At 38.4% G+C, this 288,358-nt stretch overlaps 6 protein-coding genes across 7 annotated transcripts in view; 3 read left to right on the forward strand and 3 right to left on the reverse strand.

Moving 5' to 3' along the window:
* The window catches only part of LOC134750083 (uncharacterized), a 4,513-nt gene extending 3,221 nt beyond the window's left edge, over positions 1-1,292 (forward strand). The window contains exons 4-5 of the mRNA XM_063685175.1: positions 867-1,000; positions 1,181-1,292. Coding sequence (XP_063541245.1) covers positions 867-948 — 82 coding nt within the window. The 3' untranslated portion in view covers positions 949-1,000; positions 1,181-1,292. The remainder of the gene's footprint in view (positions 1-866; positions 1,001-1,180) is intronic.
* A 12,143-nt stretch (positions 1,293-13,435) lies between these two features.
* LOC134749978 (uncharacterized) lies at positions 13,436-29,432 on the reverse strand. The gene is made up of 6 exons (XM_063685013.1): positions 29,090-29,432; positions 28,516-28,632; positions 27,787-27,891; positions 17,527-19,841; positions 15,412-15,657; positions 13,436-13,822 (listed from the first exon to the last, which is right to left on the reverse strand). The coding sequence occupies exons 1-6, from the start codon at positions 29,208-29,210 to the stop codon at positions 13,790-13,792; spliced, it is 2,937 nt and encodes a 978-aa protein (XP_063541083.1). The 5' UTR covers positions 29,211-29,432; the 3' UTR covers positions 13,436-13,789.
* Positions 29,433-29,763: 331 nt separating this feature from the next.
* On the forward strand, positions 29,764-44,471 carry LOC134750054 (phosphoglycerate mutase 2-like). Its single transcript, XM_063685142.1, has 5 exons — positions 29,764-29,928; positions 29,997-30,229; positions 31,274-31,465; positions 31,973-32,045; positions 43,701-44,471. The coding sequence occupies exons 1-5, from the start codon at positions 29,826-29,828 to the stop codon at positions 43,865-43,867; spliced, it is 768 nt and encodes a 255-aa protein (XP_063541212.1). The 5' UTR covers positions 29,764-29,825; the 3' UTR covers positions 43,868-44,471.
* On the reverse strand, positions 44,460-49,871 carry LOC134750056 (protein lethal(2)k10201). Its single transcript, XM_063685145.1, has 4 exons — positions 49,825-49,871; positions 47,551-47,708; positions 45,828-46,026; positions 44,460-44,817 (listed from the first exon to the last, which is right to left on the reverse strand). Exons 2-4 carry the CDS (start codon positions 47,691-47,693, stop codon positions 44,482-44,484), a joined length of 678 nt encoding a protein of 225 aa, XP_063541215.1. The 5' UTR covers positions 47,694-47,708; positions 49,825-49,871; the 3' UTR covers positions 44,460-44,481.
* Positions 49,872-50,073: 202 nt separating this feature from the next.
* Positions 50,074-77,978, forward strand: LOC134750068 (nucleoside diphosphate phosphatase ENTPD5). The gene is made up of 12 exons (XM_063685156.1): positions 50,074-50,251; positions 50,795-50,921; positions 56,095-56,238; positions 60,173-60,261; positions 60,789-60,905; positions 61,491-61,537; positions 62,708-62,796; positions 63,898-64,054; positions 64,170-64,316; positions 66,606-66,778; positions 67,857-68,020; positions 77,516-77,978. Exons 1-12 carry the CDS (start codon positions 50,219-50,221, stop codon positions 77,606-77,608), a joined length of 1,380 nt encoding a protein of 459 aa, XP_063541226.1. The 5' UTR covers positions 50,074-50,218; the 3' UTR covers positions 77,609-77,978.
* Positions 77,979-91,142: 13,164 nt separating this feature from the next.
* On the reverse strand, positions 91,143-231,002 carry LOC134750035 (uncharacterized protein CG3556). Of its 2 annotated transcripts, none has more exons than XM_063685117.1 (11): positions 230,881-231,002; positions 171,551-171,584; positions 99,046-99,109; positions 97,325-97,521; positions 96,366-96,463; positions 95,288-95,535; positions 93,507-93,670; positions 93,016-93,232; positions 92,714-92,861; positions 91,918-92,129; positions 91,143-91,287 (listed from the first exon to the last, which is right to left on the reverse strand). In XM_063685117.1, the coding sequence occupies exons 3-11, from the start codon at positions 99,098-99,100 to the stop codon at positions 91,226-91,228; spliced, it is 1,401 nt and encodes a 466-aa protein (XP_063541187.1). In that variant the 5' UTR covers positions 99,101-99,109; positions 171,551-171,584; positions 230,881-231,002; the 3' UTR covers positions 91,143-91,225. The 2 variants fall into 2 exon arrangements, with proteins under 2 accessions (XP_063541187.1, XP_063541186.1); XM_063685116.1 differs by having other exon boundaries at positions 99,037-99,109; positions 230,881-231,001.
* Positions 231,003-288,358: the final 57,356 nt, after the last annotated feature.

Genomic DNA, 288,358 nt, shown 5'->3' on the forward strand with positions numbered 1-288,358 from the left:
TTGCCGCTATAGCAACAAATACTAAAAACAGAATAATATAAATATTTAAATGGGGCTCCCATACAACAAACGTGATTTTTTGCTGTTTTTTTCCGTGATGGTACGTCCGACTCGCACTTGGCCGGTTTTTTTAGCATTAGAAAAAAGGTAATCAATCTTGACGTGTCTTTTTATTGAAAAATATTGTAAAACGCTCTATGAAAACGGATTATATGGCGTATATTGAATTTATAATACATCCCGATGTTTCGAACCCTTCCCCAAACGAAACGAAACGTCGAAACGGAACGGAGGGTTCGAAACGTCGGGATGTACATATTATAAATTATACTTACGCGATATAATCCGTTTTCATAGTTTTATTTCATGAGTAACTGTCGCTTTAAAAAAATTAGTTTATATTACTTATGAAAGCTAAATAATGGAAAAGATCGTATTATATGATTTATAATTGTAACATATTGTGCTGTGACTTATTTTTCAAAAGCGATTTTGAATAAAAAGTCACGTCAAGATCGCTTATCTTCTTTCTAATGCTAAAAAAACCGGCTAAGTGCGAGTCGGACTCGCGCACGAAGGGTTCCGTACCATTACGGAAAAAACAGCAAAAAAATCACGTTTGTTGTATGGGAGCCCCATTTGAATATTTATATTATTCTGTTTTTAGTATTTGTCGTGGTCTGGTAAGATGATTGTAGCGGAGTCTTAGTAATAGGGTCCCGTTTTTACCCTTTGGGTACGGAACCCTAAAAAACGATCTATAGCATCTAGGCCGTAACATTCTAAAAAAAAACAAGTATTCGAAAATATTCGTAAAACCTACACACACATACACACTAAACATCATAATTTCTCTCATTTTCCAGGTTATCACCAAAACGACGCAAAGGCGTTACTCATCCGTGGCACGTCCTCGCCAAGAAGAGACCGCGAGCGCTCTTCCACTGATGCCTTTCTATACCCTCAATATATCCCACCGCTTGTATGTAAGATTATGATGGTATAATAATATACTCCGCCTGGTACTCTCTTCCGAGACTCGCGAACCACGTGACTGGCACAAGCCTACGTCATCATGCACCTGTGAACAGCATGATGACGTAGGCATGTGTCAGTCACGTGGTTCGCGAGTCTCGGAAGAGAGTACCTTGATATTATTATACCACGTAAGATTATATAGCTTTGTATTCCATATTATGCAATTGGTGCTATATTTAGGCAGATTTTTATTATGTTGTCGTTTGTTTCGTCAAATTTCGATAATATTTGGTGAATAGATCCCTGTTCTGTCAGGCAAGGCTCACTCCGCGATTTCGTCGCGTCGCTACAAGTACATGCGGCCCACACCAATTTTGGTGTCTTGCCATAGTGGTTGCCGCGCACCGCTACGGAACGGACGCGCTCGCGCTTGCGCCACCTAGCGGTCATATCATGTGATATACTGGATATAAATTATAAGTACCATCAACCGGGTTGAATAAGGATGACTGGGGTGAATAGGGACAAAACTTAAAATGTGATTTACCTGACAATTTCTTAAAAAAATACTGACACAAATTGTAACATTCGATTGAAAATAATAGTCTTAATTGGATGATACAATTTGTGTGGGTAGTTATTAAGAAATAGTCGGGTAAATCACATTTTAAGTTTTGTCCCTATTTACCCCAGCCATCCCTATTCACCCCGGTTGACGGTACCACAATTTTCATATTATCGTTCCTGTGTAGTAATTGTAAAAAGTAATGTATAATTACGAAAAATATGTTATTTTGGGAACTAACATCAAAGCTGGTAGTCAAGGAAAGAATGTAGCATTATAATGCATGTTATAACGCTCATATTGCCAGCCGTTCAAGTATTATAAATGTATATTGCACCTGAAAATCAAAATTTACAGTATTTTAAACACATAAGTACTTATTGACCATGATACAGAGCTCAGAGCTGTGACTGAAAAATATCAGATAGTCTTAATTTGACTGTCAATTTATAATACTCTGTGCTTCATACCACACAGAGCGAGCATATACGCGCGAGGCAATTTCCTCGCGCACAAAACGGCCAGTTTAGACGGATTATTCCCACTAGAGTGGTAAATACTGGGATTTTTTTCCCACCTTTTACCAGTGATAAGTACTGAAAAAAAAATGCCAGTAGTTATTATTATAATTATTTTTAATGCAGGCAGGCAGTTAAACTGATAATGCCTGTATCCAGTTACCACCAACTCGGTTTGGTTCACCAATTTTTTTTGCCCGAAAATTTTGTTACCGCTAAGTTCCCAGTAGTTACCACTGGTAAGAATTTGGTGGTAACTCGTGGGAACAACCCGTGTAGTCGTTCCTCGCGCGCACTGCTTCGGCCGAGGCACGTCTACACTGGCCGTTTTGTGCGCGAGCAAATTGCCTCGTGTGTATGCTCGCTCTGTGTGGATCCGGCTATTGAGGCGTATTCTTAGTCGAACCAAGCTAACTCTGCGCAGCCTTGCAGTAACAGTGTAGTGTCACAATAAACGTGAAATTCTTATGAAACAAAACTTGCATCGACAAGTCTAGAGACCTCCTGCCTCGCGCAGCTGAACTGTGAAATAAATTGTCGCCCGCGGCATTTCCGTTCCTATATGACTTGAAACCTTCAAGAAAAGAGCGTAGTCCCATCTTAAAGGACGCAAAGAGCGTAGTCCCATCTTAAAGGACGCAAAGAGCGTAGTCCCATTTCAAAGGACGCACTTCCGCCGCCGCCTTGGCCGCTCTGGTGTTGTAACGAACCACTGATATTGCAGAGTTAGCTTACGCAGCGTACTACGTAGGCGAACAACACGCGAACGCGGAGCGAAGCGATGCGGCGCTGGGTGAATCAATCCTTTGATACCTATAGAAGTGTTCTACGTGGGCGGTCTCGTTGCGAACGCGAACGCCGTGGGCCCGCCGCGCCGCTTAGCGTTCGCGAGGTGTTCGCTTACGTAAGACGCTGCATTAGACAAACTAAATATGTTAGATCTGAAATTGAGATCACTGTCATCAAGCTCGGTTCTCCATACAAACGTAGTTATAGTTACGCTCTCATTTCGAAACGACTAGCTAGATTGCTTTGAAACTTTGTACTTACAATAGGATAAGGTACCTATATCTAGTCATGTAATTAATAGTTTATGTAGCTTCGGATACCATAGTTAAAAAAATACAGCAAATTTTTTTTATATACAAACTTGTTTTAGCTCTATACCGTGTGTTTTATAAACTGGAGCTATATAAACTAATTACAGGACTAGATATACCTCATGTCATTGTATGTGCGAAGTTTCATTACAATCCAACACGTAGTTTTAAAATGACAACGAAACTCCGTTTGTATATGATGGTGAAATTCGGCCGAGCTTGCTGGTGGCTCTTATGACATAATCCAGTATTAGATACGCCAAATTTACGCCTAAATGCTATATAATAAGTTTTTATACATAATGTACGAGCTACGCTTCGCTATGACAATATTATAGGCAGCTATATTTAATATTTAGGTATTTACCTTGGCTGAAATCTCGAGTGTACCTTATTGGTAGCTCTTCAGTACCGTCAACCGTGTGAATAGGGACAAAACTTAATATGTTATTTACCTGATAATTTCTTAAAAAAATACTGACACAAATTGTATCATTCAATTGAAAAGAATAGTCGATTTTGGATGATACAATTTGTGTGGGTAGTTATTAAGAAATAGTCTGGTATATCACATATTAAGTTTTGTCCCTATTCACCCCAGCCATCCCTATTCACCCCGGTTGATGGTATTTATTTAGTAATTATTTGTAACATAAGGCAATAAACATCTTTGTTGGTTGTCAGAATGTTGATTTCTGATTGTAATGTTCGACTTATTCACCTATGACAATGTTAAATTTCTGGACAGTTTGCCGTTCAGGGATCTGAAGCAGCCTGGGCGTTTCTTTTTTTTTTGTTGCCATATTTTTTTATGTGACCTTTTTTGCCACTTTTGTGTTATTTCTAGTCAGGATCACGAGCCCTTTTCAACTTTATAGGAGAAAAAAAGTGTCCCAAAATTTCCATACATTATTCAAACTTTCCTTTTTGTTACTATTGAAAATTGGAAAGAGGCAGAGCGCGGCGGAGTGGTTGATTGAGAGAAAGACAGATGAGACAGACATGGAGCACACATTTTTATTATATTATAATTAAGCTACATACACGTGTTAACCGGTGGACGGCAAGAGACGGAGGAGCAAGTCAAAAAAGAACGGCATAGTTTGACAGTGACAGATAATGTATCATCGAGTTCATAGATTAACAGACTAAACAACTGTATTTTTGAAAAAGGGTGTACATACATTCCAACAGTTACCGCCATAAATGGTAACATAGAAGGAAAAAACCCATGGGACATTTTGTTATCCCATTAGGATCGAAAGAGCTCGTGATCCTGACTTGAAATAACACAAAAGTGGCAAAAAAGGTCACATAAAAAAATGCCAATAAAAAAATAGAAACGCTCACCTTAACGGCTTTGGCTTTCATATTGATTGTCAGATTGTCACTGACAAGGAATGAAGTCAAATTCCTTCACTGTACAAGTCACGTCTAAAAATATCGATACGGACAAACTGCCAAAAATATATATACACAACCTTATTGCCCATATATTAAGGTAGTGTATTGTATTACATATTTTTGGCACTTTCATCGTATATTTTCGACCGTGACTACATCACAATGCCTCTTCTAGAGGATAGGGGCATAGCACGAACTTCGAAGATTCTATATCTCCGTCTCTATCACTCTTGCACTATTGGTCTGAAAGAAATTGAGACATAGAAACTTCGAATTTTAAATTTTTTTGCAATAATATTGTTCATTGATGTAACGCATATATAAGGACGCTTTGTTGCATCGATGTTTTGAGATGTATTGGCAAAAAACTAAAGAAGTGCTCTTCGTCTATGTAGTTGTGTACAGAACTATAGTTTGTCAAAGGACTGCCTCATTTCAAACATAGACAGAGAGAATCAAACTATCTTTGTCTTACACTAGTACTAGCACCCAAAAGAAAAGGATGAGTATAGTTTTTTTTGTTCTTATTTACTGACAATTAGGTTTGACCAACTATAATATACTTGGAAAATTCGTCAAAATCCGAGTAAATATCGTTTACTCGGATACACTACGTATACGAGGGGCACTTGTTAAGGTACCGTAGGTTCAGAGAGCGGAGTTTTTGAAAACAACAACAAATTAACATTCAAAAACATGATATGAATGAGCACGCACATCCGTCACGCTTACGCTCAGTAAGAGAAGAATACGAACCTACGGGGCCTTAAGGGTCCCCGGCAAGCTCGGTTCTCCATACAAACATAGTTCCGCTCTCATATTAAAACGACTAGCTAGATTGCTCTGAAACTTTGTAATTACAATAGGATAAGGTATATCTATGTCTGTAATTAGTTTATGTAGCTTAAATAATTCGCTGCATTTTTTAACTATGGTATCTGTACCATAGTAAAAAAATGCAGCGAATTATTTTTTTCATTCAAAACTTGTTTTTGCGGTATTCGTTTCTTTTATAAACTGGAGCTATATAAACTAATTTCAGACCTAGATATACCTCATGTCAGTCTTGTCATTGTATGTGCAAAGTTTCATTACAATCCAACACGTAGTTTTAAAATGAGAGCGGAACTACTGTTGTATGGGAAGGTGCAATTCGGCCGAGCTTGGACTCTTAATGAGTTATACGGCATTCGCCAAGTATGGCCTAACTAAAAATTAGTTAGACATTTTAGTACTCACATAACAAGAATGAAGAAGATTTTTATTTATGATTCATAAATATTTTGTATCCCTTTTGATTTTCTACATTAATTCAAACAAAATAGGGTCGATATTGACATACACGACGCTGCTCAATTTTATGCTTGTAATCGATATTACACTTTACGATTATCACAACAAGGTAGAAAATAAAATGTTCAAAATTCATCTGCCAAGTAAATGCATTGTAAGAAACTAAAATGCAACCTACTAGAGGCTATCATACACTTTACCTATGTAATTACCTACTATACCTAATGCGTTTTATTTTATATACCTACATATACTGAATATACGACTTTTTTATATATATTTACTGGTTTTACTTAACCTAAGAATGCCTAAGCAGAATTTTGCAAACCCGCATATGAAGCCATATTTATGGCGGATATGATATTCAACTCTATTGACAGCTATTAAAGTTCAGATTTCAACATATATTTTTAGGCGAAAATTTTAGTTTACCAACTTGTTTTTATTTCTCAAATACTAAAATGTCACTTAGATTGCCCCAATTTCTCGGACCGATCTGAAATTTTAGTACAAAATCAGCAAGTCGGATTTTCTTAATTTTAGTATATAGCTTGGATATAAAAACAAATTAGCAGATGACTGCCGAGTATAAAATCAAGTTATTTAGCCCTTCAAAAAGAAATTAAACAACAGGTTATAATTATAATTCGTTTTTATTAAAAAAATATGACTTCACATTTGTTTGCCTACCTATCATCTATTCTACTTATATATCAAAACGAGCTAACTACATTCCTTGCCAATCATTCTTACTACTTATAGTAGTAATTTTCTAGATATTTCGATATCTGTCTCTGTTGCTCAAATATGGAATAGCGAAGTATAATACTTATACCGAAATTTGGATTTTTGATGGTCGCGGTAGACCCTCAGGCATAAACATGGGATCGCATTGACGAACTCCAGAATGGAATTAAAAACTGCCTAAGAGAATAATCATTAGCAAAAATCATCTAGCGTTATTACTTATTATATTCATTAATGGAATGGCGCCCTCATTAGTGGAATTGTGTTTTCTAATAAACCAATCCATCTCTGTACAATCCTGTTAAGTCCTACTGATTCCCCAAGTTTTGGTCACATGGTTTTATTTTGCTTATTTTTTGCTTCATCAACTAAACGGCAAATGGTGGCCACTTTTCTTCCGGTGATTATGTCAAAAGTAAATAATATAAAACTATCTCACATATATCAAAAATTGTGGAATAAGTAGGACAACAACATTAATATACTGGATTATATAGAAATGGATTGGTTTATTAGAAAACACAATTCCACTAATGAGGACGCCACAGGACGGACGATGCAGTTTTAATGAATGCCCTGTATTAAGATGCAGTGGTTGAAAACAACGTATTTTTATCATAATTACGGTTGGCAAAAAATATGAACAGCAATATTAAAGTCTTTCTGTAGTAACCTAATAAGGAATATTAAGCAAAACTGCCTTTATTTGTAGCAAACAATCTGTGAAAACTTGTTAAAATACGTTACGGCATAGTACAAACTGTAAACTATAAAGTAACTTATATATAATATTTGTCTGTGCTAGTTCTGCACTCTAGCGGCAGAACATTGCAGTAATACTCCCTGTTAGATATAGTTGGAATCTTCTCAAATGATTTTTACGCCAAAGACACAAATCTGTTAAACATAAGCCATTGTTTCTTTTATGCGAGCGCGTGGCCATTGTGCATGAGCGCGTGCCACGCGCTGAGACACAATGGCCACGTGCCCACATAAAAGAAACAATGGCTTTTGTTTAACATGATTAGGGTCTGGAGTAAAAATCACTTGAGAAGATTCAAACTATAACTCACGAACTCATATAAATCACGAACGTACTCTTCTAAAACACACTTTTAAAAATGTGTAACTGTTTTTGCACAAAAGCTATTAACTGTAGCATTTTTTAACGATAAAACCTTCGATCAAAAAAGGAATGTAGTACACTCAATTGCCATTGCAACAACAATCCCAGTGAATTTACCTGCTAAATACAATTATGCACATTTGAAAATCATTTAATTAATGTTTTTCTTATAAAACCTACTAAAAGTAAAAAGTATCACAGCATCAACCGATCGATCGTCGATCCTTATGCGATCGATGATGAAGCAATATATAAATAGATGAATTACCGATCAGTCGAAGTGGTATACCCTAAGGGACTATCAAAATGCAGCGAGGTAAGATCAACTGACAGCATTTGGCAGGGTAAAGTCTATCTGGGATTTGTAGTAGAAAAACTGTAGGGTAAGCCACCTATTACTGCCCGCCTATTTTACTTTAGTATTTTGGATAATGGTTCTTTAACAATTAAGTATCTAAAAAGGCCTTACTCATAGAATCCCTTTTTGTGCTTATCTTTATAAAATGGAGACGGCTAGCAATAGGCATTTCAACCTACTAACTTAACAAAAACTTGGTATCTCTAAGACTAGAGCTATTATATATACAATTCTTTAGATCTAGACATTTATCACTGTTCAAATAACGAGTGTCGATGCACATAAACAACCGACAAGTAACTGTTAGATATGTAAGTGCAACTTTATCATAATCTATAAAATTAGATTATGCAGTCTTTCTCAAGGTGTCAGAAGTAAAATAATAGACTCCAATATATTTACTAAAGATAAAAGCAAACGGTTACCACTTTTTAACTGTCAGAAAAATGAAATTTATTCGATCGATGTACCGAAGCTGATGTAAAGCCCCATTTAGACAGTTCAAGAACTTGCATGCAATATTTGTCGGGCGCATGATGTCCATATCTTGGACTCGGAGAGTTATAGTAAGAATTTTTTCAAATGATTTTTACGCCTAAGACCCTATACCGTTAAACAAAACTAATAAAAGCCGTTGTTTCTTTTGAGCTCGCAGTGGCACGCGCTCAGATACAATGGCACACAATGGCCGACTGCTCACAGAAAAGATACAATGGCTTTTGTTTAACAGATTAGGGTCTTAGACGTAAAAATCATTTGAGAAGATTCATACTATACCAACGAGGTGGTTCTTCGGCGAGCATACCAGAAACGCAAGCTTTTGCAGACGATCAAACAACGCAAAGTTGCTTATCTAGGGCATGTTATAAGACATGACTGATATAAACTTGCAGTTGATCATGATGGGAAAGGTCGCTGGAAAAGGGGAAGATGGCGGTCGAAGGAAATCGTGGTTTGACGGGAATGGAACGGGATTAAAAGTGTGGCCGAACTCTTTCGCCTCGCCAAGGACAAACAAAAATAGGCGAAGCTGACTGCTAACCTTCACTAGTTGGAGAGGCACCTGAAGAAGATGAATGCAATATTTGGTACATTGCTAACTACAGTCCAATGAATTCAGTTGATCGTCCAAATACCTCTAATTAAGCTTAAATTATGAACTAGATGTATCATGTCTTATCGATCTGTAAATACGCATAAACATTTAAAATGATTTATAGCTACACCCATATTTACTTTCTATCGTTTTTTCAATCAGTTAACGGCAGCTTTGGTAAATCGACCGATAACTATTATATTTGTCATATTTATTACGTACCCTGTCATGTTTTTAACGTACCAAATAACGATCACAATGTTTTTTTCTCGTGGACGATTAATCCAAGAATAACTAATGATATTTTACGCATTATAATAGACTAAAACGTCTATAACCTAACCGCTAAAGAAAGTCTTATCATTAATATATAAAAAACAATGAACATAACTTTAACTCGTTCTTAGACATATTTTTACAAATACATATAAATCTTAAACAGAAATAACTCTCCACTTAAAGTAAATTTGATATTACACTATATAATTATGGCATCAAGAAATATCAGATCCGATCTACGGCAAATGCCTGCATCAAAATAGCATAGCAAAAAAAAGTATTTTACGTAAATAATCTGTATACAATTTCCTACAAAATAGATATAGAATAGAATAGAATAGAATAGAATACTTTATTCGTAAACACACACACAGACAATAGACATACATTAAAAGAACATGAAAATAAAGTGTCACGAAATGGCCCCATCTCAGCATGCTGCTGGCGACTTCCAGCGCTGATCTTCCGATGAGACCATCAGGTGAGAATCACGGAAGGTAACAGACAAAAAGAAAGCAACATAAAAGAAAGAGACATAAAATATGGCGAAAAATAAAATTACACATCGTTTACACAAACTAATACAAAAAGAGATACAATATGACGACATAAGAACATAACATAAGTACATAACATTAAGTTACAAGCTGTCCCAAAAACACCACGGCAAACTGACACTGAAGGTAGGACACCCTAAGAGGATCTGGCACCGTCAGTGATAAAAAACCGGCCAAGTGCGAGTCGGACTCGCGCACGAAGGGTTCCGTACCATTACGCAAAAAAACTGCAAAAAATCACGTTTGTTATATGGGAGCCCCACTTAAATATTTATTTTATTCTGTTTTTAGTATTTGTTGTTATAGAACATAAATACATTATCTGTGAAAATTTCAACTGTCTAGCTATCACGGTTCAAGAGATACAGCCTGGTGACCACATATTTAATATTAAATATACCATAGAAGACGCAAATGCATCTACTTCGCGTGTCCGAATATTAATTATTTATTTCTGTGCCGGTGACCGACGGACAGACAGACAGACAGCGGAGTCTTAATAATAGGGTCCCGTTATTACCCTTTGGGTATGGAACCATAAAAAGAGCAATATTGATAAAAACCTAAATCGGTTATAAATTTGAAACGTTATAATAACTCGAAAACCGTCCTCTTAGAATGTCCTAGCTCCAGTGTCAGTTTGACGTGGTATTTTTGGGACAACCTGTATTTTGTAGGAAATTTTATACAGATTATTTACGTAAATGACTATTTCGTGCTATGGGCTAACGTTTGCAAGTTATTTACGAAAAACTATAAATAACGATCTTAGGATTAATTATAAGTAACTTTCCCGCTATAAAATCTTTTTAAATATGGGTACTGGCAGAAAGTGTACATAATCTTTTTTGTAGACAATTTTATGTATTTAAAATAACATTTTTTGCTACAGGCCACCGTTTCCGAGTTATTTACGAAAAACTATAAAAAGGGAACCTTAAACCGATTCACTAGTGACTAGTACCCAACTTAGCAGGCATGTTTATATATTATGTCCTAGGCGAAGAGACACCCATTCTGATATAATTCTATAATTGTGACGTTTTCAACCAAAAGGTACCACATTGTCGCTAGTCGATAAGGTTGATTTCAAATTGAAGCTTTATGGAAATAGCGCCTTATTGACAACCGACTATAAGTACCCTTTTGGTTGAGAATGGCGCAATTGATAAAAGTTATTTGTTTTACAAGGGGGTAAATATTGATACACGAGTTAGGGAGACATCAAAATTGAACCACGAGCGTAGCGAGTGGTTCGAAAAATTGAATCTTGACCGTTGCGAGGATTTCAAGGGACAAATTTTGCCACTGAGTGAAACATAACATTTTTCACCACACCATTACAAGGAAAATACTAACTGTAAAATATCAAACAAAATCAAAGCAAATCGATTTAAAATGAATGTCATTAAATATTTATCGTTCAAAATCATCATTTAAAAGTCAATCTTCTTTTCGTGTCGAGGTTCCTTTTCATATGATGGATGCCCAGTAGGCAGCGGTGTTGACAGCCCTGGCTGTCGCGTCCCTCAGATCCAGCTCCGAGCAGTGATGTGGGCATGCGGGGCACACCAGTAGATGTGCCATTGTTTGCGTTGCTGTGCCGCAGGTACATTGAGTTGAGAGGCTACGGAGCAGTCCCCATCTGGCCATGTTTTGCTTACATCTACCAACTTGGGACCTGAGCCTATTTAAGGACTTCCAAATTGGCCAAGGCTCTTTATAGCCAGGCGGCAGCTGCTCTAAAGCCTGCACGTACCCGTCCGGTGGGGGGCACCGGGTCTGCCACAGCAAGCGGCGCACATCGGGCGGCTCACCCTGCAGGGGGCTGGTGCTCCGCATGAAACTCCTGCGACTTTTGAGACGAGCAGGTGGCGGGATGTGTCCATGCAAGGGGTGCCGCTGGTCGTTCTCCTGTTTGTGCTTTTCGATAGCGCAGGCTACCTCCCGGCGGATATCAGGGGGGGGCCACACCAACTAATGGGTATAGCTTGTTGAGCGGGGTCGGCTTAAAGCAGCCTGAGATTATACCAGCCAATTATACCAGCAAACATAATATAACAACTCAAAACTTGCATTTGATTACTTTGCCTCACATGTGAATAAAATGCAACTTTCTTATCAGTTTTAGAACAATAAAGAGGGCCTTTACCAGGCTGGTGTGGTGAAAAACCTATTCTGCATCCTTGCTTTGCTCGGGCCTCAAACTATCTTCATAGGTACCAAATTTAATCTAAATCGACTCGGTTCAGCGGTGTACGCGTGAAGAGGTACCTAACAGACAGACAGACAAACAAATAGACAGTTACTTTCGCATTTATAATATTAGCAGGGATGTATATTAAAACTCATCCTATCTTGCTATGATATAATTTTATGGTAAACAGATTCCAAGCTCGATTTTTTGTGACTTTTTTTTGTATAATTTGTTCCGTAAGTACCTACTCTACAATGTATATTGTACTGTTCTTTCAATTTTAAATCAATTACCTCTTTTTTAGGGTTCCGTACCCAAAGGGTAATCGGGACCCTATTACTAAGACTCCGCTGTCCGTCTGTCTGTCTGTCACCGGGCTGCATCTCGTGATCTGATAGCTAGACAGCTGAAATTTTCACAGGTGATGTATTTCGCGGTTGCCGCTATAACAACAAATACTAAAAACAGAATAAAATTGAGATTTAAGTGATTTTTGACCGAAGTTATATAAGCAACGTCGGGCGGGGTCAGTACTTGGATGGGTGACCGTTTTTATAGTTAATGGTACGGAACCCTTCGTGTGTGAGTCCGACTCGCACTTGGCCGGTTTTTTAATCATGTATGAAAGGCAAGAAATCTAACTAGGAACCTAGGACGGAAAACTATACGTATCCAACTTATCCAAGTTGTTAATTAAAATACTATGCGAATCGCATTATATGGCAGTCTCCTATTAGTTATAGCTGTTCTACCAACTAGGGAAGAAATCAAATTATTTTGATTTGTGTTTTTTAAGTAGTCACACTACTATATATAAATTATAAACTGAAGCTGAAGGCGCCTAGCCTTTCAAAGATAGTATACACTAGAGAATTTGGGACGGGTACCGCCGTAGCCGGGTGGTCTAGTGGTCAGGACGTTGGCCGCGTAAGCTGAAGACGCGGGTTCGATTCCCGCCTCGGCCACTGGTGGACTTGGTCACTTTTTCTTTAGTGTATGATATCAATTTCAGTTTATATATGTTATAGTTTTAGAACAATATTTGATTTAACTTTATTACAATACTTTAACGGAAGTCACTTTTATAAGGCTAATTATACATAAGGAGTAGGGAATGCAAACCGGTTTTTAAATGTATGGGAAAACCGGTTAATATCCGATTATTAACCGGAATTTCATACAAATAAAAACCGGTTTACATTCCCTAATAAGGAGGTAAGTTTTTGTCAGCACATCAAGTTTTAAATATATCCATTTATCCAATGTCAATAGTAGGGGTAATATTAATTTTATAGTATCCTTAAGAACGAGTCCACGAGTCTTACTCGCACTCATACATTAAAACATTTTATACAACAAGTGAACTAATCAAATAGGCTTTAACCGTCCAACAATTAAAAAAACTACTATTTAGAAAAAATATTGTCTTCGGTTACCGCGATAGTTACTCATAAACATACGCGATATAATCCGTTTTCATTTTACTACTTACACAACTTAAATTTTATAATAAAGTAACGATTTAAACTTACTGACCTTAGAAAATTTACCTCTTAGTCTATTATTTAAATTTAATATTCCGGCCCATATCTTCGTTGGAATTTCTGTAACAAAAAATATGATTAACATAGCTGCAATCAATTATTTCTCATTTATTACAAAATTTTGAAAACACATCCTAATACGAAATGCCGAATTTGATGCACTTTTGTGAGTTAACAGGTATTTAAAGCTTATCGTTGAAATTAAGTTTCAAATAATCTCTTTTAAGGTAGCTTAAAATAATTATTGGACATATAAATCAACTCAATGCCGACCAATCGATAAATGGCGTTGTATTGAGGAATGAATCAACCGTAGAAATAAAGCAACAGTTAAGGAACGCTACGCACATGTCCCAGACATGCAGCAACGCACCGATGGCCCATTAAAGATTATCTTACCGATAGAAGGAATGCAGACGCACACGTAATGGGACAAACAACGAAGATGCGCTCCCAATTAATACAAGTACAGGCGCATGTAATGCACTAATATTTTATGGCGGTAGCTAATGGAGTTCCCACAAACCCCGGAGCCACTCTTCGTTATCTTAATAGCAGCGGCTGCACAGACAAACCAGAAACCTATTGTGGCGTCGTGGCCTACGTGACTCCAGACCACGCACCCCCACGCGTCCCCACGCTCTCGGGATGAATATAAGAAGCAACCCCGACCGACGGAGGGCAGTTCTCATCCAGCAACGATTCAGTGACACGGTCACACGTGAGCTCTAAATCGCTCGGTGTACCGGTACACCTTCGCGCTTCTACACTTTATTAAATTAATCTTGTAATTGTAAAATCAAACAAATACCTCCTCATCGGTGTTTTATAAGAAGATATCCGATCCCTCAAGATACTTAACTCAACGTTAAATCGATGGGTGTGACAACATTGTTACATACTAGTCAATCGATCGCGCAGAATGTTTCGTCGATCGATTCGTAATATATTGGCTTTTAAATAGATGATTATCTAATATTGTCTTCGGTTACCGCGATAGTTACTCATGAAGTAAAACTATGAAAACAGATTATATCGCGTATATTCAATTAATAAATTTTATAATACATCCCGACGTTTCGAACCCTTTACAGCGTTCGAGGTCAACGGGTGACTGAGAAAAACTACACAGTGCAAAAATACCCACATACAAAAAATAATGAACCATAAATTTTAAGGCTGGTTGTACATGCAAAATCCGTTCATAAGGCTAGTTATACAATACTACTAACCTTAACCTTGTATAACTAGCCTTATGAACCGATTTTGCATATACAACCAGCCTTAAAGTTTATAGTTTATGAGTTATTTCATGAGTAACTATCGCGGGAACCGAAGACAATATTTTATAGTTTATGGTTCATAATTTTTAGTAAATGGGGATTTTTGCACTTTGTAGTTTTTCTAAAGCCACCCGTTAACCACGAACGCTGTAAAGGGTTCGAAACGTCGGGATGTATTGTAAATTCAATATACGCGATATAATCTGTTTTCATAGTTTCATAGTTTTATTTCATTAGATGATTATCTATTGAAAATACACGAACTGATAGATCAGTCCGTGTATTTATTAATACTCTTTCTTTTTTAAATCCTTACTGCCGCTGAAAATCTTCCACAACGTATAATCAAAAACAAAGTCAACATACAGGCGGCGGCCGTTCTGGTCGGATCAGAGGCCGCTTCATAGGCCTCGGCAGCCTCATGTAAGGCATCCTCGGAACCTGCGACAAGATGCTCCTCTCGGTCCATGTGCGGTACGCGTAACTCGGAGCCCGCGGGCGCGGCGGCGGCGGCCGCGGCCGCGGTCTCGGCATGCACATGCCCATGTTCGGAGGCCTTCTATCCAGGTGATTAAAAGTCCGTATTATAGTTGGCTCCGTGACGAGTTTGTTCTGAAATTTTTTAAAGAACAGGTTTTCTGAAATGACATTTTGCACCTCACCTATTCGAAAAAGGGTTTTTTCTTCCCCGCTAGGAGGGATCAAAGTGGCACTTTTCTGTTCTAGGACATGTTTTTTATTTCTTTTTGCATACAATTTTTTTAGGTCAAATAATATTACACTTAAATATTATAACACTTAAATACCTCACTACGCTTAGGATTCTATTTTAGAATCCCTCGCTACGCTCAGGATTCAATTATAGAATCCTTGGCTTCATTCAGGATTCAATTATAGAATCCTTCGCTTCATTCAGGATTCAATGTACGCCCTCGCCGTAAATATATCATTTTGCTCCCTTGTGACACAATCTACTAATTTCTATGGGGAAAAATATACTAAGAAAGAGCGATAAGTGTGGGTTACTTGTATGTTGTGCAGTTTTACATTGTAAGCTTAACCTTTTCGACTTGTGTCAAACACAAAAGCAGTCATTCGGACGCCACGTCACCGAGTGTCAAAACTGAAATTGAACTTTATGCATATGCATGTATAGGTAGGTCTATGTTGTCCTGTGGTCTATGACCGATTAATCGGTCTTTGGCGTTGAACCTACGGTGCGTGTATGTCGGTCATTGGCGTCCAAAAGGTTAAATAAATTGGAAATATAAGGACAAATTAACATATAACAAATGGTCATGGGCCCTGTTCCTGCTCTTCCCACATAGGGATGTTACAAGTGTTGCAACATAATATATTTAATTTTATATTTTTTAAGAGTTTTAGAGCAAATCTATCATAAATCATAACGTAGTGGAAGAACATATAATATAATAATATATTCTATAAATTTCATAAAACATCCCCCGACGAGTCTGTCTGTTTGTATGTATGTTCGCGATAAACTCAAAAACTACTGAACGGATTTTCATGCGGTTTTCACCTATCAATAGAGTGATTCTTGAGGAAGGTTTAGGTGTATAATTTGTTAAGGTTTACCAGCAAAGCCGGGGCGGGTCGCTAGTTATTATTAAAATGATAAATAATATAACTAGCCACCGCCTATTGTCTGCCACTATCTTTATTGAATTGTTTTCCTAAAGTATTCAAGTAAGTTTGTGACGTATTCAAGCAAAAGCAAAAGGTACCACATTGTCGCTTACCATAAGGACGAAAATTGCTTGTATCTTCATAAGAAAAACCTGTCAGAGCGTCCTTATGGCTAGCAACGACTGTGGTACCTTTTGCTTAAAAAAGGACACATATTATGTACTGAACCGTGTAATAAAGAGTAAGTATATAGGTATAGGTATGTATCGATATAGGTACTCAAAGTATCAAAATTGTATGTTTTTTTATCATAAAATTAAAAATACCATTTTTCCATACATATTTGCACGATAAATAAATTGCATAACTATACATAATAACTGTATGTACTTCAAACGCAAGTAATTCACGAAAGAATTATAATATACAATTATAATAATTATAGTATCTGACGTCAGAGTGCGGCCAATTAGTATGCCTGAGGTGTTTTAAGTGCCGTTTAGTTTAATATTTATAGAACATTTATACGTTGACAAAAAAAATTGAAGAATATTTTAGTTACTTAAACATCTTCTCTAAATTATTATTAAAAATTAAATCTAAAATCAATTGACGTATTATCTTCAAAATATTTTCTTTTAACTTTAATAAACATTAACGCAAATGTTTGTAAAATTATCAACAATATTGCTGCAGTAAAAATCTTTGTAAACGTATTTTTTGGCTACCCTGTATTGGAGTAAGGCCTCCGCAAATCTCTGGAGGTTTACACGTAAGTATTTGCAGGGGCCCTTAGTGAGTATATAGGCAAAACAAGTTTAAGTAACTCACCACATTATCCACATTCGTAGTGTCCGGAGAGGTGTATCTCTGCTCAAAGTCCTGTGAGCTATTCGGGTTGAAAATCAGCGGTTCCAGCTCCCGACTGGCACATGGGGATGGCAAAGAGGGCGGCAATGACGTACCAGGCCCACCGGCTGGCTTCAACTCCACACTTGGTACACCCTCTATCTTGATTGACAAATACCTCTTATATAACTCCTTGTTACTAGTCTCCAACGACAGTTCAAACTTGTTCATCATACTGTTCATGAAGATCTCCCTATCAGTATTTCCTAAAATCGATATCAGACTCATTGCCAATGGGTTTTCAAAGGGCAGAATGGTCACTCTCTCTAGAATTCGACATGCAACACCAAATTCAAACGTCCGATTCGCGCGAACCATGAAATGTGTCAGATTTACAAACACCTTCTTGAACCGTGAAAAATTTTGTGAATTTGCTATTATTTTTATAAACATATCACACAGGACTTCATCTCCCATATTATATTCGAGCAACTGTTCACAAACTGTTAAGTTCCAACTGTTGAGGTGTACCAAAGCGTGTTCAATTACTTGAACTCTGAGATCTTCATAATCTCCTGTTGTATTTGGGGTTCTGAAAAGAAAATCTATAACTATTTCGACTAGGATTTTAGGCAACTCTCGTCTCTGGCATTCGTCGATGAAGCATTTGACGTATTTCTTTCTCAATCTTGTCCACCTCGCAATATTATTATACTCTTGGATGAACTGTATTTCGCTAATTTGGGAAATTCGCATCCTAAACACGTTTTCTTCAATGAGACAGTGAGGGAAATGCGTTAGGTGAAACATATCTTGTTTGTTACACTTTAAGGCCAAATTAAAGAAGCAGACGTCACCCAGCGCTGCGCTTCTAGAGCGATAAGGGAACGGGTAATATGAGATAGTCAGCGGTGGTCTCTCATTTTCTGCCGTCGACATATTTGTGGATTTCTGAACCAGGCCAGTTGCATTTATTGTCGCAGGCGTTTCATTCGAAGCATTATGTAGTTCTGGTTCCTTGTGTATGGAAGTAGAATCAGCGTTTTGTTTCTCGCATACAGGTTTTTTCGCACTTGCGGTTTCTAGCTCGTCTATCTTTGAAGGTTGGTAGCTCACGGCGGTGAGGGGCCTCTGGATAAGGGGTCGGGGCACGTACTCCTCCAAGATAGAAGCCGCGCTACCCATTCTGCTAGAATCAAGGTCATCGGTGGCGTAAAGCTGCAGCACATCATCGTCAGAAAAGTCAGAATCGTGAGTGTCCCGTCGCCGCGTAATATTGCTTGGTGTATCGTTAAAATTACCACAAGCACTTTTATCGGAGACCGTAGTATGGTTAGACATAACCAAGTCTCGTTCTTCGCCATTTTTCTGTTCGATTACGGCAGCAGTAGTATTTGGCAGACAACTGTCCGATAAAATTGGGGTTAGAAATCCACAATCGAATATAGTATTGTACTCCTCCTTTAGATACTTAGCAAGCTTCTCCTTAAAGCAACTCATGGCGCAATCCTCGTCCTCATTCGCCATATCAGGAAATTCCTTCTTCAGGAGTTTCAATTTGGGTGCAATAATTTCTAGTATTGAACTAACTTCGTCCTGCTTAGTTTTATCGAAGCTAGGATTGCGCGGTGTATAAGTCGGGCTGTAAGGAGGAGCAGTAATTGAAGATGTGCTTAAGTTTAAGCCGTTTTCCATCGCAGTTTTATCGCTTTGGGAGGAACTAGAAGACGAACTAGAAGAGCTGCTGCTGCTGCTGCTGCTGCTGTCTTCTGAAAGGGAATGCTCTAGTTCTATCTTCTTGGTGAGGGGTTCTTCTAAAAGACAGCTGACGATGCTGTACTTTGAAAGGGAACGCTCCTGTTCCTTCTGGGTGATGGCTTCTTCTGACAAATTATTGACTATTTGGCTTTTCTTTAGCTTAGTTAATTTTAGTTCGGGCAGTTTTCCGTCTATACGCACAAAGTCATTGGAGGTGACGGTGATGCAAGTTGTGGTACTGGATCCGGATATATCTTTGGTCCAAGACAATTCTGACGCTTGAGCACTTGTAATAGATGTTCTTCTGGAATGGTTATTGATATTTGTGGTGTTAAGGAGTACAGGGGATTTAGCGACCGTTTTCTGTGTGTCCTTGATAGGTGTTTTGATTTCTGGTTGACTGTAGCTCAGAATAGAAGAGGAGGTTATGGTGGAGTTGTTCTCCGCAGGCTTACCTCGCTTCAGCTGCCTGCGTTTTTGTCTTTTTAGAGGCGGACTTATGATTGGTTGAATTTTTTTGGAAGCCTTTCGCTTTGGAGCTGCAACAGAAAAATGTTTCTACATAATTATACGGGTACACTACATAATTCCGAAAAACGTTATGCCGAATTTCAAAAATGCCGAATTTTATTATTCCGATTTTTAAATGCTCGACCTATCAAAATTTCGACTGTAATTACGAATGATGAAAATCACGAAGATTTATATTTCCGAAAAGCCGAATTTTGTAAATTCCGAACCACATAATTCCGATTATAACAATTCCGATGATGACACACACCGAATTTGACAATTACGATTTTTGAAATCACGAATTCCGAATTGCCATTATTCCGAAATTTTAAATTCCGAACCACATAATTTTAAATTCCGACAGTGAAAAACGCCGAATTTTACATTTACGATTTTTGAAATCACGATTTCCGAATTGCCATTTTTCCGAATTTTATAATTCCGAATTGACGTTATTCCTATTTTAAATATCCCAATTTTTAAATTTCCGAATAACGATATTCCGAATATATTGTTTTCTTGAGGGTCGCAGTTCTAATCTAACCTAATCCACTTTTCTGGCAACAGATCGTTTTCTTGGGGGTCGCAGTTTTAACCTAACCTAACCCACTTCTGACAACAGTTCGTTATCTTGGAGGTCGCAGTTCAAACCTAACGTAACCCACTTCTGGCAACAGTTCGTTTACTTAGGGGTCACAGTTCCAACCTAACCTAACCCACTTCTGGCAAGAGTTCGTTTATTTCGGGGTCGCAGTTATAACCTTACCTAATCCACTTATCTGGCAACAGTTCGTTTTCTTGGAGGTCGAATCTCCGAAACCGAATTTATTTATGCCGAATTTTTATGCCAAAAATATTTTATGCCGAATTTAAGAATGCCGAATTTAACGTGATGCGGCACGACAGGCACCCGTAATAATTACTAAAACGTGAGTCTTTATTTGAATATCACGAATTTCATTTTTCCGACCTTACAAAAGACCGAAATTCTAAATACCGAATTACTCAAACGAAACGTGTCTTCATTTGAATATCACGAATTTCATATTTCCGACCTTACAAAAGACCGAATTTCTGAATTCCGAATTATCTTATTTCCGATCGGACAATGGTTTTTCGGAATTTAAGAATTCGGAAAAACATTTTTTCGGAAAAGTGTTAATTCGGTAAAATGACAATCGGATTTTAAATTTTCGTAAATAGCACATTCGTGATTTTCTTCCATCGTGTTTTTAAAAATCGTAATTTTGATATTTCGGACTTAAAAAATCGGGATTATGTAAATCGTGCTTATGAAATTCGGAAAAACATATTTCGGAATTATTGGGTGTTCCCTAATTATACTTATTGACAATGGTTTCTACTAGTTGAATATAGTGCTAGTTCGTTAAAAAGATTCTATCATAGATAGAACGCATCTCGTTTGTGTGTCTCCAACGCCGAAATTGTGGCCATAATCTTATTTATCGTTATAACCGAAAAGGATATAATAAGATAGAGTGGTACTGTCATAGTAAATTTTGTAACCACTGTAAATTCACTGCCATCTATCGACATACTTTAAAACTAAAAATGAAGATTTATAAAAATACGTTAAAATGTATTTAAATATGGATAAATGATTTTTTTATTTGCATTAATTATTTTTATATGATTTTGACCCATGTTCTTTCACTGTTATGCGTTAAAATTATAAATAACAAACGAAACCGTCAACGCCCTCTATACGAGAGTAGGCCAAAACTAGTGGCGCCATCTGATCGAGAATCAAATTTTCGTGATTTTCGAGGCACGTTTTTTCCTTAGACTGTATCCATCTATTACGGAGTTATATCTATCTTTGTTATAAGTTAATTCAGGGTTGAAACGCTTCTATCATTTATACGTTTGTATCGTTATTATCAATAAATAAATAAATAAAAAATCATGACATTCGTGAAATTTAAATGCAGAGCGTATTTTGTTTTTGCGAATAGATAAGGTCATTACACAGAAAAAATAATTAATTTCGACTGGCTACCAAAATTACTATTAGTGTAATACCTAGTTATTTTATATGAGAGAAAAATAAACAAATAAATTATTATAATTTCAAAATCGTCCGTAATACTTCTGCCCGATATAACACCCGGGCCCAGAACGAACTAACACCTTTTAAACCCAAATAAATAACCCAATATATACAGGGTACTTTTAAGATTTTTTGGGGACTTTTCGCAACTTATATTACCGTATGGCTAACTGCTCAACCGTGAAAAGAACCCTGTTTATAACAAAACATAACTCACTAAAATCCAAAATATTTCCATAACATGCATAAAATAGTAGATAGAATCAAGAATCAAATGTTTAAGATAGATAGAAATACCATACCAAAAGTAGGTAACAACCAAGTAAGAAGAAGAAAAAGGAGAAGAAGAATAGAAAGATAAAAAATTGCAGGAATAGTTTTCAATTAAAGCCTGACCAGGAAATAGGAATATATGATCACGCGCCATGTTGCGGAATTTCACTGGAACTAATAATTTCATACTATACTGAACTGTCACCCTATACATAAAAATAACAGCGCCCTCTTGACAAATTTGATCATATATTCCTGGTCAGGCTAAATATATATTGTTTGCAATAGGAGAAGAATTTATGCCATAGATGACCATCACTACTTTTACACTACTTTTTTTACTACTTCAGCCTTTTTGGTCTAAACTAAAAGCAAAAAATACTAAAAGCACATTTAGTTTTCTCAAAGCACTGCAACACCATCTACTTTCACACTATTTTTTACTTGTCTTGTATTTTTGTGCCTAATACCAAAAACTACGGGCAAGTTATACATACGAGCACAGAAATAAATATACCATAGAAGACGCGAATGCATCTACTTCGCGTGTCCGAACCCCGACCAAGCGTCGAGGTTGACCGTCGCTCTTTACTTTAAAAAATGCTTCGTTGCATGATAATTAACTGCAACAGCCCAAAAATTGCGAGCACCCAAAGGGAAGAACATATTTCCTATCACAGATAAGTTATTTTAAAATTATATTATGCATAAATTTTGTATGAAATAGTCGGCACGCTTGGTTTCAATACAAATCATGGTCAAAGTCAAATCCATATTAAATCACATTTAGAAACGGGTCTATCGCGAATTTATTTTGTTACCTTTATTTACCGACGTTTCGACACAGGTTCCACTGGTCGTGGTCGCGGCTAACTGACGTCCCAGCAAAATGTCAAAACAGAGATTTGTGTGACTACCCCACGAAAAGTGCATTTCAAAGTCAAATCATTTATTTGCCATACGTACACAAGTATACATGCAAATATAGAATAAATAGTCCTAGTTACATTTACATTATAATAATATGGTATTTGCGTCATCTAGCGTATATATTAAATCTGTGCATACGAGTATGTTTCTCACTACTGCAGGTTGGCGTACCTTTTGGCGTCTTTGTTTTTGCTACCTTCTTGGTCGTTTTTTTAGGTGGAACTTTTTTAGCCTTTGCGGGCAACTTCGGCTTTTTCTTAGGAACGACCACATCCGTTTCTATAAAGCATATTATTATATTAAACACTATTAATTGTGACGTTTTCAACCAAAAGGTTGCCACATTGTCGCTTGTCGATAAGGTTGGTTTCTAATTGAAGCTATATGGAAATAGGGCTTTACTGACAAGCGACAATAAGTACCCTTTTGGTTGAAAATGGCACAATTATAAAAAATCTAATTTTACTACACCAATCAATAAATTGTCGGCCGCATCGATGGATGGACCAATAAACTGTTCGATCGACGGACGATCGATCGATTGATGGCTACTCGACCAACACCACGTACATACCTAAAACTTTTAAACAGATTTACCCATATTATTATTGTTTCTCTATTCTAATCGGTCGACATCGATCAATGTGCGATCGACGATCGACGATCTATTATTTAATGGAGTTGCTAACACTATAACCTGGTTCACCGTAAATTGTACCCATATACAATATAATAGCAGTGTATTTATACTGGAGAAACTTGAGTAAATAATTTCTAAAAATAAGTTACCTATAGATAATCATGGTTTGTCGTGGGCATTGTTTGTTTGCATAATTGAGGCTCTGTCGTTCGTAGTTGGTCAAAAATCCACAACAAAGGGCTTGTGCACAAATCACTCAAGGTTTTTTAGGCTACTTTTTGACCCCCAACACCCTTGGTAATTTTTAATACTAGCTTTTGCCCGCGACCTAGTCTGCGTGGAGTTAGCAATTTGGGTAGCTTATTTTTATCCAATCTGCTTTTTATCGATTCCCCATACAAACTTCCCCCCCCCCCTCTGTTCACCCCCTTAAAGAAGTCTTCTGGGATAAAAACTACCATATATCCTTCCCCAGGACTCAATCTCTATACCAAATTTGAACTAAATCGGTTTAGCGGTTTAAGCGTGAAGAGGTAACAGACAGACAGACACAATTCAATTCAATTCAAATGGGCTTTCCAGTTTTATAAGAAATTCTGTAGAAGTAAATTAAAAAGTTAAACCAGATTTTACATGATAATTTATTTTAAGCTAATAATAAGCTAATTTTGCGGTTTCACTCACGTCCGTACGTGACGTCGTACGTGACGTGGTACGTGACTTACGTGAGTGAAACCGCAAAATTAGCTTAAAGTTTGTATGTCTCACGACAGTTTAAATTCGATTTTTTTTTCCAATATTATTTAAGTAAAGTTTACAGTTACTTTTGAATTAATGTTAAGAAATGCAGAATAATAATAAATCTATATATATATATAAACGTAAAAGTCCTGACTGACTGACTCACTTAAATCAACGCCCAGCCCAAACCGCGAGACCTAGAGAGCTGAATTTTTCACAATAGGTAGCTTGATGACGTCAGTATCCACTAAGAAGGGGTTTTTCAAAATTCATCCCCTAAGGTGGTGAAAAATGGGTTGAAAGTTTGTATGGAGATCATACATTTTTTTGAGTGCGGGACTTGAAACTTCGTATAAAGGCATATTATTAAAATACAAGAAAACTAATTTCAGAGTTTTTGAAAATTCATCCCCCAAGGTGGTGAAAAGGGGGTTGAAAGTTTGTATGGAGATCAAACATTTTATTGAGTGCGGGACTGGAATCTTTGTATAAAGGTATATTATTAGCATAGAAGAAAAGTAAATTTAGCGATTTTAAAAATTCACCCCTTAAAGGGGTTGAAAAGGGTTTGAAAGTTTGTATAGGGTTCAAATTTTATTTTAAGCTAGGAATTAGAAACTTCGTAAAAAGGTATATCATTAAAAGAGTAGAAAACTGATTTTAGCGTTTTTGAAAATTCATCCCCCAAGGTGATAAAAAAGGGGGCTGAAAGTTTGTATGGAGATCATACATTTCTCTGAGTGCGGCACTTGAATCTTTGTATAAAGGCATATTATTAGAATACAAGAAAAGTATTACAGCGTTTTTAAAATAAATTAGTAGAAAATTTGTAGGGGGTCCTAATTTTATTTAAAGCTAGGTACTTGAAACTTCGTAGAAAGGTATTTAATTAGAAGGCAAGAAAACTTATTTAAGCATTTTTGAAAATTCATCCCCAAGGTGGTAAAAATGAGGTTTAAGGTTTGTATGGAGATCAAACCTCTTTTTGAGTACAGGACTAAACAGGTCAGGACAGGTCTTTGTATAAAGGCATATTATTAGAATACAAGAAAAGTAATTTAAGCGTTTTTAAATATTCATCCCCTAAAAGGGTTAAAAAGGGGTTGAAAATTTGAATCCATTACAAATGCCTATTGAAACTTCTTTTACAAAAAAAGTAATTTCAACGTTCTTAATAATTCTACCCCTAAGGGTGTTAAAAAGGGGATGTAGGTTTATATGTAGTACAAGTTTTCGTTTTAGCTAGGAACATGAAACTTGGTAAAAGGGCATTACTTATATTTATTAACAAATGATTAACTGTCCCTACTGATATCTTTTGCTGCATAATTTTCTATGCTCATGTAAAATATATAACCACCAACATACAAATCCACGCGTACGAAGTCGCGGGCAACAGCTAGTATCAGTATAATTTATCTAAAGTGACGGTTTTCCGATAATTTTTAGGGTTCCGTACCCAAAGGGTAAAAACGGGACCCTATTACTTAGACTCCGCTGTCCGTCTGTCTGTCACCAGGCTGTATCTCCATGGACCGTGATAGCTAGACAGTTGAAATTTTCACAGATGATGTATTTCTGTTGCCGCTAGAACAACAAATACTTACTAAAAACAGAATAAAATAAATATTTAAGTGGGGCTCCCATACAACAAACGTGATTTTTTGCCGTTTTTTACGTAATTCTACGGAACCCTTCGTGCGCGAGTCCGACTCGCAATTGGCCGGTTTTTTTATTTTCTCATTGACTGCTATTATATTATAAGCCCCAATTTTGTCTCATCTCATTCTCATAATTTTTATTTTAAATTCGCGTATTAGCAGACTAAAAGTCAAAGTCAGGATCAAAGTACCATATGAAACAATGTACCAAAAGAATCTACCGCCCAGAAATACTTCTCCAAATAGAGATACATCTCTACAGTTTGCCTGTTACAATCTATTTGTTTTATATGTCATCATCATCAATAATAGCCTCCTAAGGGTCAAGGTAGTAAGTACCTCTTCAGTTCGATGAAATTTAAACCCTATTCAATTGGAACAGAGTCGCTTTTGCTTTGTTTCGTTCAATTTTCGAACAACGCAAAATCATAGTCTATTTCCTACACTATAGGTTCAACTTTCAGTGGCAAATTTTGGATATATCATTTGTATGGCTAGGCCTCTGTCGTTGCAGCACTTTCCATTCCAGCCTGTTCTATACAGGCCACAGGGTGGCTAAATAATAAGTGCATTCCCGCTGTCGGGGAGGTTTTGGGACTATACTGAGCAACTTTTAGTATGGGACCAACCACGAAATCGCGAAAAAAAAATTTACCCTCCCATAGAAAATAGACCAGCCAAAATGTATGAAACGGCCAAATTTTTGTTTGTTGGTCCCATCCCATACTAAAAGTTGCTCAGTATCCCAAAACCTCCCTGGCAACGTGAATGCAGTTATTTTTTAGCCATTCTGTATAGAGAAATATTTCTTTTTGTTAAGCTATTGGACTACTTTACGTACTCTGATGTCTCTGATACGCTACTTTCGTTGCTGACTGTAGATACAATTCAATTCAATTTTCTTTATTATTCAATTTAGGCATTAACATAATACACCTATGAATGTCAAAAAAGTACAGTTGTATTAAAATTAAACATTCCAAATAATCACAACATACATTAAATACATAGACATTAAAAAAACATAACGTAATTGGTATAATCCGGAATAGGAACCGGTTTTTTTGCAAAAACTTCGAAATAACCATATATTTCGAATTATTTTCTACTCGAAATGTCTCCGTTGACTCAGTTGTGTTTTTAGGTAACTACGTCGCATTATTAGATTGCCCAGTTAGAAATGAAATAATTAGCCAAGGTCGGAAAAACACCGTTTTCGTTCCCATACAAAAAATACCGGTATCCGATCTCTGGTATACATTATAAGTACCTACTTAGAAAATAAAGAATTATTAGTAAAATAAATTTCAATTACCTATTTAACAAATTAAACATTTCAATTAATCACAAACATACATTAAATACATAGCCATTAAAAACATATACATGTGTCATATGTGACGTTTTCAATCAAAAGGTACCACATTGTCGCTTACTATAAGGACGAAAATCTTGTATCTTTATACGAAAAACCTGTCAGAGCATCCTTATGGCAAGCAACAATGTGGTACCTTTTGCTTGAAAACAACACGCAAGGCAAGAATTGGAAATTAACTGATGTATAGATGATTAAAAATTTCTTAGTTTGTGGAAAATGCGCCCCAACTACTAACATTTGGTGTAAATCAGGAACATAACATAATTAAATAACTTACCTGGTTCCGGTATCTTCTTTTTCCTGCCTCTTTTCTTAGCCACAGGGGCTGGGGCACTCTCAGTGACTGCCACAGGGCAATCTTTAACTAATTGTGCTAGAGCCACTGAAAAATAAACACCATCAACTAAGTACCTTATAATAAAGAACTAATTTAGACAAGCAATTATAATTTTGGTTCCATTTGGCATAAAGAGTCTTTATTTATTTGTGTCCGCAAAGACTTAAGGCTTCAGTACTGTCACGATAAAACATTCTTACAGTACATGTGAAGGTGTGTAAACAAAAAGGAAAGGGGTTCTGTTAGGTTTCAGAAGCTCAGTTGGGAAACACTCGCTATGGCAATTAGTTAACTTCGCAAATAAGCATACTTGCATCTGGCTGAATGAAGTATGCTGGGGAAAAGTATATTGGATAAAATAAGAATAGAATCCATAAAGAAGCTCACCAAAACAAAAGATGTCACAAAAACAATAAAAAAGTTAAAATAGAAATGGTCAGGACATACAATAAGAGGCAAAGAAAAATGGTCAAAATCAATAATGAACTGGTTCACAGGCCATAAGAAAAGAAAAAGAGGTAGACCGTTTAGAAGATGGGTGGACGACATCAAAGCCATAGCAGGAAGCACATGGACAAGAGTTGCCAAGGATAGAGAGGAATGGAGAAGGTTGCATTTCTGTTAGGTAGTTTTATTTTATCTATGTAATATCATAATATTTGTAGTAACCTTCATTCATTCTGTCTATCTTCACATCATTCTGTGTCAGCATCTTCATCATTTCAACTTCTGCAGGACTTTTTTGTTTCAAGGTCTTCTTCTTCTCACCAATGACATTATTAAGAACTAAACAGATACAACACACATTATCATACCAGATAAAAAGTAAATATATATAAGTAATGCTAGGCAGTCCGAAGTTAGTCCAGCTTGTATTTAGGTGGCAGTGGGATCATACCAAACAATGTCATGGAAAAGAAAATGCAATGGCACTGGTTGTTTAATTTTTAACTGAACTACCAGCCTGTGATGTTTTTAAAGTATGACAGTATGCTTGTAAATAACAATCACCAAATGTTAAAAGGTAATAAAATGAAGAGCTACTAGTACTAGTCAAGTATATCAATAATGAAATGTTTTAACATAGATGTCCTAAAATCCATTCTGTATTATTGTCCTTAAAACCTAACATAATATGTCGATTCATGTATCCAATTCCAACCTGTTAAACACTCGACCACGACGAGTGGACCAGGAAATTTGCAGAATTGTAAAAAATATTATAACGAATTAAAATACTTACTTTTAACTGGAATTTTTACTTTCAGAACGTTCTTTGGTTTGGATATTTTAGCTTTCGTTATTTTTTCTTTTGGTATTTTCAGTAATAAAGATGAACTTTCAGTTTTCTTTTTCGGTGCCATTCTTGGTCAAGTTCACAGGTTTCTATTTTAGTGTTTTTAATCAGGAATATCGTATATTATTTTACTCGCACTAACAACAATATTCTTTTTGTTTAGGTTTGCTTTCATATCGTACTATCTTAGTGATAATGAGCAAATAAGATATTTTCACATTTACAATACAATGGCAAATGCAACCGAGGCAAATGGAAAGAAAAGGAATCATCCAATTCCAAAATATTTTGCATCAAAATATTAAGCCGATTATACATCTGATTACACCATGTGAGATGTGAGGAAACTTTTTTTTTTTTTTTTAACATTTATGGCAGGAAACTTTTTAATCAAGAGGCGTATTTAAGTAATGCATAACTAAATACATAGACCTAGCATTTGTTCTGCTGCATCGTGTAGAATCTTTGTAATACAATCTTTGTCTATGGTTTTTAAAATTAAAAATATTATAATATTGTACTTTATTACATACTAATAAGGTTTACTTTGCTATAATACTTGCGTCCACGTAAAACGTCATTGATGAAACAGCGAAGGAAGGTCAAAGAGAGGTTATTGGTGTCAGACTGATTATTAGATTGAGGGTTTGATCACTGACCGGTCACGAAATTTTCGAAAACTATGCCTGGAAAATACAAAATTGTTATGGTTCGCCATGGCGAAAGTGAGTGGAATCAGAAGAATTTGTTTTGCGGATGGTTCGACGCCGATTTGAGTGATGAGGGTAAGTATGAAGACTTTTAAAGTATGCTCATTTTGTCTTGATGTTGTCTGATTAGATAATTGCCGCAGGTCGCGAGGAGGCCGTTTCCGCCGGCAAGGCGTTGAAAGCCGAAGGCTACACGTTCGACATCGCCCACACGTCGGTGTTGAAGCGAGCCCAGAACACGCTGAACTTGATGCTGAAGGAGATTAACCAGGCTGACCTGCCAGTTAGCAAGACTTGGAGACTTAACGAGAGGCACTACGGTGGACTCACCGGCCTTAACAAGGCCGAGACCGCCGCCAAATATGGAGAAGCTCAGGTAATTGTATTGTGCTTGTCTGTGTGTGGGTTGGGTTGGGGATTGATACTGACTGGCAGTGGCGTAACTAAGGGGGGGGGGGCAAGTTCCCCGTGCGCCATCCAAGGGGGGGCGCAAGAATGGCCAAAAGGCAGCAGCAGGGAAACTTTTGTCAGTCGTCGGGGGGTGCAAATTTGGTGACTGCCCCGGGCGCCATATCCTCTAGCTACGCCCCTGCTGACTGGAACATAACTAGTGAGATTCAGATTTTAATAGTTACTCCTGTCCGGTTTAAAAGTAAAATTTCGAATGAATATGTCTGATTATTCATCCCACTTTGTGCAATACAAAATACAAATAATTCCTTCAATTGTGCAGGCTGGTTGGTCGGTCATTCAACCATAATCATACATATTTTGTTTACTACTACTGTACTGTGTGTGTGTGTACTATTTTTTCGGATCCAACATGTTCTGTTTCAATAGGTTAATTATAGTTGGTCAAGCAACTTGTCAGTAGAAAAAGGTGCAAAATTCAAATTTTCTATGGGACGATATCCCTTTGCGCCTACATTTTTTTAAATTTGCCGCCTATTTCTACTGACAAGATTTGCTTGATCAACTATAATTTAATTTTATATTAATCCAATTACTTATATTTCTCTGCTTTGAAAATAACAGGAAGTTATCATAAGTCTGTAATCAACTAATCATTTACTAAATCGTTACTGCTCTAAGGATAACTACTTAGTAAAATCTTTTTCTTGTGCAATATTGTCTACCGCTATTATTATTGGCAATTGCAAAAAGTAACCCTTTCTTTATTAATCAGGTACATTAACCCTTAAATGCATAATGATGTATATATGCATCGTATATTTGATGGTCCGTGGCTCAATATGCAGCTATCCAAAATATTATTCCCTCAATCTATACAACATGACACATCTATTTCAATTTATTAAAAAGTTATACAAAAAATCATGCATTTAAGGGTTAATAACATAATAGGTTTTAGTAGTTTTAAGTTATTGTTTAAAGTCAACCTTATCTTTTAATAATCCAGGTCCAAATCTGGAGACGCAGCTTCGACGTGCCCCCTCCCCCCATGGAGAAGGACCACCCCTACTATGACACCATCGTGAATGACCCCCGCTACGCTGGTGACCCAAAACCTAACGAGTTCCCGATGTTCGAGAGCCTCAAACTCACTATTGAGCGCACACTGCCATACTGGAATGATGTTATCGTGCCACAGGTATTTAAAATTGCTTATTAATAGATATTAATCATAATTAATTCTGCTTTTTCTTGAGGCATGTCTAAAAGTACTTGGTTTAGTCATGATGAACACGTGCAGTGAGGCCTCTCCAAACATGCGATATACCGGCCCAAAAGAGTGAGATGGAGCGATAGAATGTTGAAAGCGTTGTTCTTGAGCAAACATAACCGAAAAATAAACAATTATTTGTATATGCAAATTAAAGGGATTATTTTAGTTTTTTTTAACCTTTTAACCGCCGTAGACTATATAAGACATACAAAATCGGGCTCATATCGCCACGGTCTGATAAATAAGACAAAACTTCGTGTAAACCGGTTGCAAACATTTTGAAACGAAAACGCTCAACATGCGTGCGTTCCACAAACGGGTGCGCTCGCCAGATCAGCCAGATGTGGATATTGTGGACACACCTAACACGCACTTTGCAACCGCGGCGGCGAATATTTAATTTACCTATTTGGATGAATATTTTTTTTCCAGATCAAAGAAGGCAAGAAGATTATAATCGCTGCTCACGGAAACAGCCTTCGAGGCATTGTAAAGCATTTAGATGGTGAGTTTAAAAATAAACCTTTATTTATTTTAGAATTTGACAGTAACTAATTACTTAGTTCTTGTCAAATTCTAAAATAAATTTGATTTATTAAAATCTCTGCAGACTTTTCTTGGTCTAACTCAGAGTACTTCTTACTAGGGATATACCGACTAGTCGGGAAAGCCGGCTATCCGGCCTCATTTGTAGACGGTTATTAGTCGGCGAAAATGGCATATGGTATCAGGTGGCAGTGTTGGCCGTAATTGTTAATTTTAATTAACCATTGATCAATTTTATTAACCATTAGTTCCGCCATTAACCAATTGCATTAAAGTTAATTCGGATTAAAGTTAATTCGGATTAAATTTTTGAGACGTTAATGGCCATTGAAGTTAATTCGGATTAACTTTAATTCGGATTAACTTCAATGGGCATGAAAGTCAAATAATTAATCCGAATTACTCTCAATTTGGATTAACGTCTAATAAAATTACATTCGTGATATTTTAAAATGAGAGAGCAAAATGACCCTGACTGAACCCTGGCAGTAGTAGCAGTACCTACCTACTACCTAGTAGAATTCTGGTTTGGTGCAACACAGACATACGCGGTTTTGGTCATTTAAATCGTCTTGATGAGCACTTCGGAGAGCCGTACCCATGATAGAGCTGATGCTGAACCCTGGCAGTACCTAATGGATCTAAGGTTTGGTGCAACATAGGCACAGGCTGTTTTAGTCATCCGACTCGTCTTGATGAGCACTTCGGAGAGCCGTACCCATGATAGAGCTGATGCTGAACCCTGGCAGTACCTAATGGATCTAAGGTTTGGTGCAACATAGGCACAGGCTGTTTTAGTCATCCGACTCGTCTTGATGAGCACTTCGGAGAGCCATACCAATGATAGAGCTGATGCTGAACCCTGGCAGTACCTAATGGATCTAAGGTTTGGTGCAACATAGGCACACGCTGTTTTAGTCATCCGACTCGTCTTGATGAGCACTTATGAGAGCAGTACCCATAATGGAGCTGATGCTGAACCCTGGCAGTACCTAGCGGAACTAAGGTTTGGTGCAACGTAGGCACACGCTGTTTTAGTCATCCGACTCGTCTTGATGAGCACTTAGGAGAGCAGTACCCATGATAGAGCTGATGCTGAACCCTGGCAGTACCTAGTGGATCTAAGGTTTGGTGCATCATAGGGACACGCTGTTTTAGTCACCCGACTCGTCTTGATAAGCACTTAGGAGAGCGGTACCCATGATAGAGCTGATGCTGAACCCTGGCAGTACCTAGTGGATCTAAGGTTTGGTGCAATATAGGCACACGCTGTTTTAGTCACCCGACTCGTCTTGATGAGCACTTAGGAGAGCGGTACCCATGATAGAGCTGATGCTGAACCCTGGCAGTACCTAGTGGATCTAAGGTTTGGTGCAACATAGGCACACGCTGTTTTAGTCACCCGACTCGTCTTGATGAGCACTTAGGAGAGCAGTACCCATGATAGAGCTGATGCTGAACCCTGGCAGTACCTAGTGGATCTAAGGTTTGGTGCAACATAGGCACACGCTGTTTTAGTCACCCGACTCGTCTTGATGAGCACTTAGGAGAGCAGTACCCATGATAGAGCTGATGCTGAACCCTGGCAGTACCTAGTGGATCTAAGGTTTGGTGCAACATAGGCACACGCTGTTTTAGTCACCCGACTCGTCTTGATGAGCACTTAGGAGAGCAGTACCCATAATGGAGCTGATGCTGAACCCTGGCAGTACCTCGCGGAACTAAGGTTTGGTGCAACATAGGCACACGCTGTTTTAGTCATCCGATTCGTCTTGATGAGCACTTAGGAGAGCAGTACCCATGATAGAGCTGATGCTGAACCCTGGAACTACCTAGTGGATCTAAGGTTTGGTGCAACATAGGCACACGCTGTTTTAGTCACCTGACTCGTCTTGATGAGCACTTAGGAGAGCAGTACCCATAATGGAGCTGATGCTGAACCCTGGCAGTACCTAGCGGAACTAAGGTTTGGTGCAACATAGGCACACGCTGTTTTAGTCATCCGACTCGTCTTGATGAGCACTTATGAGAGCAGTACCCATAATGGAGCTGATGCTGAACCCTGGCAGTACCTAGCGGAACTAAAGTTTGGTGCAACATAGGCACACGCTGTTTTAGTCACCCGACTCGTCTTGATGAGCACTTAGGAGAGCAGTACCCATAATGGAGCTGATGCTGAACCCTGGCAGTACCTCGCGGAACTAAGGTTTGGTGCAATATAGGCACACGCTGTTTTAGTCATCCGACTCGTCTTGATGAGCACTTATGAGAGCAGTACCCATAATGGAGCTGATGCTGAACCCTGGCAGTACCTAGCGGAACTAAGGTTTGGTGCAACGTAGGCACACGCTGTTTTAGTCATCCGACTCGTCTTGATGAGCACTTAGGAGAGCAGTACCCATGATAGAGCTGATGCTGAACCCTGGCAGTACCTAGTGGATCTAAGGTTTGGTGCAATATAGGCACACGCTGTTTTAGTCACCCGACTCGTCTTGATGAGCACTTAGGAGAGCAGTACTCATAATGTAGCTGATGCTGAACCCTGGCAGTACCTAGCGGAACTAAGGTTTGGTGCAACATAGGCACACGCTGTTTTAGTCATCCGACTCGTCTTGATGAGCACTTGGAAGAGCAGTACCCAAGATAGAGCTGATGCTGGACCCTGGCAGTACCTAATGGATCTAAGGTTTGGTGCAACATAGGCACAGGCTGTTTTAGTCATCCGACTCGTCTTGATGAGCACTTCGGAGAGCCATACCCATGATAGAGCTGATGCTGAACCCTGGCAGTACCTAATGGATCTAAGGTTTGGTGCAACATAGGCACAGGCTGTTTTAGTCATCCGACTCGTCTTGATGAGCACTTCGGAGAGCCATACCAATGATAGAGCTGATGCTGAACCCTGGCAGTACCTAATGGATCTAAGGTTTGGTGCAACATAGGCACAGGCTGTTTTAGTCATCCGACTCGTCTTGATGAGCACTTCGGAGAGCCATACCCATGATAGAGCTGATGCTGAACCCTGGCAGTACCTAATGGATCTAAGGTTTGGTGCAACATAGGCACACGCTGTTTTAGTCATCCGACTCGTCTTGATGAGCACTTATGAGAGCAGTACCCATAATGGAGCTGATGCTGAACCCTGGCAGTACCTAGCGGAACTAAGGTTTGGTGCAACGTAGGCACACGCTGTTTTAGTCATCCGACTCGTCTTGATGAGCACTTAGGAGAGCAGTACCCATGATAGAGCTGATGCTGAACCCTGGCAGTACCTAGTGGATCTAAGGTTTGGTGCATCATAGGGACACGCTGTTTTAGTCACCCGACTCGTCATGATAAGCACTTAGGAGAGCGGTACCCATGATAGAGCTGATGCTGAACCCTGGCAGTACCTAGTGGATCTAAGGTTTGGTGCAATATAGGCACACGCTGTTTTAGTCACCCGACTCGTCTTGATGAGCACTTAGGAGAGCGGTACCCATGATAGAGCTGATGCTGAACCCTGGCAGTACCTAGTGGATCTAAGGTTTGGTGCAACATAGGCACACGCTGTTTTAGTCACCCGACTCGTCTTGATGAGCACTTAGGAGAGCAGTACCCATGATAGAGCTGATGCTGAACCCTGGCAGTACCTAGTGGATCTAAGGTTTGGTGCAACATAGGCACACGCTGTTTTAGTCACCCGACTCGTCTTGATGAGCACTTAGGAGAGCAGTACCCATAATGGAGCTGATGCTGAACCCTGGCAGTACCTCGCGGAACTAAGGTTTGGTGCAACATAGGCACACGCTGTTTTAGTCATCCGATTCGTCTTGATGAGCACTTAGGAGAGCAGTACCCATGATAGAGCTGATGCTGAACCCTGGAACTACCTAGTGGATCTAAGGTTTGGTGCAACATAGGCACACGCTGTTTTAGTCACCTGACTCGTCTTGATGAGCACTTAGGAGAGCAGTACCCATAATGGAGCTGATGCTGAACCCTGGCAGTACCTAGCGGAACTAAGGTTTGGTGCAACATAGGCACACGCTGTTTTAGTCATCCGACTCGTCTTGATGAGCACTTAGGAGTGCAGTACCCATGATAGAGCTGATGCTGAACCCTGGCAGTACCTAATGGATCTAAGGTTTGGTGCAACATAGGCACACGCTGTTTTAGTCATCCGACTCGTCTTGATGAGCACTTAGGAGAGCAGTACCCATGATAGAGCTGATGCTGAACCCTGGCAGTACCTAATGGATCTAAGGTTTGGTGCAACATAGGCACACGCTGTTTTAGTCATCCGACTCGTCTTGATGAGCACTTATGAGAGCAGTACCCATAATGGAGCTGATGCTGAACCCTGGCAGTACCTAGCGGAACTAAGGTTTGGTGCAACGTAGGCACACGCTGTTTTAGTCATCCGACTCGTCTTGATGAGCACTTAGGAGAGCAGTACCCATGATAGAGCTGATGCTGAACCCTGGCAGTACCTAGTGGATCTAAGGTTTGGTGCAATATAGGCACACGCTGTTTAGTCACCCGACTCGTCTTGATGAGCACTTAGGAGAGCAGTACTCATAATGTAGCTGATGCTGAACCCTGGCAGTACCTAGCGGAACTAAGGTTTGGTGCAACATAGGCACACGCTGTTTTAGTCATCCGACTCGTCTTGATGAGCACTTGGAAGAGCAGTACCCAAGATAGAGCTGATGCTGGACCCTGGCAGTACCTAATGGATCTAAGGTTTGGTGCAACATAGGCACACGCTGTTTTAGTCATCCGACTCGTCTTGATGAGCACTTAGGAGAGCAGTACCCATGATAGAGCTGATGCTGAACCCTGGCAGTACCTAATGGATCTAAGGTTTGGTGCAACATAGGCACACGCTGTTTTAGTCATCCGACTCGTCTTGATGAGCACTTAGGAGAGCAGTACCCATGATAGAGCTGATGCTGAACCCTGGCAGTACCTAATGGATCTAAGGTTTGGTGCGACATAGGCACACGCTGTTTTAGTCATCCGACTCGTCTTGATGAGCACTTATGAGAGCAGTACCCATAATGGAGCTGATGCTGAACCCTGGCAGTACCTAGCGGAACTAAGGTTTGGTGCAACGTAGGCACACGCTGTTTTAGTCATCCGACTCGTCTTGATGAGCACTTAGGAGAGCAGTACCCATGATAGAGCTGATGCTGAACCCTGGCAGTACCTAGTGGATCTAGGGTTTGGTGCAACATAGGCACACGCTGTTTTAGTCATCCGACTCGTCTTGATGAGCACTTAGGAGAGCAGTACCCATGATAGAGCTGATGCTGAACCCTGGCAGTACCTAGTGGATCTAAGGTTTGGTGCATCATAGGCACGCGCTGTTTTGGTCATCCGACTCGTCTTGATGAGCACTTAGGAGAGCAGTACCCATGATAGAGCTGATGCTGAACCCTGGCAATACCTAGTGGATCTAAGGTAGGTGGTAAGGCTCTATCATGGGTACCGCTCTCCTAAGTGCTCATCAAGACGAGTCGGGTGACTAAAACAGCGTGTGCCTATGTTGCACCAAACCTTAGATCCACTAGGTACTGCCAGGGTTCAGCATCAGCTCTATCATGGGTACTGCTCTTCTAAGTGCTCATCAAGACGAGTCGGATGACCTAAACAGCGCGTGCCTATGTTGCACCAAACCTTAGATCCACTATGTACTGCCAGGGTTCAGCATCAGCTCCATTATGGGTACTGCTCTCCGAAGTGCTCATCAAGACGAGTCGGATGACTAAAACAGCCTGTGCCTATGTTGCACCAAACCTTAGATCCATTAGGTACTGCCAGGGTTCAGCATCAGCTCTATCATGGGTATGGCTCTCCGAAGTGCTCATCAAGACGAGTCGGATGACTAAAACAGCGTGTGCCTATGTTGCACCAAACCTTAGATCCACTAGGTAGTGCCAGGGTTCAGCATCAGCTCTATCATGGGTACTGCTCTCCTAAGTGCTCATCAAGACGAGTCGGATGACTAAAACAGCGTGTGTCTATGTTGCACCAAACCTTAGTTCCGCTAGGTACTGCCAGGGTTCAGCATCAGCTCCATTATGGGTACTGCTCTCCTAAGTGCTCATCAAGACGAGTCGGGTGACTAAAACAGCGTGTGCCTATGTTGTACCAAACCTTAGATCCACTAGGTACTGCCAGGGTTCAGCATCAGCTCTATCATGGGTACTGCTCTCCTAAGTGCTCATCAAGACGAGTCGGATGACTAAAACAGCGTGTGCCTATGTTGCACCAAACCCTGGATCCACTAGGTACTGCCAGGGTTCAGCATCAGCTCTATCATGGGTACTGCACTCCTAAGTGCTCATCAAGACGAGTCGGATGACTAAAACAGCGTGTGCCTATGTTGCACCAAACCCTAGATCCACTAGGTACTGCCAGGGTTCAGCATCAGCTCTATCATGGGTACTGCTCTACTAAGTGCTCATCAAGACGAGTCGGGTGACTAAAACAGCGTGTGCCTATGTTGCACCAAACCTTAGATCCACTAGGTAGTGCCAGGGTTCAGCATCAGCTCTATCATGGGTACTGCTCTCCTAAGTGCTCATCAAGACGAGTCGGATGACTAAAACAGCGTGTGCCTATGTTGCACCAAACCTTAGTTCCACTAGGTACTGCCAGGGTTCAGCATCAGCTCCATTATGGGTACTGCTCTCCTAAGTGCTCATCAAGACGAGTCGGGTGACTAAAACAGCGTGTGCCTATGTTGTACCAAACCTTAGATCCACTAGGTACTGCCAGGGTTCAGCATCAGCTCTATCATGGGTACTGCTCTCCTAAGTGCTCATCAAGACGAGTCGGATGACTAAAACAGCGTGTGCCTATGTTGCACCAAACCCTGGATCCACTAGGTACTGCCAGGGTTCAGCATCAGCTCTATCATGGGTACTGCACTCCTAAGTGCTCATCAAGACGAGTCGGATGACTAAAACAGCGTGTGCCTATGTTGCACCAAATCCTAGATCCACTAGGTACTGCCAGGGTTCAGCATCAGCTCTATCATGGTTACTGCTCTTCTAAGTGCTCCTCAAGACGAGTCGGATGACCAAAACAGCGCGTGCCTATGTTGCACCAAACCTTACTTCCACTATGTACTGCCAGGGTTCAGCATCAGCTCTATCATGGGTACCGCTCTACTAAGTGCTCATCAAGACGAGTCAGATGACCAAAACAGCGCGTGCCTATGTTGCACCAAACCTTAGATCCACTAGGTACTGCCAGGGTGCAGCATCACTCCTGTGGAACATCGGGTACGACTGGGCGCTGAGGGGGGCCAACTTGCCGGGGGTGAGCGTGACCTGTTACGCCGACGATACCCTGGTAACGGCTCGAGGCATCAGCTTCAGGGAGGCGTCACTTCTGGCCACAGCGGGAGTAGCGTCGGTCGTGGCTCGGATTAGGAGGCTGGGGCTGGAAGTTGCTCTAAATAAATCAGAGGCCTTGTGTTTTCATGGGCCTCGGAAAGCCCCTCCGGCGGGTTCCAGCTTAATGGTGGGGGGAACGTCCATTGGTGTTAAGTCGACAATGCGGTACCTAGGCATAGTCCTTGACAGCCGTTGGACGTTCAAGAAACACTTTGAGGGACTTGCTCCCAAACTAATTGGAGCGGCGTCGGCACTTAGCCGGCTTCTACCGAACGTCGGTGGGCCGAATGTGGGCTGCAGGAAACTGTACGCGGGTGTAGTGCGGTCCATGGCCCTATATGGGGCGCCCATTTGGGCCTTCTCCCTGACCGCCGAAAATCAGGCCCAATTGCGAAGGCCACAGCGTGTCATGGCGGTCAGGATGGTGAGGGCATACCGCTCCGTCTCCTACGAGGCAGCGTGCGTGTTGGCGGGGACTCCGCCTTGGGACCTCGACGCAGCAGTGCTCGCTGATGTTTATTGGCGTGTCACTGAGGCGCGGGCTGAGGGGATCCAACCACCTCTGGAGGAGGTCAGACGGTGGAGACTTGACTCCCGTCGAGTGCTCCTCCACAAGTGGAATGAAAGGTTGGAGGCGCCAAGTGCCGGCCACTGGACTGTCGAAGCCATCCGACCCGTTCTGGAGCGATGGGTCAAAAGAAAGGGGGGGTTCCTCTCCTTCCACCTTACCCAGGTCCTCTCGGGACACGGTTGTTTCGGGAGATACCTGTGTAGGAGGGCGGGACGGGAACCAACGACGCAGTGCCACCACTGCGGCGACGCTGAAGACACAGCGCTACACACGCTGGCTGGATGCCCAGCGTGGGCGGAGCAGCGGGCCGCACTCGTGGCCGCAGTGGGAAGAGACCTCTCCTTGCCAGCGGTGGTGAAAGCCATGCTTGGTGGGGAGAGTCTATGGAAGGCGGTGGCCTCTTTCTGTGAGGACGTGATGGTGCAGAAGGAGGCAGCGGAACGCGGCAGGGAGGAAGATCCGACCTCTCAGCCAATGCGCCGCAAGCGCGTGGGGCGGCGGCGGTTGGCATACGACCGCCGGTTACCCCCATAAGGGTCCCTGTGGGCGGCAGGCTCGGGGACGTCTGTCGCCTACACAAAGGTCCCTGCGTGGGCGGGCGCAAACAAGGCGCCCATTGAGGTGAAGGCACAAGAGCCGGGTCCGAGTCCGGACGGCCGCTGGCGAGGTTGCGGAAGAGTACTTCGGCGTTCCTGGGACCTCGCCGTATAGCAGTGAGGCGGCAACAGAGGGGGTTTAGTGGGTAAACCATGGGTCCCATTAGCCTGTATGGGAGTCCCACATAACCATCCCAGGCCCGTCCCTGCGCCTGGGTGGTATGCGTAACGCATTCCCCCTCTATAAAAAAAAAAAATAAAAAAAAAAAAATAAAAAAAAAAAAAAAAAAAAAAAAAGGGTGCAGCATCAGCTCTATCATGGGTACTGCTATCCTAAGTGCTCATCAAGACGAGTCGGACGACCTAAACAGCGCGTGCCTATGTTGCACCAAACCTTAGATCCACTAGGTACTGCCAGGGTTCAGCATCAGCTCTATCATGGGTACCGCTCTACTAAGTGCTCATCAAGACGAGTCGGGTGACTAAAACAGCGTGTGCCTATGTTGCACCAAACCTTAGATCCACTAGGTACTGCCAGGGTTCAGCATCAGCTCTATCATGGGTACTGCTCTCCTAAGTGCTCATCAAGACGAGTCGGATGACTAAAACAGCGTGTGCCTATGTTGCACCAAACCTTAGACCCACTAGGTACTGCCAGGGTTCAGCATCAGCTCTATCATGGGTACTGCTCTTCTAAGTGCTCATCAAGACGAGTCGGATGACCTAAACAGCGCGTGCCTATGTTGCACCAAACCTTAGATCCACTAGGTACTGCCAGGGTGCAGCATCAGCTCTATCATGGGTACCGCTCTCCTAAGTGCTCATCAAGACGAGTCAGATGACCGAAACAGCGCGTGCCTATGTTGCACCAAACCTTAGATCCACTAGGTACTGCCAGGGTTCAGCATCAGCTCTATCATGGGTACCGCTCTCCTAAGTGCTCATCAAGACGAGTCGGGTGACTAAAATAGCGTGTGCCTATGTTGCACCAAACCTTAGACCCACTAGGTACTGCCAGGGTTCAGCATCAGCTCTATCATGGGTACTGCTCTTCTAAGTGCTCATCAAGACGAGTCGGATGACCTAAACAGCGCGTGCCTATGTTGCACCAAACCTTAGATCCACTAGGTACTGCCAGGGTGCAGCATCAGCTCTATCATGGGTACCGCTCTCCTAAGTGCTCATCAAGACGAGTCAGATGACCGAAACAGCGCGTGCCTATGTTGCACCAAACCTTAGATCCACTAGGTACTGCCAGGGTTCAGCATCAGCTCTATCATGGGTACCGCTCTCCTAAGTGCTCATCAAGACGAGTCGGGTGACTAAAATAGCGTGTGCCTATGTTGCACCAAACCTTAGATCCACTAGGTACTGCCAGGGTTCAGCATCAGCTCTATCATGGGTACTGCTCTCCTAAGTGCTCATCAAGACGAGTCGGATGACTAAAACAGCGTGTGCCTATGTTGCACCAAACCTTAGATCCACTAGGTAGTGCCAGGGTTCAGCATCAGCTCTATCATGGGTACTGCTCTCCTAAGTGCTCATCAAGACGAGTCGGGTGACTAAAACAGCGTGTGCCTATGTTGCACCAAACCTTAGATCCACTAGGTACTGCCAGGGTTCAGCATCAGCTCTATCATGGGTACCGCTCTCCTAAGTGCTCATCAAGACGAGTCGGGTGACTAAAACAGCGTGTGCCTATGTTGCACCAAACCTTAGATCCACTAGGTACTGCCAGGGTTCAGCATCAGCTCTATCATGGGTACTGCTCTCCTAAGTGCTCATCAAGACGAGTCGGGTGACTAAAACAGCGTGTGCCTTTGTTGCACCAAACCTTAGATCCACTAGGTACTGCCAGGGTTCAGCATCAGCTCCATTATGGGTACTGCTCTCCTAAGTGCTCATCAAGACGAGTCGGGTGACTAAAACAGCGTGTGCCTATGTTGCACCAAACCTTAGATCCACTAGGTACTGCTAGGGTTCAGCATCAGCTCTATCATGGGTACCGCTCTCCTAAGTGCTCATCAAGACGAGTCGGGTGACTAAAACAGCGTGTGCCTATGTTGCACCAAACCTTAGATCCACTAGGTAGTGCCAGGGTTCAGCATCAGCTCTATCATGGGTACTGCTCTCCTAAGTGCTCATCAAGACGAGTCGGATGACTAAAACAGCGTGTGCCTATGTTGCACCAAACCTTAGTTCCGCTAGGTACTGCCAGGGTTCAGCATCACCTCCATTATGGGTACTGCTCTCCTAAGTGCTCATCAAGACGAGTCGGGTGACTAAAACAGCGTGTGCCTATGTTGCACCAAACCTTAGATCCATTAGGTACTGCCAGGGTTCAGCATCAGCTCTATCATGGGTATGGCTCTCCGAAGTGCTCATTAAGACGAGTCGGATGACTAAAACAGCGTGTGCCTATGTTGCACCAAACCTTAGATCCATTAGGTACTGCCAGGGTTCAGCATCAGCTCTATCGTGGGTACGGCTCTCCGAAGTGCTCATCAAGACGATTTAAATGACCAAAACCGCGTATGTCTGTGTTGCACCAAACCAGAATTCTACTAGGTAGTAGGTAGGTACTGCTACTACTGCCAGGGTTCAGTCAGGGTCATTTTGCTGTCTCATTTTAAAATATCACGAATGTAATTTTATTAGACGTTGATGCAATTGAGAGTAATTCTAATAAATTTTTAGAAACTTTAATGGCCATTGAAGTTAATCCGAATTAAAGTTAATCCGAATTAACTTCAATGGCCATTAACGTCTCAAAAATTTAATCCGAATTAACTTTAATCCGAATTAACTTTAATCCGAATTAAATGGCTAATGGTTAATGGCCATTAACCTTTTTAATTGTTAATTTTTAATGGTTAATGGCATTAGCGTTCGGCCAACACTGTCAGGTGGGAATAATTTTCTCATCTGTTAGGAACCATTGGGAAGAGAATTAATTTACTTTGGTGATAACCACTGATTTTTATTATCCCTTTTACGAACCTGATAGCCAGAATTTTAACATCAATCAATTTTTTTTTTAATTCGACTGTTGTAAAAAGGTCTCAGCGACGCCGCCATCATGGAACTCAACCTGCCCACGGGCATCCCGTTCGTGTACGAGTTGGACGAGGATATGAAGCCGACGGACTCCATGCAGTTCCTCGGTGACGAGGAGACGGTCAAGAAGGCCATGGCCGCCGTCGCCGCTCAGGGCAAGGCTAAGTAGAGATTGGAACTTATTCTTTTTGTGTAAGGTGTATTGAGTTATACCCGTGATTTTATTTATTGAATGTGATGTGATTTCATTCGAAGTTTAAACGAGTGCATCAACATGTTGGTTTGATATTTTCGTGCCAGCAAATTGACAAATAAGTTAACTCATTTGCGCTTTCTTCTACTCTTAAGGATTTGTAAAGTTGATGCACTTTTTTATAAGCAGTCAAAAATGACGTAGGACTAAAAGATATTCGTAATCAGTGTAAGGCAATATTCGACAGAATTCAGGCAAAGGAGTAAATAAGCATGAACTTTTATCAGCCTGTCATAGATATTTAGATGTTTTTATTCTATAAGACAGGAAATAGACAATACAGACATCTTTTTATAATACGTTTTGATGTTGTTCTATGTATAAATAAGTAACAATCTCGAATAGTTTGCCATTGCACTGTCAAAATATTCTAATATATGCTCTGAGGATAATAAATTAATCATATATCACTGAATATGTATATGCAAGTCATATAACAAGTTGAAATGTAGTAATAAGAGTACTTTTATTTATTTAATAGTAATGATTGTGAGAGTAAAATAAACTGTTATGATGTAAAGTTTGTTTTATTAGGTTGGTAAACTATCTTTTAAGCCCTTTACAACTTCATCCATGTTTACATCTGCGGTAGTATTTTCTTTTTCTGTAGTAAACTTTTTTCCTGTATATTTAGGAAAAGCTTTCTGTTTTCTATTTGTAAACATGAATTGTTTTTGTTCAGTGACTTTATCAACATCCATAGAGCTATCTTCATTCGGCTTTTTATTTTTTGGTTTACTCTTTTTGTTTTTAGGCTTTTGGTCGAATCGGAAATCTTTGGGCATTTTGTGAACATTAACACAGTGTTGTAGACGTTCTTCTGCATTCATGAATTTTTCTTTGCATTCTTCTATATAACAGCAATACTGAAATGGAAGGTTTAATTTAATGTAACTGCACAAATTAAATGATGAAATACATAGTAGCCAGTAGGTAAATTTACAGCCGCTGGCAGAAATATATCAATATACACTTCTATAAATAGAGTTGTTTTTACTTAGATAATTATTACTTATTTGTACTGATATATTAGGTGTCACATTACCTACTCTTAGAATTACTCCAAGATGTTTTTAGAACCGAAAACGGCGATTAACTCTAAATAATACTCGAATGAGGGTCATTTTATTTATTAAAGTTACTACTTTTTTTATTTGGAAAAATGTATTTTATTTCTACTCAGAATCACGAGCTGCTTCAATTCTAATAGAAGAAAAAAGTGTCCTAGGATTTTATTTAGTTACTATTTCTCATAGACTGTAGCGGTAATAGAATTTTGGCCTTTTGGGACACTGTTTGAAGTGAAAACTTCTTTAGCGGCGCTGTGCACTTGTTGTGATGGGGAAAAAATATAGAAAAAATGTTAAACTCGCGACAGATTTCGCGACAGGTCACGTGACCGACAGATCGAAAATTGGTAAGACGGACACGTGACCTGATCGAAATTATGGATGGAAGTTGATTTTTCTGAGATTTTTTATTTAATTGTAATAATTTTTTATAATATTGTAATATTTTTTTAAATAATTGTAATAGTTTTGAAGTGTAATTTTTTTTATGTAATATAAATTGTTATGTTTGTGTATGATAGCGCAATAAATTAATATTGTTGAAGTGATTGATATTTTGGAATGGTTAGGAAATAATTTTGCACGAATAGCTTTAATTACTTATCAGAATAAAAGTACTATGTGGTAAGATACGATATTCAAGTTTTCACTTCTGCCGGCACTCCCGGAGTACAACCCGTTGTTTTTTTCTTCTTCTTGAGCTCGTAATTGAGTAGAAATAACATAAAATTCCTTAAATTTGAGATATAAGTGTAGTGTACAACTTTAAATAACGTCACATTACACTATGATTCCACATAGCTTACCGAAGGTTTCTTAGTAGCCAGCACAGCGAAGAACGAGTCATGCTGTTCCTGTATATGCAAGTCTAACAGATGCGGCGATGGGAGGACTTTTTTGCATTGACTGCACGAGTATCTATGTGAGGCGTTGTAATGGTTCTCGAATTCTAATAGACATTCTGTTGAGAACTGGCATCCGGGAATGCTGCATGTGGATTTTATCCTGAAAAGATGTAAAAAATGAGGGCTACCGTTTTTGTGCTTACCAGTTGGTGCCACTGTAGATGTAGGTCCAGAAAAACAGATCTGAAAATTCTTCTATGCTTATTTTTATAAAATCAATACGTTCTAATATACACAAAGGTATTTTTCCCTCACTAGCTCGGAAAGCCGTCTTTTATCCTTTAAAACAAGCGGGGAAAAACGCATTTTATCCACTAGTGGGGAAAGTAATTTGACCTTGGATGGAGCGTGTTTAAATAGCTTTTGACAGATAACAAAACGTAAAACGCTCATAATAATGGTTCTTTCCATATTAATTATCATTAAATAAATGGTTTCAGAATTTAATAAAGAAATACCAAATTTAGCTTTATTTATTATGACTTAATGATTTTAAATCATAAACCTTAAATTCCATAAGAAACATTTGTTTTTTTAAATGATGTTGAATGTAATTCTGAACTGAACGCACAAGTTGAGTCGATGCAATTTAAAAACGCATCATCAGAAATGTCAACATTGTCAACAAAAAATTTCTCACAGACTCCGACACGACAACTTCCAGAGTTTTCTGTTATAATATCGTATTATTGTAAAAAAATTAGTGATTCCAGTGATGAAGATGATCTAACGCCTGTGGATGTTGCACTTTCCTCGCTATTGTCAGGGAAAAAGTTTTGTGTTACACACGGGTGCAAATGTATTTTACTTCTCGTGTGTTTAAACACTCGCTACGCTCAGGATTCTATTTTAGAACCACGCTTCGCTCGTGGTTCAACTATAAAATCCTTTCGCTTGCTCGTGTTTCAATTCCACACTCGCGGGTAAAATACAACTTTGCACCCTTGTATAACAAATAACTATTTAACGTCCAAATGTGCCATTTTTTCAAACTGTTTAATTTTGCAAATTTTTTAGTTGGCACTTTTTTTTAAACCACTAACATTTATTGAGCTATATCTATTGTTTACCATGATTAATTTCTCAACGATGGACAAAGATTTACCACAATTATGAAAAAGGAATGAAAATTCCCGATAAAAAAGCTTGAAACCCCCAAAACTTCTATGCATTTGACATTTTTAAAGACCTCCATCTACACTAGTACCCCTAGCGGTGAAATTAAACGCGGTAGCCCTCATTGTAAGGCTGTAAGCTATGATTTTATAACTCAGATAAGTACTAAAAATACATTATCAGCCTATTACCAGCCTTCCAGTTAAAGCCCAAACTTAAATTGTATTTTGAACTTCACCAAATATAGCAATATCCTCGTCCTGCCCAATGTGATTTATAAAGGACATATTCAATTTTTAGCAAGATGAATGAAAAGCCTGGATAGGTTGAGTTTACACTGAAACTTCTTGGTTTTTAGGTATTCCAAACGTGAAATAAAGGAATATGGACTCTATTTTCCAAAAAAATGGTTTAAATGGCTTAAACTGAGTATGGTGGGCAGAACTAGGGTAGTTATAGTCTATACTTAAATTCACACATATCCTCTTTGTTCACACGTAAGACTTACATTTCATGACACAGTTCCTCTTCATCCTCATCTCGTACTCCGAGCCGCGGCAGTGGCAGGTCGTCTTTAAACAAGTCGTCGGTGAGCTTCCGTCGACCCACGCCATATTCTTTCAACTTCTCTATTAGGACCAGTCTGTCCATTGCGATCGGTCACGACTGTCGATATAAGTAAACATTATAAACAATGTTAAAGCACATGAAAGATATATAGGAGTACGGTTGAAAAAACCCGGAAAAATTCCCGTCTTTTTCTAAAAGCCATATTTTTTAGTTTTATTCGGAAAAAAACAATGTCACAGTGTCATATTTTTCCGATAAAAACTGAAAAATACGGAAAAAACGAAAATTTCAAAACGTCCTGAAAACAAAAAAAGATTTGATTTTTTCGAACAGGTACGGGAAGAATTCCCGTTTTTTTTGTAAAACCCATGTTTTTCAGTTTTATTCGGAAAAAAACAATATCACAGTGTCTATATTTTTCCGATAAAAACTCAAAAATACGGATAAAAACGAAAATTTCAAAACGTCCTGAAAAAAAAAAACGATTTGATGTTTTTCGACAATTTTCAACCCTATATGGGACAAGGGAGTAACGAACTAACGACGGGGATTCTTCATAATTACAAAATAAAATTTTTGCTCGATACAATATGAAACCGAAAAAAACACAAACCATCCTGGGCATATCCCTCAGGCATGTCCCGCCCCTACTATAGCAGTTTAGTTAACAGTTTCTAGGAAATCCTCTTTGAGATATTTCATACAAAATTCTCGCTGACATGGATACATTTTATTATTAGATTAATTTAGTAACTGAGGTATAATTGATACTTCAGAATCTTCAGATGTATAGGTAGGTATTGGAAATGATTAGATTGATAATGCAAACAACCTTTGTTTACAGTAGATAAAGGTGCATCGCCATATGTACCGCAAACTTTTGTGAAGCAGCACGGTAAGTAGGTAACTTACCAATTAAGTTACTTAATGTTGCACAAGTTGTTCGACATTTGCTCCACAAAACTGCGGTGTGGAGTTGATATGGATTCACCTTAAGGCTTAAACCAATGACGTAAAATTAAAGTGAATGAGATTATCAGTCTACTCTACAGTAAGTAGGTACAAACAAACCGAGCTCTCCTACTTTGTACCAAGGCCATTGTTGTTTTGATTGAATGGTTTTAAACAGATATGTGCCTATAGGTAGGACTGGTAGGAGGGGCAGATACTACTTTAATCTTGGAGCTTAAGACCATTATACATTGACCTTCAATGTATGCTTGTTATAAAATCATTATATTTTTTTTAAACTTATTACCTACCTTATAGGATAGTTAAATATATGTTTTTGAAATTATGCAGGCTGTTTATTTTTGTCACCTGTAATAATTTATTGCGCCATCATACTGAGTAACTTTTACTATGGGAAAAAAATTGGCTGTTTCGTTTTGGCTGGTATGATGTTGATATTTTGTATGGGAGTCAATATTTTTTTCGCAATTTCGGGGTTGGTTCCATAGTTAATTCAGCAAAACAACCTGTACCTACATATAATTCTACTCTACTACATTTTTTTAAACCTATCTATAATTGTATTATATGGCGTAACGGCGTAACTATCTACTGGCATTGCATTAGGCACTATCTTTGTAGGTAGGTATTTATATTAATTAGCTGTCAGCTTGGCTGGCCCATTATGACATATTTATAAATAATACATAACACAAGATAACGTATCGTCAACGTTACTTCCTCAATTTACATTGGCGATTGTATCCCGCTAGTTCTCCCATCAATGATTAAAAAATACCGCGAGTCATCGTGACTCTACGATAACCCCAGCGAGACTAGCTAGACGTTAATATTACGATTTTCCTTGACAAATAAATTAGTGATCTAGTAGTCGCTGCGGCAACCGGTGTTAGTGGAATTGTATAATAATAGATCTTTAGTTATTAACAAACTTTATTGCAATGGCTGATTTACGCAGACGAAAGGTAAGATAAATTAAAATTATTAGTGTCATTATAAACAAATCTTTAATTAGAGGCTTTTGTGATGTGTGTATAAAATAAACTTAGTTTGGTTAGTTTTTATTTCAATTCTCTCAAAGGGGGCTAGCAAAAGCTTATCATGTGTGTAACCTAAACTTTTCTTGAATTGGTAATTAAATTAACTAGTACTATGTAACATAATAATTAACCTTAACCTTCAATTACTTAAAATTTCTAATTAAGACAATTAAGTATCATTTACAAAATAAAATACATACACGCGTCAAGCTGTATTCACACGCTGCAGCACAAGCACATCCTTTTCATAAACAAAGTAGAATAATTGGAGAATTACACTTTTTTTTTAAAACGCCTTAATTTTTCGGTCCAAGCTATTTAAGGTAGTCTTTACATCGATTAAAGCTTTTGCCAGCAGCATACCACCATTAATAAACGCGCTTAAACAGCTTCACTGACATATATATTTTTGACAGTTGTATTGTATTTTTGCCTTCCAAATTTTGTCAGCGACGTCGATTTCACTTCAGCTAATTATGGAAGGCTTTAGTCACTGAAATCATGTTACAAAAAGTTGACGTATTTTTAGCATTTCAATGTACAGTATTTATTATTTAACGTAGTGTCTGGTTGTGATGTTTATGTCAGCCCGATATGGGAAAATTCAGTACTTACCGGTACTTAGAGGTAAGGGTGTTGGTTGATACTTTACGAACGCAAATTGTAAATATTGAATGAATTTTGCACTTTAGTCGGAATATTTAATGCGTGTCTTCACAACTGGGCAGCGTAAAAAGTTTCTAATTAATTTCTTGTAATGAAATGTCCCATACCGTAACTCATGAGTGTTTTAAATTTGTCAAAGTCGTTACTATTGATTTAACAAAACAAAATATTTTCGAAGTAAAGTTTCTGCCGCTTCAAACAGAAATGCTTTATATTGTAGATTGTTTTGCAATTTTTGTTTCGTCTGATACGATTCCCCTATCATTGTCAATTATAATAAAAAAATCCTTCAAAAATTGCTTCTAAACCATCTACCATCTAATGATAACTGTCAATGATAACTGGATACAGGCTATATCAGTTGTCACAACTGCCTGCCTGCTTGCTGAATAATAATAAACTTATATACAATTTTAACGTGAATACTTAAAAAACGGCCCCCTATACTTCCTAAATGTAAAACACTAGGGTGTCGAACCAAAATGTCTTATTATTATTTTCCAGTTAAAAGATGATAGCTCGGCACCAAACATCAACATACGAAGTAACAGAGTGCTGAAGCCTCCGCGGCGGCTCAAGAAGACATTCATTCTACTCATTGTAGCTGCACTATGCATGACATATTTTATGGGTGAGTGTTTAATAAAGACAATCAGACATCAACAGAAGGATAAATAGAGAGTACTGAAGCCAAGATGGTACTCAAATGGACATTCATGCATGTTCCTTTTAAATAAGCTTTAAGCTGCTTAGGGGTAAGATATATAATGTGGATATATTGGGGTTGGTGGGTATTTGTGTTCCGCGCACTTGCGTGGTGCGCCGTGAGCCCGATCTGCTGGCCGTGCCGCGCGGGCACACCAAGCTGCTGCGCGAGGCGCCGATGACGCGCGCCATGCGTACCCTGAACCTCATAGCCACGGATATAGACCTATTCTCATGTATGATGAGTGAATTCACAAAAGTAACATTATTAACTCTTTCTTATATTGAATAGGTAGTTATGTAGGAAAAAAAATGATTTGTTAGATATAGGTACTTGTATTTTGTATGTTTATATATTTAATTTTTTGCTAAGTTATCGCATTGGGTTAATTATGATAATTGTACGTGTGGAAATAAAATAAAAATAAAACTGGGGCATACCACAAGCTTAGAGTTGCTTATGAAATGGACTTGTATGGCATCAACCTCAATCTAATGCATAAAGCTTGAGAATATACAGCCAATTTTTTAGCTAAGTCATGAAGTATTATCCGACCGAATATTGCTTTATCAGCATTTTTAGTAGCATCAGCAGAATGGCTTTTCATAAACAACTTATCTGCAGAATGCCCGAATTATACCAGGCATGGCATTTGATGAATGAGTTGTTTTTAGAATAGAATAGAAATAATTTATTTGTGAGCCCTAACAAAAAAAAATTTGTAAATTATACAAAACAGAGAAGCATAAAAAGGAGAAAGTGCCACAAAATGGTCTCACCTCAGCATGCTGCTGGCGACTTCCAGCACAGATCTCCGGTGAGACCATCCGGTGAAACAATCACGACAGGTAACACAACAAAATTAATATATATAACATACAAAAGACAAAGATAGATAGACTTTTAAGAGTAATGAGACATCACCATAGCAACTAACCCTTATAAGAGTTTATTGATTCATCTTTTCATCATTATTTACGTTAATTGACCATTATACCAGATAGCGAAATATCGGATTCGAGTTTCCCGGTAGGTCCTCTCTCCTCTGTAAACAAACTTGATGCATCAATGTCATATTTTACTATCTCTGAAAACTTGTCAAAAATCTGTTATAGGCACAGTATGCATAAGTTACTCTATGGTTTTTACTAAAGGGGCTAGTGCTACACTCTGGTGGCAGAACATTGCAGTAATACCAGGCCTATGGAACTCTCCTCGCGAGCTCGGATTTATACCTACGACTCGCCTCCCGCCGGCGGGACTCAAGCTAGCCAGTTGGTTGCCACACGCGCTCACGCACGCACGTCACCGCGCGCTATGCCAAAGAAATGTCTTCGTCACGAACAAATAACACAGCTTGTAGTGTGGTTCGCAGATACAACAAAAGAAATAAAAAATATAGTTTTTTCCTCTTTCGACGGATGAGGAAAAGTAAGTAGACATTCTCAATATAGGTACTTCCACCTACTGTTATAATTTTTACGATAGTTACAAGCTATGTAGGTACTATTAAATAAATTGTTTTAAAGATGTAGGTAATGTTTTTACGACACATTTGTAGCTAGATATCTACCTAAGACACCTAAGTATTTGAAAGAAGCGTCGGCAACCCTAGCGTTGAGCCGGTGCGCGCGGTGCGGGGAGCGGCGCGTTGAAGGTCACTCCATTGTATTTTTGTGTAGGTATCAAAACGGTAGGTATTTGCGTTTTCTTTGAGAGATAAGTATCTGTTCGTAAGAACTATTACATATTATCTGTGGTAATACCTCCTAACCCTATTCAAGAAATATGTTATTTCCGTATTTTTATTACATTTCTAAATTTATTTGTGTGTTAAATTTCCGAATAATGTCTAATAAACCTTTTACGTGACAGCCTACTAGGTCTGCCAAGGGTCAATTACGTATATTTATGGATTGTAGAATGTAATTTTGAGATTATGCTTGGAAATCAATTGCAGAGCAATGCCTGTAGAAACAATTTTTAATGTCTCGTATGTTATGGTACATTATGTTTTGGTTATTCGCTATATTCGCATTACTCAACATCAGCAGCCTTATCAACTGCAATATAATTACCTTAGCAGTAATTTTGCAATAACGGCCATCAAAATTAATTTCAAAGCTAAGTTTCTACCATGGCTATTTCGGCAAAAAACTGGTCATATTATAAAATTATTTGCAAAGTTGTTAATAATACTACTTAAAATAATAGTATTTAGTTAGTTAGTTTGCTAGGCATTTTCCGCAAATCGACATCCAATGTGCCTATTTTGCGTGAAACGAGGTAGCGCTACTCTAACCACCCCAGCTCCTCCACGAAGCCTAGCAGTCTTCAGGTTGCTAGTTGCCTCCTTTAGTGTGAATGGATTCCCTAGGTATTTGCTCCTATATACTTCTACCTGTTTACAGTCTAGGAGAATATGTTTTGTTGTTTCTTTTTCTTCCATGCACGCTCTGCACATGGGGCTGTCAGTTTTACCCATATTATGTAGGTGTTTGTTTAGTGTGTTATGTCCTGTTATTAATCCTACTATTTTACGTAGTTGGCTTCTTGGTGTTTTCAGTAATATTTTGGTAAGCTTGTGGTTCAGTTCCGGTAGAATTACACATATACAATACTATTACAATAATAGTATTACACATTTTTTTGTTAATTTCTGACAAATTGATGAATAAACAAACATACAGTGTGTATAGTCTCCTTTTGTTCCCTTCTTCCGGTCTTTACTCCTTCTTCTTCTTTTGCAGGCCTTATCCCATTTTTATTTGGGGTCGGCTCTCCTTATCAATTTTCTCCAGTTGTATCTGTTCCGGGTCCTCGTTGGGTCTATATTCTTATTCTCTAGGTCTTTCTTAACTACGGACATCCATGTAAGTCGGGGTCGTCCGCTCTTTTTCGGCTTTTCCACACACTAGCACCTTCCTAGTCATGTGGTCCTCCGGCGTTCTCATGACATGACCATACCATCGGAGTCGTGTTTCCGTTAGCTTGTCGTGTATGGGTCTTATTTTGAACGAGCCTCTGATGTAACGGTTTGGCACTTTGTCCATGAGTGTCACTCCAGCAGACCACCTTAGCATTCGCATTTCAGCGACATGAAGTTGGTCGGATTGTTGCTTCTTGAGAGGCCAACATTCTGCACCATATAACATTGCTGGTCTTACAGCGGTTTTGTACACTTTGCCCTTCACGCGGATGGGCATCCTCGGGTCACAGACTACTCCTGTAAGCTCCCTCCACTTTTGCCAGCCCGTACTTTTACGATGCGCTACGTCGCTGTCAATGTAGCCGTCATTGGTTATTACGCTGCCTAGATACTTATACCCCTCTTAACAAACTGACAGTCTGTTTTTTTCGTATATAAGTATGCTGTCACTTTAGTACCTATTTCGCCATAAACGCGCGTAACTGCATTATACCTATAGTAGTCTCAGAATATTTTTTGCATTTTTGAATTTGAAGTTTCAGTGCCTTTTTTCATAAGATTTCAAAAGACGATCTTAAGATCACGTACTCGTCCATACAAAAAGAGAAAATGTCTTTCCACTTCTAAATATTTTCCATCCTCCATGATTTTGACTATAGGTATATTATTGACACAATGTAAAACTAGGTTTATAAGTTTGCCTTTTTTCAAAATTTTCAATACAAAGAAAAAAATCCTATAAACCTAGAGTATATTATGCTGAAGCGATCGACATCAAAATCAAAGTGATTTGTTAAGATTTAGTTAGTGGAAACCGTTTTCTCGCGAAATGGAAATTTCATAGAAAAAATACCGTTATTTCGTTAGGATCGCAAAGCTGTTCTTCCCCCTTAATCTGTCCTTGTATAAGTCCGTGAAAACTTACGAGGGCATTTGGTTATTTAGAGTCCAATATGTCCAATGTTACAGCAACAAGTCTACTGCAATTGCCTATATTAATTTCAGGTTGGTAATAAATAATAATGATAATTTATTTATTCATAAATGTTTGAACTTTTTATTAAGCGCTGGTGGCTTAGCGGTAAGAGCGTCCGACTTTCAATCCGGAGGTCGCGGGTTTAAACCCCGGCTCGTACGTTTTCGGTAAACGAAAACATCGTGAGGAAACCGGACTAATCCCAATAAGGCCTAGTTTTACCCTCTGGGTTGGAAGGTCAGATGGCAGTCGCTTTTGTAAAAGCTAGTGCCTACGTCAATTCTTGGGATATTGCCGGGATAACGCTAGGAAGAAGAAGTTTGAACTTTTTATTATTTAGATGAAAAATTGTTTACTGGACTGCATGCTGCGGCCCTGAACCGCTGTCAAACTGGTTTTGTAGGAGGTTTCCTGTCTGTACGGACCTACGGACTGTACGGTATAGTACTATTATTTATTCTGTGACATCAGTTTGTTGTTTGGCAGATGAAAAGTATGAAATTCACAAGTCGAGTGCAATCATCGCATAAAGGCCCCCTACACAATTTGCATACAAATTGAAAATAGGAAAGGTTTTGAGAAAGTAGCTGTCCGAATATTTTTTTCTCAACTAACGTACAAGAAAGCATGTCTGTTTTCATTGTCTACATATGTCATGTTTCAAGCTTTGTGCAATAATATACCATCTAAATTGAGGTATTCACGGTTGTCATGTTAGCATAGACTTGGCCTAGATTTTTAACGACTACAATGACTTTACTAGTCTAAGGGTCGGTTGCACCAAACTGTTTGTCATCGTTAAGGAGTTCGCTAAATTGTATTGTATGGAAAGTTTCATAGTGAACCGCCGCGGCGCGCCGTTTGACGTTGATCAGTCTGTCAAGTACGGATGGTGCAACTGGCACTTAAGTGAGTTTCCATACCAGGGTGCTTAGAATAATAAAATCTTAGAAATATTATAAAGATAAGGATAGTTTATTATTCAAGTAGGCATATTTAACCGATCTGTATGAAACTATATTTGTTGCCGATCCCATATTGTGAGACCCTCCTACAATTGAGGGGGATTTAAATCTTCTCGAGTCAGTGGTGTAGGGTTAGAGCCGGCGTACCTTTATTTGACGTTCATAAGCGCATTGTAATATGCGGCATAATGTTAATATGTTATTTATTATGTATGTTTTTGTCTGCAGGTCTGTTCGCGGGCCAGACACAGTGGTTCGATGGTCTGGCCAAGAGCCTCGGATACGAGAGCGAGCGCCACCACGCGGTCATCATAGATGCCGGCTCTTCGGGCTCCAGAGTACTAGCGTACAAGTTCCGGGTGCCTTTCACATGTGAGTCATGTTCAGTCAGGCACAGTGCGATGGTCTGGTCAAGAGCCTGGAGTACGAGAGCACCACGCGGTTATCATAGACGGCTATTCGGGTTCCAACATGCTGGCGTACAAGTTCCGGGTGCCTTTCACATGTAACGCAGCGTACTACGTAGGCGAACAACACGCGAACGCGGCGCGGAGCGGGGTGAATCAATCCTTTGATACCTATAGAAGTGTCCTACGTGGGCGATCTCGTTGCGAACGCGAACGCATTGGGCCCGCCGCGCCGCTTCGCGTTCGCCGACGTAAGACGCAGCGTAAGTCGTTTTTGTTCTCCCGTAATATTTTTTTTTTAATTAGCCTGTTAGTGTGTCCCACTGCTGGGCAAAAGCCTCCCCTCTTTCCCGCCACTTGGCTCTGTCCAAAGCACATTCCCGCCACACATTCCGTAAAATACGGGTAGAATATTTCGCGTGCGAGATACTGTCGCGGCGCTCTCGTGCTAAGATTACAAAGTTGGTTTGAGCTCGAGTCTTAAATGTCTAAAGTTGATAACCACGTCTACGAACTTAGTTTACGAGATTGCGTTCAAAGACTTCAAAAGTTTTGAAGCGTGTCCCAAGAGGACTCATTAATTTTAGGGCTTCTACCTACATGTCCTATCGTCGAAGATAAAGGTAACTAAATACTGGCTTATGTTTGCAAAAAGATTATCGTGGAGACCATCAAAGATGGTCAGATGACAAACGACAGATGACGAAAAGTATGGACACTGGTTGAAATTAGACCTAGACTAGAGTTGCGTAATAAAGAAGACACATACATATGCAATTATACATACTCGTATGCATCAGTGGGTTGATAGACTGAATAGATACATATCAGATAAGACTTAGATTAGCGCGATAATACTGCGCGATTGGCAAAAACTGGGTATCCTAATAGAACGCGAACACGCGATCATCGCGCTGCTGGTGCTCACCCCCCGCTCCCCGACGGCGCGACGCGATTAAGATAAGATAAGATAGATTATCGCGTAAATGTCAATTAGGACACCTATTCGACATTTAATATGCTTGATCGCGCGTTCGTGCGAACTAAGCGCGAACAGATTTTTAAACATTTAAGTCGCGCGATTGACAATTAGGACACCTATTCGAGTTCAATATGTTTAATAGATAAAACTATTTACATACAAGATATATACAGTGGTACTACGTAAACGACATTAATAACTAGCTTAAATCTAAAATAGCCTCTTGAGGCATTGTACCAAGGATGCTGGCGGCATTTCCTCGCTATATCGCAATGCTGATACGTTGTGCGCGGAAGCAGCCAGCTCTTCGGTCACCAGTTACGTCAACCAGACGCTTCGCGATTTCTGCAAACAACTTGTGCGCGCTGGGACCCCATGGACCTAGAGTTTCAACTCCAAATGGAACGAAAATGTTTAATTGCGCGTTGTAACTTGCGATAATCGCGTAGTCGCGTTGTATTGGGACGACGCCTAAGATTACAAATATGTCGCGCCATGAAAACTTATAGTAAAATATAAAAATGTATTTTTTTGCAAAATATAGTGTCGGCGTGTTGATAAATTGATAACCTGATAGTTTAGTTTAGTTTATTTATTTCGCAATACAATGTTCGTTACAATTAAGCAATTACTTGTCCTATAGCGATCGTCGGATAACAACACATAATCGTAATTAACTGTACTCAAGGAGAAATGAATGAAACAAAACGAATTATTGCCTATTTTTTATTACCTAGGCTAATACTATTATGTGCTAACATGGTGTTCCGGTGGTCCATTTTCGAGAAATATAGTAGCTGCTCGGTAATACACCTGACATGTTCGCCCTATTATTAGATCTGCCGGATTATTGGAAAATAAAAGCTTTATAAGCACGGTGGCTAAAAAATAAGTGCATTCCCGTTGCTAAGGAGGTTTTGGGATTATCATCATCATCATCATCATCATGTCAGCCGATAGACGTCCACTGCTGGACATAGGCCTCCCCCAAGGCTCGCCACTCCGACCGATCATGTGCCGCTCGCATCCACCGAATCCACCGAATTGGGATTATACTGAGCAACTTTCACTATGGGACCAACCCGGAAATCGCAAAACAAATTGGCTGTTTCATACGTTTTGGCTGCTCCATTTTCTATAGGAGGGTAATTTTTTTTCCGCGATTTCGTGGTTGATCCCTTAGTTAAAGTTGCTCAGTATAATCCCAAAATCTCCGTGGAAACGGGAATGCACTTATTTTTTAGCCACCCTGTATAAAAAAAATCGACATCAAATGCAATAGCTCTGTAATCCGGAGTTTGGCCGTCTCAACTACCGGATTATAGATAGATAGATAGATAAAAAAACTTTATAGGTGGCTTTCCATCACAATTTCTGTTGAAATTTAAGTTGGAAAGAACCTTATTGCACTTTAACCATAAGGACCCTTCTGTGTTGGAAAGCCACATAGAGCGCGTCACCAAACAAAGCTATTACTTTTCTACTGGTTGTTTTCTCTAAATATTTTTCGAATTAGATATATTTAAAAATATGAAGTATGCTGAGGATTAATATGACTTTAATTGTAACGTTAATATCGACTCCATAGCAGGGGTGCGAATCTCCTCGTTTCGGGCAAACTCTGCTCCATTCGGCTCAGCATTGTTCCGAGCAATTATTAGGATTGGCACAACTTGACGTCCCTTTGCGTGCACGACCACAGATAAGATAATGACTTGAATTTTGACAACCCTAAATAGCCGTAAGGGTTAGTGCCAAATATTAGAAAGGGACAGCATGATTCGTCCCTGAACCGCTGTCAAACTTCGGTTTTGTAGGAAGTTTCCTTTCTGTACGGTAGTACTATTATTTATTCTGTGATATCGACTCCATAGCTCACTATAATTTTACCGTGCGATGAAAACTCCGATGCCTACAAATATGTCATATGTTGCGTCATATGACTTTGATATAAATTCTTTGGCATTTGACGTCCTGTATAAGCAAGAATACCGCGCAAGTCACTTGTCTAATTGTCATTTTTGGAATAAATTCAGTAGATATATGGCTTTTCATCAGAGGAGGGTCCTTATGCCACATATCCACATTCATTATTCTTTAATGTATAATTTATGGAGTGGGCCGTATGATCGTGTAATATGTGGCCCATTTAGATCGGTCAGTATGGGAAAGTCTGAAACTATAAGATATACGAAGATCTGCTCTTAGGAACCATGTCATCGATTTTAATAACAAGAAAAACTGCATTCATACATTTATAAAAAAACCTGTACTCACTTGTGAAAAATAAAACTAAAACTGTCTTCGGTTACCGCGATAGTTACTCATGAAATAAAACTATTTAGATTTAGGCTACGCACCGTCCAGCCCTGATTCGAATTACCTCGCCCCGCGACAGCAGATTGACGAGCTTTTGCCGAACGCTCAGTTCGGTTTTTTAGCAACTTACTCGCACAATGACGCATGACGCGTGTACAGACGTGCCGTGCACACATAGAAACGCAAATGATTTTTAGGGTTCCGTACCCAAAGGGTAATAACGGGACCCTATTACTAAGACTCCGCTGTCCGTCTGACCGTCTGTCCGTCTGTCCATCTGTCCGTCCGTCTGTCACCAGGCTGTATCTCACGAAGCGTGATAGCTAGACAGTTGAAATTTTCACAGATGATGTATTTCTGTTGCCGCTATAACAACAAATACTAAAAAGTACGGAACCCTAGGTGCGCGAGTCCGACTCGCACTTGGCCGGTTTTTTTAGTGTATGTCGTGTCCGCCCTGTGCTTTCGAGTAAGGTTTACATTAGCTCCCTTGCGCCCGGGACTTTGGCGTTTTAGTGATGTTTGTGTTTATGGCATAAAGCGTTCAAAGGGTTAAACAGCTCTTTGAGTGAGACCAATTTTGTATGTTTGTTCGCAGTATTCGGACAGCCTAATTTAGATTTAGAAGAGGAGTACTTCGAGCAGTCAAAACCGGGACTGTCTTCCTTCGCTGACGACCCGGCTAAGGTATTACCCACATAATATTATATAAGTACATGAATTTTGATATTAAAGGAAACATTGAAAAAATTCACCGCTTCCGGCAAGAGTCGAACTTGTTACCTTTCGGAACACCACTCTGATCACTACTACCAACTAAGCTACGGAAGCTTACATGAAGCGAGCGAATCTTTCCATTTCTTCCTTAGTTTTCTTCTATTTTTCCCTAATATAAAAATGTCTAGCATCGCTCGCACACTTTTCTGCTTGACAAACGGAACTCTATTATGATAGAATTACGAGTGATTTTCAGAATAAAGTAAAATCTTATATACTCGGAATTACCCGAATATGACAATGACCCACTCAGCCATACACAATATAATAATACCTCTCAAATCCAAGGGTTTTTGACGTCTCATACATTTTGTATGAAATCGCGTGTGCCATATCGCGTCCGTGGGACTTCAGGTTCAGGGCTTTAGGGGGTGGGAGTCACGATAATTTTTTTTATACTTTGTTTAATTGTTTAACCGAAAGTTGACATATTTTAGGGCGCGGATACAATAGTGCAGCTAATCAAGAAGGCGGAGTTTCTAACGCCAGTGGAGAAGAGACGCAACACGCCACTTATAATTCGGGCTACAGCGGGCCTGCGACTACTGCCACAGGTATTATTAATGAACAACCATTATGTATTGATATAGAAATTTATTTATCAAGTAGGCATATTTCAATGCTCTTGTGAACGTGAAATAAAGCTACACCGGCTCAAACCCTACACCTGACCCGAGCAGATTTAACTCCCGCGTAAATTGTAGGGACATCAATTGGGTTGGGTATTCCAATATGGTACCGGCAACAAACTCGGCTAGCTGATAGATGATAGTCGTAGAGTAAAACTCGGCGGCTAGATGATACAGATGTAGTAATGGGCATATTTTGTGTGCGGGCTTATTTTTAACCCCCGGAGCAGAAAGAGGGATGTTATATGTTTGACGCCAATGTCTGTCTGTCTGTCTATGGCATCGTGGCTCTTAAACGGATGGACCGAATTTGATGCGGTTTTTACGTAAAAGCGAGTTTCTTAGGTACGTTTGATAAAAATAAATCCAGCAGTTTGAAGAGTATCAGCTGTTTTCCGAAATGATGTAAGTCATTTTTGGCATAAAATGGATTTTATGGCATAATGCGTAGGGTTTTTATTTAATTTTTAATTTTTTAGTTATTGACAGGATCCATTTGTATTTATACAGGAAAAGGCGCGCAAGTTGCTAGCGGCCGTTTCAGATGCAGTCGGCAAGTGAGTATAAAATTAAATTAAATTAAATTGTCATTTATTTCAGGCCTAATACACCCATATGTGTTAGTAACTTACATAGCTAATAAAAATAATGTTAGTGCAATTACAAAACAAATTAACATGCAAATTAACTAATGACTAGGAGCTAACTTAGGGCTAGGACACACCGGATGAGCCTTATAAATCTAACATATCACCACAAATTATCATCATTTTTGACTAGATAATGCAACAAATAATTAAAACTCAACACAATACAATTCAAACTAAATAATTAAATTAAAAATTCAATAATAATTAAAATTACAAGTATTCACATTTGTCAAATTTTATAAATTAAATTAAAGTATAAGTACACTTATCTTATTATAAACGTTTGAGAAATCCATAGTAGCAAAATCGTTTTGACAGTTCGAAAAAAGAAACCGATTTGACGAGTAAGCAAATATAGTTATTTGTTATACAAGGGTGCAAAGTTGTATTTTACCTGCGAGTGTGGAATTGAAACACGAGAAGTAAAATACACTTGCACCCGTGTGTAACACAAAACTTTTCCCCTCACTATAGCGAGGAAAGTGCAACATCCACAGGCGTTAGATCATCTTCATCACTGGAATCACTTATTTTTTTACGATAATACGATATTATAACAGAAAACTCTGGAAGTTGTGTATTTTTACGTGTCGGAGTCGGTGAGAAAATTTTTCAAACATCAACATCAAACATCAAACATTTATTCAGCAAATAGGCCACAGGGGCACTTTTACATGTCAATTTATACAAAAAATAAATGTTGACATTTCTGACGATGCGTTTTGAAATTGCATCGACTCAACTTGTGCGTTCAGAATTACATTCAACATTATATAAAAAAAACAAATGTTTCTTATGGAATTTAAGGTTTATGACTTAAAATCATTAAATAAAGCTAAATTTCGTATTTTTTATTAAATGCTCAAACCATTTATTTAATGATAATTAATATCGAGCGAACCATTATTATGAGTGTTTTACTTTTTATCTGTCAAAAGCTACTTAAACACGCTCCATCCAAGGTCAAATTACTTTCCCCACTAGTGGATAAAATGCGTTTTTCCCCGCTTGTTTTAAAGGATAAAAGACAACTTTCCGAGCTAGTGAGGGGAAAACCTATTGATATCATTGTTGCAGGCTGGGGTATGACACTCGCGCTGGTATAGAGATTATGGATCCCGCGGATGAAGGCATCTTCATCTGGTACACCATCAACCTGCTCCACAGTAAGTAACATATTTTTTTCATTTAACACATTTTTTGTATGTGTGTATAATATTTATAATGTGTATGTATGTTTGTATTTATGTAATATATGTAGTTTTTAAGTATATTAGTTTGCTTTTCTTTTTAATTCATTGATTTCTTTTTCTCTCTGCACCAATTGTAAGCGTCTCTGTTTGGCCCTAAGGTTGACTGGTAGAGAATGCCATTTGGCATTAAGTCCGCCATTTGTACATTGTTGTATATGAAATAAAACTATGAAAACGGATTATATCGCGTATATTGAATTTAAAACACATCCCGACGTGTCGAACCCTTTACAGCGTTCAGCGTTATGAGTATCTATCGCGGTAACCGAGGACAATATTATTGTTGTATATATTTTGTACAATAAAGTTAAAATAGATGAATAAATGATGATGATGATGATGTATTCCTGTTATCCCTCATTAGGGACATAGGGCTCGCAGAAGAATCCTCCATTTGTCACGATCTTGCGCGGCTACTTCCAGCTCTTTCCAGTTGAGTCCAGTTGAGCCAGCCTCTTTCTCAACTGATCGCCTCCATGTAGTACACGGCCTCCCTGACCGTCTACTGCCAGCCGAATTCCAGCGGAGACCCTGCTTGGCCAGATGGCTGTCCAGATGAATAAATAAATATTTTTAAAATAACAAAACGAAGAGACAAACAGTTTATCTCGTTTCCCTTTAAACTTGATGAATTTAGTATATATTGAATGCAGGTTCATTCAATCTTGTGCCTGGACCATTTCATTGTAAATTGAACCTATAAAAATCCTAGCAACGTAAAGTCAATCAAGCTCAAATTTCCAGAAATATAATGTATGAAAACTGTCCATCGCATTTAACTACTGTTCCTTCATAAGTTAGACATTATAGATAAATCACAGAATTCTTTCTAACACCTGGAAATAATGGCCATAGGTAATTGCCTCTAGATAATGTATGGTTCTACGCAGAGCGAATCATACTATCTTTTTCGTATGCAAGTATTTAAACTCTAAATAAAGGATTGAGTGTAGGATTTTTTTTAAACTTCTGCTACTCACAAAAGTGGTTTCTCACATTATGACTTTTTTTCAGATATAATGGAGGATGAAACTATGGCAGCCTTAGACTTGGGCGGGGGCTCCACACAGATCACATATCAGCTGTCCCCACACGACACTCCGAAGTTCCCAGCTAAGGATCTACACCTCGTGCCCACCAGCTCTGCCAACCTTACCGTATACACGCACAGGTACATTTAACTTCTATGAAATGAGATGTTTAAATAACCCTTGCGCATTTTTTGCTATCAAAATCGCTGCCAACTTATTTGGTCTAACTCTAGTAAATTTTTTATATATTTCCAGCTACCTGGGCCTAGGCATGTACGCGGCGCGTCACGGCATCTTTAAATCGGAATCCGGCAACGACTCTTTAGACATCACGTCGGTGTGTGTCGAGCCTATCGTGTCGGGAGAGAAGTGGACGTATGCTAATGTGGAATACACTGTCAGGTATGTTATATCTTCAAAATGGAGGCAACGACTCTCTGGACATCACGTCGGTGTGTGTCGAGCCTATCGTGTCGGAAGAGAAGTGGACGTATGCTAATGTGGAATACACTATCAGGTATGGTATATCTTCAAAACGGAGGCAACGACTCTCTGGACATCACGTCGGTGTGTGTCGAGCCCATCGTGTCGGGAGAGAAGTGGACGTATGCTAATGTGGAATACACTGTCAGGTATGTTATATCTTAAAAACGGAGGCAACGACTCTCTGGACATCACGTCGGTGTGTGTCGAGCCTATCGTGTCGGAAGAGAAGTGGACGTATGCTAATGTGGAATACACTATCAGGTATGGTATATCTTCAAAACGGAGGCAACGACTCTCTGGACATCACGTCGGTGTGTGTCGAGCCCATCGTGTCGGGAGAGAAGTGGACGTATGCTAATGTGGAATACACTGTCAGGTATGTTATATCTTAAAAACGGAGGCAACGACTCTCTGGACATCACGTCGGTGTGTGTCGAGCCTATCGTGTCGGAAGAGAAGTGGACGTATGCTAATGTGGAATACACTGTCAGGTATGTTATATCTTCAAAACGGAGACGACTCTCTGGACATCACGTCGGTGTGTGTCGAGCCCATCGTGTCGGGAGAGAAGTGGACGTATGCTAATGTGGAATACACTGTCAGGTATGTTATATCTTCAAAACGGAGACGACTCTCTGGACATCACGTCGGTGTGTGTCGAGCCCATCGTGTCGGGAGAGAAGTGGACGTATGCTAATGTGGAATACACTGTCAGGTATGTTATATCTTCAAAACGGAGACGACTCTCTGGACATCACGTCGGTGTGTGTCGAGCCCATCGTGTCGGGAGAGAAGTGGACGTATGCTAATGTGGAATACACTGTCAGGTATGTTATATCTTCAAAACGGAGACGACTCTCTGGACATCACGTCGGTGTGTGTCGAGCCCATCGTGTCGGGAGGGAAGTGGACGTATGCTAATGTGGAATACACTGTCAGGTATGTTATATCTTCAAAACGGAGACGACTCTCTGGACATCACGTCGGTGTGTGTCGAGCCCATCGTGTCGGGAGAGAAGTGGACGTATGCTAATGTGGAATACACTGTCAGGTATGTTATATCTTCAAAACGGAGACGACTCTCTGGACATCACGTCGGTGTGTGTCGAGCCCATCGTGTCGGGAGAGAAGTGGACGTATGCTAATGTGGAATACACTGTCAAGTATATTATATCTTCAAAACGGAGGCAATGACTCTCTGGACTTCACGTCGGTGTGTGTCGAGCCTATCGTGTCGGGAGAGAAGTGGACGTATGCTAATGTGGAATACACTGTCAGGTATGTTATATCTTCAAAACGGAGGCAATGACTCTCTGGACTTCACGTCGGTGTGTGTCGAGCCTATCGTGTCGGGAGAGAAGTGGACGTATGCTAATGTGGAATACACTGTCAGGTATGGTATATCTTCAAAACGGAGGCAACGACTCTCTGGACATCACGTCGGTGTGTGTCGAGCCCATCGTGTCGGGAGAGAAGTGGACGTATGCTAATGTGGAATACACTATAAGGTATGTTACATGTATGCATATGGGTAGAATAATTATTTCTTGTTGGTCCCGTCAGCCAGGCGACATTATTAGCACAGTTTGTTAGAAGAACTGTTGTACCATGAAACCAGGGTTTTTAAAGTGACCCAAGAGACCGTAATAATGACAACGAATGACAAGAAGAAGTTGATTAACCCATATTATACCTCTAACGGTTGTATTATATCTTTGAAATTCATTTAGGAGCAATGAAAAAAATATGTGCAGGGAATTCTGTCTAAGATAAAGTACCTAAATTCGAGAGTAACGAGGTCAGGGTACCAGAAAGCCTCAAATAAAGTGTAAAACATATAAACAATCACTATTCAAAAGTAATTCTCCTTAGTTTATCGATTATTTTTTATCTTTGAGCAAAATGATGAAATATTACTGTAAATAACTACAAATTTAATGTTACTTCTAAACTAAACGATAAAGCACATGTCATAATCAATACATAAAAACAACTTAAAATTACCATTATTAACAAACAGAAATACAATTTTGAAAACCTCAATATCTACTTTCAAACATTACAAAAATCTTAACCTAAACTAAAAACTAACAAACACAATAACTATTCACAAAATTAACTTAAATCTGATCACTAATTAACTGAAAATAAATTATTCTATCTTGTCCATATGTGGTGACATGAAAATTTCGTTTTTATTTTCAGCGGCGCCTCCCGTCCAGCGAACATGAAACGCGAAGCGGCTTTCGAGCGCTGCTACAAAATAGTCAGCTCGTACGTGAAGGCCACGCTGGACTGGGAGCCGCAGAGCCCGCCCCGAGGCAAGGTGGCCGCCATGAGCTTCTTCTACGAGGTAGCTGCCGATGCCGGCCTCATCGGTGAGTACATATATCCAACCCACTCTGACCTCATTGGTGAGTACATATATCTAACCCACTCTGACCTCATCGGTGGGTACATATATCTACCTCACTCTGACCTCATCGGTGAGTACATATATCTAACCCACTCTGACCTCATCGGTGAGTACATATATCTAACCCACTCTGACCTCATTGGTGAGAACATATATCTAACCCACTCTGACCTCATCGATGTGTACATATATCTAACCCACTCTGACCTCATCGGTGAGTACATATATCTAACCCATTCTGACCTCATCGGTGAGTACATATATCTAACCCACTCCTACCTCATCGGTGAGTACATATATCTAAACCACTCTGATCTCATCGGTGAGTACATATATCTAATCCGCTCTTACCTCATCGGTGAGTACATATATCTAACCCACTCTGACCTCATCGGTGAGTACATATATCTAACCCACTCTGACCTCATCGGTGAGTACATATATCTAACCCACTCTGACCTGATCGGTGAGTATATCTTCCCACTCTAACTATGTGCTGCTACAAAAAAGTTCATATGTCAAGGCCACACTGGATTAGGAGCCGCAGAGGCTCAAAGACAAAGTAGCCGCCATGAGCTTCTTTTATGAGGTCGCCGCTGACGCAGACTTATCGGTAAGCCTACTAGAGTTAGACCAAGAAAAGTCTGCAGCGATTTTTAATAGCACACGCAGTGCAGGTGTTATTTATACGTCATAATTTCATAGAAGTTTGACGTTTAGAATAACGCACTGCGTATGCTATTAAAATCGCTGCAGACTTTTCTTGGTCTAACTCTAACTAGTGACTTTGTAAGCTATAAACCCACATACCATCTCAATTTCTAGACGTATAAGACAGTCTAGCTCACCACACATAAGCGCTCCCGTACAAATTTTGTGTGGAAGTTATTCCCTTTACTTCCTTAACTTCCAGCCTCTCCAGATCGATCTTCGTCATGTTTCCTAAATCCTCCTTCCGAATATGCTAAATTTCATGAAACAAAAAATTGGAACAAAACATGTAACTGCACCCTTACTGAAACTTTACATTTCGTTCGTAGACGTAATGAAAGGCGGTACCATATCCGTGTCCGCGTACCGGCAGGGGGCGCTGCGCGCGTGCGGCGCCAGCAACGTGGAGCAACCCTTCGCCTGCATCGACCTCAGCTTCTGTCTGGCGCTTTTACAGCAAGGATATAAAATACCAGACCACTCGCCTGTGTCGGTGAGTACACACAGCAGATTTCTTTCTATATTATACTTTCTAGATTATCAGCCTCGTGTCCCTGTACGACCTCGCAACGCTCGGCCGTCTATATCTGCTCCGCCAGCAATCCCTCGATCGAATCGATTTCAGCTACTGTCTGGCGCTCTTACAACAAGGGTATAAAATCCCTGACCACTCGCCTGACGTGAGTACTCTATTTGACAGATTTAGTTCTTCTTTCTTCTTTTCTTCTAGTCATACTTGTTATGAACAAAATGCTGCACTTCATGATAAAAGCAAGCCGCTTTGCAGAGTGATAGTAGGGACCAAACTGAGCGATTTGACCCGCAGCAGCGGCAGTTTCACCCCTTAGGAACAGAGATGGCGCCACTTCTTTAAAAAATATTTCAAAAAATTCTACAAGCTAAACCAATGAACCGATTTAAATGTTTAATATCTCAAATGAAAGCGCATTATATACATTACTTTGAAAAAAATACTCAAAAAATATATACTCAATACTTTTGATAAAAACGGGAATTTGAAGTTTGTTTTTTTACTCGATTGATAGTTTTTACTTGATTTCTCAAAAAAATTGTATGGAATATGAATAGTTTAATGCATGTATATATTACTGAATAAATAACAAGTATTATAAAAAAAACCCGACACCGATATCTCTCATACTTCTCGAAATATGAAAGTTTGAATGTGAGTGTAAATTTCTTCAAGATATATTCCAAATTATTCTACAAGCTAAACTATTCGACCGATTTTAATGTTTTATATCTCAAATAAAAGCTCATTATATATACTACTTATAAAAAAATATTCAAAAAACATATACTGAATACTTTTGGCAAAAAACGGCATCTTAAGTTTTTTTTCTTACTCGATTGATAGTTTTTACTAGATTTCATAAAAAAAATTATGGAACATGGATAGTTTAATAAATATATATATAGTACTGAATATATAAAAGTATTACAAAAAAACCCGACACCGATACCTTTCAATCTTCACGAAATATTTAAGTTCAATTATGCACGTTCTTACAAATAAATTCTTTAAAAGAAATCTTCAACCGCAGTAAGTGCACTGATTTTAATATGAAATGTGTCATATGAAAAGAAATCACCCAATTTATTTTAATAAATAAAATAATAATAAATAAAAACTGAATAAAGTTTCTTCCTGGTGCTGAATTACAAAAAAATATAACAAACCTAAAATTAGGAATTATTTTTATTTAAAGTGACTACATTTGTAAACAAAAAACTTAAATGTCCTCTTCGGGTTCACCGGTAGATGTAGAACTGAAAAAAAAATCGTTTTGAGAAGTACTCGTACCATTTCAATACTACAAAATCACCGATCATACATGAACTGGTTGCTGTAGATTACTGTTGGAAAATTTTTGTGCCTGTAGATTTACTGTTGAATTATTTTTGTGCCTAGTTGATTACCATTCAACCTATAATTTTGTGCCAGACCTATAATCAGTGGTCAGCATGCAAAATAACTGGATTGAAAATTACATTAACTTACTTTTGATTTGTACAGCCACCTTTGCATGATTTACACTGGGCTGTGCATGGTAAGCTGACGCGACGACACTCACAACGCATAGTTTCGCAGCCAGATTTGCAGCCACAATGGTCCAAGAGGCTTAATTGCGACCAAATCGCTGTAACTGCCGACCATTCCGGAGTCCAACTCTCTTTTTCCTCAGTCCATCCCCAAGAAGATGGACATGCTATGGAAACTTCTGGTTTCATAGCGTTTTCCCACATATGGCCCGCTTGGTAAGCGGCTCGAAGTGCATGTTTATAGAGAGCAGCTGATGTAGGTGGCAGGCTTGACACAAGCTTGTTTTTTGAAGCAAACAAATATTTGTGAACTTCATTTACGTTTATGTGTTCCGTTTGGCCAAACAATAACACAAATCTAGGGTTACTTTATACTAAAATTAAAATATGTAGTTACACACCTGACAACTGACAAAATCAAAAACTTAAAAGTTGACATACTCCTATTTTCCCGTCTTTTTATAGTGGCCAGAGAAAGGCAGCTTGATCTGAACGAATTCTTCCAGTACGAAAACCAAATTTGTCCACCTTCGTTGTCAGTCAATGGAGGGCGTCGTTCAAGGAACAAATCTGATTTGGCCGAGAAATTAGAACCTGCCAACCCTGCCACCTACATCAAAACAACAAACAAACATAACATGTTCTATAAACATGCACTTCGAGCAGCTTACCAAGAGGGCCATATATGGGGAAACGCTCTGAAACCAGAAGTTTCCATACCATGTACATCTTTTTGAGGATGGACTGAGGAAAAAGAGAGTTGGACTCCGGAATGGTCGGCATTTACAGCGATTTGGTCTCAATTAAGCCTCTTGGACCATTGTGGCTGCAAATCTGGCTGCGAAACTATGCATTGTGGGTGTCGTCGCGTTAGCTGGCCATGCACAGCCCAGTGTAAATCATGCAAATGTGGCTGTACAAATCAAAAGTAAGTTAATGTAATTTTCAATCCAGGGTTATTTTGCATGCTGACCACTAATTATAGGTCTGGCACAAAATTATAGGTTTAATGGTTATCAACTAGGCACAAAAATAATTCAACAGTAATCTACAGCAACCAGTTCATGTATGATCAGTGATTTTGTAGTATTAGAATGGTACGAGTACTTAACAAAACGACTTTTCTTTTTCAGTTTTACATCTACCGGTGAACCATATAATTTGACATCACCCAATAATAATTAGTTGCCCGTTTATTTTTGTATTTAATACACTGACAATTATCTGATTCAATTCGGCTTATATGTATATGGTTGGAGAGCCGGCAGTAAAGTTTCGAACCAACGTGATACCGCGATGAGATGCACAATGGTTTCCCATAAAACTGATGCTAAGTCCGAATTTGATAGTCTGCCACGGCGGAACTAGCCGAAAGTACAAAAAAAATAGCCACTTCCGGTGCGAAAAAGGGGGGGTCATTTAACCCATCTGATACTGCAATAAAAGCTATGGCATCAGTTAGAAATTTACTGGTAGATACAGAAAAGCGAAATCTGCCAGTATGATTCCTGCCGGAAGTGCTTGGCATACGCTCTCAAAGGTGACCATCAGGACCCCTAAATTAACCCATCTGATACCAGCATGAAACCAATTCCAGTCGGTAGATATGAACCTTCTCTTCAGGAATATATAAGTCTGCCAGGGCGCTTTCAGCCGAAACACCTTGACATACGAGATTATGTGGCGCAACATCCGCGGTACCCGTATAACCCGTATTTTGGAATTGTACATATTACGGACGTTTCAAATACTGCAGGCTTATTAATTTATTACTCTATGCTTATATTTGTATATTATTACGTTATTAATAACACATATTTATAATAAATTAAGTTAAAATAAATTAAATAATGTGATTAATATGATTAATAGTCATTGAATTAGCTATACGAATCGTTTGTCTTTGTCTGTCATTTTGACTTATGTATTTGTAAGAAAAGGATAAAACATAATTTAACTAATTCAGGCTCGTAAAGTTTTACGAATAAGGGGGTATTAGTATTCATAGCTAAATCAGGCTTGTAATGCGACATAAAATGATTTTTGGTGGTTTCTTTTACGCTTGAGGCGTTTTTTCACCTATTTGGTGTATCTAATCACTATCTTATGTAGGGGAGAGAGGGGCAAGACGAGACGGGGTAGCGGCTTTATATGGCGACACGACTGACCAACCATCAGAATCCCGTTAACGCATGACGATGCGTCGCCATCATAGCAATCAGTTCGCACAGTGACCGGCTAGACAAATGGTGTCGTTAATTATTTATTTGCAAAAAAACTGTTTTTGCCATATTCCTTGTTATTTCTAGGGTTCCGTACCCAAAGGGTAAAAACGGGACCCTATAACTAAGACTCCGCTTTCTGTCTGTCTGTCTGTCCGTCTGTCACCAGGCTGTATCTCATCAACCGTGATAGCTAGACAGATGAAATTTTCACAGATGATGTATTTCTGTTGCCGTTATAACAAACTATAACTAACTGTATTCATTACCTGTAATGCACAATTGATGAATAAATGATTCTAAATAATTCTAAAAACATAATAAAATAAATATTTAAGTGGGGTTCCCATACAACAAACGTGACTTTTTTGCCGTTTTTTGCGTAATGGTATTATGGTACGTGCGCGAGTCCGACTGGCACTTGGCCGGTTTTTGTGTTTATTTGGTTTGCGTTTGTTTCCTTATTATCACCAGCACATATATACTATTAATTTATTCCTGTGGCCCAGCAATTACGCCAACAGCTAAGGACTTGTTTGGTTTCAAGTACGGTTTTTTTTAACAAAAAACTTTCGCATTTCATTAGGCACATGGGGCAAGATGGGGTACATCTTGACGGTCGTAGTTTTAAAGTGATAAACTGATGAAGAATTGCGGATTTGAATTTATTTATTCTTCTCTTGTAGAACGGTGAAAAAGTATAAAAGAAAGTCAAATAGAGGAGAGTGGTTAGAGGCCAAGAAAAAAGCGGTGGATGCTGTTATAAAGGGAAGATGGGGTACATGTTAGCTGTAAACACATTTTCTGTCCCTCAGACGACTTAAGAAATAAAAGTAAAACAGTTCGTGAGAAGTTATCAGTCCATCGGGACCCAATAGCCAAAAATTGAAGTTTTGTTTAGGCCCTAAATATAATATTTCTATGAATCATTCTTATCTTGTCCCGTAGGGGTTCCCCATCTTACCATACCTAGGGGCAAGATGGTGAGAAGGCACTTTCGGCCATTTTAATTTATTTTTAATTTAATTATCTAACAAGAGAGTTCCTAGTAAGTGTTGATTATGAAAGACTGATTACCAAAGATAAAATTAAAAATAACATAAAAAGAATAGCATTTTCAGTTTTATTGGACTTGAAACATTAAGTATCCCGTCATGCCCACCTCTCCCGTACATTTCTTGACGTTGACGCAAAAATGACGTAGTTTAACATTCAGGGTGTTGTTTTATAATACTACAAATTGAGATAACTAATTTATTGACGACCGGTCTGGCCTACTTACTGCCTGCAAAGTCGACTGTCTTGGGTTCGAATTCCGATAAGGGCATATATTTGTGTGATGAACTTTTCACTTCCATAAAGGGCTATACTCCAGATGTACACCTTAATCAGTAGCTTCTTGCTTTTACATGATAAACGGGATTTCAATAATTGTTTCTTGTGGTTGAAAGCTTTTTTGCCATATATCAATCCTTGCAACGATGTCTGGTGTGCACCTGGAGTCCCTGGTAATTAAGCTACCTAAATATTTAAAACTTTCAACCTGCTGAATTGGGATGTTGTTGAGAACTATTGGAGGATGATTAGTTTTGCATTTTGAAGTTGTAAGGGTCTTAGTTTTCTTTATGTTTATCTTTAAGCCTAATTAGTTAAATACTGTGTCCATTGTTAACATTAGTAGTAGTAGTAGTAGTAAAACTCTTTATTGTACAAAAACAAACATATAAAACAAGAGAAAAACGCATCATTTGTACAAAGGCGAACTTATCCCTTTCAGGGATCTCTTCCAGTTAACCTATGAGCAATTGAGGGAGAATTGGAGAACGGTAGACATCAAAGCTGTACTAAACGGCATAAAAGAAAATATTTAGTTTCCTGAAAGACAGGTAAACCTATAACCTACAGTAGACATTAGATGTTCTAGTTGAGCTGAAGTTTCTGCAAACGCCGCGATGTCGTCTGCAAATCGTATAAAATGTATTTTCTCCCCATTTAATTTTACCCCTCCCTTGTCTATTTCAAATGTAAATTGGAAACGGGACTTAATCGCGTATTTAAGTTTTAAGATTTACCTCCGACGTATCGAGTACGGCGTTGTCCCCGTAGTCTCGAAGAATAATGTGTAAAAATCGTGAAAGTGAGATATATACATATATGTATATGTTTTCTTCAATTAGGCTTAACTAGTTAATAAATTCGATGTCTATGACAACTAAAACTAAATAATTCTATTCACCCCTTTCTTTCTTTTCTTATGTATATCGATCGACCCCGTTTTAAGGATGGTTATCGAGAAAATTGCTGGTTTTCTTTGATTTTCTCTGAATTAGGCGAGTAAAAATTGATTTCACAAGTGCACAATTGAAAAACTAACAAGGGACTCAAATAAAAAACCGGCCAAGTGCGAGTCGGACTCGCGCACGAAGGGTTCCGTACCATTACGGAAAAAAACAGTAAAAAAATCACTTTTGTTGTATGGGAGCCCCATTTAAATATTTATATTATTCTGTTTTTAATATACAACAGGCAACAGAAATACATCATCTGTGAAAATTTCAACTGTCTAGCTATCACGGTTCATGAGAGATACAGCATGGTGACCGACGGACAAACGGACAGACGGACGGACAGACGGAAAAACGGACAGACGGACAGCGGAGTCTTAGTAATAGGGTCCCGTTTTTACCCTTTGGGTACGGAACCCTAAAAATGATGTAAAATGTTCATATTTGGATTATTGGTAAAAAACGTCCTTGACGTTGAAAATCCTGTCTTTTCACACCCGTTTACAATAAGTATGTAATAATAATAATTTTGTAAATAAAGAATGTTGTAATTTGAAATTATTTTATTATTTATATATAAGGTGCTAACAAATTAGCTACAGAAATTTTACGAGATGGTACTTTACACTAGAACAATTAACTTTTAATAGAAATTAAGAAAATTTCATATAATTTTTATTTTATTTACCGAACAAAATAAATATACTATAATTCTATCTAAAAAAGAATCATCATGTATTTAACTGCTTGTGTGTCTTAAATGTCATTGTCAACGTGTCATTTGATTTATCAACGTGAAGTGGCCAGTTAAGTTTTATATTTAAAAGAGGTTTTAGAATCTGTTCAATGAGGTATCATTTAATTATCTCATTAACAGAGTTTTTTTACAAAGCAAATTTGTTTTCCAATTTTCTCAAAATAACATCATAAAACCTATAATGTTTCTTACTTACATATACTTCAGGAGCCGAGTACTATCAACTGTAAAGATATCGGTAGCTAATTTGTTAGCACCTTTATAAGGCAAACAAAGAAGTACAAAGCCGTAAGCAGGTATTAAATTAATGCCCAAATTATATTGTGTATATTAATAAATTTGAAATATATGTTATTAATGGCATAAAAATATACAAATATAAGCATTAGGTAATAAATCATAAGCCTGCAATAATTAAAATGTCTGTAATCTGTACAATTCCAAAATACGGGTACCACGGATGTTGCTCACATAATCTCGTATGTCAAGGTGTTTCGGCTGAAAGCGCCCTGGCAGACTTATATATTCCTGAAGAGAAGGTTCATATCTACCGACTGGAATTGGTTTCATGCTGGTATCAGATGGGTTAATTTAGGGGTCCCGATGGTCACCTTTGAGAGCGTATGCCAAGCACTTCCGGCAGGAATCATACTGACAGATTTCGCTTTTCTGTATCTACCAGTAAATTTCTAACTGATGCCATAGCTTTTATTGCAGTATCAGATGGGTTAAATGACCCCCCCTTTTTCGCACCGGAAGTGGCTATTTTTTTTGTACTTTCGGCTAGTTCCGCCGTGGCAGACTATCAAATTCGGACTTAGCATCAGTTTTATGGGAAACCATTGTGCATCTCATCGCGGTATCACGTTGGTTCGAAACTTTACTGCCGGCTCTTCTACCAATAGAAACTATTAAATTGACCTACTTTTATATTATACACATAGATTTAAGATTAGATCCTAAGTATGCATGTAATATTGCTATGCCCCCACGGGTCCATGTGGAACTACCGAGAATTTGTAATACCTATAAAACCATGGTTGCAATAAATAAATATGAAATATGAACCCAAAGAGGACATTTAAGTTTTTTGTTTACAAATGTAGTCACTTTAAATAAAAATAATTCCTAATTTTAGATTTGTTATATTTTTTGTAATTCACCACCAGGAAAAAACTTTATTCAGTTTTTATTTATAATTTTTTTATTTATTAAAATAAATTGGGTGATTTCTTTTCATATGACACATTTCATATTAAAATCAGTGCACTTACTGCGGTTGAAGATTTCTTTTAAAGAATTTATTTGTAAGAACGTGCATAATTGAACTTAAATATTTCGTGAAGAATGAAAGGTATCGGTGTCGGGTTTTTTTGTAATACTTTTATATATTCAGTACTATATATATATTTATTAAACTATCCATGTTCCATAATTTTTTTTAATGAAATCAAGTAAAAACTATCAATCGAGTAAGAAAAAAAACTTAAGATGCCGTTTTTTGCCAAAAGGGTTCAGTATATGTTTTATGAGTATTTTTTTATAAGTAATGTATATAATGAGCTTTTATTTGAGATATTAAACATTGAAATCGGTCAAATAGTTAAGCTTGTAGAATTTTTTGAAATATATTTTGAAGAAATTTACACTCACATTCAAACTTTTATATTTCGTGAAGTATGAGAGGTATCGGTGTCGGATTTTTTTTTATAATACTTGTTAATTATTCAGTAATATATACATGCATTAAGCTATTCATGTTCCATACATTTTTTTTGAGAAACCAAGTAAAAACTATCAATCGAGTAAAAAAAAAACTTAAGATGCCGTTTTTTGTCGAAAGTAATCAGTATATATTTTTTGAGTATTTTTTTCAAAGTAATGTATATAATGAGCTTTCATTTGAGATATTAAACATTTAAATCGGTTCATTGGTTTAGCTTGTAGAATTTTTTGAAATATTTTTTAAAGAAGTGGCGCCATCTCTGTTTCTAAGGGGTGAAACTTGCGCTGCTGCGGGTCAAATCACTCAGTTTGGTCCCTACTAGCACTGTGCAAAGCGGCTTGCTTTTATCATGAAGTGCAGCATCCGGGCAAAAAATGGCCATAACAAGTATGACTATTCTAAAAGTTCTTTTTTCTTTAAAAATGATCGTCAGCCTCGTGTCCCTATCCGCACTCCGCCGGTAATCTCTCGATCGAATCGATCTCAGCTTCTGTCTGGCGCTTTTACAATAAAAGTATAAAATACCAGACCACTCGCCTGTGTCAGTAAGTAATATATTTGACAGATTTAGTTCGTTCTTTAAATCGGTTTGAAAAAAGACTGTCAGCCTCGTAACTTTATACGACCTCGTTACGCTCGGCCGTCTATATGTACTCCGTCGGTAATCTCTAATTTAGTCCACTATTCACCTGCATCGATTTATGCTTCTGTCTCTTGCTGTTACAACAAGGACACAGCGATATAGATATACATAGTAAAGGGGAACACTGACTATCAGTCCGCCGGACGATATCGGCCTGTCAGTTAGAACAAAAATTTGACAGTTCCGAATAACTGACAGGCCGATGTCGTCCGGCGGACTGATTTGTCGCTCGACAGATGCATATAATATTTTTAAAACATTTTGATAAATGTATTATTTTTTGTTTAACAGTTGTTCAAGAAAGTGAACGGGCACGAAGTGTCCTGGGCGTTAGGGCTCGCCTACACTTCCATTGTGAATCGCCTCGCTGAGATCAAAGTGTAAACACGCCCTAAGTATTCAACCTAGCTTATTAGCTATGAGAAGCGTGGTAAGGGAACTAAAAGCACAGACTTTTGTGGTCTTAAATATTTGACATATGTCATCAGTCACATAACTAAATCAGCTGCCTGATGGGCGCCACTGTCGTGCACGTAGCCTTTATAGTAGCGGGTGAAAAGGAAGTTCCTTCTAAAGACATCAGTATCAATGAAATAATACAAGCCAGGGAGTTTTTAGGCAAAACATTTGACGTACTAAGTAATATTTTTTTAAATTTCATAGTTTAGTCATACAAAATATGTTGTATTATTTTTATTTAAACAGCGTAGCGTATCGGTATAGTCTGCATCTTCTCAAATTATTTTTACGCCTAAGACGGTAATCTGTTAAACAAAAGCCATTGTTCCTTTTATGCGAGCGGTCGGCCATTATGTGCTATTAACTCTGAGCGCGTGCTACGGCGCGTGCCATTGTCAGACACAATGGCTCATCGCTCTCATAAAAGGAACAATGTCTTTTGATTAACAGTTACCGTCTTAGGCGTAAAAATCATTTAAGAAAATGCAGACTATAGCTACACAAAGACTAATCGTTAAAACAGTATTGAATGAATGAGTGAATATGACTTAAAGCGCACGATATTAAGCTAAACAAATGTGACGTTTTCAAGCAAAAGGTACCACATTGTCGCCTACTGTAAGGAAGAAATTTGCTTGTATCCTTATAAGAAGAACCTGTCACAGCGTCCTTATAGCAAACGACAATGTGATACCTTTTACTTGAAAACGACACAAAAAACCTTGAAGACTTTTTGGTCCATCTTGCAGTTAGCGGCAAACCTGTTAATTTATTTCGATTAATGGTCTTGTTTATTTATTTGATAAGTGAAATGTTTTAGCTAGCTTTAGCTATTCTTCGCATTTCATGTTCTGTAATAGGGAATATTACGCAAAACTGGGTAGGGGGCGCCAGTAGAACAAACTGTAAACAAACCGCCTTGATACGTCAATGTCATATTTCTTCTTCTTCTTTTAAAATTATGGCTTCAGCCCAGTGGGACTATTTCGCCAGTATCAAGGTATTAAGAGGTTTAAAAACGACAAAAATTGTACGGTTGTACAAGACGACAGTGTACGGTGATTTGTTAGCTCTTGTAAATCGATAGCTAGACTTTACAAGAAGCACGTGGACTACCGGCCGTTGACTCCAAGATGGTGGTTAAACGCGCTTCAAAATTAATTCTCCATTTACTGCACACTACCACATTAGTTTAATGTATAATAAGCTATCGATATTACACTTTAAACAATATTAATGAGCAAAAAACAAAGTAATTAATCACGATGCTAACTATCAAGATGGCGCTCGAACCGGAAGTCCAATGTCATATTTGTTCCTAACAAATAATTTGTGAAAACTTGTCAAAAAAACTGTTTAAGGCATATATATAAGTCACTGTTTGTGCTAGTGCTGCGTCTGGTGGCAGGACATTGCAGTATTACTCCCTATTGCGAAAATAGTATTCGAATGTTTTGCCTAAAACTATTTGGGAGTAGAAAAAATTATACTTAAGGCACATTTTAACGACAAATTTTAAAACTAATCGGACTTAAATGTGCTCTAATATTGGTTGTTTAATTGTCTTCGTTTAGTGATTTATTCTTGTTTCATATTTTTATGAAAACTTTTAAAACGGTGGTTTTTAACTGTGTGTATTAAGAACGTTGTGAAAATGGGGTTTTCGAATGTTATTGATTTATTATTTTGTTATTTATTAGATCCAATTTCTTCCTAATTACTGTTTTGTTGTGTTTTTCTTTCACTATTTTGTAAGATACTTATGTTATGATAATTTTTAAATAAATAGTTCAATTTTTTTTCTATGACACGATTTTTATTTAAAACATTATTGGATACACTGATATAAGAAAAATGGCAGTGAATTTTCCATATTTCTTATCTTTTATTTTGATATCTTTTATTGACATTTTAAATTGATGATTTGTCTTGTTTCATCAGACCTGCTTCGATTTGAACATAACAACTTGATCTTGCTATTGGTCTCATTTTCATATCAGTCACCCATCTCTCGCACATATAAGTATGAGCAAAATTCACTAAGAGTGATATTAAAATCTGATCAAATGAGAGATCAACTTGTTAAGTTCGAATGGGGATTTTGTATTTTAGGCAAATGGTTGCCTTTAAAAATTATACAGATAGATAGATTCAGTAGGTACGTACTGTGTTGTGTCTAATATAATTTATAATATTTTGGTATACAACTATATACTAAACTGCAACTTGAATATTTATAAATATACCTTCAGTTAAAGAATTTAATTTCCGTCCCATTTGGTTTCTTGTCACAGTGACCATCAATATGAAAGTCGCTAGGGACCTCATCAAGGGCCTGACACTCTGATAGAGAAATATAGTCTTATTGCGATTCCTATAAGAGGAAAGAGAAAATAGTGCCATGCTTTGTCCTTATCAACGACCGGGTTTTTTTCATGGTCGGGTTATGGCAGCATAGGTAGGAGGCGATGGCGAAATACCGAAATTTATAAGAGTGAAAGAGAAAAAGGATTATGCTGCCATACATTAACCTGTCAATACATGAATATGTCTTTCTCTTACCCCTGGTCGCTCGGTTTCATGTCTATAACTACTATACTATGTCTATGGACCTCATACTTTTGTCACTGTGACAATGTACCAAATGGTACCTACTGAAATTAAATTATTTGACCGTACAAATTTACACATACATTTGAACCCAGTCAAAGCGGTATAACAATATATCCGTAATCTATAGAATTTTGCGTCGTCACAAAGCAGTACCAGATTTTATTTAGTAGCAGTATTTTTTCTTATAAAATGAAATACATCTTTGACTGCAATACAGGTTTCGTATATAATATTTTTGGGCACTGTATTCACCTGTCTAGCCTAATGTTTTGTACCCCCTTTACATGTACCTAATACCTATAAATAAAGTTATTAATCTGTGGTTAGGGGTCTTTAAGTCTGTATTTTTAGGAATTTTGAAGAAATTTAAAACAATTTGGCTAAGCAGATAATACCATAGCATAGATACAAAATTATTTCTTCTTTTCAGTTTATTTTAAGGCCCCGTAGGTTACTCTCACTGAGCGTCAGCGTGAGCGAGATAGATTTGCGCGGATATCATGTTTTTTTAATTTTAATTACTTGTAAGTTTTACAAAAATAAAGTAATCAATGAGATCCCTCAAAAATAAAATAAAGCATTTTTTGAAGCAATTTCTATATTTTTACCTTACCTTTTGTCTATAAATCTATACCAATTTTTAGAGCGTTCGTGATTTTTTTCTATAAAGCGGAAGACAAAGTCGAGGATTCCAATCGATGAAGTCACCAGAAAAAGTCCTTAAGATTGCTAATTAAATTTCTGGCAACCGTATTATGATCTAGAAAAGCGGTACGATTTTTCAAAAACTCCGCTCTCTGAACCTACGGCACCTTATAATTTTTGATAGCTGGTAAAAAAAAAACCGGCCAAGTGCGAGTCGGACTCGCGCACGATGGGTTCCGTACCATTACATACATAGTTACGACAGATTGTGCCTTTGTTCGTAAGCTCAAAATGTATTGTACTAACATGGCCTACTACTCGGTAAATGAGTTCCTGGAGAATTCATGTGACATGTGACCAAGTACATTGATTAGAATAAATAAATTGTGTAATTTTATATTGTAATTAGTTCTATCTTATTATGTAACTGACAGTGTATGATTAATACCAATAAAATTCTATTCTATTCTATTCTATTACGCAAAAAAAAACGGCAAAAGAATCACGTTTGTTGTATGGGAGCCCCACTTAAATATTTATTTTATTCTGTTTTTAGTATTTGTTGCTATAACAACGGTTCATGAGATACAGCCTAGTGACAGACGGACAGATAGACAGACATACAGACAGACAGCGGAGTCTTAGTAATAGGGTCCCGTTTTTACCCTTTGGGTACGGAACCCTAAAAAGGATACCCGTCAACATCGAAACCAAAAAATATTGACGGTGTAATATTGACCATTATTTTTCCCACGTACTTTTTTTTTAATATGGTAGACAAAAATGGGAGACGAGATTAAAATTGTTATTTCACGACTGAAATCGTAGTTGATAAATGATAATGTCCGAATACCTAAAAGTACAGACTATAAATATAATATTTTTATCTATGTGGGTAGTATTAGCTAGGCTGTGAACATGATGGTTTAGGTACAGTTGTTCTCAAATATATGCGTCCTCAAATAACTTAATATTTTAATGTATGTATTGTTTAAATGTATCGAATTACCTACTTATTTTATATTTAAGTCTTCTCTTTCTTCTTCTTTATGTATGTAAGTACCTAAGTATATTAAAAGTTTATATATCTGAGCAATTTTTTTTTGCTTTGACGGTACAGTCGCCATCAGATATATCTGAGCGGTCAAGGGGCTCACAAATATCTGAACACGCCTCTATTGTCAAGGCGTTAGAGCGCGTGTTCAGATATTGTGAACACCTTGGCCGCGCCGATATATCTGATGGCGACTGTACTAGACGGTAAATATGAATATGTGTACTGTATTTTTAACTCTTTTTTTATACTTCAAGGTAGTATTTAAGACTAACTACAATATATTTTATTTAAAATCCTGACTAAAGCCCGGTTCACATTTGTCTGTGGCTGTCGTGTCGTGTTGTGTTGTGTTGTCGCATATCGGTTTCATACATTTAATATGGTTGCGTTCACATTTGTCTGACGCACGCTGCGTCAGACAAATGTGAACCGGGCTACTCCTCTAGGAGTTATTATGTAAAAACACACGTAACAATTTTTGAAGCACTATAATATTTTTAAATTTGGTAGCACCCATTTACAAACCTTAGAGTAATTGTAGACGAAAACAAATTTTAACTTTCTTCACGAATTTTAACTTTTTTTTTCTTTTTTTGAAGATTAGAGCTGAAAATTATGTTCCAATGTACTGCCTCGAACTCAATGAGGGCTATCGTTTTTTTGCTCACCAGTTGGCGCCTCTGTTGATGGTGGTCCAAAAGACTAAACAGAACAGCTGTCAGTCATTGAAGTGACAAGTGACATTTGACATTTCGAACTATGAAAAAGACCACCATCTACACTAGCGCCCCTAGCGGCGAATTCATACGCGTTAGCCCTCCCTCATTCATGCACCGTTATTGATACAAATGAAATGTAGTATTGTTGAGTTATTCATAAACGCATTACAAGCCTGAATTAGCTATGAATCGTTTGTCGTTATCTGTCATTTTGACTTGTTTATTTGTAAGAAAGGGATAAAACCTAATTTAACTAATTCAGGCCCGTAAAGTTTTTTTAATCACGGAGTTAGACTATAATGTTTTATCTAGTGGCCAGTTTTTCAACCGCACCCTGAATCGGTTATCTTCATGTAACCTGTACCTGTAGGTAGTAAAATGAAGTATACTCGTAACTCATTTGTTTGATCTTGGAACTCTACCTAGGAAAAAACTTCGACTGCTAATAGGGAATATTACGTAAAACTCTGCGTAGGGGGCGCCAGGGCGCCACTACTACAATCTGAGGGTCTATCGTGAATCAAGAAAATTTATTTATCTAACATCTCTGTCACTCTTGCATATTCGAGCGATAAAGAGGCAGATAGCGAAATTTCGGATTCGCGTTTCCCGGTAGGTCCTCTGTAAGCAAACAGTCTTAATGCATCAGTCATATTTTGTTATCTCTAAAAACTTGTCAATGTATAAGTTTAGGTATAAGTTACTCTATGGTTTACTAAAAAGGCTAGTCCTGCACTCTGGTGGCAGAACATTGCAGTAATATCCCCTATTACTACAGGTACTCAAAAAAAATAGGCTGGATATAAAGGTTAAAATACAATAAATACACCATATTAAGGAAAGGGTACACCGATGTGTGTGTCGGCTTGCACGTGCGCTAAATTATTGGAACCGTGCATGCACACGTCACGCAAGCGGTATGCCATGTCTCATAAAGATCTGTATATTACAACGCGCACGTGCGTTTCCGCACACGCATTCGGTGTGCACAGGCCTTTACCTATTCTTCCGTACTGCTTAAGCCCCCTCCATACTAACGTTCGCGGCTTCGCGCCGCGATTCGCGCACAAGTGTGGAGGGCGCTTTATGTTTAGGACGGCTGGCCATTTTTATGAGAACATTTTCATAATGTATTGAAATAAGATTAACGAGTTTTGTCTTTAATGTAGTGTAAATGTTAGACTCCATGTGTAATCCGGTTATGTTGGATTCTTGGGTTTACATTTTTTATTTTTAATGTACAGTCAGTAACAAAAGTGCTCGGATTGCTCAAATTAATACAGGAGATTGCTCAAATTGATACAGGGGCAATCGTGGCGTAGCTACTTATGTCTCTGAGTGTACCTATATTTACTTTTATATACCACGTACAGTCTGGCAAAGGCGTAGTGTCGTCCCTTTCAAATCAATCTAAGAAAAATACATCATCTGTGAAAATTTCGACTGTCTAGCTATCACGGTTCATGAGATACAGCCTGGTGACAGACAGACAGACGGACAGCGGAGTCTTAGTAATAGGGTCCCGTTTTTACCCTTTGGGTACGGAACCCTAAAAATGGGACGTCACTACAGTATTGCCACTTTTTAATTTCTACTCTCAACTGTCATTTATAGTTGGTCAAGCAAATCTTGACAGTAGAAAAAGGCGCGAAATTAAAATTTTCTATGGCATGATTTTTTTTTATACCACGACGGTGGCAAAAAAGCATACCCGTCTGCAGGCAGCAGGCCCGTCTGATGGTAAGCAGTCACCGTAGCCTATGGACGCCTGCAACACCAGAGATATTACATGCGCGTTGCCGACCCTTTAAAAACCTGTAAGTACACTCCTTTTTTGAAGCACCCCATACTGTAGCCCCTCGGGAAACCTCGGCAGGGAGCTCATTCCACAGCCGAAGCGTCCGCGGGAGGAAATTCCTCTTAAACCGCACAGATGATATCTCTTCGCGCGTGTATTTAAAAAATTTGCCCCCTTTTTCTACTGACAAGATTTGCTTGACCAACTATAACTCATTTATTGACGATTATCAATTTGATTTCAGGATGTTGTATTAGTATTTTTCCATAGAACATAAATTCTTTTTTTCCAATCATGATACGATAACTATGCTAAATATAATTATTATTTCACGAAATATCAGCTACCCGTCATTTTTGTATCTTAAAGAATAGTAAGATGGGCAGATGATATTCTGTATTACCGTGAGCCGTGGCAAAGTGCCGGGATAACGCGTGAAAGAAGATGATATTCTGTATTACCTATTAAAATTGTCTTTTGAAATCGGTAAAGAGATATGGCAGCAAATGTAGGTATTATTCGTTATACTATGTTACTTACAGAGTGAGAATTATTTTTAAGCAGCTTTAAACCCTTTGAACGCCATAAGCGACAGTGTGGAAGCGGTAATAAAGGTCATATTCCTATAAAAATGTGCCATGTAGTGACGCTGTCACTATATAATAATGTTCATTCCGTAAGTCTATGTAATTAGTTTTCCACTCATCTACTAGAAGGTTAGCTGGAAGAGATCCCTTATAGGCATTAGGATACGCCTCAATGTGAAGCATTTTATGTGATGCTGTTTTTATACTACTACTTTGTCGCTGCTATGTGGGTGTAATTACTATAAAATCAAGAAAAGAGCGTACTCCCATCTTAAAGGCCGGCAACGCACTTACAACCCCTCTGGTGTTGTGGGTGTCCATGGGTGGCAGTAATCGTTTACCATCAGGTGATCCGTCTGCTCGTTTGCCTCCTATTTCATAAAAAAAAAGGATCGCTCATACGCCAACATTATGGGTGTAAACGAGGTAATGTAAACCTTATATTTGAAAGCTTAAAGGTTACATTGACATTGACAGCGTATGCCATGACATTTATAATCGTTCTTGGCGCTGTGGTCGACTTTAGGCGTTATTGGCGTCCAAAGGGTTTATTATCTAACATACGTATGATTTACGGAAACATTTTATGTAAGCACAAAACTATGTTATTTTTGATATCATTCAAAAAGGTTGTGTGCCTAAATTAAACACTGAAGATGTTTTTAAAAAACATTTTACTAAATTTCTTATGAACCTAAGCACTTATCTAACTATATTATATAAATTAAATGTATGATAAATATATGCTACCCAATATTTTTATGAGAATGAGATTTTTCCATTTTTGAGGCATTGTATAAGATGTTTTGTATTAGCTTCCTGCACTTAGGTATTGAATGTACAGTCAGCGTCAAATATATAGGGACGGCGAAAGTGGCCAAATATATCGTAACACACCTTCGTTGCCATAGAAATAAGAGTGTGTTCCGATATATTTGGCGACTTTGGCCGTCGCTATATATTTGTAGCTGACTGTACATACCGTGGCAACTTGGTGTTTACTGTAAACTGTACAAATTTAATAAACGTTGGATCTTAAAACTTGTTTACTTACAATATCAAAATGTGCTATAAACACACACACACAATCACTCAAACAAAACACACACACACACACACGTTATGCAAGCCATATCTACTTTGTATAAAATGCTTTTTTACTCCCTTCTTTTTTGTATTCTCTTGTTTCCACTTAGTTATTGCAAAGAGGATATAATAAAATAGAGCGAGTAAATTTTGTAACCACTGTAAATTCACTGCCATCTATCGACATACTTTAAAACTAAAAATGAAGATTTATAAAAATACGTTAAAATGTATTTAAATGATTTTGACCCATGTTATTCTTTAACGGATATGCGATAAAATTATAAATAACAAACGAAACCGTCAACGCCCTCTATACGAGAGTAGGCCAAAACTAGTGGCGCCATCTGATCGAGAATCAAATTTTCGTGATTTTCGAGGCACGTTTTTTCCTTAGACTGTATCCATTTATTACGGAGTTATATCTATCTTTGGTTATTGCATGTTAATTGTACTTTTGTGGACATCTGTTCTTGGCTATGTTTTCTGTTCACTATGCTTTGTATTACTTTTTGTATTGCTGTTGATGCCCCAAATAAATAAAATTAAAATTAAATTAAATACTTAGAAAAAGTACTAAAAGGCATGTCATTACAAGACAATCTTAATGACTGGGTGTAAACTTTTCTCCACCATTGACTTGATATAAAGTATGTACATTTCGTGCCCCACACGCCAGGACTTGATTTATCATACGGGTTTATGGATGGTATAGAAAGGATGCCAATCTCTTATGGCAGAATTGTTGCAAAAGTGACCGCTTTCAGCTTTAAATAATAGTTCATAATCTCTCCGGTGGCGCTAGTTGGGCTCTGGCCATATAAGGCAACAAATAACCCGACCAAATTACGTAGGTTGTTTTTGGTAGTATTTCGGTGTATGCTGGTGGCGCCGCCTAATTACTGTTTTTTGATGGACACTTTTCGTACATAGAAATTGGGCTCCTTTATACAGTCTCCATGATACGGGTTGTTTACGTGCAATTTGTGGCTTGGCGATAATGACACTTTATTGAGCTTTATTACTATGGATGGTATAGAAAGGATGCCAATCTCTTATGGCAGAATTGTTGCAATAGTGACCGCTTTTAGCTTTAAATAATAGTTCCTAATCTCTCCGGTGGCGCTAGTTAGGCTCTGGACATGAGTATAACATGAACCATTTAAGGAAACAAATAACCCGACCAAATTACGTAGTTTGTTTTTGGTAGTATTTCGGTGTATGGTGGCGCCGCCTAATTACTGTTTTTTATGGACACTTTTCATACATAGAGATTTAGCTCCTTTATACAGTCTCCATTTTTATTACTTCATTGACGTGGCAGCGAAAAGGTTAAGGTTTAAATTCAGAAGTTTCAAATTCAGTAGTTTCTTTTTGTTAAGGTTCCTCCAGACTATGTACGTGAATCGCGGTGCGATTTCGCGGACAGAACATATCGCGACGTTGTGGAGTCACAGTGTGGAGTCCACACTATAGTTTGGTTCGCGCCAAGCTGGCGGAAAAGCATCAGCTGATCGAGTTTAACTGTTATTTATATAATTCTACGGCATCATACGTGCGTTGTTGTGTTTGTTTTGTTGTAAAACCGTAAAATATAGCCGCTTATAATATATAGTTTGTCAAAGGACTGTCTTATTTCAAACATAGACAGAGATAATCATACTATCTTTATCTTACACTAGTACTAGCAGCCGAAAGAAAAGGATGAGTATAGTTTTTTTTTGTTCTTATTTACTGCCAATTTGGTTTGACCAACTATAGTTAATATTTACCTTACCATATCAGAAATCAGAAACATTTATTGTTCAAACTGTGTAGGTACAAGAAGTATAGCTAGGTACATTTCTCCAAAAAAAAGCCAAAACGACGACGACGACGATAGACGAGCCAAGTGTGTAATGTGGAGCATGTGAAGTCTTGCCAGTTCGCGCTTCGCGCCTCCTTTGACGTGGGCCGATAAACCGACAAAAAACGGGGAACTACGCGCGAAGGCGTGAACAATCTTCGAAATCAACGTTCGCGGCTTCACTTCACGTCGTGATTCGCGTATGAGTGTGGAGTTGGTGTGGAGTTTAGAAGTTTCCTCTTTTAATTTTCGTTTGGGTTTGTGAGTTTGCCGGACGGTGTTTATAAGGATAAATAAATAACAACAGTAGTTTTATAATAAGTAGTTTATTATTAAGAACCATTCAGTAGGTACAATAAAAATGTCATACTAATGCACTTAATATTTGAGTCATTTCAGTCTCGTCTAAAATGATTACCTATTAATTTCTATTACTATTGAAGATTACACGTAGAAATGTCCACTAACCGAAATAATTGATTACTGCCATACAATTTTGTATTTAGATTTTTTTTTTCAAATAAATCACTCGAAAGAAACGTGAGTGAACGTGATATTTCACTATATTGAGAAGTCAATCTCAACTGCACTTCGTCCGACTCGGCAACCTAATCCAAAGAATTAGCGTAGCAGTTCTTTTTACGCTGCGCTGCTTGTACGTTTCTTCACGATGTTTTGAATTATATACCGAAAAGCGATAGAAAATAACGAACGGTATTTTTTAGTCGCTTCCACAGCTTACAGCTTTTTAAGCCATATAAAGAGCAATGGCCAAATGGGGACTGCTGCCCCTCGACTCAATGTACCTGCGACACAGGAATGCAAAACATGGCACATTTACTGGCGTGCTCCGCCTGCCCGCATCACTTCTCGGAGCTGGATCTGAAGCCCGCTCCAGAGTCCAGACTACGCGGCGCGAAGCCGCGAACGCGAGTGGAGAGTCGATTTCGCTGATTACGTGATTAGCGAACTACTCCACTTCGCGCCGCTATTCGCGCACGAGTGTGGAGGGGGCTTGAGGGACGCGACAGCCAGAGCCAGGGCTGTCAACACCGCTGCCTACTGGGCATCCATCGCATATATAAGAAACCTCGACGCAAAAAAAGAATTGCTTGGCAGCAATATATTATTTCCATAGTCACAATATAAGGAAGGATCACTGTAAAGGTTTCTATAGAGCTAAATGTACATGCAGCCCAACTAACTCAATTTCTATCAGAATGACAATTTTAACAGTAACATCAATATTTTGAAGTATAAAAATGATGATATCAGAATTATGTAACATTTTCTAATAATAGTAATTTTAATAATTTTAATTCCTAAACAGTGTTCGCTATGTTTACCTACTTATTGGTTATGATATAACAATTAAAAAACCATTGTAAAATATAGATTTTCGTAAATAAATACGTCACTGTAAATTTTACAAAATGTATTTAAATAAGTCATACCTAAGTATTGCACTATTTAAGTAAAGAAACTAATAATTGTATTAAAAACAAATTCCTCAACGAAGCAAGAATAAATGATTTAAATTTAGTTTTGTCTGTTTTTTACCACATAAACGCATGTCTATAAAACAAAATTTATTCGAAATTATACTTAAATCCATGCGGTACTTAAAAAGTATTTTTAGAAAGTCGAATTTGTCCAACCGATGTGTAATTTTTTTAGTATCTACAACAAATTCGCCAACACCTTTTTCCTGGATTTATAGTATAAAACCAGGCTTGTATTAGGTCTCAAGGTTAGAAAAAAGTACTGCTAGTTACAATCAAATAGGTACCAACATTGACACAATTATTTACAATAAAAGTAGGTATTGTTCTTATCCAAAATCTTGTAAAACCATATTATTTAACAAGTTTGGGAACAAATCAAATTATTTTATTAAATATTTTGATTTGTTTTTTTTTTAATAGTCACACTACTATATATAAATTAAAAACTGTAATAGATGTCATATATTAAAGAAAAAGTGACGAAGCCCTCCAGTGGTGAAGGCCGGATTCGAACCGGCGTCTTTAGCTATCGCGGCTAACGCCATGAACCCCTAGGCCACCCCGCCACGGCGGTACCCGTCCGAATTTCTCGACTATATGCCATCTTAGTAAGACTAGGCGTCTTTGACCAGCTCTAAGGGCAAGCAGTGCGCGCTTGCACCTCCTAAACGAACTCCTTACGGATTTACGTTGTAGCGAGAGAGACTGGTGCTTGGGTTTTTTCTTTAATATATGACATCTATTACAGTTTTTAATCCATATTATTTAAGTTAAAATCTGTTGCCATTATTTCTTAGGCGATTCTCACACTAATACCACAATCTGCCAGCGGAATGACATACCTATACCTAGGCGGTTTTTATTTCTAATTTAGTCACTCCGCTCTCTCTGTGACATATTGCGGTGTCAGTATGTGAATCGCCTTAGCGACATTTTAACATTATTTACTAAAATGGTTTTAACAGCTGGATCAATAAGTTTTTAAGTCTTTTGATTAATGAACTACACTAAAGATTTGGTATGCGTCACAACTTGTCAATATCCTATCAAGCAAGGAAATAAATAGTTTAAATACTAATGAGCCGGTATAATGAAGAAAATACTAGATCTTAATTTGATACTATTACTTATTATAAGAACAGCAGATATTAAACATTTCGTTCGCAAGTTAGATGTCAAGATGTGTCTATAGTTTGGGGGATACAGGGATTTCAGGATTTGCCCTTTTCCACTTGCTTTTTTGGTTCCCACTTACCCACAATATACAATCTCGCAATGTATGATCCGGCGTACTTACACAAAGATCCTAAGCGCACGGACGCAAACTAGAGATACTCAGTATCTGATATTTGCAAATTTATTTAGGTATCTTAGCGCTTCCTAATCCTAAGTGAGTCCGGGCCTTGTCTACTCAATTGCAAGCATTGGCACATGCTTTATTCACTCAAAGGGATATCTAGGCCATATTGAAATTAGCCTGGATTCCTCTAAAACACAATGTTTTACTTTTTAGTAAAACTACTTTGAAATTCTGCGCATAAGTTCCGAAAAATTGATAATTGCGAACGAATTATTTTCTCTGCTTTATTTGTGCCTCAGTTAAAATACTATTAAGTTTCTAGCAAAGTCCTTCAAGATACCTATGATTTAAGAGCCGCTGGTAGCGCGGCAAAGGAAAATACAGATTTACAGCTTCTTGTACCAGAAGAGATAATGCTCCCCGTCCTCTACCAACAGATCGTCCACACCTGAAATAGGGAAAAGAATAACCATTTAGATATGACAGTGACAGAACAGACAAGGAGCTTACAACATAAATGTTCAAGAAGTAAGAATATGAAGGAACAAGTGGCTTAATTGTGCGTCACCTTGCAAAAAGAGGTGAAGTTTGGCTTCTAAAATGAAGGATAACGAATGGTGACGTAAGCTAAAAAGAAAAATTCTGAAGCAATTCCTCTTCATAGTGAAATCTTCTGCCAGATTGCGTTCCATCATTTATGTGCGGTCTTTGGCATCATGAAATGCGCTGTCAAACTTGGAGTTCATGGCTGTGCAGATTTGGTCGATCTTGTTTTATTACGACAAGTTCGTTTGCAATCTGCTTTGCCAACCAGGCAGCAACCAGTTCGAAACAAGACGGCTGGCTGAGCCGGATCTTGGTAAAATGATACAGTAGCCAATACAAACTTGGTTAATAGTAGACGAATAACACTGTGCAACGGGAGCCACAAGCAGGTTGCCAGGCGACCTGGCTGGTCCATAATTTCAGGAAGGCGGTACAGCAACCAGTAATGGTAACCCATGGGTTCCTCCTTATGTCCTCCCATGCCTCAGCCTACCAAGGGCTCAGGACTTTCGGGAGTTTGTAGGATACTCACCTACTGGAGCCACAAGCTGGTTGCCAGGCGGGCTGGCTGGGTCTGGGATCTCAGTCAGACGGTACAGCAACCAATAATGATAGCCCATCGGTTCTTCCTTATGTCCGGCAAGCGTGTGGACGTAATGCCCGTTCGGCCACTCACTGGCTTCGAACTTGAACTTCGGGTCTTGCTCGGCTGCCATTTGCATTACGTGGTAGAAGGAGATGTTTCTGAAATTAGAAAAAAAATATGTTTTTTTTTTGCGCCAGTCGTGTGGTGCTTTGCTTTGCAGGAAGACTAGGAAGAGAAACAACCACAATGTTATAAATTAAAAGACCGCCAAGCGCATGGCGGATAAATAAAATTATTGTTAACAATCAGAATCTGTTTCCTTTTGTATTTATATCGATCAGAAATAGCGCGTGGTAGGTGTGATGTCCGAATAATAAATGGGGAGATGCGCTAGCAACACTGTTCAGCTGTCATGGCGCTGGGATCTCCATCCCTGCACTGTGTCTGCGATAATAATTTGTTTTATTTGATTGATATCCTAAGAGTTCATAGACTGATAAATCAAAAATGTGAACACCACAATGGACACAGCTTTTTCATTTGTCCATCATCAGCTTGCTCAAAAAAGGTCACGGTACCAATATACATATTGGTTTTACCATGTAGCTACTCGTATCATGTACAGATATTTATAGCTCTCGGAGACGTCGGTTCCAAGCCATAGAGTGGTAGGCGATGGATACGTTGCGCGCGTCTGACTCCTTGCTTGGTAACTGGGTCATATGAGACAGATTGTAGGTACCTTGGAGCCATCATGTAGAGCGTGTAGTTTTCAGTGACGTTGGTGCCGAGCCACAGCGTGTAGGTGAAGGATACGTTGCGCGCATCCGACTCGTTGCTCGTGTGCGATAGGTATGACATCTTCAGGCTGCCATCGCCGTTGTTGTTATCTGATAAAATAACGCGATTAAGTTTTTAATTATCAGGATAATGAGAAAATTCTGAAATAATTTTCAAGATCTCTAGTGGTTTAATGAAATGTTTTTGTGAAGAGATTATCATCTAGCTAGCACATGAAGAGACGCGCGGCTATTAACAACTTACCTAGCGATTCATTCCGGTTATCCTGCAGCTTGTTCCTGCAATGCGGTGGCCTGACTGCTGCCAGGGAAGCAGGAGTGAGGGCAGCAACAGCTGCAGCAGTATCACGAACGTCTCCCCAACCTCCGTCGGCTTGTTGCCGTTCCAGCAGCCATTTGCGAGCCGAAGGAAGGCTCCAATGCTGATGCGCGCCTGGACCGCTGTCGGAGTCCTCTAGAGCCTGAAGAGAGAGTACTTTGGTTTGTCGGCAAATAATTGCATATTGATTGCCTATCTTTACAAAAAAATATCTAATCTTTATCGCCGCTAAATCAAATCACTACCAAAATAAATTTGCGTATCCGAACTACGGCCTTGAGCCCATATGATATGGCATAAAAAGAAGCGGGAGAGTCAGACACCTGGGTAGTAAAGATTGGAGGCGAGGCCTTGAGAACCATGTTATTTTTGCGATTCAGTGTCCAGATTGACAACAATAAAAACATTTGACATACCTGTATAGCCAGAGCAGTGGTCGTCAGCTGCGTCCCGAACCCACCGTCAGGGTGTTGCTGGCGCGCCAGGCCGGCCATGGGGCGCCGCACAAAATGGAGCAGGCTGCGGTGGCGGTGGTCTTGCACTACGCACCGCAACGCCAGGATCACCATCGAGATCGTATCTGTAATGCAGATGGAATGTAATGTAGTCTGAAAATTTAAAAAAAAATAGTTTCCGAAATTTTAAACTGTTTTTGGTTGATACATCCGCATGTCCAGATCCTGATATATTTTCTTAGTAAAGTAATGTACCTGATTAGATTGAATGCCCCCAATTCATCTATTTAGCGCCAATGTCATTATCAATATATTACATACATTGTCGTTACGCCTCTATGAAGTATTTTCGACACATATCGAGATAACTTTGCTAATACAGACTACGACGTAATAAAGGTGAGTGATGATGAGATGATCTGGTGAACAGGAAATGCAAACCTGAATCAAAATCTGATTGAAACGTGAGGAACTTCAATAAAAGTATCCAACAATACATTTAAAATTTCAATTCTTTGGACAACCAAAGCCGACAAGCAGCACCAACTGATATAATATTTTAAAACATCGTTTTAAATTCTATCAAATATATTTTGTCTCTTAGCTATAACGGTTGCATAAGGAATGTCAGTGACCGTGACATCAATCAAAATCAAAATCGAATTAGATCGGGACGGATTTCACCAATTTATTTATTTGCACCACTTTTCCTTGTTGTTTGTCCCCTTATCCAATCAAGACATTCCAGGGAATGATTAGATTATTTCCTTATTTGAGGCGTCTACCCGGAAATTAAGGGGACGATTATTCGTAGTGTTTGTAAGACAAAACCAGACTTTGCCGAAGGGGCTATTCTTTTTGTTTTCTACCAAGTCAAGTATGAAACGCCAATGCTTTTGATCTAACGAACACAGAGCGTTTCTGTGATATTTTCCAGAGGCGTTTGATGTAGCATTTATTCTTCTTCTTCTTCTTTCTCTTTGCCCTATTCCCATTATTTGGGGTCGGCTCTCCTCGTTCTCATACGCCATGTGCCATGTAGCATTTATTAATATTATTTAACGATTAAGTAAGCTAGGTATATGCTGACAAACCTTCACTATAAATTATAGGACGCAATTTATCGGGAATGTAATTACCTACATCATATTGTTTAACTAAGAGTAGGTACGGTCAGCTGCAGATAAAGGGTGCCACGCTGCATACAAAGTTCTATGCAGGGGTAGCACCTTTTCTCTGCAGCTGACCGTATCTAACATGTTTACCCTGGTAGTTTTTGATGCAGGTTTTGTGATGGTCATGGTTCTATTCATGGTTCGTTAATAATCTGAACAAGACTATGATTAGCAGCAGCGTAGCTGCATAGCTGCTAGATCGGATATCGGATTTCAGTTCCTGATATGACGACGCCTGACATGGGCGGCAGCTAAAGTCGCGTATGCGAAGTCGAAATCGTCCGTGGAATGTCCTTGCAGAGTGCCTGTGGCGAGGCTGTTATATAGTAACAAAAGTGTTAACAATCTTACCAAGGCTATATGATCAGTGGCAGCATTAGCGATATCCAGCAGCCGACATGGGCTGTAGATGAACACGCAGCCCGAATAGCATATATGCAAAGTCGAAGTCATGCGGCAGCTCGTGGTGGATAAGGGCTGCTACTAGATCACGTCCGTGGAAGGCGTAGGTCTTTGTAGAGAGTACTGAGTGAAGGCTATCAGTTACAAAAGTGCTAACACTCTTACCAAGGCTATGATCAGCGGCAGCATTAGCGATATCCAGCAGCCGCCTGATATGGCGACGTCTGACATGGGCGGCAGATGAACAGGCAGCCAGGGTAGCATATGCAAAGTCGAAGTCATGCGGCGGCTCCCGATGGAGAAGGGCTGCTACCAGGTCACGCCCGTGGAAGGAACGAGGGTCCTTGCAGAGAGCGCCGAGGGCGAGGGTGTAGGCGGCAAGACGCGCCAGCGGCGGTGGAGACTCGTGGTGCCTGTTGACAACATACGTTCTTCTATTATACAACATAAAGTGAACGTCATGTCGTATCAGACTATCAAGGAAAAGTCCAAGGATAGAAATATGGAGATTGCTTCACCAACAAGAGCGCAGCTCTTAAATTTCTGATGATGGTGATTATACTACATATACAGTTAGAGCATGAGCTTTGTGCATTTTGTGAGAAATTAGGAAGCGAGATGCAGGGGAAGGGGAAAGAGGCGGGGCCTTCAACCGGTGCTAGTGTTCAAGATGTACATAGAGATATGTTTTAACCACAACCCGAAGGATATATTAAAAATTCATGAAACGTATAAAGGTTAAGTTATTGCAATAAAAGTAGGCGATTAAGTGAAATTTGACACACAATCTGTATAAAATTAATAGTGTTAAAATTCGAAATATGGCTAGTTTGCGCTATAAGCTGTAAGCAAAATAAGCACTTAAATAACTACACATTACACTATAAATACATATATATTTTACGTACTTAAGTGCTTTGAATGAAATATGTAATTCATTATATTAACGAACATATGTACATATACTTTTTTATAAATGTAAAATGTGACCTGTAAAATTTGCTTTTACCAATAAAGTTCTGTATTCTGTATTCTGTATTCTGTTTGGTCTAGTACTGTAAACTTGCATATTTTAAATATTCAATAAATAAATAAAGCTTTGCGTTCAATACTGATTCTCAATTTAATATAATTATGTCGCAAAATTTTCAATATTTCTCACATTTATCTCTATCTTAGGAAAATGATTTTTTTTACAATTATTATGATAAACTGTACGTCCTTAAATTATAAAACGTCTTACTTTGACATCATGAGTAGAATCTCGATCTCCATTTGTTTGGCAGAGAGCTGCATTTCCAATCCCTGTTGTTCTATCTCCTTTCCAGTGTTGTTTGCAAGCTGGAACAAAAATACAGAATACTGTTAGTGATTTAATTGCATTTACTTTATAATTAAAAATAAATGCCCCTGGCGTATCTCTCGCGTGAAAGGTAGACAATCCTCATTCTTATAATTAGTGTACACAAGAGAGTAAGTATTATTTATTCAAGCCGCGCAGTTGGGTACAGACTAGACGCACTGGCGAAAACTTTGATACCATGAGAACGGTGAAATGATGGAAAATGGATGACCTGATTCTCGTTCAAGGTCTATCTACTAGGAGTATTAGATATACGAGTATGACAGTTGTAGTACTTATCCTAGTTGGTGTTTATGACTTTTTTCGGAAATCCACCCGTCGTGGCACATGTAAGTAGTTGCTATAGTTTGAATTATCTCAGATGATTTTTTCGGGCTCGGGGCCCTCATCTGTTAAACAAAAGGTATTGTTTCCTTTATGCAGTGGTTACCCTGCTTACTGCTAATAGCCCCGACATAAGTAACAGGAACAAGCCCGTTTAAAAAGCAAATTTACCATTCTATTTATATGGTTCAAATCCATGAAACAGCCCATTCGGAGATAACACGTTTTGTTGTCTCTAAACAAAATACCCTGATTGTTCTGAATGAGCTGTCACATAAATTTTAACCTTAATACTATCACGATAGTTGCTTTTTAAACGCCATGGTTGCTTGGCACGTGCTGTAGACCGCTCTTAAAAGAAAAAAAGGCTTTTGTTTAACGGATTAGGGCCCGCAAAAATCATCTGAGATAATTCATACTATAATAAAGGTTTTAAAAACACACCACACAGACGCTGAGAAAATCCATGGGTACCAGGCTAGCAGTACTTTGTAAGAGATCCTCGCAACACGCACCTGAAGAGTGAGCATGACATCATGCGTATCATTTCCCCAGCCCCAATCTGGCTGCCGATGCTGCAGTAGATACTGCAAAGCCTTCTGAATGGCCTGACCCTCGTTCAGGGTCTTGGTCTCCCAGGCGACGGTGGTAGTCGCCGCTGTGGTGGTGGTGGGTGGCGGTTTGGTGGTGATAGTGGTAGGTGGTTCGGTTTCTAAAAAATAAGGGTTTTTTTTAGTAGACTTACACATGCCTAATGTCGTCGCTAAGAGCTTTTTCACGTTGTCCGGTCCGATTTCGTATGTCGGATTATCCTTCGAGAAAAGCAGTTGTAAGAGAATGCCCTATGACATCCTTTCTTGGTTCAAGGTTTTTTTGAACATTAAACATTTCATCAATGAGTGAATAAACCAATATAAAAACGCACTTTTTTGAATTTTCTTCTTTGTGGCAGTATCTGACATCCGATATCGGATCGGACAATGTAAAAACGCCCTAAGCCTAATAATAAAGGAGGTACATCTTCAATACGCATGAAAAATCAATTAGAGCCAATTTACTCTTGACGGTTCCAGCGTCAGTCCCTAAGGTTATTTGACGAATTCATTTTTTTTTTTTATTGATAATGGGAAACAAACAGCGAAAAATGACACATATAGATAATTACACTTAAATACATACATAAGCCAAAACAGTTTCCACATATTGGTGTAAACAGGTGATTATCTCCTTACCATAAGAAATTCGTTATATATGTCGAGAGGGTTTCGTTTTTATGTGAATTAGCTCTAGATCTAATCCACATTTTTTATATCTGCATCATATTATTTATTAAAACATTCACTGTTACATTAAATTAGGTAGGTACATTAAAGTCAAATAAAATAATAGAGATCCGTAAATGAATGTACGAACAAGTACGAGCGAAATGCACGCGCGAATGATAACAAAATGACATCAGTTTGATATCAAAACGCTGTCATGTCATGTTGGCCTCATAGTCTTATGGAGCCCCTGGAAACTTTCCAGTGGAAAGTGACAGTTTAATGCCGGGTGCACACACTCGTCAAGAGCCTCTCGCCGATAGTCGTGGTAAAAAACCCGACCCAATCGGAGAAGGGCGAGACGAGAAGGGAGCAGTATGTACACATGTACACACTCGTCCTCGGCCTGGCTCTCGACGAGTGCGTACTGTCGGCGGGCTACCCGAGGTTTTCATCGATTTTTGACAAGTTTTGAATCGTATCTCCTACTTTTGCACTACAGATATAATTATAAGAAAAACGGCTATCGGTTCTTCAATCTTTTATATACATTTTTGTCTACCGGATTTTTAAAGAAATGAATACTTATTTATTTATGATTTTTTTAAACATTGTCTAAAAAACACTTTTTTCGTATCTCGATTGCTGTGAAAGATCTTACATATACGAAATCTACATATTTGGGTTCGTCTTTGACGCCTCCAAACATTTGTCTAAGGTTTTAATTTTAAACTAATTAACACAAAAGTTATGGCAAGAAAACCAGTTTTTTGGCCTAAATTTGTTCAACTTCGATGCCAAATATCTCGAAAACTTTGAAGTAAATATGGGATTACTATATTGCTTAAAGCCATTGCTGTTAAAATGATAAGCTACAAAAGACATTAGAAAACTAAGGGATTCAGATCTAAGGGCATTGGGGCATGGGATCTCCTTAAGTTTGGCGCATGCGATGCGCGACTCACCAGTCTGACCTCGGGCGGCCGACAGCGCAAGCAGTGCGCACAGGCTGAACAGGTGACGGGCCATGCTGGTTATCTGTAACAATATAAATACAAATAAGTATTTAAACAAACTATATAAGTCTAACTAGATTAAAATGAACCCCACGGGAATTGTGTCGTGAGCGATACAACTGTATCAACTGCGCGCGACATGTAAGTGCTGAGGCTGGCGATGTATGAGTCAATTTCCTTCATAAAATGAGTAACGCATAGACATATATAGTACTTCGTAAAGACCGGCCTTACGAGCACTACGAATGGGGCCGATACATCGGAGTCAAAATCTCATTTAGTTACACCAGCGCGCTCAGTCGTGTGGCGAATTGTGCAGTCGGATTGTCATAATCGCGTCAGTAATGACGCTGCGAACGTCACCCATTTTTATTAAGGAAATTGACAGATACAGAGGCGCTATTAACGCCGCAGCTGTAATGTCGCAAAAGTAATGCAGCACCCATTATACATTCCGAATTTCCGAACCTGACCAATAAGTTGAAATGTAACTCGGTTAAATATCAAGTGTTAGAGTCGCATATTTTCGAAATTAAAGACATCACGTAAGTACCCGTTCTGTAGGCCATAAAACGTATACTATAAATAAATAAATTAAATAAGCTCCATTATGTATTACCTACAAAACTGTACCTACTTTATTTTTGGCAATGTGAATCCATAAATGACGCCATATCCATATGAATAGCCCAAAGCTTATGAAATAAAACTATGAAAACGGATTATATCGCGTATATTGAATTTATAATACATCCCGACGTTTCGAACCCGACCCGACCCGTTTCGTTTTTATCGCGTATATATATATCTTTACTTGAAAATAATTGTAGTGTATAACTAGCCTTATGAACCGATTCTGCATGTACAACCAGGCCGCGTATTTACAAAAGCTAAACTATTTCAGTCACGCCTCAGATTATAATCGGGGAGCTTTTGTTTATGCATATTAGTTAACAATATCTATACCATTTCGGTAAAAAGTAGTCACTCAAATGGATTAGCTTTTTGCTTACATATTTTCAAATATTATTCACGACAAAACCTAGTTGAGTTTAGTAACGTCAGTTATTATATGATATCTAAATTTTAATAATACTTATTTACTCAAATGGATTATTCCTAGCCACGGTTGGCAAATGTTTTGTACCTAACTGTCTACAAAATGGGAATCCAAAATTACACTAAATCAGTAGGTAGGTTAGGTTCGTTAGGTAGCTTTAAATGCCCGAAGGGCAAACCGCCCAGAAATAGGAGCCCCGCGAAGCGGGGCTCCGTCTAGTTAGCTGGAGTTCGTCGGACTGTTTCTTTAAAAAAAAATTACTTCACAACGTAACTAGTCGTCGCGGGGCTCCTATTTCTGGGCGGTTTGCCCTTCGGGCATTTGAAGCTACCTAACGAACCTAACCTACCTACCTATTGATTTAATGTAATTTTGGATTCCCATTTTGTAGCCAGTTACAAAACTTATTTACCAAACAATTCCACTCTGGCCCAATTCGTAACTGGCTACTTACAAGGAATTTTAAATTCCTGTTTTGTAGCTAGTTACCAAATTTAGTTATCAAGCGGTAACACGCTGGCCCAATACGTAACCGGCTTCAAATTAACTGGGAATCTTGATTCCCATTCTGTAGCTGGTTACGAAATTTTGGTTACCAAACGGTACTAAAGGGAGTACTCGTACCTATGAACTGAAATAATTCTAAAACTAAAAAAAATCTTAGGCATTGTTAAGTAATTTGCATGAACGGTAATTTATTTAATACAATCGGAGTCGTTACTAAAATATGATTCAAATTTTAGATCGCAACAGACTAGCATTTGTAGTAACAATATCCGTATGAATTTAGTTAATAAAGTCTATACGATTCCAGTACATTTCTATACTATAATAGATTAGGGTTTTGTTAAGTTTTGTCCAAACAAAAGCTAATCTAGTTCAGTTCGCATCTGAACCATATCAGTATAGCCTTTGTAAATACGCAACCAGGCCAACCAGCCTTAAAGTTTATAGTCTATGATTGTTCATTATTTTTAGTATGTGGGTATTTTTGCACTTTGTAATTTTTCCTCAGTCACCCGTTGACCACGAACGCTGTAAAGGGTTCGAAACGTCGGGATGTATTAAAAATCCGTTTTCATAGTTTTATTTCATGAGTAACTAGTGCGGTAACCGAAGACAATATTAGCCCAAAGCTTTTTAAAACGTTATATTCGCATCTATAAAGCGTTTTATTTTTAGATTAAGTCCTGAATACATGGGTTCGTACCTGCGCTAATGCGCGACGTTGAATTTCTAGATAGATAGCTACACAATTTTAGTACTCTCGAAAAATAAAGTGTGTTGAACATTATCCGTACCATAGAGTAACTTATACTAGAGCGGTACTGTCATAGTAAATTTTGTAACCCCAGTAAATTCACTGCCATCTGTCGACACACTTTAAAACTAAAAATGAAGATTTATAAAAATACGATAAAATGTATTTAAATATGGATAAATGATTTTTTTTATTTGCATTAATTATTTTTATGATTTTGTCCTATGTTCTTTCACTGATATGCGTTAAAATTGTTAAATAACAAACGAAACCATCAAAGCCATCTATACGACTGTAGGCCAAAGCTAGTAGCGCCCTCTGAACGAGAATCAAATTTTCTTGATTTTCTAGGCACGTTTTTCCTTAGACTGTATCCATCTATTACGGAGTTATATCTATCTTTGGTCATAGTAAATTTTGTAACCCCAGTAAATTCACTGCCATCTGTCGACACACTTTAAAACTAAAAATAAATATTTATAAAAATACGATAAAATGTATTTAAATATGGATAAATGATTTTTTTTATTTGCATTAATTATTTTTATGATTTTGACCCATGTTCTTACACTGATATGCGTTAAAATTATAAATAAGAAACGAAACCGTCAACGCCCTCTATACGAGTGTAGGCCAAAACTAGTGGCGCTCTCTGATCGAGAATCAAATTTTCGTGATTTTCGAGGCACGTTTTTTCCTTAGACTGTATCCATCTATTACGGAGTTATATCTATCTTTGTCCGTACCCACTCGAGACGGCGCGCTTTATTCACGAATTTCACGATGTTACAATATTTGCATCCGCCAAACAAAATACGCTTACCTACATTTCGAAGAATATCTTATAATAATAGGATAATAAATTGTATTTTGTAGCGCCTTGTGTTTAGTCATCGCGTTGAAAGGCTTGGTTTATTTACTGCTACATTTATGGGCGTTGGGCGCCGTGCCTGGTATAGTATGAATTTTCTCAGATGTTTTTTTTCGGGTTGGGCCTAATCTGTTAAACAAAAGCCTTTGTTTCTTTCAAGAGCGGTCTTCAGCACGTGCCAAAGTAGCCATGTCGTTTAAAAAGTAACTATCGTGATAGTATTAAGATTCTAATTTATGTGACAGCTCATTCAGAGAACAATCAGGGTGGGTTTTTCTTTGGAGATAACAGAACGTGTTATCTCCGAATGGGCTGTTTCATGAATTTGAACCATATAAATAGAATTTGAAATCCGATTTGAATTCCTAAGATCCGCACGGCTACCAATACTTATGCAATGTTTTTATAACATTTATTTCGCCAATTACATTTGTACACCTAACCTATGAGTTTTGTGTCTTTTTTTTTAACCTGACTTGGGCTCTATTGCACTAGGGCAATTAGAGCGGTAGGACTGTGTAGGGGGATGGTAGCCTGGGGAAAATCCAGGACCCTTCCGCATCACACGAGACGGTTTTGCTACGCTGATGACCGTGCGAGGTGTTATTAACTTACTTAAAATTACTAAGCCGCATTTGATAAATGAGTTTTTAGACTACATTTTATACAAAGAAAACCGCAGTCAGATTTCAATTTTCTGTGATCAGTGTCCCTATAGAATCTATAGCTGTAGGTATCTATAGTATATAGATACTATGCTTTTGAGCACATATTTTTTTATATGGCTTACGAAAAAATATGTATGTAAATGTGGATTACTTTAATTCCCGTATCGCCTTTTTACACGAAGCTTTAAAAGTAAACTTAAAGCCAGTGTAAATATAACTGAGGCCCCAGGGAAATCTTATTGAAAGCCATATGAAAGGTACCAGGCAATAATGGGCGATGAGGAGTTTCCCGGCGAATGTTCGAATGGTTGCACGAAGTCGGGCGAGTATAGATTTTCCAAGAGCCAGCACAACAGCGTCCAGCGTCCTCACACACCTGGGGCCTATTTCACCACGGTGACATTGACACTGATAATTTTATTTCTAGGTTGATAAAATCAACGGTACTTAGCGTCAATATTTACTTGTTCGACCAGCAATGTACGAAAAAATATTGCTTATGTCATACACCTGACATAAGCAATATTTTTTCGTACATTGCTGTTGATTGGGTTGCCCTTGAGCCATCCTTGATGTCGCTTGTGGGGGCCCATCTTGTGGGGGCAAGTCACCGTCTGTCAGAAATAAGATTGGATACCGTTTTATTAGGCCGGTGTTTGATCCCATTGCCCAGTATTTAGTCCATTGCTTTCACAAAATAGCCCAACTCATTTTAGATTCCATCAACTCAATAGTCCTTGCACCATGGCGTGTGCTACCTTTGCGTGTGTCCCATGACACGGGCAAGGTCAGCATCCGCTCGGTGTACCCCTAACATCTCAGGCCTGCCAAATATCCGAAACACCATTGTTCTTGATGGTTAAAAACCTGGGTTGAATGTAAATATTAATGGAAGTAAATGATTGGTATTTCTTGAAAGCTGTTGGAATCGCAGTCTTGTAATGAAAGCGGATAGCTCATCGACGCAGTATCACGTATGCAAAGTGAGTGTGTTAGACATCTACGGCCAATTTACATTTTTATACGCGTTGAAAGCGGGAACTTGCGCGTGAATAATTTTTAATCGATTTCCATTCCGTGGTTCGAGAGATATGTACCTTTTAGAAAAACGTAACTATAGTATGAATTTTCTCAAATGATTTTTACGCCTAAGGCCCTAATCTGTTAAACAAAAGCCATTGTTTATTTTGTGCGAGCGGTTGGCCATTGTGAGCACGGGCACGCGCCGTGGCACGCGCCGTGGCCGACAGCTCACACAAAAGAAACAATTGGGTGAAAATTGTGAGATTGACATTTAATATGTATTTATTTATTGATTCCACGCTCTTCTAAACGTCCAGATAACAGAAGGTTATTTGTAACGTTCCACGGGAAAAGGTGGCTTATAGCGGCTGGCGCTTACGTCGCATAGCACCGCAATATTATTGGAGCATCGTTAATAACAGCGTAAGCGCCAACCGCCATACGGTACCTTTACCCGTGGAACGTCACATTTGTTAGTTAAACGTCGAAACCACAGCTTTGCGATCGCAACACAAAGTAATTCGTCTTTCGTAAAGAGGAAAGTTATTCCACTCGAACACGAGTTTATCGCTCCAACGAGCAAGTAAGAGAGCATAAAAAAGTTTATATGTAATTGAAAATAACAGAAACATCTTGAATCTTTTTTTAGGGTTCCGTACCCAAAGGGTAAAAACGGGACCCTATTACTAAGACTCCGCTGTCTGTCTGTCTGTCTGCCTGTCTGTCTGTATGTCTGTCTGTCCGTCTGTCACCAGGCTGTATCTCATGAATCGTGACAGCTAGACAGTTGAAATTTTCACAGATGATGTTTGTATTTCTGTTGCCGCTATAACAACAAATACTAAAATTGGAATACTAAGCGGGGCTCCCATACAACAAACGTGATTTTTTTGCCGTTTTTTGCGTAATGGTCAGGAACCCTTTGTGCGCGAGTCGGAATGCAAACCGGTTTTTAATTGTATGGAAAAACCGGTTAACAACCGGTTATTAATCGAAATTTCATACTTACAAATAAAAACCTAAATGACTTTCAAGAGAGCGTTTTTTCTAAGCCTTGCATAATAATATAGGTGCGAAGGATACCTAGGTCACGTTGTACTGGTTTATCTGAAAATCCTGTGTTACCACAGATAATAAAGGAGCCGCGCTTGTGAGATCAGTGATGGATGTTTAGAATATCCCTTCCATTTAAACTTGGCGTTTTATTCGCTCTGCCCGACGATTACAAATCTGGCTATTTCTCTGGGGTGATCGTTGACTTCGAAGGGATCTGGTGTGAAGTTGAAATCGAATGTATGATGTTGTGATGCCAGCACCACACTTCGCTGTAATTGGCAAATATTCGTATTGCATCCCTTTTGTTTTGTATGTCAAAGGAAAGAGATGCAACATGAATATTTGCCAAATACGGCGAAGTGTGGTGCCAGCATGAGAGACCCGTGTTTAAAACGAGCGTGTATATGTAGGTATAGGTCACTTTTAGTAAGTATGGAGCCAACCCCGAAATCGCGAAAAAAAAATCTGCTGTTCCATACAAAACATTGACATATGATTCGCCGAAATGTATGAGACAGCTGCTTTTTTTTGCGTTTTCGGGGTTGGCTCCATACTTAGTAAAAATTGTTCAGTATGACCAACATACGAGTGTTCACCCCTCAGAGTATATATGGTCAGACATAACAAAATCATCCTGTATGTATTCAATCACGCTGTAATGTACGTAACATCAAAAAAAAAAATTGGTTCGATCCTCTTCGTATAATACAAAAAATATCAGAATTTAGTGTTACTGTATTAGATAAGTATTAAAAGTACGAGAAGTTAATTATTCGCATACACAGTGCACAATAAAAGTAAAAATGCAAAAAAAACTTAATTCCGACTTCTTCGCACATCACAGGTACCTTAAAAAATAACGAAATTTAGCGTACTTAAAGCAAAGAGTAGTATAATAATATACTTAAAGCATCAGCTGAAGTACCAGGGGAGCATTTCGGGCGAGAAGTTAATTTTTCGTACACACTACGTAAAATGAAAAAAAAAAAACTAAAATTCCACCTTCTTCACACACCACCTTAAAAAATAACAAAATTTAGCGTTAAAGGCTTGAAGCATCAGCCGAAGTACCAGGGGAGCATTTCGGGCGAGGAGTTAATTTTCCGTCTGGTGCGCTAATTGCGAGGCGCCCGCGCCGCCACCCGTGTAAATGCCGCTTAACTTCGTGACGTTACCTCACGATGATGGCATGCTCGATAGCGGTTACATTAGAGAATCTAATCTATCGAATATTTTGATACATTTTCGGTGGAGAATGTAGGTACTTCATCGAATAGGATGTTGATATATTTCGTGTGCTCTGTTGAGTGAGATATTTTAAAAGGTTTCTCGTAACTTCAAGGCATATTGATATTTAAAAATGATTTCAATGCGAGTTCACACACCCGTCAGAATAACAAATATTTATTGAATCTTTAATCTGAATATTCCTATATATTTCACCTTGTAAAGGTCGGTAAATCGAACTTGGGTAGGTAAGTAAAATTTACTATGTCCACATACTTATGACTTATGAGTTCTGAAAGATTGATTTTAGGAGGATAATTTCTTCAGTGACATGGCGGCCTTTTAGCACACAAAGCGGAAAACTGTTACTGGCTACGCTCGTAGCGCGTAGCTCGCGCTGGCAGTGAAATTTTCGTTATACGTTTACGCAGCATTTTCGCTACATAGCGAGAAAACGACGCTATCGGCTACGTCACGATATAGCGCTACGCAGCACCACATACAAAGCGAAGATACATACTTAGCGAGCTCGATTTAGTTTTTTTTATACCACGTCGGTAGCAAACATGCATACGGCTCCGTTTCTCAAAAGCTTGTAACTTGTAATACAAGCGGATGTCACTTTTTGACAGCTTTTGTTAGAAAGGGACTTCCACTTGTATTACCAGTTACAATTAAGCTTTTGAGAAACGGGCCCCTGATTGTAAGCAGTCACCGTAGCCTACTCCGTGCCTGCAACACCAGAGATATTACGAGGGATGATCCAAAAATAATGATAATTGAATACTTTTAATGGCGGAATAAGTTAAAAAGAGGTTTTATTCATTAAAGCGGTTACTGGCCAGTAAATTAAGTTCAAAAAGAAAAATATATATCTATCAGTGAGTTTATTCCATTTATTCATGACTAGCCGGAATAAATACGCGAAAATGGAGAACAAATCAAATCAAATCAAATTGATAACCTGTTATTACGATTAGAATAACCCAATTCCCGCGTTTTGATACAAAGTATTTGCAAACCTTTTTTTTCATATCCTCTTTGCCGTTTGTGAGGGCGCCATGGGATCGAGTACACTCTACCATGGAAAGTATTTGCAAACATTCCCCTAAATGAGTTGTATAAAATTCCAATCCGACATGCACCATTAGCTACATACCAGCTAAAGTCAAAGTACTAGGGCAACATAACACAACAAGAAAACCATTAATCAAGTACAAATCAAACACGGGTCAGCGCGCGCCAGAGGATTTATCTATGCCTTTATATACAGTTTGTACGAACACCACTGTTGACCTTAAGTGAACCGTATGGCCTTTGAAATAAGGTTTACGAATAGACAGTGGACAGTGTAGTGTTATTCCATAATAATATTAAATGATCAAATTTAATACTAAGAATTTCACCAAAAAAAACGTCAAATATAAAAAAATATTATATAAAAATACTAGTCTAGAATGTTTCTAGAATAAAATCAAAATGTCAAAAAAAAAAAACAAAAGATGTACATACTATTACATTGGAAAATAATTAATCATTTCGAATTACAATCAATCTCACGTTGTTTTATTATTCATGTAGTTTTGTGTGGTATAATAAGCATTAGAAATAACACTGGCAGAAAATACGAATCCAGTTTTCTCTTTTTGATATGGGTCAATAAACGGGCAGCGGTCAAAGGATCCCTTCCCTTAGCTCTTATAACACGCAATTTCCTTATAAAGGGCCACACATACGCTTCAGACTTAAATGTGTACTGTTCAGACCTTTGAGGACTACTTCTGTTATTTACGCTAATGGGCAGGGGTCTTATTCAGAATCAACATATTATACAGATTGATTCAATATAAAGGGGCCCACTGACTATCAGTCCGCCGGACGATATCGGCCTGTCAGTTGTTCGGAACTGTCAAATTTTTGTTCTAACTGACAGGACAAGCCTATATCTTCCGGCGGACTGATACTCAGTGGGCCCCTTTAGTTTGCGCCAGGGACAACTCGGGGGGGGGGGACTTTTTTGACTAGGCCTAAGTATAGTCTTAAGTTGTTATTGTTTTTTTCTTTGTTATACTGACATTTATTGAATAAATACTATAAAATATTTAAAAAAAAGTCTTGGCGGTCGAAAAACTAATAAAATTTCTCCGCATTGAAACCTAGCTATAGGATATATTCGGACAGTTTCGTATGTCGGCTAATTCCAAAGATCAGATGAAAAACACTCGAAATAACGTCATAATAAAAGTCCATTATCGATATTATCCGACGGTCTTCGACATTCGGAATTACACGATAATATTGATTTTTCGTCTGTGTAAAGGGGCCCACTAATTATTAGGTTAAACCTGGAGTTACCATGGTTACCAGTACAATTTGACACTTGATTAACGGTTTGACCGCTTAACCCCGGGTTAGTGGGATGGTGCAAGTGGGCCTTAGTAGCTAACCCTGCCTAGGGCAAGTGGTCCTAAGGGTCAATTCAATACTGTCCAAAATCAATTACATTACTCCAGCAATAGTTAACGCTGCGTCTTACGTAAGCGAACAACTCGCGAACGCGAAGCGAAGCAGGCGGCGCGGCGTGGCGGGCCCGCGGCGTTCGCGTCTGTAACGATATTGCCTACGTAGACCTGTACCGCTGGCTATATTTTGACCCCTAGGTTATAAAAATATTAAAGTCAATTCTGTTTTCGCTTATGAATACTTTGTTAAGATGTAAATCTTACATTTTGTTTTGTGTCATATATATAATTTGCTTTTCTAGTAATTTGTTATTTTGTGGTAATTATTTTTTATTTTGAATTATCTTGGAGAAAAAAATATTCGAGAGAAAACATGTAACTGTGTTGCATTTAGGATAGTGTTTTTAGTGTGAAAACATAGTTTGTGTCAATTACGTCCACTGCAATCTGATACTATGTCATAATATTCTAAATGACACAAAAAAAAATTAGAGTTAAAAAAAATACTTAGGTCGAATTTAATCGATTAAATATGTCCATTAAATGATTTTGTGTCTTATTAAGGCATAGCTTCATAAGATATTTGATGATTTTGTTGTAACAGGCTGTCACCGTTACAAAAGAATATTAAAGATATTAGAGTTTACATCTTATTAATTTGAAATGCGGGATAAATAAGATGTATGAATTTGTGTCACTTGCATCCACTGCATAAACAAATATTACAAAAATATTATTTGCGTTCAAACGAAGCTAGCGGGCGGTCTGAATGGGCAACGGATGCCGTGCAGGGTGGGGCCGCGGCGTGACCTTGCCGTACGCAACGCATGTTTACTTCGCCTGTGCGCCAAATTAACGCAACTTATTCAAAGAAGTTACGCAAACAACACAACAACAAGCAACAAGCAAGCAAAGAATGCGTCGAATTATCTTTTACCTATTTAAAACTCATAGATATTGTACAATGTCACCATTATGCAAAAGAACTGTAAGTACATGTTTGATTTGCGAGCGAGCTGGCAACATTGCGCAGGGAAATCTTAAAAATATCGCGTTTACGTGAACGCCACATACATTTGTGACAGTGATAGGGAAAAGGTACCACTAAAGTAAAATTTGGTTATTAATACCGTGACTTTCTTTCATTATTTGATAAAAAAAATTGCTATTTATGCAACAAGTGCGGAAATCATCTTTACGCACGTGTATCATACAATGTTCTACTATGCATTGTGCGAGTAAATAAAAAAACATGTCATGGCAAATAAGTTTAATTATTAAAAGGAGTGTTTTAAATCGACACGAGTTGCGAATTACCTATTCGCACGTGTATCGTACGTTTTACAGTACATATGGCCCTTTAAACTTTCGACATATGCACGGTAAGTGCTCTTTTCCGCACTAGTGCGAGAAAGTAGCACCATATGTACTGTAAAAAAAAATTGAAAACAAAAAGCACTAGTGCGGAAAAGCAGTACTTTCCGCACGATATGGCTCCGTAGGAAACGCACTTTTCGAGCACATGCATTGTAAAAAAATATATAGGACTGTATGTCCTAAACCATGCGTCGTAGCTCGTAGCGCAAAAATAATAAAATTTTCGTTCCCCTTTATGTAACCCAAAAGTAATACATGAAAAATACAATGAAAAAAAAAGAAACAAAATCTTTATAGGGCTGTATTAGCTGTATCTCCTATATCGTGCATCGTAGCGCAAAAATAATCAAATTATCGCTCCCCTTTAAGAAGCCCCTAATTAAGATTTAAAAACGCAAAAAAGAAAAAAAAGAGGAAAAAATCTTTATAGGGCTGCATCTCCTAAACCGTGCATCGTAGCACAAAAATAATCAAATTTTCATTCCCCTTAAGAAACCCTTAATTAAAACTTTAAAAAAAACCAGGAAAAAAACTTTATAGAGCTATTATAGCTATATATATAGATATAATATCTCCTAAACCGTGCGTGGTGGCGCAAAAATAATAAAAATTTCGTTCCCCTTTATGAAGCCCCAAAGTAATATACTAAAAACACAATGAAAAAAAAGAAAAAAATAACAAAAAAACTTTATAGGGCTGTATCTCCTACACCGTGCATCGTAGCGCAAAAATAATTAAAAAAATCCCTTTAAGAAACCCCTAATTAAGATTGAAAAACGCAAAAAAGAAAAAGAGGAAAAAAAATCATTTTAGGGCTGTATCTCCTAAACCGTGCGTCGTAGCGCAAAAATATTAAAATTTTCGTTCCCCCTTACGGAACCCCAAAGTATAGGTAATATACAAAAAACACAATTAAAAAAAAAAAAAAACTTTCTAGGGCTGTATCTCCTAAACCGTCGTAGCGCAAAAATAATCAAATTTTCGTTCCCCTTTGTGGAACCCCAAACTAATATACAAAAAACACAATGAAAAAAAAAAACAAAAAAAAAATCTTTATAGGGCTGCATCTCCTAAATCGTGCATCGTAGCGCAAAAATAATCAATTTTTCGTTCCCCTTTAAGGATCCCTTAATTAATACTTAAAAAAAAAAAACAAAAAAAACAGGAAAAAATCTTTATAGAGCTATATCTCCTAAACCGTGCGTGGTAGCGCAAAAAGAACAAAATTTTCGTTCCCCTTTACGGAACCCCAAAATAATATACAAAAAACACAATGAAAAAAAAAAACAACAAAAAATCTTTATAGGGCTGCATCTCCTAAACCGTGCATCGTAGCACAAAAATAATCAAATTTTCGTTCCCCTTTAAGAAACCCTTAATTTATATTAAAAAAAAAACGCAAAATTTAAAAAAAAAACATTATAGGGCTGTATCTCCTAAACCATGCGTCGTAGCGCAAAAATAATTAAAAAAAACCCCTTTAAGAAACCCGTAATTAATACTTAAAAAAAAAACAAAAAAAAACAGGAAAAAAAACTTTATAGAGCTGTATCTCCTAAACCGTGCGTGGTACCGCAAAAACAATAAAATTTTCGTTCCCCTGTATGCAACCCATAATTTATATTTAAAAAAAAACGCAAAATTAAAAAAAAAATCTTTATAGGGCTGTATCTCCTAAACCATGCGTCGTAGCGCAAAAATAATAAAATTTTCGTTCCCCTTTATGCAACCCATAATTTATATTTAAAAAAAAAACGCAAAATTTAAAAAAAAAAACATTATAGGGCTGTATCTCTTAAACCATGCGTCGTAGCGTAAAAATAATTAAAAAACCCCTTTAAGAAACCCGTAATTAATACTTAAAAAAAAAAACAAAAAACCAGGAAAAAAAACTTTATAGAGCTGTATCTCCTAAACCGTGCGTGGTACCGCAAAAACAATAAAATTTTCGTTCCCCTTTATGCAACCCATAATTTATATTTAAAAAAACGCAAAATTTAAAAAAAAAATCTTTATAGGGCTATATCTCCTAAACCATGTGTCGTAGCGCAAAAATAATAAAATTTTCGTTCCCCTTTATGAAACCCCAAAGTAATATACAAAAAACACAATGTAAAAAAGAAAAAAAGAAAAAAAAAACAATAAAAAATCTTTATAGGACTGTATCTCCTAAACCATGCGTCGTAGCGCAAAAATAATAAAATTTTCGTTCCCCTTTATGCAACCCATAATTTATATTTAAAAAAAACGCAAAATTTAAAAAAAAAATCATTATAGGGCTGTATCTCTTAAACCATGCTTCGTAGCGCAAAAATAATTTAGAAAACCCCTTTAAGAAACCCGTAATTAATACTTAAAAAAAAAAACTAAAAAAAAAACCAGGAAAAAAAACTTTATAGAGCTGTATCTCCTAAACCGTGCGTGGTACCGCAAAAACAATAAAATTTTCGTTCCCCTTTATGCAACCCATAATTTATATTTAAAAAAACGCAAAATTTAAAAAAAAAATCTTTATAGGGCTGTATCTCCTAAACCATGCGTCGTAGCGCAAAAATAATAAAATTTTCGTTCCCCTTTATGAAGCCCCAAAATAATATACAAAAACACAAGAAAAAGAAAGAAAAAAATAATAACAAAAAAACTATATAGGGCTGTATCTCCTAAACCGTGCATCGTAGCGCAAAAATAATCAATATCCGTTCCCCTTTAAGAAGCCCCTAATTAAGATTTAAAAACGAAAAAAAGAAAAAGAGAAAAAAATCATTTTAGGGCTGTATCTCCTAAACCGTGCGTCGTAGCGCAAAAATAATAAAATTTTCGTTCCCTTTTATGAAACCGCAAAGTAATAACAAAAAACGCAATGACAAAAAAAAGAAAAAAAAAACAACAAAAAAAACTTTAGGGATGTATCTCCTAAACCGTGCATGGTAGCGAAAAATAATCAAATTTTCGTTCCCCTTAAGAAGCCCTTAATTAAGATTTAAAAACGTAAAAAAGAAAAAGAAAAAAAATCTATATAGGGCTGTATCTCCTAAACCGTGCGTCGTAGCGCAAAAATAATCAACTTTTCGGTCCCCTTTATGTAACCATTAATTTATACAAAAAAAAAACGCAAAAAAAGAGTTTTTTTTATAGGGCTTGATCTCCTAAACCATGCGTCGTAGCGCAAAAATAATTAAATTTTCGTTCCCCTTTATGAAACCCCAAAGTAATATACAAAAAACACAATGTAAAAAAGAAAAAAAGAAAAAAACAATAAAAAAAACTTTATAGGGCTGTATCTCCTAAACCGTGCGTCGTAGCGCAAAAATAATCAAATTTTCTTTCCTCTTTATTCAACCCTTAATTTATATTTAAAAAAACGCTTTCACTAAACTGCTGTAACTCGGAAACTTAGAATCCACAAAGGGGACTTTACTAAATTATGACACATATTAAAGCCTGACCAGTAATATATGATCATTGTCAAGAGGGCGCTGTTCATTCTCATGTATAGGGTGACAGTTCAGTATAGTATGAAAAAATATTGTATTTAATGAACATCATCATCAATGTAATTAATGTTGCTTGCCACGCTTAAACATAACAAAAATCACAATAAATTGCGTCTTAAAATAAACTTAAAAAGTCTACTAAAAATCGAAACAAAAGTAATTTTTAAGTCGCTGATGTGACATTCTCAATCAAAAGGTAGGTACCACTTTGTCGTTTACCATAAAGACGAAATTTGATTATATCTTTATACAAATAACCTGTCAGAGAAAGTGGTACCTTTTGATTAGGAACGTCACAAATGTTGGTCAGTATGAGGAGTGCAGCCTACAGTTTATTTTTAATTATATTTATATACCTACTACGGTAAGATTGATAAGACAATGTAATTATGCCTCCGAATGAAATAAATCCACTGTATCGCAAAACTAAGTGGCGAGACAGCTCATAATGCCATCTCTTGGTTGGTCTTAACAAGGGTAAAGGAGATAGTATTAAGATCTCAGTCGCCAGCTGATATTGCGGCAAGTATAATAAGCACCCCACCCGCGTAGGTACCCTTCCCCGCGCACGCCCTTCTTGCTCAATTGAGTTTTATTTTGCCAGATAGTAAAAAAACCGTGGATCAAAATGACCCAAATTATGAATGATGTCTCAATGTGGTATTATAATATTGTAGACGTAAACTTAATAATATGAATTTTTTTTTGTGGCAGCCTGTATCTGTTAATTAGAAAAAAATTTTTTTTAAATAAAAGCGGTGGATGAATTTGACACAGATTTGTTTGAATAACATATAACAATGTTCTGTAAAGTACAACACTTCACTTACCGACTCTAATATTTTTTTAGGCGTTTTAGGATCAATATTAGGTATTTATTAAATGCCATTATACCCGTGGATGAAAATGACACAAAATGCGTGTGTACGTCGGAAGCCACTTTGCCTTTACAGGGAAACAAAGAATTTCGTCTCGAATATTTTTTTTACAGAATGCTGATTGAAAAAAGAAATACCTAAATTTCTACCTAAGCAAATACCTAGGATGACACAAAATCTTATTTTTAGGTTTAGTATATGGTCTTGAAACTATATATAAAAAATAAGCAACATTAATATTCTTATAACCTCAGAAGTTATTGGTACAGGTCTAACGTGTTGCCCACACTTCTATAGTATCAAATGATTGATTCACCCCGCGCCGCATCGCTTCGCTTCGCGTTCGCGTGTTGATCGCCTACGCAGTACGCTGTGTAAGAGTAATCATAACCGGTTAAACTAAAAAATTACTAGGAAAAAAATGATAAAAATAAAAATAAATTGTTTATTAGGTAAAAAGCCAGCAAGGGCATTTTTACAACTTTTGCCCTTGTATACCAGGGTAGAATTTCACAAGTAAAAGCACAGGGCGGACACGCGCTATACATCAAAAATCACTCGCGTTTCTATGTGTGAACGGCACGTCCGTACACGCGTCATGCGTCATAGTGTGAGTAAGTTGCTTAAAAATAGTACTAAGAGCACGCCAGAAGCCCGCCAGATTTCTGTCGCGGGGCGAGGTAATTCGAGTCGGGGCGGGGCGGTGTGCGGCCGTTCTGTATGATAATACTATTACTTATTTTGTGGTAAAAGAGCACTTATGTGTGGTGAGTTGGTGACCCAAGTCTTACGAATCGCGAACACGCGGAGTCTGTGTGAGGTGTTCTATGCTACACACGCTTGTTGGCCCCGATGTAGGGATCCAGGGCTCCAGAGCGATAATAAACGCAGGTAGTCGTGGACATTATAAAAACGCTGTTAGTGAATTGTTGCGGAGTCTCTGTGAGACAGTCTATGGCTACATGCGACCGTTGACCCCGATTGGCGCTACGTTTCACACTTTAGGGCTCCAGGGCTCCAGAGCAATAATAAACGTAGGAGAGTTATGGTTTAGCTGGTTGTGAACCGATAAAAGGTTGTGTCATAGAAATTGATACTTCTCAGATTGGATTTGATGACAAAGCCAATATTACTTAATGTAGTAAAAGTTTACAAAACAAAACTACATTAAGGTCCTCTGAGGTACCTACATAGACATAACTATTTTGAAGAGTTAATTATTACAATGGATAAATATAGGAACTTTTATTACCTCAAAAATTGAAAAGGTGTTTCCCTTCGTTATTTCCACATACGTTTAATCACAATTATACCATCAAGAATTATGTATGGTTGTGAAGCCTGGACACTACCTAACACAAAAAGAGGAAAGTCAACTCCTGGTAGCGGAAAGAAAGATCTTACGTAAGATCCTGGGACCTATTAAGAGAGAGACAACGACACGTGGAATTGAAGATTGCCGAAATCGAGGAATTGGGCGGACCCAATATTATCGGCGAAACGAAATCCCAGACTTCGCTGGATCGGTCACCTATTAAGAATGGGAGAGGATCGGGCTGCCAAAAGGGCGTGCTTGGGAAGACCGACTGGTGGCTGCCAGGTAGGTCGGCCCAGATACCGCTGAGGAGACAGTGTAGAAGCGGATGTGCGCCAGCTTCAAACCGATAATTGGTAGGAAACAGCGCAGGATCGGGAAAAGTGGAGTGCTCTCGTTTCGGAGGCCAGGACCCTTTTTGGGTCGTTGAGCCGTGTTAGTTAGTTAGTTATACCATCATGAGACGTCATCGTCTTGGTCAATTGAATAACAAAAATAAAATATAAAGTAATTGTCTCTTATTTCCCTACATACTACAACAGGGCGGATACGCGTATGTGTGAAGGGTACGTCTGTACACGCGGCAGTTGCTCAAAAATAGTACTGAGCGGTCGGCAAAAGGTCTTTATTAATCTGCTGTCGCGGGGCGAGGTAATTACTAATTAGAATCGGGGCGGGGCGGTGCGTGGCCGTTCTGTATGATAATACAGCAGCGTACATATTCTGTGTTACTACTTAAAAAGTTAAGGTACCTTCGGCCCTAAGCACGAGCCTCAACTCATCTGTACAAATTACTTCTAAAAACAAGTGCGCTATAAAAGTGAGCTTACGGTTATCCTGAGATAAAACTGCAGATACAAGAACAATTTTAAAAACCATAAAAAATGTTCTCGCGGAAAATGTTAAAGAAACATTATGGAGGACCGAGATAAAAGGCGAGAGAAAACCGTGGTAAAGGCGAGGAATGAGAAGGAATAAAATACTCGTACATGTGACGTAAACAAATGAATTTTATGAAATAAAACTATGAAAACGGATTATATCGCGTATATTGAATTTATAATACATCCCGACGTTTCCACCCGTCACCCGTTGACCACAAACGCTGTAAAGGGTTCGAAACGTCGGGATGTATTATAAATTCAATATACGCGATATAATCCGTTTTCATAGTTTTATTTCATGAGTAACTATCGCGGTAACCGAAGATATTAAATGAATTTTAATCAATAATCAAATCATGACGCCTTTCCGTATAGAATTATTTCTAAAATGACCGCTGGAAATAGCGTGAGAAAGTTAAATATCAGTATAATACTAATGACAGATAAATTTGTATTATAGGAAGGATTTAATAGTGCAAATTGTGTGGCTATCTCCTGTATGGCAAATTATGTGACCTAACAGGTTGATAAATTAGTCTTGATCATTAGATAATCTTGTAAAAATAATTTTAAAGGAGTAAAAAATCCAGCTATTCAGCTTCTCTATTATAATTCTTATTACATTATAAGTACAGTCAACAAAACTATGTATGAGCTTAATGAATGTTTAAATATGTATGCAGGGGTGCTAATAAAGCTAATAGATTCGCTGACTGTACTTACAGTTTTTTACTTTTTACGATTTAGAGCCGCTGGAAAAGCAAGTAATATGATATGAATACTTCACGAATACTCGTATACCATTTAGGTATATCAAACATCAAGATATCTTGGCACATCTCAGTAAAATGATAAATAAAACGTCTTTTTAAACATTCCTCCGATTGGATTTTCTGTGTGTCCATGTTCCATTACAAGTATACTTAAATCCCACGGGAATTTAATACGATTAAATCCTTTATTTCTCCTAACCCTGAACCCGCTACAAACAGCAACACACTCCATTCTTGAACCTTATTCCATTGTAATAAAGCTCACGACTGGTGGTGCAGAAAATGGTACAATATGTGCCGAATTCGGAACGAGATGGATGCGTGTCCATCGGTCAGTATCCAGGTGTCCGATACTGGCTATCCATCACACGCTATGTAGATCTACATTGCTATCAATGTTTCTATTGTTTTGCTTTATATTTTTTTAATTGGGGTTAAGTTACGTTACGAACCTAACAGCCAATTAACATAATATCATAATATTATAACTCACGTGATGTGCCCGACTGTATATAACAGGTTGCCAGTGTCAATCACTTCGGCTCCTTCTCTAGCTTGTTTTAAAAAGAAATTAAAAAATTGGCTTCTCGAGCACACATTTTACAGTTTCGACGAATTTTTAAATTTTAAATTATGAGATACCTAGAGTATAATTATTATAATTAATTATATTAAAATATTTATCAGTACGGTTTTTACTCACTATTATTTTTAGTCGTTTTTGGCGAAATGTTTCGGATTCTTTGGGAATCCATCCTCAGGCATGAGTTTCACGACGCACGACGCACGCACGTACTTACAACCGCCGCGGAAACTCGTGCCTGAGGATGGATTCCCAAAGAATCCGAAACATGTCGCCAAAAGCGACTAAAAATAATAGTGAGTAAAAACCGTACTGATAAATATTTTGAAATATGTCACACGATAGTTTAAGTGCGATAATTAATTATATTAATGATTATTACCTATATTATTAATCAACTTTTATATTTAATATTTTTTGTAAATTTGACATGAACATTCAAGTAACATATCTGGTACCTACTAGTTTTTGTTGCTACAAATTGTAATATGTACAAATAAATTAGAACGAGTATATACCTGTTTTACATAATAAACTTCTACTCGCTCTATTTTCTTTGTAGTTATAACAAATTTTACCACCAAAAACTACCCAACATAGATATTTGTTACGTTCATGCCAAGTTGAATGTAATATCTCGCGCGTGTAATATCTCCGGTGTTGCAGGCGTCCATAGGCTACGGTAACTGCTTACCATCAGGCGGGCCGTATGCTTGATTGCCACTGACGTGGTATAAAAAAAAAATGAAATAAATAGTAGGGATGTAAAGTAATGAAAGACAAAGCGTAGCTTTATCCCTAAGTAAGTATTAATTACTTTATTACAAGGAACAATGATGTATCTAGGTAGTGTGATGGATCATTGGACGCCTGCACTAGGGGCCTACTGATTACCAGTTCGCCGGACGATATCAGCCTGTCAGTTGTTCGGAACTGTTAACTTTTTGTTCTAACTGACAGGCTGATATCGTCCGGCGGACTGGTAATCAGTAGGCCCCTTTAAGGTCACCGCTGGTTGCTAATTGGCACTCGGGCCATAAACTAATTAAGCACCCTTCGCGAGCTTGTTGCAGAGTTCGGAGTTTTATCCTTTCATATGAAGAGTTCAGGGGAGAAACAATGAGTTCTATTTATTAATTTTCATTCTTGTGGTCATTCTAATATAAAATTCTCGAAGAGTACTTAAATTCTTTATAAAAACACTTTTTATATCATACTTTGTAATTTATTTAATCCATAAAAAGAGATTACATGAATAATAACACTTATCTGCCAAACTGCAGAACAGTTTGTTGGCAGAAAACTAAAGGTATAGGTAGGTAGTAGGTATACGTAATTACTTATAGTAAAAATTCAAGGGCCAATACATTGGATATAGTTATTTAATTCTTTCTATTTTTTAAGCGACTCGAATCTTGTTTTGCCATACGATTATATAAATAAATACAATTCAAAATAGGTACGAGTACTCTTTATTGCATACCTCAATAGACAATAATACAGAAAAACCGCAACAGAGGTACACAACAGGCGGTTCCCGTTAGTTACACTTTTTTTGGGAAATATTATATCAACAATATAAACTAAAAAACACACACAATATAAAACTACATCAACAAACGAGAAACCTTATTGTTGTGTTGTATAAAATGTACTTACTGTAATTTTGATAAATAAACGTTCTGTCTCCATTTACTTAATAATAAATTCAAACCTAATCAGTTTTCCTATACATTATTCAAAATCTGCGAGATTTTCTTATAAATACTCCCTTCAAAGGACCAGAAAGCCTAACGAAAATCTTCATGAATTATTCCTGAAAACGTATTTATCCTACTTTCTTTGATCCTGTGGTTCTAACCCAAATTAAAAAATAATACCCAACTTGCCTTATAGTAACTTGACCAGTTTAAAAGTTTATCTACTCGCGCGAGTTACTGGAACGCAAGTGGAAAGTTAAATGCCGGGATCAACCATGAATTTTTAACAATGTTCTCTTTGAGAAGTTTTAGATAAGGATTTTTAGTGATATTGAGAAGGGCTTCTTAAGTTTTTTAACTTTGAGCTAATTTCAAGATTAAAATGCATGAGTTTTGTTAACGATGCTTGGTTTTCTCAGAATGGTCTATCATTTGTTCGAAAGTTAAAAAACTTTGGCTGTCAATTATTGGTTTTATTACGCATTGGACCTATTACATGAACTTTAGATATATTTTTAAATATTTTTATTATTATTATTTATTAAGAAACAAACAAACAGAAACAAACAGTCTTATAAAACAGATGAGTTTATAAAGTAACATTTTTCTAGTAATAGACCTATAGTTTCCTATATGTAAATGAATATTAATAGAAACTTATTACTAAGTACAAAAGACATGCATATTGTAGATATAGTCCGACAAGAAATTGTAGAAAATTATTAAGAAGAAGAAGATGGCAACAATTTAGTACGATTTTTTTTTCTAGTTCAATTTTATTTAATTTCTACTATTTCATGCCGCACCACATGTGTGACGAGATATATGACGAAATCTTAAATTTAGAAGCGGGTATTTTTTTATTAAATAAATATTATAATTATATTTTGTAATTACAGTATATTTCAACAATTTCGTCTTACATTTATTTTTTATAAGTACAGTGAAATCTCTTTGACTCGATAGGGTGAGACGTTAAGACGAAATAAAATGCTCTTCACTTCCCTTCACTCCACTGCCTCTGCCTTCGGTCCACTAATTGACAGTTTTTAACCGACTTCAAGATTTCAAAGGAGGAGGTTCTCAATTCGGTTGTATGTTTTTTTGTTTTTTTTTTGTTTTTTTTTAATGTTTGTTACTCCATAACTCCGTCATTTCTGGACCGATTTTGAAAATTCTTTTTTTGATTGTAAGTATATACATACAGATTGGTCCCGTTTTCGTCAAAAAGCAGTTCTGATGATGGAATCCATGAGGAATCGAGGAAACTCCTCAAATGTTAAAGGCATACATATAGTGATTTAAGTATTTTCATCAACAAATCAAGCACTTACATTTAAAAAAGTGACATTTGATAAAGTGGAACTGCTGATGATGATCAGAACGGAACTCTTCAATGACGCATAGTTCACGTTTGGCGATTTGTCCTCTTCGTTATGTTTGTTAAGCAAGTTAGGTTTTCAAGAAACATTTTTGTCAAGCTCGAGTTCTGATGATGGGATCCATGAGGAATCGAGGGAACTCCTCAAATGTGAAAGGCATACATATAGTGATTTTTTTTATTTTTATAAACAAATCCAGCACTTCCATTTTAAAAAGTGACATTTGATGAAGTGGAACTGCTGATGATGATCAGAACGGAACTCTTCAATGACGCATAGTTCACGTTTGGCGATTTGTCCTCTTCGTTATGTTTGTTAAGCAAGTTAGGTTTTCAAGAAACATTTTTGTCAAGCTCGAGTTCTGATGATGGGATCCATGAGGAATCGAGGGAACTCCTCAAATGCGAAAGGCATACATATAGTGATTTTTGTATTTTTATAAACAAATCCAGCACTTCCATTTTAAAAAGTGACATTTGATGAAGTGGAACTGCTGATGATGATCAGAACGGAACTCTTCAATGACGCATAGTTCACGTTTGGCGATTTGTCCTCTTTGTTATGTTTGTTAAGCAACTTAAGTTTTTAAGACATATTTTTGTCAAGCTCGAGTTCTGATGATGAGACCCACGAGGAACCGAGGGAACTCCTCAAATGTAAAAGGCATACGTATAGTGATGTTTGTTTTTTTATCAACAAATCCAGCATTTACATTTGAAAAAGTGACATTTGATGAAATGGAAACTGCTGATAATGATCAGAATGGAACTCTTCAATGACACATCGTTCACGTTTGGCGATTTGTTCTCTTCCTTATGGACCCAGACCTAAACTTGGACCCGGACTCGGACCCGGACCCGGGTCTGAACATGGACCCCAACTCGGACCCGGACCCGGACCGAACTCTGACCCAAACTTGGACCCGGACAGCCGGACACGGACCCGGACTCTGATCCGGACCCGGAAATGCTACTAGAAAAGTGGGTTAGGTGGGTGGTTGGGTTTTGAACTGCGATTCTCACAGAACAGAACTGCTATCAGAAAAGTAGGTTAGGTTAGAGCTGTGACCCTTACAGAAACGAAATGCTATCAGAAAAGTAGGTTAGGTTAGGTTAGAACTGCGACCCCTACAGAAACGAAATGCTACTAGAAAAGTGGGTGGTTTTACCTCCTTTTCTACATTATTAGGCAAAAGATGCTGTCTTTTTCATTTCATTGTCTGGAATCTAAGTGCACCATCAACAATAAGTGAACTTTCAGCGGCATCCCCCATTGAAGTCGGTTTTTTTTTCTTAAAAATTATTTTTATCTAAAATCAACGTGTGGCATATCATTCGATAGGTCTTGTCTTGAAAACATTGAGGTTGCTAACAGGTTTTTTGATTAAGTGAATATTTACTTTAGGAAATCGCTGTGAAAGTCAAGTTGGCCGGTTTTTTTCTTACTCCGGATGTCGGTACGACAAAAAAAGATTCTAATTTTTTTTATACCTATATAAACTTGTAAGTTTATATGTATATATACCGCTCAATTACGCTATTCAACATGTTGTTTACCGGCAGTCCACTTTGTCCCAAGTAATAAATCTTGAAGCAATCGCGAATGACCGATCGCACCCCCTACCCCCCAGCCCACCCCATCAATCACACCGATACAAACACGTTTTATTAAAACACCATGTTTTGTTTGCGACCCGACAGCAATTTTCCTTTTTCCGTTAGGTTTTTGTTCACTTTGTCTTTAGGTGTAGTTGACTTCCTCGGTTGACGTAATAGTATTAGTTTATGTGAAAACACTAGATTACGAAGAAGCAGAGGCACTATTATGTATCCTACACACACACACACACACACACACACACACACTTGAAAATATGTATTTAAGTAAAATGTAAATATTAATTGTAAATAAATTGTAAATTGTTAAGTTTAAGTTTAAATTAAGTACAGTTTGTTGGGCCCTATTTTCCAATGGAAGAGCGGTGTCTCCCGACACAAGTATCTTCATACTTAATGGGAGATTCCAGCCATTTATGTTTTGTGTATTATGTGTTAAAACCAAATAAACTATTTTGTATTTTTTTGTATTTGTATGTGTGCTACGTAATTAAAGACTCCATAAAACGAGCAGAAAGCGAGTTTCATAAAAACGTCACACGAGTGTTTTAATGCTTAATTATATTTAGTTGCATATACTGCTTTATCCACCTCTCTAAACACATGTTACAACCACTATTGGCATTGCCGCATTTGATCACACTGTTTGCAGTTGACATTTCATTTAGAATAAAAATATGTCATTTCGACTGATACTAGAAATAAAATGAGGATAAATCAAATTCCTTTTATTTGAAAAGTACAGATGTTCGAAATTTGAATGTCATTATTAATATAAACAATGAGGATATAATAAGATAGAGCAGTACTGTCATAGTAAGTAGCGTAAACTTAAGAGTTGGTTGATACAGGAATGTTTTTATTCAATTGATGAATTTTTTGACTATTTCAAATATGACTAGATTCTGACAATTGTAATTTGATTAAGTATGACATTTTAACGTTGTAATTATAAGTGACATGTATAATATTTAGATTTATTAGCATTATTAATTCCATGTAGCATAGCTCGCGTTTGTGTTTTTTGCATGCCAGTTGCTGGTGAAGTATGCATGTGCTTCTTAGTTACTAAGTCCATCTTTTGTACCATATTTTAAGCAAAATAAAGATATTTGATATTTGATATTTAGTAAATTTTGTAACCACTGTAAATTCACTGCCATCTATCGACATACTTTAAAACTAAAAATGAAGATTTATAAAAGTACGTTAAAATGTATTTAAATATGGATAATGATTTTTTTATTTGCATTAATTATTTTTATATGTTTTTGACCCATGTTCTTTCACAGGTATGCGTTAAAATTATAAATAACAAACGAAACAGTCAACGCCCTCTATACGAGAGTAGGCCAAAACTATTGGCGCCATCTGATCGAGAATCAAATTTTCGTGGATTTTCGAGGCACGTTTTTTCCTTAGACTGTGTTAGTATCCATCTATTACGGAGTTATATTTATCTTTGATATAGATGATAACATTTTCACAGATAAGAAATTTGCAGTAATAAAATAGTTTTTTCCCCTCACTAGCTCGGAAAGTTGTCGTTTATCCTTCAATACAAGCGGGGAAAAACGCGTTTTATCCACTAGTGGGGAAAGTAATTTGACCTTGGATAGAGCGTGCGTGTTTAAGTAGCTTGACAGATAACAAAACGTAAAACGCTCATGATAATGGTTCGTTCGATATTAATTATCATTAAATAAATGGTTTGAGAATCTAATAAAAAATACCAAATTTAGCTTTATTTAATGATTTTAAGTCATAAACCTTAAAATTCCATAAGAAACGTTTGTTTTTTTATAATGATGTTAAATTTAATTCTGAACGCACAAGTTGAGTCGATGCAATTTCGAAACGCATCGTTGACATTTCATACATCAGAAATGTCAACATTGTCAACAATTTTTTTACTTAAAACCTTTTCTCACCGACTCGCGTAAAAATACACAACTTCCAGAGTTTTCTGTTATAATATCGTAAAGAAATGAGTGATTCCAGTGATGAAGATGATCTAAACGCCTGTGGATGTTGCACTTTCCTCGCTATAGTGAGGTGAAAAGTTTTGTGTTACACACGGGCGCAAATGTATTTTACTTCTCGTGTGTTGAAACACTCTCTACGCTCAGGATTCTATTTTAAAACCACTCGCTTCGCTCGTGGTTCACCTATAGAATCCTTTCGCTTGCTCGTGTTTCAATTCTACACTCGCGGGTAAAATACAACTTTGCACCCTTGTATAACAAATAACTATATCTTTATGGTGGCCGTAATTTGCGGTTTTTGAACGCATCACAAAGGGTACATAAGTAAAATGTGAGTTATGTAAACTGCTATTGACGACTACACACATACGGTTAAAGCTGTGCGAAAGGTCACTTAACTTTAAATGTATTAAATCCTAAATCGAATCGTGACACGGAATATTGACAAAGTTCGCGTTGGATATGCAAATTGCAAAATATTATAGCAACGGGACGGAAATAACCCTTTTAACGATTATGAGGCACTATGAGACTGATTAATGATGATGATTAATATCACTTCTGTCATAAAAAATGAATATTAATTCCTTACTGTGGGACTATTAGGTGGATATGTGTAAAATTGTCCTATAATAATATATTATTAATATTGTCTTCGGTTACCGCGACAGTTACTCATGAAATCAAACTATGAAAACGGATTATATCGCGTATATTGAATTTATAATACATCCCGACGTTTCGAACCCTTTACAGCGTTCGTGGTCAACGGGTGACTGAGGAAAACTTACAAAGTGCAAAAATACCCACATACTAAAATAATGAACAATCATAGACTACAAACTTTAAGGCTGGTTGTACATGCAAAATCGGTTCATAAGGCTAGTTATACACTACAATTATTTTCAAGTAAAGATATATATATATATATATATATACGCGATAAAAATATATATTATTGTTATAGTCCAAAATTGGGCTGCCGAGGCCATTGCAGATCCCAACAAGTGTGAAGACCGCCCAACGGTGTAACCCAACGAATTAGAGTAACCATAGAGACTATAGACTTCAAAAATGACCCAAAGTTTGTGCCGCGAGTGACTTAACTGTAACCCAGACGCAACATTTTCGAACAAGTGAAAGAAAAAGTAGGGGTCGTGTCGTATCAAAAAGTCAAAGAGCTGGCGCAGGATAGGGAAATCAGCCGGGCTAGCACATGATTGGCGCGACAGTATCTCGCCGCGAGATAGACTACCCGTCCCTCTTTGATTCATACAGATAGTAAAGAACGGGTAGTCTATCTCGCGGCGAGATACTGTCGCGCCAATCATGTGCTCGGCCTACAGGAAGATACTCCACCGAAAAGAGAATAACTCTGTTAATGATGATGAAATATTGTAATGTCGCACAAAAAGTTTGTCATATTATAATCATAATCATAATCATTTATTGCACCATTGTAAAAATATGGTCATTTCACCATACAGGTGCTTACATTGTGCTTATTTAAATATAATTATATTGTGACCATCAAGACGGGCTTTCTTTCCTCGCCTATTACGGAACCAGCCTAGTCCACCTCTACCGCTGAACATTGGTAAAAAAATTGGTATTGAAAATTATATTGACCAATTAAAACTTTTATTGACCAGTCACAAATTCACAACAATTTTTTAATAGCGGGAAATTGTGGAATGTGAAGGAATAGAGGGGAATAGAGGCTTACCTAATGCGTCGACAGCTTCGGTGGTGCGGTCACGTATCACGTATGGCGGAGGAGAGAGTGGCGAAGCGCATCTTTTTTTCTGAACTAGAGGAGGGTAAGCGGAAACCTGGCAGACAACTCCTCTGATACAAAGATGTTCAGAAACGAAACATGAAAAGATGCAACATCGAGCTCTCTCAGTGGGAAGGTGTGGCAGCACAGCGTCCTGAGTGGCGCAGGCTGGTGCAGGACAAAGTCCGCGATTTCGAGGAGCAACGCTTAGTTGACCTCAACGCTAAACGCAACGAGCGGAAACCACGCCAGCCTGCTTCAATTCATTACCACTATGTGGCTGGTGTCCTCACGTGCTCTCAATGTGCGCGAGGGTTCGCCTCGAAGATCGGCTACGTCAGCCATATTCGGACGCACGAGCGCCGTGCTAACTGTTACCAGTTAGCTTAGTTACTAGGAGTCGAAGTGGTCGCCATGGTCGAAATCGGCCGGAAGGATCATTCATTCATCGGGTAATATCTCCGAGGGTATTTAAAGCTGCCATCGGGTAATATTTTGTGGATAAGGGATAACTCTGTGATATATGTCAAATAAATTTCAGTCACATAGACCGTTTCATGAAGTCAAAAATGTACGCTATAACCTCAATCGAATTCCAGCTAGCTACGAAGCCTGTAGTGTTCAAACACACTACGAGTCGCAATAACATTGACGGTCCGCGTTCCGCGTTTGATATGCAGATGCGCTTTACACTTTGTACCTCCGTCAGTGTAAGTTTGATAGTTGCCATCGTATGTGCATTTTATATTTTTAGAAGCTTTGATTTTACTGCAATGTAGGTAAGAAGTACAAATTATTTTGGCATGAATTCAGAATTCGGTGACAATGCAATGATACGAACATTGGTTTTACGATAAATGTTTTTTTTTAATAAGTACTTAAATTTACTCTTCAAAGATGGTAACTGTGGCATAGACTGTACTAAGTAGTTACTTTGTACCAAATTTAAGCATCTGAAAAAATTCGTTCCTTGCTTAAAAAAGATAATAAATAAGTGGGGTCAGGTGGGGTAAATATAAGTCACGGGTAAATATAAGTCACATTTCATTACTATTCCATTAAATAAGAAGTTTACACACAAGGCTTCTTTTTAAATGGAATAGGAGTGAAATATAATAAGTTGTTCAGTGTTAAAAACTTTGTCTTAATTTTACCCGTGTCTTATATTTACCCCACCTGACCCTAGGTAAATTACTAACCACTAGATACAATTGAATATTAGTACCAAAAATATATCAAGACCATTGTTGCAAATAAAGATCATTCCTTGTTTATTACTTAACATATAGCCCCTGACATCAAGCATCGCCATGGTAGAGGTAAACGCATCTGAGCGAATGACCCCATAGCACGGATTCACTGATTATAAAGTATTGATTGAGCTATTTTTACATCACCTATCCAGAGAAGCGCTTTTAAAACCACACTTTTAGAAGATACAATAGCTAGGAATATACCTACGTACCGGTACCGATGTATGGTAGGAATGAGGCAAATATGTGTCTATGGACAGATCTTTGGCAGATACATTTGTGCGTAATTTCCACCATACATTGCAAGATTTATCCGCCAGACAGATCTGATGGATAAAAATCTATGTAAGTGTAACCCTAGCTATTGTATTGGAAAAATGCAGCTAAACTTAGAAACAAGTTCAAATAACTTTTCTCTTCTGTCGAATAACAAGATAATTATACAAAAGTCAATAGAGTTGCAACGACAAAGCGTGAATCGGCAAGCCTACTTGTCATAGGTACTTGCGGTAACAAGCTACCAGGATAACACGATTCGACGGAGCTCGCCATGTTTTCTATCAACTTACACAGTTACAGAGGACAAAAAATCTACAGAGGAATATATTTAGGCCCTTTTCTGACTTCGCGGTGCGGAATTGGTGCAGTATATTTTATCTTTTTCTTCTTTCTCGTTTCATTATGACTGAGGGTCGCGACCACATGAGGTCGTTATTTTGTGCACCAAAGCTCTCCATTATGCACGATTTTACGCCTTCCTAATAATAGGCGCCTGGGTAGATCCTGGCGGGCTTTAATTACAATGTCCACCCAGCGGGTCGGGTATATAGTTGGTCAAACCAAATTGTCAGTAAATAAGAACAAAAAAAACTATACTCGTCCTTTTCTTTTGGGTGCTAGTACTAGTGTAAGATAAAGCAAAATGTCAGCGGAGCCATAGGTAAACAACACCAAACTACCCAAAAATATTTTTAAAAAATGTTAGAGGTACACAAAGAAATTCACACTACCCCACCATTAGTATCATATTATCAACAACACGACACGCAACAGTGACAGCTAACTGATATGATTCCAATATGATTAAAATATCGGTTTGATGTCACTTAGTGCACGTTCGAATTGGCCTGTTAGAATTTAATTTATATCAGGGACCGATTGCCTACAACTCCGTACCTAATGTCATTAAAGACTCGACTAGCGATGCGATATTCAAAAAGAAACTTAAATCATTTCTTATAGATCAGGCATACTATCGTATTGCTGACTTTACGAGTGCGCCGGTAAGTAATTGACCCAGCACCGTTCGAAAACAGGTTCTATTACCTACCTACCTACTAATAATGTTAGAATGTTACTTGTTTGTTACTTATATCTAATGATAAGGTTATAATTCAATTCAATTTTCAATTCAATTTATTTATTTAAGACAACACTGGCCCATAACGGTTAGTAACAATTAAGGTTAAAAAGTAAGTGTTAGTGGAACACAAAAAACAGAAAACGACAAAACAAAAACAGTCAGCAATAAAATTCTTACAACTCACCTAATAGCGGTTATGACACATTCAAAATGCCGCATTATAGGTGAGTCGTATCGGCCCGCAACAGTGGTCAGGATGGGGTTGGAGCTGGCCCGCACTTTGCAGAGCAACGAGGCAATTCTCTTGCGTATTATGGCATAGTAGTCATCCGTGTGAGCTTGCGCAAACATGCCCGATGCGCTGCAGAAACGGGACAGCCCCAACAACATCCTGAAACCATTATTATATTGGACGCGCAGGGAACTGATGGTCTTCTGCGTATAACTAGTCCAGAGGCTGCACGTGTAGAACACCTGACAATATGCTTTAAATAACGTTACTTTTACCTGTTGGCTACATCGTGCAAACCTCCTTATTAGCATGTTGCATCGGACTGCCAGTGCCCTGCGCTCCCTTTCTATATCTAATTGGTCTTTAAGGTCGTCGGTGACATAGTGTCCAAGATATCTAAATGTGTACACGCGCTCGAATATGTTATTATTAAGTTTTATGTCAGGTACACTTTCCGGTAGCTTGCCCCCGACGGCCTTAAATACCATATATTCGCTTTTCTTAGCGTTATACCGTAAGCCATGTTTACTTACGTACTCTTCACATATGCTTAGTAGTTTTCTCAATGCCCTGACCGTTGGACTGAGCAGCACCATATCGTCTGCGTAGCTGATGTTGTTGATACTAACATCATCAACTCTGCATCCTACTGGAGTGCTGCTCAACCCCTCGATCAGGTCGTTAACGTACAGGTTGAAGAGCTTGGGGGAGGTTATACCCCCCTGCCTCACCCCACACTCCAACCTGTACGACTGAGAAAACCTACCAGCCCATCTGACGCTATTGCTCTGGTTAAGGTACCAATATTGAAATATTCGGAGTAGCTCCGCCGGTACTTTTTGCTCCCTTAACTTGTTCCAAAGGACATCGTACGACACAAGATCAAATGCCCTGGATAAATCCAGGAAACATGCGTATATAGGTGTGTGACGCTCAGTGTAGTACTGTACCGTGTGTTTTAGACTTAAGATGGCAAGATATAATTAAGTACTCAATAGTGTTTATGACGTGTAAAGTGTACTGTTTATATTTACCAATAAAGTCTGTATTCCTGTAAATACTTGTCATTTGACTTCCACTTTTGGCTATACTACCTTTTCGTTGGAGCAAAACATGTTGATGAACTTATCTAATCCCAACTCGTAATTCCGCCCGCCACGTGGCGCATACATAATGTAAAATTACGGTAGTTATGCCGGCAATGTTTTCAGCAGCTACGGAAACCATGTAGTAAAAATAAGTTTTTTTTTTTGGAAAAAAATACCATTTTTGATACAACTTTTAAGCGCTGACTGCTGCTGTTATGCTTCTCTTTCAACGCTCATCTAGCGGTGAAACTTGCGTGATTAGTTTGGGAAACCTCAATATTGCAACCAACCGGTCCCGGTCCTTACAAACAGAAATTCTGTAATCTCTTCAAATGGAATTCAGATAGACATTTCCTCCATTTTGCCACTGTAATTGAACACATCGCATCCGAGAGTTCTATAATTGAAATATCGTTAATATTGTAACATGTATTATCTAGTGCATAATTATTTTCAATAGTATTTTCACGGAAACGCACGAACGTGTCTTGCTATTTCACTCAGTCTCGGTACAAAGTGTACTGATGTTGACTAAGGTAGCATGACAAATACAAAATTTCCGAAAAATACGAAGGAAAACAATTATGCACTACATCTGTACACGTGCAATATGATTGCGGCCCCAAACGCGGAACAAAGCCCGCACTTGACACAGTTGCGGCCGCGGTGCGAGCGCACAATGCAATACAACTCGGTTATAACTTCACTTTCTTTTTTAACGTTTTTAAGGTAGACGTCAGAGTGCTTCTTACTGCCCCAGTACATGCCATCTTTAAACTGAATTCATTGTCAATAGAGCACAGCAGGGTGCCATCTATGGGGTCTCAGCATGTTGAGCACTAGGACGTGTAGGATAAATGATAAGTTATGTTGGTTGTCAATGGTAATTTTATGCTCAATGGTGTAATTTTCAGGCAAAATGTCAGTTGTCGATAGAACTGTTTATATTTTATTATCCTATTAGCAGAAATGCTTTATTAACGAACTGTATATTAATAAAATTGTATTTTATTTTTAAATGTAATTTAATGCTAATTTTAATTGTAATTTATTTATTTTATAAGATAACATTTTGCGCATTTCAATATTAATTAGATTCTCGCTCTCTGACATTTGTATGCCAACCGGCAAAACATAGTGCTCAATGTATACCTACACCTAAGACCCATGTATACCTGTTTTATAAAAAAAAAAACAACCTACGAAAAGTTATATTTTGCTGGAAAATGGCACAAGTTAACTGCCATTCGGTATTACGAAAAGCAAGTACTTAAGTAGTAATCGAAACTCGCCAGCGACAGCGCCGTGTAACAAAGCTTGCCTTGCTTCAAGCGCCGTCAAAGTTACTTAAGTGGAAGTTACAAACTTTGAATAGTATCGGCTTAATATTTTAAGACTCGTTAGCACATCTAAACTTATTCCATAAGCGAAAAGGTATGTACACAATACGGGGTGTATTTTTAATCTGTACCAGTTGAAAACGCGCGGCGTGTTCAAACGATTAAAAGCTTCACTGTAGTATATGACTGATGAAAAAAGCATAAAAGCAGCAGTCGGCGAGAAAAGCTTGTATCAAAAATTATCCTATTTACAAAAAAAAACTAGCCGGTTTCCGTACCTGCTGAAAATATTGCCGGCAACTACCGTGTTTACATTATGCATGCACCACGTGGCGAGCGGAATTAAATCAGTTTTTATTCGGCGGTTCTGCGGTATACAGTTTTAAGGGTGTTGTTGAATACAGAAAGAAAACTAGTAGGTAAATAAAAAACCCGGTTGATTACTCGGCCGTAAAATTTGATAAGTTTTGAGAAAGTCGGAATAAAAAAAAAACTTTATAGCTTTTCGTTGTACTCCCTAATCCAAAACTTTAAGAATGTTTTCTACAAAATACTAAGTGAATTTTGCAAACCAGAGGGAAACCAGCCATCATTGGGATTAGTTAGGTAAGTTAATCAAGATGTTTTTTCTCCAACGAAGAGCTAGTATAGCCAAATGTGGTAATCAAATTATATTCTTGATATTCTAAGAAATAAACTTATTAATACACTGAAGAAAAAAAATTAAAGTAATAACGATAATACAGATAGCCTCTTTTATATATAGCAATTACATACAATTTGCTATACCTAATAAAATGTAGTCTTGTGTTGGAAGTAGTAACAGGACGTTACATATTATCATCATCTAGAAATTCAGCTACATTTATCTACCAGCTTACATTTAAATAAGACGGTTTATGAAGATTGAGTCTGTTGGTTCAGTAATGTATGTCTTTTTAGTAATGTGTTTAAGAAAACTTTTATGACTGTAATAAGCTCCGTTTTTATATATTTCTATGTATTGATGGCGTCGAGGATTTTGACAAAATTTGAATAGTTGCAGATTTTTTCGGACAAATGTGGCTACTTCCAGAATGTAAAGGGAGAGGAGGGTCAGTAGGATTACTTTTTTAAAGTGGGGTCTACAACTGTGGGGTTGATGTATGTTTGCGAGAATCTTCATACATCTTAATACATTTCTTCTGCATATCGAAAACGTTTTAAATGTCGGTGCTGTGGCCCCACAAGAGAAGTCCGTAGCGTAGCCACGCGACTGCCTATAACTGGACTTAGGTAATATTTCAATTTATTTATTTATTTGGAATATGGGAGATCCATAGTGTTAGTAGTACAACAAATCTTAAAATTTATTAAAAGAAATACATTTTAATTAATATCCTAAAACCGAGCTTGCTATTTCAAGCCGGCCTGTTTGCTGGTGTAAACACATAGTTCGCACGTCTCAATTTTTGTGTCATTCAAACATAATTAAATCATACAAAAAGGTAATCCGCCACATGCTTCGTCAAAACACAAACATAATCCGCACAAGCATCGTTCTGACCTTATTCTACATTAACACTAATACAAAACATAATTTCTGCAACAAGCTTCGTCAAAAACAACCATAAACTAATGCCCATCCCCACCCTGCACCAAGCCCGGCCCAAAAGTTCCCATTATGCTTGCAGCATTCCCACGCTGTATGGCGATGGAAACCTGTTAGACCAACCAATATCCAGAGCGGGGATCATTACCCCTCTCCCTTAAACGCCTGCCCAACTCCCTAAAAAGCTCTAGAGCCTCGTTACTCCAGGGTCCAGCAGTCTCCACAGCAACCGGCACGAAACGGTCGGTACGGATTTTTGTGTAAGTAGGTAGTAACAAAATATTTTTCCCCTCACCAGCTCGAACAAGCCTACTTTCGTCACTCCCTGGAGTGAGGAAAGTCTCACTTTGTCTCACAGGGAGTGTAACAATGTAGCTTTTTAATTTAGTGAAGGCCATGAACTGCCACTTCATACTTCTATTACATTTTTTTTTGTTTTATTCTGTGTAATTTGAAATACATTTTAACCTTTAATATGTTCTCACTACTGAGGTGAAAAATTATATGTACAACACGAGAGCAAAGTTATTTTACATCTCGTGTTTTTGAGTTCCTTCGTTACGCTCAAGATTCTAACTTAGAATCACTCGCTTCGCTCGTGATTCAATTATATAATCTTTCACTTTCTCGGGACTCAAAATAAACACTCGCAAGAATAACCAACTTTCCTCTCTTGTTGCACAAATAACTATTGTAACTGTTATGCAAACATTTCTTTCAGGGTATACTGAAACACAACCACAACATAACCTAATAAAATATAGCCTTATACTATATAGCACAAGTTAATACAATAAATCATAAAAATAAAAGTACATACTTGTATGTACGTATCCTACGCTTCTGAAATCCCTCTACAAACATTGTGAACCCGTTTATGGAGCCCTTAACTGTTTTACATTCTGTCGCCAGTACCTACAGCGTTAATAAATCTCACAGAGAACCTGAGACCGAGATTCTAGAGATTTGGAGAGATTTCAGAGATTGAACGATACAGGCAGGTGTGAAATTACAGCTTACGGGATCTTGCTTGGGATATAGAGATATTGAGTACAGAAATATATACCTAAGTATATGTTTAACAGTGAGGCCATACACATTTGCACCTAATAAGCAAGATATTTTTTTTTGTAGTTACATACTTATAACTTAAGATTCAGTAGTACATGAGAAAAACAGGATTTATATTTAATTATTTATGTACCTATTTACCAGAGGCGTCAACTTTTAAGGTATTGTAACCATTTTCTAAAACATGTTTGACTCGGTTGTACAATGTATTAAAACATTTGATTTCCATTCAATATTTTATTCTTTAGGTGCAGACGCGAAGTTTGTAGCATTGTTATTCACTAAAACGGGTACTCAATTTCGTATTAAATGACCTCTGACCTTCCGAAGACGATTGTTTTCTAGTGGTCGTCGTCGGGTACCTAATTCTAAATACACAAATTTCCATTAATAAAATAAATAAATAAATCATTTATTCTGGCGAAATAAACCCTATTTTACATTTTCTTATTCTGCCAAACTGCAAGACAGTTTGTGGGCAGAGGGGACTCCCTTAATACAGATGGGTAGTCTTAGCTAATTGCATACTAAGTACATAGCCTACATAGGTACGTCTCTTCCTTAGACTTTTTTCCTTAGACTGTATCCATCTATTACGGAGTTATATCTATCTTTGGTATTACCTATTATGTATTCAAAGATTACTTATTGTGGATTTTCCGTTGCTGAAAGTAGGTACTGAAAGCTTTTGTGCAGATTATAATAGTCAATACAGTATTATAGATATTGATTTTGCATTGCAGTCGATTTTTAAACCAAAAAGCTGTAGGACTGGTACCAACATGTTTCTTGAAATGTAATACGGGTACAGTTCAGTTCAGTTTTTGGTTCTTATGGCATCTGTCCATTGGGACAATTTTGCCAGCATCAAGGTTGTGGGAGCAGAATTTCAGTATCAGAACTTGATTCAGTCCGTGTAGATGCTTGATCGGTTGAAGAATCTAAACTACTATAGGAATAAAAATAGAAAAAATGGACGGCCAGAAAAACCAATAGAAACTATAGAAAGTAATGAGCCAACTGCCAGGATCAGGTTTTTTTTTTTTTTTCTTTTTTTTAAAGGAACATTACAGGAAAGTTTGGGTAAACAAACAGGTAAAAACTTTTAAAAGGAGCTAAAGCTTGATATTAAAATCTTTCATAAACTTAGCAAGGACATAAACAAAGGTAGTGTTAACCAAAGTAAGGATATGGTTTATGTTAACAGGACGTTGAATATAGTCAGAAAGAAAATCATAAAAACTGGCATGAGTATTTGGACAGTTGAAGAAGATGTGATCAAGGGTGCCTTCCTCCAGGCCGCATTCACATAATGAATGATCTAGAATATGGATTTTAGCTAGCCAAGCAGGGGAAGTATTGTGGCCAAGTCGAAGACGAATAATAGAGGAGGTAACTGACTTGTGAATCTTATGGTATTTGAAAAACCAAGGTCTGACAAGAATATTCGGTTGGATCCTATAATAGCGATTGCCAGTGGATTTGCTAGTTATCTCCCACTCTTCAGTCCACTGTCTGACAAGATCTGCTTTAGCAGAGTTACGGAGGTCCTGCATATAGCACTTGGAGTAAGAGGAAGAGCAACCAATTTCAATCGCCTGTTTAGCACAGGCATCTGCATGCTCATTACCATCAATTTCACTATGACTAGGGATCCAAGCAAGAACAACTTCAAGCCCAAGTAGAGAACATTGGTATAGGGACTGTCTAGTCTTAAGGATGATAAAAAGATTATCCCTGGAGCGAAGTGGAAACTTATGTAAATCTTGAAGACAGCTAAGGGAGTCAGATAATATTATTGCTTTCGGGACTTTGTGAGACTGAATGAATGAAACAGCTTCAAAGATAGATATATTGCTTCCCCTGTGAACACCGATGTGGTAGGAGGGCTTTTGAAACTTAATATAATTTTATAACGCGGAATCCAAACCGCAGAGCCAACAGCAAGGTCAGTTGAGAGTTTCGAGGCATCTGTAAATATTGTAAGGAAATTCTGCCACTTTTCCTAAATGAGTTGTAAAAAGACATTATTAGCGGTTACCTAATACTGTTGGCGTGTGTGACGCGTGTGACGTTTTTGGATTTTACGAATAGCGGTCTAAGTACACCGTCTACAGATTAATCCCTCTTATCCATAATACAGCAACCACTTACAAACCGGCGCGAAGACGCGAATTTCGCAGATTGTTCACGCCGCCTTCGCGCCTTTGTTCCCCGTTTTTTGTCTGTTTTTCGCGTCATAGGAGACGTGAAGCGCGTACTTTCAAGACTCCACATTACAGTCATTACACACTATTTTGGCTCATCTGTGGCAAGATAAATATTAATTATAATATGATTATATTATATTAAGCAGCTATATTTTATGGTTTTACAACAAAACAAAATGGAAAAACAGCTAAATCACGTATGATGCCGTAGATAACTAACAGTTAAACTCGATCAGCTGATGCTTTTCCGCCATCTTGCAGCAAACCAAACTGCGAAATCGCCGTGAAGTGGCCGTGACGTTGTGCGAGAGTGGAGTTACGTAAGCATAAATTTTAGGTCTGTGGGTTACATCAACGTCGCGATATGGTCGCGCCGCGATTCACGCACCTAGTCTGGAGGGCGCTTAACAAACAGAAATATCAAAATCACGGATAGCAACAAACGATTATCCAGCGTTTGTTAAATATGACAAACGCTTAAATATTAATAAGTTGTGAAAATCTAGTAAATACTGTAGTGTTTTTAATGTTCAAAATCGACAATCGATTCCTAAAAGTCGTAACAGACTGCCGCACCGCACCGCGACCTTGGTGCTTTCTCTCTCTCTCACTTATGGGTGCGGCGCACCGTTGACCTTAGTGCGACGCGGTAGTCTGTTACGGCTACAATACTAATTCTTATTTTTACGGTTCCATCTACAATTTGGATTAAACACTGTATATCAAATTTAAATAATATTTTCTTTCGATCACTGAAATAAAAACTCAATCCTCCCGTCCGTACAAACTTATCAAATAAAACGAAAAAAGTCCGAATCCAAATGCCGCCGTCGCATAATTAAAAAAGACGGCACATCGATCCGTGTCCGTTTGAGTATCGACGGAGAGGGACGGAAGCTGGGCTATTCATAATCGAATTGCTAGACGGCCGCATAACTTAAAGTGGACCAATTCAAATACAAATTCTCCTTACACTGAAAATTTTGCTGAAAATGCCAATACGCCAATAATTCTGAATATCGTGACTACTTTGAAAAAAAAAACTCGTATCTTGTTCTGTCAATCAAAAGCAAAATGTGGTAACTATTATGGATGCATACAGAGTTATAGTATGAATCTTCTCAAATGATTTTTACGCCTAAGACCCTAATCTGTTAAACAAAAGCCATTGTTTCTTTTGTGCAAGCGCGTGGCCATCCCCGACAATGTGTACCTTTTTGTGGAAAGCTGTTCAAAGTGAGAACTTCCTTTTAATTGGTAACACGCATCGGCGAAACCTTTCGTGAACATGCTACCCGTCCCGCAGATTCTATTTCCGGCCCCAAACTCGACGGGCCAGTTAACCTCGATAGGAATGGCTTCCTTGTATTTTGCCTGTAGCCAGACTTCTGTACTGGTTATGCTATCCTGGTAAGTTTGACGAAATATACAGTGAGCCGATCTCTCGAATAAGTTTGAACAAGATCGGCTCACTATTTCGTCAACTTTACGTATGGTCGATAATAATGATCGTAACAGTCTTCGCAAAAATACAGCAATGTCTGGCATCTTGTCAATAACAAGGATATTGAACAATGATTGGAAGTTCTAAATAAATTGTCGAAGATGTAAATACTTCTGCCCAATTTATCCACCAATCATCTTACCGACTTTCACAGCGTAGCTTGTAAGTTATTTAATGTTTTATTTGTAGTTTACAATAAACATAATATATAAAATTTCGGTATACACCTAAAGAGGCAGAGGTCAACAACGCTCAATGTCAGGTGTCACTCTTACCTACTGTTTACAATTTGCTTTTGTATTCGTTCACGTTGTTTTGTATCAAAATCGCTTTAAGTACAACTTCACAGTAAAGAAGTGTAACCGTTGTGATCTAAATATTTTAAAATATGTCTCACAAAAGTTTTCGATTGTTTACAGAAAAGGTTTTTAGAGTCTCTGATTCTTTGATCGCATAGAGTCTAATGTTACCTGAAATTAAGTACTTACTCTTGATTGTAACAACATTAGATCTCACTAATGAGACTTGTACAAATTGTACATATTTAGTAGGTTTAGTGAGTTCCTACCTGCCTACTTATCGAGCGATAAACTTGTTTTATTAGCATCGTTAGGCGATCGGCACGCTCCTGGCTTCTGCTGATACCCTGGTATATATTTTTTTGCTAATGACGTTTCAAACGTCTATTGACGTCAGATTCCTCCCTATTAAGGGCCACTTGCACCATTCAATAACCTGGGGTTAACCGGTTAAACCTGGAGTTACAATGGTTACCAGTACAATTTGACACTGGGTTAACGGTTTAACCGGTTAACCCCGGGTTAGTGGGATGGTGCAAGTGGCGATAAGTAAAATAATAAATTAATCAGTATTTATCAGCCCAAGCTCCGTAGGCTGTTTCCAGTACCCAATCGTGTTTCCGCTCGAAACTTCACGCTGTATCGGTTTACAGCCGAATGGGCGCGATAAGTATCCCTCTTACAAACTCACATCATTGTGTTGTGAAATATACGAGTGTCATATCAGATTTTATAATATTTAATTTTGAAATATTTACTTACAATTTAACGAAATTCGTTTAATGTAAAGAGCGTAAAGAGCAAATATGTTCCATATTTATTTTACGAATGTATGTTGATACGTTATATAATATAAAACGCATTTTACAGTACACATAGTACTTTACCGCGCTTATGTACTGTAAAACGTTGTACACTCGTTGCGAATTTCCTACTTTTCGCACTTGTATCGTAATGTACCTATTATTGTAATTACTTCACTTTAAATTATTTGCAGTTATGTTGGCACACGTCTCAGATTAGGCTGATTAGGTATTACCTAGCTGTTAATATATTGATGGGAGAGGGAATGCGATCGCGTTCACGCAGTAGCTAACGTAAATGTCAAATGCCAACTCGTGGTAGCATGATGTTCGTGTATCCTTTGGAATTGAAAGCCTTGTTCCAGTGGTTTCCAGCCCACTGACCACCGCGATAAGCGATTACTATTACCGTTTCCACACATTTACTATCTTCTATAGATAATCTAGGTTTATATTCATTCGAATTTAAGATTTACGGGTTTATGAATAAGGTTGTTTTTCAAATACCACGACAAAATAGGTGCGATCTTGCGATTGTAATCGGGTACCTATTGAAAACTTGAACAAAGTGTTTAGGGGATCGTTAATTAATTTGTCGAAAATTAACCACGTTTCGGAGAATTTATCGGTAATAGCCTAAAGTTTTGCAAACCGAGTAGCCGAGAGGCATCTTGCTCACACTTATTAGTGTATCGTATCAAAATAATAACAAAACCTTATCAAATTTTGTGAACAAAATTGGCTTCCATATTGGACATTGCGAATTTTTCTAGTAACAATAGCTTCACGGGAAATACCGTACATTTGTCCGGCACATTTGTCTGCCCCGGGCACTCTGTGATTAATGAAACTAAAACTAAGAACTCCATTACTTTCATGGGATTTGCCATTGAGAGCGCTCTGACACGATGTACTTAAGAGCAGAAAATGAGTGCGGTATGATTTAGTGTGGACTTACAGTTTCAAGCCCTATATTCATCACTATCGTAAATCATCAAAAATCAAAATTGTTTTATTTCATTCAAAAACTTTACAAATATTATAGTGGCTGGTGTCTCCTTTTAAGTTATTTACAAAATAACCTGTGCTAGGAGGCACCGCTCTTCCAAATCCAAATTACAATTATTTAGTATTATACTATTCTTAAAGCTATGTTTCTTTATTAATTGTGTGTGTGTGTGTGTGTGTGTGTGTGTGTGTGTGTGTGTGTGTGTGTGTGTGTGTGTGTGTGTGTGTGTGTGTGTGTGTGTGTGTGTGTGTGTGTGTGTGTGTGTGTGTGTGTGTGTTTGTGTGTGTGTGTGTGTGTGTGTGTGTGTGTGTGTGTGTGTGTGTGTGTGTGTGTGTGTGTGTGTGTGTGTGTGTGTGGCTAGGCTAGGCTAGGCTACATATCCTAGTAAGTCTTCCACCTGATCGTAGTTTTTATCTTCCAACCAATTTGTTATTTTATTTTTTAATCATAACTGGACGCTGATGGTTACGTAAAAACGTTCGTCCAAAATAAAATGTTATTGAATTGAATGATTATTGGACTTCCGGTTCGAGCGCCATCTTGATAGTTAGCCTCGTGATTAATTCCTTTGTTTTTCGCTCATTAATATTGTTTAAAGTGTAATATCGATAGCTTATTATACAGTAAACTAATGTGGTCGTATGCAGTGACTGGAGAATTACTCTTAACTGAACTGGCGTGCTATACCATCGACGACTTTGTCAGTAGGGCAGCCAACCCAACCACATAAAAATAGATACGTAAGTTAAGTACCTATATTTGTAAAATGTACTAAAAATGTAAATTAATTAGTAATAATTTAATATAATTATTTATTATACTGAAAATGACATGTAAAATACTAAATTTTATTAATAAATATCTGAATCTGAATAAATTTGAAGCGCGTTTAACTACCATTTTGGAGTCAACGGTAATAATTTTGCTCCCTTGTGACACAATCTACTATTGAATTAGCTAAGCCAATAAAACTGTTACACGATTATAAAGTTAGGTCGATAGAATGGTCCCAAAAATAGCAGCAGTCTTGCAGTCGGCTTGATACCTTGTTCAAAGTGTCGAAACAACCCTTGTTTGGCCGCTAGTTCCATCAGGTGTGACTAGGGCCAATCGCCGATCAGTTTATAATAAAAAAAAAAAAAAAAAAAAAAAAAAAAATAGTCATTCAAGCGTAAAATATCGTTTGATACTTGCACACCTGCGAGAAACGACACCTTTTACGTTAAAATCTGTGTGAAGCCGTTTCATATACAAGACATGCTACATTAAGACGAAATATGTGACGTTTTCAACCAAAAGGTACCACATTGTCGCTTGTCAATAAGGCTGATTTCAAATTGAAGCTACATGGAAATAGCGCCTTATTGACGACCGACAATAAGTACCCTTTTGGTTGAGAATGGCACATATACTCATGGACAAATTTAGTCGAACGCAAAAAAAAAGATTTAATTACTAGATTACAGCACTTAAAGTAATTTAGGTTGCCAGAGCTCAACGAGGGAGAGAAGTGTTAGGGTCGGCAACGCGCATGTAACTCCTCTGGAGTTGCAGGCGTACATAGGCTACGGAGACTGCTTAACATCAGGCGGGCCGTATGCTTGTTTGCCACCGACGTAGTATTAAAAAAAAAAAAATTAATTAAACTTTTTTTTGCGTTCCTCTAAATTTGTCTGGGAGTGTATATTATTTCCCGTAAACTGGACTTAGAAATTCATAGGAAATAAAAGATATGGCCGTCGTGAGGATTTTTACCTTTTATATCAATTACTCTGAAAACATACTTCTGTTTAAAACTGCCCGTCAGATCCTTTGGGTATATCACTAGCTATTTTAAACCATAATTATACTGCTATGGTATAATTAGCCTCATTCATGAAGTTTATATTTGGAAGAAATATGTTTTATTCGGATGTTTGTTACCGTTATATCATGTTACAAATGCATTTCCGTTTTTAAATTACCATTTAATTACTTAAAATTATGAATAAAAAGTACAAAAATTTGCCCGCGAAAAGCTAGTGAGCGAAACGCTCGAAACGCCACGTGACGTCACGCGTTTGACAGATTAGTGTCATTAGTAGCAAACGTCAGTTGGGCCGCCCAACGTGTGACTTCATCACGCTCTGTCGAATTCGCGCCAAAAATTATGAGCGTTTCAACCGCTCAAAAATTTTCAACATTTTATATATTTTTTAATAAAATAATGTTAACGTTTACAAAAGTATTTTTATCATTTCCGGTGTTCCAACGATATAAATTATGAATACAAAAATAAAAATAAATTCATGCATGGAGCTAATTATGTGCATCAGAGGAGTCCCTCTCGTGCATGAGAGGAGGCCTGTGCCCAGCAGTGGGACGTATATAGGCTGAAATAATTGAAATATTATATTATTATGGTATATGTACAGGGTAACGATATACATCTGAAAATAAATGAAAATCAGTGTTAAATGTAGTAATGTTTAGTTTTTATAGTTGCTCAATTTCACATTAGATGTCGCTGTTCTATCGGCTAATTCGCGCTGTTAAGATTTTTTCACAACCCTTTATATAGTAAATTTGGTTTCGGAATAAATGAGTTTTAGGGTAAAGAGAAATAGGGCCGGGGAATTGTCCGGCCGACTCTAATGCCTGTTAAAAAAAAAAAAAAAAAGGAATAAATGAGTCTCTAGGGCAAAGAGTAATAGGGCCGGGAATTTGTCCGGCCGACTCTAATTTCCATGTCAAAAAAAAAGGAATAAATGAGTTGTCAATTAGGTTAAATCTGTAAATTTAGTTGTATAATTATTATTAGGTGAACTAGTTAAAAATTTCTAGGGTAAAGAGTAATAGGGCTGGGAAATTGTCCGGCCGACTCTAATTTATTTTATAATAAAAAAAGGAATAAATGAGTTCTAGGGTAAAGAGTAATAGGGCTGGGTTTAATAACCATGTTATAAAAAAAGGAATAAATGCGTATTAAAGTTGTCAAGTGAATTGTTTCATTACAAAAGGGTAGGAAGTGCAGTGCAGTGTAGTGAGTGAACAATCAGACATGTTTGATTTTTTTTCTATGAAAAAATGCCTTTGCAAATTTAAAGTCTAGTTTCCGTGTGATTTTTTTATGGGATTTGCCCTCGATTAAAACATGTAAAATTCAATATGAATAAAAACTAAAATTTTGCGTTAGCCCTCTCTCCACGTCCACTCTCGTTATATGAAATGTTTAAAATGTCTGACAAACACACACAGGAGAATACAATAAAACACACCTTCTAAATCGCGGGGTAATCCTGTAATCAGGGCAGTAATTATACACGTGCAGTAATTATAATCGCGGGGATTACAGGGCAGTAATTATACACGTGCAGTAATTATATTTTAACTGGCAGTGAGATTATCAGATTACAGAATGTCTTACCATTCTCGTTTATGGCTGGCATATAACTTCTCATTTAACTCTGCCTAATCTACTTAGAAACGTACTTGTTTCGCTAAACTGACACGATAAATAAGTAGGCAGTTAAACCGTTAATTTGCGGTCTTTTGTTTTCATATAATTTTCTTCACCCGTCTAATTTTTAGTTTTATATGACGTTTACATCTAGCCTTTAAAAATAACAACGAAGGTGTAACTTAAGGATGACTCTGTAGCCGGCTAACTATTTGCAACAAAATTCCAGCAGAAAATTTATGAGAAAAAAACAAAAGACGGGCGAAGGGCTTAGTTTTTTTTTTACAACCGGCCAGTGCGCGCGGTGGCTGCACTACGCAGGCTTGCCATGTTACAACTCACGGTAGAACAGTTTGGGTCCGGGCCGAGGCTTTCGACACTTCGTTTTCTATAGGTGATGGGTGATCACGTGATATCCATAGAAAACCGACACCTCCGTCATCGGAGGTAATTTTAGAGTTTCATTCAATCAATCAATGTGTTTAAGGATATATACGCGATAAAGTACTTTTAACATGTTCGCGGACGGTAAGTGACGTCATGTGTCATAGGCCAAAGAAAAAAAAGGCTGTGTTAAAGTGAATAATAATGTGTGAAAATCGTGAAAATTTAAATCAGTTTCCTAGTCGTGTATAAAAATAAACGCGTTATGTAGCCGCACGCACGGGCGCGGATCTAACACCCCGCCGGCGGAGCGTGCGAACCTCGCCGAGCCGCGGTAATGCGTCGCATTATGCCGCATTTTGTTCAGGAGCGGTATCATGGTCGCATTTTTATCACTTGTCATGTCATGCGTCACTTTTGCACTTACATACTTGTTAGAACGTGACAGGCATGATGACAGATGAATAAAAACAGACCGTCTTAGCCCTACAGTAATTTCATATTAGACAATCATTCTGTGACATTTTATTACTTCTGTGGCAAAGCAGAATAGTAGTCTGACAGTAAAACCGGTTACCGCAAATACACATACAAATAACCGCATAATACCGCAGTTTTAATGATTGAGCTGAATTCGCAAGAAATTATTGAATCGTCGAAAAAAAAACACTGAAAGCAAGTTAAGGGACATCGGGACGCAAGGGACATCAACAGGTGTGATATTTCAAGTTTCTTGGCTTTATTCAGGATCCCATCATCAGATTTTAAAACTTTTGCTTTCAAACAATAAGGAATTATTTGAAAAATAGTAAAAAAAGAGATGATTGCATGAAAACGACAAGCATACGAATACCCACTTCCGCGTTAAGTATTTACAAAAGTAAGTTCATTGAAAGTTTGTAAGTCTTCTTTCCAACACGTAACTCTCTAATAAGAAAGTTCATTACTTTCAAATTCAAATAGGTACACTGTGCAATTTACTGTAAATAAATTTATACCGAAAATTGAGAAACTTATCTACCTACACTTACTCCCCTGGAATTTGCGCACAAAGCAAGTGGCAAAAGCTTGAACAGTGGAAATACGACCTTAAATGTCGTCACGTACACCTTGAAAGTTGCTGGATAGCCATTTTCAAGGGAATCTAAATTAATAGCTAACTTTATGAGAACTATTTTGCAGTAAAAAGACAGAAAATATTTCATTGTTGAATCGTTCATAACATTTCATTGTGCATTATTTTGTAATTGTGTCTGTTTGGCCCGGTATACTACTTGGCCTTACTTAAATCTACTAAATCATTAACTAAGTGAGAACGAAGGTCTCCTTTTCAGCTTGGAAAAAAATGCTTTTATATGCCGGACAGACTTTCAACTGTTTTACTCTAAATACAAGACGTAGGGTAGGACGGGGACGTTTGAAACACTTTATGTTAAACCGCCTGTAACTATTTTATTTTTACAGTTAGAAGGTGTGCCTGTATTATTAAAGGTTATTTAGGTATTTAATTTTTAAGTAAAATGTGTTTGAAAAGCCCATTGTTACGTAATGATAGGGAATTAAAGAGAATGAGGAAGAGTGGTTCAATTGACCCCATAGGTGTGTTAATTGAAACACTATGTGGGGACGTTTGAAACACCTTAATATATACGGCAAAATGAAAGACAATTTATTATAATCTTTTTTAAATTACCATCACGGTATTCAATGAGATCAACTAAAGTTCGCAAAAAAGTTCGACTGAAGATCTTGATCAAAGAAAGGGATGCAAAAAAATATTGTAAGACATCTAGACCTCTTTATTGTACCTATTATAGCATAACCTGAGTATTGCGTCACATGCATAGGTATTGTAATTTTCAAGAAATTTGACTTGGGTCAATCATAGCGTGTTTCAATTATCCCCGTCCTAAACTATTTCTCTAGCGATTCTTGTGAAATTTCGTAAGTTGGTTCGTTTTAAGAGGCCGGTGTCGATTTTAGTCGCAAAAATGTAAAATTGATAGATTTAGTCGATGAAATTGTACACCTTTTGTTACCAAATTGAAATAACAAGTACTGGTTTCTATTAGCACGTCTTCTTATCTTGCCTTTTATCAGATCAATTTTTTGAAAACGGACTTACTAAATTAGTAATGATTTTTTTTCTGAAGGACGTTTAGGCAAACGCGCGTAAAGCACTGATTTTGTCGCTCTTATTTATAAATTTCGTAAAGTTTGGACTGCTAAGAATGGTAAATTTGTATTATGCATATTCTGTACTTGACCTTTATCAGATTACATTTTTGTTATATGACTTAGAGTTCGAGGAAATGAAAGTTAAACGAATTCAATTTTCTCCAGAAATTACTTCAAAACAAGTGACAATTTCTCTGCAAAACCGACTTAGTTTCAACGTAATTTTGATACTTAAACAGTCTACAACATTTGCTGAAACTATTCTTATACATCAATTTGTATGATATACCACCGTAATTTTTTGATGAATTTTTAAAAACTGCCCCTTCTCTTCATATATTACTGGTGACGCACGCGCGCGACCTCATTATTAAAAGGCAAGATGAGAAAACGTGCTAATAGAAACAAATACTTGTTATTTAGATATTACGTAACAAAACGTGTATAATTTCAACGACTAAATCTATCAATTTAAAATTTTTGCTCCAAAATCGACTACGGACTCTTAATAACTATACATTAGTATAGAGTTTTAGTCGCTCAGTTTTTGCATTATTTTCAAAATGGCGGAGCCATAGGGATTCGTGCGATCTACAGCTCACAGTGTCGCAAGTGGTTTTTAAGCAATAAAATAAATACTACTAATCTCAAACTTCTAGCTAATTCCACTTAGTATAAGTTTCTTACCGAAATCAAAGATAACGTGATGTATCCAGGGAATCAGGCTCCCGCTCTAATCTCAGATGTAATTTGTATCTCACGCATACCAGCATCTACGAATGCATTCAAACGACGCAGATAAGCGCGAAATTGAATTAAATTTCGTACCTCAACCAATTCAATTAATACACGGGGGATATCTGACGTTACAAATTCAGCTTATCGCTACAAGCCGAGTTGGGTACCTATCAATTTGTAGTAGATTTAATGTCACGGGCTGTAGATAATAGTACATTTCGATGCTAGTGCGGAAAGTACATATCCGCACGTGTATCGAACGACGTTTTTTAATACAGTTGCGAAAAAATAAGAAAAGCAACAAGTAAGGAATGGAATTCGAAACTTTTATATTATTAATTCTGTGACATCATTGACATTGACATTATAAAGAGGTGTTTTTCTAGCTTTTATTCGACTAGAATAGATTTTGTTATTATTATTGAACCCACTTCAATGAAAGTTGTTTTTATTGTTATTTACGATTATTTGTGTATCGTATATTTATAAAAACAATATCGAATGTTGCCTTTGAAAACTTAAAACATTATTGCAGTAAGAAAATACGCCTCTTCTTTGACAGGCGTTCCGTTCCATCAGACAACTTATTAAGAACGGTTTTTCAACATTAAAAAATAATAAACGTGTTATAATACTTATAATGATGAAGAGGTAAGTAATAAAATATGAAATATGCATATTTTTCGTATTCTTGCATTAACAGTAGGTTTTTATGTTGATTACGATGTTTAAAGGAAACTAATATTACCACTCATCAATCATGAGTCATGAATTGGAACAAGTAAAAATTAAAAAAAATTGGAAAGTAAAAAGCACTAGTTCGCAAAAACCAACTTTCCGCACGCTAAACAGCCACGAAAAGTAGCACTTTTCGAGCAACTGTATTAAAAAAACTTTTGCGCTTTCAATGGTTGTAACCAGAAAAAACTCGTGAAGTGTATTTATAGAGAATCCATACTTCCATACTAATATTATAAATGCGAAAGTGTGTCTGTCTGAAGTGTAGGCATAGAATATTAGGTGTCTGTCTGGATAGGATATTTTTTATCCCAGAACTCACCCCTCAAGGGGGTGATAAGGGGGTGGAAATTTGTATGAAGAATTAATAACCGCTGAACCGACTTAGATATATGAAACTTGGCATGGGAATAGTTTGAGATGTGTGGAAGGATATAGAATATTTTTTATCCCCGAAATCATCCCTTAAGGGTGTACAAAATGGGGTGGAAATTTATAGAGTGGAACAATTGGGGGGTGAAAAAAAGGACGATTTAAAAGAAGATTTGTTTAAAAATTAAAGTACCCAAATTACTAATTCCACGCAGACAAAGTACATAATAAAGCGATAACATACGAGTACTTTCTAAGTCCGACATTAAACTAGATTATAAACTGAAATACTTAGATGTCATATTATATCAAAAAAAAAATAGAGCTGGCTCTCCAATGGCGGAGGCTGGATTCGATTCGAACCGGTGTCTCCAGCTACGCGCCAAACGCTCTGGACCTCTAGGCTACCCCGCCACCGTAGCGTGATGATAACTTTTTCTGTAGTATATGACATCTATAGTATATTATATACATGTACATAGTAGGTAGTGTGACTACTTAAAAAACACAATTTTTTCCCTAAGTTGAACATTAACATAGGGTTTTCTTACTTGTATATGTAGTATGTACAGTCGAAGGCAAAAATATCGATCCAGACAAATGGCTCAAAAATATGTGAACACGACTTTATTGTCTAAGGTGTAGGAGCGTACACATATTTTCGAAACTTTGGGAATGTATATATATTCATGCCCTTGACTGTACGAGTACCTCCATACTGTTATCTAATCTGTGTTTAAGTTATTGAAAATAGCCATAAAATAAGCTTAGCCTAGGATTAAATTAGACATATTTTAAAAACATTTTTATTTTATACGCCGATCATATTGTAACCCAGAAAATCTATCTTATTTTAAGAAATACGATCCAGAAAGGGTGCGGTAGAGCGAAATAGACAATTTACGGGAGCTATTATCAGATAGGCGTTAGTTATCGCCGCCATGATTTACTACCTCTCGCCGACTTGCACAATAGCCTCTTTAATAATATACTTTGAGACAATCGAAACTATTGCTAGTTTCTATTTTTGTATTGATGGCTATCGATAAGCTAACGCAGCGTCTTACGTAAGCGAACAACTCGCGAACGCGAAGCGAAGCAGCGCGGCGGGCCCAACGCGTTCGCAACGAGATCGCCCACGTAGGACACTTCTATAGGTATCAAAGGATTGATTCACCCCGCGCTGAATCGCTACGCATCGCGTTCGCGTGTTGTTTGCCTAAGCATGGTCATTGCTATATTCTACTTCTGCAGTTTGGGGTGTCGCGCACAATAGAAAGATAGTAGGTATTGAGCGAGCTAGCCAGCTGACGACCGAGCCGGTCAGGCCGCACACAGCCACACAGCATGCCGCAGCACGGCGAGCGCATCTCCGTCCCGCGACCCTTTGTTGGTTTGGGTTTTAATTATACGCCACAGGGGCTTAGAGGTGTTAGCAATTTGAACAATGAGATACGTCATTTACTAGCTATACAAACGATATGGATTAGATATGTCAGTGTCAAAAATGAAGTTTTTGTTTGAAGAAACGTAATTTTTGTCATCTCACCCATATCGTTTGTAGAACTAGTAAATGTCGTATCTAGAGTTGTGCCGTTCCCGGTAACATTACCCATTTTGTATAGAGAATGTTACCGAGCGAAAAATTTCCCCATACAAAACGGGGAATGTTACCGGGAATGGCACAACTCTAGTCGTATCTCATTGTTCGAATTGGCCTGAAAATCTGGTTAAGGTACGCTTTTTTCACTCTTCTAAGAAGGCCATCATATTTAGATCAGTACGGTTTTTACTCACTATTATTTTTAGTCGCTTTTGGCGACATGTTTCGGATTCTTTGGGAATCCTTCCTCAGGCACGAGTGTCCGCGGCGGTTGTACGTCGTGCAAATATTTTGAAATATGTCTCACGATAGTTTAAGTTCGATTAAGGCCATCATGTTTGCACCTATAGGACAAGTTTAGTATAAATCCCGTAAAGTGTTATTTTCAGGGTAAAACAATAACATTGCCAGGAGTTGTAAAGTCTTTGCTTTCACTTGTTTCAGTGTTGCACCAAGATTTTTCATAACTTAATACTGGTACATTTTTCAGTGGGAAAAAACATTTATAAAATTTATTCAGTAAGCTGTCAAAACCTACGTTATTATTATTTATGAGATACGTATACGTATCTATACTGAGGTAAATTTAAAAGAATGTTTTCTAGCATCCAGTGATAAAACGTAGAGAAGCAAAGCGAGACACGTGGGAAATCCGTAAAAATAGCGGCACATTCCCCGCGACCGCTGCCTTTGAAATGTATCCGCTGGAATTTATAGAACCGGATATTTTATTTTATACAGGCAAGTATAGCATAATATTTCATAAAATATGTGATGATATAGGGGAGACCGAGGTGAGTTGTGTAAGAGGAGAGTTGTGACATTGTCGATTTTTTGTAACCTATTAACTGTTAGCGAGTTCGCAACAGTGCGCGTTTGTTAGCTAGTAACTTGAATTAACAAACGCGCGCTGTTGCGAATTCGTTATTAGTTGATAGATTCCAGAAAATCGACGATGTCACAAGTCTCCTCTATCACAACTCACCTCGGTCTCCCCTATACCTCCATCATTATCCTCCTAGGGTTGTCTCGGCCTCTTGCCGTTTGGGTAGGCTGCGGTTTGCTCGGCAACATAATCACAAGAATTGTCATAGGCTCTAGTTTTTACGAAAGGCTGGGAAAGTAGTACTTATCGGGACTTGTTCGGTTTTCACACGATGTTTTCCTTCGTCGAAAACCGATTGGTAATATCAAATATTTTGTAGGTACCTAAATAAATTTCAAGAAATTCACTGGTACGAGCCGGAGTTCGAACCCGCGACTTTCGGTTTGAAATGCCAAAACCAAACCACCAGCGAAACCTGGGGCGTCCGATAGGACGTCCTCCTGCTCCATTTGTCGAATATTTTATATACTCGGTTTTAAATATTTCAGAGGGCCTAACGCGAAAACCGAAATTCGCAAATTGCGGGGATCTTTCTCTTTTGCTCCAATGCAAGCGTAATAAGAGTGACAATGAAAGATGCCCGTTTGCGAACTTCGATTTTCGCGGTTATTAATTATAATCCAGATTACATTTCCTGAGATAAAATATTAATGTAATCCGTCTGTTTGCTCGAGTTATGAACGTCAACAGTTTTATAATATTATCTCTAAAAATATTGATAAAACGGGAGTTATTTACAATACGCGTTTTTAAACAAACACAAATATTTGTTTTGTGTAGCTCTCATATAAATATTTAACGAGCATTGATTACTCTGGCGGTTGCAGACGTGCTAATTTGATTAATTACGTTGGACATAGCTTTTAGAGTACCTATTTTAGTCCCTATTGAACCGAGACAGATTCAGATTTAACAGCTTGTTAAGGTTTTGATTTCGCGTTGACACAACCTTTGGTACGCGAAATGCAATCAGAGTTGTATTAGTCTAATGACATCAATAACAATAGCTGTGAGAATCGGCCTCCTCGTAACTGACACATGCCAGCGAGTCCAGCGACCCGCTAGGCGGGCTCTCTGTTCGTAGGCGCTTTTCATTACATACAGGTTTTCCCGTTGTATCGGCGCAGAGCGTAGCTCGCGCTGGCACCGAATGTGTTAACAATCGTAGCATGCAATCAGCTACACAATTTGCTACGGCGTAGCTGCTACGACGCTTGTCTTTGATATATCCCGCTCTCTAATTAGATTTCAATGCCAATTCGTTACAAAAATTGCAGCAGCGGTATCATGGTCGCATTTTTATCACCTGTCATCCCATGCGTCACTTTCGCACTTACATATTTGTTAGAACGTGACAGGCATGATGACAAATGATAAAGAGCCGACCATCTTAGCCCTACTGGTATTATTTTAAACGTCAAACTTTTTTGAAATTATGACGGACTTTTATTGGTCTAACTCTAACATATAAGTGTTTCTTTGAAACCATTATTTCCATGATTCTTTGTTGCTGTCATCATGGAAATTTACTTATAGCCTAATTTCAAAGTATTATAACCATAATTTAGGTACAGTATTTCTATAATACTATTATTTGTCCTAATAAAGGTATTTATTATGTACAATCCACAAACTCCTTACATTGATTGCCTTTGTGTTGGCGTGAAGGCTGTCAGCTCGGATGATGGATGCCTGCACTAATGAGATCCTTCTGATTTGCTCCCATTCAACATTATTCCAAATGAAAATTTGAAAAGTTTGGAATTGGTTATCTTTTGAGTGCGATTGGATAGAATTGGAAGTGCGGGGTTTATAACAATTAGTGATAAATTTGTTTGTGCATACATTGTTGACAACTAAGTTTATTCGAATTCATAAAATCTATTATCATGATCGACTTACGTAAATGTAATTTTTTTAATGATTCCTTCAGCTTTTCCTAGCATCTAAAGCAGGGTAACTATTACTACCAACTATAGGCTAGCAGGCCGTCATTAATTATCATTACCTGTACCACGAGTCACTGATAACACTGACATATACGCTAACGTCAACCTAATTTACTTTCTATACATCTCTCGCACTAATTATTTTTAAAATACGTTATAAAAAAAAAAAAAATTATATTGCCAGTACGAGCCAGATGCATAGAAAGTGAGTAACGTTTACGCTAGCGTTTATGTCAAGTGCCAAACTGGTGGTAGCTGTACAGGTGACAATTGGCACCATGGTGAAACGGGGCCTGACAATGCATAGTAGAGAGGCAAAACACGTGTCGGAATTTGTTTCATTTTATGGTGGTTTATATTTCCTTGCGTATTTTTTTTGCGGTGGAAGAGTGGGGACATTAACACATCGACTGCGGTACGGGGTCGATCCGATCCCGTAAAAGTATGGTTAATTGATGAGTTAAGCTAATTTAAGCGATGGTGGCATTAATTTGCATGAAATAAATACGCAAATAAAAAGGTATATCGGATTGACTTTAAATGACTAGGACTGTCTTTTTTAGTGTCATTCGTAGTCATAAACATCCGTCTTATTTAAAATGTCATTAATCTTCGTATCTTAAAATAGAGAATATGTGTAGGTAATGTTAAAAGTTATTTTTTAATATGAGTTAAGAATATGCGACTTTTTTGTGGACTTTATACTTCCTCTGCATTATGGGAGTCCTCACAAAATTTATCCAAATTGTTAACTTTTGTAATAACCACCGAAAAGACGCCTGTTTTCGAACGTTATTGACCCGTGTTTGCTTTAAAGACAAAACTTAATAAAAGCATTCTGAGTTTTAAAATTTCCAACATAACACGATATAAAACAGTGCCTTCTAAAGCACAAGGCGAACATAAATCAAAGCTTGCATATAGCGGATATTAATTACCGTGCGAACTAACAGTAACTAGCCAATCATAGTCCTTATCTCCTTACGCTAAGGTTTAGAAACGGTCAGTTAATGTCAACGGATAATTGTGCCTGCGATCTCGTGGAGCAATCAGCGAACATTATTGGCAATCAAGATTGATACGCGTGCGGCTAGCATGCCAGGCTGAGTTCTGTTTCGTAGTGGATCAACCAGTCTAACGCGAACTGCACTTTTGGCGAACTAAATTTGTTCCTGAACTCCTAGTGTAACTTTCATTCTATCGAATGAAACGAACAAATGAATGAACGCGTAAGAGCGTTCTCGTTTGCATGGGATTTTGAACAGCGCGCCTAGCGGGACATTTTGGAAACTCAATGAAAGTTACACTCATCATCATCATCATCATCGGCCACGACATCTATAGCAGATGATTGTTGCAGCGTCGGGTAAAATCAGGTGTTACGGGGAGGTTGATTGTAACGTCTGCGATGACTGAAGAGTCCAATACCAGAGCGGCATCTTCTGCCACAGCAATCACAAACATGACCAGAGTCATTTCATGGTCATTTTTTCCTTCGTATATGATATTTATTTTCAGTTTATAGTTTAAATAGTAGTGTGTCTACTTGAAAAACCACAAATTAAAATATTTTCATAGAAAATAATTTAATTTGTTCTTAGAGTATTAATGGCAGCGCCATCTCTCTTCGCTAGCCCGTAATCGCCTGAGTTGATTCAGTTAGAAGGTCGAACCATACTGTTCTACCTTAGAGATGGCCAGGGGGCGCCACAAGCCTTCGGGAATTGTCATATACTTGGAAATTTCGACCCATGCCACCGTGGCCGGATAGCCGAGCGGTTCAGGCACCTGTCCGGTAAACGGGGTACGCTGGTTCGATTCCAGCTCTGGACACTGGAGGCTTTGGTCATTTTTTCCTTCGTATATGATATTTATTTTCAGTTTATAGTTTAAATAGTAGTGTGTCTACTTGAAAAACCACAAATTAAAATATTTTCATAGAAAATAATTTAATTTGTTCTTAGAAACGTTTTCTATTCTATTCTATTCTATTCTTTAAATTTACACTAGGGGTACTGACAACTACTTGCATGGTCGTGGCCATCGCCTCCTAGCGAATGAAGCCTCTTACACTATAGCACATCAGTATTCTCACTGCAACTTGTTTGCCGACAAATAATGACCTTTATAAAGATTGTTTACGTTTTTGTGCATCAAAATAGTTACACTTGGAGATAATTGAAGAGTGCATTGAAGAGTGAAGGAAAGCTCTCATGTATAAGAACATTTCATGAGTGCAAAAGAGGCAGACTGCAAATGAAAATAATCAAATGGACACGTAGAACCAGCAGGCTGAAAAACATGAAAAGCTTCAGGAGATACGATGGGTGGGTATGTCTTGGAATATACTGTTACGCAGCGTCTTACGTAAGCGAACAACTCGCGAACGCGAAGCGAAGCGGCGCAGCGGGCCTATTTCTAGACAGTTTGCCCTTCGGACATCTGAAGCAACCTAACGAACCTATCCTACCTAATTGGTTTTATGTGTCTACCGTCAAAACATTACACATGAAATTTAAGATCGGGCGGATTTTACGATCGGCCGCCGACATATAGATGCCACAGTCATGCATAAAGCGATTGGTTCAACCGAGTGAAGCTTTCGGAACGACAGCAAGCTTTGAGAGCAATCTCTTTGCAACATGCAATCCCTTTTGTTAATTGGGATCGCTGTGAAGCGTCCGTATTGATTCTGCTCGTTGTTAATAGCTGAAAAACCAACGTTCATTTCATTTCTGTTTTTACATTATCGAATATTTTATTTTACAACAAAGATATAATTAAACTGCTTAAATTTCTGCACGGGACTTCCTGTACGTGGAATGATAAAAACTACCCCATATCACTCCCCGGGCCTCAAACTATCTCCATGTCTGAAATTTTACAAGCTTTGTATTAATTTGCTACCTATGTATGAATCTATGTAACTACATATATGTTTGTACGGGTCAAATCTTGCAAGTTAAATTTGACCCACTTTCCGGTTTTCGATGAAGCTGAAAATTTGCATATACATATATCGGGTGACCATGCAATGGTACCACCGAGCTGATCTGATGATGGAGACAGGAGGTGGATATAGGAACTCTGTGATAAAACAACGCAACCTAATAATTGTGTTTGGGGTTTTAGAATTGTCTCGATAAGTATTAGTTGCCTGTGGAAAGAAACGCGATAAAAGCTTGTACCAGCCAAAATTTATTATCTAAATCGGTTCAGCTGTTTGAGCGTAAAGAGGTAACAGACAAACAAACACACACAGTTACTTTCCGCTTTATATTATTAGAAGGGATTATAGTAGTACGCTCAACTATGTCGGTCTTTTTGGACTGTTACTACATACAATGTCTTAAAACCGTGGTTTAAATTAAAATAGTGAAGTTTGCTGTAGATATTGAATGAATAAATGAAATGAAATGTGCTATAGCCAATATTTATTCAAAAGCTGGTAGGCTCTCTTTTTCAGGCTAATTTTTCGTAAAACATGGTTGCAAAAAACAAGATGATTTAGCGCAAGTGACGAACGCCGTTCGTCACTGTTTTTCTTCGTGACAAGATTAATGACGTGACGTAAAAAGTGTAACCCGCGCCTTACATGTTTTAAAAGCGATAAAATCCATTTTTTAAATGGCTTGACTTTTATCCATATTTATATTGAAAAGTAAGTATATTTATAGAGAACAGATAAAACGTAGCGTCGTCGCGGTGGTTAAAAAATAAGTGCATTCCCGTTGCCAGGGAGGTTTTGGGATTATACTGAGCAACTTGGCTGTTTCATACATTCTGGCTGGTCCATTTTCTATGGGAGGGTAAATTTTTTTTTCGCGATTTCGTGGTTGGTCCCATAGTAAAAGTTGTTCAGTATAATCCCATCCTGTATAACATCGCCCTTTTTGCAAACTATTTAAATACCCTGGCATGTTGGCCTTACATGAAAGAGTAGACTGACAAAAATGGAATGGCGGAACATATGTCACAAACATCCTCACTCACTCACATACATACAATCCTAAAATCATAACTCGTCCTTTGAGCTTTTAGAAATTTAAACAATTTTTTATCAAATCATTTTTTGTCATAAAATAAAACTACAAACAAATTATAGGGAAAATTTAAAACTTCCCCGTTCGAGTAAGATTCGAACTTGCGACCTAACTATAGTACCTACCTATTGGAACACTGGTCCAGATGCTCTTAACCAACTGAGCTACCGACGCTGACCTGAAACGTGTTAGTTTCTCCATTCCTTCATTTTGTTGCCTTAGGGAGGCGGATAGCGTCATCTACCGTTAAAATGTTCTCTAAACGGCACCGGAGTCTAACATTTAAAAAAACCGACCAAGTGCGATTCAGACTCGCGCACGAAGGGTTCCGTACCATTACGCAAAAAACGGAAAAAAATTACGTTTGTTGTATGGGAGCCCCACTTAAATATTTATTTTATTCTGTTTGTAGTATTTGTTGTTATAGCGGCAATAGTGAAATCATCTGTGAAAATTTCAACAGACAGACCGACAGACAGCGAAGTCTTAGTAATAGAGCGATACTATATATACAAAATATTTATTTTATAGGTATTAAAGGAAAAATTTAAAAATTCTATACTGCACCAGGGTACCACAAATATGTAGGATAAATTCAACACCTCAGGTGTTATCAACTTACGGCGCATTCGTAAACTTTCCTGTTAGTTTTCAGCTTACCAAGTCAAAGTATTTTGATAGCGAGTAAGTATCGTAACTGAGCCAAAGCAACTATTTAGTACCTGCTGAGCTCGATGCAGTTTACAAATATTTGTGTTAAAGCTGCCGTGCTAAGCGACAGAATAAATAATAGTACTAGGTACAGAAGATTCACTCTCTAACAAAACGCGTCTATTACGACAGATATGACCGCTAGGTGGCGCAAGCTCGAGCAGGCGTCCGTTTCGTAGCAGTGCGCGGCAATTACTATGGCTAGACACCAAAATTGGTGGGGCCGCATGTACTTGTAGCGACGCGACGAAATAGTTTTAGTTTTATGGACCCGTGAGTCACAAAAAATGAAATAGTTAAGGACCTGTAATTAGTTTCAGGTACGTAAAATAATTGATTTCATTGTGATATAGGTAGGTAAGTAATAAATAGTAAACTGGATTATAAATAACTTTTACTTTGTCACCATATGTGAGTAGGTATAAGAGTTATTTCTTATACTTAAAAATAACATAAAACGAAAATATTATTTAACTAAATTAGGTTTTTTTTTATAACAACAGAGTAAAATTTGCAATGTCCCAACATGACAAGTTGTTTACATCGCCCCTTAATCATCACGGTTTTAAAGCATCAAACGATGTGTCAGCGCTTTTTAGGTCACCACCACGGATTACCATTTACAGACTAGGTAGTACTGGTTCTTCTGGCACTCCCCCTTTCTGGGGGTGTGAGGTGGCCATTTCAGGGCGGGGCCCTTTTTGGCAGCTTCTTTCGCGCGGCACGGTCTGTTTTTGCCAACTTTTGGTGTTGGCTTTTTCTTCTTCTTCTGTTCTGGATTTCGGTTGGCCATCATGGCTTGGTGGTCATGGTGGCCATTCTGCGACTTTGAGGTCTTCGGAGGCTTATTCTTGCGGCATGAGCTCGCGTGGCTGAGCTCGCTGCCGGCGGGCATCTGGGTCTACAGACTAGGAATTATGAAGCTCATATTTAAACCTCTTTCCCTCCCAACCCTTGGGAAATAACATTCCCATCTGATGGTCGGGTCTTGCTTTCTCTCTATGCATCACTTTGCTATGTTTGACGTGTCTGACGTTGCCTTCAAATCAGACCTCCATGACCAATCCATGACTGTCTTCAGGATATTGAAGTCATTCACATGGCGTATGTATTTTGTAAGGGGACACTCCAGCAATCTGTGTTCAATCTGGTCTGGGTGTCACACCTGCAGGGAGGAGGGCTACTCCAATCCCATTTGTGCCAGTGGTGGGTGTACGAGCGCCGATCGAACATCGGATGCGAGAGCGGGACGCAGCACGCGAGGCTAGAAGAGCGCGGGCGATCGGCCGGGCAGAGACAGAGACAGTCGACGGGCACACTCTGACGCACGCGCACGCTGCGCAGAGCCATATTCTGTATTTTTGTAACTTTAATTCTGGTGGGACTCACCGTGGCTGAAGCACTGGGTGCAGCTACATGCCCCATTATGTAAAATTCTGTTTTAATATTATGTTTGTACTAACCCTAGATTTAAGTATTAGTATGTATAGGTATGTTACTAACACATTATGGACTTATTTGTTCGAAATAAATTATTGATTGATTGATTAATTCAAACTGTGAAACTAGTAATAAATTTTGTAAAATATTACTGGGTTTCTTATTGTCCGCCTGGACAATAGTGGCGACCGTGACAGGACACGAACCTGCAATCTTCGGATTGGGTGCAGTTACCAACACTGATCCTAAAGCGGTTGAGGACTGACCATAAGCGGCAGGGTTCTTTGAAGCCAGCCAATCAGCAGAAGGGCTTTTGGTATTTGAGGTATGAGAGGGATAAGATAAGATGGTTTGTTTGGTACAACTATAATGGGGTATTTAACTGTATACGTACATTTGTTTTTGCAGCACATCTGTTGAGTACTCCGTGACGATGTAAAATTGCTATGTGCTTATCTCCTTTTTTTTTGCTAAACAGCATTCAAAATCTTCTTCTAAAATATAAGTGATCTGTGGTCAATGTGCAACGTAAAAAGACAAATAAAGTTCAGTTCAAAAGCTCCCAATACCGGCTGCCAGTTGCATCTAGGTCGAATCGCCACAGCTGGCTTGTATAAGCCGACTGAGTACATAGGCCTGCTTTACACAGTGGACTGGTGGTTATACATTGGGTAAACAAAATGTATGGGGGTCGGCTTCACGCATGCACGCTGGCCTTCGGGCCCTAGGGTAAGGGTACGGTCACAGAGCGTCCAGCGGAGGGTTCGCCGGGTCGTGCAGCGTAGCGTCAAGCGTCAAGTGTTTTGTACAGCGTGCAATGAGGCCGCCCGCATTCGTTTGCATTTACTTAACATGGCCGCCATAACTTAGTAACAGTAAATGAAATGTAAGCAAAAGTTTCATTGGAAACTTACTAGAAATGTAATAAATTTCACTTTGGTATTCCAAAGTCTATTAGTCACATGTTGCTATCAGAACGTTACATTCACGCGTTTGCTCTAATATGATACTAACAGCCTGCTCTAGCTAACGAATGCGTTTTGGCCCGACCATTTGTACAACAGCGCACCAAGCGGGACCTTTTGGAAACTCAAAATCGCAAATGCGTACGTCACGTCACGCTATCGAATGAAATCCACACTAGGGGTTCTGAATTTCTGATATAGGTACCTATGTAATACCTATGTATTAAAGTTTTGTTCGTATTTATTGGTATCTAATATCTTGATTAACTGTGCCAAAATTTAATATTCATATTGAGTTCGGGTTAGTTTGCTACTGGAATTTTGGTAAGCTATTTAAATGAGAGGCATCGTTTTACATACTGATACATAATTCGAATTATCTAAAAGACTTATAAATCTTAACCTAATTTGACACCTGTTCAAAAATTTCAGACTATGTTCGTGGTTTTTAGTGCGCGCGCACTATGAGCCAATTTAATACCTACCATATTATGTTCTGATCTCAAAAATACGAATAGGCTTCGTTGTTTACTGAATCTACGTGTCAGGTATTCCGATAAACAATACCGCTGTAGCTAAACGCTGTATTTGCATAATTTGATAACGCCAGTAAATATTGTCTGCCTGTGAAATAAATTGGACGTCGTGCGTGCGTGCGATGTAAGATACAGGGCTGCGCGTATATCATGTGAATAATCTTTGTCAAAAAATTTACGAAACTTCACAGAACAAAATATTTAAGATTTTACGCAACTTTGGGAACTAATAAAATTATTAAATTAAATATTTTGATATGTGTTTTTTAAGTAGTCACACTTCTTCTTCTTCTTCTTTGTCCTCGCCTTATCCCGTTACGCGGGGTCGGCTTTTCTAATTTTAAGGTGCCACTTTGTTCGCTGATATGCGTCGTCACTGGACAGGCCCAACTCCTTCATGTCTATAATTTTAAGTAGTCACACTACTATATATAAATTATAAACTGAAATAGATGTCATATATTAAAGAAAAAGTGACGAAGCCCTCCACGGTGGCGCCACGTGGCGGGGTGGCCTAGGGGTTCAAGGCGTTAGCTGAAATTGCTAAAGACGCCGGTTCGACTCCGGCCTTCAGCACTGGAGGGCTTCGTCACTTTTTCTTTAATATATGACATCTATTTTAGCTTATAATTTAAGATCTTCATCAGAGTTCCACTTCAACAAATGGTGGTTTCCGTTTCCGGTTCTTTAAAAATAGAATACCGAAATTACGTAAAACCGACCAACAATAATGCTCCCAACTATGACCCACAATTAACTCAAATAATATTTTCATTCAGATGTGAAGTCAAGGGACTTCAGCGGTTCGAATTCTGAGTTTTTGATTCGCTCGATAGAAATAAATAACGAACATAGGTATAGACCTATGCATTTAGATGCACTTTAACAAATTGTGGTAAATTTTGTACAAAAACCAAAAACTATGAAAATTATTTTTCAAAATGAGCAACATTATGTTTGACGGAAACTTAACGATTACTTTTCAGGGTTCCGTACCCAAAGAGTAAAAACGGAACCCTATTACTAAGACTCCGCTGTCTGTCTGTTTGTCCGTCTGTCACCAGGTTGTATCCCATCAACCGTGATAGCTAGACAGTTGAAATTTACACAGATGATGTATTTCTATAGCCGCTATAACAACAAATACTAAAAACAGAATAATATATTTAAATGGGGCTCCCATACAACAAACGTGATTTTTTTGCTGTTTTATTCCGTAATGGTACGGAACCCTTCGTGCGCGAGTCCGACTCGCGCTTGGCCAGTTTTATTAATATTTAAACACACAATATTTAAATTCAAAAACATGATATTGTTTTACCTTATAATATAAATCTATGCCAAAATAATTTTAACCCTTCAACCTTTAGTCAGGCAATAAATTAATGGAAATATAAACCATAAAGTATCAGAAGCAGCAGCATCTGCTAATTTCCTCACTGGAATCAGGTGTTAGAACTCGAACCCAATGATTAATTCATGAGGACGAGGGAAAAATGATACGCTTTTAAATTCAAGCAGCGATGCTCCTGTAAATAGTATTCTGTAACATAATATCACGGGACGAATATATAGGTAAACATACGACCACATATTAATATTACCAAAGACTTATAATAAATAAATATTATAGGACCATTCCCAGGTAGCAAAGTATAATGACGGTATTATTACCTCATAATGACGTCGCTGACGTCATAATGACGTATAAATGCTACCTGGGATTTTGCACAGATCGACCTAGTCCCACAGTAAGGCTTGTGTTGTGGGTAGATATTTAGACGACGATTTAAATACGTAATACATACCTTATATTCATATTTCTATGGAGCTGACACACACACACACACATACTTTTTTGTATTAACAGCCTTTTGAAATCCGAGTGTTATAAGTAGGTACTTTAATAGTAGTAGGTATTTTATTAAAGCCTTAGTCCTTAACGCGTCTGAATATAAACTTACGAGTACAGCTACAGTTGAAGCCACATGGAAAGTGGGAGACACAATTAACCCTTTAATAAATAACCTATTTTGTTGACCAAACAATGGAAAAAGCGCTATTGTGAATAAAGCCATTGATCATGTAAAATTGTCTGCAAAAACATGTGGATTTTTGTTCCGCTTCGTGATTTTATACTACGGTTGATGGAGCAAATAGGGATGTTGCTTGTAGCTTGTAGCAGCCGTGCAGGTCAGGATCTCGACGACTCAAATAAAAATCTTCAATTCTTAGTAAACTGATATATTCTTCAACATTAGACGACCGGTCTGGCCTAGTGGGTATAGTGACTCTGCCTGTAAAGCCGACGGTCCTGGGTTCGAATCCCGGTAAGGGCATTTATTTGTGTGATGCGATTGTCCGGGTGTGGCATTTCGCGGCGAGTTGTACAGGCTGTACAAGCCTCTGATAGAGATTTTTCATGAACAAGGTTGTAACAATACAATCCTATTTAGATGCATTGTACGTCCACAAGCCCAATAAACTGTGTAAGTGAAGTGCGAACTATCGTCATAAGTTACCTATTGTCTAAAGTTTCCTCCTAGTAACAAACAAGTACAGTTATAACAAAAGTGGGGAAATCAATGGTGCTTAATAATGTGGAACTAGTAGTTTATTGTGTGGTTGAAGAAATAAATGTAATGTCTTTGTGGTATTTGAGAAAACTGTCTACAAAGACTAAAATACTAAGTGTACCTTGTCAGCGAACGTTTCTAGTTCTAATTTCTTGCTCAAATTGCCGAGATTGCACTTAGAAAGAAATCTGCTTTGCAGTAACTTTCGTAGAAAGAAAGGAGGGAGTATTTGTGACTGCATGCCTAAAGGGTCTATGCTACACATGGGTATAAGGACCCTTTAGGCATGCAAAGTCACAAATACTCGCCACTCGACTAAATTACTAAAGTAGTCCGAACTAGGCTTTAAACTGTTAAAAAATGATATTGACGAGTTTCTTATCTCGAAAATTTCAAACTATTCTTCAAGACTTACTTTGTTAAGGCGATAATAGATGCCAATTTATTATTTAGTCGCCAAACTATCATTTCAAGCTCCCTATTCATAATTTTGGTGGCTTGAATTTGCTGCCAGTTTTTTTAATAATATGATGCTTATATTTGGCGCTAATATATTTTTTAGGCTCTACAATATTAATACACGGCCAAATTATATTATTATATGCCCAATTAAACTTCCTGTTTAATATTTTAGTTGCCCGAATAATAATAAGCCCTTTGTTAAGAGCCACTTCAGTAGGTGTAGGTACATAAAATCTATGTAATAACGATTGATTTTAACCCTAATGTGCAATACAAATTCATATAAAATATTCCAAGTCCCTAAATGACAGTTGAACCCAATCATCACACTTATCTAATTATCATACCAAATGGCTGCCGCGTTTAAATTCCCTTATTTACCTAGCTGCGCAAATGCGAGTTCCATTTAGACACAAAAGTAATTTCATTAGGTATTTAATATGTCGACATAGTAGTGGGCGTAGTGGCCATTGCAATTGCTTACAGAGCGAGTCGATCTCTATTTTTTTTAAGAAATGTTTTTTCTACTATTCTACAGTGCAGTGTATATGTATATAATGTGACGTTTCCAATTAAAAGGTACCACATTGTCGGTTGTCGATAAGGTTGCTTTCAAATTCAATCTTTATGGAAATAGCACCTTATTGACAAGCGACAATAAGTACCCTTTTAGTTGAGAATGGCACATATGTATTTGCTATACTGTTACTTCGTGTTTGTAAGTCCTCTTTTTATTATTTTGATATTATTTTATTGACTTTCCTTGATATTATTTAGTGCTTAAGGTACTTGTCTACCGTTCTCATCAATTCTCATGTACTCAAAGGTTAACTAGAAAAGATCCCTTAAAAGGATAAGTTCGCCTTTGTACTGCACATTCTGTGCCGTATTTGTCTATGTAGGTATTGTACAATAAAGAGTTAAATAGAGAATTAATTGAAAATACAAGTAGCAATGACAATACGCGAGCAACACTGAAGAATTAATTATAAAATGGTGTAAATGGTGTAACGGGAAACTAGAACATGGAGCATTTCTACAGCAGGCGCTTAAACCTTTATTAACATTACTCTCATTACAACTGAGACGCTTCGGACGTAACTGCCCTGCATACTATGCCCTTCTGTTCGGTTACATATTTAGTACATACGCCATTTTATTAGTAGGACATAGGGCAGACAGTAGGCAAATACGCCATGGGCCAGTGAAAAATTCAATTGTATTCGGCTAGACGGACAGACAGAGAGGCCGTGGCTGAATACATTATTCTACGTTTGTTATATGACGAAGACTTTAGGCCTGTCATCGACACAAAAGCGGTTTACAAAATAGTTAATTGGCTTTTGCTTTCAAATTGTTATAACATATTTATACACATTGGAGCATTTTGAAATTTCTGTATAATAAAACCATCTGTGTGTCCTTAGGTATACTTAAATATAGAGTCTGACCATGCTTAGTTTTCACGCCTAGTGGTAATTATTCATCGATATCAGTAGTCACTTATAATCCATTTAGATGATACGGTGTAACTTTTTGCAAAAAAAATGATATTTTGTTTTGTACCGATTACCTATCACTCTGTGCCTCCGGCCGGACGTCCCTACACTACATCTACATCATCACTACTAGAAAAAAGATTATATTTAAGCACTCTCCATAGTGCACTGGTTAAAATTCTTTCATAAAAACCTAATTTGAAACCACAAGAGCATTATATCAGAAGGAGACCATGAAACACAAGAAATATTACAGCTAACTTCTTGCGCTACGAGGCAAGGAGTAGTGATGTACCCGGGAAAAATGCCCTAGAGGAATAATTTACCCCAACATTGGGAAAAAATTGTTATACAAGCGACGACAATGTAATTTTGGTTCTTTATAATCTTAAATTTTTCATTTTTACTGTTTTTAGATCAAATTTACACAACAAAAAACAGCAAGAGTAATTTTCGATATTTTTTAACCGACTTCAAAAAATGGAAGAGTATTATATTGTCAAAACAAAATACAGTATTAGAGAGTAAAATGTACACATTAGGGATTAAGGTGACCTTCGGCTGGTAACTGCAGTTGCAGGACTGTTGCGGCATTAGGTACTAATGCGGCGTTGGCGCGGGCGCTGTCACTGTCGATTTCCGACAGTTAGTGCTAGCCGCTCATCACTATGGATGTCACACATGCCTCTAGTAGGCCTTACCTCTCCTTAGAGGTAAGGCACTTGGTAGGAAATATCCCAGCTTCGGGCTCTGGGGTTGATGATGGTATCTAACATGATCCATTCCAATTAACGAGTATTAAGGTGGTTCGATTTTCATACAAAATTCAATCTGCTTTAATTAAGGCACTACACACTATTACTACAGAAATATTTGCTCATTTATCTACTTTCGAATATTCGTTTGCGCTAAATTAATAGAAAAACTTTGTTTCATACAGAAATCATACATAAATAAACGTAATTTTTTCATCAATTTTACGTATGTGTGTGTCACAAATGTCGTGTACAAATACGTTGCGTGCGGCGTTGCCACTCTATGACGTTGGCGACGTTGCCTGGCCGACCTGGCAGGATTTGCAGTGCCGTCATCTTCTTCTTCTTCTTCTTTTAAAATTATGGCTTCAGCCCAGTGGGACTATTTCGCCAGTATCAAGGTATTGAGAGGTTTACAAACGACAAAAATTGTACGGTTGTACAAGACAGTGTACGGTGATTTGTTAGCTCTTGTAAATCGATAGCTAGTCTTTACAAGAAGCACGTGGACTACCGGCCGTTGACTCCAAGATGGTGGTTAAACGCGCTTCAAAATTAATTCTCCATTCACTGCACACTACCACATTAGTTTACTGTATAATAAGCTATCGATATTACACTTTAAACAATATTAATAAGCAAAAAACAAAGTAATTAATCACGATGCTAACTATCAAGATGGCGCTCGAACCGGAAGTCCGCAGTGCCGTCATGTTTAGTGCATTTTTATTTGACAGTGTTGACACTGACACATAGGGTCATGTTTATTGTGACATCAATTTGTTTGTATAAATTGAAAATGATAGCAACGTCTAAATCAAGTTACAAAAATCATCGGTGTTCTGGTCCGCGAAAATCCAGAAAAATTCAGACTCAATTGAAGCGGAATTCATGATGTAAGTTTCGTAAGGTAGGTACAGTTTCATTCCTTCATTGTGCATTGTAATTTTCTCGTGCCGATCTTTTTAGAAAATAATTCTCACTTCTTCCGTAATGGTAGATATAAGCAGTGAACAATACCTATATAATGTAATTATTACTGTTTTGGTTGCCGAATAGTCAATGTGTCACTAACTCTAGGTTTTTTTAGGTATTGTGCAAAATGAAGAGGCATTCTTGGAAATAAAATGTTTTCCTTCATTAGCCAGAAAAAATCAGGACATCCTCACTGCAATAAAGTAAAATAAAACATTTCCTGGGGATGAAAATTATGGAATTTTGTCTATGAATGAAAAACACAATTATTACTGGGTAAGTAAATGATAACTTTATTAGAATCCATATTGTTGCATCATCTTTCTTCCTATAACATTAGAGAATTTGTGCTATCATGATATTATTTTTCTTTCAGGTACAGGGACACGGATAACAAATATGAAAAAATGTTATTTCATTTGTTGTGTGAATCCATCTACACCAACAAGACATCCACTGCTGGACATAGGCCTCCCCAGGGATCTCCACAACGACTGGTCTTGCAAGACCGGCCAAAATATCGAGAAATAAATAATATAAATAAACATGATAAATATCCCGTTTTCTATAATAGTTATAATTAGAAGGCCATGCAATGTTGTTACTCACTGTACCTACTTGTATCCAAAAAAAATATATAAAAAAAGTTTTGATTTTATTTTACAATTACTACTTTATTATTAGTATATTACGATACAAGTGCGAAAAGTAGGAAATTGGCAACGAGTGGCGATAAATTGAAACACGACCGAAGGAAGTATTTTAATCGACACGAGTTGCGAATTACCTTTTCGCACGTGTATTGTACAACGTTTTACAGTACATAATTATGGCCCTTTACATTTTCGACATATGCACGTATTGTACTAATTACCGCACTAGGGCGGTAACGTATATGTAGCACCATATGTACTAAAAAGTATTTTACAGTACATATGGTGCAACTTTCTCGCCCTAGTGCGTAAAGAGCACTTTTCATGCATATGTCGAAAGTTTAAAGGGCCATATGTACTGTAAAACGTTGTACGATACACGTGCGAATAGGTAATTCGCAACTCGTGTCGATTTAAAACACTCTCTGCGGTCGTGTTTTAATCTGTCGCCACTCTTTTCGAATTTTCTCTTTTCCGCACTTGTATCGTAAATAACTATTTCAAACTGCAAGGGTACGATGATAGATCTCAATTCAATATAATTTTGCAACATTTGGCATTATTAGGTTATAAATTGTATGGAGATGAAATCTATCATCGTACCCTTCCAGTTTGAAAAATACTATAGAGGCTGGGCAGAAAGGGATTGCTTTACTTGTAGAACTATATTTAGCGCTTTAAAAAAAACTGATACCTGACACTTACAAACCTGGACTTCCTTGGGCTAGTGCTACTAAGAATCGTCAGTATTCTCCATTCTTTCTGAGTTGGAAGAACCCAAAAAGGTGAGATTTGTGAAAGTCAGGTTTTCAATATATGTGGCGTTTTCAACCAAACGGGTACCTACTTATTGTTGTCATATTTCCATAAAGCTTCAAAATGAAATCAACCTAATCGACAACCGACAATGTGGTACCTTTTAGTTCAAAACGTCACATATTTTTATAAAACGTTATAAACTAATTTATTAATAATACTGAATATCTGGGAGAAAAAGAAAACATAAGTAAAAACTCAAAAATGCTCGTTTTCCCAGAGATCAGACCTAGCTAGATCGAACCCCTTACAGCAAATTTCATCGAAATCGTTAGAGCCGTTTCCGATATCACTGAAATATATTTCGGTTATATCGGAATCGGACAAGAATTCGAAGACTAAAAGGTATAAGAAACATAACACAAAAAGGACAAAAAAAAGTACCCCTGACGTACCAGTCTCGAACCCGAATCCTCTTGCACGTATTTCCACGAACATACCGCAACGCCATTGCAGCATACTTATACTGCATGAAATTGTCTACTACAAGCATCACGGAAACACTGTTTGCATGTGTGAGTAATAGTAGGAAATAGCATGACAGAAACACTCTGTCGACTTTAAAAGTGTTTTTTGCACTAATGAAGTATTCAATGTTTATTATAATAGTTCAATATTTATGTAAAGAATGCGCTAAACATACTTTTAAGTATACAGATACCAACACTATTCCACAAAAAAATAAAACCTGAAAATTTGCGAAAGTGACGCCATCTAGCGGGGTTTAAGCTTTGGGTAACCTAGTCGAACCACCTTAAACGCGCGCATTATGCATTATGGACGTCACACATTCCTCTACCTCTTAAAGGTACTTAGAAAGAATATCCCAGCTTCGTGCCTCCGGGAATTTCTAGTCGGTGGTATGTCACATCACTAAAAACTAGTCTCATAACACGATGCATTTCACATGGCGAGTATTAAACGCGCGCATTATGGACGTCACATGCCTCGAGGCACTTCTGGTCTATTTAATATGCACTTCGCTATTACGAACTAGTGCAGTTTTTTATACGCGAGTTTTTAGAGTCCTCATTTTAAGTCAAATTAACCATTAAAGCCGCTCCCATACAATCGAAGTTACGCTCTCATTTTAAAATCACTTGGTATGAACATTCACGTATTCATCTATCTAGTTTTTTATGTAAAACTTCTACTCGCTCTAATTTCTTTGTAAAACAATTTATAGAAATAAAAACTAATAACAGACATAGATATATGTCAGGTGAATGCTCATATACCTACATAATTATAATTTTACTTCTAATACATTGTAAATACATCATTAAATATACCACACATACATAAGTAGCTATATAGTATATTACGAGGTATAGACTGAATCATTTCAACTAAATTCATTCACTTACCTGTACTAACAATGGCATTGTATTATTACAATACGATTATCTGCTTTTGTTCTCGTAGGCGCCAACCAGTTACTAACAAAATAAGTTAGAAGTGCATGCTGTGCATGTATATTAAATTTTTAAACTTCAGTACTAACATTTCAAGGCTGTTATAATCTGCTTTTACTACGAGTTAGGATAATAAAAATAAAAATAGAACCATAATAAAAATAAAAAAGAGCAAAAATTGGCCTGAGTCTTAATAGAGTCTTTTAACAAAAATACGAGGAGGAAGAATATACTTAAAAAAGGAAAGCAAAATAAAACCCGTTACGTATAATTTCCATGTGTGTACATAAATCTTCATAGTCGCCATCTTGAAAGTGCATTTTCTACGTAGGTAATTTCCCTGGCAACATCTATCATCGTTCGCACTGGCAACACCAAGGAAGATGTATGACGTTCGGAAACTACCAGTGCTTAGGGTTCTTTATTATGATTACGGCGCGTTTTTTCATATACAGTATATTTGGGTTTCGTGGTTAAATTTCGGGTTGAACTTGAAAATGGCGAAGTCGTCTCCAGTTTTTTTTTTCGTTTTTTGCTGATTAAATTTGTTTAAAATGTAATATTGATAACTTATTATGCAGCGAACTAAAGTAGAAGTGTGCAGCGAATGAAAAATTTGTCAATAAACGCGTTTAACCATTATTTAGTTAACATCCGGCAATGCATCGTGGCTATTTGTAAAGTCCAGCTATTACTTTACTTTTGGAGGCCATTTTTTAAAAGAAGCGAATGCGATTTTTTACAAATGATTTTTTTGCCCATTTTCTTAAATAACTTCTAAAATGTTTATTCTAAAATTATAAAAAAATACACTTGAGTTTCCTATAATGAGCTCTTTCATTTGATATGTAACGCGATATAGTTTTAAAAACTTTAATTTTTAATTTTCTCATTTACCCCCCAAAAGTGGCCCCCATGTTTAAAATTAATTTGTTTACGTTACATGTTCTTCTTTGGCTCACAAACATACATATGTATACCAAATTTCTTTGAAAAACTTAATTGGTCCAGTAGTTTCGGAGAAAATAGGCTGTGACAGACGGACAGACAGACAGACGCAAGAGTGATCCTAGGGTTCCGTTTTTTCCTTTTGAGGTACGAAACCCTAAAAACGATAATAATATGGCCAATCGTTATGACTTATGTCAAAATTTTATTAATTTGTGGATCTCTATTTCCGGAGACAGTAGCCATATTTTTATAGCTAAACATTCTTAACTGTTTACTATTAACTAAGTCGGTACGTTTAAATTTTAAATTTACTTATTTAAAATAGATAATGTTGCCATGTTAAGGCCGTTCCATCGGTCCAAGAACGGGAAAGATCATGCGCGCCAAGTGTCAATTTTGATCGAATTTTGTCGATTTTTATTTATTTTAAAAACGTTACCCTACAATATCGAAATTCGAAAGCTATGAAATTACTATTTAAGTTAAGATTGTTTTTTCTTCTTTTTTTGTTTACGTGATACTATCACATAATAAATAACCGAGTAAAGTTGGATTAAAAGTCCGAGTTAGAGGTTACTTTGGGAATTAATTGTATCGAGCGAAGTGTCATAATTCGTGTATCGGAAGCTATGATATTAAAGATAATATAGTCAAGAACTACATTTTTTTTTCACGTCTATAAATATCAACGTCTCTTAGAAAAACAGGATCATATAAGGAGATTTTTCGCCTTCTGGCTCAAGGAACCGCCTTAACCAACACTAACTACCTCTCCAACGAGATGTTACAAACAAATCGATACAGTTTCCTTCAAGGGTTCTAAGCCCAAATTCAAATTCTGATTCCTAGAAGTAGGTTTTATTTTAATACTTAAATTTACTGATGGCCGTTAAACACGGAAAACTAAATTCAAATTTACAAGTAATTTGCAAGCCGATGAAAATTTCCTATAAAGGCTTAGATGTTAATAAATAAACCGTTATAATGACGGTAATAACACTAAGCGATGGGAGCTGGTTGTAAACAAATTACCTTTTGAGGTAAAATTCTACATAAATTGCCAGAATATGCCATTTTAATATTCTCTAAAATGGAAAATGGCGCGTTACTTTCTCGTAAATTTCTCTTTTAAATTAATATCACAGGTATTTTCTATCTTTTGTGGCGCGGTGCAGATAAAATTCATGTGGTGAGATAAGATAAGATAAGATAAAAGGTACTTACCGAAGTATTTCTTTTGACAGCTTAATTCCGGGATCTGAAACAATAAAGATGTATTACGTGGCGAAAGGTAGACTAACTTGTTCGTTCGTTGGGACGTTAATAGGTATATATAGACTAAAATTACGGAATATGTTACAGGTAAATTTAAGGAAAAGATAATTTTCTCAAGGAACTACCGGTATAACTCTTAAGCGATTTTCAATTTTTAAAATTTTCGTAAGAGACACACTCACAAGTGACATGTTTTCAAAACAATTATCAACATGGCGCCTGAAAATTAGGTATCTAGATGCCTTATTAGTCGAAACAGCTACTCTCTATGCAACAACACGATTTTAGTATCCCCTTTGGGTATCATTCATTCATTCATTCATCCCCTCGGGCGGTAGAGCAATATTTTAGTATAAGAAATGCAACAAGATAGGCGTCATTACAGCGAATCCACCTTTTAATGAGTTTTGCTGATTAAAAAATAATTGAAAGCGCAAAATAATGCTTCAGGTTCAGGTATATACTTACTTATAGCCAGTGTTGCCACTTATTTCATGGTGGTTGATAAATGAGATGCACAGTGATTTTCTAGTAAAAGGTCAAAGAGTTTTGAAACTAAAACTAGTTTAAATGATACTAGAGTTTTGATACTAAAGTTTTTTACTTACTTACCATAAGATAAGATAAGATAATCATTTATTTCGTTTCAATCTCAGTTGGTAAATACATAGTGGTCGAGTCCTCCTATTAGGTATGAAGTACTTGTATCAGGAGACCTCGCTCTTCCAGAATTATATATATTTTTAAATCTATACTAAGAGAAGTAAATGAAATTAATAACTTTATAAACTTATAATGAATTAAGTAGTTGACCAAATTTACATCTACATTTACATTTATTAATTAATTTTACATTACATAATACAAACCACTTTTATGCAGCAAACCCTTTAACCAGTCCGTATCTGACCATAAAAGCTTTTCTTACCAACCGTCTCAGTTAAACGGTAGACAGGTAAAGTTAGACCAAGAGAAGTCTACAGAGATTTTGACAGCACACGCAGTGCCAGTGTTATTTATACGTCATAATTTCATAGAAGTTTAACGTTTAAAATAACACCTGCACTGCGTGTGCTGTTAAAATCTCTGCACACTTTTCTTGGTTTAACTCTAGGTAGGTAATTAATTTGATGGCTGATTTAAAACATTATTTTCATCCTTTAGGAGAGTAACCTATTACGAAAAGGCAAGTTGCCAAGACACGTTAAATATATTTCACGTAGTAGCAGATGTCCTTTGATATCGCGAAAATAATAAGTGTAATATGGACATGGACATAAAGTTTGTCAGTTTTTTGGCAGCGTCCGCTTTTGGATAAGTTAGGTATTCAATAAGCTTGTTGGTAAAGAAAGGACGTTGAACACGGGGAATTTTGTACACTGACACGCCTCCTTATCGCACGCGCATACTTATATTTCTCGCACAATGTCACGCTGCGTCTTAAATTAGCAAACAACTCGCGAACGCGAAGCGAAGCGGCGCGGCGAGGCGCGGCGGGCCCACGGCGTTCGCGTTCGCAACGAGATCGTCCGCGTAGGACACTTGTGTATATTACCTACGTCGAAATGTGTACTAAAATTAATGTATATTAAAAATTAAATTGACACCTACCTATATATTTGTAATGTGTTTATCAAATAATTTAACAAAATGTTATTTTTAAATATGTTATTAATAATTTTATATTTTTGTACTGTGACCTATAACTTTCATGTTTGGCAACCTGCTGTAAGTGTAAGTTGGTTAAATATAAACAAATAAACAAAAAAAAAACTTCTAAAGGTATCAAAGGATTGATTCACCCCGCGCCGCATCGCTTCGCTTCGCGTTCGCGTGTTATTCGCCTACGTTAGTTTTGTAAAACTTTTAATGTTCATATTAATGACTGTAGGGAATAAAGTAGGTAAGTAAGCATAATTAATTATTCAAATTTAATTTAACACAGCTGAGTTATTCCAATTGCTTTTGCCAATGTATATGAAATTATGTAAATATAAGTTAGTTAATTTGATATTCGTTTATTTTACAATTGAAAACCCAAGAGGATACGAGTACGGATTACCTTTGAGTGTTCTCTCGAATAGTGTAAAGTATCGAGATTGGATTAAAAAGTATGACAGAGTTCACTTTAGAAGTAAATACTTCGTATATAATTCATATAATTTAATAATGAATAAACTTGCAGCAGAAAATAGGCAGGTGTAAAATGCTGAATGTGATAATTGAATTTACTAGATACTACATTTTGAATAAAAAAAATCTGATAAAAATAGGTATATTTTTAGCATTCCCCAAAATGTTTAACAGTACGTAGTATTTGTAAAATATGATCGCCTCGCCGACAGGAAAGTAATGACGTCACACGATACAATGAATATTAATAGTGCGGTGAGTCGCGCGTAATACTTCTGATTAAGACTTATGGCTCGCAATAACATACATTCTCGATGGTACACAATTAATAAAAATTCCGAGGCATACCTTCCTTGTTCTTCCCGCCATCGCTCTACGCGGCAACATTTCCATCTTTACCACTTAAATGGTTGGCAGTCGTAAACTGTGCGTTTCTTTAGAAACTTCCTGCCTCGCACAGCTAAACTGTGGAATGAACAATTGTCGCTCGCGGTATTTCCGGACCGATACGACCTTCAAACCTTTAAGAAAAGAGTGTACCTACTTCCATCTTAAGACCCCGGCAAGCTCGGTTCTTCATACAAACGTAGTTACGCTCTCATTTTAAAACGGTAGCTAGTTTGCTCTGAAACTTTGTACTTACAATTAGAATAAGGTATATCTGTCTGTTATTAGTTTATGTAGCTTCAGATACCATAGTTAAAAAAATACAGCGAACTTAAGGTTTTCATAGAAATTTTGTTTTTGCTCTATTTCGTTTGTTTTATAAACCGGAGCTATATAAACTTGTTACCGACCTAGATATACCTCATGTCACTGTATGTGCAAAGTTTCATTACAATCCAACACGTAGTTTTAAAATGAGAACGAAACTCCGTTTGTACGGGAAGGTGAAATTCGGCTGAGCTTGCCGCGGAGTCTTAACATAATTTCGCGGCAAAAACTGTTGTTTAAAAAACGGTTCCACGTACCCTCATGACTCATGACGTTATCGTGCTGCGTGTGCGTTGCGTGTCCCTGCATAAATTCTATCCGAAAAATGTCATGTCATTAAAAAACCGGCCAAGTGCGAGTCGGACTCGCGCACGAAGAATTCCGTAGCATTACACAAAAAGTGGCAAATAATCACGTTTGTTGTATGGGAGGGGCTTAAATATTTATTTTATTCTGTTTTTAGTATTATTTATTTATTTTATTTATTGGAGAAACAACAGAGGTATGCGACAGGATAATAGGGAACATTGTTAGGTACATATATAGGTATGATTGAGATGACACTTACTTCCTTAAACGCTCTCACTAAAACATACTTAAAATAAACGGACTTAACTAAAAGGTATGTTTACATACAAGTTTACCAAGTGTTCCAGACCATGCGTATGTGTACTGTAATTAGGTACTACAATTAAAATGAAAGAGAAAAGAAAAGAAAACTATCAAAAACTTGGACATACTGACATCCAATCAAATCAGTATATGTAACATTAAGTACAATTAAGTACAATGACAGTAGCGATACTAATAAATAAGCGATACTATAGCAATTATGACGACACATTACTGACGAACACTATGTTGGCCGTTGAGAATATTGAGTATTTGATTACGATATTTGGGCTTGGCGACATTGAATATATCGATGGAAGTAAATTCTTTATCGTATGTGTTACAAATACGACGCAAGGGGGCTCGCAAACCGGCGTTACTAGAGGCGGTGGAAACCGAGAACAAAGCATTAGAGCGCGAGCCGCATCGAGCTGGGACTCTGAACCGTATGAGCTCCAGCAGGTCTATACTGTTAAAGTGACCTTTGCAGATATTAAAGAAATTGCGTCACAGCATTTGCTTTTATAGCGGCAACACTTTTCATCATCTGTGAAAATTTCAACTGTCTAGTATTACGGTTCATGAGATACAGCCTGGTGACAGACGGACGGACAGCGGAGTCTTAGTAATAGGGTCCCTTTTTACGCTTTGGGTACGGAACCCTAAAAATGTGTTATTATTAAATGCATGTACTTGAGACGAGAAAGGACACATAAGGTTTGTGTATGTGAGCGTATAAACCGACTCACCTATAATGTTAGAGAGGATAGCCAGGAAGATTTACTTCGCCCCATAATTAGGTTACATAAGACTGACCATTAGGGTTAATACGACATCACCCTGCGAGCATGCTGCCACAGATTGCTTACCTACCAGATGGTACATGTATTGTAGTTGATAACTCACGATCATCAATATTGTCCCTCGCGATCGCTCATTTTTGCGTCCACGTTTACGATCTACAGTAATATATTAATTAAAAATAGTTTTAAGAGTAAAAATTTGCGAATTTGAGTTAAAATTATCTAGAATGTAACTGAATCGCGTAGCTCAAGGTGCAAGTAGAATCTTTAACGAAAAAGAATGTACTTGACAAAACAGTCCAATAACTACTTATCAGTTATCGTAATCACTATACTTCGGTGACCATAATATTTGAAAAGTTCGCTTAAGGTCTACAGATTTCTCTCATTATATCCTGACGTGATTGTAATAAGACCAAATGAGAATTTTTTCCCTTTAAAAAATCCTCATCAATGCAGTAATTAATCAGTAATTGGGAATATATATACATAAAAGGTTAAAAACAAATATCCCGACAAATTGCGAACCTCTTCTTTTACAAAGCCATTAAAAATAGCGCAGGTAAGGGGCGATACTCGACTGCAGCTTGTATGGGAACTGCCGGCCGTCGTTGCAAACAAATTGCAGTCTGTCTGTACCGACCCTAAGTGTGGAGTCTGTATGGGGTACTCTACGCCTAGTACCTTACCCGGTAATTTGGTTAAAAGCTGTCCCCCAACGACGATCGCTTAATAACCTGCCATCAAATTACCGCGAGCTATTTCGTAGCTGTTATGGTTTTATGCGAGCCTGGTGTTTGATTAGTAGTGTTGCCCTGGTATATTACTATATCCACCGTTATACCAACCGTAAAAACGGTTTTACTATTAATTTAGAAACGAACAAATACAAGAAAAATTGCATCCAATATACCTAGTAGAAAATTCGTGTTATAAAAAAACTTCTGCTTACAAAAGAGGAAACATAAAAACGGAATTATTTGCAAAACGTAGCCCCTGCAATAAAAAAAGGTTAAGGCTCTTTATAGACCGCGAACCAGGCGCAAATTTCGTCAGTCATCGCCTCCGGGGCGAAAACTCGTATAGCGGTTAACGGCTATGTATGATGAACCCTCGTGAACGTCAGCTGCCGCTCCGTTGGTGGGTTGAGGAATGGCAGCCACCGAAACGCGTAACACAGTCTTTCCACCGCGATACAACAGGCTGACGATTTGTTTTATTAACAATAGCATCTAAACTATCATCTGACAAAGTATCTAACGGGAGGCGATGACGCCGATGACTGAAAAGATTTTTTTTTACATATTCATGTGACCAGCTGACGGTCTTTCCACAGCGATACAATCGGCTGACGATTTTGTTTATTTATCTAAATTATCATCTAAACTAACCTCTCATCTGACAAAGTATCAAACGGGAGGCGATGACAATTTTTTTTATAGAGTTTATTTACTGCCATTCCTCAACCCACCAACGCAGCGGCAGCTGACGTTCACGAGGGTTCATTATACATAGCCGCTAACCACTATACGAGTTTTCGCCCGGGAGGCGATTGGTCATGGAAATCTGTTCCTGGCCCGCGGTCTACTGGTCCCTTTACCTGAATTTTTCATTAATATGAGCATTTAAAAAAAAATACATTTCATTCACGACTTCAAAATATTAACTTCTTCGGCTCATTTTACTCAAAATCATTTGTACATTCACGTCCCATACACGAAAAATTGCAAATGCACGTTCTAAATTAAAGCAACAGAAAAATAATTAATAGAATCAGGCGTCGGAAACCCATATTAACTAAAACAAAAATATTGCTTTGCTAATCCGCGAAATAATAACGTGTTCAAAAATGTTGTAACTTTATATTTTACACACATTATTTAAAATGTATTGCTAAAATAACATAAAACTTACCAAATAATATTTTATTTTAATTAATTTTTAATTGTAATTTTAAATATATAATTATTGATTTTTAACTGTTATTTCTACTTTTAACTTTTTACAATTGTCTCATTTTATAGGTAATTCTGTGTTTTATATGGGTGCTTGCCTGAAATAAAATCATTTATTTTTATTTTTTATACCAAGTATTTTATGTTAAAAATTGAATCACAATACAAACAAGACTTTTAATATAAACCTCGAGAGATGTTTATCCGCCGTTCCCAGCTTATATTTATTGTTAACACTAAATTCAGTAGTCTAGGCGTTCCCTCTAGATTTACAATATTCATAATATGCAGTTCCGTACATCCGATACGTTCTGTTTGCGCACTGACAGTGCACAGTACAAACAGTGAGCCCGTTGCACTAACCTAAGAGGGTTACCAGGTTCACAGAAGCTTTAGGGACAATCCTATATTCATCCTGTCCTGTCCTGTCACTAACATAGTGAATATTCCGCCCCACCTCGCATAATAGCTTCAAGGTGAGTTCAGTAGCCTGCCTTACTCAGCGTCAGCGAACAACTCGCGAACGCGAAGCGAAGCGGCGTGGTGCACGCTATATAGCAAGAAAGTTGTTTAATCAGGTTTGGAATCAATGACTTTACTAGACAAAGGCGTCAAGATTGTATTATACATATTTTTTGGAAACCGTATTCTAATCTAAAAAAGAGCGCTGCGATTTTTCAAAAACTGCTGGCTAAACCGACTAAGACTACCAACAGAAATTTAAAATCAGTTTGAATTTAGAATTTGTTTGCGCAAGAATACGGTAAATGGGTGAATCAATTTGTTAGTTCCAATATCATAACCCTCCCTTTGCTTTGTCGTAGTCAGGTAAAAAAAATACTATTTAAATACTTGTTTGGTGGGTGGTTTGTTAGTACTTAGGGCGTCCACTAGCTTGCGCACTGAGCGGCCCACTACCTATGTGCCCTAGCCGGGTAGCATGGTCGCATTTTTATCGCCTGTCGCGTTCTAACAAGTATGTTAGTGCGAAAGTGACGGGAATAGTGACAAGCGATAAAAGTGGAACCATGTTGCGACCGCTGAGCGGGCGCATGCACGCGGTTGCCATTGTGGGTAAAATCCGTCTCACGCGTCCGCGCCAGCGATATTGCGCGACTAGCTTAGAGTCTAAGCCTTAGACTAAGGTGACAACCTAGGTTGGAGCGTGACACAGTGATCGGACCTTTCGTTCCCACCTATGTTTGTCGCCTTAGTCTAAAGTTAGTCGCGCAATGTCGTGGTCAGCGCGTCATACTATTAGCGGAAGCCGCTCGACCCCAATTTCAAAGGAATACCGCAAATCGATGTACAGGTTAGCTGTTTGGCACACACATACTAGAGGCCAAAACAAAATTTTTGACCCGCAGTTCCTAAAAAAAATTCTTCTATGAAATTATAACGTATAAATAACACTTGCACTGCGTGTGCTATTAAAATCGTTGCAGACTTTTCTTGATTTAACTCGGATCTATCATAAAAATATGATCATAGATATGGGAGTCATTGATATATAAAGAACCTATGACGGAGTATAAGAACATATGATCAATTATGTATCTATTATATTGTTATAACACTGCCATAAGCTCTTCATATTCGCTTTTTAAAATGACTCCCATATCTCTGATCATATTTCTATAGTCTAATATTTGCGGTATATTTATACGAACGGGTTAGACTATTTTTTTCGTTAAACCGCTCACCCGCTCCGTGCAACGGCGCCAGCTAGCGAACGCCCTTAAATACTGGTTCATGAGAAGACAACTTCGGGCCTTGGTGAGCGATGGGAATGACAGCCGTTCGTTTCGCGGTTCGTATTCGCTATGTAAGTGTTTACCGCCTCCTAGTGTATGTTTCCTTGGTAGAAATTTGTCAGCGCCTTATTGAAAAATTTCATAAATATGTGCGAAAAATAACAAATAAGGCCGCTATTAGACTATACAAATATGATCAGAGATATGGGAGTCATTTTAAAAAGCGAATATGAAGAGCTTATGGCAGTGTTATAACAATATATGATACATAATTGATCATATGTTCTTATACTCCGTCATAGGTTCTTTATATATCAATGACTCCCATATCTATGAACATATTTTTATGATAGATACGAGTTAAATCAAGAAAAGTCTGCAACGATTTTGATAGCACACGCAGTGCAAGTGTTATTTATACGTTATAATTTCATAGAAGAAATTCGTGGTGCTATAGTGAGTGATCCGTTACAGATAGCTAGTAGATTCAATGACTTTTTAATAGACTCTACTAATCTACAAAACAATAGTACCCTTAATAATAAAGACATTGTATCCAAAATCCGGTGCATAAGTAATAGTTTGTTCTTAGCGCCATGCACAGAGGACGAAATTATCAAAATAATTAAGTCATTAAATAATACCAACTCCGTGGGATATGATCAAATAGCGACTAAAGTATTAAAAGAATGTGCCGAGGGGCTAGCTTCAGTCTTAACCCACCTTATTAACTTATCTTTTGTACAGGGTGCATTTCCTGAACGTTTAAAAAAATCCATAGTTAAACCCCTACATAAGAAGGGAGATAAACAACATCTACCCAATTATCGTCCTATAACTTTGGTCCCGATTCTCTCAAAGGTCTTTGAAAAAGCCTTTCTGAACAGGGTTTCGCAATTCTTAAATAAATACAATATTATTGCTAAAGAACAAAATGGCTTCCAAAAGCAAAAGTCAACTGCACATGCTGCCTTCTCTCTTATTCGGGAAATTACTCAATACATTGATAAAAAAATCACAGTTGTAACAACGTTTTTCGACATGTGCAAGGCCTTTGACTTTGTGAACCATACAATACTACTGCGTAAATGTGAATGCTACGGAATAAGAGGCAATACCCTAAAATGGATTGAGAGTTACCTAAACAACAGAATACAGTGTGTTGAATTAGAAAACGTCAATGAAAACGACGAAATCGCAGTTTATCGGTCAACATATAGACAGAACAAAAGTGGTGTCCCACAAGGAAGCGTGCTAGGTCCCCTCTTATTCCTGATCTATATTAACGATCTTCCTAAATATACATCTTATCCTATGTCACTCTTTGCTGACGACATAGCTATTATTATACCAGACGAAGACAAAACAAACTCTTATGAGGATAAAATAAATGACACCATAACATCAATTGATACGTGGTTAAGTAAAAATAATTTAAAAACCAACGTCTCAAAAACTTGTTATATTCAATTTCATAATTACAAAGCAAATAAATTGGACCTCAAGATATTATGTCAATGCGAAGAAATACAACGTGTTGACGAAACAAAATTTCTGGGCATTACATTAGATGAACACTGTTCTTGGAAAGCGCACATAACAGTTATATGTAATAAACTGGAAAAAATTGTATTTGCTTTGAAACAAATGAGGTCAGTCGCGGGAGAAAAGACCGCACTGCTCGCATATCATGGTTATGTAACATCGGTCTTAAAATATGGCATCCTAATATGGGGCAATTCAACAGATTCTTCCAAAGCTTTTATTATACAAAAAAAATGTGTAAGAGCAGTTTGTGGCTACGGACCTAGGGACTCCTGTAAACCATTATTCCAAAAACTAGACTTGCTTACACTAACTGGCCTGTATATTTTAGAATTAGCATGTTATGTTCGAAAAGAGTTCTCATCGTATGCAACAGTAAAATGCAATCAACGACTTAGACAAAGAGACGAGAACAAATTACTAATGCCAACATGCTCAACCGCTTTATTTAGAAATAACTGTTACGGCATGAGCATCACGGTATATAATAAGATACCAGAAGAACTGCGGAAATTGAAAGACCCATTATTTATGACAAAATTGAAGAAATGGCTAGTAAATAAATGTTTTTACACAATCAAAGAATTTCTGGACGAATAATGTTAATAAATAAATAAATGACCATAAATATTAAATTTGAAAATTATATGAAATATGTGTAGTTTTGTAAGACAATTATAATACCTAAAAATAATGAATGTATATTCAATTTAAATAATAGCTAAAATGGAAAATCAATGTCATGTAAATAGTTTATTGTTAATGTAAATAATGTATATAGCTTAATTTTAAGATCAATATTTGCATGCTGCCATTGGCTAAACATGTGATACTGCTTATAATGATTATGTGAACTTAAAATTACCATGTTTAAGCAAATAAATAATTATCTTATCTTATCTTATCTTATCGATTAATTTCATAGAAGTTTGACGTTTAAAATAACACTTGCACTGCGTGTATTAAAATCGATGCAGACTTTTCTTGGTCTAACTCTAGTCGAATTGCATAACAAGAATGAGATATTTAATGTTTCTAGTACGTACGTACCTGTGCATATTGCATAAATACGGGTGTAGAAAAATATCAACTTGGTTTTCTCGTAAAATATAAAATTTATCAAAATGCATGGAATAATTACGCGCTTCAAAAATGTGCAAGGTTTTTTTTAATATGTATAAAATCTACAACATATTCTGTTGTACGCTGTTACATAAAGCTTTAGCTGTAATAAATACACAAAGGAATAAAAACGGCCTTTCACAAATCATAACTAACAGATATCAAAAAGCCTATTTACTCACAGTAGTAACAATAAAGCAGAAACAATTGCAAAATTCATAACGTTATTCCGCTTCCGCGTACGTGTTATTCGCCCTATGAATGCATAAGTTGGGCGGTATTCGCGAGTGATGACAAACGTATGCTTCGAGAGCTCAATGTTAACCAAAGATAGATATAACTCTGTAATAGATGGATACAGTCTAAGGAAAAAACGTGCCTCGAAAATCAAGAAAATTTGATTCTCGTTCAGAGGGCGTTACTTTGGCCTACTGTCGTATAGATGGCGTTGACGGTTTCGTTTGTTATTTAACAATTTTAACGCATATCAGTGAAAGAACATGGGTCAAAATCATATAAAAATAATTAATGAAAATAAAAAAATCATTTATCCATATTTAAATACATTTTATCGTATTTTTATAAATCTTCATTTTTAGTTTTAAAGTGTGTCGACAGATGGCAGTGAATTTACTGGGGTTACAAAATTTACTATGACAGTACCGCTCTAGTATAAGTTACTCTATGATGTTAACAATGATAAAGTATACTCGTATATCGAGTCGTATAGCTGACTGCTGTTGTGAGAGCATCATAAAATAAAACCGGCCAAGTGCGAGTCGGACTAGCGCACAGAGGGTTCCGTACTTTTAAGTATTTGTTGTTATAGCGGCAACAGAAATACATAATCTGTGAAAATTTCAACTGTCTATCTATCACGGTTCATGAGATACAGCCTGGTGACAGACAGACGGACAGTGCAGTCTTAGTAATAGGGTCCCGTTCTTACCCTTTGGGTACGGAACCCTAAAAAGAGCTGGTATTTAAACGATCAGCATAAATACTTAGCTAACTAAATCTAAAAAAGACAGCAATAACAACATTTGCACAACAACATTTGCAACATTCTGCTGTGAAAGACAGAATTTTTTGAAGGATGTATTTATTTATTATTTTTATTGCACAAAAGAAAATACAATCGTACAAAAGGAGTACAAATTTGATCTTCTCTTGTGAGAAATTTAAAATGACTTTAAAAGATCGAAACATGTCAAGCGATTATTCGACTAAATTAATACGTATTCACGAATATCCTGGAGACAAATTTAAACGTATATTTGACATTAAAATTATAACTGAATGATGTCATTTAGTCATCACGAGCGCGTGCATTTCGCTCGTACCTATGTATTGATGCTGGCGAGACATATTTTACTGTCAAAATATAAGTTTGAAATTGAATTGGCCTCCCGTTTAGAACAATTTTAATACCCACCCTTATGAGTACAAAACTCGAAATCGCGCTTGAATTGGTATTCAGCACTGCTATGTGAATATCCTTGTTGGCTGGGAGCCAGGCGTATCTGATTCGTTAATAGATAAATCGGATACTCATGGGGGCGTCGGTGCAAAGCTTTAGACGCTGATGCGGCAGTTGTATCTCTTACGCGCTCTGGGGGTTATGTAGTAGCATTTGGAACATATGATGTACCTACCTAAATATAATAACTATAGCTATGTAAATTAAGCTGATTATAGCTACTTAATCCCCGCGGTCTCGGTGCCGAATACAGGTTTGTTCCTTTCGGCGTCGAGACCATGGGTCCGTGGGGTCCTGGCGCTCTGTCTCTTTGGAAACCTTTCAATTGAAGAAACTCAGGGACACAAGTGGGGACCGGAGAGCCGGCAGTTACCTCGCTCAACGCATCAATCTGGCAATTCAGCGGGGTAACGCAGCTAGCATCTTCGGAACCTTGCCGCCTTCTTTAGTATAGTTTTATTTTTGAATAGTCTGTATTTAAATTAATTGTAATTTTAAGTTTTTTTTATACACCGTGTTTTTTTTGATTTCCGTTAAATTCGACACGTTGCTTGGTACATTAATAGAAGTTACCTGGTATATCGCTTTTTGTGAAATTCGAAAAAAACTCTTTTATTCCATTTTCATACAAAATAAATGAATATTGCATCGTAAGAGGTCCTTTAGAGTTACGTTAAAGTTAGTGTGACACATAATGAAAGAAAAGTAGGTAATGTCGGAACTGTCAGACTAACTCACCTTAGTAACCTTCTTGTAGTGAATAGCTATCTTTACTTTCCTTGCTTTACTGACGAAACTTCAAAAATAAATAAAATTTGGAGGCAATAAAGAATTGTTTACACAGGTTTAGCAATTAAATTTATTTATTGAATATCTCAAAAACCGTAAGAGTTAAAACACTAGTTTCTTAGAGAAATTAACTTTATTTAACCTGAAGAATCTCCCCTTAAAATTAACGAAAAAAAAACACGGTGTATATAACTACTTATAACCTTTTATTTGACTTTTCTCGACAGAGAAGCGATTCTGCACTTTACTTTACATACGATACATTGATGTAATTAACTTACTAAATTTTGCTACTTGCAGAATCCAATATGCTACAAACTATACTAGCCGTCGTAGCATTAGCACTACACAATTTAGCTTGATAATCTCGAAACATGGCGCCATTCATTTATTACGTAAGACGATTTAGGGGGAGGGGGGTCGAACATCTTTTTTTTATAAGGGGTCGGGAGAGGGTTTTCATAGTTCTTACGTAAGATCACAAAGATGCGTTTTTATTTTAAATTTCTATGAAATTATGACGTTTAAAATAATACTTCCACACTGTGCTATCAAACACGGTGCAGAGTTAGCTTAAACGGGCTAGCTACCAGCTCCAGCACCTTTGTAGGTACATATACACATTCCAAAAATGAGTTATTTGAAAAATAAACACTAAAACAAACCAAACGTGTACTCATTTTTTCCTTGAGATTCTTACGTAATATAGGGGGGGAGGGCGTCAGCCTATTCTTATTTCTTCTTACATAAGGAAGGGAGGGGGATAAAAACTGGTAAAAATCGTCTTACGTAATAAATGAATGGCGCCTATGAAGATACCCGTAAGTACAACATAGAACTACCGACTTCTATATACATTAACCCACATAAACAACAGCTTATCTCCGGCAAGACTACTGCAATTTAACGACTCCTCTATCTACTACAAACTACTACGTCCCCAGAACTTCTTATAGAATTTAAACCTTAAGTCTACGGATTAAGGCTGGTTTTGTGAATACACTATTTAGTTAGATACGATATAGCGAAAAATAGAGCTAGGTTTGTGGCGTGTAAGGAACGGTCTGTTTTGTCCGTAGTAATGAACACAGGCGAATATTCGCTTCAAGGAAACCAGCGCGCGCAGCACGGTCGCATTTTTATCGCTTGTCACCATGCCTGTCATGTTCTAACAAGTATGTAAGTGCGAAAGTAACGGGCATAGTGACAGGCGATAAAAATGGAACCATGCTGTGCCCGCAGAATAAATAGGATATTTGATTAGATTACCCTAGAGCATAGTTGCGTTCTTACTTACTTACTACCAAACCTGGTGCAGGAGAGTACCAACAGTCTCCTGAATCTGGTGTCACAGTGCCCGGTTATTGCAGTCTGGAGGCACTGGAATTCCATTCACATGGAGTCAAGAGGTGTGTATATAACATATTTTAAGTAGTCTGTAAGTTGCTAACGTAGAAAATAAGTTTTGTTTGTTACTAACATTTCTATGGACTAATTATGTCTGATGTAAATAAATTGAATTGAATTACCATAGAGTAACTTATACTAGAGCGGTACTGTCATAGTAAATTTTGTAACCCCAGTAAATTCACTGCCATCTGTCGACACACTTTAAAACTAAAAATAAATATTTATAAAAATACGATAAAATGTATTTAAATATGGATAAATGATTTTTTTTATTTGCATTAATTATTTTTATGATTTTGACCCATGTTCTTTCACTGATATGCGTTAAAATTATAAATAACAAACGAAACCGTCAACGCCCTCTATACGAGTGTAGGCCAAAACTAGTGGCGCCCTCTGATCGAGAATCAAATTTTCGTGATTTTCGAGGCACGTTTTTTCCTTAGACTGTATCCATCTATTACGGAGTTATATCTATCTTTGGAATTACTAACTAGGCTAGCGCGATGACCCAAAATGAGTATTGGCCTCCGAGAGCACGCCATTTTGCTCGGTCCAGAGGGCCTACCGCGAAAACCGAAATTCGCAAATTGCGGGGATATTTTTCTTTTACTTTAATGAAGGCGTAGTTAGAGTGACAGAGAAAGATGCCCGCAATTTACGAACTTCGATTTTCGCGGTTATAGCCCAGAGCGGTATCACGCCAGCTTTCGCCGTTGTGTTCTTTACTGTTTCCAATTTATATATCATGTCAAAGGTGCCATTTCTGACCATCCATTACATTTCAGAAAATTTAATTTTTATTACTTAAATGTTACATTTTTAAATCATACATTCAGTTTTTGGATTTGATTCAAAATGGCGGAGCCATGAGGATTCGCGAGGTGTACAGCTCACAGAGCCACTATAGTATAATTCTGCAGCTATGGTTTGGTTTGTTTACATTATTTTAACTTGAAAATGAAATAGACTGTATATAAGGTCACATTAAGGTACATTTAATGACCCACAGCGATGAAAGCTTGCTAAGCGTGGGGAATGTAGGGCCAGTTAGGTATAGCGGCGGTAATTCCGACATTCAGCGCCTGCATTAGCAGGAACAATGCGAGGAAATGCATCCTCGTAGCTTCTGTTTTCCTGGTACCTTAAACAGTAATGAACGTGCAACGTGGTAAGCTACTAGATTAATTTTAGACCAGAATTGATTGTAATAGGTAATAGAGAGGTAAAGTTTAAGAAAAAAACCGGCCAAGTGCGAGTCGGACTCGCGCACCGAGGGTTCCGTACTTTTTAGTATTTGTTGTTATAGCGGCAACAGAAATACATCATCTGCGAAAATTTCAACTGTCTAGCTATCACGGTTCATGAGATACAGCCTGGTGACAGACAGACAGACGGATAGACGGACAGACGGACAGACGGACAGCGGAGTCTTAGTAATAGGGTCCCGTTTTTACCCTTTGCGTACGGAACCCTAAAAACGTGTTTGACATCCAATACAGATGGCGCTGTACTGCGCCATATGTTTTGCGGTTACTGAATTGTCAAACGTGATCTTTTGACAATCAGTTATTTACCATCACGGATTTAGATTTTAATAAACCGGATGGAGTACACGGGCCAAAAAGTGTGTCCACATGAGAAGTCAAAGTGGGCGGTTGCATCTCTTTCTAATTAGGGTGACCATAAGTCATATGTATGTGGGATATTAGGATAAGTTGGAATGTATAGTTTGGCCAAGATCTTTTTTCATTCATGCATAGGAAGTCAGAGAGAATGGATATAGTTCTTTTCTCCTCTGTAAAACGCTTCACAAAACCTTACTTAATTTAGTTTAGTCGTTATAAAAGCTGTTACTGATGACAGACAGACTGACAGACGGACAGCGGAGTCTTATTGATAGGGTCCCGTTTTTACCGTTTGGGTACGGAACCCTAAAATGGTCACGTTTTTTTCATTTGTAGTCTGCCTCTTTCGCACTCATGGTATATTCATATACGTAATGGCTTCTCTTTTGCACACTTCAGCTATTCTTTAAGCGTCATCGTAGTTAATTGCACCATTTTTTTTTATTTGCCGCCTTTGTGTACTGACGGAAATGTGTGTTCAACCTATATATAGGTAGAATATTATGTATAAATGTGTGTAATATTTAAGGATTTTGGATTTAAATTTTGGCAATTATATAGCTTTCATTACGTGCACAAATAAATCATTTATCTATCTATCTATCTATCTATCTATCAAACAAATAATTAAACATGCCGAAATAAAGATATACTTATTTAGGTAAACTTATTTTTACATTAAGTAAGTACGAGGTAATAAGAACTCTGTAAGGCCGATTCACATCGTGCCGACATCATAGTCACCCTAATGAGTTTGACAATGTTTTCTTGTATTTTTATCGTAAACTTTAATAGTTGAGGCTTACCTGTGAAAAGATATACCACAATCAACAAAACTTTAACTTCTGCAACCTTTCACACAACATCTTTTACCCATTTTATACTTTATTTCGCAAATAAATCTTGAGCGCCGCCATTCATGTATTTTGAAAATTTCATTATCAAGTTGGGGATACCAATTAATATTCAAAGTTACTACAATGTCTACTATACAAAATTAATGTATTTTTTGTTGTGCACATGCTTGGTTAAATCAGTTAATAATATTGACATTATAACTATTTACAAATTACGTAAAAGATATCAGAACCGCACTCTGAATATAGCACTTAAATAATATAAGTAGGTATTTAATTTTAGTAGTTATTGATATAAATACTACCAAAATGGTATTTTTTTAACATTGGCAACATGTGCGAGTGGGAAACCGCGACCCACTTTTGCTATCTCATGTGGACCGTTTTCTCTAGTCTGGTACGAACACCTTTCTGGCTCGGTGATAAGGTTCAATTTAGTATGGCAAAAAAAGTGACAGCTCGCTCCTGTTTAGGGTATAACTTCATGGTTACCATAAAATGTACAGTGCCATCTCTTTACCTGTCAAATTCGAAGCACGAAATTGTCTTAGATTTTACGCATCTTACTCAATCAATTGTACCTATCTTTGTTTTAGACTACGTAAATAGAGAAATTTGCTATTTATTGACCGATAAAAATAAAAATGCTTTCTTATTTGTTTGTCCAGCTGTCCGCCTGTTCTTCCCTACGGGTCGCATTTTTCAACCGATTCTGTAGAAATTTTGCGAGCAGATTCGATAATTACATTGATGAATTCAATTCTGACCTCCTGGTCCATACAAGGAGCACCAAAAAGTCTGATTTATACCTTGGTGCGAGATTACATTGAGATTAGATTAATAAACCGGCCAAGTGCGAGTCGGACTCGCGTTCCAAGGGTTCCGAATTCCGTACAATTTAAAGAATGTATTTTTTATGTGAAATGTCTAAAAAACCTGTAGGGGTCGGATCAAAAACTAAGTAATTAAGTCCGACTCACGCTTGACTACACATATCTAATAGGTTTTCCTGTTATCTATAGGTGAATAACTATTTTGTGTATTTTTTTAAAAATTTTTAGACCCAGTAGTTTCGGAGATAAAGGGGGAATGGTCATTTTTTGTATATTTTCTTTAATAACTTCTAAACTGTTTATCCTAAAATTATTAAAAATATATATTTGAGTTTCTCACAATGAGCTCTTTTATTAAAAAAAAATATTTATTTATTTAACTTGCACACTACATTAAAAATAAAATACAGAATTTGAGAATATCTTAAAAAATAATAGTTACATGTAAAAAATCCGCAACGCAGGCTTCGTCAGGTAGCCACAAATACAAATCAGCAACATGCTTCGTCCCAAAAATACCAATGATGATATCCGCAACAGGCTTCGTCACTTTTTTTTTGTTTAAATAAAATAACCGTCACGAATCGCACCTGGCTCAAATGTCCCCATTACGCTGGCAGCGTTACCGCGCTGAATGGCCAACGAGATCTGTTGGACCAGGTACGATCCGGACCGAGGGTCGCACCCCCTGTCCCTCAGCCGCCGACCCAAATCCCTCACAAAGTCCCTAGCCTCCACAGCCCAAGGTCCCGCAGTCTCGACTGCAACCGGCACAAAGTCGTACGTTAGTTCCAGGGCAGAGTACTTGGCATGCTTCATTTTGGCGGCATACTCCGCGGCAGTACCAGCAGACCTGACGGTGAGACTCAAGTGGGACGGCGCAAATGTACTCACGCACGTTGCATCCCACAAGAGGCATCGTCCCCTCTGCCATGGAACCAATGTCAGACCATCAGGCCTCTTGCCATCCGTGCGGCACAACCCTGGAGGCTCCAAAACGCAAGGAATATTGGCCGACACCAAAGCCCTGCGGATGACATCATTGATGGCATAATGCCTGGAAAAACGACCCGCGCACCCGCGCTCTTTTATTTGATATGTAACACGATATAGTTTCATTTTTCATTTACCCCCCAAAAGTGGTCCCCATGTTTAAATTTTATTTGTTTACGTTACATGTCCATCTTTGGGTCACAAACTTACATATGTATACCAAATTTCAACTTAATTGGTCCAGACTCCAGTAGTTTCAGAGAAAATAGGCTGTGACAGACGGACAGACAGACAGACAGACAGACAGACGCACGAGTGATCCTATAAGGGTTCCGTTTTTTTCGTTTTGAGGTATGGAACCCTAATAAGACTAATAAATCTAAATTAGATGGGTCTTGACTGCTTTTTAGTGTCCTTTGATACTAAATTGTAAATCACTTTGAAACGTCACGGTTAGCCGAATAACCGAGAAACGTTTCATTCCTGAACTTAGTTGCTAAACTAATATCAGTTAGACCGAGTTATTTAGGACTTAATTAAATCTAGTGCCTGACATGTAAAGGAAGATTAGATTGCTGCAATTGTGCATTCTGTATTTGAGAGGGGGCGTAAAGGCAAGAAATTAGAAGGGGACAAAAGGCATAGCGCGACTTGCGATAATTGCGACGGAAGAAAAAGCCATTGCGCGGGTTTTTCACCTTTAATTTCAATTACCCTGAAATTATGTGTAAAAATTCAATGTATAAAACTACAGTTTTGAAAATCCTAGTCTCCATACAATTTTCGAGGTTAATTGCAGTATGAAACACCAGTAGCCTTATTACCACGTGGGCCTTTGAGATCAATAGTGTCAAACTGACATATTCGCTAACGTCTGCGTAACTAACTTTCTATACAAATCGCTCGTACTAATATGCGTGTACGAGCGAGATGCATATAAACTAAGTTACACACACGCTAGCGAATATTTCAGTGTCAAACTAGTGGTAGCCGTACTTATATTTTTAGGGTTCCGTAGCCAAAGGGTAAAAACGGGACCCTATTACTAAGACTCCGCTGTCTGTCTGTCTGTCTGTCTGTCCGTCTGTCACCATGCTGTATCTCAAGAACCGTGATAGCTAGACAGTTCAAATTTTCACAGATGATGTATTTCTGTTGCCGCTATAACAACAAATACTAAAAACAGAATAAAATTAATATTTAAGTGGGGCTCCCATACAACAAACGTGATTTTTTTGCCGTTTGTTGCGTAATGTTACGGAACCCTTCGTGCGCGAGTCCGACTCGCACTTGGCCAGTTTTTTTTTGTGATTTCTGGATTTCTCTTATAAGAAAAGCTACCCACACTAATGAGTAAAGTCGCGTATATAGGATCTTGTGTCACCTAAAAAGTTCACCCCGTATTTCCCCACTTTCACATTCTAGCTGTGCACTTCAGTTTTCCCTCTTTTTGCTGTCCCTTTGGTTCTAGGTAATGCAAAAGCTCCATTTCTATTCACTTTTTACGTGTAAATGGATTTTTAGCTCGATAGTGGTTGCTGTAAAATGTAGTTACTTTGTGAAGAAGATTTGCTATTGAATAAAATAAATATTTATGTAGGTATATTTTGACCATATAATAAATAGTATTTAAAAAAATCCCAACCATCTTGAGAAGTAGGGGAACATACAAAAAATATTATAAAATCATGAATCTTCCTCAAAATTGTAGTCGTCGAATTATTTTGGCGTCATAACGGAAAACCCATGTTATAAATAAATAATACAGGGTGAAATTTTAATCACTAGCCATACTCTTCGTAGTAAATTTATAGGTCACACTGATCAACTTTTTTTATGGGACAAATGACGAAATCGTGAATATAAATTGGCTATTCCATAGAAATCAGCGGCATCACATCAGCCGAAATGTAGACTGTTTCACCAAAAATTTTTAACTAACATATAGTCCTAGTCCATAACATCAGGGTTTTTGGTGCGGGGGTTGACATATTAGCCAAAGAGTAGGTATTGACTTAAGAAACAGAATGTACACTAGCAGCAGCAGGTTTCTACCTATTTAATGAATAATTGATTAAACAAAAGATAAAATAAAAATTATTTTTTTCTATTTAATCAAACTTTTCTACAAAGCGAACATTATTTTTTCACTTCACCAACGCTAGGAAAATACTAACTGTATAACATTACAAATCAAATCCAACTAAACGTTATTTAACACCTATCGAAAGACGTCCACTGCTGGACAAAGGCCTCCCCAAGTATCTCCATAAAGGGGCCCACTGACTATCAGTCCGCCGGACGATGTCGGCCTGTCAGTTGTTCGAAACTGTCAAATTTTTGCTCTAACTGACAGGCTGATATCGTCCGGCGGACTGATAGTCAGTGGGCCCCTTAACGAACGGTCAATCGTTGCCCTCAACCAACGATTTCGAGATCGTAGGTCCATCTAGTCTGGGGCTGTGTCTGCCGGTACGTGGTCGCTACTCGAGAACCTTTCTGCCCCATAGGTCATCGGTTCTGCGAGCAATGTGACCCGCTTTATGCCACTTAAGTCTGGCAATTCTCTGCGGATCTCGTCATTTCTCCTCAGTCAAATGTATTCATTATTAAATCATTCATTGCTAATACTCGTACATCCAGTTGCAATATCCTGATTCCTTTCTACATGAATCGTATTTTTCCATTATGCACACAAATTCCTCCCACAGATGCAGGTTTAATATCGGATATCACAGAACCAATATGTGCTCGTTAAATTAAAAGCCTGTGTCGAAAAAAACGAAGCAAATAGCTCTCCAAATTAGTGCTTTCTGAATTTTATTACAGCGAAACAAAGAACTTTTTGTTTGTTATTTGACTGGTAAACACTATAATATCAGGCCAATTAAAACGCGCACCAGACATTAAACAGATATCCGAATAATATTGGAACAATATCAGTCAGAGCATGCACAAAGCTGTGACGAGTGGCGGAAGACAGGCCGCGTAGCCAACATGCCAATCGCTTGCGCTCCGTAGCGATCGAAACGCAACTGTCACTGTCGCACTAATATGGATGAGTGATAGAGAGACACAAAGCGTTTCGTTGTCGTAGCGAAAGCGATTGTCGCCTTTGCTAGGCCGGCAGGGGAGGCCTTTGACCAGCAGTGGGCTGCTATAGATAATATGGGCTATAAATATAGGCTATTTAAGAAAAAATCAGTTAGCTGTCATTCACGCGGGCGTCTCCCTCGTACTAATACTTGGTGACTAATACTCGTACATGTACGGTCAAGTCAGAGCGAAATGAACGCGCGAATATTATTCTAATATCGGTTTGATGCATGTCAGATGCACGTTCTAATTGGGATGTACATATGTGTTTTCTGAAAAGGCCTACACTTTCAGAAAACACTGTTACCTAGCGTCTTACGTAAGCTAACGCGAAGCGAAGCGGCGCGGTGCGGCGCGGCGGGCCCACGGCGTTCGCGTTCGCAATGAGATCGCCCACGTAGGACACTTCTATAGGTATCAAAGGATTGATTCACCCCGCGCCGCATCGCTACGCTTCGTATTCGCGTGTTGTTCGCCTACGTAGTACGCTGCGTTAGGGATATTAGATCTTAAGTTGTTTTAATTTTGGTATTCTATTTAACTTTACGGAAAGGAAGTACTTAAATACTAAAATACCCGTGAAGCGGTGATGACACGAAAGTTTCTTCTGCTTCTTAATAATTTATACCGCTAAGTATTTTCGAGTATTTCGTAGAAATCCTTCACAGATGCCACACTAATTACACACACGCTTCTGCTGTGTATGTGTTTCTTCCCTGCTTCATCTCCGCTATTCGACTCACTCAATAAATATATAAAAATATGAATTACAATTTACAGTAAAATCAATCGAGATGATTTTTCTCTTAACTTGAAGCATAGCTGTGATACCTACGCGTCTACGCCGTAGGTCGTAGCACTTTTTTCACATTACGAAGCTGTGAAATTGCGAAGCAATAAAATGTTTAATCCTACTGTTCATTCTTAGAAAAATGTATCGAATGAAAAAAATACACAAAACAAACTATTCGAAAGCACGACGATCAACCGATTGAAATGAAATTATATCATAACCAACAAAATGAAGGCCTTGAGCGGGAAAATTAAACCTCCCGAAGGAGAATAGACATAGAGTACATATACATACTTTTTTTTAAATATTTTCATCATACTGCCATACTTAACATTCTCTCAAATTATCTATGATGCTCTGAGCATGTTACGGTTCAAAATCGTAACTTGGAACCAATCTCGTTTCGACACTCCTGGCGACATCTAGCGGCGAGATTAGGAATAGTGTTGAGTATATTAAAACGATAGTCGGGTCGAAGGCGTTTAGTTTATCTGTCGGGGTCTGATAACACCTTCGCATAAACCTGGCAACATTTACTGCAAGACGTGTTCTCAGATGCTTCGATACATTATTTAAGGTCTTGTTCTGGGAGTATAATTGAAAATAGCGCACACGGATTATTTTCCCATATATTCCATCGTCTTTCTCAAATTATTTTAGACTCATAGTTTGTCAATTGTTTGTTGTTGGTTTTAGTCTGTCTCATTTCAAACATAGACAGAGAGAATCATGCCGTCTTTGTCTTGCACTAGTACCGGCACCCGAAAGAAAGGGATGAATGATTTTTCCAGTTGTCACTGACTGACAGATTGGTTTGACCGACTATAAAGATAATTTCGATGGCCGAGTGTGAGTTTTTTTTGTCCTCTTGATATGGCAACTTAAATACGTGGGGACGTGGAAGGCGTACGATGCTCCGTCACTTTTCAATTCGGCATGGCGTGAAGCGCGAGACATCGTCGATGGAGAGTCAATTCTGGTCGAGCGAGCAGCTCTAAAATGCAAATACACTTTGCAGCTTATAACCCGTAGCGAGGTAAGTTTCTTGATGTTTGTTATCATGAAAGCGCAATTTCTATAGTGCTGATTTGTATTAATTTTTGGTTTCTTTGTTAAAGCATACAACGTGGCAATGGCGTCCTTTCTTTTGAGTTCCTTGTGAATGATTTTAACTTGGCTTCGGGTCAACATGTTAGAGGTTGATACCAACAATTTCATCAAGAGTCCGGGTAAGGAACAGTGATTTAATATGGAAAAGTGTAGTTTTTTCCTTTGTCTTTGTGCATACGTGGCAATAATGACCATGGGTACGAAATTTAATCGTTTTCTCATGAGTGGTAGTACTCTATATGTACTCTAGTATGTTACTATGTAGGAGTTTTAATTATTGTCTGGTCTGTTTTCGTGGGAGATAAAATCAAGGTGCACATGGGCATGCGCTTTTGCCAACATGTGTTTCAATGTGTAATTTTGTTTGTAGCTTGAAAGCCGGTCCTTTCCCCGGGTCCTTCCTTTCGCCCCTGCACACCTGGCTTTGTCTTCTGGAACGTGCTGGCGCAGCCTGCCCTTGCAGTATTGTTCTTGTGACTCCATGCTGTTCATCGCGGCTGTGGCGTACCGGTTAGAACGGCTGGCTGGATACGCAACGACGGTCTCGCTGCGTATCATCGCGACTCCTGCCGTCTGCTGCGCGCCACTGGAGCGGCATGTAGCCGCACTTCTGCTGCCTCTGTAGCAACACGTGTCTCAGGTGTGGTCAACTCTAATTTCTTTTAGTGATCTCTTAAGACTTAAATTAACCTAGCAAGGAACATATAATAGTGGCCTCTTAGATTTGATTTCAAGTGCAAAGTGCTAAGCGTGAAAACAGGACTTCATAAACTTTCTAACGTTTAACGTCTCATTATAGCATAGTTCACCCTAGCATAATTACCATAAGTATGTAAATTCTGTATCAGGCCTACTGCCCGTCATCTATTTATTTAAGGATTGTAATTAAATGTGTAACTGAGCTCAAACAATAGTTTATTTTATCTCATATTAATCTTTTGCACGCTTTATGCGTGCTGGCGCCCAATCTTTCTTTAGCTTCATATATTTTATCTACTGGGAGATATCTTGGAAACTGCCAGACGTGTATTGTGATAGCAGCGTCGAGACCCACAACCCTGAGAGAACCCAAATAGAGTCTATAGCTTAACATACTGGTTACAAGCATCGTACTCGTAAAACCCAGCGCAGCCGAGATCCATTTGGAGCGGTGGGCAGTTAGGCGTAAAGTCAGTGCGGCGCTGAGGGATTATTTGTTTATCTCCCTGAGATTCACAGCAAGCGCTGGTCCAAGCGACAAGCGGCAATCAGTTAATATTGATAATATGCAAACTTACATCAGGCCAAGTCGACCCGAGGCTGCAACGAACGTATAAGTACATACAATAGTTTTTTTCATATGAGCCGCGAATTTCAAACAAACTGTGAAAACAGTTTTGCAGGAAACTGTATAAAACTTGTTTCATTTGCCACACAGCCAGTACTTGATGTTTGGTTGGAGTGTTGGAGTTAGTATTGCTTACCTGCAAACAACAATTCCTAAGTTAACGAGTGGAATCATGTTATCTCTCTCTGGCATAGTGAAACAGCTGTGTTCGCGATTACGCAGCGTTCGTTATTAGGTACCCGGCCTTCCCCTAACTGTTAAATCAATTAAAAACCAACATGCACCACATTTCCAACCTCAATCCGCTATTCGCTCATGCCTCACAACCAATTCAGTTACGGCTCCGAATGCTTCACAAAATTATATTCGGAATCGCATTCGTCGAGCCGTGGAGAGTTGGAGACGCGCCTTAATTAGGGAATCTACCGACAAAGCCGGCCCGTGTACACGAGCCCTTATTTTTCAAATGTCTTTTGTTTATTGTAACTTTGTGTTCGTGAGCGCTTTAACGGTGTTCCAGTTTCGACTTTACGAAAGGTTTTTGGGTCGAATGTTTTTTGGGCCCATTTTTTATTTATTTGAAGGAACTTCTAAAACAAGTAGGTAAGTAGACTCAACGTAACCTAAAATTTTTTAAATGGATATAAAAAAAAGTAGGTATTGTAAAGGGGTTACGCCTAGTGGGAGGATGTGGAATGGAAAGAAATTATTTCAGCACTGCTGTTATAGATCTCTTCTTATCTTTTTTTATTCAATTTTTCTAGTTACAAATAAACATGACTAGCTAAGATGGCTGCCTCTCAAGGAATGGCGAACACGCACCCCCGTTCCATTTGACAGGGCAATACGATTCTAAATTCAATACGTGGCTGTTGCCAGTTACTAATAAAAAGGCTGTAAAGGTTACAAGCCTTTACAGTATCTACGTTCTTATAATGTAGAGATGAAGTGCTCATTTTCATGATCCCGTAAAAGGGAGTGGCTTTAGGAAAATTACCATTATTTGTTATTTACTGAAACTGTTCGTGTAACGAGTTAGATTACTTTACTATATATCCTGGTATATTGATGTTCACCAGCCACCCTGTTTTACGGTACTAGAAGTCAAATTTAGAGTTAACAATCGGTTATGATTTTGAACTGGTTTTAATACGGTCTTAAAGATCACTCGCTCTGATGCATGCGTAATGAAGTGAAAGTCGTACGTGAGATGCGCGCCAATCATCAAGACGATCGTCAAGTTCGTATCAAAACCAGTTCAGATCTATAACAAGTTACTGAATCTGAATCGGGCTCTAGTTTCAAATTATCTTAAATAAATATTCAACAAAGTGAAGAACATTACTTACCTACACTAAAACATCATCATACTAGATATAAAGTAAGTTTTCGCAACAACTAACTTTAATTCCTCAAAGTTGGTGCATTCGACCCGACTTTAGTCTCCACGTCATGTCGCCGGACCAATTGTAACTTTTATATGAAGTTAGCAGAACTTAGTCCGCGCCGGACCGATTTTATGGTATGTGTCTAGACCATGGGCACAGGGCGGACACGCCATACATCAAAAAAACAGGCCAAGTACGAGTTGGACTCGCGCACCGAGGGTTCCGTAATTTTTATTATTTGTTGTTATAGCGGCAACAGAAATACATCATTTGTGAAAATTTTAACTGTCTATTAGCTATCACGGTTCATGAGATACAGCCTGGTGACAGACAGACGGACAGATGGACAGCGGAGTCTTAGTAATAGGGTCCCGTTTTTACCCTTTGGGTACGGAACCCTAAAAATCACTTGCGTTTCCATGTGTGAACGGCACGTCTGTACACGCGTCATGCGTCATAGTGTGAGTAAGTTGCTTAAAAATATGTACTGAGCGGCCGGCAAACGGCCGTCAATCTGCTGTCGCGGGGCGAGGTAATTCGAGTCGGGGCGGAGCGGTGCGTGGCCGTTCTGTATGATAATACTATTAATTATTCAGTGCCATGGGCTCCTTACCTTTTTGTAATAGAATTTGATAATAAAAATCATACTACATAATTTGATTAAAAGAATTGACCGGGTGTTAGCGAAGGTCTCAGCTCGGGCAAAAATGCTTTCGTTTGTCCGGATGTTCTCCTTAGCAGGTCGCATTTATCAACCGACTCTCGTGAAATTTTATGTCGGTCCGTTAGTTAGATAGAATTTTTCTGTCGTTTAGTTTTTTGGAAAATGTTCAAAATGGTAGAAATAGGCATAAAGGACTTGTGCAATTATGGTCTATGGCACTTAAGACCATTGGTGAGTTCGCTATGATACTTAATAACACAACGAAGTTAATACTTTTTCATTATGCAACTTTTTAAGCTCATGAGGCTTATCGCGAGGTCCACCGGTCACAGAGCCACTCTCTCATAATATCTGTAAGTTTTCTTTTTTAGCAAAAGGAAATTAAGCATTTTAATAGCTGAATTTTCGACCTTTTAGGGTTGAAATGTTTACTGAGCATTTACGTACACAGATACATACTACATTCACTTTATTGGTATCTACTTCTTATAAAACACGGAGGGTAAAATACAAACGTCTCACATTGCTTTAAAAGGTTGAAAAGGTTTTGATAGGACGTGACGGTTGGGTGTTTGGGTTGCCCAGCCACATATTTACGTCCGCCGGGCCTTCGTCTGTTTCTATCTGTTTCGTCTGTTTTGACGACCGGTCTGGCCTAGTGGGTAGTGACCCTGCCTGTGAAGCCGATGGTCCTGGGTTCGAATCCCGGTAAGGGCATTTACTTCTGTGATGAGCACAGATATTTGTTCCTGAGTCATGGGTGTTTTCTATATATTTATGTATTTATATATTATATATATCGTTGTCTGAGTACCCATAACACAAGCCTCCTTGGGCTTACCGTGGGCTTAGTCAATCTGTGTAAGAATGTCCTATAATATTTATTTATTAATATTTAATATTTATCCCCCTTTTTCATAGAACTTAGCTACCTTATACATATCTTTGTTAATTTTTTCTCCTTCTAACTAACACAAATGTCAGAATGGCAGATAGAGTGACAAACAATTATCAACGGCTTGTTAGACTTGTCGACTTCCGGTTATAACGCCAGGCTTTGAATCAGAAATGCATGTGTGAGCTGTTCTGATTGAAGAATTGTGTGCCCCGGCTCGTTGAGGTTGTGGAATCAAAGATATAGAGATACTAGACACACGCCTAATTGTATTATACATACACTAAAAACTAGAACACAACGTGGTAAAACATGTGGGCTTTGGATCAGAAATGTATGTGCGAGGTGCTTGATTGAAGAATTGTTTGCCCCGGGAGAGTCGCTCGTTGAGGTTGTGCAATCAAAGATATAGGGATACAAGACACGCGTCTAATTAGACTTTCGGAGCGATGTTGATGGTTCAATTCTGAAGTCCTTGAGTTTTCACAATGTCCGATCCTATATCGGATGTCGGATGATCTTTGGAGAAAAACAACTGCTAGATAATGCCTTATGGCATCAAGTCCTTTTATTTTTGCATAACGTTTACTTTTGAATAACACACATTAATTAACCGTAAAAAAAGACATTTTTTACTTTTTGCTTCTTTCTAGTCGTATCCGATATCGGATCGGACAATGTAAAACGTTCAAGGAGCATTTTACGTTGTTATAATTATTTCAGAGCAATAACAAGCATAGAAAGTCTAAAATTTTCAAGTTCTTGCTCCATCTATGCGTTCTAAAGCATAGCTGTGCCAAAAATTCTAAGTCCTTGCTTCATCTATGCGTTCTAAATCCGTACAACGCGTCGTATTCATGAGATTAGCCAGCACTGCCCGCGGCCCGTCGTTGCATAATTGAAAGCTCGCACTGCACAACCAATCTTCAATCTTAAAATCAGACCATTTTAGTCCATTCTCCCAATTTCGAAGCGTCTGCTCGTAATTAGCGGGCGAATCAACGCTAAAGGCTGTTTTAAATGACATAAATATTTAGGAACGGACAAAAACCGTAATAAATCATACAGAGCTTAAGTGGGTGCAAAAGGGAAGTGCGAAGTAGTTTAATGCTGACAGTGTAGAATGGAAGCTTAGTTGCTAAAGAATGGTAAAATTTAAATTAGCGGGAATGAAAATCAGGTTATTAAAAAAAAGATTCGTATAAATTGTTAAAGCAAATGTTTAATAATAGGCTTTGGTAAAAATACAGCCACTATGTGATGTCTAACAAGTAATGAAATCGGAATGCAGTGCGCAAATGGTGCGCGGAACATTAGCTAAGACAAATGACTGCGCCAGCAATAGGCCAATGAGACCATTTACCACATACGATGCCGGAATAATGCATGATACAATACGATTGAGGCCTGGTGAAGGATATAGAATAGTTTTTATTAATCATCAATATCATCATTATCATCATATTTTTACAGAAACGAAGTTGCGGGAAGTTGTTGTTAAAAAATTAAAGTGCAGATGTAGTGCATAATTGGTTTTCCTTCGTATTTTCTTCGTATTTGTTATGCTACTTCAGTCGACCTTAGTACTGTTTGTACCGAGACTGACTGAAATAGCAAGACACGTTAGTACGTTTCCGTAAAAATACGAAGGACATTAATTATGCACTAGCTCTGTATGTTTTATTGACGTTGACGTCACCACTACGGTCCTAAATTACAGTTTAAAAGCAATTTAACGACCGGCTTTATTCCCTGACCCTTAATTACCATAACCGATGGCCGCTTGAGCCACATGTGGCGGTTAGATATCCATGATTAGTGCAAAAACAGCATGGTTTATGTAGTGGGATTAATGTTATTGCTAATATGTTTCCAATTTTACGGTTAACTTGTAGTGTAGAATAAACAAACAATTGCTGTAACCTCAATATCTAATCTCAATAAGCATGGTAAGCTTTAGAGGATTGTTGTTTGACTGTATTCTATCTATATATACATACATTTCGACGTACAAGAAGATTTAAAAAAAACCGGCCAAGTGCGTGTCGGACTCGCGCACCGAGGGTTCCGTACTTTTTAGTATTTATTGTTATAGCGGCAACAGAAATACAACATCTGTGAAAATTTCAACTGTCTAGCTATCACGGTTCATGAGATACAGCCTGGTGACAGACGGACAGACGGACAGCGGAGTCTTAGTAATAGGATCCCGTTTTTTACCTTTGGGTACGGAACCCTAAAAATAATGGGGCATTCCAATGATCTGTCCCGTATACAAACGCATTTTATTTCGTAGGTATATTACATGTTTTCAACGTTTCAAGTCGATGATTATTTTACTGAGTATTTTTAACATTGAGAAGAAATAAAAACTGCAAATCTTTAGAAAATTCGCGTTTTTACAAGACAACGGTAGAAAATTTCGTGGAACGCTCGGTATCCCCAGTTTTTCCCTTCATCATAAACACGGCGCTGTAAAACACAGCAGCAAGGAGCGTAACGGAAACGCTCTGAGTGGCTCCGGAGCCGGAACAATACCGGCAGCTGCACCCTCTGTGCACTGTAGCTCTGTGCTTATCAGTCACAACACACAGCAGATCAGCATGTAGAAATAGAAAGGACCACACCGCTGCTTAAAAACGGTTACAGTACAGAATCGCAGTGACGCAACGCGCCGTATATATCACGATTTTATCGCATGCCCTCTAAGTAAAGTCGTGTAAAGTTTACGAAACGTATTTTGAGCTTAAGTCGCGTCATAGACACGACACTGGTTTTCAGGACACCCAGGACACGACACTGATATCAGGGAGCAAAGTCAGGATGACAAACGACAATCATCAACGCCAATCGAAAAGTTAATAAAATAACTCAAATTAAATAAACAGTAGACAATTAAATAACCTTAAATATTTGATATTTCTGTGCATTTTGCTGTGCCCTAACAGGGTATCATGTACCGACTATATTTAATTACCACCTGTATGTAATGAACATGATTGCAATAAATAAATGAAATGAAATGAAATTTCCCTTCGCAATCGAAGTGAAAAGCACAGTATATAACTCGGACATAAATGCCTATTTTATCCTCGACCTATATCGGCCCTCGCTTACGCTCGGACGTATAATCTACTATTCTGGTTCTGCTGTTCCTTGTGTACCGCGACAGGAAAGCACAAGTGCTTTCCGAACGGAACCACGGAGTAATATCCGCTGCGAACGAGCCATAAACACCTTCTGTGGAAGGTGCCGCATTCGGAAACTAAATCAATGCCAACACACTATTTTGATATTAAATATATTAAACCGGGTCACTCACGTTTATGCAGTCGATGATTGTGCAACCCATCTTTTGACAACAATGCCGAAAACGAGGGTAGTTTCTCGTTTTCCCTGCCGCCGCCGTCGCCCGCACCGAGTAATCGGAGTGCTGCAGCCCGCAGTCTGCGTCGGGCCACCAACGCGAGTGCTCTATGAAAATGCTCCTCGTTATGGAGCGAAACATGTCGAGCAATCATCGACTGTTTAAACGTGAGATATATATGTTAGTACCACACTATTTTGATATTTAATCTTTATTGCATCATAAGATAAATTACACAACGCGGACTCGATGCGAGATCACTGAAAGAAAAGTTTGCATAACAGTTCTTACCTAACAATCGTGATTGTTAACCAAGGGATGAGAGCCACTCATTTCAGTTGAGGTAGGTAGTTTGGCGCTCGAAGGAAAGTAAAAAGGCTCTCTAGAGCAGAAAACGTCTCACCTTCTGCTCACTTCATAGAACAACCATTACCCACTTTAAGAGCATGAGAAATCAAAAATATTTTGTTGTTATTTACACAATAATTTCGTGATACAATAATTGAATTTTTCGTACTTAAATATTTCTTGCGCCTATCACTGCTTGATCTCTGTTTGGCCCGAGGGTTAACTGGTAGAAAATGCCTTCTGGCGTTAAGTGCGCCTTTTGTGCAATTTTTACGGTGCAATAAAGTTTAAATAAATAATTAATTGGGACCTGTGAACTATGTGTAAACGACAAACTCTTAAAACATAACTCAAAAATTATGGCATCGATATACGTATTAATTTAATTTATCCATTCTAAAATTTTGAGGTTATATGTCAATGGCAAACGTCACACATGTCGAAGAACTCACTTAAGTGGCAGAAGGAGATGGATGAATGGTTGTTTGCATGTGGTGCCTGTTAAAGCTCAGTAGCGCCATTGGTTCATATTAATTTATATGCATCAATTTGATACCTCCAATGCTTATTTACGAATAAGATCCCAAGTTACAAACGCAACACATTTTGCTTTGTTTCTTTCTGCAACCACTAACAATACATCAACAAACCTGAGTTGTAGCAAGTTGTACAATGTAAAATAAATTAACAAAAGCAGATGTTAGGTCAGTAGACGGGACACGCAAGTATACAGTAATTAGCTAATGAGACATTAGTTGGCTGTTGTTATCGTGGACATCTATTTCAGAATAAGTAGACACCGCTAATTATGTAACAGCATAGATACATTCCCCGTTATATATAAAACTTTTCAAACAATTAATTTATATTTTATCCTTTTCTTACAAAAACAATGCGTTGCTGACACTTGGCGTAGGAGAGCAAGCGATTATGTTACAATTCGAATGCGAACTATTAGTACCTATACACTCATACCAAAAATCTCGATCAAATACCGCCTGCCTTTACAATGAAATAGCGAAAACTGTTAGCAAATTGCAGCGTTTAAAGTCGCAGTCGCAATCGCAACAATAGTCGAACATCATAAAGCGGGCGTGCGTGCCTTGACTTGGAATAGTGCCGTGGAAGTCTTTAATGATTTATAAGTATTGATACAAAAATCGAACTGTGGCAAACCCTCATCTGCCACAGTTCGATCTCAAGGCATGTAAGATTATTTAAATATTTAGATGGATATCCGGCGTTTCTCAGCGTGATTTAACCTCGTGAGTAAATGTACATTAAAATATACATATTCGTTGCAATCTAATTTTAACCTTACATGAAACAAATAAAGTAGCATTTCTATTGTTTCATTGCGTTGTAAAACAAACGAAATTCGTTCCAATTTACTTATAGAGCAAGGTTCAAACTAAAAATTCGAAAACTTTATATGGTGGGTCTTACGAGGTTAAGGCAAAAAGTAACGTTCGGATCTTTAGAAATAACGGAGCCTAAGAGGTTTCCATGCCGAAGAACAAGAATCGGTCTGTATGTGTTTTATCTTTGAAGAGAATTTTTTGTTTTTCTTTAGTTTTGACTTTTTACGCATAAAACAACAAACAACAACAAACAACGCCAATACAATAATTTTTTTGTATGTTTTCATATCATAAATTTACATTTTGCCTTTTTTTGCAGGAACATTGATTTTACAACGCCATATTGTGTGTATATAAAAAGATACCACAAAAGCCTTTGATATTTATGGCCCTTAGATTTTACCCTTCCAGCATAATTTCAAAGGAAAATAGCCTTAAAAGTCAGGTTAATAAGCAAAAAATTCGTCCGAAGCGAATGTGGGCGATGCTCCGGTGTATGCCTTCGCATGATACCATACCTTATGCTTGTAGTAAAATACGTAGTGTGCTCTCCGTCACACCAACCTGCCGTAGGTATGTGTGACAGAGAGAACACTACGTATTCGCGTGCAGCGAGAGTTTGATTTCACTAGAACGTAACGTAAGACGTAAGTCAATATTGTGACGATATATTGGAGATTTCCGATAACTTGGTATACAGGGTGACACTGGGAATGGGAACGTGATCGAAAACGACATAATGTGATAAAGAGTAAAAAGGAAAATGTAATAAAGTGTACATAAATCTTTGATTTAGATGATAATTGTTTATTTTTACGCTTGAATCCTGCTACCAAAACGCCGCAAGTTTTATTTTTTGCAAAAAAAAAACTATGTACATATATTCAAGATATGTGTTTTCCACGGGCATTATTGCAACTAACCGTCTGCCGCGGACGTTATAGGCCTATTATAATGATGGGCATGTATATGGGTAATCGATAAAAAGCAGATAAGATAAAAAATAAGCTACCCAAATTATTAACTCCACGCAGACGAAGTCGCGGGCAAAAGCTAGTATTAAATATCACCCTGTATTAACAAAGTACATATTTTACGCAGCAAACTTATAAAAATCCCAAATCGTATCGCAACCGTATCTTATTTGCCCAAGATAGTGCGACATAAAATAGTAGAAATTAAATAAAATGGAACGAAAAAATAAATTGTTGCCATGTTTAAGCATTTCATGTCAAAAAAGTGACAGTTACGTAGGAAGTGGCGCCCTCAATAATTTTCTACAATTTCTTGTCGGACTATAAGTCGCGTTCGCCAAGAAACGTAATTTAATATTCAATTATAAAGATTCCCTGTCCCCTATCAGGGGAACTGTCATAAAGTGACATCCCCAACGTATCTTGGTCCGTGTCACCGCAGCTTTGCAAAATAGGCTTGAAAAATCCTGCTCATGTTAATGTTATTAAAATATGTATAAATGTTTGGTTGTTTTGTCTTATCGGTCTAATTCTGGACATTCCTTTGCACTTCCGATCGAGACACAAAAACTTAAGGATTCTACATAAGAACCACATAGTACCTGTTGCGAACGCAACCTTTTATTCGTATAATGCAGTAGCTAAACGCAGCCGTCGGGCTCGGTTACTATGCGGAGGCTTTTTTATTTAAAGCACCAATAGGAGCGCTCCACATAACTTGTATCGCGGCCAATTAGAGGCACCTAAATTTAAACTACCTTTTTACTATTCAAATTTAGCTTAGTCACTCTCGCATCAGCCTCCATACTATAACCACCACTTCTACACCCTTTAACCGTTTTCGTCAACTGTACCTTGTAAAGTAACCAGCACCTATTCAAGATTATAAGTTTACTTCAAATCGAAGTCTTTTTATTTGTCGTCGAGACCTGCACGGCGGGGCTACAGTACCTATGAGAGTATTTTGTTGAAACAAATAGAAATTGAGCCAAAACAGCTGAACAAATCTAATTAAAAATTGGCATACTGGTACCTACAGTAATTATGAAAATAATAAAAAGTGGACTGAAATGGAGGGAGTGTCATTTTAACATCTACCTACGCGGACAAAGTCGCAGGGAGCTAGTATTATAAAGTTTGTTACGTCAGAGGCCTAGGCACGATGGCAGGCAAGTCGACGGCGAAATATAGGACAGCGGCGCCGCTGAGGGCTCGTGTGATCATTATTAATGCACCACATAATAAACAATATCGGGTTCTGACGAGGTTTACATGCAGGCACGTTTAGTGACACATTTTGTGTAACTTTATGCAGTAAAGAAAGTTTAATAAGTACATGTTGTTATTCTTGAAAAGTTGAAAAGATTTCTGTCATTGCTTGATTTGAAGAGAGAGGCACTATAGAGATGATGATGATAAAATGGAGACATTAGCTCTCCGAAACATGACGCGCCAGCGGCGCGAGTGACTATAAATTTTTATCGTAACTTTCATGATATCATTAATGATAATGAAACATGGGAGGTATTAAAATGCGGCTTTATTCATTGATGCAAATATAAATATATTACATAACATTTTGAAACTTGCGACGATTGCCTACTGAACTAAAAATCATTACGGATCACTCGGTATTTCATAGGGAATTGAATAAATGTATGACTATGGCTATGACTATGATATCTTTTCTAGTTAACTCTCCTTAATAATGACTAATTTTACAAGTCAAAAGTAGTAAAATTGATAGCAATTACTTCTCAAATTGAAGCTCCAACATTAATTTCTCGTTAGCTAAGGGATCTTCAGGCTAAGTGTCTGACACAGCGTATTAGAGACCTCACTTCATTGACGTCACTGACAATTTGTATAAGCTCCTGCAATCGGTATCAGATATATCGGAACGGTCAGGGTGTTCACAAATATCTGAACAAACCCTCTATTATCAAGACGTTATAAGTATTTTTGAGCTACCTGGCCGCTCTGATATATTTGATGGCGACTGTACAAGAATAAGAATAGTGATGTGCATTTGTGCATGGCTCGAGTTTTAATGCAAACGACGTAAAATGTTAAATGAAATTAGATATGCATGCATTATAATTGGTATAAGCACTAGAATATGTAGGTATAATATACGTATTTATAAGTGGGTAATCAAGAAATTTGTTTCTTTTATTTTCACGTCACAATAAATAAAACAGCAAATAACATCCATGCATAGATCGTGATCGGCAACGCAGGCTTCGTCAAGTGGACACAAAATCAAATCAGCAACAGGCTTCGTCATCGACTTACAAATGATGTAATCCGCAACAGGCTTTGTCTAGCTTAACCACTAAATTAAACTATTTAGGTTATGGTGCCACCCCGGACCGTAGCCGGCCCAAACGTCCCCATGACACTGGCAGCGTTGCCCCGTTGAATTGCCAAGGAGATCTGTTGGACCAGGTACGATCCGGAGCGAGGATCGCAACCCCTATCTCTCAGTCGCCGACCCAATTCCCACACAAACTCCTTAGCCTCCGCACCCCAAGGTCCTGCAGTCTCCACCGCAACTGGTATAAAATCATACATTGGTTCCAAGGCAGAGTACTTCGTATGCTTCTGTTTAGCCGCATACTCCGCAGCTGAACCAGCAGCACCGATGGTGTGACTCAGATGGGACGGGGCAAAGGTGCTAACACACGTTGCGTCCCATAAGAGGCACCGACCCTTCTGCCAAGGAACCAATGTAAGACCATCTGGCCTTTTGCCATCAGCCCGGCACAATCCCGGAGGCTCCAGGACACAGGGAACATTGGCTGAGACCAAAGCCCTGCGAACTACCTCATTTATCGCATGGTGACGCGAAAAACGCCCAGCGCACCTCTGACAACTAAGGCCATGGTGACCGTCCTCCTGAACCATGGCTCCACATATACACCTATGTACCTCGCAAACCTTCGAACCCAATCGTAAGGCAACCGCAATCCTCAAAGAATCGTTATCTAGTAACGTGCCTAACTGAGGGGAAGGCAACGCATGAAGCCATGCTCCTGATTCGCACCTAGATGCGGCCTTGAGGCGCGCTAAATCTGAGCCAATAGCCTCGCTCAGCAAATCTGCAACCACCTTCTTACATAGGATGTCGTCCCAACCTCTTTGGGTCGCAGGATTGCTTGGCGGTTCCGTACCCTGACAAAACGATGACCACTTGACAAATGCCTCCGCAGCAAAAGGTATCTGGGAATTGCCACCATTGTCAGACAATATTCGAGTGACTAGTCCCAAAGTACCATGTGCCGAGGCAAGGAAAGCTACTACGCCTACTTCACGACACCGACGAACCCCAAGACCCCCGTGACGTACCGGAAGAGCAGCCTGGGTCCACTGCGCCTCATTCAGATGTACATTTAATATTGACTCCAGCGCTAACTTGAGTGTGTCATCTAATTTCGCTACATCGTCATGAAACATCCAGGTGGGAGATGTTCTTAAAATATACATTATCCGAGGCATCGCGAAACAGTTCCGCAGAATAACAAGCGAGACATGGGCGGATAAATGGCTGAGGTGTATCTGGGCCTTAGCTAAAGCCAACCTTTTCTCTTCCAGAGCCGAACTGACGCCTTCCGGAATGTGGGAGTGGGTAATTAATAATTAGGTACCTCATAACATAAATACTAACATAATGCGCCCTACCCGGGTATTATGTACTGACTACATTCTACATACTAACATCTTCTGTAATGCACATGACTTTTAATTTGAAATAAATGAAATTAAATGAAAATTGACTTCGTTTTGCACACAGGAAAATTTGAGAAATAATATAGGTAAATTTGAAATAAATGAAATGAAATGAAAATTGACTTCGTTTTGCATCACACAGGAAAATTTGAGAAATAAAATAAGTAAGTACCTAAGATTTACGAAACTTTTTACCATAATACCTTACCGTAACATGTTCGATAAAACATAATTGCGATTATTTAATAAATTTCTGTTCTAGTTTACTTTGCGACTTTGTATAAGTACTAGTAAAAAGAAACATAGTAGATTGTACAACAAGGGCAGAAATCGATCAGCGACATTTATGCTCGAGTTATATAACAATAAAGTAATATAACAATGCCATAGAAAGCCTAATTTACGAGATATTCAATTATTTAAGTAATTTCGAAGTTAAAAAAACTCAAGGCTAACACGCCCTTATGTGACGTAATCATACATACCAAGACACAAACAATCACACATGCAAAGCAGAAGTGTTAAAAATAGTAAACTTACCTGTCACCTGCTATAAACTAGACTATAAAGTGTCATATTGGTGTCGCATGTTGTCTTTTTCACTCTTTCAAACTAAAGATACGTTCACAAGTTAGTACTATCGTTAATTGATTTATTTTGTTCCAGAAATTAAGTAAATTAATTAGGCAATTTTGGACCCATGTTGATATAACATTTTTCTTTCGTAACACTGCCAGGAATCCACGGTTAAAGTCTGTCGGAATCCCTGTGCCCACCCTGTATAGATAGTTTAAACTCATACATATGAAGCACACAAAATACTTCCATAATTATTTATTTCTATAGGTACCTACGAAGGAATCTGGTACCTATGTTTGATAATTTTTTGCATTCCATCCATCTTTTTCATACTCGTTGTTAACCATAAGCTTGTCTCTTTCTTTTTCGGGGTGCGAAAGCACGTTAGCACGTGCACATTTCTCGTTTGATGCCTAGGCGCGACTAAAGACAACTTGTACAATTTGTACAAGGTTAACCCTTAAATTTTGGAACGCCTATAACCTATATTGAGTTATAATATCATAGTTTAAATACGTCATAATATCATTGAATAAAGTTTAAATAAGTGGTAGCTCACTAACCTCAACCAAGCCACTGGCACTGGCACCAAAAGGCCTCATCGTATCATACAATTACCAACTCCATGGCACGGATTCTTACAGATAATTTCATTTCTAATTTGGTACTATTTCAAGGATTCCAGACGTCTTTCAAGGACACAATTTTCTTTAATTTATTAAAAATTCTCCCTTTGAAGAAGTGATTTGATTTCCAAAGACAATTTCTTGTTTTTTTGTTGCGTAAGAAATTAAATCACCGATTCTTTGTAAGGGTATTTTATTGCTGTTTATATTGAATTGTTTTTTATCTGCGCCCCGCATAGAAGTCAATTTTAAAAACTGTCAGCTCATTTCAATACATTTTCAAACAGATAAATCTAACGATCTTAATGGCGAAAACGTGACATTGTCAAAAGAAAGCTAGTTACCTACTTTGTTTAAGACAAAATTTAGTTTTGTTATAATATCTACAACAAACTGTCCAATATTTAGGTGATTATCATATACGCGTGAACAGGTAGATCTAGGTAGGCACGGTGGCTGCGCCCACGCACCGCGGTATAAACCAGTTAACGAGTTCAATAAATCAGGCGGCGTAGCCAAGGCGACAATCGCTATCGCTTCGCCATCGAATCGCTTTGTGTCTCTCTATCACTCTTCCATATTAGCGTGACAGTAACAGTTGCGTTTCGTTCGCTACGGAGAGTTGGCGATTGGCATGTTGTCTACGGGGCCAGTGCGCTAACAGCACAGCTACGTTGTGTGTCACTTGTGTGTCTGTCCGCGGTGGCAGCATCGGTGGCATTTTTATCGCCTGGCACTTTCGCACTTACATACTTGTTAGAACGTGACAGGCATGGTGATAGGAGATAAAAATGCGACCGTGCTTAGCCCGGTTGCGACAAGGATGGGTTGAACCCACGCGTGCAAACTGCACGCGTACTGCGTACGTCTGATATTTGCCAAATAACGAGTCCACAAGAGACATTTCGTTTTATAGACCTACTAGCTTTTGCCCGCGACTTCGTCTGCGTGGACTTAGTAACCCCAGCTAGAGTAAGAATAGCGCCTGGAGAAATCCTTATAGCAATTCATTATTTATCTCAATTCCACCCCGCTTTTTACTTTCTTAAAGGATGATTTTCGGGATAAAAACTATCCTATGTCCTTCTCAGGGACTCAACCTATCTCTATGCCAAATTTCATCTAAATCGATTCAGCGGTTTAAGCGTGAAGAGGGAACACACAGACAGACAGACAGACAGACAGACTTTCGCATTTATAATATTAGTATAGATCCAGGTCGTCTAAGAATAATATATAGACTAGCACTTCAACAATCCTATAACCTATCGGCTGGTATGTGAGACGTGAATATGTAATACTGAGCGAGGTTAAAGCGGACTACATGTTACTAGATCTAGCATATTACACGACTAAAGAATAATATATAGAGCAGCATTTCAACAATCCTATAAGCTGGTATGTGAGACGTGAATATGTAAAACTGTACGAAGTTGAAGCGGAGTATATGTTGCACACTAGATCAAGCATATTACACGAATCTTATACCAGAATTCTTAAGGGCATTACGGGAAACGCTAAATCGAATTAAGTATATCTCACAATTTAATTCCAAAGATAAAGTCGGCAATTTATGAGTAAAATGACGAAACATTCGATGAGGTGGTACGATCTACCTAGCAGTGCTTTCTAAGTAGTTTAAGAGCGTCTATTTGTGGCGACTGCGGTGAGTGATATCCTGAGAATATTTTACTTTACGCTCGCTCGGCTTGCACGCTGTTTGTTTGCAGTTTAACGTTATACTCCTCCTCGCTTCGCTCGTCGGTGTACCTAACGGAGACCGTCAGAAGATACTAATTTATTTTGTTACATGTATGATCATATGTATAATTTGGAAGGTATTTATGTCATGTAATTATTATGTTATACCTATATAAGATATTCCAAATATATTTATTTGTAATAATTACTATTAGTTATGTATGTTATCCCACGGCCCTAACACTAGTACAAATTACCTCCAATCAAATCATTATTAAATGGAACAAAGTTGCTTTTGATTTTGTTTCGTTCGATATTAAAACGAAATAAATGAAATCCTATTTTTTTATATTATTGATTGAATTTTTTCTTGAATGGCAGGCTGCTAGAGAATAAATGCTGAATCTATGTGAGGTGATCAACGCCGCGGAGTGCTACGCCCACGCAAGTACAATTTGCGAACTTAGTACCTGAATACCAATTCAGAGGAACAGACGAAAAACCTGAAATATTTTATGAGTAGGTACAGTCGACAGCTGAGGAGTTTATTTTATTAGGGATTAATTAAATTAAGATTAAAATTACAAATTTGTGTAAAACTGTGCTGTGTACAATAAAGTGATTACTACTACTACCTACTACAAACTGAAATAAATAGATGTCATATAGGTACAAAAAAAGTGACCAAGTCTTCAGCTCACGCGGCTAATGTCCTGCTGACTACTAGGCCGCCCGGCCACGGCAGTACTGAATTCTCGAGTATATGCGCCTTTGGTTAATATTTTTCATGAATATTAACTTTGTTTTAATAGTATGTACAGTAGCGGCAAAAAATCTATCATACTGCTATTTTTTGCAAGCATTCACTCGAAAATTCATGAAATTAGACTACATATACGAGGGCGGGATGATAAGATAAGTAATTACTTAGCCTTTGCTATTTAGTTTCAATGAAAAAAACTGCCTTATTTTTAAATTTGCTGGCACTCTGTGTTCTTAATTTGAATTCGGTGACGTGAATATTTTATTCATTTGCTTTCATTTGAAAATTGGCTGTGTCAATTCTTTGCAATACGGAGAAAATGGAACAAAGAGCGGTAACAAAGTTCCTCTACATGAAAGGTATGAAGAGTATTGAAGAGAATCATCAGTACTGAAACCCATTACCCTACTTTCTGGTTAAGTCGCAGTCGAGTAAAATGTTGACATTGGGGTAGATCATGTCACATCAGGAGTGAGTGCTGAGGTGACGAAAGATAGAGGAGAATGGAAGAGAAAAACATGTCGTGCCGGCCCCACATAACGTGGGATAAGGGCAGGAAGAAAAAGAAGATTGGGGTAGATCATGTACAAATGTATAGACATTAGTGGAATTCCTATTCATCCAAGTTTTATATCAAGAGAATGTCCCCTTGAAAATTATAAGCGCTCAATCAGGATTCAGCAAGTATTTCCTACAAGAAGATTTAATTTTTCCGCAAAGGTAAGTAGGACTTTCTTGTGTAGAATTTAATAAGCTTTAATGATCATTTTACCAAAATGGCTGCGGTTCCTCGAGGTCCCCAAATGTCAAATGGTGTGGACATGAAAAAGGGACCTTAAATTAAAGTAACAGAAATTCATTTGATAGACATATTACTACAACACGTTTTATTCTGCCACAGAGTGAGAATACAAACGCCGCCATTGTATTTAATTAAATTACACCAAAACCACACAAAAAGTTGCGCCGCTCCCTTTTGGGTTATTCACAGACTACAGTCCACAGACTCCGTACATACAATATATTAGGTTAAGTGTATTTTAAAGTATAGTAACATCAAATAAACTGTTAATGTTGGTATTAAATATGGTTGCATGTCTTTGACATGTCAATTCCGTCTAACCGTTACAAGTAAAAGTCTATCCGTCTATAGCCCTCAGCTAAATAAAAAGTTATTTAATTTATAATACAATATATTGAACATATAAGGGTAACACTTTATTGGACATTATGAAAAGTAAAAAACATGAGAATATACATGATACACACAACACACAATCTTATCGCTAATAAATGAAATCATTTTGAAAAATCTTCCAGACAACGAAAAAGGCTTACAAAGACGGCGAAGTTACAACACTCGATCACCACATTCGGAGGTCCAGTCGAAATTTCTCATTTTCATTATCATTACTAATTTTTTTAATTGTACAATTTACTTATAGGTCATGGTATAATTTCTAAATATGTCTCACAGACGCTCCTTTATTCGACAAATCTACAGTTGCATCCGAAACTAATTTCTAGGTGAGTTGACTAAAGGTGCAATACCCACCTTTATCCCAGACTCGATTTTTTTTTTCTATATTTATAATTTATACAAACATGACATGTACATGAGTTTGATCATGACTGAAATGAGCGGTCGTGCCTTCATGCTAAATTAATATGAGCGCGAATACGTGGCGCCCGCGAGGTTGTATGCGCCGTCTTTAGTAACAAGATCTGTTGGGTTACCCTAAGCGGTTATGATGCTCTGGTTACGTAGAGAAATATTTACGAGTGGCATTGTATGGAAAGACAACCATATTGTATATTTCAAAGGGTGGTCGCTTTATAAAATTAGATTAATTTATAATAATAATACACGTGTTTAGTGAAGTAAATTTCAAATTTAAAACGCTTTTCAGCCTAAACATGAGGTAAAGTTTTAAAATACTAGACAGTTTTGTTTAAATCTCGGTACTTAAAAATAGTATATGTACTATTTATTCGCTCTACAGGGCGATCAATCCAAATGGGTCAGTATGAAGAAGTCAGAAACTATAGCGAAATCTGTTCTTAGGAACCATGGCGTCGATTTTAGATTTAATAATAATGACATTCAAACTTTTTAAACTCTCATACATAACCGCGAATCGAACCAGGTCAATATTCTTTATGTAATCGCTTGTAGTATTTGTTTGTATAATTGATCCTGGAAATCCTGAAATTGATCCTGGTTATGTAATATGAAAGAAACAAAACTATGAAAACGGATTATATCGCGTATATTGAATTTATAATACATCCCCATTACATACATACATTACATTACATTTATATTTATAATGGGATGTATTACAAATTCAATATACGCGATATAATCCGTTTTCATAGTTTTATTTCATGAGTAACTATAGCGGTATCCGAAGACAATATTATGTATGAAAGATTTAAAAAAATGCCATTATTATTAAATCTAAAATCAAAGCCATGGTTCTTAAGAACAGATGTCTCTATCTCTCATATTTCTGACTTCTCCCTACTGACCCATTTTGGATTGATCACCCTGTATAATATGGATGTCACAAAAAAACGTTTAAACATGTAAAAACTCAACCGTCAACTTTAAAAACTATCAGGATGTATACTTAGTCTATAAAAGCTGCAGTATGAATTTACAATTAAAGTACTAAATAAATGGAGCGCATAAAGAAAAGCCTACGAAGCTCAGACCAAAATAAAAGAGCTCATGAAACACTAATGTTAAATGCAATGTATTAATGAAGACGCCAGACAACTCCAGTGTACTCCAGACATTGGCAACAGGCCAACCTGTGACCACTACAGACTTAGGGTCGGTTGCACCAAACTGTTTGTCATCTTTAAAGAGTTCGCTAAATTTTATTGTACGGAAGGTTTCATAGTACACCGCCGCGGCGCGCCGGGTGACGTTGATCAGTCTGTTAAGTGCGGATGGTGCAACTGGCACTTATACACTCAAGATAAGGTCAGTGAATGTCGAATAGATTATAGAACTATCGCCAGGTGATTTAAATTTAATTAACTTGCACTAAATAAAATAGAGCACAAAAACTATCAAACGAAATGAAACGAATGGAAATGATCTCTCTGTGCATCTCCTTTTGAAACCGCAGTAATTAAACTCTTTTAATTAAAACTCTATCTGCTCTTAATAACCTTCAAAAACTCTTTCTGTTTTAAGATACAAAATAGAACTCTATTCCTAAATCTTAAGGTTCAAAATAAAGACTAATGAAAACCTCTCCCTTACAATGCTAAGATACAAAACGCAACTCTATTTCACGGCTATTTAAAGTCGAAATTAAAAAAAATAGGTATGGCAAATTGAGAAAACCGATGCCCATCTGCAGCCAGATAAGTAATTTTCCAAACACAGTAACTTAACTAGGCAATCTTGTAGTTGAAAATACGAACTTTCTTACTCAAAAATAAGGTTCAAAGTTTAGACATATTATAAAGCGCAATAAGACATTGTGAAAATTAGATTGCGGTTCGTTAAACGTAGTTTTATGCAAGTAAGAGACTTTAAGACTTAGTTCAATTTTATATATAAAGGGGCCCACTGACTGTCAGTCCGCCGGACGATATCGGCCTGTCAGAACAAAAATTTTACAGTTCCGAACAACTGACAGGCCGATATCGTCCGACGGACTGATAGTCAGTCGGTCCCTTAAGAGTGACAATGTTGATTTAATAAAATTTTACTTGGATTTTTTTTGTAAAAAGACTAGATACTAGCAATTGGGCTATGCTAAATGTAGGTTTCCGTTGCTATTCTATCACTTGTGTGATTAATGTATCTGTAGGTAATACCTAAGATCGTAGTTCCATCTGAAATGCCAGCAACGCACTTGCAACCCCACTAGCGTCCATTGTGCGACATTGATTCCTTATCAGGCGACCCGTCTGCTCGTTTCCCTCCTACGAGTGTGTCATAAAAAAATACCTACCCATGCAAACGCTAGTATTCATTGATGGTCATGGATTTAAGATGGACATAGTAAAATTATAATGGTTCGGTGTTGAATTCCCGGGATGACTTCGGGACATCCCGGCGTCAAATCTAAGGGTATGATAGAGGTCTCCCCCTAAACTCAAAAAAAAAACACAAATAAAATCGGTGTTGAGTACCTAATGAAGAAACTAGAAATAGAGAGAAATAGAGATTTGTGTAGTGATTGTCAGTCATTATTACTTACTAGTCTCTGGTAATCAGTATTTTCTTTAGCAATTCCGTTGCTTCGATTTATTCAGCTTGGTATGGACAGCTGGAACTTTAATTAATACTTCGTAAATCCTCCGGAATCCGTGGCTTTAACTTTGCAGACTTTTATGAATTGAGTTGTGATAAATATACATCGGCGGCTCGGGGCATTTAGGTACCATTTGACGTTTCTGACAGACTAGTGATGTAATCGTGTTTTTACAAGTTCGATTAAGGTACAAGTCGAACAAAGGAAACCGATTAGAACAATTATTTTCAATCATAATAAATTTAGATTTCTAATTAGGCAGGACTATAATAGACAATATTTTATTGGACCCTCGGTTACCGCGATAGAAAGTTACTCATGAAATAAAACTATGAAAACGGATAATATCGCGTATATTGAATTCATAATACATCCCGACGTTTTCCGACGTTTCGACGTTTCGTTTCGACGGCCTTAAAGTTTATAGTCTATGATGGTTCATTATTTTTAGTATGTGGATATTTTTGCACTTTGTAATTTTTCCTCAGTCACCCGTTGACCACGAACGCTGTAAAGAGTTCGAAGCGTCGGGATGTATTATAAATTCAATATACGCGATATAATCCGTTTTCATAGTTTTATTTCATGAATATTTTATTGGATTTTTATCCAAATAATAATAAAGTACAAAGGTTGGTTTTGTCGCTCTCCATTCAAACACTCCGTACAAAACTTATATATTACGGTACCGTACCAAACTCAATTAAAACTTTTGTTGATTTGGTGTCTTACACTTTTTCTTATCTAAAGATAATATTTCTTTCGGTAAAATATGAGCTGTCAGTATCTTTGGGCATCAGGGTTGTTGTCTGCTTTTAAATAGGAAAATCATTATTATATTTTAATTAAAACTTTTCAACTTATAAAGACAAGGTTTGATTTGTATGGGTTTATTTAGATATCAATTTTATTTCATTATATAAAAAACTTCAAAACTTTAAGATCGTTTGAAAGTTATTTTTTTTTCAATCTAATTAAACTTTCTTTAATTTGACTTATTTGCTTTGACAGAAAAAAAATCTATTCAATTAAATCATGTCGGGTTTCTTTTTGTATTTTGGACTATAAATCTAAATCATTTCCATTATAAAAAACCTCAATGTACCTAATTATATGTATTTTATATAAGTACCATTTCAATCTTTTATAAACACGTGTAAATAAATAATCAGTTTAGGCTCTTTTTTTAAACAAATGCTTCGTAGACACAATTTTGTACGGAAATATAAACAAAATACATAAACACAAAAAAACACGTAAAAGTCTTAACAAAAATGATTAAAATTGTTTGAGCCTTTACAAGCCTTTAGTCGTTACACAATTATTCAGTCATCTACCTAAGTGCCAAGTCAAGTCAAAGCTATTCAGCTCAGTGCAGTTTCGCACGAGATTTAAAGCAATTTCTGAGAGAATCACATGATATAATAGAATGTATGGCACGGAGCCACGCCTTGGGTTATTGTGTTCGATGCCTGTGCCAGGCACAGCTGTAATTTACATATGTACGAGGTAATAATGCTTTCAATCTGTATTATGTAAGTGAGCATTAAGAATTGTGATCTTTTGTGTCCAGGAAACCGATTCAGATTGAAAAACTTGTTACGGTTTTGATTTTATTTTGATACTACATTAAAGATCGCTCATAGAACCGATTGCTCTACCGCAGCGCAAATCACGCTGATTTGAGCATGCGAAATGAAGTTAAAGTATGGCACGACAATCACCAAGGTGGTCGTCACATTCGTTCAAAACTGTAACAAATTGTTAAATTATAATAGACCTTTAAAGTTATAACTAATTTTTTTTTAAAGAATGTGAGTATTTGCTATTACTACTACTACTTCACTGGCTCAGTGGCCCAAAAAGGATCTTGGCCTCTGACACCAGAGAGCGCCACTCTGCCCTATCCTGCGCCACTTCACGCCAGTTGGGTATTCCGAGGGCGGACAGGTCTTTTAGGGCTTCGTCACTCCAGCGGTATCTGGGACACCCAGACGGACGCTTTTCGCCCGGATGCCCCACATACGCTCTTCTCACAGCACGACCCTCTCCCATCCTCTCCAGGTGACCAAGCCAGCGGAGTCGTGTGGCTTTGATTTCGCCAATTATATTGGGCATCGCAACCAGCTCCTCTAGCTCCCTATTATTCCTGCGCCTCAAAGTTTCATCTTCTTCTCTGATAGGCCCCAGAATCTTCCGCCAGAATTTGCTATTAGTTTATGAAAAATATATTCGGATTGCACCTGTACATAGCAGCGTTATAGGGTATTAAAGGGGCCCACTGACTATCAGTCCGCCGGACGATATCGGCCTGTCAGTTGTTCGGAACTCTCAAATTTTTGTTCTAACTGACAGGCCGATATCGTCCGGCGGACTGATAGTCTGTGGGCCCCTTTAGACTACTAGTTAAATCAGTTTCTTTTGTCTGTCAAAACGATTTTGCTACTATGGAATTTATATGAAACACTAACATGTGATGTCACAATCAAATTACCTACTCTTTATAGTTTTATACGGGTTATTTTAAACACAGTCAAATACCAGTCAGTGTGTTGTGTTAATTGTTTCGAGAGCTGATATAGTATACTCCCTAAACAATACCTTACTGGAGCCCGATTAAGATTTAACAACTTGGTACTGTTTTGAACTGGTTTTGAACGACGACGACATGAAAAATACAGTTTTTCTACTCGTCGACTGTAATAGTTGAATTAAGATTTCGTATACAATACAAAACTGTAATTGGATACTTTTAATGTATGGGCTTTCAACTCAACTATAATATTCATTTCGAAACGGTTTAGTCAACTATAATGAAATTGACCAATCGGAGCTCGCCAAAATCGAGAAAAATACTGTCTAAAAATTTAATTTAGCACGAAGGAAGTACCAGGGCCTCATGAGTTACGAGAAGGTGTCGCTGACCAACGACCCCGGCGGCCGGGGCGCGTACGAGTATGAAGGTATCGCAGCTGCTCGCGTATCTTAGCTTTAGGTTTCTTTCCTCAATGATTCTACTCGTTTAAAGTATTATTTTTGATGACTCGTAGAAAAAGTATTGTATACAATAGTGATATAATCAAGCTTTTCAATCTCGTACGCAATAAGGCCACTCAGCAAGCTTCGTGACCTTAACACGGTACTAAAAGCTCTCCATTATGTCACGATTGTATAAAATACTATTTCAGTGAATTCAGTTCAAAATTTCGTACTCATCATAACTGTACCAATTAAACCCTCCATCAAACAAAATATTTTCATTCAACAAGCGAGCCATGAAAACATGCTTTACTTGTTTAAAACACTGAACAACTAATTCAAGCCAGCATGAATACACAGCATAACCCGAGCGAAACCTTTCACGTTCACAACCACGGCTTTATCTGCCAGCGGAAACATTGCCATGGCTTGTAAAGTGTGGATGAGGCGCATTCTATGAGTAACCAGGGTACAGGGACCTTAAGCACAGAATAAGTAATAGTATTATCATACAGCTATTTGCCGGCCAGTCTGTGTGTTATAGTGTGTTAAAGGACTGTCTCATTTCAAACATAGACAGAGAGAATCATACTATCTTTGTCTTACACAGCTTACACTAGTACTAGCACTCAAAAGAAAGGGATGAGTATAATTTTCCTGGTTCTTACTGACTGATAATTTGGTTTGACCAACTATATCTCAATTCTCAACTTGAGTGTATTTAGGTATAGTCTGTGCGGAAAGAGAAGTCGTAGAATATGTACATATATTGGATCCCATACATTTCACGACTTGTCTTTTCGAACAGACTCTACTCGGAAATAGTTTGGAATAACCGTGTATTGTTCGAGGCAAAAAGCAAGCGTAAAATATAGCGCCCCCTTTATTCCATCTCGTTTACATGAAAAATATCTCTTCGCGAGTATGCTCGCCGTACAATATGCGAAAACAAATCTAGTTGCGCTTTTACATACAAGCCCATTTATCACTAACTGGTTTGCATGTAGCTCAATAGTTGTATATTTTTAATGTTTTTAGGGTTCCGTACCCAAAGGGTAAAAACGGGACCCTATTACTAAGACTCCGCTGTCCGTCTATCCGTCCGTCTGTCCGTCTGCCTGTCTGCCACCAGGCTGTATCTCATGAACCGTGATAGCTAGACAGTTGAAATTTTCACAGATGACGTATTTCTGTTGCCGCTATAACAACAAATACTAAAAACAGAATAATATAAATATTTAAATGGGGCTCCCATACAACAAGCGTGATTTTTTTGCTGTTTTTTTCCGTAATGGTACGGAACCCTTCGTGCGCGAGTCCGACTCGCACTTAGTCGGTTTTTTTTATAATAATTTTGGTTGTAGGGTCAGGTGGGGTAAATATAAAACACGGGTAAAAATAAGACAAAGTTTTTCACAACAACTCCTACATTCATTCCTATTCAATTTAAAAAGAAGTCTACACAGCAGGCTTCTTTTTAAATGGAATAGGAACAGTGCCCTTAAGTACCCACGTTGCCATACTGATTGCATAAAAAAGTGGATACTTACTTATTTATGTTAGGGAACCGACTGTACTGTGCAATAAAGTATTTTATTATAAATAATAATTGAGGCTATATGAATAACGCTATAAAAGTACAATAGTAAATCGGCGGGCTTATGCCGAAAATTATTTACAGGCGGCATCGGTTTTAAAGCCTATTTGGCAGTTTCCCAATACTGACAGTACCTAATAATATAATAACGAATATTAACCTATTTGTCGTTTTCCCATACTTGAAACAGTGGTTTTATATAACTATATAAATTATAAACCGAAATAGATGAAAGAAAAAGTGACCAAGGCCTCCACAGTACCTAGGGGGCCTAGCCAACATGCAATTGTCGCTGATATAATATTTAGCATTGGTGAATGGACTCTATTCTATTAAAGAAAATAGGTAGTAAAACTTTATAGAAAACAGATTATGAGGTTAACTATTTATTGTAGTACACATTCAGTTCAGTTCAGTTGTTAAAAAAATGTTGTTGGGTTAAATACTTTTTATTGGTGGCGGTAAATTGCTCCAACACTCCGTTGCAGTATATCGGAAGCTAAGTATTTCTTTTAATTTTACGTATTTAGACTTTGATGTCCGTTATCTGCCTGGCAGTGTTAGTCTCGCTCACTTTTGACCAACTTTTAACCAGCACAAAGAAAATTCACCAGAATTTATATCCAGACTTGTCTATTTCTACAAAGTTTCGCTTTGATGGCCCGAGTCAGGGGTCGCAAACAGCACGTTTTAACAACTTTAAATTTCGCTTGCAGTAATTAAGGTGTTTTCTTAGAGTACGTAGTTGTCAGTTTATAAATGATATATTTTACTTCTTTAAGGAAACCAAACCTGAAACCTGAACCTTAACAAAATGGTTACCGAGTGGGACCCACGGAACACCATAGCTGGGGCTGGCCGGGGTGCAGGTAGGCCGAAAAGGAGATGGCGGGACGACTTGGACGCATGTTATCCGGATGGTCGGGAAACTATAAACGACAGGGTCGAGTGGAGGAAGCGAGGGGAGGCCTTTGCCCAGCAGTGGGACACTAAATTAGGCTAGTAAAAAAAAAGAAAGGATAAAATCGTTAATGTGACTATTATACTCGTAAGTTTATGATGTTCTATTTAAAAAAGTGTGTGTGTCAATGTAAATTGACAGCTGTTGTTGACATTGAATAGATAAAGTGTTTCCACACAGCCGTTGCTAGGGGATGCGCATGAGTTGCGCACAAAACATAACGTAGCCTGTAACGTGTGACATGTGATGTGACATTTGATTTTAGTCCCACAAAATTTCATACGGGCTTATACATGAAAATCAATTCTTAAGGAGGAAACACCAAAAATCCGCACGACTGGAGTTTAATCAGTCGTGCGTCGGAGCTGACACACATTTTTTTCTTTTTTTTACGATAAGTAATTGAAATTTTGCAATCACGCAATATTACGATTTTTTAACTGGTTTTGATAAGACCTTGACGGTAGTCTTGGTGATTAGCGCGCATTGTTTCGCATGCACCAATTAGCGTGAGTGATCTTGAAGGTCGTGTTAAAATAAGATCAAAACCGTAACAAGTTGTTAAATCTAAATAGGGCTCTGTAAGTTCAACTTTTAAACCTGTATATGGGGCATTTTCTATGAAAAGGGACCATATTGTCGATGGCGCTTACACCGCACAGCGTCGCACGGCATTGTATTTATATCGGAGCATCGTTTATAATGTCGCCAGCGCCATCGACAATAAGGTCCCTTTTTATAGAAAATACCACATATGAGTATACGGGATATTTTAACAGGTCCTAAAGTTTTGCCAAGACTTGAACGTTAAGATCTTGTTTTAATACACTGATTAACATATTATCCTATTTTACGTCGCGCTGTCGGGTAAAAACAAAATTACATTCTCGATTTATATTTAAACATGTAAACATGTTTATGTAAATTACGAACACGGTAAATGCATTCCATTTGAAACTCTTACGAAAACATGCTCCTAGTAAAATAGTATTTTCAAAGCATAACTTTCACGTATCGAGAGCGCTATTTTCCAGTCACCGGACTCGATAAAAAGCACCCGTTGCCAAATATATCGGGTAGAAATAAACAAGACTAACGGAAATTTTCAGGAATTTCTTGATACTATTGTAACAATAAAAATGTGACCAGAAGCAGCCAGATTTTCGAAATGTAGTTCAAGGCGTGTTTATAAATAAAAGTAAAAGTAATAAATAAAATAAAAACTGTTTAATTCGGACCATAAAAATCCATAGGAATGTTAGTCGAAACTTAAATTTAGGTACATTACAAAGTAAGTGAGTAGTAATAAGCGTCCAAAATAATAGTATTTAACTGCAAATATAATTTAGTCAAAATTTATATTAAAATCATAAAAGAAAACATCAGCGATCATTCCCCCATAGGCCATACCTACAAACGTTCTCAACGGTAGCCGAACTTACACAGCCATGTTTTTTTTAATAAAATTTATATGACCTCCGTTTTTACCTATGTATTTTTTTTTACTTAGAGTTTTACCCGGGTGCAATTTTTCTCACGATATATGTCATTTAACGGCCAGCCACCAATTTAGCGGACTGATCAACGTCACTCAGCAGTGAAATAGGAATCTTCCCATACAATTAAATTTAACAACCGCTTTAACGGTGACAGATGGTTTGGTGGAACTGGGCCTAAACCGCGTCCACGTTAGAGCGACAGAAATATTTGCTAAAATACCTAAGGGTCGGCTGCACCAAACCGTCTGTCACCATTTTACCGTTCGCAAAATTTTATTGTATGGAGAGTTTCATAGTTCTCTGCTGCTTTTTTTTTATGATAGGCGTTTGACCACGATCCCACCTGATGGTAAGTGATGATGTGGTCTACGGTGGAGCACGCTTACCTATGAGATACCTATTAACTCTTGCCTTGAAGAGCTCCAAATTGTACTCATGCGGAAACACAGACTCGGGCAGGGCGTTCCACTCCTAGGCAGTTCGCATAAGAAATGTGGAAGCAAAACGCTTCGTGCGTATTTTTGGAATTCCTACCATGAAGCGATGCCGGAGTGCCGTTTGTTGTGTGGTCCGATGGTAAAAATGGGACGGAGGAATAAGGTTGTGCAGTTCCTCGGCACACTCTCCGAAATGTATCCTATAAAAGATCGACAGGCTGGCAACCTTGCGACGATGCTTCAGACTTTGGAGTCGAGCATTCGTCAGATATTCGTCGCTTGACGTTAATCAGTCTGTTAATTGTGGTTAGTGCAACTGGCCCTTAATCTGATATTTAATGAATGCTAACAGGGACTCTAGGACTAATATAAAAAAATTCACTTACTCATATATTATCACCCGCTATTTGCTTATGCCAATCCACTTACTTAAGTAATAACAAGGTACTTTGTGCTCTTTTGTGGATAACAATTATTCAAGGAAAACCTCGGAGCAAAATGAGGGTCTGTTCTGTTTTCATTTGGAATATTATTTTTACGAATATTCTATATTTTGAAAAGAAAAAGTAATTGGAAATATAATTCGAAACAATTTTGGTGTTTGACGATCCTTTTGTGAATTCTTATTATTAAGTTTGACATATCTATAATAATTCAATGTTTTTAAGAATAATAATAACTGCATCAATAAGTTGCTCTGATATTTAGATTAAGGTAATATTTAAAAATTGACAATTTAAAAGTGCTTGTTGCTAGGCCTATTTGAATAAAGAATATATTGACTATTGACTATTGAAGCTAAATAGACTTTTATTAAGGCGCCTATAACAAAAACAGCTGAAGGAGAGTGCCATTGGAATTAAATCCGCCTTTTTGCATTATTTATCGTTTTTTTTTGTAATAATAATTTATTAAATGCATAAATAAATACAGAGAAACACATATAATCTTACATTTTACTTCTTTCCGACATCCGATATCGGGTCGGACACTGTGAAAACGCTCTTATACGTTGTAAAAAAAATATGTATCTCAAAAGAATTTGAGAAAGAAATGTACATTTTATAAATGTTTATTTTGTAAAAGAAAGTGTTAGTGCAAAAATAAAAGAACTCGTTGCCGTGGGACTCTAGCAGCTATCTTTCTCCAAGGGTCATCCGATATCAATAATCGGATCGGGCAATGTGACAACGCTCTTAACCAACAGTTTTGTTACAGTAACCTCACGCCAAACGAACTCTCATTTCATGACAATACCCAATTACCATTGGTTAGCACAAATTGCGTAGCTCCACATTAATAATTTCAATTGAACTTAAACCGAATTGCAACTGTCAGCAAAATTTAGCAATTCCCCGCTGGCCAAATCCCCATTTGAATGTAGCTTCATTCCCATTACAAATTCACATTCATTTATATTTTTAATTTACTAGCCGTCCATGAATGTGTGATGTGAATTTTTGTTGTTCATCAAAACCGCGTCCATTGGGACGTTGTGTATAAAATATGATGTGCGAATGGAGAGGTCAAACTGCGTGGGTTGATGAACAAATGAGCCCTGGAAATGAGATAACGAGCGAGCCGGCGGCGATCAGAGGAGCTGTTCCAATCGCTCGGAAGTTGGGCGCTCAGGTGGACGAACCCACTGGTTCATACACAGATTTGTTCTATCAGGTATGATGTTCCCTGCAGCATTACAGCCACGATTATGATTTTCATTCCATCATTCAATTTATCAAGAAAATAAACGGATACAACGGTGGCAACAACGACGCCGCAACAAATAATAAATAATAAAGTTAAGTTTCCTTTAAAAATGTTGGTGCCCAAGTGGCCGTATTGCAGGCACGGAGCGCAATAACAGTTTTTAATGATTCACGGTTAGTTTCACTAGACTTATATCGACCGGGATATTGTTTTGGAGCTGCCGATATTTCGACGCAGTTATATGAATCTTGTTCACGGCCTTCACGGGTAACAAGACAAAACAATACAAAAGGTAATCACGGTCTATATCCCGGTCGATATAAGTCTAGACGCCGCAACAGTGCAGTTGCAGTTGATCCGAACATCACCTACACGGCTGTTACGTGAAGGGGCATAGGAATGGATAGGGAAATGACTATGTCAATAGGGTAGGTGACAAATTTTTATTAATGGTATCAATCGATCGGGTTTATTTTGAGAGTCAAATGTCTTTATGAGACCCATTGTCTTAAAGCAATATAAAAGTCACAAATGATGGTCAAAGTCCGGCAAATACATCATTACGTGCTGACGAATGTAATAGAAGACGTTTCGATGTATGGAAAACAAGGAAATTGCGATTTTGTCGGTGAAATATTGCGTTTATGTAACTATATGTGCCATTTTCAACCTAAAGGGTCCTTATTGTCGGTTGTCAATAAGGCGATATTTCCATGTAGCTTCAATTGGAAATCAACTTTATCGATAAGCGACAATGTGGTACCTTTTGGTTTAAAACGTCACATATATGTAGTTGCTATACAATATTTTTTTAAAGAAAATGTAAGGAAGCGCTTGACTCGTCACCGCTCAACAACCAGAAATATACAAAGCTTGTTATTTACCCCACACGCCACTACCGCCTTTATTGCAAACGATACAGGGGCGATAGCTACGTTGACGATACCTACGCAGTTATCTTTGCTATCAGTGATTTCTTTTATCCTACGCGTAAATAGCTCATTAAAGTGGACGGAACACGCCGGGAAATGGAGCGGCAGCTGGAGAAGCATTCGGCATTTAAAAATATGAACTTGATTTGATTTTACTTAATTGATGTATCGTCTGGGGGTCTCTATTGTTTTGACATGGTGGCACGGCAATCAGTCAGTCGCTTGCTTACCGAGATACCTAGAATGGACTCTCGCATTTCCATATTCATCTTAAAATAATGTATATATATAAAATAAACCACATAACTTGGTTATTACTCGGACATTTTAATACCAGCAAAAATTCAACTGAACTTAAAAGTGCCAAAAAATATCAAGGCATATAGGCACCTATGGCAAGTTTGTAGCTGTTTGAATTGTAGTTAAATCACCCAAGATTGGCTGAACACATTTAGGTGTTTAGCAAAGTAGAATAAATAACACATAACATACGGTCTATAAATTGTATATACAGATGTCAATCACAATGAAAAAATCAACGATGATCAACTCTGGTCAACGTGGGACTCGAACCCACATCCTTGGATTGCCGGTCCAATGCGTTACCAGTTGTGTTGGATGTGGGTTCGAGTACCACGTTGACCAGAGTTGATCATCGTTGATTTTTTCATTGTGATTGACATCTGTATATACAATTTATAGATTGTAATAATGTGGTACGTCCCACAATAAAAAAGGAAAAATATATTAACATTTAAGTTCATAACATACGGTTTTGGGTGCGGGAATGTTTTACACTGGCCAAAAAACAGGTAAAACTACTACCAAACTATTTTAAATTCAGAGTCTGGTAACTATTGTACAAGTGAAAATTACATTAAATCATTCCCGCGCCCAAAACCCCGAGGTATGGATATAACAGTATTTCACTATTACCAGGGCCACATACTTCCGTATCTTCCCGCCTGGCGCAGCTCATTTTGGGTACATATCATTCAGGCAGAGTCCATTTACTGGGAGACGTAAGCTGGAAATACGGCGCAGTTACCCTGCTATCATATCATATCATATTAACTAGTGTTGCTATTCCTATAGCGGAGTGAAATTATGCCTCACGTGTTTTACTAGTTTTTGGAATGTAACAATAAACAGCCTCCTTAAATTATGTAACAAAATTGAACATAATTTTGACACCACTCGCCCTTACATCCACCACGCACTTACTTAGGTATCAATACGAGCGAGATATGCTGCGAGTAATAAAAAAATAAGAAAATATTACATGTTATTTTCTTATTTAATTTTTAATCCACGCGACGCCCTGGGACACCCTCTATCCTTAACAACAGCAAAGAGGATATAATAAGATAGAGCGGTACTGTCATAGTAAATTTTGTAACCCCAGTAAATTCACTACCATCTATCGACACACCTTAAAGCTAAAAATGAAGATTTATAAAAATACGATAAAATGTATTTAAATATAGATAAATGAAATAAAACTATGAAAACGGATTATATCGCGTATATTGAATTTCATAGTTTTATTTCATGAGTAACTATCGCGGTAACCGAAGACAATATTATATGGATAAATGATTTTTTTTATTTGCATTAATTTTTTTTATGATTTTGACCCATGTTCTTTCACTGATATGCGTTCAAATTGTTAAATAACAAACGAAACCGTCAACGCCATCTATACGACAGTAGGCCAAAGCTAGTAGCGCCCTCTGATCGAGAATCAAATTTTCTTGATTTTCGAGGCACGTTTTTTCCTTAGACTGTATCCATCTATTACGGAGTTATATCTATCTTTGACAACGGTATACAGTTGACACGCTCTTATTCTCTTAACAATAAAATCGCGTCAAGATCATTTTGAACACCTCGCCCGCTTAGCAACTTCTGCTGCTAACTGTACCTATATAAATAACCCCTGTAGACACAGCTTTCCGCACTTAAGGTACTCTATGTATTCGAGGTACTTATAGTCTCAACACTGCTTTTATCGTTGTAAACATATAACAATTATAAAGTTAGGAGAAACTTAAAGCTATATCTGGATTGCCGTTACAGCGTTAAGGTGAGGTTCGGATTTCAACTTCGACTGCATTACTGCTGCCGCGTCGATGTTCAATCAATCAATCTTTAGGTAGTATGGCTCCATCGATACTGTCGATGATTTCGCCAACGTCAAAGTGGGATCCACGTGGGATCGAATTAATATTTCAGCCAGTGTACGGTAAATAATAAAATAATGGGACTCTAGGGCTCTAGCCAGACACGGTTAGAGGTAGAAATACCAAATGCTCTTAGAGCACGACGTTGTTCGGTAGTTATTACTTGTAGTTGACTCGTAAAACCGATAGCTGGATTTTACGAGAAGCACGTGGACTACTGGCCGTTGACTCCAAAATGGTGGTTAAACACGCTTTGAGATTAATTCTCCATTCACTGCACACTACTACATTAGATTAATGTATAATAAAGCTATCGATATTACACTTTAAACAATATTAATGAGCAAAAAACAAAGTAATTAATCACGAGGCTACTATCAAGATGGCGTTCGAACCGGAAGTCCCGCGTCGATGTTGCCGCCGCGTGAAAATGAGTGACGGAATTAACGTCATAATCGCGGCAGTAAAGCGGCGGCGAACGTCAGTAATGAACGTCAGTTTCTATCAATCCAGCCGTTATAAGCTATAGATAGTTTTATACACCGACGTATGAAGGTTCCCAAACTTTTACCTCGCCTCTTTCACGTCCGTTGAATTATGTAGCCAACAGTTTTTAAAGCCGGTCCGGTGGAACTTCAGGAGTTAGTAACGATTAAATAGACATTTAGGAAGTTTCAATAAAGTAGGGAGTTAATGTACCGATTTATAAATTTTATACATATTATATTTTACTCACGTACGCGGTACGTCAGGAAAATAACTTTATGTAGGATTATAAACTCAAATAGATATTATACGTACACTAAAGAAAAAGTGACCAAGTCCACCGGTCAAAAAAAAAAAAAAACAACAAATCAAAAAATATTTCAGAAAATGATTTGATTTGTTCCCTACTTTCCCTAGTTGGTTTATATAAGATGTTAAATAAATATGGGACAATGTGGGAACACCACACAATATTGGTACCTAAGAGAGCTATTAGGAGCCATGAAGCTAGTTTAGGATATAGGTACAGTAAAAACATAACCGAGTAGCTAACTAATTTAATAATCTTTGGAGTTTGAAATCTGAATTTTCTTCTTAGCAGACCGCCCCATCAAAAACATATTAGCCTTAAAGGACGATAAAACAATACTAAATGAGGGCATTTAGCCTAATGAATATTATACCGCCGGAATCACCCTATAAAACTGCGGAACCACGGACATTTAAATACGATGCCTTTTTAAATGTCCGCCCCAACTTCAACTTTTTTAATAAGCCAACCCAACTGACTCTGAAAGATTAACTACCAAACTTTGTCCGTAAAACCAGCAAGGCTTCCGACCCTCTCCTTAACAAATGCTTCAACTTACCTGCTTACTTCATCGATGGATTAAAACACTTAATTTGGTATTTGGATGAAAGTTCGAGATGGGAGTGCCGCGAGCGCGCGACCGTTCGTGTCGGCGGGCAGGCGAGTACTGAAGTGGGTTTTTAAAATTCAGAGGGTCGCCGGCGGCAGGGACCCTCGTGCAGCCTGCATTTGTCTGAAATAAAACGCTTTGTTTTATGCTTAAGAGGCCGTAGTCGATTTTGGAGCAAAAATGTAAAATTGATAGATTTAGTCGTTGAAATTATACACGTTTTGTTACGTAATATCTAAATAACAAGTATTGATTTCTATTAGCACGTCTTCTCATCTTGACTTTTAATAATGAGGTCGCGAGCGTGCGTCACCGGTAATGCATGAAGAGAAGGGGCAGTTTTTAAAAATTCATCAAAAAATCATGGTAGTAAATTATACAAATTGACGTATAAGAATAGTTTCAGCGAATGTTGTAGATTGTTTAAGTATCAAAATTACGTTGAAATTAAGTCGATTTTCCGAGAAATTGTCACTTGTTTTGAAGTAATTTCTGGAGAAAATTGATTTCGTCTAACTTTCATTTACACTACTTCAAAGTCATAATAATAAAAATGTAGTCTGACAAACGTCAAGTACAGGATATGTGTAATACAAAATTACCATGTTTAGCCGTCCAAACTTTACGAAATTTACAAATAAGAGCGACAAAATCAGTGCTTTACGCGCGTTTACCTAAACGTCCATCAGAAAAGCAAACATTACTAATTTAGTGAGTCTGTTTTCAAAAAATTGATTTATATTACCATACAACAAACGTGATTTGCCGTTTTTTGCGTAATGGTACGAAACCCTTCGTGCGCGTCCGACTCGCACTTGGCCGGTTTTTTTTAATAAAAGTTTTGAAATCGAAAATCTGTCGCTTGGAATCCTGTATAGGTGTTTAGGTACTTTGGTTTCGCAAACTTTTTATAGCATAAAACTTATTATTTATTTAGGCACAATGAGAAAGAACTTTGTTCATTAAAGCTCAAATACAAATTTAATCACTCGACTTTGCCTCGCCAACGATTTGGAATTTATTGATATTAATGCTTTCATTTTGGTACTTTCATTAACTTGGTTTGATTTATTTTGATTTACCTTTGAATTAAATTGACGATTTACTTTTGAAAGGTTTATTTTCTTATAACGTATTCGGAATGAAATTTGGACTAGGTTCTAGTATTCATGTCTGTAAATAATATACAATAATAACAACAACGATAAACTATTTTCTTTTATTTAACAACGTTAAAATCAAGAAAAAGTTTACGAGATGCTTTACGGTAGTTATGCTACTTTACTCACTACTACTTACTTTATTCATCGCTGTCGTGTGTCGTAGGCTTTAAAGGTTAGACTGCTACGAAATACGCTACGGCGTAGAGGCGTAGGCATAATATCCTATGAGTGCTACGACTTCACACTTGTTTTTAAAATTCTTATAATTCTCAAATTAATTATTTTAATTTTTAATGTAAAATTGGAAACAACCTGTACATTATTTACCTACTCGTTAACGTTCGCATTCACGAAAACCACAGCCATCTCAATTTTTTATTAAAGTTTCATGCAATTTATTATTTAAATATGAGATTTTCCACACAAGTGGCAGTTAGGTACATTGCCTAATATTGAACATATAACCGATGGCAACTAATTCAGAAAGGTTCTTAAGTGACTGCAGGACTCCATACCACAAGAGAAGATCACCAACAAGGCGTAGCGAAAATTTGATCAAGATCACTGGAAACTTAGATGAGGGCAATGCAATCAGTCGTTGTGGATTTTATTCATCATAACTATCAGCCTTTTAATATGCCTCTAGTACACAGTTGTGTATTTCTTCTAGTACGCCACTGATCCCGCCCTGAGCTAATCTCATCTAGGAATGACCCACAATCTTCCGAATGTCGTCCTGCCAACGAGCCAACGGACGCCAGGCGCTCCTTTCATCCGAAAGTGGCTCCACCATTTCGTTAAAATTTTAGTCTACCGCCATCACTCTGAATAGCAACACATCCCGCCCTACTCTATTTTAGTTTAGTGATGACGTGGAGATTGTAAAGGAGGCCAAAGTCCAGTAGAAAACGTCTTACAGCTATTATGATACCTATTCAGTTTGTAAAAAAACGTTATACTAAATGATACCGGCGTTTAAATATCTCCGGGATGTCGAGGTTTTCCTTTCAAGCCATCTCGCTGCTGGCTCTTGAATATTCCCATGTTTCGCGAGCGTAAGCGAGTTTTTTTTTAACCAATGCAACAGGCCTTTCCAGGTCCGTGACGACTATGCATACTTCTTACGCCACAGGACAGATTTAAAATAGTACATCCTATAGGGCCCTCCACACTCGTGCGCGAATCGCGGCACGAAGCCGCATACGCGAGTGTGGAGTTTAGTTCGCTTATCAGCGAAATCGACTCCACACTCGTTCGCGGCTTCGCGCCGCGTAACCTGGAGCGGGCTTATGTGGCGAAAGGCCGTAGTGGACTGTAATTTCAGAAACGTGAATATCCTAATTAAGAGTGAAATAGGCTTACCTACTGTTTTTTGTTGCTGGTCCCCGGTGTGCGTAGGCCTCTGGAGCTTGCCTGTTACGTATTTTAAATTTTACAATACACATGTTTTTTTATGACGTGAGAACTATGTCTATGCGTGAGAATAAAATTGCACTTTTGTTTAAACAAATATGCGATGACACTGGTTTTTTGACAGCTTATTAATCCTTGTGTCAGCGGCCAGTATCCGCTCTGTTCCAAAAATAAGTTAGCATAGCTTTTGGTTTTTAAAGATGTTATTCATAAGTATGGGCACGAGAGTTGAATCCACGCACACATCAACAAAATCATGTAGTGACGCGAGATTTTGAAATTTGTATCTTTTTTGGTAATGGTAGCAATAAGTTGTTGAACCGCCATCTGCAAGATAGACCAAAAAGTCTCTTCAAGGTTTTTTTTAGTTTAATGTCATACGCTTAAGTCACATTCACTCGTCCATTCATTCAATACGGTGTTGGCGAATAGTACTCTGTGTGGATGTGTGTGTAATCATTTTCATTTATTTTTTGGAGAACCATGGTTACATTAACGTGTTTACATGTATTAAGTGCATGCATGGTTACCCTGTCAGGGCATAGCAACACGCACGGCGCTTAAAAAGACGCGATGTTTGACGCGAAAATTCTGGAAGGGGCTCGTTGAGGGCTTGTCTTATTATTATTCGCATCTGATTAAGGCTGAACTCCAGGAGGCGTATTCTGACTGTAATATTCATCAGAGTTTTGAATGATTCACGGTTAACATGATGCATGTAACTGCGTCGAAATATCGGGAGCTCATAAATAATACAAAAGGTAATCACGGGTATCCCGGTCAATATAAGGTAAGTCTAGTGTAATATTCATTATTTTAAAATTATGGCTTCAGTCCAGTGGGACCATTTCGCCAGTGTCAAGGTATTGGGAGCTTTAAATACGGCCAATATTTTACGGTTAGTTCAAGACAGTGTACGGTGATTTTATTAGATCTTGTAAAGCGAAAGCTGGTATTTACAAGAAGCACGTGGACTACCGGCCGTTGACTCCAAAATGGTGGTTAAACGCGTTTCAAGATGAATTCTCCATTCACTGTACACAACCACATTAGTTTACTGTATAATAAGCTATCGATATTACACTTTAAACAGTATTAATGAGCAAAAAATAAAGGAATTAATCACGATGCGCAACTATCAAGATGGCGCTCGAACCAGAAGTCCCTGACTGTAATTTGATCAGGATTGGTTATGGATTTTGATCTGTCAGAGTCAAAAGTGTCGTTTCTGATTGAAGAAATGTCACTTTTGACACTGACTGATTATATCCCTAACAAATGCAGATCAAATTTATAACCTGTTATAGGGTATTTGACTGTATTTAAAATAAATTACACCATGCCTGAAATAAAGCACCAGAAGATTAATAGAGAAACGTAGACAGCAGTTATTTTTAGCCACAATTTCTATTTTAAAGCCCGTATAAAACTATAAAGAGTAGGTAATTTGATTGTGACGTCACATGCTAGTGTTTCATATAAATTTCATAGTAGCAAATCGTTTTGACAGTTCGAAAAATAAAACTGATTTGACTAGTAGTCAAATACCCTATTACAATCAGAATACGCCTCATAATACCTCAAGTAAATGCTATACCACTATTCCCCTACTGGTTCTTCTACGCCGTTAACTCGCCCGTGCTAGATAAGCGATGGGAACACCACCCCTGGAAGGGGCTTGTCGAGAGCTTGTCTTGTTATGAGTCGCCTCTCATTAAGGCTGAGCCCCTGGTACCTTCAAGCTTTAGCTACATTTTTTCTAGAAAAAAATGGATTATTGCTGGAAAAAGGAAAATTTCGAGTTTCTTGGTGTGGATTTTTCGGTACGCTAAGACGAGATCGTGTTAGATTTACACGCTGGCTCGCACAAGCTCATAGCTGATTGATATGGCAGACACATGCCATAATTGAAAATGAAAATGAAAAAATGAAAAATGATTTATTGGTTACACAACAGGTTTTAATTAGAATCAAAACAAGAATCTTCTTTTAAGTAAACAGACACTTGTGCCAGAAGGCTCCGCTCTTCCATTAATTACAAGGTTTACCAAATTAATTAATTAAGCTTAGAAACAAATTAAAAGTGGAAAAATTCACTGTCTTGGGTGGAACTTGAACCCACGACCACCGGATCACTAGTACAGTGCTCTACCATCTGAGCTTCTAAGCTTAATAGCATCGCTCGCAGGCTTTTTTTTATGATATAGGAGGCAAACGAGCAGACGGATCACCTGATGGTAAGCGATTACCGCCACCCATGGACACCCGCAACACAAGAGGGGTTGTAAGTGCGTTGCCGGCATTTAAGATGGGAGTACGCTCTTTTCGTTCATTCGTTTCTGCTTGATACAAAATTAACATGCCATAATTATCTTACTTGACATTCAGATGTCAACTGCACCTGCATTAAGTACCTACTGTTGCAGCGCGTTGTTGCCACCGCTCTATCTGTCAATTTCCTTGATAAAATGAGTGACGTTTGCCGCCGCATTACTTGACTAGTCGAATATTTTGACCCAATATTAATTTCGAAAGAAACTATTTCTAATTCTTACTAATCTTACTACACGATTTAGAAATTGCTTCCTATTAACAAAGAGGATATAATAAGATAGACGACGGTACTGTCATAGTAAATTTTGTAACCACTGTAAATTCACTGCCATCTATCGACACACTTTAAAACTAAAAATGAAGATTTTTAAAAATACGTTAAAATGTATTTAAATATGGATAAATGATTTTTTTATTTGCATTAATTATTTGTATATGATTTTGACAAATGTTCCTTCGCTGATATGCGTTAAAATTATAAATAACAAACAAAACCGTCAACGCCCTCTATACGAGAGTAGGCCAAAGCTAGTGGCGCCATCTGATCGAAAATCAAATTTTCGTGATTTTCGAGGCACGTTTTTTCCTTAGACTGTATCCATCTATTACGGAGTTATATCTATCTTTGCTATTAATATCGATAACACTTAAGTCGATATTTAATTAATCACTAGCACTGGTACGTTTTGCCTCAGAAAAACCGTGCTATGTTTATAAGGTATACTATAGAAACCGCTAAATGAACACATTAGGTACTCCAGATTATCTCACGGGGATCAAAGTTTCTCCGTATCAGCGTAATACATCTAACTGTATAGACGCACTATGATGGGCGCTTAGCGCTTACCAAACTTTCCAGAGTAACTTAATAGTTGTAGGAATGCAGAGCACAGGAGCGGCATTCAGTGACCAATAATTCAATTCATTATACCTATAAAATCTAATAATTTTATTTTAATTTCCAAATAGTGATTGATTCGTATTAATTTTTCAGCTGAGATAATATCCTTCAGTGACGACAAGTGACGAAGACCGCTATAGAAGTACATGAAATAAATATTTCTTCATTCATCACGTATAAAAATGCCCGTTTGTTACCCATGAAAATAATCATAAGCGTAATAATTAATTAATCATAATGCAATGCTTCACGGTTATTCTCATTATCATTACCTCATCGAGGCGCGTTCATTATGTACCTATTATAATATGTAGGTACAACCCGATACAACCATATAATATATGTTCTTACGACGTCAACTCACATAGACGTGAGGGGCACTCCACAAAATATTTTCTTTCCAGTAGGGGCGACCCAGGTGAGTTGTGACATCGTCTTAACTAATAACGAGTTCGCAATAGCGCGCGTTTGTTAGTTCAAATTACTAGCTAACAAACGCGCACTGTTGCGAGCTCGCTAACAGTTAAGAGGTTAAAAAAAATCAACAATGTCACAACTCTCCTCTGTCACAACTCATCTCGGTCTCCCCTATGCAGTTATCCTTACGACGAATATCGTATCTTATGATTAAAGATATTCACAAGAAAATTAGTATTCAATATTAAATACTAATAATCCGTACAATTACAAAAACTGTACAACCTTAGAATACTCCCACGAATGATTAGATCGTCGCATGCTTTAAAAACAATCATAATTTATATTGAACCACTCATGATTAAAATAGATACTTAACTAAATCTATTCATATTCAATTTCACTACTAGTATGTTTAATCTGTGTGAGAATAGAGCTTGCGCAAAACGTAGTGCTTAATCCGGAGCCTGTAGAAAACTGAACAATTTATCACCCAAGTAGTTCTGCCTCAATTGGGATGCGTTCTTCTGTTGATATATACTGCACTCTAGCTTGGAAAACAATTATTGAATAGAGTTATAGAGACCGTGATTTAGAATAGCGCTTTCTCGTTTTTTCTGTAAGTCGAATTTCTCCAAATGCATGTTCAGCTCCGTAAAGCTTTATCTAAAACCAAACATTCATACCAAAGATAGATAGAACTCCGTAATAGATGGATACAGTCTATGGAGAAAACGTGCCTCGAAAATCACGAAAATTAGATTCTCGATCAGATGGCGCCACTAGTTTTGGCCTACTCTCGTATAGAGGGCGTTGACGGTTTCGTTTGTTATTTATAATTTTAACGCATGTCAGTGAAAGAACATGGGTCAAAATCATATAAAAATAATTAATGCAAATAAAAAAGTCATTTATCCATATTTAAATACATTTTAACGTTGTTTTATGAATCTTCATTTTTAGTTTTAAAGTATGTCGATAGATGGCAGTGAATTTACAGTGGTTACAAAATTTACCATGACAGTACCGCTCTATTTTATTATATCCTCTTTGTCCATACTTACATGCCATGACTGCTGCTCTACCTATACATACACTGGTAACTGTTCCCTGTTGCTTGTTGATATTTAATTGTGTCTGTCTTTTTAGTATGCAAGCCGTTGAACAAAATGTTAAATATCTATCTACCGCCTAATTTCAGTTTATTTTATTTTGTAGTTTCCGTCCTCATTGTGTCGGTATTCTGTAATCTGTGTTTGACGTGTGTGTTGTCACTCGTTTGGTTTTAGTTTAATTGTAGCTTAGTTTTAGTCAGGTACTCATTGAAAATCAGCGTCATGGCTTACCGTGGCATTAAGGATGACTCACGTTAGACCGGGCCGTGTCCGGGCCGGAGCTTCCGGCGCTTACTTTTCTATGACATGACAGGTGATCACGTGATGCTTTCCATAGAAAACGAAGCGCCGGAAGCTCCGGCCCGGACACGGCCCGGTCTAACGTGAGTCATCCTTTATGCTGAGTGGGGATCCTGTTTAGCATCTAGTTTGTGTTGTATGTGTTATTTCAAAGTATTGTCCAATGTTTTTATGATATTAAATAAATGTATTTCTTTCTTTCTTTCTGACTAGTCTTCCTAAATGGCATCGACTCGGCTAAACTGAGTAGTCGGCTTCTATAATTGCGGCTACATGCCGTATTTATGTACAGTCGCCATCAGATATATCGGAGCAACCAAGGTGCAATATACATATTTGAGCACCTCGGTCGCTCGGTGATCCCAGGTAGCATTTTTTTTTTTTTTTGTGATATTCAGCAAACGAGCAGACGAGCCGCCTGATGGGAAGCAGTCATCGTCGCCCATGGACGTAAACAACATCACAGGAGCCACTTAAGCATTGCCGACCCTTGAGAACCCTAAATACCCGCTTCTTGAAGAATCCCATGTCGTAGCACAAAGGAAATACCTCAGGAGGCAACTCATTCCACATTCTGCACGTTCTGGGAAGAAACGAGCGGGATGCCCGCTTATTCATGGTGTGCCATGTGTCTAAGAAGTGAGGATGAGCTTTGCTCCTTTGGCGGGAGGTGCGGTGATAGAAACGAGACGATGGCACCAGATCAAAAAGTTCTTCGGAACATTCCCCATTGTACAGACGGGGAATTGTACAAATTTATACGTCATTATGACTTCAGCGACGTCATTATGACGTAAAAATTCCGTCATTATTACGTCATTATGACGTCGCTGACGTCACTTTGCTACCTGGGGATATATCTGATGGCGAATATACACTTTACATCCTTATAATCTGTAAGTATCCCACGACTAGACTGCCTAACTAGCATCGACTTGTACAAGTAGCAGACTCCTCCTACTACTCTATTGCGGCTGTGCCGTTACATGCCGTATTTATGCGACCAACTTGCGAGGAATTTATTGAATCAAGTTTGGGTTTGGCCGAACTGTGAGTCACTGTAAGATTGGGACAAAGTTTATAAATTAGTTCTCGATAATTTAGCATTCAGGGGATTTTCCGAGTTATAAATATTTTCTAAGCTTTAAAAATTCTGTTTTTAGTCCCAGAACTTCCATTGTCTCGGTCCATGAAAGAAATGCGTATTATTTTTTAGAAACTTAGGACAAACCGTAACTATAGCCTCGTCCTGCCCAATGTGATTTTTAGGGTTCCGTACCTAAAGGGTAAAAACGGGACCCTTTTACTAAGACTCCGCTGTCCGTCTGTCTGTCACCAGGCTGCATCTCATGAACCGTGATCGTGATAGACAGTTGAAATTTTCACAAATGATGTATTTCTGTTGCCGCTACAACAACAAATACTAAAAAGTGCGGAACTCTCGGCGGGCGAGTCCGACTCGTTCTTGTCCGGTTTTTTTAAGGGACATATTCCAGTTTTAGCAAGTTATGAATAAAAAGCCTGGATAGGTTGAGGTTACACTGAAAATTCTTTGTTTTTAGTTAAACCGTTAACCAAAGGAAAATCGACCTTATTTTCCAAATAATTTGGTTTAAATTTCAATGACTTAAACCGAGTATGGTGGGCAGGACGAGGATCGCCTCTTGATTGAGACCGCTACCTTGGTTAATTCTATACACCCACATGTCAACCTTCTTCTGACTCACAATTTCATCAAAACTTTACGTCGCTTTCGGTCGTAAGCATAGGCCAATATCGGCCTAGCCGTGGCCGAACAGGCCATAAAGCCCGTTCTTTACGCCCCGTGTGCTATATTGCCGGAGCTAAACGGCAGAAACGGCTTGCCACGACAAGACACAGTCGCCGACGTTATGCTAATCCGATAGGTACCGGCCACAGATCTACAACGTACAATATTGTTTGTCAGAATGTTTAAGAGAATACTATTAATTGGCTATCGATGGACCTTATGTCTTTGGGATAAGGTTTAGAATTGTCAGTTTACAGTAAACGATGATACGGACCGTCATTCCTTTAGCTTAACTAGGTCTCACCTGAGGGAACTAGGTAGAATGAGAGTAAGCTTCTTACACATACATAGGTCATCCTAAAGAATTATACGCACACATCTACCATACGTTTTTACACATCAACCTAAAAAGGAATCTAAACTTTAAGTAGTTAAATATGTAAATGGAGTCTGAGATCTAAGGGCGATAAGTAGAGGCAGATAAAGAAATTTCGATTAGCGTTTTTCGCGGTAGGGCCTCTAAAATGCCCTACGTATTTAACTAACCTAGCCGAAAAAAGGCTTTATTGATATTAGTGTTCTCAAGAAAATTTTCTTTGAATAAAATCCAATAGAATTAAAACTATGATTAGCTAATAAATTGGCCCGAGGTGAACTCTTGCCTGCATTTAATGCGATGGCAACGAGGCTTGGGAGGGCACCTCTTCGTTAGTATGCACGCCTGGTACTTGTCGAATGAAAATGTGATGGAGGATGGTTTCAACGTTGGAAATGAATTTTTGATTTCATAATTTGGTTTTAAAATCGTCCCGGCTCTGTGTGGGTAATTTGTAAATAACAAGTGGCTCAACTGAAAATATAATGTACAGACAAGCTTAATCTCTGGCCTTTTTAGCTGCAGCTAATTTTGTACCGTAAAATGGTACTACTTTGCTCGTTGGTGGGTACGGGTATAAACTATAGGTAGGAGCAAAAATACCCCAAACAATAGGTATCTTGTACTCCTTATTCATAACTTCATTTTAATTATGAAACAACATTTTATAAAGTTGATTAACCGAATTAAGATGTTCGTCTTAATGTGCAATTCGTCTGAATATTTAATAATGAACTGTTTAAAAAATATAAAAAATTTCCTTAAAGTGGAGCAAATATTGGAGCAAAGTAGGACCATTTTACGGTACTCTAAATAGAGCAAAGTTCACTAAATTGCTTGCGTTCAAGCATTAACTTATTTGAGCATCATCATCATATAGGCTGACATTGATGCTACTTTCTAGAAGGTAACACGAGAAATTATTATAAAGGAAATATATTTCGAAATTAGTTTAGACTGTCTATACTTAAAAACAAGCCTAACTTTAAATCGTAACAATGTTGTCAGAGCTTTCATATTTTCCTGTAGTACTACGTAAACGAAATTAATAACTAGCTTAAACCATAGAGTAACTTATACTAGAGCGGTACTGTCATAGTAAATTTTGTAACCCCAGTAAATTCACTGCCATCTGTCGACACACTTTAAAACTAAAAATAAATATTTATAAAAATACGATAGAATGTATTTAAATATAGATAAATGTTTTTTTTATTTGCATTAATTATTTTTATGATTTTGACCCATGTTCTTTCACTGATATGCGTTAAAATTGTTAAATAACTAACGAAACCGTCAACGCCATCTATACGACTGTAGGCCAAAACTAGTAGCGCCCTCTCAACGAGAATCAAATTTTCTTGATTTTCGAGGCACGTTTTTTCCTTACTGTATCCATCTATTACGGAGTTATATCTATCTTTGCTTAAACCTAAAATAGGCCCTTGAGGCTTTGTACCAAGGATGCTGGCGGCGTTTCCTCGCTGTATCGCAATGCTGATACGTTGTGCGAGCCGCCAGCTCTTCGGTCACCAGTTACGTCAACCAGACGCTTCGCGATTTCTGCAAACAACTTGTGGCGCTGGGACCCCACGGACCTGGAGTTTCAACTCCAAATGGAACAAAATGATACTCTACCGAGGCTCTTATATTTATTACCACTGTATATATCTTGTATGTAAATAAATAATACATTTATTAGTTTTTATTTTCTTGTTGCTTGAAGTGTAAATAATAAAAAAAACATGACAATCGCGACATGTTATGACTTTATGAGGGTCATATTTGTCCATTGTATTGTAATTAAAAAGTCATTATGTCCATCCAGTTGCCAGTGAACCCGCGGTAAAGAGACGTAATAGTTAATTGAAGGACTTGAGCTTTATTAATATTAGTTTAATTGAAAAACAAAAAAAATTCCTTTCAAGTCTTGTACTAAGCGTACAATTTTAGTCGTATTAAAACTCCTAATACATTGACACTGGCGACGTCCCACCCACTGGACTGAAGCCAATTGTTGAAACAAAATAATGAAAATCGAAGACTTGAAGTTTATTCGTTTTAGTCACTCCACGTTTCGCAGCCAAAGCAACACAGATTTCACAATGGATTCGAAGAGGGAAAGTTTAACACTTCTCGTGACCACCAGGTAGCAAAGTGACGTCAGCGACGTCATAAAGACGTAATAATGACGTCATTATGACGCCATAAATGCTACCTGGGATTCGACTCCCATTCGATTCATGAAATTACCTGTACTAATGTTATGGTTACGTCTACGTAAAAGAGCATACGCACTGTGCTCGAGAGAACCTACTGAGCATATGCACGTAGGACCTTATTCTGGTTGAAATCAGATTTGTTTTATTTATTTATTCTATATTAAAATCTTACATTAAATCAGACAGAAAAGTGCCGTAAAACCCTATCGGGATTGTATCGACACTACATTCGTGGATACATTTTATATATACATTATACATATATTAGTCGCACTATGCTACTTCTGCATGCCATTTGCAATGATAAAGTGTGGAAATGCCATCATCTATGTGAGATTTCTATGAAAACATGAAGTTTATAATGACATTTCCACATTGATCTGTTTAAGAGGGAATTATACTACGTACTCGTCCATACAAATTTAGCTTAGAGTTACACCAAGCTAAGTTGGCAGCGATTTTGATAGCCCAAACTGTGCAAGTGTTATTTTAAACGCCGAACTACTATCAAATTATGCCGTTTAAATGACACTTGCACAGTGTGCTATAAAAATCGCTGTCAACTTAGCTTGGTCTAACAATAACATGTACTTTATAGGTTTACTTATGAAAAGTTCCATTTAACCAGGTTTCACTTACATGTTAGGTTAGGACTCATTAATTATCGTTTCACCTTTCCAGGCCCCGTCACATTGCTAATGTTTAGTTTTTGGTCCTAAATGCCTAACTAACACAGTTTAATATGTACTAGATGTGAATATAGGAAAAATATGTGCATACGAGGGAAAAAAGGGTTCTTGCGAGAACTGGCTGCGTAGCGAACGAAGCGTGGCTCTATCGCACTAATAAGGAAGAGTGATTAGAGAGAGATGACTACGCTACGCTACGGAGCGTTGACGATTGGCACGTTGGCAGGCACCCTGTAGGCAGCAACTTGCCGTGAAGTTTAAGTTTTAGATTTTGACCAAAAAGTGACCGATCCTACCGTGTATAATTTACTAATAATCACTATTTTATTATGAACTACAACAGTAAATTATGCACGCGATAGGATCTGTCAAAATCTAAAATTTAAACTTCACATTGAAACTTCTCGCCATTTTTCACAAGAACCCTTTTTCCCTCGGATATAATCATACATGCTCGTATTTGTTCATAAAGACGGGACTGAATAATAATGAGTAAAAATCATGAAAGTTTAAATCAGTGGTATATATATTTATGTGTATTGATTAAGTCGCCTTTTTTAAATCGTATCCAGTACCGCTAGTTCCCTAGAACCTATTTGTTTAGTTTAAGTTCAGTAGTGCTTTATCGACTCTAAATTGTTCACCTTACATTGCAACTGTAATTATTTTCTCCAGTGTACCCTCAATGCTGACGACCGCGACATCATTTCCTTCTATTGAAGATTAGGGGGCCTAGCCAAGTAACTATTGTTAAAAAATGTCTGTCATCTCCATATATATGTCTCGATTGGGTTTTGTCATTTAACAATTGTCATCTAGGCTATAACTCCAGAATCCTTCAAAGGCTTTTGTTCTCGCCAAGCGCATATTTTAATTGCATGGGTGCAGTAATTTGTTATTTATTAAAACAAGTGTCTAAGGATCGAGTTCCATCATGCAAATACCACGACATGACATCTCGCACGTAAAAACTCTAATGAGTATTATCGGATAAGAATAATTTATTGATAAAACCTTATTGCTAATGTTACATAATGCGTGCACTTTAAAATATAGTTGGTCAAACCACAGAATAAATAATAGTACTATGTACAGAAGGTACACTCTTCAACAAAACGCGTCTATTACGACCGATATGACCGCTAGGTGGCGCAAGCGCGAGCGCGAGCAGGCGTCCGTTCCGTAGAGGTATGCGGCAACTACGATGGCTAGACACAAAAATTGGTGTGGGCCGCGTAGGGCGGCATGTACTTGTAGCGACGCGACGAAATCACGGAGTGAGCCACGCCTGGTCAAAACAAATTATCAGTAAATAAGAACAAAAAAAACTATACTCATCCTTTTCTTTTAGTAGTATTAGTACTAATGTAAGACAAAGATAGTATGATTCTCTCTGTCTATGTTTGAAATGAGACAGTCATTTAACAAACTATATAACGTATATTGTACATTGTTACGTGCGCCTGATCTATTAGAAATAAAATCCTGTATCTCAGGCAAAGAGATAATATACTAATTTAAAGAAAAAATAAAACAAATTAAAATCATGAACATCACTTAAATACATATGTAAACATAATTAGGTATTGAATATAAATTTATTCATGTAATAACAATTAGAAATACATATAAAACATAAAAAACTAAAACTAAAAATAAATAAAACTGAATAAACTGGTATTGAATTAGGTACCACTTAGAAACCACGTATTGTATCAGTATTACAGTGGATGGATGACGGTATGTACGCCGAGGGCACGCTGGCGCTGATTCTCCGGTTGTGTCTCTGCGCGGGAGTGGCGCCGCTCCGCGCGAACCGCGCGGGCGCCGGCTGGCGCTTCCACGTGTCCGCGCCGCGAGCCGGACTGCAGGCATTCGTCATGACAGTTGTCAGTTAGTATCATTTGATCGTATCACATGTATCGCCTGTCTCGGTGCACAAGAGTCGCGCCGCGCGTTCGCTGATGTTATTGTGAGGGACCCTCGCAACGCTCTGAGCAGTTATTTACCACGACAACCGTCAGTTAGTATCAGCTTTGTGAGCTTTCAGTGAGCCACTCAATTTGCTAGGGAAATACTACTAATTTGTTTGTTGACAGATGTGTCTCCGGACAGTGCGGAAAGATCTCCGGCAGACACATCCGAGCCTACTACTTAATTCTCGGATATCTGCCAGACCATCTAGTAGAGCTAAGAAACACATTTGAATGTATATCCCTAGCAAATCTCGTAAATTGACCCACTGAATGGTGTATTGAAAATATTGAAATTTACAAAATACGAATTGTACGCCAGTCTTTATTAAAAGCGAACATAATTTTCTAGTTATTAATTTCGTTTACGTGGTGCCACTGTATATATCTTGTATGTATAAAGAGTATTTATTTTACATGGTAAGACTATCCGTGCATTTTATTTCAGATATTATCGTGGTGGCAGGTGTAGTTCTAGAATTACGGCAGCCCCCTGATAAACGCAGCCAGGCCCGCGAGACTGTGCAGACTTGTGTGTGGCTCACTGTGCTCTTATTGAGGTTGGGCACCGCCAGCCTGGTGGTCTACCAAGGTCCGGCTCAAATGAGAAGCCTGCACCGAGTGCTGGAGCTGTTACATCAGGTAATTCCACGTGTATCATAGATCTCCAACCATTTAACGAGGTATTACCCGGAAAGACCTTGGTCTTAATAACCTTAAAATAGTAATTTCATGGTCGTCATCAACAGTTCCATATTACCAAATGATGCTTACCGAGCCGAGTCCACGAAAAGAAAGTACAGAAGTCACTTGCAGGTTTTCCTGTATAATATTTAAAGTATTCCCTCTATTTGAAACATACATGAAGAATCTCTATAAATTAAAAATCTCATCTTTCGAAATTTTGAAGTCAGACAAAAAGCTGACTAAAGGATGACTCACGTTAGACCGGGCCGTGTCCGGACCGGAGCTTCCGGCGCTTCGTTTTCTATGGAAAGCATCACGTGATCACCTGTTATGTCATAGAAAAGTTAGCGCCGGAAGCTCCGGCCCGGACACGGCCCGGTCTAACGTGAGTCATCCTTAAGGCTGCGTTTCGACCAGAGAGAGATGTGCGAGAAGGCGTTGTGAGGGATGTGTTTTTAAGAACCAATAGAATCACTGCACGCTGAGCGAGGAAAACAAATGAAGTTATAGCGAAGGTGCTGGCTATGTAGGTCCAGAAGGTTTATAGCTGAAGTAAAACACTTGTCTATGTACAAGAATTGAATGAATTTATTTACAGAATACACGGTTTATATACAAAAATGGTGGAAAGAAAGAAAGAGACATATTTACATAGAAGAGTGAAACAAGAGATAAGGAGGTACGCTGGTACATGCCGCAGGCGCGCGCGGCGCGCCTATAAAACTGAGTGGCCCGCCTTTGCGAGTCCTTTCGCTCGCCGGCCGCTGTGGAGTCAACATCGTGTCGTCGGTCCGCCGTGCCCCGCTGCTTGGAAAGAAGACACGACGAGTCCGACGAAGATGCTGCAGGATATTCCAACTGTCCTTCTCAGGACAATCCAAACTGCTCTTATCAGAGCAATTTCATGTTTCTCCGCCTAACCGCGGAGTATGTCAATCGCACCGTTTCTCCGCCTCAGCACACGGTGTCAATCGATGTATGTGTAGTGTGTTCCCACAGGGTTCCCCCTCAAGCGAAGCGTACCGGCAGGCGAATGGTGCGGCCTCGGCGGGTTGTGCTTGTAGGTACTTGAGCGGTCGTGGTTGTGTTTTGTTCATTTCTTCGTTTCAGGATGCCTTTTTTCTGTTGTTGGTTGTTGTTGTCGTTTTTGGTGTCTTGTGTTGTCGGTAAACTCGGTGAAACGGTCGGTTGCGTCGTTATATTCGATGTTGTAGCTGTAGGTATACTCGTAGTTGTGGCTGTGGGTACATTCGTTGCGATCGTTGAATTTGTAGTTGTAGGTATGTTTGTTGCGCTCGTTGAACTCGTAGTTGTAGGTATATCTTGCTCGGTGTCGGCGATGATGAATGCGGGTTTTAGGCGGTCGATCGAAATATTCATCTGGCGGTTAGGTAGCTGCAGAGTGAATATTTTGTCGTTTCGTTTTAGTACTCGGTAGGGTCCGTCGTAAGGTGCTTGTAGCGGCTTCTTTACGGCGTCGACTCGTACGAATACTTGTTCGCAGGTTTGAAGGTCACGATGTACGAAAATAGGTTTCTTGTTGCCATGCGGGATTGTTGCTGTCGGCGTTAGGCTTTGTATGGTCGCTCGTAGTTTTTCGACGAAATCGGAGTCCATGGTGACGTCATCGCGCGTAGGTACTAACAGTTCGCCGGGTAATCGTACACTGCAGCCGTAAGTGAGTAGGGCTGGGCTTACACCGGTGTCTGTGCGTAGTGCGGCTCGTAGTCCAAGTAGAACGGTAGGTATTGTGTCGATCCATGTCTTCTCGGTTTGTAGTCTGGCCTTGAGTGCGGCCTTGAGACTTCTATGCCATCGTTCGATAATTCCGTTAGACTGAGCGTGATACGGCGTTGAACGGGTTCTTTCGATGCCGAGTAAGCGGGTAAGTGACGCAAATACTCGACTCTCGAATTGCCGTCCTTGGTCGGTCGTGATGGTAGCGGGGCATCCGAAGCGGGAGATCCATCCTTCGTATAGGGCTTTAGCGACGTCTTCGGCGGTGATCTCGCATAAAGGTATTGCTTCGGGCCATCTAGTTGCGCGGTCGATCATTGTGAGTAGGTATCGATGTCCGCTGGCGGTAATAGGTAGAGGTCCTACAAGGTCGATGTGAATATGTTCGAACCTTGTAGTTGGCGGGAAACTCGAAATGGGGCTTGCGGTGTGTCGCTGGATCTTCGCACGCTGGCAGTAAACGCATGCTTTTGTCCATTTGCCTACATCGGCATTTAGTCCGGGCCAAAAGTAGCGTTGAGCAACGAGTTTTCGTGATGTTCGGATTCCGGGATGGCTTATGTTGTGTACTGCGTTGAAGGCGGCACGGCGTTGTTCTTCGGGCACATAAGGTCGTAAGTCCGTGCTTGATGTTTCGCAGTACAGTTTTGTTGTAGTTCCGGGAATCGTGACTTGTTTCAGCGACAGGTTATCTTGCTGTGCGAGTGTTCGAATGGTGTCGCTATCTCGCTCTTGCTAGTTGTTCGTAGTCGATAGGAGATGGACATGCGATGGCTTCGATGCGAGATAGGGCGTCGGCAGCGGCGTTTTGAGTTCCCGGAATGTGTCGTATGTCTGTTGTGAACTCGCTTATATACAACAGCTGACGGGTGCGACGTGGTGATTCGTTGTTTGTGCTAGTCTTCGTAAATGCGTAGGTGAGCGGCTTGTGATCGGTGAAAATCATAAGTTCTCTTCCTTCGAACATTTTTCGGAAATGTTTCGTACTTAGGTATATTGCGAGTAGTTCTCGATCGAAGGTACTGTAGCGAGTCTGGGCGTCGGAGAATTTCTTCGAAAAGTAGCCAAGTGGTTGCCAGGCATTTTCGACGAATTGATTAAGTGAAGCTCCCGCGGCCTTGTCGCTCGCATCGCTGAATATTGCTAGCGGGGCGTGGTGGGAGGGGTGCGCGAGCAAAGCGGCGTTTTGTATGCTCACTTTGCACGCGTTGAATGCTTCATCGGCTTCGTTGTCCCAGCTGATTTCCGTTTTGTCGCGCTTCTTCGCATTGTGTAGGTATTTGCAGAGTGGTGCTTGAATTTGTGCGGCGTTTTTAATGTTTTCGCGGTAAAAATTCAGCATTCCGAGAAATCGTCGTAGCTCGTCGATGTTTTTCGGCTTAGGATAGTCGATGATTGCTTGCACTTTCTCGGTAGGTGGTCGTATGCCGTCTTTGCTGACTTCATAGCCTAGGAACTTGACCGATGGCTGTCCGAATATGCATTTCGACGGGTTGATCGTGATACCGTAGTCTTCGAGTCTGCTTAGTACGGAGCGTAGATGTTTTTCGTGCGTAGATTCGTCGGCCGATGCGACAAGTAGGTCGTCGACGAATGGGAACACGAAGTCAAGGTCGCGCAGTACTTCGTGAATAAAGCGTTGAAACGTCTGTCCGCAGTTTTTGAGTCCGGGGCACATTCTCGGAAATTCGAATAGACCAAATGGAGTTATAATGGCGCTCTTCTCGACGTCTTGCGCTGCTATTGGTAGTTGTTGGTAGGCGCGGTTGAGGTCCAAGGTGGAGAATATTTGTTTGCCGGCGAGTTGGTAAGTAAAATCACGTATGCGTGGGATTGGATAGCGGTCGGGCTTAGTGATTGCGTTTAGCCGTCGGTAATCGCCACACACACGTAAATCACCATTTTTCTTCGGTACGACGTGAAGAGGTGATGCCCAAGGGCTTTTGCTTGGTCTGCATAGGCCCTGTTCCATCATGTTGGCAAATTCTTTCTTCACGAGTTCGTAGCGGTGCGGTGCAATCGGACGTGGTCTGCAGTGAAGTGGTGGTCCGGTTGTTTCGATGAAATGTTCGACGTTGTGTTTCGGGCTAAGCTTCATGGAGGTAAGACGAGTTGTACCAGGGTAGTCGGCAAGTATGTTGTGGTACGACTGTTGCACGTCTATACTGCGCACGGTAGGTATGTTTGCAGTACAGAGTTGTGCGTTCGTGTATAATAGAGTCTTGCCGTCGATCAGTCGTCTCCTCGTGATGTCGACTATGATGTGGTGGTAGTCCAGGAAATCTGCACCGATGATGGGCTTCGATACTGCAGCAATGATGAATTTCCACCGGAATGGTCTGCGTAGATTGAGATCAAGCTCCAGCGTCTTCTCGCCGTAGGTAGGAATAACTGTATTGTTAGCGGCGTACAGTTGAAAAGGTAGAGGTTGCGCCTTCGTGCCGGGTGTTCTTGGTAGGACGGAGATGTTCGCCCCAGTGTCTACCAAGAAGACAAGTTTGGTAGTTCGGTCTCGTACGAAAAGGCGGTGTGATTTGGTGGTAACGCCGGTTTCCGCCGCAGCCAGCGTTACGTCTAGTTTTCCGATGGTGCTGCTGTTGTCGCCGGGATTGGTTTGAAATTGCACGGCTGTGCACATTTCTGGGCGTCCATTCCAAATCGACGGTGGTAATGGCAATATGGCATCGGTGAGCTTCTGCGACTGCGTGGGCTTCGGTTTCGGTCTTGCGATTGCGAATGGTTTCGTGGACGCGACGGGAAACGGCGATGAGAGCGGCTGTAGCGTTGGTTACTGTAATTTTCGCGCGGTCTCGAACGCAGCTCGGCGACTTCGAGTGATAATCTTCTTATCTCGCCAATGAGGAATTGGGTGTCGAGAGCTGAGGTAGTCGGTGGAAAACCCATCTTCTTGGTTGTGATTCTCTTCTGGCTTCTTGTCCAGAGTCGGTGGTCACCACTATGGCGAAGGTGCTGGCTATGTAGGTCCAGAAGGTTTATAGCTGAAGTAAAACACTTGTCTATGTACAAGAATTGAATGAATTTATTTACAGAATACACGGTTTATATACAAAAATGGTGGAAAGAAAGAAAGAGACATATTTACATAGAAGAGTGAAACAAGAGATAAGGAGGTACGCTGGTACATGCCGCAGGCGCGCGCGGCGCGCCTATAAAACTGAGTGGCCCGCCTTTGCGAGTCCTTAGGATTGCCAACGGTACCCACCTGCACGGACGCACCCTACTCGCGCACCAGCAAATTCGTACGTGTTTTTTCCTACGGAAAAAATAGGCGAATCGCGCCCGGCCCCGCCGGAGGGGACTACCAGCGTCTCCACTGAACCCTGCAGCCGCGAGGACCCGAACATGGACCTCGGCCGGCAGTAAAGCGTCGCAAGTGGACCCAAAGAAGATGAAGCCGCGCCGGGAAAACTCGCGACGGTCCCCCTCGTCCCCGCGGATGAGGTGGGTAGATCGGAACGGGAAGTTTCCGGCATACCCGCACGAAACCCGCCTACGGAAACTGACCCCCCCGCTCACACGGGACGGGTAGGTAGTACGAAAAGCGGGTTTTCGCACCCACCCGCACCCACGACACCGCAGCCAGACGCCAAACTCGACGACGAGCTCGCCGAGTTCAGCGACGTCCTGACCCCGACACCCGCCGACGGCTCCCCGGAGCCGTGGCAAGCGGCCGACGCGGCCCCGGGAAGCACCTTTTCCCCGATTTCACGGGAAGCCCTGTGCCGGCTTACCCCTCGTGAGTTACTGGATCGTGATCGCATCCTGGTGGCTCGCCTGGGGGAGGTCGGCAACATGTCTCCAGCCATGGAGGCGTGGATGGCGGCCTACATCAGGCTGCAAGGGCATGCCCTGGGAGAGGCGGGAAAGCTGCGGCCTGAAGACGCCCCTCTACTCCGCTTCGTGGAGAAGCACCCGGACTTCCTTTCACCTTCGGCAGTGAAGAGGAGACCGGAATGCAGCCCTCCAGAGAAGAGACAACCGAAACGGGTCTGCCAAAACCCGTCCCCGCCTACCGACCCGCGACTCCGCGCCCATACGAGAGCCGCCCTGCAACCCACACCAGGCCCCCACAAGGGCCCTGACAGCGCCACAGCACGCACCGAAGCCCTCAAGCCGGGAGCGTCAACCTCCACGACGGCGCCCACCGCAACGACACCTGCGGGGCCCAGCACCAGCAGCTACGCGAAGGCCGCAGCCCTCCCCTCGGGCGTAGCCAACGCGTGCACAGCAACCACCGGCAGCAAGGCTGCTAACAAAAAAAAAGATACCATCAAAAAAAATAATAACAGCACCCAAAAAAATAATAATACATGCACTAAAAAGAGCGATAGTGCCAAGCAGCCTTGCGGCGAAAATGATGTGGGTACTCAAAAAAAAAAAAACTCAAGTACCCACCCATTTTCGCCGAAATTCTCCCCAACTGGCCGAGGGTCCTGGAGGACCTAACGCAAGTACTCGGGACGCCGCCCTTCACTACGCCGATAGGGGAGGGCATACGTTTCGAACCCCGCTCCGAGGAGGAATACCGCATGGTAATTCGCCACCTTTCCAAACTGGAAAAAGAAGCGACCGCTGCCATCAACGAAGCCATGAAGAAGGGAGAGACCTCAGACGTCATCAAGCCGCTTTTCAATGTCTACGGGCTGGAGAGTGAGAAGCGGCTCAAAGTGGCCGTTAGAGGCCTCCCCATCAACACGGCTTCTGAAGAAATCAAGACCGCCCTAGAGAAGCTGGGCCACCCCGTAGAATATGTTAAAGAGATCAACGCGAGAGCGGGACGCCCGGGCTGCATCTACTTCGTTCAGCTCGCGGGGACTGCCCGGGACCACGCGGGCATCTACGGGGTGTCTGAGCTACTCCACCTGAGAGGGATCAAGGTGGAGGCATGGCGCGGGAAGAAGGGGCCCGCGCAGTGCCACCGCTGCCAAGGATTTGGCCACTCATCCCACGGCTGCCACCGACAACTGGCCTGCGTCCGCTGCGCTGAACCGCACTGGGCCGGCCAGTGCACGAGACCACTTGAGACCGAAGCCACATGCAGGAACTGTAGGGGACCGCACCCAGGAAACCACAGGAACTGCCCAGCCTTCAAGAGGGCCTACCGCCTATGGAAGGCCGGGAAGTCTTACTTCTCGGCCCCGTCTCGCCCGGGCCCCATCACCAACGCCACGGTCGCCAAGCCCACGGTGGAAGAGTCGGCGCCTTCAACACTGATGGCGCCGGCAAACCCCCCCACCCAAAGGGGGGTGGTTCGACCGCAGCCGGCGAAGGAGCCCGGAACCGCTGCGAAAATGAAGCCCACAATCAAGACTGCCACCATGAAAACAGCGTCAACCCAAACGACGTCTGCCCAGACCCCGTCAACAGCTCCGGCACCAGCCCCCGAAACTGCCGCACGCTCCACGCCGCCGCCAGCACCAGCACCCACCTACTGCACGCCCCCGGATGCCAACGACCCCTTCGACGCCCTCGTCCTAGAGGTCTTAAGCATGCCGGTCGGACCCAGAAGCCCCAGACGCGTCACGCCGCCGCCAGCGCCAGCACCCACCTACCGCACGCCCCCGGCTGCCGACCTCTTCGATGACCTCGTTGCGGTCTTGAGCAGCCCGGATGGACCTAGAAGCCCCAAACACTAACAACAGGGCCATACGAGCCCGCTAAGATGCCAGCCCACTTTTTGGGCCTCAAGAGACCCGCCCGTTGTAACGGGCGGCGTACAGATACCGCCAAAGATCCAATGTAAGGATGGGAAGGCAATTCGCCCCTCCTTCGGAGGTGCGAAAGAAGCAATGGGCTTGCGAGTCCTTTCGCTCGCCGGCCGCTGTGGAGTCAACATCGTGTCGTCGGTCCGCCGTGCCCCGCTGCTTGGAAAGAAGACACGACGAGTCCGACGAAGATGCTGCAGGATATTCCAACTGTCCTTCTCAGGACAATCCAAACTGCTCTTATCAGAGCAATTTCATGTTTCTCCGCCTAACCGCGGAGTATGTCAATCGCACCGTTTCTCCGCCTCAGCACACGGTGTCAATCGATGTATGTGTAGTGTGTTCCCACAAAGTGATTCTATTGGTTCTTAAAAAACATCCTTCGCAACGCAACGCGTTCTCGCACCTCTCTGGTCAAAAGGCAGCCTTACAGTCCAGTAGCCAGGATTCAAACACACGACTTTTATTTAGAAAGTATGTTGTCACTAGGTTACCACCGTTGTCTACCTATAGAAATAAACTTAAGCAATTTACCAACTATCAATCCTTGATAACAATGCCTATGTTAATATTTTTCAGGTCCAATTCGACCTCAACATAATTCCGTCCGCTAAAAGAGAGAAAATCAAAAGTTTCGCGTTCACCATCATACTGCTGTGGATGATATCAGTTATGATTACAAGCTTTGTTTCGCATTTAATGCAAATGCCTAAGGAAAACCCAATGTGTTTGTATGACATTTAGTTTCTATCATTCTATCCTAGAAATCGAACAAATCAATGTGATATAAATTCAGAAATCAGATATCATCGCATTCATTCGTTAACATACATAAAACAACAAAGAAATATAAACATGAAAATAAATAAATAGTTTACCACGAAATGGTCCCGCCTCAGCATAATGCTAACCCAAAAGTTAGCGACGATCTTAATTAAGTAGTCTGCTCGGATAGAAGAGTTGTGAAATGCATTGGGCCCCATACATTCCAACGACTCTTCTCTTTCTGCACTTGTAGTTATTTCGGAACTGAATTAGTAAAAAAATAGTGCTTCTATTATGTAATATGTTCGCAATAAATACTTTTGACTTTGACTTTTGACTTGTGCTTCATATGTTACGACGGGCTAATACTTAACACATACACACAATTTAATAAAACTTATCTTTCAGGGACAGTAATGTTAATTCTCGGAGCACATTCCGTCGCCGGCATACAGACATCGCTAGCGGTGGTGAAGTGGGCATGCACTGCACTAGCGGTACACGAGGGCGCCACTGCTCTCAACCAACACCTGAAGGAAATGCGTCATGGTGATCGTTTTATAATAATAATAGCTTTCGGTGACCTAACAAAAAAAATTAGTTCGCTTTAAACTGCTCCCCACTTTTAAGCCTTCAGGATGGAGTGAGCTCTCAATACTCTTTTTCTTCACGATGTTTTTATTGAATTCCGTTAACTTCGGGGTTTAGCTAATATGTAGTATTTTTTTTATTTTTTTATTTAAAAAACTTGAATGCTGCATATAGCGTTGTTTAATGCCGTTAGCTTCCGGAAAGGATTATTGTTGTAGCCATTATACATACATATGTCGCATGTAAGAATCCGCCGTTTACAAACGGCGTCGTCAATTTACAATCGTCTTCACGTTTGTTAATTGCCGAGGGCAAATTGTTAGTGCGCTCAATAGTGTCAACATAAACGTGAGGGTTATGTGAGGGTTACCATGGTTTGCTGTTTTATAAATTTATATTAACTTTAAATCGCGGGGCACTTTTGGATGACCGGGATAAGTGGCGCACACGAAGAGAGGCCTATGCTCAGCAGTGGGCGCCTGAAGGCTAGAATGAACGTGAAAACCTCTGTAAATTGACGATGCCGTTTGTAAACGGCGGATTCTTACAAAATGCCTGCGACACATACATCGTACTGAGTGTACCTACTGACAGACTATCGATCAAAGCGACAGGACTTATTTCGTCGTTATGACCATAACGAAGACCAGAAATAGGTTCGAACGCATACATTTTCTTATTTTATTTATTTTCAGGGTCAATCTTCTCACCTAGAGTGCAAGCAGACACATTGATTAGGCGTCTCGCTCTGTCATACGAGCGCATGAGCGACATGATGAGAGAGATGAACGAGGCCAACGGCCTGTTTGTGTTTATAGTCCTTATGACCACGTTCCTGGGGCTAGTTGTCACTCAGTTCTCTGTGATGATGAATAAAGGCATGAGTTTTTCTCCTTTTATAGGACATTTTTGTTTACATGCGACATTAACACGTTATCTGTCCCCCAGGTTTTGCTCCCTAGTCCACTTCAATATTGGTTATATTTAATTTATTTTTAGGTTTATGAGAATTTTTAGGGGTGGGTGCACGGAGCGGGCGCACGCAGGTGTTCCATTGTAGGTAAAACCCGTCGCACGCGTCCCCGCCAGCTAGCTTAATAATCATCATCATCATCTTCCTTGCGTTTTTCCCGGCATTTTTGCTACGGCTCATGGGAGCCTGGGGTCCGCTTGGCAACTCATCCCAGAAATTGGCGTGGGCACTAGTTTTTACGAAAGCGACTGCCATCTGACCTTCCAACCCAGAGGGTAAACTGGGCCTTATTGGGATTAGTCCGGTTTCCTCACGATGTTTTCCTTCACCGAAAAGCGGCTGGTAAATATCAAGTAATATTTTGTTCATAAGTTCAGAAAAACTCATTGGTACGAGCCGGGGTTTGAACCCGCGACCTCTGGTTTGCAAGTCTTAATACTAATGCTATGTGTAACCACGCCAAGCTAGCGAAAGCCCCGATATGTTTTTTATCCTATCTTATCTCCAAGTACCTAATCATGTGTCCTTTTGAATACATGGACACCTGGGTAACGCAGTTTTGGTATCCAAATGGAAATACAGGACAGGGCTAAGGATGGCGCTTGGGGTTCAGTTACCACATAATATCATTATTTCATTAAAAAAATATTAAACTTCAAATTGTTTCTTATTCCTGGAACTGATGTGATGAGTGATGACAGAGGATAATTTATATTGTTTAAAATGATTGTATCCTTTTCTTACAAACCATGAGAGTTATTCAAGCACAAAATCAAAACGAAAAGAAAAAGAAAGATAAGACCATGCCCAATGGTGGGACATAATATGTTCATAATACATTAAAATACCCATTTTTCCAGCCTAAGTTAAGTAGATGAAACTATATATATTAGTATTCTTTAAAACTAATATGAACTTTTTTAATCCTACCCAGAGGTGTTTGGAATAGCATTGTCACTGATCTGGACACTGTATGACTTGGCAGTATTAACATTAACTATAGAGCCCTGCCAATGGACACATGCACAGGTAATTTGCTCAATATCCCACAAACGCGTAGGTAAGAATCTCAAAGCGTAATAATGTTTTGTCTCGAATGACAGATTTTTTGTCACAAAAGTTTTAGATAAAGGATGACTGACCGGGCCGTGTCCGGGCCGGAGCTTACAGCGCTTACTTTTCTATGACATGACAGGTGATCACGTGATGCTTTCCATAGAAAACGAAGCGCCGGAAGCTCCGGCCCGGAAACGGCTCGGTCTAGCCGTCTAACGTGAGTCATCCTTAAGTCACACTTTAGTGATAATTTTCTGTTAACATAATGTAATTATCCTATAGTCCCCGCGACTCCGCGCCAATCAGGAAGAAATACTGCGTAATACTGCACCGATACCGCGCTGCCAAGTGGGGAAGCGGCATTACGTAGGCGAACAACTCGCCAACGCGAACGTACATGGTGGTCTGTGCCCACGTAGAACACTTCTATAGGTATAAAAGGATTGATTCACCCCGCGCCGCATCGCCTCGCTTCGCGGTCGCGTGTTGTACGCTGCGTCAGTTGTCAACAGTGACATTTTTGGTTGAATACCGTTGGATAACAATAAATTACTATCTGAATAGACCTCAAGATTGGGGGGTTTAAATTAATATATGTACAATAAAACTGTCTTTATTAGAGGGAGCACACTGTGATCCTGCTAGGCCAGCTGATCGTGCACCCGGCCCCGAAAAAAGAGCGTCTGTCCAAGGAGCTGGACCAGTTCGCCAAGCAGCTGATGCTGAGCAACACCCAGTTCTCCATTCTAGGAGTCTACACCCTGGATCGGAAACTCACCGCAGCGGTATCTTTTAATCATGCCTTTATTATACAGTGTGCAAATTCAATACGGGCGAATATTTAAACGGTGGTTAGTATAGGACCTAAGAAGTATATTGAGATAGATTTTGCTTAGAAATACAATGAACATTGTAATCATGCAAAATAATTCCGCCTGCAATGTAATAACACACAAGTTACGGGGACACGAGCTTTTTAAAGTAACTGTCAACGCTTGTCGGCAGTTACTAATAAAAAGCTCGTATTTCGTAATATGTCTCTGTTTGCAGTACATTCGTGTTTGGTAAATTTTTAAAAATTAATTACGGGGTCATAATTAAATGTAACTTCAAAAAACTTCTTAATTAATGATTAGACAGATAGTCTATATCTGGTTTAATTTATTGCCTGTATTGGATTTACACACTGTATTCTGATTATTGTAAAAAAATAAAATATGAAAATAGACGTACTTTGTCAAGTGGAATATATATTTATAGAAAGTTGAAATTCATCTTGAATTCAATAAAGGAAACAACGTGAAAACTCGTTTATTATATTTTGAAGTATGTTGTTTTTATTTGCAGATACTCGGCGGCATCACAACATATTTGGTGATCGTAATACAGTTTGAAATGATTTCAAATATTTAATGTAATGTATATTCGATGGAGTTTTTTTTTTAATAAATTGGCATGTATTTTAAGTACATTAATATCTTTGTATTATAAATTCAAATTCTAATAATTCGTTAGTCGATTTCAAATCGTTTGCCTACTATAAATTTAATTGGAACCGTGTTTTTATGAGACTTCCGGTTCGAGCGCCATCTTGATAGTTAGCATCGTGATTAATCACTTTGTTTTTTGCTTATTAATATTGTTTAAAGTGTAATATCGATAGCTTATTATACAGTAAACTAATGTGGTAGTGTGCAGTGAATGGAGAATTAATTTTTGAAGCGCGTTTAACCACCATCTTGGAGTCAACGGCCGGTAGTCCACGTGCTTCTTGTAAAGACTAGCTATCGATTTACAAGAGCTAACAAATCACCGTACACTGTCTTGTACAACCGTACAATTTTTGTCGTTTGTAAACCTCTCAATACCTTGATACTGGCGAAATAGTCCCACTGGGCTGAAGCCATAATTTTAAAAGAAGAAGAAGAAGTGTTTTTATGAAATAAAAGGGTATTCGAATTATTTATAAGTACTGCCGGCCTAACCAAGTTGACAATCGCTATCGCTTCGACTACGAAACGCTTCGTGTCTCTCTATCACTCTTCCATATTAGTGTGACAGTGACAGTTGCGTTTCGATCGCTACGGAGCGTAAGCGATTGGCATGTTGGCTACGCGGCCTGTATTTATTTGCTATCGTGCTGCTAAGAAAGAGATACAACATATACCTTTTTCTGTCCCTGCCGTGAAATAGGATAGTGTTCTAATATACCTAACCACTTTTAGAAAGAGATGACAATTCTAACGTCACTCATGGTCACAAATTTCTCGCTCCAAAAATCGTTTCGAAAATCATGAACGAATTACGTCACCCGAATTTTTTTTTTTACCCCTTCCCCTCCTTATCACACATGGCAATCACCTTCCCGCAAGTGTGAACTGTGAACAATACGACCACCGACAAGGAATAAAAACGTGTGACGTAATTAATGGATGACCCCTAAAGACAGGGGGTAGCAGCTTGGGAAAGACCTTGACCATTAGAAAGGGCCTATAGTGTTTTTTTTTGGGTCTCTATTGTTTGACATAATTATTGAAAGTCGTAATGTAATGATTGTCATATTATCATTAGTCATAATTTGTTTTTTCTCAGCAACGCGTAACTTTTCAGGATTGCCATAAAACAAACCTAACCTAACTTAACCTATCTATAGGATAACCCGAGGAAAATCCTGAAAAGTTAACGGTTTCAGAATTATTATTATTAAGATTTTCAATAATTATGTCAAACAAAGGGACCCCGTTTTTTTGTGTTTTCAAAGATAAGATTGATGACATGATGACATTCGTGGCAGTCGTAACATGATAATATATAGGCATTAAAGTGCACTGCGATAAAAGAGTCATTATGTTCAAAAGTCAGTAAATCCTAGGTAAAAGGACTTTAGGAATTTCCGAAACTTTTAATTATTACCTAAGTTAATTATCAAATATAGAAAATTTGCATGTGGTATTAAGTAGGTACAGTCGATGCCCTAACATCTGTACCTATCCACTTTTTTATACAGCTATCGACTTTTTATGGCAACGTGGGTACCTACAGCAATGTGCAAATTGCAGAACTTAAAGAACATTCATAATTTTGAAACTAACAAGGGACTTAATCGCGTACAAACTTACGCTTATTTATGGCCTGACGTTTCGAACGTGACGTTACGTTCGTGGTCACAGGCGGAACGTTTTAAAATTATGAGTGAAAATCGTGTTAATTTAAATCAGTATTTTTAAAGAACATTTTCAAAATTAAGCTTAGAATAAATAAGCTTAATAGCATCGTTCGCATTTATTTTTAAAATTTCTGGGAACTTTCATGAGAAAATCTTCATGAAATTTTCACTTAGAAAGTTCCCGTTTAGATTAGGGACTTAATGTCCTTAACTGCTGAATACTGGTTTATTTAACATTTAACATAACGTAACTCATGGGCGCCTATTTCATATCATATGTCATAGAAATCGAAACTAACTGTAAGTAGGGTAGTACATTAATTGTACAGAAAAAAATACCGAGAACATTTATGAGAACTTTGCAATTTATATAAATTCTCTTTGGCATATTGCTACGTCGGTACTTACTTGAAATTTTAAATTTTATGCAGCAAACTGAAAGTTCTGCGAGAGAAAAACCGCATCGCACTTATTGAAGTTTAGCATTAGACCTATCTCGTAGAAGATCTCATGATGCCTTTTGAACCAGAGGGCCTACCGCGAACCACGTTCTACGTGTTGTCTCCCTGTCCCACTTACGTACGAATTTACAAGTGCGACAGAGGGAACACGTAACCTCAGGTATTCAAACATTTCTGGAAGCTCTTTTTGAACTGCGTTTACAGCGTAGGTACTCCGATCAATACCATATACCATTTAGCTAGGTTTCACGTACTTACGTGTTAAAACTAATTACATCGCGTGACATTATGGCTTTCTGCCCACGTCACTTTGTTAATGTGTTGTTGTTATGCATAATAATATTAATAATTGACAGTTTTTCAAATACTACCCGTGACACAACCCGGATATTGAGTATTAAAGTCCGACCACGATAAGTTCACACACACATTGTTTATGATACGACGCACAAATCATTGTTCTTGATCTTGCATTGAAACCAATAAAATTGCACTTTAAGCGCAGTACATTTCGCGCGCACAAATAAGCAACTAATTTTATTAAGCTTAGAATAAATTTAAAAGTGGAAAAATTACTGCCTTGGGTGAGACTTGAACTCACGGCCTCTGGATCGATACTCCAGCGCTCTGCCAACTGAGCCACCAAGACCTCATCCATAGTCAGCAAATCTTCCCACTATATGGGTCTAGGGGACCCTAGAGGCCGTGAGTTCAAGTCTCACCCAAGGTAGTAATTTTTCCACTTTTAAATTTATTCTAAGCTTAATAGCATCGATCGCAGACGTTTCTGCTTGTTAAAAATTAACTAATTTTATGTTTAGCACAATGGTTGACTGGTAAAGAATGCCTTAAGGCGTTAAGTCCGCCATTTGTACTCGTTTTTGTTAGATTGTGCAATAAAGTTTCAGTAGTGGGCTTCATCGACTTCAACTGGCCATATTCGAGCCAAAAGTTTGGCCAAGTATTTTCGTCGCTATAAGAAAGGCTCGTAATCGCTCGGCCCCAGGTAGCAAAGTGACGTCAGCGACCTCATAATGACGTTATTATGACGTCATTATGTCGTCCCTGACGTCATAACGACGTATAAATGCTACCTAGGGCCTCTAAGATAAGAACTCAGTGATAATGATAACACAACGCAATCCCATTGAGATTGGGCTCGTTAGAATCGACTCAATGAGTAGTAGATATGGCTGTTTAAAGAAAATGTGTAAGTCAAAATATTTAAATAAGCATAGGTACTCTTAGTTAGGATCGACAAATACCATTCGATTTATTCAATGTTTTTTTTTCGTAGGCAATTTTGCAATATGTGTCTGTTCTTCCGCGACTAAGCTCAGTAACTCTAATTACTATTCGTATTACAAGCACAAAGCGCGACATAAAGTAGTAGAAATTAAATAAAATGGAACTAAAAAAAACCATACTAAATTGTTGTACTTACAGCTAGAGTTGCCACATGGAAGAATTAAATGTTCTGATAAAATTCCTGTCATCACCCTAAAAATCCTGACATTTCTTGTAACAGAGATTTGGCGTAGCTTTAACGACGCCCCGGCGGCGCTGTGCGCTCTTTTTCCTAAAAATCCTGACACTTGCCAAGTCCGACCGCCATCCGGACAAAGGGTCAAAAATCCTGACATGTCCGGACAAATCCTGACTTATGGCAACTGTATCGACGTAATCTCTAACGTTTTTTTGCGTTCCTCTTAATTTGTCCATGAGAGTAGTTAGTAGATGGGACTTTAGATAACAAAAATAAACCATATAGGGGAAGATTGGCACCAAGGAAGTTAAACTACCGCTCTAACTTAACATACCGATGTTTTATGGAATCCGGCAAATCATTATATTTCCTTCATTATTTTAGAATTATACAAACGGTACTACACTACACTTTAACGACACCAATGATCAAAATCGTATTGAAAAACGTCAGTAACAATTCCCAGACCGGACAGGTGGAAATTGCCCATAATCGTAAAATCGCTATGAAATGTCAAAAATAAATGGCATGAGCAACTTGCAGGTTTAAATTCACGTTTTCCTGTATTACAGTGGATACAGGGGATGGCGACGGTATGTACGCAGAGGGCATGTTGGCGCTGATTCTCCGCCTGTGTCGCTACGCAGGAGTGGCGCCGCTCCGCGCGAGCCGCGCACGCGCTGGTTGGCGCTTCCACGTGTCAGCGCCGCTCGCTGCTATACAGGCAGTTGCCACGACAGCTATCAGTGAGTATTGTACGATTGTTTCATATGTACGCTGAGGGCACGCTGGCGCTGATCCTCCGCCTGTGTCGCTACGCAGGGGTGGCGCCGCTCCGCGCGAGCCGCGCACGCGCTGGTTGGCGCTTTCACGTAACGGCGTCACTCGCTGCGCTGCAGGCAGCTGCCATGACATATTTTTCCCTTATTTAACAGTGTGGCACAGATTCTAAAACTGTTTTCCCATGGTGTGAGGGGATGTGTATGGTTGGAACGTGATGCTATTGCGGAGAAGGAGGTAACGTCGAGTCGAGCACGCGAAGGACCAAAAAATTAAGGTCGAGTTTGTTGTACGACTCGAGATAAATAACCGTTGCATAGTAATCTACATGCGGTTGTCGTACATAAAAACCCCCTATCATACTCGTACTCGTATATGCCAAAAAAATATATTTTATGTCAAAAATGCCTTACATAATTTTGGAAAAGAGCTGATAGTCTTCAAACTGCTGCATCATTTCGATCAAACATATAGCTAAGAACAAGAATCACCGCAAGGAAACTCGCTTTCAAGTAGGTAAAAAACACCGAAATCGGTCCATCCATATACACACAGATAGATAGATATTGGGTCAAACGTATAACACCCATCTTTACTTTATACTTACACAGATTCAGGCTACGTGCGCCAATATGATCTGCCTATTTCGTTACCTAAAGTAAATATTTATAGAGTACTATTATAATTATACCCTGTAAAACGACGCTTTTCGTTATAGTAGTTTATGTGACTGCTACATAATGAAAGGCATTAAAACTCGAGTGTGGGTTTATGAAACGAACGTAGTGAGTTTCATAATAGAATCACACGAGTGTTTTAATGCCTAATTATGTACAGTTACATACACTGCTTTATCTACACACATATTATAAACTTTCTATGATATATTCACTAACCTCATATTACAGCCAATATTGGGGCATAGTTGCTCTCTGGCGGAATTCGCGGATATGAGGTGGCGTCTCCGAAATATCTTTATCGCACATTTTACACGAAACTTTTGCTAGAGTAGAGTTTCTTTAAAAACAACAAAACAAATTATTTTTTACTTACAAACTAATTAAAAGATAATCTGCAAGTCAAATGGTCAAAGTCAAAACTTTTTTCAAACATGTCGCGCATCCCTAGTTTTTTTTATTATTCAGACAAACTAGAGTGGGGGTCGATTGCCATATCGTTCGATACCAACCAACAAGCGAGATTTGTCAAATTTGTATGCAATTGACATTTCATTTCGAATAAAACGCCATCTCGACTGATATTAGAATAGAGGTCAAATCAAAGTTCTTTGTTTTTCAGAGATGTTCGAAATTTAAATAAAATAATATTATCGAAATCGATGTTATTAATTAGCAATAATAACATTTTCACAGATAAAAAAATTGCTATAACAAAACAGTTTATCTTAATGTTGGCCATTATTTACGGATTTTGAAGGCATCATAGAGGGTTTATGATATGTGTGTAGATAAAATAATTTTATGCATTCTATTTCAGACATCATTTCGTTGGCATGTATAATTCTGGAATTATACCAAGCCACCGAAAAACGGATCCATGCCGGAAATACTGTGGTGCAGTCGTGTGTGTGGGTGTCCGACTCAGTACTAATACTGGCCATAGCTAGCCTGGCCATTTATAGAGGTCAGGCGCAGATGGAGACCCTAAAGCGCGTTCTGGATCAGGTGGAAAAGGTACCAGGAAACCATAATCATTTTAACCTTATTGGCAAGGCGCCACGTCGGTGGAGGGAGAAGTGGCGCTGATTGTCACAAACACACGTAATCTTATGGAATGCCATACATTAATGCTAGCGGCAGCTGTTGGAACTAATTTTACTCCATAAGATTTTACGTAGAAAAGCCGGACAAAATGGGGGCAGTACCAGTCGTGCACCTAGCGAATAGTTAGGATCTACTTTTATCATACAAATTTTAGAATTTTTTTTGTCAGCATTATTAAGGATTACCGTAAAATGGGGTGATTAGGTTTCGCGAGGAGGGTTGGGTTATGAATGGGGAGAGAAGGTTTGAAAGGGGGGTTTTTAGGGCTACTGCTACAAAAATAATTTATTCCAATTTAAAATGGAGCTATAGTAATACTCATAATTAAAAAAAAACGATCCAACAATCTTCCAAAATCACCTTTGTATGAAAAGCCATCTCACCCCAATTTCGAGGGACTACGGGGTGAGGTGGTTTTTCCTGTTTATCGTCAAAGTTATGAAATGGAACTACCCAAAATAAAATACAAACGTCCGGAACACTTATTATATACACCATTCAGTTTGCATATGTAAAAATAAAATGTTATCGAGGTTTGAATGTCAGTTTTGCTCCAACTCACCCCATTTTACGGTACTAGATATTTTGTAATGTCGGTCTGTTTGTACTTCTGCGACTAAGATCAACACTATAGGTATGTATTTATAGAACCGCCGCTTCAACCGTATAATATACGTGCGGCTTAAACCTTCTATTGCTTTTAATGAAACCCTCTTTAGCAGCGAATCGCAGAATGAATTTATGAATAAATTTCAGTTCAAAAATAAACAACTACTGATTTTATTACCGGTAGGTAGACAAAAATGTCGAGGTTATAAATGTCGGCGGCCGATTGTAAATTCAGGCAAATCATGAAATTCCTAGGCATATCGTGAAACGTGAAAATCATTGTCTCGTTCCCTCAGTCGACGGGCAGGTTCTCTCTATTTCTGGACAGTTCGCCCTTCGGCCATCTTAGGCAACCTAGCGAACCTACATATCTTATATCTATTGGTTTAATGTGACTATCGTCAGAACATCTGTGTCAATTCTATACTTAGTAATAATAGTTCAATGAAAAATAGAAGCGACACAGAGATCCATTTTTTTTGCACCATGAGTTGTTGTCCGCCCATAACAAACTGTGGAAGTGGAGCGTGAATCTCGCGACCTAAACGCGTAAGCGCCATGAATTTCACGGCGCTTACGACGTTTTGGTCGCCGCCTACAGGTCGCGATTACGACAGTTTCATTGTTTGGGATTCTCTATATGAAGTACTCATACTCATTTATTTATAATAATATTTCATATTACACGTCATAATTGGCAATGTGACAATTTCAGTTGTTATTTGGAATTGTAGAGAGAGAAACAGCAAGTACTTAAGGCCGTTCCATCGGTTTGCCGCTGTCTTTGTCACATTTCGCAAGAAAGTACGGGAAAGAACATACGAGCTTGTGTCAATTTTGATCGATTTTTTTTTTTTTTTATTTAAACTTTATTGCACAAGCAAAGAAAAATGTACAAATGGCGGACTTAATGCCAAAAGGCATTCTCTACCAGTCAACCATTAGGTCAAACAGAGATAAATGTTGGTGCAGGATAGATTCATAAATTATAACGAGAAATAGAACCAAAAAAATTCAAATATTATGTATATATATATAAACATCATAACGTAAACTAACAAAATTATGATTAAATACTAATACTTATATGATATACAAAAGATAAACTAATACATATTAGTACATACAAGATGGAGAACATTATTTAAATTCTTCTGACAGAAGATGCTTGCGGAGTAGACGCTTAAAAACAGGCTTGCTTGGGGCTTGTCGAATCGAGAGAGGAAGGAAATTCCAGAGACGGATTGCCTCAACGGCGAAAGAGTTCGACATAAAACCAGTACGGTGAGAAGGGATGGAGAGTTTGAGTGAGCGGGAGGAACGCAGTTCACAGCCTGGACGGGGGGCGACAAAAGTGAATTTACATTTAAGATATCCTGGTGTAGAAGGCTCGAACAAGATGGAAAATAATATACTCAGGATTCTAAGGGACCTACGCCGACGGATGGAAAGCCAGTTGAGCTGACGTCGATAGAAAGAAACATGGTCGTATTTGCGAAGGCCGAAAATAAAACGTATGCCATTATTAATGAGACGGTCAAGTTTATTGAGGTACTCCTGCGAGATATTAGTCATGCATACGTCCGCATAGTCAATGACTGGCAAAACTAGAGCCTGCACTAGGAGTTTTTTGGTGCCTACTGGGAGAAAATTCTTAAATTTGTAGAGATTACGCAGCGTCCAACAGACTTTCCGACTAACTTCTGAGATTTGGTAATTCCAGGTAAGGCTTGGATCTAAAACAAGGCCGAGATCTTTCACTTGTTTAGATACTGGAATGATGGTGCCATCAAACAAGATCGACGCGATAGAAACCGCACCAAGCTTCACTAGTTGTTGTTGGCTTCCCAGAATAATAGCCTGACATTTCGATGGATTGACACTAATGCCAAAGCTACTGGACCATTCAGCTATGTGGACTAGGTCATCGTTGATGAGGGAAATGGCAGAATCTATATTTTCGACAGAAGCTTGGGCATATCATATAGTTGCAAATCATCTGCATACAAATGGTAAGAGCTGCGGATTTTGGAGGTGATTTGGTCAATAAAGATGGAGAATATGAATGGAGAATTTTGTCGGTTTTTATTTATTTTAAAAACGTTACCTAACAATATCGAAATTCTAAAGCTATGAAATTACTATTTATGGTAAGATGGTTTTTTCTTCTTTTTTTGTTTATAGTATCACATAATAAATAACCGAGTAAAGTAGGATTAAAATTCTGAGTTAGAGGTTACTTTGGGAATTAATTTTATCAAGCGAAGTGTCATAATTCGTGTATCGGAAGCTATGTTGTTAAAGATAATATAGTCAAGAACTACATATATTTTTTCCACGTCTACGAATATCAACGCCTCTTAGAAAAACAGGATCATATAAGGAGAATTTTCGCCTTCTGGCTCAGGGAACCGCCTTAACAAAAAAACTAAGTAAGTAAAAGTGGAGAAATCCAAAATTTTGGATAGGCCTAGATTTAAATTATAGAGGATCTCAGGAATAGGTCCTTAGTACAATTTAGTATGAGCCCGTATTCACTTGCACACACTTTAAAACAAGTGCCACTTCCCTGCCGTGCGCTTGGTGCTGAGGTGGTGGGTGCGCATGTGCGTGGTGGTGACGTCACTGCCTACAGGTCTTCACGGGACAGCAGGGCAGCAGTGGACTCCGGAGCCACTTATGAAGTAATAACAATAATAATGACGCCGACATAATTACTTCAATAATTTTAACATTTATTATTTGACAATAGTTATTTGTTATACAAGGGTGCAAAGTTGTATTTTACCCGTGAGTGTGGAATTGAAACACGAGCAAGCGAAAGGATTCTATAGTTGAACCACGAGCGAAGCGAGTGGTTCTAAAATAGAATCCTGAGCGTAGCGAGTGTTTTAACACACGAGAAGTAAAATACATTTGCACCCGTGTGTAACACAAAACTTTTCCCCTCACTATAGCAAGGAAAGTGCAACATCCACAGGCGTTAGATCATCTTCATCAACTGGAATCACTAATTTCTTTACGATATTATAACAGAAAACTGGAAATTCTGTACTTTTACGTGAGAAGTTATTAAGTAAAATTTTTGTTGACAATGTTGACATTTCTGACGTATGAAATGTCAATGATGCGTTTTGAAATTGCATCGACTAACTTGTTCGTTCAGAATTATATTTAACATAATTATTAAAAAACAAACGTTTATTATGGAATTTTAAGGTTTATGACTTAAAATCATTAAATAAAGCTAAATCTGGTATTTTCTATTAGATTCTCAAACCATTTATTTAATGATAATTAATATCGAACGAACCATTATTATGAGCGTTTTACGTTTTGTTATCTGTCAAGCTACTTAAACACGCTCCATCCAAGGTCAAATTACTTTCCCCACTAGTGGATAAAATGCGTTTTTCCCCGCTTGTTTTAAAGGATAAAAGACGGCTTTCCGAGCTAGTGAGGGGAAAAGTATTTTATTTTTTGTTCTTGTTGTATGGATAGTATGAATTAAGAGTCCCCGGCTTGCTCGGTTCTCCATACAAACCTAGTTACGTTCTCATTTTAAAACGACTAGCTAGATTGCACTGAAACTTTGTACTTACAACAGAATAAGATATATCTAGGTCTGTAATTAGTTTATGTAGCTTCAGATACAAAACTAAAAAAAATACAGCAAACTTAAGTTTTTCGAACAAAACTTGTTTTTGCTCTATTTCGTTTGTTTTATGTATGTGTTAACTATAACTAATTACAGACCTAGATATACCTCATGTCATTGTATGTGCAAAGTTTCATTACAATCCAACACGTAGTTTTATAATGAGAACGAGAACTCCTTTTGTATGGGAAGGTGAAATTCGGCCAAGCTTGCCGGGGGAGTATTAAAATCATGTCGACGGTGATGTTTCTAGATTTATTTCGATCTCAACGTGAGTGGTTCTTCTGCTAAGACAGAGATAGTCAAAAATTTCGCGATGGTCATCCTGCTCCTGTGGATGGCGTCCATTATTTTGATGGACTTCATTATGTATTACATGCAAGCAACATTGGAAGGAGACGTAATGTGTAAGTATGATATGAGAAAGACATTTATTTAACTAAAATAAATTACAGTAAGAATATAAAAACTAAAAGATACTTAAACAATAAACAAATTACAAACTAAATTAAATGATAATACTAAAGTAAAAATAAACTAAAAAAAAATACTTACATAAAAGGACCTGGTATATGATATTGAATTTCTCGCATTTTATCTTATATCAGAAATTTTACAAGAGCGGGGTGCGGTGGTGGTCGAGTGGATCTGACGTCCGACTTTCAATCTGGAAGTCGCGGGTTCAAATCCTGGCTCGTACCAATGAATTTTTCTTAACTTATGTACGGAATATCGCTTTATATTTACCACTAGCTTTTCGGTGAAGAAAAAACATCATGAGGAAACCTGCATACATCCAAAGGTGTATGTGAAGTCCCCAACCCGCATTGGGCTAGTGTGGGAACTATAGCCCAATCCCTCTCGTGCATGAGAGGAGGCCTGTGCCCAGCAGTGCTGTGGGCCGTATATAGGCTGTTATATAGGGTGGGCCAATGATAAATGCATTTTAACGAAATATATATATATAGTTGTTTCTTAAAGACAGAATATAGTTAATTTTTTTTTATCCCTTAGTTTTTGTTAGAAAAAGTGTTAGAAAGAATGATTATAATTATGTATTATAAATTTCGAATCGCCCTTCTAGCTAGTATTTAATTTAGATATCTCTACCAATTTGCCAGGTACAAAGTATGGCAACGCCAATAAAAACGTTTAATTTTCATAGGTAGTGTATAACCGCGAAAATCGAAGTTCGCAAATTGCGGGCATCTGTCTCTGTCTTTCTAATTACGCCTTCATTGGAGTAAAAGAGAAATATCGTCGCAATTTGAGCATTTCCGTTTTCGCGGTAGCCCCCTCAGCCCTCAGGGCATTCATGGTGGCGGTTCCACACTCTATTGTTTGCTAAGTCAGTGCAGATTAGCTTAGTTCGACGGACAGTATTCTCTTATAGTGTCCGTTTAACGTTAACAACTATATACACGCATGCTACGAAAACAATACCTACTAAGAGACTAAATTTATTATATAGGGTGGGCCAATGATAAATGCATTTTAACGAAAGACACGGAAACACGGAAAGATAATTTATCATTTAGATAAGTTTTTTTTTAATATAATAAAATAACTTTTTTATAACAGTTTAAATAATTATATTAAATATTTGAAATCGTGAAAAAATTTATTATATATATCCCATATATATGTATCCCAGGTAGCATTTATACGTCATTATGACGTCCGTTACGTCATTGTGACGTATTAATGACGTCACTGGCGTCTTTATGACGTCGCTGACGTCACTGCTACCTGATATTGTTTAGAAAACTAAACAATGAAGTTAATTGGAGTAATTTTTCAGGGACGATTAACTTATGTTTCGGAGTACGTTACATCACGGACTTGCAAGGCATGCTAGCGGTGGTGAAGTGGGCGTGCACAGTGCTAGTGGTGCACGAGGGCGCCACTGCACTGAATCAGCACCTGATGCGACTGCGACACGGTAAACAATTGGATTTCTTCGGGAACCTCCAATCGTGTCCGCAATTCGAAAATATAAAATAACTTTTTGCGCAATCTACAACCAAATACCCGTGCGGTTTAAATTGCAAGCAAGATTTGTACACACCTTAAGGTTGGTTATTATTTCCAGGTACAGAATTTTCAACACTATCTAGCGACGTGAGTGCTAAAAGAGCAGAGGCGCTGATTCTGCGTCTCGCTCTCTCCCACGAGCGCATGAGCGACATGATGAGGCAGATGAGCGACACCAACGGCTCGTTTCTGACAGTTGTTCTCATGTCCACGTTCCTTAGGCTCGTGATCACTCCGTACTACATGCTGTTTGTAAAGCGTAAGGACTTTTCTCCTCTTCTTTGAGTCCGTTTAGACTCCAACCACGCTAAGTTTATAGTTTGCTAAGTTGTTACTTTTAACCGGCTTGGTAGTGGTAGTGTCAATGTATGGCTGCACCAGCCGGCTTAGCACAGGAGTACCGCGACATTATCTCACCCGCGAGATAGACTACCCGTCTGTTGCGTTTTTATTTATATAAAATATTCCTTGCAGTAGCTAAAAGCTAAACGCAGCCGGTCGGGCTCGGTTAGTATTCGGAGGCTTTTTTAAAGCACCAATAGGAGCGCTCGACATTATTTGTATCGCGGCCAATTAGAGGCACCTAAATTTAAACCACTTTTTTAACGTTAAATTTTGCTAGATCACTCTTTCATAACCAATACTTGTGCATTTAACCGTTGTCAAGGAACCCTATGTAACCAGTACCTATTGAAGATTTTATCAGTTTACTTCAAATCGAAGCCTTATTTCCCTAACAGCATTTATAAATACGTTATTATGACGTCAGTGACGTCATTATGACGCCAATTACATCATTATGACGTCGCTGACGTCACTTTGCTACCTGGGTTGTGTCTTCGAGACCTGCACGGCGGCTACACCGTCCGTCACTAGATAATACAGTTAGAAAAACACGGATACTTTATCTCGCGGGTAAGATGTCGCCCCGCTCCTGTGCTAAGCCTACTGAATATACGTAAAGCTTAGCGAGGGACATAGAATGGATTCATCCAAAATAGGGCCTGATAACATTCCATTCATCACAATCAGGCGAAAAACCTTCTTTTAAATAAAAAAACCGTGTTGATTCAATGAGATATGCCATGAACTGAAATGTTTTCCAAAACTTATTGTTTATTATTTTGTCCTTTCAGGGGTGCACGGAATGCCATTGTCCATAAACTGGACGCTCATTCACTTCGCGGTGTTGGTACTAACCATAGAACCCTGCCACTGGACGCATACACAGGTAATACCTTTCCCTTTTCGTTAAAGTTAAGACTAGGAGCAAAATGAATATTTTAAATTATCTTCCTCGCGTAAAGAATGACTCACGTTAAACCAGGCCGTGTCCAGGCCGGAGCTTCCGGCGCTTACTTTTCTATGACATGACAGGTGATCACGTGGTGCTTTCCATAGAAAACGAAGCGCCGGAAGCTCCGGCCCGGACACGGCCCGGTCTAACGTGAGTCATCCTTGATCCGGCTTTTTATCGGCTCTTGGGAGCTACACTAGTTTTTACCAAAGCTACTACCATCTGACCTTCCAATCTCTAGGTACTAAAGTAAAACTTATAGGGATTAGTCCGGTTTCTCACTATGTTTTGCCTCATCAAAAAGCGGCTGGTAAATATCAACATTTGTTTGATTCTGACAAAGTTATGCGTATTTTTTCTGCCCTAAATAGAGGAAGAACACTGCAGACTTGCTGAGCCAGCTGATCGTGCACCAGGCCCCGAAAAACGAGCGGCTGTCCAAAGAGCTGGATCAGTTTGCCAAGCAGCTGATGCTGAACCACACCCAGTTCTCCACCCTTGGAGTCTACACCCTGGATCGGAAGCTCTCAGCAGCGGTATATTTCTACCCTATTCCTTATAATCAGTCGACAAAGGTTATAATCATAATCGCCTACTACCATTAAGTACCAAGTCAAAAAGGTTGCCGTCTTTTTGGAGTCACAGTAAGAAGTAAAACCTGTAAGTATATAAGCAAGGCATGGCAAGATCATCTAGTGGTAAATATGAACTAACATTATGATTTGTAATAACCAAAGCTCTCTGAGGTGTGCGACATGTTACACATTAAAATAAAATCTGAAATATGTTCCATCAAGTACAATATATATCCTACATATTGCTTAATAAATAAAACTTCAAGAAATGAGTAATAACTGATAGAGTTAGACCAAGACAAGTCTGCAACGATTTTGATAGCACACGCATTGGATTGCAAGTGTTATTTTAAACGTCAAACTTCTATGAAATTATGACATATAAATAACACGTTCACTGCGTATGCTATCAAAATCGTTGTAGACTTTTCTTGGTCCAACTCTAACGCTGCTAAAGAAAGATAAAATTAAAACGTCAATAGTAGAATGAAGCGCTATTTTAAATAAATCGAACCAATATGAATACGTAAAATCCTATTAAAGTTATTAAATATCTTTTATAAATAGCATTGTAAAATAAAATACTGTCCCTCGGGAATTCAACTAGTAAACGGCATTAAAATACTGTCCCTCGGGAATTCAACTAGTGAACGGCATAAAATACTGTCCCTCGGGAATTCAACTAGTGAACGGCATAAAGATACTGTCCCTCGGGAATTCAACTAGTGAACGGTATAAAGATACTGTCCCTCGGGAAATTAACTAGTGAACGGCATAAAATACTGTCCCTTGGGAATTCAACTAGTGAACGGCATAAAGATACTGTCCCTCGGGAATTCAAATAGTCAACAGCATAAAATACTGTCCCTCGGGAATTTACCTTTCTTCAAGCTATTTTTCTTATTTTGCAGATTCTCGGTGGCGTCACGACGTACTTGGTTATTATAATACAGTTTCAAACAATTTCAAATATGTAATGTATTATTTGTATGTGATTTTAAGTAGTGACCAAATATATAGTTAAGTTTTAAAATTGTAATAATAAATATATAAATAATTGTATAATTTTAAAATGTACATGTGTATATACATATACATAAATAAGGTGTATTTAAAGTTTTATATCATACTTACCAAATTTAGAACCAAAAACCGAGAGATATATTAGATAATTTCCTATTTTTATTATTTTGTTAATTTAATTTACTATTTTGTTGTTCGTATGAATATGATTAAGTCACTGATAGACATCTCGACCTGCGACTCTGTCTGTCTGTCTATCTGTCTATCTGCCTGTCTGTCCATAGGTTGTATCTCATGAGCCGTGTCAGTTGAAATTTTCTGTTGCCGCTATAACAACAAATACTAAAAACGAATAAAATAAATATTTAAGTGGGGCTCCCATACAACAAACGTGATTAAATTGCCGTTTTTTGCGTAATGGTACGGAACCCTTCGTGCGCGACTCTAACTCAACAACTTGATAACTATGTATCTACCTAATAATTAGGCCTTGAAATGAAAAAGAAAGTTTTTTTACCGCGCGTGTACTTACTGTCAAATTAGACATACTTAATTACTTTTTAATAGCAATGGACAATTAATAACGCTTACGTACACACCATGTAGATTATTCATGTTTGGGCTGTCACAAATGTCATGCTTCATAAAATATTAGGTAGGAGAACCCCTTCAATCTTAACGCACCCTAATATTTTCCTTTGAAGACATGTGTTAGGGTGGTATTTCATCTGTCCAAGTAGCCCTTCGGCCGTTTTGGCAACCAAGCTTCGCAACCAGTCGTTGAAAAAGAAGTAATAATCCTGTTACGCAACTAGTTGCCCAAAAAGAAAATATATTGACCTGAACCAAAACTAGCGTAGATGACAGTGGAGTTTCGCAACCTACTGGTTTTTTTTTTAAAGAAACAGTACTCTGTTTTTTTTTTAACATTTCCTTCGCAAATAGACTTGGGCGGTTTCCCCTTCGGGCATATGAAGCTACCCAGGTAGCATTTATACGTCATTGTGACGTCAGCGACGTCATAATGATGTAATAATGACGGCATAATTACGTCATTATGACGTCGCTGACGTCTCTTTGCTACCTGGATACCTAACGAACCGAACCTACCTACCTATTTAGTGTGACGTCCGTGAAAACATTACACTTTAGGTAGGTAGGTAGGTTAGGTTCGTTAGGTAGCTCCAGATGCCCGAAGGGCAAACCGACCAGAAAAAAGAAAAAAAAAATTATGACGCGAAAAAGCATTTGTAACGTTTTCAAGTAAAAGGCTTAATTGTCGCTTACCATAAGAACGAAATTTGCTAGTATCTTTATACGAATAACCTGTCAGAGCATCCTTATGATAAGCGACAAAGTGGTACCTTTTGCTTGAAAACGACACATTTATTTTTCTATGGAGCAGGTCGACGAGGTCGGCCAACCCTCCATACAAAGGCCAAAACAATTTCGCTTGTGTTTTATCACACCTTGTATTAAGGTTAGTCCTGTCTGGATGCCTAGCCAAGGCGACAATCCTTTACGCTCCGTAACAGTTGCCCCAGTTCAAAATATGTGTAAACTAGCCATACTAACAGAAGAATATCACCATGTTACTAAACTAAAAGAACACAAAAGATGTACAAAACTAAGAAGTCTACAGAACCAAAACAAATATTGTATACCCAAATATAACAACATATATGGAACTAGGCTGTACACATATATATTACCTAAAATATTGAATGATCTGCCAGAAGTTGTTTGTGCTAAATATTTAAATGGTAAACATATAAAAAAAGTCGTTAAAATGCACTTATTAAAAACTAACGACACAAGCTATGTATACTAAGAATCATATTTATGATGATATAGGATATAGGATATAATATTGTTTTTCTTTATGTTATTCTCGAACTCCCCATCGGCACACAAACCTCCATAAGGTTTTGCCTACGATGGGTCTTGTAATGATCTAAAACACTGTAATTTGCTTCCTTATTCAATAAAAAATAAATAAAAAAAACGCAACTGTCACTGTCGCACTAATATGGAAGAGTGATAGAGAGACAAAGAGTTTGGTTGTTGTAGCGCAAGCTAGACACCCTGGACTGTTAAGCGAACGCCAACGATCGTTCGTTGGCATTCGAAGCAGGTAACAAAGTGACGTCAGCGACGTCATAATGACGTAATAATGACGTCATTATGGCGTCATAATGACATCGCTGACGTCATAATGACGTATAAATGCTGTTAGGGAGGCGACCCAAAGCTTGGCGGTATCAAAGAATTACAGATGTGCCAGTTGCGGAATGTTTCCAAAAAAGTTGGAAAAGTTCTCGGAAATGGCACATCAGTAAAATCCGGTCGAGCTTAGTGTAAACAGGCTCCAAAGGACAACGAAAACACACTATGTGACCAAATTTACTAAATCTTTGGGACCAACGAAATCTGTCGTCGGCGATCGTTGGCCTTGTGTGTACGCGCCACACGCATAGATCCTAGACACTATAGGTACCTGATTTCAAACCAAAATATTAATATTTCATAAAGCATGTATTACATTCGTTACAGTCCTAACATGAATTAGGCATTAAAATTATTCATTGTGATTAAAAAGTCATTATTGTCAGTAAACCCGCGGTAAAATGACTTTAGTTTTTATTCCAAGACGACGGTAGCGATGGGTAAATTTTCAGATTCTGGTAATTTATTCCATATCTCATTTCACACACAAGCGCACTTCACGTACACTACCTCACTTTAATGGGACAGGTCAGTGACCCATCATGTTTTATTTAAGATAGCACTTTTACAGTTTGTCAAAGGACTGTCTCATTTCAAACATAGACAGAAAGAATCATACTATATTTGTCTTACACTAGTACTAGCACCCAAAAGAAAAGGATGAGTATAGTTTTTAGGGTTCCGTACCCAAAGGGTAAAAACGGGACCCTATTACTAAGACACCGCTGTCCGTCTGTCCGTTTGTCACCAGGCTGTATCTCATGAACCGTGATAGCTAGACAGTTGAAATTTTCACAGATGATGTATTTCTGTTGCCGCTATAACAACAAATACTAAAAAGTAAAAGTACCTTCGGTGCGCGAGTCCGACTCGCACTTGGCCGGTTTTTTTTTTGTTCTTATTTACTGACAATTTGGTTGGACCAACTAAGTATACTTTAGTATTAACCACTAGCCTCCTTTGACGAACAGAAATTATAAAAGCGTTCCATTAAAAGAAGAAAGAGAAACATACATTTAATCTTGCTTTCCTAGTCTGTTCATGTCACACATGACGTATTTAAAAAGTTGGTCAAGCAAATATTGTCAGTAGAAAAAGGCGAAGAACACGTGTAATTAAATGCAATTATTAAACATTTATTGAACAAATTATTTGCGCAGTGAGGTCTAAATCGAAAACGTCGTATACCGGCCCCTGAATCATTTTAGTTACAGTCAAAGAATTGAATTTCCGACCCATTTCGTCGTAACTACGTATTAGTAAGATATCAAATTTATAAATTAGCTTTAATACCTAAATTGAAAATAGACCGTTTATGCGACTTAGTTTTTCGCGTCCTTACTTGCATCAACCATGCAAAGGCTTCACACCGTGATTCGCGTTATAGTCGGCAACTAACCAAATCAGACCCAAGTACCATTTAACTAGGTTTCACTTACGTTTATAACTAATTGTAATTAAGTAGGTACTTCTCGTAACATATAGGTTTCCTGTACCTTTACCTTGTTAACGTTTTGTTCATTACTTTCCTGGTTCTAGTTAAATATACTCCATGGATACAAAAGTACCTATCAAAAAGTAACCAAAACAAAATAACCACTTGGGTTGAAATTTTTAAATTAAACTATTTGGTATCTCCAGTGATATTTAGATTTGAAATTTGTTAAAATTTTGATATTGTTACGATACGCGCGCTCCGCTGAAACGACCAAGGATCGAATTTACCATGAGAACATCAATAACTGCTGCAATCCTACATATTAAACCTAATGTGTATCCTGAATATGCTAACTACGGTAAGATCGAAATGACATAATTTTTAAAGAATATTATATATTAAAATGCGGGTTCTAAAAAGGGAAGTCGCACACGTTGACATTTTGCAGCATTCAGTAGCGATGCTAGCAACCAATGGCACCAGCATTGCAGCATAGCTACCGAACGGCTGCAAAAAGTCGCCATGTGTGTACCTTCGAAGCTAATTGTAATTTCGATAGCAATCAGCGTTCTAACAAAAGTAATTTTAATACACTCCGTATAAAAGTACGGACAAACTGAGCTCACGCAACGCAATGTAAGCAATGCATTATGAAATCTGGACCCTGAAATTTGTATGCTTAGAAACATACCTATTTGTCATGCGTTATGACAACTTGACAAGTATGTTGCGTACGTGGGCTCAGTGTGTTCCTACCCAGGTAGCGAATTGACGTAATAATGACGTCATTATGACGTATAAATGCTACCTGGGTACCTTTACAGAGGAAACAGTTGATGGCAAAGGGATGTACGCAGAGGGTACGCTGGCGCTGATTCTCCGGCTGTGTCTCTGCGGGGGAGTGGCGCCGCTGCGCGCGAGCTGCGCGGGCGCCGGCTGGCGGTTCCACGTGTCCGCGCCGCGGGCGGCGCTGCAAGCCGTTGTCATGACTACCATCAGTTAGTAATTATCACTCAATTTCTTGATTCAGCCTAATTTTATTATAACACGCTATCTTTGACGAGTAACCACAGTAGATAATGGATAAATTTTGGGTCGGGTTGTTGTATTTGTTCCCCGTAAGTCGTTGTTTACAAGTGAAAGTTTTTGAACATTATATCTAAGCATTTTACTTCAGACATAATGACGGTGACGGGCATATATCTAGAATTACATTTAGCCCCCGACCAGCGAATCCACGCCGGCGAGACGATGGTGCAGACATTGATATGGATCGCTGACTTCGTGTTGGCGCATGCGATAGCCAGCCTAGCCATCTACAGAGGGTGCGCTCAGATGAAGAGCCTCCAGCAAGTGCTCGGCCAGTTACAACAGGTACAAGGAAATTATAATCCTATTATGTTACGTACATGCCCATGCACATGCAGCTTTTGTGCCGTTTACGGCAATATTATCAGCGCGTGCGTTGATTCTGTCCACTGTCTGTTGAACCAATGATTCTGTCTGCTCCTGCTTAGCTAAAAATGAATAACCTATGTTAGTGATACCTATTCACTGTATTAGTTTAATGTCTACAGTTATACTACAAGGTGATTTTTAAGTCGTGAACAGTAACCACATTTCCAGATAAAGCTTCCTTAAACTAACGCGGAGCGCCCCTTAATTAATTATGGATATCAAAAAATATCCTTATTTATCAACATTCATGGTCACTCTACTAGCCACGTGACTTAATTGCAATGTAAAGAACGTAATGTTTGACTCATGAAATTTGTTATATGACTTTTTTTGACGTTTCCAGCCAGCTAAATACAAAGAGGTTGATGTAATAATTTGATTATAATATGCCATGAGTCCATGACAAAAAGACTCCCAGATGTACCTATTTTGGATCCCGTCTCGTCTGGTTACACCACTAGCCCATCCACTGATTTTCTCGGCACTTTGAAATTTTAGAAACTCATGTTTTTACATCTAGCCCTTACACTTTATACTTGGTACTTAATTATAAATGTTTCCTAGGTCAAATTCGATCTCGACGTGAGACGTCAGCCTGCTAAAATGGTGCGCCTCAAAAGTTTTGCGATGGTGTCCATGCTGATCTGGATGGGCTCAATAATGATGACGGATTTTGTTATGTATGAAAACGAAGCAGTATCCAATGGAGGTGCAATGTGTTAGTATGATATTTAGTTTCCAGAACCTTCTTCTTCGTGTTAGGGGCTATATGTGCCATTTTCAACCAAAAGGGTACTTATTGTCGCTTGTCAGTAAGGCGCTATTTCCATATAGTTTTAATTAGAAATCTACCTTATCGACAACCGACAATGTGGTACCTTTTGGTTGAAAACGTCACATATAAGGCTCCAAAGCCTATGTATCACTGCGAACATCCCTGATCTATTGTGATCGCCACCTACTACAACTCTCGATCCAAACCTGCAGCTTCAAACAGCTTTAGAACCTTACTTTGTGTCAGAAGTAGGAAAAAATATAACATTATTGTTGTGTGTTGTGTGTATATCTGAATAAAATTAGTAAATATAACCTATTGTGACCTACCTATCTTCACGAAATTTTTTCTCCTTTCTTTCATGCGAATTTATGAAGGTGCGTCCAGATTGCCCAAATGCGACATGAACCCGTCGTCGTTCTTATGTCAATTTTAGATTGCACGTTTAAAGAGAGATCTACAGAAGTTGTCTCATTAAGCTAGCAATTCAAAGCTTGCGCGCGAACAGATCGCAACGCATTTTTGGATAATTCTGAACGCAGTTTCAGTCACTGCTTGCGACGATATTGCAGGGGCACGCTCTAAGATAGATATTATGTTTTAGGGGAGATTAACTTATGTCTCGGTGTAATTCACATCGTCGACCTCATGGGAAAGCTGGCGGTGATGAAATGGGCGTGCACGGTGCTAGCGGTGCACGAGGGCGCCACTGCTCTCAACCAACATCTGAAACGACTACGACATGGTGATATCTCTCTCTCAGCTATTATCCCGCTTGAATAGAATCAAACTAATCAAAAACACAGAAGAGCAAATAATACATCAAAGAAAAACATGGGAAAGACATAGTGCCCCGATAAATCTACAGTGCATGGTGTCTTCGTCATATAAATTGATCTCATGACGATAGCTTGATGCAGGAAAAAGTTACACATGACGTTCTGAGAGGGGTGTCCAGATTATGCGCCTATTTAGCGCAACACATACAAAGCTTGCTAGCTTAGCGCGTAATCTGCAGACGCAACTTAAAAGTTACTAAACCTGTTTTACAGGATCAGTATTTTCAAGACTACCTTGCGATGACAGTGTTAAAAAAACAGAGGCACTGATTCGACGTCTCTCTCTCTCGCATGTACGCATGAGCGGCATTATGAGACAGATGAACGACACCAACGGCCTGTTCCTGATGATCCTTCTCATGTTTATCTTCCTGCAGATCATAATCATTCCGTACTACATGCTGTTTCAAGAAGGTGAGGATTTTTCTTCAACTTTTCTCATACAACAATATCCTTTAAATGATTTACTTCTGTTACAGTATCCAACCTCCTACTTATTCTCCTCTTCGCTTGGTCTTCGTCATTCTCTTTGTTGAGCTTATTGGCACGCATGTCATCCCTTGCAACATCCAGCCAACACACCCAGAGGGCCTACCGCGAACACCAAAGTTCGCAAATAGTTCGCATTCTCTGCCATTCTAATTATGGCTTAATTGGAGTAAAAGAGAAAGATCCCCGCAATTGTCGGAGTTCGGTATTCGCGGTAGGCCTTTTGGAGTTTTTATTTTTTCTGTGCCCAGGCAAAGCCGGCATAGATAGTTTGTTGACCAAATAGTTTGCCGGTTTACCGAAGTCAGTCTTGGAATATTTTTTTAAACAAAATACTTATCAATATTTTTATCCTACTCAGACGTTTATGGGATGGCATTGTCAATAAACTGGATGGCCCTTCACTTGACAGTAGTGACGCTAATGATAGAGCCCTGCCACTGGACGCATACGCAGGTTAGTAACTCATCCTTTTAGCATCATAAATCTTATCGCAACTAGCGCGAGAAGAGACAGATCGGCGCGACTTGATGCGTCATTGCTGTTTGGCAGCACAATTTTACTCAGAGCACTCAGAATTTTACTGCAAGCGACTTTTCCATTCGCTAAATTTTCCTAGAGCATAACCATTCGAATATTTTCCTGTTATATTTATTTTTCAATAGCTCTGATAGCGAAAAACGAGGGACTGCCCAAGGAACTGGAGCAGCCCGCAGCCCTAAATCCTGGTGCTCAGAAGGCTGGCCACATTTCCCCACTGGAGTCTTTGGTCACCCGGTCTATAAGGCGTTTTGTATAAATAATAGAAATATATCTGTCCAAAATAGAGGAAGCACACTGTGTTCCTGCTGGGGCAGCTGATCGTGCACCAGGGCCCGAAATGCGAGCGACTGTCCAAAGAGCTGGAGCAGTTTGCCAAACAGCTGACTCTGAGCAACACCATGTTCTCCGCTCTAGGAATCTACACCCTGGATCGGCAGCTCACAGCAGCGGTATGTTTCAGTCATACTATTTTTGTATAGTGGCAAGCAAGCATACGGCCCGCCTGCAAGCGGTAAGCAGTCTCCGTAGCCTATGTACACATGCAACTCCAGAGGAGTTACATGCGCGTTGCCGACCAACACTCCGCACTCTTTTTGAGCTCTGGCAACCTTATGGGGCACGAGCACTAAAGTGATGCAGCAGAATATTTTATCGACAAAAAATTATATCGATCCTACTGTCAACGTCTAGAAGTTATTCAACATAAATAAGTATTATTATTTTTTCTTGATTTTAAAATAAAAACACTACACAAATTTAAACGTTCTTTTTATTGTAAAATTGGTTTCATAGTATGATGACTTGGATTGAAATAATTTTTAACAAGCAGAAACGTCTGCAAACGATGCTATTAATAAGCTTAGAATGAATTTAAAAGTGTAAAAATTACTGCCTCGGCTGAGACTTGAACTCACGGCTTCTGGATCGATACTCCAGCGCCTGCTAACTGAGCCACCAAAAGTCTTGGTCCAAGAACTACATGGGAATACGTTTATTATCTTAAGAGGCTCGATATAGTAATCGAGAAATTTTCCGTAAACACATGTATAAAAATATATCGACATTTTATTTGATCAACATGAAATCCCTAGAACGTGCCCCGAGATAGCACACGTATGTATTAATTATATTATATATGTTGTCAGACATTTAAAAACATAATAGTTTTGATGATGATGAGATGCATAGAAAGTAAGTTACGCTGACCCTATCGAATATGTCAGTGTAAGGCTGCTACTATTGCCAATTTTGAAAATTGCCTAAAAAGAGACTTGGAGAAGTATTCTGTGTTTAGAATTTCTTAAAAGATCTGTATTGTTATGTCTTAACCTTGACACTACTCGCAGTGCATCCCGCGAGCACCAATCAGCGCGAGCTATTATATTGTATCCAGGGGCGTAGCTAGAGGATATGGCGCCCGGGGCAGTCACCAAATTTGCGCCCCCTGACGACTGACAAAAGTTTCCCTGCTGCTGCCTTTTGTCCATTTTGGCGCCCCCCTTGGATGGCGCCCGGGGTACTTGCCCCCCCTGCCCTCCCTCCCCCCCCTAGTTACGCCACTGATTGTATCGATATGAAAACTTTAACCGATTTTAAAATTAAAATAGGTACAGCTTTTGTACTAAAAGTAAAAGTTGTTTCCTTATTTTACAGATGCTCGGTGGTGTCACAACGTATTTGGTGATCGTAATACAATTCCACAAAGCTTCAAATATTAATGTATAACTTAAAGCACGTGTATGTTATGAGGAAAAATGCGCAAAGCTTGTCGCAGATGTCGCTGCAATAATTAAAAAATATGTCTTAGATATTCCAAATACAAAGAAACCAATCCAAAGAAATCAGAATAGATAATAGAACAGATTTTCTGGGGTCCTGTCAGTTGGAATAATTCATAATTAGGGCCCGGAATTTTGGGTGCGGCTTTTGACAAGCTTTGGGGAGAGAACACCACTGTTTAACGATGGTATGGATGGTATGGATGGTGGTGATTTGTTATTTATTTCTGTCTATTAAATAACACCTCAAAATTTCTTATGATACGTACTCTTTTCGACGGTAAATGATGCAATAAGTTCGAAATATCGGAAAGTTTAATCCGTTTCATTTGCTTTATTGAATTGAGTATAGGTACCTCTAATTACGAAAACTTTTACCTTTTATAACGAGTTGATCAGCTAAGTTGGTATTTGCTCGCAAGTGTTTTTATATTTGGATAACTTAACCGCATTGATAAAGTAATAGACAGAATAGATAATATCGATATATCGATAAAAAGCGGTGCTCTGTCCCTTAAATTTGTCAGTACTGTCAGCAGCAGTAGTCGCAAGCAAAATTCCGGGCCCTATTTATAATCTCATTTTGTGTATGCATATGAATCATATTGATATACGTATTAGATAAAGTATATTACATTACATAAAACTTAAAAGCTATATCTAAAAATAAATAATACTAACCTTAAAAAAAAATACTAAAAAATATTCCCCTGCGGCATGGTGCCGCAGATGCTGGCAGCATTTCCTCGCTGTACCGCTAGAGTAATTCTTTGAGCGAGGAAGCTGCCAGCTCTGCGGTCACCGGTGAACTCTGCCAACCTTTTGGACAATTCCTTAATAAGCTTTAATATACGTATTAAATGTATAATATTTAAAGTGCACGCACAGGTTGTTTGCAGAAATCGCGAAGCGTCTGGCTGGTTGACGTAACTGGTGACCGAAGAGCTGGCGGCTTCCTCGCACAACGTATCAGCATTGCGATACAGCGAGGAAATGCCGCCAGCATCCTTGATACAATGCCTCAAGGGCCTATTTTAGATTTAAGCTAGTTATTAATTTAGTTTAGTATTTGTATTGTAGTAGGTAGTTAAGGAACCACCACGCATATAGTAACGAACCCTAAAATCTGCAATGCCAACATTGTATTAACAAATATTATTTAAATGCGTTCTACATAACTTGACTAATCCTCGGTCAAGAACAATTCTATTCATTTTGTCACGTTCAGGTAATAAAATCAATATTTTACGACTTCAAGTGAACTTGAGAGTGTTACTAATACGCGTGGCATTTCCTTACGACACATTGTAAAAATCATATAAAAGGAGTGCTGCGACGCTCCAACATCATTCCGGGTCAGCTCTTCTCACAGTACAGTACTAATCTTGAGACTTGTAATACAGTCAATATAATCTTTGAAATTAAACTACGCCGTTTTAATCATCAACTCCGAAGAGACATCTCCCTCGATCCAGCTCAGCGTGTCCATTCTAATCGAAAGGACGTCACGACGACTTTTCTGGCGCAGCCGGTAGGATCTTCCGAAGACCTCCAGGTGATAGAAGATTTGAAGTAAGTGGCCACCCTTTAAATTTCTGCCCTGCGAGTTCGCTTCTATTAAGAACTTATCGGAAGACATCCCTACATCAATCCACTCACTGTTCGAGCACGCCGCTGCGAATCGAGATTTTTCAAAGAAATAACGAATTCTGATTTATATAAACCCACTGAGAGGAGAAAAAAAAGACTTTGGAATCGGGAGGATCCAAAAGGTGGAGCAAACTCACTCAAACACCGTTCCTTCCTTATCAAACCTTATAATATTTGCTTTTTAACAAATTTTTATAATTTCTTTTTGCGAATTTAATATTTTTACATTTTATAATTATTGTATATTTATTGTGTGATTACTGTGTGATAATTGTGTGACTATTTTCTGTAAATTGTGAATGCCAAAGGGGATTATTACGCTTTTAAATAATCGGGAGTGTACTACAATTCTTATAAAAATAGTACACGATTTAAGGACTCGTCCTTGCACATTAGGGTCGTTAAATAATTTAAACCGCGTATATTCGCTATATCTTATTAAAATATTATATATTACTTCTCTAGAAAAATTTGCAATTAAAGTAGAACAAATAGACTTTTAACTAAGTAAATTAATTCTACTTGTTCTTCGATTCTATGGATCTGTTGGCACAGGCTGTCGAAAGCCAAAACATGAATCAGGCACAAGCGCAAGCCCAGGCTCAGGCCCAGGTTCTCGCTCAGCCTCGAGCACAAGCCTCTTTAAATCAAGCAGATCAATTAGCCAGTCAAATGCATGCCGAATTAAATATAGATGCTGAGAGATCTAGTTACGAGGAAGGTACTGACGAAGCTGGGAGATATTCCCCCTACCGACCTGAAATACCAACAGGATACGCTAGAGTGGAATATCAATGCCCAATGCATAATATGCCTCCTCTAGGTGTGCCAACTGTCCAAGAAACGAATAGCAACAGATCGCATATGCCAACACTGGGGGAAATGATGAAAATCATTCCAACTTATAATGGGGATCCGCGACAACTTAGCCGATTCTTACGCAAATGCGATTTTGTATTGCAACAATATAGAGATGGGTCTGAAGATCGTTATTCATATATATTAGAAGTGATAACTTCGCGTTTAGTGGATAAAGCAGCAGAATTAGTATCAGAAAATGATTATTTGGCACAAAATTGGCCGTTGTTAAAATCTCTCCTTATCCAACATTTTGGAGACCAACGTACAGAAAAACATTTGAAAACGGAGTTAGAATCATTAACTATAAAACATGGGGAAAAGTTAAATGAATTTTGTGCTAGAATCCAGTCAGTTAAAAATCAATTATTTTCAAAACTAGCAGAACGATGTGACGAATCGACTATGCAAATAAAAATGAATATCTATAACCATACGGCGTTAGATGTATTTCTATATAACATTCCTGAAAGAATATTGCGGGCGATTCAGATTAAGGAGCCAAAATCTTTAGAAGAAGCAGCTAAGTACGCAATAGAACAAGCCCACTTCGATGAGCATTATTATAAAAATAGGAAAGTCCAAAAACCAAATAATAATACTACTAATAATAATCAAAATAAAAACCAGAACAATTCGCGTAAAACCAATTTCGGCGCAAGTACGTCAAATAATAATAACTCTGCCCCAAGAAATAATTTTCAGTCTTTTCGACCACAAGGTCAGCAAAATTCTAACTGGAACAGGTTTCCGAAACCGCAATACCATGGGCAGAATCAATCATCAAATCAAACGCAAACTGTCAAGCCAAATCAGGGTATACATAAACCTGCATTTACCCCAAAACCCAAACCGTCTACATCGAAGACGAATTTACCATCAACATCACATTTAAATGTGCACCAAATATACCCATTCAACAAATATAAGCAGTATAATATGTGTAAATGCACCAATGATGAAAATTGTAATGGATTACCAGAAATTAATCCGCCCCCCATGGAAGCAACACCGTCAATATCAGGAAATTTTCAGGTGAGGGCCTCCAGCGAGAAACAAAACCCATAAAAAGTTTCTTACCCTATATTATAATACCCGATCTAAAATTAAAATTATTAATAGACACAGGCAGTTCGCGATGTTTTCTAAGTAATTCCGTTATGAATAACTTTTACTCAGAACATAAGCATGTTGAGTCATTCGACGTAATAACTACGCATGCGATTAGCACACATAATACGGTCGTAAAAATACCGCTCTTTAACATATTCAACGAAGACCTTGACCATAAATTCTACATATATGACATAAACGAAGAATACGATGGATTATTGGGTATGGATTTATTAAAGCAATTAAACACAAAAATTGATTTAGAGAATGAATTTTTAATCACATCACAGGCGCGAATTCCAATTCAATTGTCAAATACTAAGGAAGTAAAAGTACCAATATTAACAATAACGGTACAACCGCGTACGGAACAAAGGGTCATAATCCCAACATTGTTACTAAACGGTGAAGGAATTCTTGACCGAGTTAAATTCTCAGAAAAACTTTCAATGCCGTGTGCACTCGTTCAGTGTAATAATGGTTTTGCACAAACCACAATTCAAAACCTAAGTGAAAAGGAATTGAGCATCGATATTTTCTCACCTTTTGAGGTTAGAAATTTTGATAATAGGGTGTTATGTAATCACATCAGTAGTGAAAACCATGACGTTCTATTAATTAAAAATTTGGAAAAATTACGGACGGAACATATGAATTCTGAAGAACGAGAAGCAATTATTCAATTATGTCATGAATATAGAGATATATTTTTTCATGATCAAATTCCTCTAACTTTCACCCATGAAATTAAACATCATGTTAGGACTAAAGATGTATCACCGATCTATATTAAACCATATAGACAATCTCCTGGACAAGTTGCCGAGATTAAGAAACAAGTTGATAAACTTTTAAAATCAGATATAATTAGACCTTCGTACTCACCATGGAATGCACCAGTCCACATAATACCAAAAAAGATGGACGCATCCCAAGAACAAAAGTATAGGATGGTAATTGATTACAGAAAACTCAATGAGATTACCATAGATGATAAATACCCATTACCTAATATAGAGGATATTTTTGACAAGTTAGGGAACAGCACTTATTTCTCCACTTTAGACCTGGCCTCAGGATATCACCAAATAGAAGTGAATCCTGACGACCAATCTAAACTAGCCTTCAGCACAACTAATGGACATTACGAATTTAAAAGAATGCCCTTCGGTTTAAAG

The sequence above is a fragment of the Cydia strobilella genome, chromosome 19 (genome assembly GCF_947568885.1).
Source record: "Cydia strobilella chromosome 19, ilCydStro3.1, whole genome shotgun sequence".
Lineage (NCBI taxonomy): Eukaryota > Metazoa > Arthropoda > Insecta > Lepidoptera > Tortricidae > Cydia > Cydia strobilella.

Bases quoted from the DNA above. Each gene is read 5' to 3' on its own strand.
- LOC134749978 (XM_063685013.1), bottom strand. From the start codon at position 29,210: ATGGCACCGAAAAAGAAAACTGAAAGTTCATCTTTATTACTGAAAATA. The intron at 19,842-27,786 runs GTAAGTTATTTA...TTTCTGTTGCAG, and splicing joins AAAGAAGATACCGGAACCAG to CTCCAAAGCGAAAGGCTTCC. The intron at 13,823-15,411 runs GTATGTTGACTT...TTTTTGTTACAG, and splicing joins GACCAGAACGGCCGCCGCCT to AAATTCCAACGAAGATATGG.
- LOC134750054 (XM_063685142.1), top strand. From the start codon at position 29,826: ATGCCTGGAAAATACAAAATTGTTATGGTTCGCCATGGCGAAAGTGAG. The intron at 29,929-29,996 runs GTAAGTATGAAG...TAATTGCCGCAG, and splicing joins CGCCGATTTGAGTGATGAGG to GTCGCGAGGAGGCCGTTTCC. The intron at 31,466-31,972 runs GTATTTAAAATT...TTTTTTTTCCAG, and splicing joins ATGATGTTATCGTGCCACAG to ATCAAAGAAGGCAAGAAGAT.
- LOC134750056 (XM_063685145.1), bottom strand. From the start codon at position 47,693: ATGGACAGACTGGTCCTAATAGAGAAGTTGAAAGAATATGGCGTGGGT. The intron at 46,027-47,550 runs GTAAGTCTTACG...ACATCTTTTCAG, and splicing joins GAGGAACTGTGTCATGAAAT to GATAAAATCCACATGCAGCA. The intron at 44,818-45,827 runs GTAAGCTATGTG...CTTCCATTTCAG, and splicing joins TGGCTACTAAGAAACCTTCG to TATTGCTGTTATATAGAAGA.
- LOC134750068 (XM_063685156.1), top strand. From the start codon at position 50,219: ATGGGAAAATTCAGTACTTACCGGTACTTAGAG. The intron at 60,262-60,788 runs GTATTACCCACA...GACATATTTTAG, and splicing joins TCGCTGACGACCCGGCTAAG to GGCGCGGATACAATAGTGCA. The intron at 68,021-77,515 runs GTGAGTACACAC...TTTGTTTAACAG, and splicing joins CAGACCACTCGCCTGTGTCG to TTGTTCAAGAAAGTGAACGG.
- LOC134750035 (XM_063685116.1), bottom strand. From the start codon at position 99,100: ATGGCCCGTCACCTGTTCAGCCTGTGCGCACTGCTTGCGCTGTCGGCC. The intron at 97,522-99,036 runs GTGAGTCGCGCA...CTTATTTTTTAG, and splicing joins GGCCGCCCGAGGTCAGACTG to AAACCGAACCACCTACCACT. The intron at 92,130-92,713 runs GTACCTACAATC...TTCTAATTTCAG, and splicing joins CTCTACATGATGGCTCCAAG to AAACATCTCCTTCTACCACG.